At 33.4% G+C, this 278,956-nt stretch overlaps 5 protein-coding genes, 1 long non-coding RNA gene and 1 other non-coding gene across 14 annotated transcripts; 1 reads left to right on the plus strand and 6 right to left on the minus strand.

Annotated features, from left to right (window-relative positions):
- Window positions 1-30,478: 30,478 nt before the first annotated feature.
- LOC125052475 lies at window positions 30,479-37,389 on the minus strand. The gene is made up of 6 exons (XM_047653351.1): window positions 37,185-37,389; window positions 36,218-36,283; window positions 33,209-33,334; window positions 32,158-32,235; window positions 31,028-31,099; window positions 30,479-30,538 (listed from the first exon to the last, which is right to left on the minus strand). The coding sequence occupies exons 1-6, from the start codon at window positions 37,250-37,252 to the stop codon at window positions 30,526-30,528; spliced, it is 423 nt and encodes a 140-aa protein (XP_047509307.1). The 5' UTR covers window positions 37,253-37,389; the 3' UTR covers window positions 30,479-30,525.
- A 70,650-nt stretch (window positions 37,390-108,039) lies between these two features.
- Window positions 108,040-108,158, minus strand: LOC125052790. The gene has a single exon (XR_007117489.1). It is a non-coding gene; the product is annotated as a 5S ribosomal RNA (ribosomal RNA).
- A 2,836-nt stretch (window positions 108,159-110,994) lies between these two features.
- Window positions 110,995-114,604, minus strand: LOC125052667. Its single transcript, XM_047653636.1, has 2 exons — window positions 111,913-114,604; window positions 110,995-111,768 (listed from the first exon to the last, which is right to left on the minus strand). The coding sequence occupies exons 1-2, from the start codon at window positions 114,089-114,091 to the stop codon at window positions 111,362-111,364; spliced, it is 2,586 nt and encodes an 861-aa protein (XP_047509592.1). The 5' UTR covers window positions 114,092-114,604; the 3' UTR covers window positions 110,995-111,361.
- A 7,853-nt stretch (window positions 114,605-122,457) lies between these two features.
- Window positions 122,458-126,773, minus strand: LOC125052458. The gene is made up of 3 exons (XM_047653313.1): window positions 126,655-126,773; window positions 123,374-126,112; window positions 122,458-123,229 (listed from the first exon to the last, which is right to left on the minus strand). Exons 2-3 carry the CDS (start codon window positions 125,550-125,552, stop codon window positions 122,823-122,825), a joined length of 2,586 nt encoding a protein of 861 aa, XP_047509269.1. The 5' UTR covers window positions 125,553-126,112; window positions 126,655-126,773; the 3' UTR covers window positions 122,458-122,822.
- A 6,261-nt stretch (window positions 126,774-133,034) lies between these two features.
- LOC125052735 (irregular chiasm C-roughest protein-like) lies at window positions 133,035-227,859 on the minus strand. 8 transcript variants are annotated; one of them, XM_047653744.1, is made up of 20 exons: window positions 201,053-201,185; window positions 184,817-185,072; window positions 178,192-178,342; window positions 171,883-171,963; window positions 171,399-171,550; window positions 170,709-170,800; window positions 169,220-169,328; window positions 168,039-168,212; window positions 163,983-164,085; window positions 163,343-163,476; window positions 140,700-140,823; window positions 139,888-140,033; window positions 139,044-139,197; window positions 138,234-138,463; window positions 137,259-137,417; window positions 136,386-136,483; window positions 135,757-135,908; window positions 134,888-134,986; window positions 134,183-134,269; window positions 133,035-133,131 (listed from the first exon to the last, which is right to left on the minus strand). In XM_047653744.1, exons 2-20 carry the CDS (start codon window positions 184,994-184,996, stop codon window positions 133,103-133,105), a joined length of 2,454 nt encoding a protein of 817 aa, XP_047509700.1. In that variant the 5' UTR covers window positions 184,997-185,072; window positions 201,053-201,185; the 3' UTR covers window positions 133,035-133,102. The 8 variants fall into 8 exon arrangements, with proteins under 8 accessions (XP_047509700.1, XP_047509698.1, XP_047509703.1 ...); XM_047653742.1 differs by having other exon boundaries at window positions 140,700-140,826; XM_047653747.1 differs by having other exon boundaries at window positions 134,161-134,269; window positions 140,700-140,826.
- Window positions 143,414-147,723, minus strand: LOC125052734. Its single transcript, XM_047653739.1, has 3 exons — window positions 147,604-147,723; window positions 144,330-147,068; window positions 143,414-144,185 (listed from the first exon to the last, which is right to left on the minus strand). The coding sequence occupies exons 2-3, from the start codon at window positions 146,506-146,508 to the stop codon at window positions 143,779-143,781; spliced, it is 2,586 nt and encodes an 861-aa protein (XP_047509695.1). The 5' UTR covers window positions 146,509-147,068; window positions 147,604-147,723; the 3' UTR covers window positions 143,414-143,778.
- A 456-nt stretch (window positions 227,860-228,315) lies between the features above and the next one.
- Window positions 228,316-229,640, plus strand: LOC125052729. Its single transcript, XR_007117480.1, has 2 exons — window positions 228,316-228,670; window positions 228,830-229,640. It is a non-coding gene; the product is annotated as an uncharacterized LOC125052729 (long non-coding RNA).
- Window positions 229,641-278,956: the final 49,316 nt, after the last annotated feature.

Below are 278,956 nucleotides of genomic sequence, written 5' to 3' on the forward strand. Positions count from 1 at the left end.
TGAATACAGTACCTACTATTATCGTTTGACCTCATGTCAAGAATTATCTGAAAGATTCTCTTAAGACGTGAGGTCTTATTGCCATTATTATAACAACAACACGTTTATATTAAATAACAAATGGAAAAGATTTATATTTTCTTAGAAAATATCCTTTTTAGCAAAATAAAACTAATATAATTCTATGATAATACAAAAAAAAATAAAAAGTTCCCAATTCTATTGAAAGTTCGCACAAAACTAAGCTTTTGTTACATAAAGTGGTTTCCTAAAAGTTGACAAGGATTGTACGGGATTATAGTTTCTTTTGTCGATGTTACCGTGCAACAAAAAATATTTTCTACATCGCCATTTAACTTAATTATTAATTTTACTTTTACTTCACATTGTTTATATACTAAGTTACTCCCAGTAATAAATATAATTTTAACTTTGATTTTGCTTATGGAAAAGTTACTGTATACTAGTGCAGTGAATATATATATATATAGTGCAAGTGCGGTATACACGGTATGTCAAAACATTAAAGAACACTAAGATTGTTAATCACCATTACTTTAGTTTAAACTATTCATTAATTTTGTAGAAAATTAAGTCAAAATAATATTATTAATAATCAATAATTATTGTATCGGCTAGATTGTAATTCAAGTGTCAAAGTTCAATTGTGAAGTCGCACTCTCTTTTGTGAACTTTATTGTAGAAAAAATCAACACCTTACCCATAAAATAAATTACAAACTTTTGGGTTGTTTTTTATAAGTAGCAAACCGTCACTCGGTATGGACAATTTACGAATATTTAGCATCATGTATTACTAGAATGCTTGGCCATAAGTCCTGAGTAAAAGTATATAAATTATGTGATCTAAAACAATAATCAATCTAACAACTCGCTGTTAAAAAATGTATGATTAGTTTTACCAATGTTCAGGTAACATAAATATAAAAGTTGTTTTAGTAGCTGTCGGAAAGGCATTAAGTCTGACAAATATTTTATTATCTTTTGTTAAACGTTGAGCCAAAAGTTATTAAAATTAAAGAGTTTGAATAATTACTTAAATTAATACTTTGAATAAGATTTTACAAAAATATTTTTCATAATATTGTCTCATTCTTAAGTATCATTGTCATTCAAACCTCAACGAGCTAGGAATGAATATCCGTAGTTTTTTTTTTTGCTTATATCCACTTTGAAATTAATTTTCCTTTAGTTTTATAATTTTATGTAACAGGGGCTCATCTGATGTTAAGTGTTACCGCCACTAATAGACAATCACATTGCCAGCGTGCTCGCAAGTGCGTTGCCGGCCTTTTAAGAATTGGTAAAAAGTAAGTGCACACCTCGAACACACGGACATAATGTCAAAACATTACCTTAGTTTAAGCTATTCACTAGTGTTGTAGAAAATTAAGTCAACATAATAATACCTACTTATTAGCCATAATTTTTCTATAGGCTATATTGTAATTCAAGGCCCACTCTCTTTTGTGAAGTTTGGTATCTTATTTTTCTTTAAATTCCAATGCATAAGTGTACCGAGCGTTGGCAAGCATTTGCAACTAAAAAAAGAAGTTTATTTCATGAATAAGTGACATTAAAATCAATCAATTTTGTTTACGTTTCTGTTGATAACGAATGTCATGGAATATAAAGAAAGATCTATTTTTTTTAATACATATGTTTTAACTGAGCATTACGCTTGAACAATACGATCTAGCGTAACTTAAGACTATTAAGTAATTTAAGTCTAACCTTATTAGTAATATGAGGATATTTAACTTGAGAATCCATAGCACTCTACACCGTCTCTATTAAGGGAAAGACAAAGTTCTTGTCTTCTATGTTTTCACTTACCATGGTTTAGGACTTAAGACTAATGTGCACTAACACAAATTCACTAATTCAATCTAGAGAGATCTATTGAGGCATAGGTGGAGTTCGGCCACTTCATCTCAAAGTTGGGTATCGCACTACAACGCTAATCGTTCTACATAATCTCACAATATTAAAACATTAATACTTATCTTGTTTAACCTTATTATACTAATTAATAGTGTCTTGGGAACTTCTTAATTGAATAAATTAATTTGTAAGCGCCATTTTGTGTCAGTTACAGATACGTATTGCTTTGTACTAAAGGATACTTCAAAATGAACGTAAATGTTTAGTATTTTAGCATTATGAAATTTTCCTGATTTTTTTAATATTTTCTTTAGGCGATATTTTTATTTTATTTATTTATTAACACTTTGTTGTATTGCGATATAAAAATTGAACATAATTAAATGAAAAGGAGGGCATCTGGCCATCTTATCGCTTTCGAGCGATCTCTTATAAGTGTGAGAAAAGAAAAATAAATTATATCAATCTTACGCTAACTAAAATAAATTCATTAAAAAAACTTGCCCTAGCTTTAGCTAGATTGTCGTCTCTTTTTATCAAATTGTGATTACACTGCGAAGAAAAGAGAATATATGCTCTTCATTCAAAAACTAGACAATATAGGTTTGTTTTTTATTAAAAATTTAACGGTTTTTTTTTAATTTGTGAAATCTAATTTCTTTAAAAAGCCTTTATTTTAGTTTTAACATTCAGAATTAATTAGCTCATAACGGTTTAGATATTCCAAACATTAAATATTTACTTTTATACAAAGCTTTCGCTTGAAATCTAATTTGTTTATGGGTCGCATTAATTGTTGACGCCACGTCAAAGCTTAAAAACTAAAAATACAAACCCTCTAACAATCATATTAACAATTACATATAACGACTAAGCAAAACTAACAAACTAAAAGACCTGCCTATTTGCATAAGTATCGAATGATTGCACCGAATTGGATGTGTTGTGTGTTCCAGGATTCTTATATAATATACATTAAAAAAACAACAGTTTTTTTTATCGTATCACAGAAATAAGAATGTAAAAAGTATTCAATATTTTGACGAAATCGTTTAGGATTTATTAGAGGTCATAAACGTCTTTAGCGTGATACTCTCAAAGCTGTGCGTACGTGCCTTTGACTCATGGCGCACCAATGGTGAAGGAAAATTTTGTGAAGAAACTTCAAACTCGATGGCGTGTGTCAGAAAGACAAAGAAACAGATACTGATTATATAAAATACCTACGACCGATATAACGCAAGTTAATGAATAGATTGTGGAGTCTTTCCAGACCAGATGAAGCTAAGTAAAATTACACCGTAATTCAAAAGGGGCAGCACTTCTGACCCCACAAATTTGAGTCCCATATCTGTGCTACCTGCATTGAGTAAAATCTTTGAAAAAAATATTCTTGTTCAATTATAGCACAGCCAGCAGTATGGTTTTACAAGAGGTCGCTCCACAGCCGATGTTGGCATTAAATTAATTTCCGAAACTCTATATCCTGCTGTTGATAGAGCACAAATCTTTGTTTTTTATTTATTTTAATTTATTACTTCAGATGTCATGTGGAACATGGTGTAATGGTTGCAGCTCCTTACAAACGTTGTGTAAAACAAAAAACTTGGCGATTAAAAGGAGTGGCGGAGAGTTTATTGCCAGTTCTTCTCTTCCGTTCTACCTGGATTTGGGAACTGGCAGTAAATGTAACATTATGTACATTGTGTTACCTACATGAATAAATGATTTTTGACTTTGAGTTTACAGAATAGAATACTAAGAAAATGAATGACACAAAACTAGGATAGTCTGGAGCCATTATACGCACATCTTTACAAGTGCTGACTGTTATATCACATTGATTTCATAGTAATGAATTCAATTACAGATAGAGCGGCAAAATTCAAGGCGCCAAGATTGTCTTCGAATTAATGTCGGTTGAATTAATTTAAATTTATAATATAGGAAGCTTTTTCGTAAGAGGCTGGCGATAATTAATGAGGGTTTATTTCGTTCCATATACTACAATGTATGAAAAACAATAGTTCAATTATAATAGCGAAAGACTTTTCGAAACAAATATTGCATCGTTTTATAGACGCAGGTATATATTAAGATATTCCTGTGTCGTGAAGACTATAAAAAGATATTATTTTTTTTAACTGAGGGCAAACGGGCACGAGGCGCTCCTGATGTTAAGTGATACAGCCGCCTATTGACACAAACATTGCCAGAGGGCTTGCAAGTGCGTTGCCGGCCTTTTAATAATTGGTACGCTCGTTTCTTGAAGGACCCTAAATCGAATCGGTGCGACGTGGAACGACGACATCGAGGTGATATGGGTGGAATTTTTAGAATATTTTTCGTATTCTGCCTCGACGTCCGATGATGAAACTAAATAATAAATATACAGTTAAAGAAAACCTAATAGTTTTAGACAATTTAAGTGTGTATGCGTGTGTGAATGATTTGAAAATGACTCCTGTATCTGAGAACTCTCTCATCACAAATAATAATTTTACAGTCGTAGAGAATATTTACGTGTTAATATATGTCTTTTCTTAGAAATCAGATTTATTTTGTTATTACTGTAAATATAAAGATTGCTCACCGACTTTCACATGACATTAAAAATCTTCATTCCAAACTTTGACCTCAAATTAAACAACAGTCTAGACTAAGTACTAGAAAAAACAAATAACGAATTCCCTTGAAACATATTTTGAAATAAATTTTTATTTTCACTTAATATACTTCGAAAGGAAAGAGATTATTACATATTAAATACTTCAAGAAAATGAAACATGTGAAGATCCGTGAATCCATGAGATTAGCTTTTTAGTTTAGTTTTTGTATTACTTTAGATTAAGATTCTACATATTGTTTATAATATTTTATGCACTTCTTGTACTCTACATCAATCATATTGATTTTTCAGTTTTTTCTCTTACTAGGGTTGCCTGGAAGAGATCGCTTGTTAGCGATAAGCCCGCCCGTTGTGTCCCTTACAATTTTATGTTATATGTTATTTCTTTTCTATAAATGTAACGAAGTGTGAATAAATAAATAAAATAAGTAAGAATCATTTGAGTGATTTGAAAAATGTTTAAAGAACCTTTTTACAATTACCTTTGAAATCCATATTACGTAATCTTATTATATTTATTCTGACTATCCAAAATCGATCAATGTGTAACAAGTAACGGAAATGCAAAAATAGTTAGGTATGTATTTACATTTTTTTATTTTGATCTGAAATAAAACTTTCTTAACTATAGATATAGTATTTGCCAACAATTTCATATGTTTTCTATATGTTATCGCGATAGAGGCCCATAAATCAACATTACAAGTCGCTTCCTTAGCCGCGTCGGATTAGACGGGACGTGATTACAGAACCAATGTGCTTTCTTTCCTATATACGGGATGTTTCTTTTTGCAATACCTCAAATATTTGTAATATTTGGTATGTAGTTAATTAATGGTAGGTTTTTGTTTTTTCTACGTAATAATATACCCACCTATAACATTCAATCTATTGAATAAGTCTTCACTTTATTAGCTTTTTTCGTATTTTATTTACTAAAGCTTTTTCAAAATGCCAAGGCTTGGTACACTGATACATTGGTATAAAAAAATAAAATGCAAGATATTGACAAGCACTTATAGGCAAACATAAACACGAAAACAAAAAAATACACACTTTCATTTGTTTTCACGGCGTGTATTTAAGTGCAAAAGTTTTTAAGAAAATCTTTGACTAATATTCAACTATTATACGCCGAAGAATACTACATACTAACTGCGTATAAGTTACAACAGAAAATAATTAAAAACGTATCCCCCTTAATCATTAAATCAGACTGATTGAACCGCATTGACTTAAAGTATTTATTTGTCTTTTTTCATAACCAAAACACGATTTGAGAGAGCGAGAGAAAATAGTAGTTTAGGTTTTTGTAACGGTACTTTACACGTTTTAATTAAATGTTAAAATGTTTAATTATTTTCTAAATTATCTCGAAATAGATATTCTAGTCATTAAAAATTTATGCGTAACAATTTAGTTTGAATTCTATTTGGAACACCTTGTATCAATTTTATTAGATTTGTACCAAACTAGCACCTGCTTAGTATAGCCAATCAGAGCTGTCGACGGTACAATGCTTGTTTATTGATACTAGGAATAAAAACATTCTAATAAGATTAATTTCTTTATAGATATATTTTATTGCGCAGTACTAGTAACTGAATGATTCTTATTTTCTAATAGATTAAAGGTCGATTCACACATATCAGTGAACCCACAGTTCCGGCACAGTACCGTTACAGTTCCGTATCCGTGCTACAGTGGTGCGTCAGTGCTTCAATTCACACATATCAGTACAGATCTCTGCGGGTCATCGTGCACGACGTTCCCTTCAGACTAGCGTTGACGTCGATTGTTTTGATGGCACTCTTCAATAACACAGAATTAGCTATGATAGCCATTGCTTTAGACGAAGAAGAAGAAGAGAATCGAGGAAAAAAAAGAAAATGGGTACATGAAGCATGGAAGTTAAGAGAAACAGAAGGAGAATTCGTGACATTATACAAAGAATTAATTAAAGACGAAAGAAAGTATTTTGAATATTTTAAAATGCATAATATTTTTTATTTCGATGCAGCGGCGTCAGTGATCCGTGATAAAATATCGTTGTTGCCGATCACGTCCGTGATGGCCGGTGCCGGCACTGACACTGACGGTACTGAGACGACACTGACACTGACAAGTGTGAATACATCCATAGAGAATGTTTGAAAGAATAATTATCACTGATGCGGTACTGTGCCGGAACTGTGGGCTCACTGATATGTGTGAATCGACCTTTACGCAGATTTAAAAATATATAAGAATAAGAATGCAAATTGTTTAATGACTTGTAATATAACTTACCAAACTGCAATTGTTATCAAAGACAAACATATCGTCTTAGCACTGAACAAAAGTATATTTAATTTATTGTTTTCATCATGAGCACGTTTTAAAATGGTATTATCGTCGTCTATGGTAAAAAATAGTCATTTTCAGTCAATTTTTGTCAAGTTTATTTACAAACCTATACTAATATTATAAAGAGAAAAGACGTGGGATTGGATTTTACGCTGTTTTGAAAATAGAAAGATTTTTTTTAAAATTTACGATCCATTAGTATATAAAACCTGAAATTAAATTTAGTTTATTTAAAATAATTTGTTTGTGTAACTATATATTTTCGGTACCGTTATAATATTTAGTATTATTAATTAAATTCAAACAATTCCAATTAAATAAAAGATTTCTATATAAAACGTAATTCAAGCGTGGGCTATATATCGTTTTGACACGTTTTTGCCCATAAATTGCCTATGGACGTATTCTATAGGATTTCTAGTAAAATGGAGCACATTAGGCCCGTGATGTATGAGAGGTAAAGCAATTTGTTTTGAACATCCGTTTGATTAACGATAAGGGTTTTTAAATCGATTTTAACAATTAATGATCTTAGTGCTAATTATTTATTAGATGTATCTTGATATTTATTAGTGGGAAGTACTTTTATTGGGCAGGTCGGATCATTACGGTAGATTCTGAAGTAAAACAGCTATATTTATTTATTTATTACTCCTAAACTACCGAATCAAATTTGCACACCATGTGTAGTTTGATCCAACTTAAAAGTTAGGATAGCTTACATCTTAATTTATACCCGCAATATTATTTTGTACCAACGTTTCACATAAGCTACTATTTAATGACATAATAACCACAAAAGCATGGTGGTCCCCATGACTGGTGTTCTCCTATCGTTTCCCTTGAATAGTTTGCTACTATGTAATATAACAAAAACCTTAGCCACAGCAACGCTTGGCCGGTCTGCCCCCGCGAACTTCGTTTCTTCTTAATGTGATTTTACTTAGCCTACCTTTTTCTCTATATAAACCTCAGAGTTCAACTCATAAGATTTTAATAAACAAAAAAAATAAGGGTTGGTGATAGAGGGGTGAAAATTTAGGGTTGTATGTATTTTTTAATAGAACATTATAAAAAAAAATTTCGTCCAAAAAATAAAAATAAAAATGTTAGGGGTGGACAACCCTTATCACTTAGGGGTATGAAAAATAGACCCAGACCCAGACTCAGACCTACTGAATAAGCATATAAAATTTGATAAAAATCGGTCAAGCCGTTTCGAAGGAGTACAGTAACTAACATTGTGACACGAGAATTTTATATAATACAAGATTGGCTCTACAAATCAATAGATGCATTTCTCTTAAATGATTTAAATCCTGGGTAACAGTATATGACAAATACTGTAAAATATTTTGAGAAACACACGAGTGAAACACAATAAGTTTTAATAATGGAGACAAAGAAACAAAATATCACGACCAAAGTTCTATCGACACAAAATTAATTGCTCACATTAAAATGTATCGATTTCAAAATTGATAGTAACAAAAGTACGGCATATCGCTTACATTTTAATTACACCAAATTGATAAACCATTGATTAAAATATTGTTTGAAACGAAGCGGATTTTGTTTCATTGTGTTTATATAAACTTAGTTAGTTGTTAGTGAGATGAGGTAGGCCCGTCGAAATATATAATAGGTAAAATATGTTTAATTATTGTTAGTAAAAACACGCTTTACGCAACAACTTTTTGGTATTAGATTTCAAACAATGGCCTAGCTTCAGGGTATGGTTCTCATTCTAAAGGTTGTAGGTTCAAAAGAAAAAAAGAGTGGCGGAGAGTTTATTGCCAGTTCTTCCGTTCTACGCCCTATATTTGAGAACTGGCAGTAAATGTAAAATTAGAAGCATTTCATATATACAGGGTGGCCAAAAAGTCGTGGATCAAACGCAAATAGGGGATAGATGAGGTCATCAGCGGCAAAAAATTGTTCTACGGGAGGTCTCTAAGGTCAACCCCTGCAGAGTTATGATTTATTTTGGTTTTTATATGAATATTGACTTTTTTTACTAATTCTTATTAAAATTCGAAAATATCTACATCCTGTATCTTTTTCATAATATCCACTAGATTGGTACTGATGAGTTCTTGCGTTAGACATACTATTTATAGTTGTTTATTGAGTGTATTGAAGATAATATTAAGTTATACGATATGCTCATGGCCACGTGTATTACCTTTTCAGAATCCCTATTAAATGCGCCAAAACTTGTAGTACAGGGACACTTTTCGGTGGAGTAATTTTTTTTCACAGTGGGGTCCAAAGTAAAGAAAAATTTATGATTTGAAAAAATGTTATATCGTATAACTTAATATTATCTTCAATACACTCAATGAACAACTATAAATAGTATGTCTAACGCAAGAACTTATCAGTACCAATCTAGTGGACATTATGAGAAAGATACAGAATGTAGATATTTTCGAATTTTAAGAAGAATTAGTAAAAAAAAGTCAATTTTCATATAAAAACCAAAATAAATCATAACTCTGCAGGGGTTGACCTTAGAGACCTCCCGTAGAACAATTTTTTGCCGCTGATGACCTCATCTATCCCTTATTTGCGTTTGATCCACGACTTTTTGGCCACCCTGTATATAATTTTTCACGTTAATAAGTGTACATTTTGCTACCTATATGAATAAATGATTTTTGAATTTTGAGTTTTGTATTCACCAAAGAGTCTCTTCTTTTTATGTGCGTTTAGCACTTGGTCGTAATGCGATTGAAAACATAGTGCCGACCTACGGCGTATGTCAGGCACAGAAGTATTGCCTGTTAGAAATAATCACCAAACAGAACAGCACTAGTGGTTTCTTTTTCAAAAACACCAGCTATATCCGTATGACAAAAGATTGAAAATTTATTGAATTTTTCTGTAACACTCTCTATAAAAACTTTACCATGAGTGTCGAAGTATTTAACGCCTCTGTATGCACGCTGTATTTTTCGCTCAGATATTTCATGATAACGTGGATTTGTTTCAACTCTAGTTGAGCGTTTGAATCTATAAATAATCAAGTGTTTGATGTTTTCCTTCACGTACGATAAAGGATAACATCGAGAGGAGACGGGCAAGTCTTATCAACGGAAAAGACCAGGAAAACTTATAGACAAAACTGTCATAAAATTGCTACCTAGAAACACGAGCGAAAGACCCAAATAAAATCACAAGATCATATACAAAATCTAACCACCATCTAGATAGTTATAAGAGATATGACCAACGTTTGTGGAACCTAAAAAAGTTTCCGTCAAACACTCAAACTCCATTCCCGGTTCGCGAGGGCTCAATCCACGCTCAGACCTTTTCAGCCAACTTGACCTATTTCTAAGATGTGCTCTATGTTACGAGAGACTAGCGATCATGTTAAAATTAAATAATGCAATATCAAAATGGAAGATTTATTTGCATATTACAAGCAAAATTTAAGGTGTTAAACAGTCGAAGACTTTTATTACTAAAGAATCAAACTCAGTTTCCTGATGTCATTTGACGTGTAGCGATGCAGATTTGCAGATCAAAGTACTAATATAAAGTTAAATACAACTTATACTTCCGTGGTATGTTAATATTGGTTAACATCAAAAGTGTATCTTTATCTGAATCGTTCTTAGTACACGTTCAGAAAAAGTAAATGTCACCAAATAATTTTTTTTTCTAGGTCTAAAAGAACTTGAAAATGATAATAATAATAACACTTTATTTACATCACAATAATACAAATTCAGAGTCAAAAATCATTTATTCATGTAGGTGACACAATATACAATTCAAATGAACGTCAAAAAAGAAACTACAATTACTAGTCCAGTCAGTCAAGACAATTAATTCATTAAATTCCAAAAGTTTTCAAATTTTGATGTAAGGTCGGGAGTGGTATTAAAACAAACTATAAAATTTTGCAACCTGCTCTGCGGTCCGGAACATTGTTAAAAATAAGTTTTGGTCGTGAAAAAAATTCCAAAAGTTCTGCAAACTTGGGGAAGTTTTCGATATAATATTTCATATCACGTATAAAATTTGCAACCAACCTAAGTGTACGGAACATTTTTTGTTATTAAAAATTAATGTTTTTCTTTATTAAACTGAAGGAAAACGTTCCAAAAGTTCTGCAAATTTGACAGATATATCGAAAATAAAATAAATAACAAAAAATGTTCCGTACACTTAGGTTGGTTGCAAATTTTATACGTGATATGAAATATTATATCGAAAACTTCCCCAAGTTTGCAGAACTTTTGGAATTTTTTTCACGACCATACAGCAAAAATTAATTTAATTGCAATTTTAACAATGTTCCGGACTGCCGACAAGGTTGCAAAATGAGATTTATTGTCGTCCCAATGTACCATTCACTTGACCGAAGTTTGAAAACTTTTGGAATTATTATCAAATTTTCGATTTCGAATGTCTATAATGACTGGTCTATACTGCCTCTCAAATAAAGGGCGTTGAACGGAAGAGAAGAACTGGCAATAAAATCTCCGCCACTCTTTTTAATCGCCAAGTTTTTTGTTTAACACAACGTTTGTTGTTGCAACCATTACACCATGTTCCACATGACATCTAAAGTAATAATTAATAATAAAATAAATTAAAAACAAAGCTTTGGCCAATATCAGCAGGAGGCATGGTGAAATAGGAGCACGCACTTACATTCTCGTGGGAACAACACGCAAATACATAGTCGAAAAAACTAACATCACCGCATACACCAATTCAAGTACGACCAGAGTAGGTAAATAATAATAAATAAATGAAGATAAGGCAAGTAAATGGGCGGTCGTACTGCTAAAAGCAGTTTCATCCAGACAACCCAAAGACGTATCCGTAATTGATACACATTTTATACGTAAGTAATTTTTTTACAAACGGTTTTTAAAGAGTAGATGGTGTGTTTTGATGAATATAACAATTATTGTTGAAGAGCTTATCTGGTATTATTAATCGCGATCAAATACTAGATCAAGTCAAACTCTACAAGTGAACATTAATAATTTTAAACGCATTGCTTTTTGCCCGTAACGTAAGTTATGAAGGTTTGCCGATTAATCTTATTTCGCTTATAACTTACGGCCTTAAAGTGCCCACTTTGAAAGTTTCTGAACGTTGCGTTGACTCTATATAACTTTGCTTTTAGCATCGATTTATTGTTGTTCTAAATTCACACTTCTTTTTCTAGCAACTTTCTAGGAATACTAATGACGACGTTATGAAATAGTTACCTTAACTTCATTTATTAGTCTTTAAAACAGTATTACATACAAGCTGCAGCGGAATATGCATAAAATGAGTTAAGAATATCCATAGGGCTAAATCGCCTATATCATGAGCTCACCCCACATACACACTCATGTACATACCCTCACTTACACACCATCACACAATACACCCGAATTTGGTAACACTTAGTTGAATGTATTAAAATTGTTTTTATTATTAAATCTTTAGTATAATTCATTTTCGTTATAAATAATTTCTGTTAGTTAATTCCAGTTTTAGTATGTTAATCCCTTTTTTTATAGAACAGGGGGCACACGGCAGGAGTCCTGATGTTAAGTGATAACGCGGCCCATGGACACTCTCAATGCATGAGGGCTTGTGAATGCGTTGCCGGCCTTTAAGGAATTGGTACGCTCTTATCTTGTAAAACCCTAAAGTCGAAATGGTTTGGAAGTTCAATTCGCCACGGATTTTAAAAATAAATTCTACTTAAGTATATTTGTTAAGCGATAGTCGTTTGCTCGTGGCGGGATACGGACAAGGCTGCGCTGTGACCGTGGCTGGTGGCAACGTGGGTTTTTTTTTTAATTGCTCTGGCACGGTTTGTGCATTAGTCAGCGTCAAGTATGAGATTTTTTTATCATTCGTGCTTTTTGCCTTAGAAATTCGATCATGTCGTCCATGTACGGTTTAGGCACTCGCCCGGTACCGCACAACCCTCCCAAAGGCGCGGGAATGCGTTACGCATTTACCTACGAAAAAAAATTGCCTATTTCTGTTCTTCTCATTCACATTCTAAACTGAGGGCAATGATTTGGTTTGTTCGATCATATATTAAAATCCCTTCATTTTAAGAGGAATAGTAATGACACATTCAAATTTATTTTATTTTATTAGAGACAGTCATATCTTCCTTTAAAAACTAGTTTGTATATTATTTAACATTTATTCGCTTTTAAAGCTTCACTTCAAAAGACGTTAAACTTCTAGAAAAATAATCACCTTTAACATATATATGTTCCATACATCATGAATGATAACAAATTAATTTTAATGTTTGAGTTTGAATTTTTTTTTTACATTGATTCGCTTCTAAAGCTTCACATCAAAGGGCGAAATGAGAAATTTGAATAAATTCATGCTACATACTTTAAATAGCATTACTAATTGGACTTCTAAAAAACAATCACCATTAACAGGACATATATATGTTCCATTGTACGAGATTTTGTATTGTATGAGAAGCACATTGCACTGAGAAAAGCAGCGTACTTTCTCGCGCTTTCTAGTGAAGTAAGAATCTTATTTGAAGGAAATCTTAAGCTCCTATAATTGAATCCACGTACCACGAGATAAGAAGACAACTTTGCGGATTTAATATCGGCTGTCCTCTCAAACTACTTCCGTACCCCGTACCAAGGTCGCTTTATTTTTTGTATCGTTTCGTTTACGTTGTAAAATTTAAAAAACATGTAAATTTAAATTGGTCGTAATATTTTATTTTTTAATTAATCAATATATACATATATCGTCCTATTTGAGTGTAAAAGTAACAAAAACGATTTAAATATTTTAAAGTATTGTTAAATTATGTTTCACATATCGCTTGATATTAAAAAAGTAGTTATAACTATGAAATCATGGAATAAAACATGAAAGTTATATCCGGGCATATCATAATATTGTTATACTGGATCTGTGAATATATAATCTTAAACGATATGAAAAGTATCTTAAAACTTTAGGGTGGGTATGGCCAAACTTTAATCACTAAATTGTAAAATAAATATTATTAAATATAGGCACACTACAACACTGTCCTCAAACAAGGTACCTTCATATTATTTATTAAGAAATATTAAGTTACTAAAACCAACATTTACTAAAAGTAAAAGAATCGTGGTACAGAGCTATGACACGTCTAAACTAAGCCTCTTTTAGGTTTCTTTCTGCGATTATCTTGACAACTACTATTTCTATTATAAACTAGCTGCAAGACATCATAATATAAGGTGTTGCCAGATTTTATTTATTTATTTATTACAGAAATACATACATTATCCTTACAGACTATGCCAATACGATAATGTCGAGAAACATTTAATAAAATATAATAAAGAACATATATAATATTAAACACATAATATACACATTTTAATTTTAAATCAAAGCGTTGAAATCAATTCGTTACACCACCTGTATATTAATTCAAGTAAGTTTAAATATTTTGACGCTGAGAATATATTTTCTGTATAAATCACTATTATATACATATTTTTATCGAATATTTTTTCCGAAATTTCAATAATTTTTAAAATCAGTAACGTAATCCTGTTAAAATATCGGTCATTATACTTGTATGTAGTTTTTTTGTTTGAGACCTTACAAAAATTTCCACCGTTTATCTGAGGGAAAATTATTACATACGTTAAAATGTGTGATATGAAATTCCCCAGAACACTATCAAGTATGAAAGCGGTCCTATCTCGAATATCGGCCTGGGTGACTTAAGAAAATGGTGAAATCTCGCAGTGAAACAATGATAATATTGAGAGTACCCTTGGGCTTTGGGTTATGATGCTTTTATAGTTAAGGTAATCGTATTTGCTACTTTTAATAAATGGGATTAAACTGTTTTAATGTTTATTCAGAGATAAAAATGAATTTTATTTAATGACTCAGCGTGACAATGTTTGGTAGACACATCTATTAAATTAATCAATCCTTTTCTTACAAGTCTACAACAACAAAAAAATTACTCATTCTATGTGCGCAATTATATAGGTGTACCTTCTCGCTTTGCGTGGTGAAAGTAAGCATCTTGAGGAAATCATATATTAGATAAAAATCAATGACATATCAGACACAAAGGGCTAATCATAACATGTTATAGTGGCAATGTATTATTTTTATAAAATTCCCGGTCATAAAAGAAGTCATACTAATTATATCGCGCAGATGCCAAACCTGGCTGTTCGACTATCTCATTTTGGCGGGTATAGGCTCCGCCAATATTTTAATCGCCCGTCGTTGTCAATTGTTTCATAGACTTAAACTCAAAATAACTTTATTCATATAGGTAATGTACACGTCACCAGAAAAGATGTTAAATTGATTATAAATTTACATTTTCTACCAGTTCGCAAATCAAGGGAGTAGAGCGAGCAAGAAGAACTAGCAAGAAACTCTCTACAATTCTAGTTAATCGCTAAGTTTTGAGTCATATAAATTGTTCGTAAAGCAGAGCAACCATAAATATTTGAATTGAAGCAAATCAATCCCGAGGATTAGGATCATTTAAATGTATAAAATACTTTATTGCTAAATTTACATTTAAGGAGAGGTTTCAATTTACTCATTACGGCATTATCTACCAAATATCTTCAAGAGAAACAAAACTCGATGTTAGCTTAAAGAGCTCTGAAAGTTCAGTTTGGACTGTTTAGCGAGCATATCCCTGACAAGAATATCAAATATCGAAACATAACAGGGAATGGATAAGGAAAGCTCGTAGGCAATTTATTGACATGTGACGACAAACGTATTGGTATTTGTCAGAAAGGCTCAGACTTGGGACACGACCAAACTATCATAATGCGAGTAATATTTCAATATAGTTTATTGTCTATACCCTTTTTATTTGGACACCATATATAGCTTTGTTACTTTTTAAACTAGTCATTTGTCTTTTTCTGACGAATTGTGTTTATGCTATGAAAGAATGAGACACGTTTCTTCTTATAGTGCAAACAACGATGTAAATTTTTACAGTTTAATGTCGATAATTATATTTATTATGCTTTTGGTTTTTTTTTTATTAGATCGCATCTCTTTGTCATATATATTTGCTTGTATATATTGAGTGCAGTGTGTGACCTAGTGGCTTCAGCGTGTGACTCTCATACCTGAGGTCGTATGTTCGATCCCCGGCTGTGCACCAATGAACTTTCTTTGCGCATTTAACATTTGCTCGAACGGTGAAGGAAAACATTGTGAGGAACCCGACATGTTTTAGACCCAAAAAGTCGACGGCGTGTCAGCCACTGGAGGCTGATCACCTACTTGCTTTGCTAGAATTGATCATGAAACAGATTAAGAAATCTGAGGCCAAGACCTAAAGAGGTTGTAGCGCCAATGATTTATTATTTTATTTTGTTGTATAAATTGTTTTATCATTGACTTTGTTGGAATTACTTTTATGTCAAATACTTAAAAAAAATTCTCAACTTTAAGATTTATTCCAAATCTACTGGTTGGCCATCTTTGACTTTGTTCCTTTTGGGGTTGAGACCCTTGACCCAGGGGGGTTTAAGTGCCCAGGTGCTATTTAAAGATTTGTTGTTGATTAAGTTGGAGCCTGGTAAATGGTACTACTGACCCAAAAGCTGGTGCTTTCTCGCTCATGGTATACTCTGTCTACTCTACAGGGACCAAGCTTTTTATTTTTCTTTAATTTACAGCTTTGTTTAAGATTCTGTTGGAAGTCATAAATTATTAGGACTAGTAGTTTCTGGGACTAGTTCTAGACAGGCTACTTCTAATTAATTTGCGATATTTGTTTTAAAATAAGTGTTGTTCGATGACTTGCTATTTTAAAAGAGTACCGAGAGTCTTTTACGCCGCCTTTTTCTCTTGGCCTACACCCTCTGTCTTCTTTGCCTATGAGTAGGGATGCCTACCGATTCAAATTTAATGACGTGGAATATGTGATACCTGTATCTTATGTTCCATTAGAAACATATTTAATTTTTTTTTTTTTGAATCCTAATAATTTAAATCTGATCACTACAATTATGATCAACTTACAACAATAACATCGAGTTTATTAAATGCATACACTATACAAAAAAAACACAAATAAAAATATTATATTTCATATTTAAAAATATCTTGCGTTTTTCTTATTAACGGCGTAATAGCAAGATTTGTCTTGATATTCTTTCAGGTTCCTAATCTCCATTAATGGGTATAATAATTAATCTGCAAATAGAAAGATTATCCCGTCAATCCCCTAAGCTTTATTAGGATAAGAATATTATTTTTTCATTTTCAACGTTTCATACAGTTATTAGTAATGCGCTAGCGATACCCCGGCATTGCACGGTCAACAATGTATATTATGTTAACGTAAAATTGTAAATCCGCTCTACTATAAAGCCGACCAATCAGGGACAACCTTCGGACAGTTGACAATTTTAAGATTGCAATTATTCGGTTTCACTTCGATAGATTACAATCTACCGAATAATAATACGTTAAATTGTAAGCAGTACTTTGAGTTCACAATCTTTCGACAGTTTACAATCTCGCTAGATAGATTACAATCTAACGGTGGTTACAATTTTACGGTGACATATATATACATAACCTATATATAGCAATGTATGTATACATAACCATCCGAATAAATCATTCTATATACATATTAGCGAAAACCGCAATATAATTGGTTCAGTTGTTATTGAGTTAACGAACAGAGAGACACGGTGAAGGAGTTGTTTTTATGTAATGAACTGTCATCGTTCGAAAGAAACGTTTTCGGTTGACCGTTCCTTCTTCGACTTACTTCGCAAATACGACTTCTGCGAAAGAGTCCTTGAATTTTTCCTGGATTATGAATCTGTGACGCTCAAAAATAACGTAGCTTTCCATTGGTTACAAAATTTTTAAAATTGGTCCAGTAGATTTGGAGTTTGCCCTCCACAACCTCACAAAATTGACCCCTTTATTATAAAACCCCTATATTAGTATTACATATAAAATCTTATTTATGTATTATCAATTGTATAATGTTTCTGCAACAAAGTGTTAATAAATAAATAAATGATTAACCATCTTAATCTACATGATATTTTTATCCCTAAGGCAATGTACCTTTAATGCTGGCATAATTTCCTCACTGTATTGCGATAAGGTCTAAGAGGTAAGCACTAGCTCCGTGCCATCAACCAGGCGTCAACTTAAATCTTAATTATCGCATGTGCGCTTGAAACCTACGGCCAAACAGTGCTAACAAAATCAAAATTGGGGGAGTGTTGGTAGCTAGGTATGATTATCTATTGTCTTGCATGTATATTATTGTAATTCACGGTCTCAATTTTATTTGCCTCTATGTAGTACAAAATGTATAAAAACATGAATATTATTTTTCAATAAAAACCTCCAAATTAAATTACTTAATTTATTATTATCACTAATAATAAAATAAGTAATTTAATAAAATAATACAATATAATGATGTAAGTAGTGTCTTTTCAAAACATATAACAAAGCACTATACAGTTAACATTTTCAACGTCCCCTAAATTAGTTACTTCCTACAAATTTCAATTCTATAGGAACCCACACAATTCGTTGACCTTTGAAAAGTGAAATAATGAGAGGCCCAAAGGTCGGCCGTGACACTCTGAATGATCGATATTTATCGTGGCTACTACTGCTAGAAATGAAACGTACGGCTCTGTAGTTGGCTTAGTCTGCGTACCAATGGACATTATGTGTGCGGTTTATAAAGTAAAGCAAAAGTAAAAAAATATTTAATCATATAGGTAACATAATGTACACTTATGACTCGTCAGTAAATAATAATAATAATAATAATAATAATAATCTTTATTGACATATTTGTAATTACAGAAATCCTATGAAGACTCTGACACCTAAACTAGGCTTTAGTGCCTGTATCTCAGGAGTCAGTGGCTTCTCCCAATATAATTCGTAACAAGTGTCAAGAGAGCTTATTCAAAATTTTACAAGACAATACTTTTTATAGACATTTGTAAATTCCAGATATTACATCTAATTATCTTCTTACACATAATATACTTAAACAAAAATAACATATATTAAAAAAAATGTTTCAGTATAAATTACAATGAATATAATAGGTAATAAAATAGGTACATACACATAAAATACTAAAATACATAAATATACATAATACATAAATATACATAATTATACATTTTACATATGGGTATATGTAACACTAGTATAAATATATAAATTATACACATAATTAATGAATCAAAATAACTAAAATATTATTGTAGCATGTTAGTTAAATAGATCTTCTGTTTCCTCATAATTTAAGGACAAAAGCCAAGTCTTAACAATTGATTTGCAGTCATGTAGTGAAAGAGGGTAGAAATTTAATTTTTTGTTTATTTTATTATATAGAAAGACTGAGAGATATGCTCGTTGTCGCCTTGCGAAGGTAGTACGGAATTTTGCTGTGGGGAGTACATTTGGTATACAGCGTTTGTTACTGCAAACCTCTGGGTTATAAGGGGTATGGACATGTTGTTTGGCTATTATATTAAAGACGAATAACTGTCTAACACTGAGGAGCTCACACTGTTTATATAAAAGTGTGGTTGAAAATCTGTAGGGTTTGAAAGTCATTACTTTTAGTAAAGATCTATGGGCTCTTTCAAGCTGAATTAGATGTGACTTGCACGCTCCACCCCACACGCTCACGCAGTATCCAATAACCGATTTTACTAAGGCAAAGTAAACAGTGCGGAGTAGTTCAAATTCCGCGGCATAACGTAATTTTTTGAATGTCCAGATTAGTTTTCGCGTGCGTGCCGTTATAATCTCAATGTGAGGAAGCCAACTCAATTTATTATCTAATTCGATACCGAGGTATTTAATGGTATTGGATTTTGTTATATTAATGCAAGTACAATTGCGCTCAGAGACACATATGTGTATTTTAAGATTAATATCAGTCATATGGGAATTAATAGTTTGGAACTGAATATACGAAGTTTTAGAAATATTTAAAGTAAGTAAATTTTCCCTGAGCCATCTAGCCACCTTCTGCAGTCCGCTTTCGGCAATATTTTGTATCTCGGTCCAGGTGTCCCCATAAAAAACTATAGCCGTATCATCGGCATAGGTAAACAACCTGCAACTAGTTAGGGACATATTACATAGGTCGTTTATGTAAATAAGAAAAAGACTTGGACCAAGAATACTGCCTTGCGGAACTCCAAAAGTTACATTTGCGTCGGAACTAATATAATTATTAATCTTAACCCTTTGCACCCGACCACTAAGGAAATCTTTAAAAATAAGCAGGGCTGAGTCTCTTATTCCAATTCGCTCCAATTTGTCCACAAGTATAGGTATTGAGACGGTATCAAATGCCTTGGCAAGATCGAGGAAGACACCAAGGCACTTTTGTTTCCTGTCAAGTTTTTCTGTGACAAACTCAATCAAGCTACCCACAGCGTCTTCTGTTGACATACCCATTCTGAAACCAAATTGTGAGCTGGACAGAATATTGTACCGATTTAAAAACTGTATTAACCTCACGTTAAGCATCTTTTCTAGGATTTTTGATAGTGCTGTAAGCACAGAAATCGGTCTGTAGTTTGCAACACAATCCCGTGCCCCACCCTTGTGAACAGGAGTAATGAGAGACCTTTTAAAGACTTTTGGAAAGCAGCCTTCCCTAAAACATGTCTGAAACAAGATAGTAAGCGGCGATACAATGACATGTCTTACCATTTTTAGAAATCGAGCTGGTATAGAGTCCCAACCAGTGGCACAATCATTTTTTAAGCTTAAGATGAGAGATTCCACCTCAACCTCATCTGGTGGCATTAGTACGAAGGAGTTAGTCAAGCAATTAGATCTTGTACATATGTAGTTATACTTACACCCTGTAAGTTTTTCAGCTAGCTCTCTACCAACATTAGAAAAATAACTATTTATGTCCTCAACCGCATCCAATGCGTTACAATTCCTAATTAACTCATCGGCAGAAGATTTTTTACTTGAACTATCGGTGACATATTTTATTGCAGCCCAGGTTTCTTTATTTGATTTTGCACTTTTTAATAAGAATTTATCGTGTTCGCGCTTCAATTTTCTAAGTAATGAGCAACAAAAATTCCTGTACCTTTTATAGGTTATTTTAAGAATTTCATTTTGGGGGTCCCTTTTTAAATTAAGATGCAGTTTATCCCGGTGACGGATACAGCGAAGTAGGCCCGGAGTCATCCAGGGCTTAAGAGATTTTTTGCGCCTGGGTACACGGACTTTTTCAGTGTTAGCTTTAATAGCAGATGACAGAATTTCAACAAATCGAGTCGCAGCAGACTCGGCGTCTTGCTTGTTAGTCATAAAAGTAAAATCAGCCAATTCAACATATTTTATAGCTTCACTAAAATTTACTCTTTCAACAATGGAAGGGCACTGAGTATTAGTCCGTTTACTGTTAAGGGATAGATTTATTAGAATAGAGTCGTGATCAGTTACGGTGGAATTTATAACTATAACACTAGTTTGTAAAACAGTTTTAACCATTACATGATCGAGACAATTGCTTAATCGTGTTGGATATGTGTGGCCTGGCAGAAAACCCAATTCGCTGGTTAAATTTAAGTAAGAGTTACTGTTTCTGTCACCGTTTCCAGGTTTTATATCGATATTTATATCACCTATTAAAAATATATTCTTAGATTTTATAGATTTAACAATATCATTCAAAGCATTCAAAAAGCGCTCAGTGTAGTAAAAGGATGGTGATCTATAAATAGCTAAAAGTACAATATCTGGTACTATTTTAGCTAGCAGGAAGTTAGCATCTTTAGGATTAGGTTCTTCAATTTCGCAATTTATATTTTGTTTAGCATAAATTATAATACCGTCATTTTGATTTAAGCATTTTTTTGTGAAATAAGAATTATAATCCTTGAGACTGGGTATGGGTTTATTATCGTTTAACCAGCATTCAGTTAAAATTATTATATCTGGATCAAAGTACAGACGAGCTATATGGGCCAAGAATGCATCAATATTTTTGTAAACGCTACGGATATTTTGTGTTATAATTTTTAGGGAGTTTCCTGATTTTTTTACTAAATCATTACAATTATTTATATCACAACTGTAGGCAGTTGCCACTGTTATATTATCAATATCATTATTTATATTATCAATAAATCTAGCCATTTGTAAAATATTAAGCTTTTTGTCGCAGCTACTCGTGTCTGAGAAATGCTGACATTTTTACAAAGATAAGATCTCGATTTCAACATGATCACTAGACTAAGAATGTATAATTTTTTAGTTATGTAAAATACAATACAATGAACAGAGTATAAGTATGTATATAAAGTAAAACAATAATATAATATATAAAAAAATAAAATAATATCTATAAAAACAATAATTAAGTGCCGGATTTTCACAAACAGGAAAGTTATCGTAGGCCGGCGGAGTTTCCTGGGGGCCTCAAAAAGTCATTGTTTTAGACGAAGTTTATTTAAATCACCCTCACTATCAATTCTAATATGCCGTTTACCTTCATCTTGTCTCAGGTAGGTTCTTCCAAATGAGGTCCAGCAGAATTTATATCCATTTTCCTGAGCAAATGCACGAGCCAGATAATTTAATCGTTTTCCGCAGGGTGATAGACATTCTGAAATAAAAAATGGCTTTGCTGGTCCTTCCAAACTTAAGTGTGCCGTGTTCAATTTGTTAGCAGAATTCATTTTGTTAAATTTGCGTGCCTTATCAATAATACCATCTTTCAATATAACGCTGCCCAATTCCACAATAATTGCTCCATGTCCAGTTTTACTTTTTGTACGATAAATATCCTTAATATCCTGTTTCTGTATGGGAAAATCAATAACATCTGCAGCTTTTGAAGCAATTTTACATAAACTATCCTTATTTTCACCGGTAATCTTAGGAATATTTCTTAGTTCAAGTTTAGTTGAGGCAGACGTTCGTTCCAGCGACTCGATTTTCTTTTCAAGCTGATCAATATACAGACGATCTTCATTCCTCTGTTTTTCCAACTTCTCGTATTTAGCTTTCATATCTTCGTACTGCTTAGAGACAAAAGCAATGGAGTCTTTTATTTCTGTATTTTGTGTCAAGATTTCTCTCATGGAGGATTGCAAGGAGGTGAATTTACTTTCATTTTGAGAGTTTGCTTTAGCAAGCATATCCTTAATTTCGGTTATGAATTTTTTAATATAGGACTCATCCTGCTTGCGCCTCATAGTTACATTGCTTCGCTCCTCATTAGATAAATCTGGCGCGGAGCCCGAAAAAGAAGCTTTCGGCGCGTTCAACCTAGCTTCCTTTAAGTCTTCGGGAGTGGGGGTGCTGGGAGGTGTGCGCTTAAGAGGCATATTTCTGACAAAAGATGACACCAGAGTACACGAAAAAATAAACTTGGACCAGCCCCCTATAAATTTCCGCTACCCGCTATCGCTTATGAATTACGGCAACTTACAAAGCTTGCGTATCGATGATGCGCGCAGACGGAGCGTACAACTTAAGCTGTCTCACAAGTGTTGTCCCGTTCGCACAGATGCACTTACTGCAACGCAACTCATGCGCTCCTGGTACACACCTTAATTTATTCGCACGGAATTTATTTTTAATTTGATTTTTAAGTTATAAAACAAATAGAATGCACACGTCTAAACGCTTCCGCGGTCCAGGGGGGAGAGGAAGTAAAGAAATACTAAATAATATTAATGCTTCTAATTTTACATTTACTACCAGTTCTCAAATCAAGGGCGTAGAACGGAAGAGAAGAACTGGCAATAAACTCTCCGCCACTCATTTTATTCGCCTTTTTTTTACACAACGTTTGTAAGGAGCTGCAACCATTAAACCATGTTCCACATGACATCTTAAGTAATTAATGAACAGCCAATAGTGGCATCTGAAGAAGAAGCTAGAAGAATACATTTAGCATTTGGCTTTCACGACAATTACCTTCTTTTTTGCATTTCCTGCAAATATATCACTATATATTGTCATATACTATGAATATATAAAATTTATGTATTATGTATACCAAAAAGTTGACGGTGTCTGTCAGGAATGATCTGATCATCTATTGAGAAAAATATCACGAAATCTGGAGTCAAGTCCAAGAGTTGTTGTGGCCCTGGGTTTTTTTAATAGGTTATTAATTATTACACTTTTCACCTAAGTACAAATTATTACAATTTCACAATTAGTATTTTGATTAATGAAGATTTTCATGAATCGTAATCTGTTCTTTGTTATTCGATGGTACTCTTACGTTTTTACGATCCCTACTTGTTAAGTTTATGTACCACACCACATAAAGGTTGTGACATCAGCGCTACGGATATTGACAGAACTACATCGAAATTGCATACAAAAACATGGAGATCGCTGACGCTATAAAATGAAGTCAAAAATTAAACACTTGTTACTGTGGAAATTACAGTCAGACTCCGAGTGGCACCAACCACATCGTTCAATATTTTCAAAGAAAATTACCTACAAGTGACGTCTTGAGGGTCAAAATAGTTCCGTGTATTTACCGTAAAATGCATGTCAAAGGTAAAACAGAAATAATTAGTTAAGATATACTAATGTCAAATATTATTATTGTTTAATTAAAAAATATTTATATTTCCTTATTAGTTTATCTTTATTTGATTATATTATAAGATATATATATATATAAGAATAGGAAGGAAATTAGATGAGCAACAACCCATTGAACAGGCAGGATTCCGTAAAGATTTCTCGGTGCTAGACCACATCCACACTGTAAGACAAATTATAGAAAAATACAATGAGTACCAGCTTGTATACTACATAGCTTTTATTGATTACAGTAAGGCTTTCGATTCTTTGATACACTCAAAAATCTGGGAAGCCTTAAAGGAACTGGGTATAGAGCACAAATATATAAGAATTATAAAAAACATTTATAAACACAGTTCGGCTTGTATCCGCCTAGAAAAAGAAGGAAATAAATTTCAAATACAAAAAGGCGTGAGACAGGGTGACCCCCTTTCACCAACACTCTTTCTGGCCGTAATAGAAATGATCTTCAGGAATCTGGAATGGAGGGACATGGGTATAACTATTAATGGCCGCGCGCTAACGCACCTACGATTCGCTGATGATATCGTATTATTTGCAAAAACACCAGCTGATCTAAACAAGATGATAAATGATCTAGCATCGGAAAGTGCAAAGGCCGGATTGAAGCTAAACCCGGAAAAAACAAAAATCATGACCAATGGCAACAAAGACCCTGTAATAGTGGAGCAGAACCAAATCTCCTACGTGGAAGAATATTTATACCTCGGTCCACTGATGTCTCCACACGATAACGGAAACAAAGAAGTCGAAAGAAGAGTTGCAAACAGCTGGAAAAAATATTGGAGCCTAAAAGAAGTGATGAAAGACAAGACCCTACACAATTCAACGAAAAGCAAATTATTTAACACATGCATCCTGCCAGTGCTGGCTTACGGGAGCGAAACATGGGCTTTAACAAAAAACGTAACAAATAAACTCTCCGTATGTCAACATGCCATGGAAAGGAGCATGACTGGGATCAAAAGAAAAGACAAAGTAAGGAGTAGCAACATCAGAGGAAAGACTAAGGTACAGGATATAACTTTGAAAATAAGAAGACAAAAGTGGAAATGGGCAGGCCACATGATCAGGGGAAAGGACAAATGGAGTAAAATAATCACACAATGGTACCCAAGAGATGGAAAGAGAAAGAGAGGTAGACCACAAAAAAGGTGGGACGACGACATTATACAAGTCGCGGGAACAACATGGGGTAGAGTGGCCATAGAAAGGCCAGAATGGAGAAGGTTGGAGGAGGCCTTTGCCATCTGGCAAACGGACAAGCAAAAGTGGAAGAAAAGTACAATATACGAAAAATAAAGAAAAATACTGGCATGTCCGAATAGAGGCTATAATAAATAAATAATAAATTATAAGATATGTAGCCTTTTGAGCTTTATTAAATTAAAAAAAAATACTGTAACAATGCGAAAAGTCAAAATATATGACAATAAGCCGAACACCGGAGCTTTTCACGCAACATATATACCTCAACAATCAGACCTTGGAACGTGTCTCGAAAATACGATATCTACGCACAGTGATTGATGAAAAGGGTGACCATAGCATCGAAATCCGCTGCAGAATTCAACAAGCTCGGAACGCCTTTTCAAAACTAAAAAAAGTACTTTGTGACAAGCGCCTAAATTTACAGCTTAGAACTCGCATTGCGCGATGTTACGTCTTCTCTGTGCTGCTCTACGGCGTAGAATCTTGGACGCTGACAGAGACTATGTCCAAAAAACTGGAAGCGTTTGAGATCTGGGTTTATCGACGTATGCTTAAAATATCTTGGACAGACCGCATACGAAATACAACCGTGCTGGACAGAATGCAGAAGAACAAAGAAGTGCTGATGACGGTTAAGAAAAGGAAAGGCAATCATACAAGGCAAAGTGGCAGGTAGAAGGAGACCTGGCCGCAGACGCACGTCCTGGTTGAAAAACTTGAGACAATGGTTTGGTCAAAGCACCAAGTCATTGTTTAGAAGCGCGGCATCCAAAATTAAAATAGCCATGATGATCGCCAACCTTCGCAAGGAGATGGCACTATAAGAAGAAAGTAACAATGCGCGAAACATTACCTAGCGAATCCTATACTCGTATTAAGTTATTTTAAATTGTAGCATTAGTTTCATTAAGGTACTATAAATTAGTCAAAGAATATTGTGTCTTGGTTTTTTCCACGAGATAAATAAGGACAACACTAGCTTTGTAAGCCTCCCAGTGTTGCAAGTGTCCATTGATGGTACTTACATTACTTTAGGAAGATGCACTTATAAAAAGGGGTTTAAAGCACCCTAAAAGCTTTATTATTCCACAATATAAGTTTCAAGTATAAATAAGTATGGCTGAAACTTTAATCACTGGTTTTATCAACTTAATGACGTTAAAAAATAAAAGGAACTCACCGAATGAAACGCAAAACAAGTCTCGTTAAAAAGAAGTAATTACTCCGAATGTCAAGGAAACTCCCTACTTTTCAGGTGAGACAGTTAAGGTGTAGACAGTATGCAACTCCTGTTGCCACGCGAGGTTTAAGTATAACGTGAACCGAACATCATAGTATAACATAGTTAAAAAGTATAACATAGTAAAATGTATATATTTATTGACATTATGACATATCATTGATAAATTTTCAGGTGTTTTATGTAAAAAATAACGTAATTGTCGTGAAACCCTAATGATAAATCTTTTCTTATTCTTCAGGTGCCACTTTATTGTTAAAGGTAGGCTGTTAATAACCAGAATTGCCGGGTATCTTGTCCTTCTAGAAATGAGCGTTCCAATTCTTAAAAGGCCGGCAATGCCCTTGCGAGCCTTATAGCAATGTGAGTGCCCATGGGCGCCGGTATGTCCGTTTGCCTCCTATAACATAAAAAAAGCCTAAATAGTTACTCGGCGGATGACGTGATGCCGGTCTACGCTCGTAGTTTTCGCAACCAGTTCTTCGTAGTCCCTACTACAACAGTAGTTGTACAACATATTGTTATAATTATACACCGTTATTTTAAAATTAACTGTAGGTCCTAAATAGCGTGCATCTGTATGAAACAAATGTGGTCCTTCTAGATCTGGACTTTAGATGTATGTATTTGTTTCGTAATCAATTGTTTTTTTTTTTCGTATAGGCATGTAGGTGATCAGCCTTCTGTGCCTGACAAATATGCCGGTTTCCTCACGACGTTTTCCTTCACCATTCGAGTGAGTGCTAAATCCAAAGTCCAAATATCATAGTAGAAGTTCATTAACAATGGGGATCGAACCGCGACCTTAGGGATGAACTAAAATAAACTTAAAACTATATAGATATAGTGCAATGAACTTTTAATAATAAACGCGTACTGGAATTGGTCACATGTTTTTAGTAAGTAACTGCTCATTGTATTCTGTGGTTGTGATTTTTTATTCGGATTGTCGCGGGCAATAATTACGGTGTTGGATTAATTGTAGTTCTTGCTCGAGTAAAACATCTTTTAATGACTATTATCTATAACATTAGTTTTTAGCTCTTTAACTAACAGGATTGTTAATTAGACTCTAGCTATACCTAGATCTATAGTCTCCTTTTGCAATAGAAAATTGTACTACAAAAGGACTGCTCAGAGTCGAGACTTAGTGTGACTTCCGTAAGTCAAAACCGGGAGTTGTGCTTACGTACTGGCCTACGATTCTGTAACTCACTTTTCGAACTCACACACTGAAAAAAGGTGGGAGCTTGTAGTTTATTGTTTATCAGATTGCCAAATCGTAAAATGACTGCTTCACGACTGATTTCAGAGCGACCGCCGATGCGAAAACCGCTGTGCGAGTTCCAAAAGTGAGTTACAGAATCGCAGGGCTGTAACGTACTCTTTTGTAGTTTTTTGTCATTAATTAATGGTTTATGGATATTCAGATAATTTTGATTATTTAACATAAGTATTAGATTATATTTTATGTCTCGCCGCTTTTTCAGGGCAAACGGGCTGATCACTTAAAATTAGGAGGCTCATCTGATGTTAAGTGATAATGCTGCCCATGGACACTCTCAACACCAGAGGAATCGCGAGTGCGTTGCTGGCCTTTTTAAGAATTTGTACGCTCTTTTCTTGAAGGTTATTCAAATTGGTTCGGAAATACTTTAGTGGGCAGCTGGTTCCACATACGAGTAGTGGCAAAGATTGCCTTAAAAAACGCTGAGTTGTGTAGCGACGGACTTTAAGTTTGATCATTTTAAATAAGTATTTGATTATGTTTTAACGATGCGAGAGGTTAACTCATCTTTAGCATCTTATTGCGCATATATGGCGTGTTAAATTATTAAATACATGCAGTTAATTCCTTGTTGACGTCACTTGATAATTTCGTCCATATAACTTAAAGTACGCTTTGTTGTTAACATATTATCTATTACTTACAAAAAACAGCATTACGTTCCAAATTACCATAATAACAATCATTATTTCGAATTCCAAATAACTTTCATTAATTGAAATCAACCCTTTTCAAATCTTAGTCCATTAAGAAACCGAATACTGTTTATTTGTAAACAAGTAATTAAAAGTTGCTCATTAAAACCCAAGAATGTCTCGACTTCAATCACTCGCTCTAACTTAGATTACTTCGACATTGTTTTTGCTAATATATTTTAAGGTAATAGTATCTGACCTCGTTTAGTCTTTATGTACTTAGAATTTGAACGATTTGTTTAGAATCTTAACAATGATTGACATTTTTAAGTTTTGATAATAAAATTGAATTTCTAACGACCGTCATCTAGACTCTTTTGGTCAATTGCTTATATATGCTTAGAGGTTTTACATATTATATAAAGATAAAAATAAATCGGTGGCACTACAACCTTTTTAGGTCTGGGCCTCAATCTGTTTCATGATCATTTGTCAATCTAATAGGCAAGTAGGTGATCAGCCTCCTGTGCCTGATTCATGCCGTCGTCTTTTTGACTAAGGCAAGCCGGTTTCCTCACGATGTTTTCCTTTACCGTGCGTTAATATATGCCCACATAGAATGAAAGTCCATTGGTTCACAGCCAGGGATCGAACGTACGACCTCAGGGATAAGTCGCTTAAGCCACTAGGCCAACACTGCTTCAAACATACAAAGATGCCTACTTATTTTCTTTATATACAGTCTTTTATATATTTGTAGAAACCATAGGATAATTTAGAAAATGAAAACGATTACACACATTTTTCTTATTTGATGCACAGTAGTTGCCTGAACTCAGGACCTCATGGCAAGGCGAACATTAATGAGTATTATAAAAATCTGTGAGATTTGTTATTGACATACAATATTAAGAGTAATGTATGTAATTTTATTTAGAGCCTCCGAAGACAGCCAATAAACTGAGTTATTTCTAAATCTACTACGAGATAAAAGTCACAAGTGCTCTGACATGGGTCGGGCGACACATGGAATTGAAAATAATGATTTGTACCCTACTTATCTTCGAAAACTTGAATGATTGGTACACCACTACAACACACTATACGTAGATTATTCACTAGTACTTTAAGCCTTTTTTTTTATTATGGCTCTGGCACGATTTGTGCATTAGCCAGCGTCAAGTATAGGATTTTTTTTATAATTCGTGCTTGTCTTTAGAAATTCGACCGTGTCTTCCATGTACGGTTTAAGCACTCGCCCGGTACCGCACAACCCTCCCAAAGGCCGAGAACAAATTTAAATTAAATTAAAACTTGCCCTCGAACCGGCAATCGAACCCGGTACCCCTCACCTAGCTGCCACTTAATAAGACCGCTAGGCTATGAGGCTCCCACTTTAAGCCTTTACCAGAGGTTTCAAACAAATTTATGGTAGCATGTTTTTAACCAAACAATCAAATTTAACCGTTCTTGCCACAAGCGGAAATCGAACCCGATACCTCAAGTTTCAACAAAGTAAGTCCCTTTTTTAAGTAATGATCTGTTTCATTGTACTCAATAAGAAAAATAACAAGTATAGATTGAGTAAAGCTTTATTAAAACAAAACATTCATAGTACATTTACATTTTTCTCAAAAGCGGGGCCTGAAACAGAAATATATTTAATTATCAAATGATCTTAATAAGTATTAATAAAATTCGTCACGTTTAAACGTTTCTATCCATTATGGTTTATTTACTATCACTTTTTATTTTGATTTTGATCGCGTTAATGTTGACCAACTGAATTCGTTTTACGCAAAAAATCTATCTAGAGAGACATGCATATAAAGTATTTAATTTGCAATAGAGGTTGTTAATAGGTAGGTACAATTGTAGTTCTTTAGAGTTGTGTGCTAATTAAATGTTTAAACTTTAAAAAAGGTGCACAAATAATAATCCGTCCACAAAGTCACGATAAATATGTTAAAAAAGAGAAATGTTACAAAGCGCTATGATATTAACAAAACTTCACGTACTATAGACATGCAACACCGTACACCATTTTCACCTTTAATTAAGCTCAAAAAGTTGGCAAATCCTAGCTCGTAAAATTCACTACTTTATGGGGCATTAACTTTAAATGCCTAGTACCTGTAGTATATTTTGTCTAATCTCCAGGTCGGGAACTTCCTCTCCCGTACTATCTTCACTTTGGGCCGAGAGCTGTAATGAAACGAAAATATTCATTCAAAATTAGCTGAACGAAAACGATCTCTCATTCTTGTTTCTGACTTACCACTGTTTTCAGAGTTTTTCAATAATATATTAATAAAACAAACATTCTTTAGTGAAGAGTATAATTAAACTATAAAACCAGACTCACTAGTGTTAATAGTTTAAGTTAAAAATTATGTAATTATTTTCTATCTGATTAAAGGCTTTATTGTTATTATTATAATTAAACTATAGTTCTTATAAATATATAATATATATGAAAATTAATTGCTGTACGTTTGTCTAGCAAAAACTCGAGAATGGTTAGACCGATTTGGCTAATTATGATGTTGAAATATTTGTGGAAGTTCCGAGAAGGTTTGAACGGTGGGAAACACAAATAATAAGTAAAGAAAAATACTTAAAACCACAATTTAATTTTCCAATTTAACCTGTTCCTAGCTAGAGTTATCTAACCTAACATTAAGTTACATAATATATAATATATTTTAGTTAATAATTAGAAGCGTTAACAAAATGTAAACAATCATCGCACACTTGAAGCCAATATGAGCCTATTAATATTACCACACTCATAAATTGTAATTTAACATTCTCGTTTCCGATAATGTCTAATAACATTAGTGTCACTTAGATTAACGAACTCTTCAATAAGTCAAGTTAGGTTTTTTTAATGTAGCGTCGGAATCCCACTACCCCTATTGTTGTCCTAATTATAAGCTCATGTCTTAAACAATCCAAGTCCAAGATCTGTTTTATTATCATTCTTTGTGTATTACCAGTACCAAATTTAATCGATATAAAAATGAACGATGTTAATCTTTAAACACAACATACCTTAGTTAAAGAAGAAGGGCATTGGAAAGGACTTATTTTTACATATTTTCTTCGCGATTCCACGTCTCGCACTTTTTGGGTGAAATGATTTGCTACGAAAAATAATTTCATTGATTCTAAATAGCTCAGCAGTACAATCATTATATTTAAAACTACTCTAAATATACTACAAATAACTACATTTCTATGATTATATTTCGACTACTAACCTATTGTTACTGCCATAGTAGCTTTTTTCCAGTTTTGGTGGTATATAGGCTTTACTTGGTCCAAATAACTTTTTCTTCCTGCAAATAAGATTTTTTCAGAAAAATATTATGTCCACCATTATCCACCAGTAATCAGATCGTCGTTACTCAAGCATATAAGTGTAAAACAAAAAACTTGAGGATTAAAAGAGTGGCGGAGAGTTTATTGTCAGTTCTTCTCTTCCGTTCTGCGCCCTTGATTTGAGAACTGGCAGTAAATGTAAAATTAGAAGCATTAATATGTATTTCTTTAGTGACGAGTCATAAGTGTACATTGTGTTACCTATATGAATAGATGATTTTGACTTGCCTTTACTTGATATAATTACCAAATCTTTTGATCAGCTAAACCTCATTTCCCAAAAATATTTGTTCATAAAGAATTTTTGAGTAAGTTTCAAAGACTGCTACTAATGTCTGGCTGTGCAACACCGGATATCACTACATGTAACATTTGCTGTCACGATAAAATAATTGTAAACTTAAATATAAATGACGATAAATTAATAAAAAAAAAACATATATACTATGGCGCTTAAAGACCTGATTGAAAATGTTACAAACACCCGTACCCGTTACCCGTAGCACGTACGACTCAGGAAATTATCATATGTATCATGTGTATCACGTGTTCATAGCGTTCAATTTGGAGATTTGACTGAATTCATCAAACATAGAAATAATCTACACGTCGTGTAGATATATATGTTTGTTGTTTCACATTGATAAAATGTGTTTATCAATGTGAAACAACAAACTTATTTTTAAGAAAGAACGTCTATATGGCACTGTTGCTACATCGATTATTATTTTATAGAATAAAAAAATTACACTCATAAAATTACACCATAAATATTAAATTAGTAAATATATATAAAGACTGAACCTCTTCATAAAAACAAATGACAAAACAGTGTAGCCATGAAAAGGTTACATGAACACTTTTTTTAAGACGGTGCAATTAGTCTACATAAGATTCCATAGAGAATAAATAGACAAAACTTAGATTTACTTTTGTGGATAATGTATTGTAACTCCTTTGGGTGTAACTTTTTGCTTGCATGGACCTTCGCTGCCGCATGGGCACCCCTTTTTCGGCTTAAGAGATGCTGCTGTGTATGCTGGTATAGGCGCCATTCTGTTAAACAATAATATATGACGGAATGATAGGTAAAATACTAAGAAAGTCAAAAGGAACTAGGAACAACAGCGAGAGCAGCAACTAAATAATGGCTCAAGAAGGTAATCTTACACACGAGGAACAACTGACAACGAATTATTATACATTGACAGTTGAATTAATTTGAATTTGACGTATTTTTTTCCTATGGCTCTGGCACGGTTTGTGCATTAGCCAGCGTCAAGTATAAGATATTTATAATTCACTTGTAATTGCCATCCTCGGCCTAGAACGTATTGCTACGTTCTAAACCTTCACAGTACCTTCTTAGGTAGCTCACTGCTTGCCTTAGAAATTCGACCGGGCCCTCCATGTACGGTTTAAGCACTCGCCCGGTACCGCACAACCCTCCCAAAGGCCGAGAACAAATTTTAAATTAAATTAAAACTTGCTCTCGAACCGGGAATCGAATCCGGTACCTCACCTAGCTGCCACTTAATAAGACCGCCTGGCTATGAGGCCCCTAAATTTGACGTTGTTAATGTATAGACTCACGGCCAAAACCAATATGCAATCTCAATCCAATTTTAGCTGTCATAGACTGACAATTCAATCCATTTCTAAAGAAAAGCATGCCAATATTCAATACATGGACTGAGATACCAATCTAATTATTCAACCAATCGTTCAGAGGGCGGATAAGAGATTGAAGATTGCCCTCTGTATGAAAATGAATGTTTACTCATGCCAACAACCTATCTGTCCATTTTGACAGTGCTTCGATTGGCCAAATCAATCTCGGATTGCTATCGGTGAAACTCGTATGATTTGGGTTTGGGATTGCGACCTAACTTAATATTCATTGGGAAAATTTATTCATCTTCGTCATCTTCCAGTTCTAGTGATAGTGATTTGGAAGTTTAAATGCAATTATCCGATTGGGATAGTAATTCTGAAGCTGGAAGAAGACAACGTACTTCTGTGCGAAGACATATGAAGACAAGAATTTATTATATCCAGGGCCTGAATGACGCCGAATTCACATTTAACAAAAGAAGCTTTGGAGACACTTTTACACAAAGTGATGTCTATCATATATGACTTCTTGCAGGTTTCATCTTTTCATCAACTTTTGTAAAAAAAAAAAAATATTAGCTACAACCAAAAATATTTGTTACTATAGATACTACCTACTGCAGAACATCTTTATAACGAATCTCAAATACGAAGCAGAAATGTGGTGGAAAGGACATAATATGGTGTTTGGAAAAAATCGGTTCCCCAAAATCGGTTTGTCAAAAAAGGTTTTGCTTCAAGTATCTCGTGTACAAGCCGTGATAGTGGCATGTGCAGTGTTGCACAATATTGCTATTGATATGCGAGATGAACATTTTGAACTACTGCAACAAGTAGATGAACAAGCTGATGATATTGATCAAAGCGCAATTGACAACGTGGGAAATGCAAGTGTGCGAAGTAATCTTATAAGTGATTATTTTGCTTTATTACTATAATATTTTATAAATTACAACATTTTTGAGATAAATTAAATAAAAATTCAATGCTTTTATTTAAATAAAAATACAAATTTTTAATACAATACATCCTCGCTCCAGGCACAAAATCTATTATTTTTCTAATTTATTTAACAATATATTTTTTTCTATGGCCCATAATTATCTTTTATGCTCTCTTTCTTCCTCTTCAAATGCCCATTGCTTTCTCTTATTTAGAAGCTTTTCCTTTCAATTGACTTTCATTTCCTTCGACAGACAACAATATCATGTCTTTGACTTTTTCCTCGATAGAGATCGGGGTAAGAGGAGTAGCAGCACTAGGGCCACCTCCTGTACGATATGTTTCAGCATGTATCAAGGCAGACTTTTTTCTTGTAGCCCTCTTTAAGCTTTAGCACTGCGAAAGTTTACCCCACTTGTGCTATTAAACAGCGCCTCCAGCGTCTTCCAGCACTGCTCTTTCTCCTGCCAGGTGACTGAGTCACTCTTTTTATTTTCTAATATATTTTTATGGTCAGCAACAAGCGAAGTTAGAAGGTCAACTTCTTCCCGGCTGAAATTGACGCTTCTTTCACGTTTTTGCGTAGACATTTTTTTAAGTTAAAGAACCAACCTCGAATCACAAAAACAAGATACACAAACTACTCAGAGAAAATTTATATTTGTAATAATATGTACTAAAATACTCAATAACCTAACAAACAAAAATACCATATGAAAATGACAGCCCGTTTCGTTACAAGTAATATTAAATGACCAACAAAAAGGTTGAGGTTCTATGTTTTTCTATAGAATTCTGTAACTTTATTTGTTCGTAACAAAAAAACAAACAAAACGTTGCATAGCTATTTGCTACTTTATCCATACATTGTGAAACAGACCCTATTAGTCTTACTTATTTTATTTCGTTCCAAAAACAGCAAACTTTTGGTATGCTTGAACACAACATATTGCATTGAACGAAACGCGGTCGAGAGGCAAGGATCACGCAAAATATTGCTGTCAATCTTTTGTCAAATAAACAATCGGATAGCAGAAATGTTTATTGGCATGCAGATTGGAGATCGGTCTTTAGATATGAATCAGTCCAAGATTGGTTATAATCATAGATTGACGATACATTATTAATTTTGGCCGTTAGTGACGTGTAATGCCAACGACATCTGCCAGTAACGCCATTGCTCCGACATAATATGGTATAAGTTGAAATAATAAGCAAAAGCTGTTTTTTTTTATTTAATGAGTTTGGAAGGTCGTCATTTTATGAGAAAAACATACTTCAAGTTGCTTTCGGTTTAAAAAAATAACATTAACCAATATCAATGTTAGTACAGAAACATTAGAATATACTGGATTATTTTAAGTATGCTTTCAGTAAACTTACTCTCTCTTACGAAACATCTTCCACTTAGATTTGTTACTCTGTATTACGTAGCGCAGGTTTGATAGACTGCAAAAAAAAACAAAATTAGATTTTAAAACACATTTCTCAATGTATTAATGTGTACTATGCTGCTTCTTATGTACAAAAAGGTGCCTTCAGAAGCTCGTTACAATAAAAACAATTCTAAATATAAAATTTGGAACCTTAATGTACCACTAAATTCTATTTTCGAAACGATTTAACTGATTTAGTTTTTTATGAATTGTGTGCTTCAATACCTAAATAGTTCCCGTAGTGGTTCAAGATTTATGAGATTCATTGAAACACGGGAAACGTATTGAAGTATTGAAAAGAATACATCAATAAACGGGTACGTTTCTAATTGTAATTACTTAAATAATATTTATTATTTAAGTTAATATTTAATCATTTCAGTGATATATGCCGTCAACGCCAAAGAAGTTTTACTTCAATCGTGCGTAAAGGTTACACGCACACACTTTTTTTTTAACTACTTAGACGCATTTCCGGCAGCAAACTATCTAAAACCACTAGGAGCTGTTCCAATCAAGGTTCCCTTGAGACTCCTGCAATCAGTATCATCAAATTCGGGCGATCGATTTTAAAGTCCAACCCAATTTGAATTACAGGTGGCGTTTTGTGAATTGCTAACGCAAAATTAAAATATCTTTTTTTGTAGAAGAGTCTGGTAAACCATAACTCAGGTATGTCCTAGTGTAGGGGCTAGCGTTGAAAACTTATACGTTGAACAATACAGTTGGTTAAAAAACGATGTCGCGTTTGGATTTACAATTAAAAGCACGGTTTCTTTCATCGTCTTTTTACATTCTCATTCATTACAGCCTTGCGATTCTGTAACTCACTTTTCGAACTCTCACAGCGGTTACAGGATCGAAAAGTGAGTTACAGAATCGCAAGGCTGATAGTCTAAAGATATTATTCTTACCTAGAATTGCTCGTCGCTGTGTCAATGCGTCGTCTGGCAACCATTTCTTTACTATTTGGTACACCCATTTGGATTTGAATGATACAGAATTATAAATGAAACATTGAGTTTCAATGTTTGGTGCAGGCAAATTCAACTCATGTTTTATAAATTTTTAATTAAATTTTCGCACTAATGTGTTTATTTTACATTTTGCATCTGACAATTGTCAAAATGACAGTTTTTGTTAAATTATGAAAAAGAATTTACTAGTTAAAAAAACTTATGTTATGTCTTATGTAAGCTTATGTCAGTACTCATGTTGATAGTCTGTGCATCAGTTAGAGCACTCGAGAGGTCATAGGTTCGATCCCCAGCTGTGCACTAATGGACTGTTTTATGTGCACATCTAACACTCACTCGTGTGTTTCTAATACGTTGTGAGGAAACCGAAATGTCAGAAGAATTACACAAGTCACGATTATAAACTATAACAAAATATAAAATATATTCGAACCGCTCTTCGTTGAATACGGCCGAGTGGAACTGGTACTGGGGAGCTCCCGCCAGAGGTGAGAACAGTACGCCATGTGGGGCCGAATTTGCGGTTTTCCCTCTCCAGGCAACACAATAGTTTTCTAAATATTCCCTGATTATAGTAATTAAGCATAAACTTCCCCAAACATAATTTCGTTGACTGGAAAGACCTAAACAAACCTAAACTTTTGTAGCACGAAACCCTGTATAGATACCAAAAGTTTTGCGTTTTGACGACCTAATTTACTCGGTAACTTTAGTGAAGTTGATAATTAGTTTTTAATCCCTTTAAATTACTGCAGAACGTTTGAAATTGCAGACTTTGTAAGTTTTTAGCCGTCCTTCTTTGTTGCCTACTTGCATTTATAAAGTTATACTTAGCAACAATCCTTATACTTATAATAAGTAACAACTTAAAATATTTGTTGCATTTCTTGTATTTACGTTTATATAGAGGGCTACATTGATTTTATTTTAATGCAATTAGACCGCCAAGCAAACGTGTTAAATCAATATGAAGAAATTGGAAAACACAATTTTCCGTCACAAACATAGTATTAGATTATAAGATACTTATGATTTTATATCTGTAATAGTTTGTAATTATTAATTAACAGAATATAATATGTTGTTTGGATAAGAAACAAATAAGTAATTTGAAAAATTTTAGGCTAATAATATAGTATTATATTTCGATATTATTTAATATTTGTTTTGCTTTATTCGCAAGGAGTGGTGCGTAAGAATCTGTCTAAAGAGATCGACACATCATGTCGATGTTATGGTCTAAGCCGCACTGGATCCATCACGGTGCTTTTCTTCTTTGTATATACAAGTACCAATGAGGCTGATAGAAATAAAATTTCTTTGCTGGGATTAGAACACACGCTTTGTATATTATATACTAATTGAAGCTCGCAAAAGGCTCTCTTTTACCATATAAGCAAACCCGAAAAATCTATCACTTTATCAACTAACAAAGTATCATTCTTTTTATAAATCTATTAAAAGCGTATCCTTTCAGAAGCAGGAAGTAATATAAATATGACGTCAATAGCAGGCGGAAGTATAAGAAAAGCGAGTAATATTATAAAAATATCGGATATTGGCGCGGGCTTCGAGTAGGCGGCGTACTGATGTCACCTGCGGGAATGATTGATACGTTGCCTACAATCTAGATCGAGTGGGTTAAGTTACAAACGGAACTTTAATATTTTCTTTGGCTTTCCTTTGTTTATTTATGGCCTTATATCAGAATACAAAATATGTATAGTTATTAACCATAAATATAATGTATATTGTATAATGTATAATGTATAATGTATAATGTATAATGTATAATGTATAATGTATAATGTATAATGTATAATGTATAATGTATAATGTATAATGTATAATGTATAATGTATAATGTATAATGTATAATGTATAATGTATAATAATAATAATAATAATCTTTATTTTCTTCTCTCACATACATAAGGTTTTTATGATTAAACTAAGATTATAACATTAGGAAGTGTATGTGAGAGACTGGTCTCTGTAACAGGAGACCTGAGTGACAGATAACCAGCCTCTCCACCACCGGACCGGAACGCGTACAATCATGTCATTGTCAAAGGTTACAATAGAAGAAAATAAGTATTAAGTGCTAAAGAAAACATTGCAAACGGAGTCTTAAAAATAAATTTGGTGTGTGTTTGTGTGTGTGTGTATGTGTGTGTGTCTCTCTCTCTCTAAGTGTGTGTATGCGTGCGTGGGTGTGTGTATATGTGTGGGGGAGTGAGTGTGTTACAGAATGACAGTTATTAGATCCTCTGTTTCATCATAGCTCAACGTCTTCAGCCAAGTAGTAACCTTTTTTTTACATTTGTATTTGGGTAGTGGGTAAATGTTAATTTTTTCGTTTAATTTATTATACAAGTAACAGCCTAGGAAACCAAAGAACCTTTGCGAGAAAGAAGTTGTCCATTTTGTAATACAACAGCAAACTTTATGTTTTATCCGCTTGTTAATATTTAAATCGGGGTCGTAACTAGTTTTATGATGTTGTTTTAGAATTGTGTTCAGAATAAATAATTGACGAATTGTTAATACATCGGCTAGGGCATAAAGCTCTTTGGTGGGAAAAAGAAGCGGTAAGGAGTGACTTACTTTTAATACTGCTCGTTGGGCTCTTTCAAGTTTTAGGAGATTGGTTTTGAAAGTACCTCCCCAAACAGTGATACAATATCCTAAAATTGATTGACATAAAGACTGATAAACTACGTTAATATTTTTTTTGTCTGCTATAGACCTTAAAGTTTTGAAGATATAAATGAGTTTACGGGTTCTGCAAGAGAGAAGATCCACGTGAGAATTATAACTCAAGTTACTATCGATAACTACACCCAAATACTTAATACTATGGGCAAGGGAAATGCTTTTGCAATGGCAGAGTTGATTTGAAGAGCAAGTATGGGCTATGATAGAAAAATTATTATGAATGTGTGAGGGAATGTTTTTAATAGAGAAGGGCATAAATTTTGTTTTATCAACATTTAGCGTAAGGCCGTTGCCTCTCAACCATACATTAACAAGGCCAAAACCAGACTGAGCAGAATTATAGACCTCATTCCAATTGTTGCCAGAGAATACAAGGGCCGTGTCATCTGCAAAAGATATTATCTTACCATTTGGCAACTGGAGGTTACATAACTCATTAATGAATGCTAGAAACAACGTTGGGCCAAGTACGCTTCCCTGAGGGACACCGTAAGTTATTGGCAAGTCACTACTTACAAGGTCACCGACCTTCACCCTTTGAAATCTATTTTTAAGGTAACTTTGGAAAAGACTCAATTGAGAACCACGGATACCCAGAGATTCAAGTTTGTTTAAGAGAAGTGGGACAGAGACTGTGTCAAATGCCTTAGCAAGGTCCAAAAATATTGCTATAACTTTTTGCTTTCGGTCAAGTTTGGCTACAATGTGGTCAGTAAGTTCGTGAACGGCGTCATTTGTAGAACTACCGGAACGAAAACCAAATTGCGAGCTAGAAATGAGATTCTTGGTCTCAAGATAGTGAACAAGGCGTTTGTTTATGAGTTTCTCTATTACTTTTGCAATCGTGGGTAGTTTAGATAATGGTCTATAATTATTGACACATTCTCTGTCACCACTCTTGAAAATTGGAACAATGTCAGCCAGCTTAAGCTGATCCGGAAAAACGCCTGTGGAAAAGATCAAATTTACAATGTATGTCAATGGTGGGACTATTATTTGATGATACCGTTTTAATATAGCACCTGAAATATTATGCCGTCCAGTACATTTGTCTTTTTTTAAGTTGAGAATACAGTTGCGAACTTCACTTTCATCGGTACTATCCAAAACTAAGGATGCTAGTGGCTTGGCCATTGAGGATTTACAACCCCTACCATAGGAATATGCCTTTTCAGCAAGATCCTTACCAACAGAAACAAAGAATTCATTAATATAATTGATCGATTTAGAGGGGTTATCAGGAGAAATAAGTTGCTCAGCAGGTCTACTAAGTTTTGATATATGCGTTAATTTTCTAATGGTGTCCCAGAGTGCTTTATTATTTGTGTTCGCCGCTGCTTTCAACTCTTTCTCCTCATACTCCCTTTTAAGTTTTTTAAGGAGCCAGTTGCAAAAATTTCTGTACCTTTTGTAGGTTATTTTCTTAATTTCATTGTTCGGGTCTTTTTTATATCTTTTATGAAGTTTATCTCGATTTCGTACACATCTTAGAAGACCAGCAGTCATCCAAGGCTTCTTTAGCCTCTTGCGATTAGGTACGGTGTGAGTTTGAGTATTAGAATTTATTTTAGCATTAATCTCCGAGATAAGAAGAGAAGTAGCAACATTTGCATCTGAAACCTGATAGATCGGTTCAAAGCAAAGGTTTTTCATATCATTATCTAGGCCTACATAATCAATTTTACTATGAATGAAGTCCTTGTTTTGTTCGTGAGATTGCTGGTCTTCCAGTATGAGAACTACGCTGTCATGATCAGTTACAGATGATTCAACTACATAGCAAGCGGAAGAAAAAGTACTTTTCATAAAAACATGATCAAGGCACGTCTTGTTGTGAGTGGATATTGTATGTGCGGGTAACAGACCATGAGAAGCTAGTAGATTTAAATAAAATTGAGAATTCACATCCTTAGTGTTTGGCATAATATCGATATTGATATCACCAATAATTATGACTGAAGATAATTTTAGATCGGTAAGAGTTTCGTTTAGCGACTCTATAAATTGGGAGACGTCTTTATATCCTGGCGGTCTGTAAATGGCAATGACGGCAGTATTGTCATTTATTTTTATTACAAGACAATTAGATCCGAGTACTTTCGGTTCAAATATTTTTACGTTCAGACAATTTTTGAAGTAAACTATAACGCCTTCATTTTGAGTCAGGTTGTTTTCGGTAAGGGCATGATAATATCCGTCAATATGGGGAATTATATTTGTGTGGCGTAGCCAGCACTCAGTGAGCACAATAAAGTCCCATTCAGTTTTAGATCTATCTAATAGTGTTAATAAGTCTGGGAAGTTCCGATGTATACTTCGAATATTTTGGAGAATTATTTTCAAACAATTTTCAGGATGTTTAATTAAGGTCTGGAAGTCTTCTATTTCACAACTAGAGGAATAAGCTACGGTAAAATTATCAAGGTCTTTTAATATTTCATTTGTTTGATCGAATTTTGGTAGGTAAGAATACAAACAAGGATGACTTCAGTGATAAGGATTCTTTGGTGTAGGTTTTGTAGCGTTGCATAGGCTGTTGAGCTATCAATTTTCATAAATTTGTGGAGTAATAGGCTATAACTAATATTTTGTTTATGAATGTGTCCAAGTGTAAACTTAAATGAATGTTTTTGGAGTGTAAGTGAATGTAAACGTCGAATAAATGAAATGAGGGAGTCCATTTCGATCTTTAAGAGGAGTGCAACACTGTTATGATCAGTTATGTAAGATTGAATTATAAGGCAGTGTGCTTCATTATCTGATTTAAATATAATATGGTCCAAACATGTTCGGTTGTGGGTAGGAACGTTATACCCGGGGTGGCTGTTAAACTCTGCAAGCAGATTCAGATAGTCCCATGAGCGCTGGTCACTTGTCCCTTGTGCAATGTCAATATTTATGTCACCTATGATAATTATGTTTTTATAACATTTCAATTTATTTAAAAGTAGGTTTAATGAATTAATAAAATTTAATGGCTCTTTATATCCTGGTGGACGATAGATAGAAATGATGACAGTAGAGGGATCAAATTTAATTACTAAACAGTTGGCGTCATGAGATTCTTGGGGTTCCTCGATGAGTGGACTAGAACCTTTCTTATAATAGACTATGACTCCTTCATTTTGTGTTAAGTATAATGTATAATGTATAATGTATAATGTGTAATGTATAATGTATAATGTATAATGTATAATGTATAATGTATAATGTATAATGTATTATGTATAATGTATAATGTATAATGTATAATGTATAATGTATAATGTATAATGTATAATGTATAATGTATAATGTATAATGTATAATGTATAATGTATAATGTATAATGTATAATGTATAATGTATAATGTATAATGTATAACGTATAATGTATAATGTATAATGTATAATGTATAATGTATAATGTATAATGCATAATGCATATAGTTATATACATTATACTCGTAGTTATTGTTTTTTTAATGTACTATAACCGATTCTGTGTGCCTACGGGAAAATGCCTTCCCCCATTTTTCCTAATTGTATACCAATCTCGCCCAGGTCTTAGACCTGGTTGCCTAAGTACTAAATAATAATTCAGTGTTGCTGCAACCCTAAATAGGTATTTGTCTGGTCGAACGGCCGGACATTTATCTTTTATAATATTTTGAAAAAAAGTTACCTAAAGCATCCTAATAGTTGGCCATGTGAGCATGTAATGCTGCAGAAGGAGGCTGCTGAGCGATTGAGGGAGAGGTCTGGGGTTGACCGACAGGCTGGTGGTTCCAGGCTGGGGTCTCGAAGGGATAGGAACTGCAGGTCTTGATTGAGCTGTATGTCGGTACCTTGGGTAGAATACCTTGGCGAACCCTAAGGGCCCATCTTTAAGGCGTGTGATCGGCTGAGGGGGCTGAGTTTTTAGGGGGTAGGGTCTCACTACTCCTCTGAATAGCAGAGTACTTTGAGTGTAGACCCAGCCCCACAGTCCCCGCGTCAAGCTCGACATCCATGGCACGGGCCTGCGTAAGCGCATTTTCACCTCATTAAAAAAAAAGCATTTTAATAGTAAAATATTATAAAATCAGTCCAGTACATTTAATTGTATTCGTTGCACATATTATATTAAATATCATGAACTAAATAAGTTGACATATCTAAGTAAAGTAAAATTTATGGTTATTTTTAAAACAGAAACGCACATGCAAATAACATCGTAAGACAACACACACACACTTTAGAGACGTTAAACATTTACTAAACATCGTCCCGATAGCTTTATTACTAGTATGAATGTAACTCGTATTATAATATAAAAATAATTATATATTAACGCTCCCGCTTACAACTTAGCGCACCTCATTATTGTGGTGTCACAATTTTGAGATAGATTAAATAACCTCAGGTTCAGACAACAATATTTCATTGGCTTTATGTTTTATATGATTGCTTCTTACATAAATTTATGACAAGTTTATTTATTTATTTACATTTCGTAACATTTTAGAAAAATAGATAACATAACACATAAAAATTATAAGAAATGGGCGGCCATATCGCTAACAGGCGATCCCTTCCTGGCAACCCCTAGTAAGCATAAGAAACTAAAAAAACAAAAATGAGATGGGTAAATTGCAAGAAGTGCATTACAAAATCTGATAAAAAAATAAATTATAGAATCACCCAACTTTATCTAAAATAATACAAAAAAAATTAATGAAAAAAAACTAAAAAGCTAATCTCACGGATTCATGAATTTCAATGCAATACAAAAGAATAGCAAGGACTATAAAATCACGATTGAGCAGGATAGGATTTAAAATATGTTAGGCAGGAAGCCTTAAGGATTTAAAATATGTGGGCAGCCTATTCCACAACTTCGGCGGAGATCCTAAATGAACTGCTTTAGAAGGATGTGAGGTAAAGTTTCCAAAAAGCGATAGAGGAGCGTAACATATTTAGATAGACCTGAGAATTTAAATTAAATTTTTTACTTTTCGATTTTTCTACTCACTTTGATGGCTCTGTGATCCAATGTGACCTAACGACAAACTAGATAGATTTATTTATTTATTTTCCTTATTTCCTATTTTTACAGTAACTTAATACTAATACAATAGAAAACTAAACTAAAACATAATATAAACATGACAAGTAAAAACTTAAAACCTAAACCTTATAACTAATTACAAATAATGCAATTCTTATGAATTCAGCCAGTGTGCAACTAAATATATCCGTCTCACAAGCAATGCTTAGGGTGCGCAAGACACGCGTGTATGGTGCTTCTCTGAGTAAATTCACTCGAGATACTGCCAGCAATTGCGACCGCTTACCACGCCCAGTGTTATTATTTGGATCATATGTAATCTCGATTAAACTATAATGTTTTTCATAACCATATCTTCAATTATACAATAAATAATGCTAAAAAATATCTGAATAGATTCATAGTGAAATTCTAATTAAGACATGTTTCATTTCGTGTTAATAACATATATTTACTACACTAGAAAAACAATATATAATAAGTCAACAATGTTCATAATGCAATTGCAACTAAAAGAACATTAGCATTATTCTTAAGTTTTCCAACTTTTTACTCTCGTACTCGTACAAAATAAATCTCCGAGAACTAAAGGAAATGTAAAATAAAAAATTGTACAAAGTGTTTTCGCGACGTTTTCAATTCGTTTCCGTCGAATCAATTCACCAACTATTACTTCTCCGATTCTGTTCTAAGCATTTAAATTTGTCATTGTGTCCGCAGTCTCGGTGAGTAGAATTAAAAAATAAATAATAGTTTAAAAAAACTATAAAACACGCTTTTAAAGCACATCAAACTAAAAAGTGAAAAATAATTCCTAATTTAGGCTGAAAACGGTAATGAACAAAAAATACTGTGATAAAGCGTGGGGCGCTCTGTGCCATATTTTTCGTCTATAGATAGAAACTATTATGTATTTTTTAGTTAAATTTTTTTTATTTTTTTTTTTCGGATTATTGCATTGTCATCGATCTTTGACAGGTGCGCAAAATTTGAATAAAATCTGTCCGTTTAAAGTGGGTCAAAATCGAGTCCGAAGGAGTCGGTTACATACATACATACATACATACATACATCCATACATACATACATGCAGGTGAAGCTAATATAAAGCGTGTAATATCGGATTTTGAAATTTCATACAATAACCAGTTCACGTCTTCTTAAGGTAGGATGTAAGCTTGTTTTAAAAAGGTTTTTTTTTACTTTTTAGCCAAAATTTGGAATGAGGATAAAAGGTACCTTATGTAAATAAACTTATTCGTTGTTTTATAGAGAACAGCATCTGTAGTCCAAGGCGATACGATCGTTTCGTTTGACATTTAATCGCAGATAAAATTTTCACTCGGTATTAAACAGCGTCTGTTTACAACAGTACAATCGCATCCTTAAATTCTTCGGAGACGTATCTCGGCGTGGTGATCAGTCCATAGAATGCCTTGTCGTCCAGGGGAAGGTGGAAGGCACTAGACCGCGCGGAATGTCACCTACGCGTTGGACTGACCAAATCAAGTCTGCCGTAGGAGATTGAGATTCACTCAATCAGTGCAGCAGGATGACCTCTAATAGGCAACGATGGCGAAACGTCTTGAAGCGCACAATTTTTTTTACAAATGTAGAAATAACGAGTATCTTTATGATAATTCCTTTTGTAAAATATCCTAAGATAAAACGCAGGGTTTTACGGCACTACTTGCGTTACAGTAATTATTTTAAAGTAAACCACGGTTTATATTCACACATTTACTTGGAGTGCGCTACGAACAATATGCCGTAAATATGGAGGATAGAGATTTCCTAAGTATACCGGGTAGGGTGACCATCATTTGGCTTTTAGTTAGTATACAATATTTATTGTATAGGTCACTGAAATTTATTTGCGATGCCTGTTCACCGAACTTTATAGTATACTCGACGCAAAAATCGTCTAACACATTATAGACAATTGATGTGCTGTGTGCAAATGACAGATATGAGTACCCCAATGTCCATACTGTGCTATGAATCTGTTGTCAAAGAAACGCTATATACCAAGGCCGCGTTGGTGGGATGGAGTATCAAAGATTAGGAATCCCCTGAATTCTTGATCCCCTTGATTTCAGAAAACTGTAGAAAAGTTTCTATCTCAATTATTATTATAAGTATATAACTGTCACTTGTTTATGTGCTAAGTTTTTGTGAGAAATAAATAAAGATTATTATTATTATAAATGTGATGTTTATTAGAAATAGTTACTCTATGCTTATTTTCAAAGATGTCCTGTGATAGCAAATACTATAATTCATGGTCACCCCGACTACGAGTATCTTTTATCCACGAAGTGGCCTCAAGTGATCGCACTTTGTCTTTTGTGGAGCGCCCTCTCAGTGGTAACAAAGAAAATTTTATTTTAACACCATTACCCTGAATCTGCACACTAAATAAGCCCAACTTACATATTCTTTCTATGTTTTTATGCTTTGAATATTTAAATAAAACCTCTTTAACACTTATAAATGTGATTTTACAATATTAAATGGACATTGTATGGTGAATAGACAGCTATACTGGCAAATGTCTTTGTTTATAATAATGACAATCAATACTTTATTCGATATTAACATCATAAACATTATCACAAAAAAATTGGATAATGGATATAAATGGACGCTCATACTGCTTGCTCGTAAGAAAATAAGAAAAAGTTTAATACTTAATTACCAAAATATACTTAAAACTACACTAAATGCTAAAATACAGGCACAGGGTAAAATTTAATTATGACAAAGGTTTATTTGTGGAATCTTATTAGATGTTTCGCAAATGAATTCCTAGTCACCGCGGTCTGCATGACTACAGATAGGGTATAACCACAGTCTAATATTATTTGTAAAGTGTTATTTAAATATACTTGCGTAAACAAGTCAATATTTTGAAAGATATACATAATTTAAATTTGTACGTAGACTATTATACTCATTACAAAAATACTAAAAATACATTTAGTTGAAGACCACATATATTATCAATAACATAGCGTACCTCCTAGTATTTTTTAAAGTGTTATTTCAATGTGTTTATACTCAGCAATGCCAATGATTTAAATAAATTTATATTTATTGAAGACTAGCAGTTTTCTTAAATGATTTGCCGATCAACCAACAGTGACGCTGAGCTGTTTATGCTCTATTTCTATGCGGTTTTTGGAATCGCGAATCTACAGAAAAACAAACTCAGCTGCAACTTTGCTACTACTTTACTACCATATACTTTTTATACTAAACGAAATCACATGTTCGCATACATCAGTCTTAGTTTAAATGCCATAAAGCTTTTAATCATATCCTTTCACAACATCTTAGGTAATGAAATAGATTAAAACATGCCATACTTTAGTATAAGCTTTAGTACTTTGGTAGTAGCGTGTATGAAAAGTGAGTCAACAAAACCTAGACTGCTGCGGAGATTATATGCAAGCATAATATTACGCTACGCCGTAGAGTTTGTCTATGACGTAACAACCGTAGCATACGCGCTACGAACTAAGACAATATTATTATACAGACGATTACCTTATTATAATATTATTATAAATTAGCGATGTGTGAGTAATTTACAGTTATTGATAATATAATATATGTGGTATTCAACTAAATGTATTTTTACTCTTTTAGTAATTAGTTCATTAATACCAATTGTCATTTTTATGTGTCATAGAGTTTGTTTGCAATTTATTTAATTGTTTTTTCAATGGCCATAAGTTTTTAATCTAGTTTTCTTGAGTATAAGTTTGATAACAGGCAAACTCAAATAATAGTAACTATATTTAATTTAATTCAAAAAATATAAATAATTTTACGTACTCCAAATGTGTAGCAATAAGTATAAGCTTAGGAACATATCGTAAACAATTGTGTACATAACATAATAAACCAAATTAAGAAGAAAAGTCAGAAAGTATTTCTATTAACAACAAAAGATGAAATGGTGGTAATTGTATTTTTATTTTTTCTTTTCTTTCGCAAAAAGTCGAACCATAATGATTTTCTGTGTGAACCCTTTTGTGGACTAGCTTTGGCCAACGTAACTTCGTATTCCTATAATATTAGCATTGGTATACTAAGTTACAATAAAAGATTAAAAATTGAATGAAATAAGAAAAAAAACATAGCCAAACAAAAGTGCTACCTTTGTTTAAGAAGCTCAATTTTTTTCCCTATACAGGGAGGAGATAAAATAGAGGACATTTCTAAAATATACATACTCGTAAATATATTTTAGAAATACATAAGTCATAAGTCTTTATTCGTTCACAAAAATATATTTTTAAGTCAACGGGAATAGACATCTGTCGAAGTAGACATGGGGAGAAATTGCCTGTGCCAAAAATTCATCTGGAATTGTATAGGAAAAACACCTTTTATATGTCAATCAAGGTTTATAATAATTTACCAAAAACATTAAAGGCGGAAACATACTACCAAAACGCGACGCTACACCACGCCATCCGACGCATGTCAGTACTTATCAATCCCATATATTTAATATGGTCAGATGCACATAGACAACACGCCATGTGATCACACGCGGTGACATCCAATCGATTTGGATCGGCGTGTTGTGGATGTTGTGATGATGACGTCATGCGTCAGTCTTTCGAGTTTTTGACACGAATGTCAATTTATATACTTAGATATTTTTGGATTTATTTGGCGAAATGAACGACGAACAATTAATTGAGTTGGTGAAACAATATTCTGTTTTATATGACATGACACCTCAATACAAGGACAAAAACAAGGACAATGACTTCTGAATTTGCAAGCGTGTCGTGGTGTTGCGTGTTGGTAATGTGCACGATGGACATCGGGTGTCGACACGACACGTCGCGTCGCGTTTTAGTAGTATGTTTCCGCCTTAAAAGATCTTCCTAATCTTGACTTAAAGTACTACTTTTGGAAAAAAAATATTACTCTATAAATGATTATTTGCATTAAACATTATAATAAATATAAGTGTGATAACGTAATAGTATATATTAATAATGTTATATTTTATTATATCACTACAAAAAATATAAGAATTGACTATAATGATATGACTCATAATGTATGCAACTTCTATGTAAAATTCCTTTTAAGACAGATCTGAAAGCCATTATGTATGGCAGAATATGGGAACTTTCGATTGTACCACCATAACATTTTTGTACCATATTCTTGCAAATAAATAATTATCATTATTATTACAATACAATATATTACAATTGACAATTGCTGACCTATCCACGCGAGCAATTTCATTCAATCGGTAGCATTATATTAATATAAATAATCTTTATACTGCTAAGTTTCAAACGTCTTATTAATATTGTATTTCAAATTTGAATATCGGAGTCTAAAAATAAACCTTATCTTGCAAGATGTTTTGAGTATTTAATTTAAAATTATAAGTCAAGAAACAAAGTTAATAATAAAACAATTTGATTTTATTAACTTTGTTTAATTTTTACATAAAACAACAGCAACTAAATAAACAGTCTGTTATTTTATTATTACCGTGCCAAATGTGTATTGTCAACTGACTTTTTGTTTTGTGAAAAAAAATAACTTAGCAAAGTAGCTAGGTAGTGGGATACAATTAAACCTGCGTTAGATTTACAAGCAGAAGCATGTGCATTTATATAATTAGATATATTCCACACCTACAGAGAAAAGTTTTACTAACTATTCTGCGTAGGTTGCACATTACTGATTTTCTATGATAAGTCTGTGACAACCTTTGGGGTTACATTTCTCTATATGTTGCACATGTTCATTTTTTATATAAAATACAGAATAAAACATATTAATGAAATTTGACAGTAATAACAGAAAGTGGACAAATTATTAAATTGCACAACCCAAATAATGACTACCTGCCACATTAATTTGACAAACATTAATAGCGGACATTACGTTTATATTTTTATGGAAATTTGAAATACTGTTTTGCGTGTGATAGATTATGCCATTATTTAGCGTAGGGAGGGTTTTGATTACAAGCATATAATGATGATAAAATGAAAACATAAAATTATTACGCTTTTACCATGGTCTCATTTAATTGCCTCATCTGAGGTCTCGATTTCTGTGTTTCTCCAATCCTCTATAGTCTATACGATAATGTTTAAAATAAGGAATGATGTCAAAGTCAAAATCATTTATTCATTTATTGGGGTAAATAAATGGGGTAAATAAATAAATATATATTTAATGCTAAATTCTAGTTTTACATTTATTGCCAGTTCTCAAAACGGAAGAGAAGAACTGGCAATAAACTCTCCGGCACTCTTTTTAATCGCCAAGTTTTATGTTTTACACAATATTTGTAAAAAAAAAGTTTAATTTCTTATGTCGATATACATACATATAGGTCGGTATACATTATTTATTCTAGGTTCATTCTACAACGACCTCCGAGTACGCCGAGATTGCGCGCTTGCGATGTGCTTAAACAAATTTTTACATGGCAAGGACATCAATACGGCATCTGAGATGGCCCCACCACCTTCTCACCCATTTCTAGAGCTATGGTCTGAACATGTTGATAGCAATCAGTAGGCACCAGCCAGTTTCTCCGCCCAGTGTCTTTTTGATTGGTTTTCTTCAGCAATTATTCACGAGTTAATTGCTTCAAGCGTGGAGTCATGAGGTGACATCGTCCACCGTAACTATATGCTAGAACGAACCTTCTAAATATAGCACAGATTAGTTAGTCAAGGAACTAACCAACACCTTTTTTATAGTCCATTGAGTGAACTGACAAAAGTTTTTCATTTTGAAAAACTATTTCTTAATGTCTAAAGTTATTTTTTTTTTCAATATTCTTTACATTTCCTTATCAGTTGCTTATGTTTATTTATTTCATTAGTGAATTTTCACTAGACACTTGATTCTCGTTGATTAAAGACCCCTCTTTAAGGGTCTCCTTTTAAGTGAAGTTTGTGTTTTTTGTAAATTAATAGTAAAATGTATCATGAAGTTATTAAGCGTTATTTATATATTTTGACTATGTTTTATAATATAACATTTAAGCTGCATTACAGACAAAAGAAGTGCTGGTAATGAGTAAGTTTAAATTACCTTATTATCTTCAGGGTATCGTGATATTACATTTATCTACATGTGACAGAAAATTTCAAGACAAACTAGGACTTTTAACTAAAAACATTATTCGCGTGTTTGGTAATATTTCTTACTCAGTAAAGATATTATAAAAGCGAAACCTTATTTTGCTTACATGAAATTATTTTATGTAAAATGAACTCAATTTGCTTTTGTTCGGCACCCATGATTTAATTTCCTGTGTTCCCGATACATAAATATTGATATTATCGAGATATTACATTACATCTACCATATGTTCGATTAAAAAGGCAATCTCTGTTCCTTTTTTATTTACGAATAATTTGCTTTATTACATTTCATAATGATTAATTTTATTATTAGTTGTTTGGAATTTTACGATATTAATAAATACACCAGCTGATGGCTGGCCATGCGTCATGCTCGAGAACGGGTGCTGCTTGTGGTGACTGGTCGTACTTGAATTCGTGTATGCGGTGATGATGGTTATTTCGACTATGTGTTAGCGTGTTGTTCCCACGAGAATGTAAGTGCGTGCTCCTATTTCACCATGCCTCCTGCTGATAGAGGACAAATCTTTGTTTTTAATTTATGTTATTATTGTTAATTACTTAAAATGTTACATGGAAGATGGTGTAATGGTTGCAGCTCCTTACAAACATTTTATAAAACAAAAAAATGGCGATTAAAAAGAGTGGCGGAGAGTTTATTGCCAGTTCTTCTCTCCCGTTCTACGCCCTTGATTTGAGAACTGGCAGTAAATGTAAAATTAGAAGCATTAATATGTATTTCTTTACTGACGAGTCATAAGTATACATTTTGTTACATATGTGATTAAATGATTTTTTACTTTACTTTTTACTTTTAATATAAAATTATGTTTTTAAGCGATTAACGGAAGAATTCGTTTCATTGATTTTCTAAAATGATATCTATAAAAATGTCCTTAAAATATTAATTAATAGTTTCATTTTACACTTGGTTACATATTTTTAATACACTTTAGGGTTACGACTATGTGAACAAGGCGTAGAAATGTATAGACTACACGACATTGTTTTTGAAATGTATTGTATTTTAAGCCTATTTAAAACCAGTAGTGACAATAAATCGTTGAAAACAACGCTCCAGTGAATCGAATCGTGATTTTTTACTGACACCACTTTTTACTCTGACATTGTTAGCAAACATTTTAATTGTCCAATACTAACAAATACGTTAACAACCAAATTTTCCACTTTAGGTTTTCAGAGACTTTTAAATACTTTTACCGGTTATTTATTTATTTATTTAGTTATTAAGCTTACGACATCACACACAGTACTAAATCTACTAATTATTTTACAAAATCTTAATCTAAAATGTGTGACAATTAAAGTAAACATAAGTTTCACAAAAACAGATAAATTAAAAATTAAAACATAATATACAAGATAATACAAGCACACAATAAAATAGAATAAAATTATAGAAATTTGTTGGCACTTAAAGCAGAAAAAAAAAGGAAAATCATCAGTAAAACAGCGAATTAGGTTCGAGAAATGCACCCCACAAATCACAATGCTTTCTCTACATACAAAATATAAACCTACTTTTAATAGGGGATAAGTGTATTTTTGTGTTTGTCATTCTTTTTCTGTAATCGAGCAGATATTTCTATTGAATAGGACACTAAGATCATTACTGCTGCATATTTAAACTTTCAATGACACCAGCATCTTGCGATTCTGTAACTCACACTCTGATAAGGAGCTTGTAGTTTATTGTTTATCAGAATGCCAAATACTAAAATGACTGCTTTACGACTGAGTTGAGCGCGACCGCCGCTGTGAAAACCGCTGTGAGAGTTGGAAAAGTGAGTTACAGAATCGCAAGGCAGCACCCGAATATAAAAAAATATTAAAGGTTCTAAACTCGAAATTTGAATAATGAATCTGTCATAAAACAACGCCATCTGTTTTGTAGCCATTTGTCAGTGATTGCCGGAAACCGGAAACTATTCCAAAATGGCGGCGTTATCGCGATGTCCCTCGATTATCAATTCAGCGGTCGGCAAAAGTTTTATGTCGTATCTCTCTAGAGGAGATCGTGAAAATGACATTAAATTTTCGTACAGGGCAAAAGGACAGCCATAATTTTTTAGCATGAAAGGAAATTTATATGAACCTTTTTATAACGTTCGAATTATTCATGGTAAATACGAAGTGAGGCCAGAAACATAACTCTGGTATGAATATAGATTTATCATTGTCAGACTAATGGTATAGCCATTACAGGTTCATGCTCACCATATAAAGAGAAGATTTTTTTGTACCACTCTGGTTATTTGCGGATTGGTCTAATAATGTTTGTAATTGGTCACCGCTATGACTTATACTCATCTCATTTTCTAATAATTAATTTATAATTTAGTATAAAGTCAGCATTAGTTTAAAGCAACTAAAATTTGTGTTAAGTTCTTCTACTGTTACTAACAATATGGATCTTTGTTGTCTTTTTTTTTTCTAGAATAAAGTTCACAAATGAGTGCAACTTTACATGAATTAATATCTAGCCTTTACAATAATTATGGCTAATAAGTAACATTATGTTGACTTAAGTTTCTCCAATACTTATGAATAGCTAAAACTAAGGTTATGTTCATTAACAGTCTTAGTGTTCTATAATGTTTTGATAATATGTTCGTGTGTCCGAGATACCGCATTTATATTCACTATATTCAATACAAAAAGTTTAATAACTCAAAAGGTTTAGTTCTCTTTAGGCGTCTTGTTTCTGTTGTATAAATAAGTCTAAAGTAAATTAATTATGATTATAATAATAAAAGTAGCTAGTAAATAGTCAGTTACGTATAGTTTGACTATTTATAACGCAACTCCCGTTGCCGTAAACAATAGGGTAGTTTACGACAACAGCTATAACCCTAGACGCGTTCTCGCAACGCAAACAGAACCCGGCCTCTATATTGCTAAGTTGCAACAAGCTCGTGGTACCTAGCGCAGCCGTGGAAAATACCCTTATAAAGCTGAGGTACGGTCGCCACAACAGCTTCACCTGAGCTGTTAAAAAAAAGGGTGCGTGTACTGATGTACGCGCGTAAGAAGTTATACTTCTTTGGCATTATTAAAAATATTTTTTTATTGCATGCAAATAATTAACTACAGTTAATAATCAAAGACTGGAAGAGGATTCATTATAGTCAATAAATTTCAGTTTACATTTGAAAAATTAAATAAATAAAAATTTATTAATATTCTCTTACATTAAGTGTAACATAAATTATTTTATTATTCGAATGTTGTTTTTAAATTATGTCCAATGCCGTAGCATCTTCCGTGAGCAACTTCAATCTGTTAATTTTGTGTAACGGTGCGCGCGCATCGTAAAATTTCAATCTCATCAATTTTTCATAACGCGCCTAAAGAAGTATAACTTCAATAACTTCAAAAAGCTTGTGGCAATCGTCTGGATCAGGATCTAATCGTGGATTACATCAGTTTTTATTGATCGTTGACCCGCGTTCTCCCTACGGTTAGGTTAACTCATATTGTATATGCGTAATTTAATATCAATCAGTATTGTTCAATTATCAACAGGTCCTTACAAGTTTTCATTATATATTAAATTTTTCTGTAAAAAATGTCGGAGATTAAACCCGTTAATTAAAAGCACCTCGTCCTGCTACCCACTTGAAATAAGGCACTTATCACGCCCTAATATCTGATGCTGTATGTAATGTAAATGCGTTTGTATAAAACGTAAAACTTATGATTCAAGTTATTGGTTTGATGTCTGGTTACTGTATAGTATGAAAAAAATAAACACGTCTTATTCCGATATACGACGATAAGAGCCAAATATTTTATACCATTGAAACAAGTAGAAACAGTTTGATAAATGGAACTAACATAAAAATAATTCTCACAGAATGTGAAAATACAGTTGTAGGTAAAAAATCAAAGGAAAAAATGTTTCCAAAACATTGCGCCTCGATCGTGATCGGATCCCAGTTGGGCGGGGCTAGGGATTAAAATTCATAAGAGTAACCTGAGGGCCATAAGCTGTGAATTTATTCATACCTTGCCTGCTGGTCATACCTTGTTCTGTAACTGGGATCTGCCAATTTACGTTTCTAGTAATTTTTTTAACGGATGAAACGCAATAATAATAATATTAGCGTCACGAAGATGATCAGCGTTTTTGTCGAAGAAAAGGGAGAGAGCGAATGCGACCGATTGAGAAAGAGTGAGATGGGCGAATTACCTTATAGAAATTCTATTTTAAAATTAAAGTTTCGTAAAGAGAATTTCTGAAATATTAGTATTTTATATTTTATGCTGAATAATTTATTGAAATCTCAAATGACGAATTGTAAATTAAAATGCCACGTGTTTTTTTATCGAAGAAATAAATTTAAAAAATTTAATTTATAATTTGTATTAGGTATAATAATTTTCGACACTTTTAATATTTTAATGACAATTAAGTTCATTTAATTTGTTAGTTTAGTTTGCTTTTGTTCCTGTTTAGTTTTTTCTTGATAACTATATGTAATATGTATTTTTGCACTTCTTGCCCACCTTATCTAATTTAATACATTTATTTTCTCACAGTGGTTGCCTGGAAGAGATCGCTCGAAAGCGATAAGGCCGCCAGTTTCTCTCCTTTTTATTTAATTATGTTAAATTGTTATATTGTAATGCAACAAAGTGTTAATAAATAAATAAAATATGACCTATGCGTGTAATATTGTAAGGATTTGTTATACTGTATAGTGTATTTCTGACCTGTTTACAGCAAGTTTTGTGGCCCCATAGTAACTCAAAGAAAGGTTTGCCTTACCTTTTGATTCCCTAAAGGCTAAAATAAGCCTTGTTTTATAAAAGTAGGGTTCTGTGTCTCAAAGTAAATTTTAAAAAGGTGGTCTGACCTTTGACCCTTTTCAATTACTCTTGGTTATCCAATGCGGTATATGTTCCAACTATTTTAGCTGAAATGTATGACAATGAAGGTAAACATAAATTTACATTTTTTTTAATACAATTAATATAATATACCTACTTGTTCAATTAAAAAATACAGTAAAAATACCCAGGAATTTTTTGCTAAGCACAAAAAGAAATAATAAAAAATTTCCAGCAAAACAGCGAATTAGGTTCGAAATAGGCACTTAATTGCAACGTACGAGTGTAACATGTGATGGAAATTGTTTATTCTTGTTAAATATAATAACTGTATTGGTTTTGTCTATTTCAGATTTTTTTATTTTTTTTACTGTTTTACCTAAATGTGTCAGATACATAAAACTGATCACCTACTACAAAAAAATTATACAGAAATCTCAGTCCAATACCAAGGAAGGGTAAAGTCAAAATCAAAATATCATTTAATCATGTACTTATGAATTAATAAAAACAAATGCTTCTTAATTTCTAAATTTTCATTAACTGCCAGTTCTCAAATTCGTACAACGGACGACAAGAACTGGCAAGACTCTGCCAACTCTCTGTCACTCTTTTAAATCGCCAAGGTTTTTTTATAAATGTTTGTAAGCACCTGCATTATGCGTCCATAAGGGTCAAAGCCCATGCAAGGGTCAAAGGTCAACGCCGCCACTGGTTTTGTATGTAAATATATTTATATTTTATGAGGGCATTACGAGAGACATTCATTTGTTCGCTGTTTAAACTGTATCCTCACTCCCCTCGTCACATATACCTAAACGACCATACCAGCTTGTATAATATACGTAAAATGCGGTCATAGTAAAAGTTGCTCGTCCGAAATCCCACATACAAGTTTCCAAAGCTATACATCGCTTTTTGACAAAGCACAAGCTCAACTCACGAAACTACTTTTGTTGTATTAGTGGGCAGTGGTTCTCTCTCGCAGTTAAAATAACTTTCAGTGGTATGAAGTTAATATTATTTATGTATAAATAGCCGCGTAAAAAGACGACACATAATGAAGAATAGGATAGAACAAGTAATAAATTTTGCAACAAATGTGTGTCGTGAGCACAGCATGCACAATCATAATGCTTATAACATATCAATGTTTACAATCAATAAGTCAACACAGACAAATATTACTACGAGTATAGGATCGCAAAACAAAATACCTCAAATTACAAGCTTAGCGCAAAAACAGACTGATTACGGAAGCCATTCCTGTAACCGGATTGGTCATTAATTAAGTAATATTTTAAATAAAAATATTAATAAGATTAAATTAAGAGGCTTAAATTTAAATAAATCTTTTATATCTTACAAATATCTATTCCAACTGCACATGTCATAACTTTGTTTATTAATTTGAAAATAAATAGCAGTATAAACGATTTTAATAGTGAAATAATTTAAAATCGGACTAGTTTTTGTGTTGAAAAATTCACAATTCTTTTCGCTTTTGTAATGTCTATTATACTTATTTAGAAGAATACAATCTATTGAAGGTAAGTTCTCTCTAAACAGCACTTTTTAATACCTTCGCTATAAATTCCTTTCCTGTAGCATGAGATATATAAAGTGCAAAAGGTCTAAGGTGTAGAAAGTCTATGTAGCCTTTACTTATAGCCTATAGGTACTTCGACCAACACAGGCCCGTCAGATATTCCCGAAACTTCTTTAACTTTTGTGACGTTTCGGACAAGTTTTGTAAGTAAACTGTGGTAGACAGAATTCTACTTGTAATTATTTTCCTAATGGCAACGAAATATTCGAATCATTTGCGTCTATTAAGAGAAGTGAAACGGTTAACGCTGTTTGTTAAATGTTAAACTGAGTTAAATTATTCTTGTTATTGTACATCTCATAAAACTAAACAGTTAATTTAACTTAAAAGTCCCAGCAAACTTTGTTTTGCCATATACAGTTACCAATATCGCTTTAAATAATGAGGGATGCTACAGAACGCAGAAAATTAAGGGTGTGCCAAATTATAAAAAAAAGTATTTTGGCGTGGGCATTTCACTTAGGGGAATAAAAATAGTATTTAGACACACAAAAAATTTAATGAAAATCGGTCAAGCCGTTTTGGAACATTTTGGCTGTTTTAATACGAGACTGCTATATACATATAAAGTAATACTTGATATTAAACTAATAAACTACCTACTACTAAATTACGTAGCGTTTACAAGCAGGCAAGTAGAGGCAGAAACATACTGATGTATGTATATCAATGTCCTTAGTATATTTTATATATATAACTTAAATATTGAGATTAGATAGTGTATACTAACATTTAAAAAATACACATTGAGTTTATAACCTCCTTTCGATTTTTTAAATCGTTAAAATTTGTAGTAAGTAATTACAATGTTCATTGTTCGGCCAACAATTATTTTTTTAATATTGTCGAACTATCAAATTCATTAATGTCAAAATTCAATTGATCGTAAACAGTAATTTCATGGGGACATTTGCCAGAACATTATTATCTATTACACAGCTTTTTAGTCGGAACTTGGCGGGAGGCCAGTCGGAGTTAGTAGGAAAACTTCCCTATATTTTACTTTAGAGAGATTAAGGCTTTCGCGATATTACTGTTCGATTTTTGAAAATTCAAACTCTGTGTACGTTTCTAAACCGAGAAGCTTATACAATCAATTTGCAGATTATACATTTAATTTATATTTATATTTTGGACAATTCACAAGCTGGTGAAGCTTGTGTTATGGGTACTAGGCAACGGATATACATACATATTATAGATAGATAGACATATAAATACATATTTAAACAAGACCTAAGCACAACACCAAATGCTCATCACATCGATGTTTGTAAGCCGGGGATCGAATCCGGGACCCTTGGATTCGCAGTCAGGGGTACTAACCACTAGACCAATGAGCCGTCAAATAACTAACTGTGTTTCTCCTATAGTAAAATACAGTTTCTTATATAATAAACATTTCATGTGAACGCAGCAGCAATATATAAATCAGCAAACACAAGTGTTTAAACCCTTTATACAAAAATTGTGTTCGTTCTCCGAGAAAATAAAAATGTGTTTATTATGTGTTAAGTATGCATTACAGAGCAGTGTTGGCCTAGAGGCTTCAGCGTGCGACTCTCATACCTGAGGTCGTAGGTTCGATATTTATACAAATCTAAAACTTTAGCTTTCCGAGACTTAGAGGGAGGGAAAAAGGAAGATATGTCGAAAATTAATACAAATCATAAATATAATTTCTTAAATTTATTTCTTCGATAATAAAAACACGTAGCATTTATTTTAATTTACAATTCGTTATTTGAGATTACAATAAATTATTTTGCATAAAATATAAAATACTAATATTTCATAAATTCTCTGTAAAAATAAAATTTCTATTAGGTAATTTGGCCTTCTCACTCTCTCTCAATCGTTCTCAATCACTCTCTCCCTTTTCTTCGACAAAAACGCTGCACATCTCCGTGATTCTAATATTATTATTATTGCATTTCATCCGTAAAAATTTTACTTAAAGAAGTTTTACTTCAAAAATAATTTACACAACTGTATTCGCTATTAAACTGTTCCAGACAACACTAAGTTATTTCAGCGCTATTAAATGTTTTATTGGGTGCTTAAAGATAGTCACTGATACCTTATAATATATTAAATGACGTGTGTTTGAAGGCGCGGCAATTAATTAGCAACCTTCTTGATCGAACATTATTCATAAACATCTATAAATTTAAAAATGGAACAAAATAGCATTCAAAATAAAACCCGGTAAAGCCAAATTTAATAATTGTTGAAACAATACCAGTGTTTGTTCAGTAACAGGAAATTCAATTTGCTCCCAAAATTCATCTTACTTGAGTTATGTATCGAGAATCGGGGTACGCTATTAATTTCGGGATTTAATACAAAGATAATAAAAATATTATGTTTATGATTTATCCATTGGATGTTCGGAAAAAACAAACGTTTTTAGTGTTTACAAGCGAATATAACAACAGTAAAAATGTTACTTATTTTTTATAAGTGTCGTACTTTTTGTGGTGATTTGTAAATACGTGTTTCATTAGGGTGATCAGCCTTGCGATTCTGTAACTCACTTTCTCTGTAACTCACTCTCAAATCAGTCGTGAAACAGTCATTTTATGATTTGGCATTCTGAAAAGGTGGGAGCGACCGCCGATGCGAAAACCACTGTGTGAGTTCGAAAAGTGAGTTACAGAATCGCAGGACTGATGGCAAGTTATTTGTTCAAGTATTGTAGGCTGCTTTAGTACAAATATATTTTTTTCGGATCGAAACAGTAGTTAAGCCAGTCAAACTCTTTATTTACCTTCCTTAAATATACTTAATTTAGGTGAAGAAAAAAAAGTTCCAATTTTAAAAAAACGTCTGTACCAACATAATAATAATAATCCAGCGCTACAACCCGTTATGGGTCTTTGCTTCAGAGCTTTCACAATTTTCAATTCATAGACAAGTAAGATAAGACATGACACATACCTTCAGCGAGATATACACATAAAAACGACCATGTGGGTAGCAGGGCATTGAAGCTTAACCTAATAGACCAACACATACACAGACATTACATAGTTTTATAAATTGGGCGTAAAAATATTCAAATTTTACACATTTTCTGTGGGTTCGTGCAAAAACCAGTAAATAGTAGCGCGGTCGTATTCATGATCAGAGGCCTATCGACATGACCTACATTACGGCTAAAATGACGCTTTTGTTTTATAAATCGTCGATATTTTTTAGACTATACTGGCTTTTCAGTTTTTCTATATATTTAAGATTTACAACTTTGTTGTGCGATGTGATTGTTTCATAATACCATTATCAAATATGCCATTATAATTTTAGTACCTATTTAAAGTATTTTCATAGGTTGTGAGCTAAGCGAAATTCTAATAAACACAAGTATTTAATTGTAAAGGATAGGTAAAAACAGAAGAAGTATCGGTGTTACTCTAAGATTGTATAAAAACAAACATCTCAGTACAATTTCTGGTTTTAATTTTAATAATAATGAAACATTCAAAACAAAAAAAAAATACGAGGGTAGTTTGAAAAAGTCGTATCATGGCATTTTATGTTTTAAAAATATTTTCAATCATTGAAATAATGTTTAACAAGGTTTTCGCAAAAGAAAACCTTGTTTCAAACAAACAAACTATACATCAGAGAAAGTGTTGTCCCATACGTCATCTTTACCGCTTATCATGTAAATTTCAACATAATAAAAACTCTTCGTCCGTTGATTTAGTAAACAAGTTTTACCATCAATCGTCAGGAGATAACACATCTATATTGCTGGATTTTTTTAGAAAAACAGTTTAAAAAGAGAATTAAAAACTATGTGACAGAGATTTTAGTAGTGAACTTAAACTTAACGTAAATTTTTCAATCATTTTCTTCAACGACGCATAGCTGGGGTGACATACAGCCGACAAACGCGGTTTCAAATATGAGAGTAGACAGATGCAGTCAAGTATACAAAAAAAATTAAATTGGAGTGGGTAGTACACGTGGCTAGACTTCAAGATGGAAGACGAACAAACCGAGTAACATTATGAAAAGACTTAAGGTAAACAGCGCAATGGACCAAGGGAGCGACCTTTCAAAAACTGCATGCCCATAGTGGCTCCAAGTGTAAGGTCAAAAATCACATTCCTCGTAGGAGGCCTACACCTGTGATAGGAGTTCCTATGGACCCCATAAATCATAATAGTTATTAACTATTGCTTATCTAATTAGGCTTTTTATTTAATTATTATTATTGCAGTTATAATATTATGTAGGAATTGTGTTAGATAGTGTTATTGAATAGTGAATCCAATTAACTAATCGAATTTATTTAAGCGTCATTTTAGCATCCATTCCTAGTACAGTAATAAATGCGCATACATTTGTAGGGGATGTCGTACGCGTCGCATTCACTTGTAATATAAAGCGCTAACTGCGTTATATTTTTATAATATCGAAAACAATTGATTCTTTTTAGTAAGTGTTTATTTATGAAACCTTATTTTCCAACTATATAGCGTTATATTCCTCCTTCAACATTGAAACGGTAAAACGGTGAAATATAAACAAAACAGACGTTTATTTTCTTTTACAGAAAAAAAACATTCCTTAGACAGCCTTGCGATTCTGTAACTCACTTTTCGAACTCGCACAGCGGTTTCGCAGTGGAATGGAACCTCCTTCAATGAATGAAGTTTTTTCCCTTACACTTGGAGCCACTATGGGCAGGCAGTTTTTGAAAGGTCCACTGCGCTGTTTACCTTTTAGTCCTTTTTCTAATAAACAATAAACAACAAGCTACTCCTCCTTATAAGAATGCCAAATCGTAAAATGACTGCTTCACTCATTTGAGCGCGACCGCCGCTGCGAAAACCGCTGTGAGAGTTCGAAAAGTGAGTTACAGAATCGTACTTTAAACAAGAGCGTTCTACAATATTCTTAGCCTTCATCTTTTCTATTGACGTTCATAAGTGTACTTGGTTACCAATAAATGGTAATTTTGAGTTGAGTAAATGTAAGTTAACAGATACTCGCAATCTTATTGCCCACGGTTAGTTTTATAAAGCGATTACATTTAAACTAAAAGCAAAAATTTTGGCAGTGTTTTTCAACTAAAATTATCTCCAATCACAGTTCATGCATATCATAGAAATGATTATTGAAATATGTCAGTATGTTTTCACCGCCATTTCATTACAAAAACTCATTTAGTGATGTTCCGTTAATGTGTTAGGTGTTTAATTTTCGTAATGCATAATAGATGGGGACTCCGCTACATCAATACGTAACTATGAATAAAGCATAAAAGGCCGAGTGCACACTCGCAATTCTAGCAGTATGAATGCCCATCAGTGTTATAAGTTTCATCTGAATTTTACCCAAATAATTATTTTATTGTATCTCACTTATAACATAATTTATGGGATAAATAAAATAATAACACAACAAACAATGATTAGCGGTTTATGGTGATATTGGGTTGGGTACTTGTCATACCTGGACCAAATCCAGGAGGTACTAGAGACGGGACAAGTTAGAAGTACCCGACGAGAATGTGGATAAAGCGAAAGAGGTACATATATGTCAGGAAAAGGTGTTAGAATATAAATAACAAAGATTTTATTTCGTTAATTAAATTTTATTTAACTAAGCGTTGTACGAATTTTGTCTTTCCACCTTCTCATCACCATGTTTTTATTTTCCATTCTTTAGGTAACAGAAAAATTAACATAAATTTAAACCACACTTCTACTTACATTTTCATTCTACTAGACAAAGCAAAATCTCAATCATGTATGCCAGAAAACCGGTTATAAACCAGCTGAATTTTAACTTTATCTAGTTGTAGTTACATAATAAGTGTGTTCCAGTAGAACACTAAATAACGATTAAATATAGCTAACCCCTCTAACCATTACTATATATAAAGGGTATCAAACTATCACATTAATAATGCATGAAAGAATCACACGAAAAAAAAATCCCGTTGAAATCCCACATTCCCTAATAAATATAGAAAAGTTATTCCACGCTTATTTCTATGCAAATCCTTATCGGTCTGGCAATTTTCTGTGCGTTCAGAAAGGCTTTGTATGAAAATTTAGTTAATTTGCAAATTTGCTCTCCGTACAATTTCGCAACAGGTTTATTGTTTGATACATGGGTGTCGGGTTAATTAATGTTTAATGTCAGGTAACGTTTATTTGTCGTGTTTTCTATGGATGTATTTAATTACATAAAAAAAATGGCATATTTTTCTTTGGTTACCATGGTTACCAATGGATGCGAATTTTATGGTAATACGATATTTTAAAAGAAAATATTATAACCGTAAATGATCAATTTGATTATAAATGTAAAAAATAATTTATTTTTCAAAATACTCGTTGTGGCAATAGTTGCAGTATATATTTTTTTATACAACATGGGCAAGAGGCTCACCTGATGTTAAGTGATATGGTCGCCCATTGACGCTCACAATGGCAGAGGGCTCGCGAGTGCGTTGCCGGCCATTTTAGAATTGGTCCTCTATTTTCTTTAAGGACCCTAAATCGAAGTAGAGTCTTACTTAAAACAGTAATACTGCTTAATAGAAAAAATCATAAGCTTTTCCGCTTATGCCTTGTTTCAATAAAATCTATATAAATAGTTTAAATATTTTTTTTTAACATGTACTGTGTATAAATGTATCTGCGACCTGCCCTACTAAAACGCAAGTACCAGGTACGTATGAATAGCTAGCGATAATCTAGAAGTCTAGACCGCTAGTCTCTACTTGAAAATTCCATTTCCTGATCTCTTTGTCTGCAACCCTCCGATTGTGCGCGATATGACGCCATTTCAGTTGTATAAGGTTCTATGTGAAAGTTTAATGTTCCGACAAGTTACTTTACCAACTTCAGAATGTTGATAATTATTATGAAGCGCAAATTGTTTGAGGGATGTTATGTGATTGCAAATATTCCTACCTTAAATACGAAATTAACTATGTGTATTACAGAAACTATTCTGCAATGTTACTAATGGGTGCATAAAATCAAATTACAATAATTAATCAATGTCGCAGGGTAAGACAAAATAATTGTATTTTTTGTGAACACAATAAAAAATTTTACTTTATAAAATAGTTATATTTTTTTGGTAGTTTGAGCCTGATAAGATTTATATGGTGGTTTCTTTATTATCCATCGCTGTACACTAAAGTGTTAATTTGTGAAAATTTAAATTTAATTTAGGCAGGATAAGTAACATTAAAACTATTAAAATATTATTATACCTACTAATTCACACCAATTAACCTAGTCCCAAGCTAAGCTGGTGAAGCTTGTGTTATGGCTACTAGGCAACGGATACACATACATATTATAGATAGATAGACATATAAATACATATTTAAACACCCAAGACCTAAGCACATCACCAAATGCTCATCACATCGATGTTTGTCTCAGCCGGGGATCGAACCCGGGACCCATGGATTCGCAGTCAGGGGTACTAACCACTAGACCAATGAGTCGTCAAAAATAAGTTTCCTTTTAGTAAATACATGGCGCCACCAACACTCGCCCTATCCGTGACGCGATAATAGCGCAGACTTCTCCCCCCGATCTGGAGTTGATCACCAGTATTCCTCGGGGATTAATAATAATAATATCTTTAGACGATACAGTCCATTAATGTGTGTGAATAATCTCTTATAAGCTACGTCAGTAGAATTCGTAAAACAAAATATTGATGATTAGTAAATGGTCCTTAGCCGATCTAAAAAATAGACCTTGGTGTATGAAGTCCCAATCGCCTTGGTTTATTAAGCTGGGGAAGTCAACCTTTTAGTAGTTAGTAGTTTTAGTGTAAAGAGGAGTTGTTTGGATCAATACCTGCAGCTGAGTTTCGTCATCGGACGTCGAGGCAGAATACGAAATTTCACCCGTATCAACTCGACGTCCGCCGTTCCACAACTAAGCGTTTTTCAAGGCAGTTTTTGCCGCGCACCACCACTTTGTGGAACCAGCTGCCCACTACTTCCAAACCAATTCGACTTAGGGTCCTTCAAGAAAAGAGCGTGCCAATTCTTAAAAGGCCGGCAACGCACTTGCGAGCCTTCTGGCATTGAGAGTGTCCATGGGCGGCGGTATCACCTAACATGAGGTGAGCCTCCTGCCCATTTCTATAAAAAAATTGTAACTAACAAAAAATTGTGGAAAAATTGTATGTAAAAATTTTAACTCGTATTATGAAATGTAAAATTACATCACCATTATGACAATAGTTGGACTACAAACAAACGCTTAATAACGAATATGGCGGTTTCGAAATAGAAACTAGGAACAAAACAAACACATGCAATAAACATTACAAACACAGTATTACGATGTTGATATTAGCTGCGGAAGCCATTTGCACTTTATGATACCACTTTATAGTATACTTGTATATATATCGCACCTCCAGTGTTTTATTATTAACCGTTTAATCTGACATCCACAGCTGGCCTTTTCCCTTGGCTGCCAGTACGACCAGTTTCCAAAACTCTGTATCTCCAGCAGTAAACAGGTCATCAGTCCATCTAGAGTTCACGCTTCGACTGGTCGGTCTCCATTCTTGGACCTTTTCCCCAACGGCCAATGGTTCTTCGACGAGCCATGCCCATCGTTATTTCCGTCTAGAAGTTTTCTGAATTATATGGGTGATCAAGAAAAGCCTTGAAAATGCGTCTAATTTCATAATTAACCCGTTCATATGGGTCTAGTAAAATATTAAAAGAGATTGATTTGTTTAATACATCAATTTATTACTGTATATTACAACAACGTCTGAGCACACATTTACTTAACGTTTAGCTAACGACAAATTTTAAGAAGATAAGAGAGCAGTGTTGGCTTCAGCGTGCGACTCTCGTCCCTGAACACTCTCGTTTGCTTAAGGAAATAAAGATCACAAATTCAAATTCAAAAATCATTTAATCATATTGGTAACACTTTGTACACTTAAGACATGTCTGTAAAGAAATACATATAAATGCTTCTAATTTTACATTTAGTGCCAGTTCTCAAATCAAGGGCATAGAACGGAAGAGAAGAACTGGCAATAAACTCTCCGCCACTCTTTTTAATCGCCATTTTTTTTTACACAACGTTTGTAAGGAGCTGCAACCATTAAACCATGTTCCACATGACATCTTAAGTATTTAATAATAATAACATAAATTAAAAACAAAGAGTTGTCCTCTATCAGCAGGAGGCATGGTGAAATAGGAGCACGCACTTACATTGTCGTGGGAACAACACGCAAACACATAGTCGAATAATTAACATCACCGCATACACGAATTCAAGTACGACCAGTCACCACAAGTAGCACCCGTTCACGAGTATGACGCATGGCCAGCCATCCGCCCCCTCGCCATATTTTAGGGAGAGAGACAACCCGACGCATGGACCTACTTGCATATAAGAAGAAACAAAGGTTCGAAACAGATACAGAAGTCTCAGGACAAGACCAAGGGTGGTAGCACCATTGGTTTTAGAAGAGAGGGAGAAGCAAAGGCCAGTGACCTTTTTTTCTGAGGTTCGAACTACACTTCTCTAGTAAAATATTAATCATTTATAATTCAATGTGCAGACTTTGATATGACTTATATCATCGACTTTCAAATGTATTTGTTCACTTCGATATTAAAACTAAACTTTTACGAGGCAATCTATAACGAGAATTGACGATAAATTTTAAATATTATAGGCTATTATGCTGGATTTAAAACGATTTCTGATACACGTATTCTCGCTTTCTGGAATACACTAAGAATATACTGTGATTTAAGAGGTCATAGAGAAAATTGTACTAAATTTTACCGCGACGTAGAATGTATAGGAATTACTTTTTTATGCGAGTATACATTTAATGAAATTGCACTTTGATTTATTTTATGACTACTATTTTTTGCATATTGTAACAAAACGTTTACGTGTATAACAGGTGATTTTATTGCTTAGAATAAAAAGGGTGCGTGTACTTATGTACGCGCGTAAGAAGTTATACTTCTTTGGCATTATTAAAAATAGTTTTTGATTGCATGCAAATAATTAATTACAATTACATAATCAAAGACTGGAAAAGGAGTCATTATAGTCAATAAAGTTCAGTTTACATTTGATAAATTAAATAAATAAATGTTTATTATTATTCTCTTATGTTATTTACAAATTATGTCCAATGCCGTAGCATCTTCCGTGGGCAACTTCATTCTGTTAATTTTCGTCACAGTGCGCGCGCATCGTAAAATTACAGTCTCATAAATTCATAACGCGCCTTAAGAAGTATAACTTCAAAAATTCAGGCTTGTAATAATTTTTTCTACAACTAACAGTATTAAAATAGCAAAGTTTATTGCGAGTGAGATCCTTAAGGTCTTAGACCATTAGATTTCTTCTTTTGGGGCGTGAAAGATATGCTATACATAAAAACTGATACTAGAACGTGGGCGAGATACAAACACAATTGTGCCATATCATATCGAGTACTGGCCATAAAATGATAGGACAATCAACAGGCAAAGGACTCATTAAAAGATTGGCGAGTTACGTAAGATAAGAGGGATCACATTTTGAGCATTTATTTAATTAATATACAAAAAAATACCCACTTAATTGACTGCGGCAGTTATATGTATATTTTTAATTTGATTAAAATGATTAATTTCACGCAGTTCCTTTCTTTTAAAATACTATGCTACTTAAGAGGAGTTATTAGTTTTAAGCCATTCTTTCGATTGGAATCACAAAAGTAGGGGTGTTTTTTTACATTTAAATCGGTTCGAATCTCAGACGAGTCAAGTAATTTTTAGAAAATCTTGGAATACAGAATTAATAACTTTTAAAATTAACACAAAGTCTAATCTACGATATTTAAGGTACATTCCCTTCATGACCCATAACTTGGGTACGCTCTGTATACGTTCATATTGTACACAAACCATCTAATATTTCGTCCGTAAATCTTTCCATAATAAAGTCTAACTACGCATTTTAATTGATGTTTTAAAATAGTGGTGGCTTCAGCGTGCGACTCTCATCCCTGAGGTTGTAGGTTCGATCCCCAGCTTTACACTAATGGACTTTCTTGCTATGTGCGCATTTAACAATAGCTCGAACGGTGAAGGAAAACATCGTTAGGAAACCGGTTTGCCTTAGACCGAAAACGTCGACGGCGTGTCAGGCACAGGAGGCTGATCACCTACTTGCCTATTAGATTACCAAATGATCATGAACCAAAGATAGAAATCTAAGGCCCAGACCTAAAAATATTGTAGCGCCACCGACTTAATTTATATTTTTACACGTTTGAATTGCCGTGTAAAGCTGTCTAATTTATTTCTAATGTGAGCCAATCATATCAGAGAGAAAAGGCCTAGTTTAAGCCCCAACACTAAGCCAGATTTAGCTTGATTTCTGATCTAACGTCTATCCAAATCGGTGGCTTAGCACAAACTAGAAGTTATTGCACGTTACCATTCATTAGTGTAGATTACATTGAGATAGTAACGACCGTTGTGTTGAATAATCAACTTTATAGCTATTGTAATAGTGGTTAATACAATTTGCAGTACTTGAGTGGGGGATATTTAATCAAACGCCAATGAATAGCTTTCGTCATTAATAGGGTGGCTATGATATATCTAATCTATGACATCAATCCTTTTTGCACTTCAAATAAATAAAACTGTCATATTGTAAAATGTTTACCGCGATGCAGCCGGTACGCATTAGAGGATACATACTATATAGGCGTGTTAGTCTGAGTCTGGTAGAGTGGTAGATTGAATTAATATCAAAGAAAAAACTTGAACTATTGGACGATAAGTTATGATATGCTGAAATGTGTTTTGCCCCTTTTACCGAATTTAAGATGACACATTTTTTCAATGAAACACAGGGTCAAACGAACAGGAGGTTCACCTGATTATAAGTGCATACCAGCCATGGACACTCCTAATGCCAGAGGGCTCGCGAGTGAGTTGCCGGCCTTTAAAAAATTGGTACTCTCTTTTCTTAAAGGACCCTTAGTCGAATTCGTTTGTAAATACTTAAGTGGGCAGCTGGTTCCACATACTGGTGCGCGGCAGAAACAACCTTTAAAAATGCTGTGTTGTGGAACGGATGAGGGCAAGAGGACACGAGGTTTTTGTAGCTCAAACATCATGGACACCCCAATCATTACCATTAGTCTCTGTAATACATTTTGAGGCAAATACTGAACGAATTGAATATCGAAAGGAATGACTTATCGCGCGCCATAGCGGATCATTGTGAGCCATGGCATCGCGCCAAGCTCGGTTTAGACACTTGAAAAGTGACGTTATCGATCGATTGTACTGCTTTTTACAGCTTTATGGTGTCCTATTGTGGTGAGAGCATTGATTTATTCGCGATTTTAAAACACGCCAAAGCTAGGTCATAACTCTTTCTAAGTGTATTTGTTTACGCACTTAATCCGTGAATACCATTGCTTTTTGTTCTGACCATACATAGACCAAACGTCGTAGTACATGTGTTATTCAAGAGATTATTTATTTATTACAAAAATACATATACTGACTGGCTATGCCAAAACGATAAAGTCGTAAAAATTCAATAAAATATAATAAAGTTTATAATATAAAACACATCCTATACACAATATCGCTACTGTGAATTCACCCTGCGAACATATAAATATATCAGTCAGCATTCAGTAGGCGCAACGTTTTTTATAACGGGGATCTCTACACAGGTTCTCACCCTTGCCATCGCCGTCACACAAACCCAGTTCTTGGAGCACTTTTGGGTTGCACACTACCCCCCGCAAGAGTTTCAGTACATAGTAGGCCAACTGTAAGTCCCATCTGGTTTCCAATTTATGGTACCCCACCATCCCTAAGAGAAATAATGTTAATAGTAATGTTTGGTATATAAAGGATAGTGGGACATACGAGATGCAAGTTTAAGATAACATTTATTTATAAAAGCTTGCCAACGATCAGCACACTGATACAGTACAAGAAAGATAAAATACAAGTAATGATGTAAAGATGTAATGACACAAGCCCTTATAAGCAAACATAAAAAACACGATTAGATAAAAATAATTAAACCAAATAATTACACTTTAAAATCTAAAGGAAAATTGATTTAAAAGTGTAAAAGGAGCAACTATGATATCCAGACCTAGCTGTTTAATAAGATTATTGCCAGTTCTTCTCTTCCGTTTGACGCCCTTGATTTGAGAACTGGCAGGAAATATAAAATTAGAAGCATTAATTGTATAAGCGCACGCTGTGAAGCACGCGAAACGTCTGTTAAATTTAAAATTATGTTAAATAATTGTAAATTTATAATAATACATAACTTTAATCCGGTTAAAAAGGTTTTTCTTTAAAGGTTATGTCAATAAAAGACAATACTGGAGCATTTACTGTATATTTCTTTTTTGACGTTCATAAGTGTACATTGTGTTACCTATATGAATAAATGATTTTTGACTTTTTTTATTAACATATTGTTAAGAATTTCAACTTATAATATATAAGTATGGTTCAATTGTTCATTTGATAATTCTGTTGTTCACTTTAAACATCCGCCATTTGATTGGTCTATGGTATAGAATGGTGGGTGATGTGCACAATCATGATTCGTATCACGTTCTGTGAAGAATGTTGAAATTAAAATGTTTTTTTACATATCTTTGATGAAGCCATAGGTAAAACAATACATAAATGTACTTTTTCCCCTCTCAACGTTATTGATAGTGTATCTCAGTTGTGGACCGATAGATCTTTCAATTTATAACAATAATTGATCGTATTGTGAAAAATATAGAAACTGGAAGAATATTTTAGGCAAAGCAAGAAAGCTTTTTATCATGATATTCGAGCTTCCTAAACTCAACTAAAGCTTGCTTTACTAAACAAAGACACGTAATAATGAAACAGATGAAAAAATATAAGTGTTCTTTTAAAAAAATCTAATTAAATGAACACTAATTATATATTAAACCCCAATATTTTCTGCTTTATTTAAAAAATAAACTAGTATTTAAGCTGATACAATTCAATGGCACAGCGCCAACGGTTTAGATGTATGAGATTGACATTATCGATTCGTACAGATTTTTACCGCCTTCACGCTGATTTCCAATAGAGATTTGTATTTTATTTGGCAATCATAAAGCGTTTCTAATACGTACAATTTAATCATTTTTATTTCAATATCTTATTAGCTGTGTTAGCCCAGTGGCTTCAGCGTGTTACACTCATCCTTGAGTTTGTAGGTTCGAGTCCGGCTGTGCCGCAATGGACTATTTTTCTATGGGCGCATTTAACATTAGCTCGAAGGGTAAAAAAACACGCAAAAAAAGTCTACGGCGTGTTTCAGGCACAGGAGGCTGATCACCTACTTGCCTATTAGATTGACAAATAATCATGAAACAGAAATCTTCTGAGGCCCAGACCTAAAAAAAGGTTGTAGCCCCACTGGTTTTTTATGTAGCTGCTTCTCGCCGCTCGGATGTCTGAGTTCGGTAGCCGGAAAAAAAATACTAGTTTACCTACTTATAATTTTTTTAAATTTAAACTTCGCTGCAAGAAGTACAGTTCATTTAAACAATAAGGAAGACATAGACATAGACATAGACATAACATTTATTACAAACGAAAACACACACACATAGACACACAAAATAACAATACTTAAAAAAAAAAAGAAAATAAGACATCAAAAACAATAAAAAATAAAAATTAACAAACTCCCTTTTGCCATTCGGTTCGCTACCAGTGTGCAATGTGTGTGTACTGTGGTTGTAATTGGCCCTGGCTCAGCATTATGTTGAGGAGCAAAAAGTTCCACAGCGCTGGTCATTCTGCCAGAGACCACAGCAAGACAACGGACGTCTGTATCGCTTTCGATCGATCTTCCAGGCAATCACTGTTAGGATAAAAGAAAATATAGTTATGATATATATAATTATATTTTTTTTTTATTTTCAATTATGTCTTTAATATTAATTATTTTGTTTATAATCCTATATGATTGTAATACATTTTCATACAAATTAATAAATAAAATAAAAAGCCTTTGTTGTTGTTAACAAGTCACAGAGTAGTTTCGTGTGCCTAAAATAAATTTACTTATGACTACTATCTAAAAAACACATTTTGACTATTAACTAGAGAGACTAATATACTACCATTTTTAATATTTATTGATTATCGGCAAACGGTAGTTCAGTTACAACTTGTCTTCCGACAAAGGCCTCCTCTAAAGCTCTGCAGTCTTTTTTCATTTTTGCTGTGCGAGTCCATGTTAAACCCGCTATTTTCTTAACGTCATCCTCCCATCTCTAAGCCTGTCTTCCTCTATGTCTCTTTCCGTCTAAAGAGAACCATTCTGTGATAAGTTTTGTCCATTTTTCTTGCTTTTCTCTCATCATATGCATTGTCCACCTCCACTTCAGCTGTTTGTATGTTGTGTATGCATTCTTAAACATACAAATTACGTAATTTTAAATCGTTAAATGTTCATGTTTGGTATTTGTTGAAAAGTCCCCATTAATTAACCATTTAATAAATGTATGCGAAAACGTTGAAAAACAAAAAATATACCCACAAAAGGATCATTAAGGTTAAACAAACAAGACGCATTAATTACACAGGTCTGCCACGGTTTATTTTATTTAAGTTCACATTCAGAGTTAGGCGTTTTGGGCTTAACGAACATCTCCTCTATACTAATATTAACTTGCTCATAGTTAGGATGATTAATAAGATATAAGCACAAAGCACAAAGCACAAAAATTATTATTCAAAAAAATCTAAGTAATGCTAAAAGCATGTTTTTTTATTTATAAGTTATTACATATATATTTTATATACGAGTATGTAATAACTTATAAATTTATATATCTTTTATAATATATCTATATATATTATAAAAAGAAAACACTTAGACAAAACAGATTACATTGTTAAACAAAATATACGAAACGAAAAACGATTCAGTAGGGGAGCGTGGGGCTTGTTGCAACAGGGGTAAATAGTAACAGACCTTTTTCAATAGGAATTTGAATTTTATTCACGTTTTTTTTTTACCTAATCTTAAACTTATAAGGTGCCACGCCACTTTACCACAGCCAGGGTCCCGCCAGGCGGCTCAGTGAGTGGGTGTGTGCAAACGCTTTATTGTTGACAGGTAACCTATAATTTCACCAACGTAAATTTTCGGTTAGTTTCACTATTTTTGTAGCTTTGAAGTTTTATGTATTTTATTTTATGCTAAAATATAACTATTTATGATGTTGTATAACAGTTTTCAAGATTACTAAGTTGATTTAATAGTTATCGTGATAAATATTAAGAACTATATCAAGGGGCTAGTTGTAACAAAAGCTCGGGGTTTGTTGTAACCTGTTACAATTTGCCCCCAGATTGCTCCAAGTTACTGACGGCCGATGTTCATTTTTCCCCGGCTTAAATACTCAGAAATGTTCATTCGCGGTGGACCTCAAGATTGCATTGGAGCTGGTAAATGGTAATTCTTCAGGATTGATGACTGATAAAGAATTTTTGATTTTTGTAGATCATTTTATCAAAGTGAAAATCGAAACCTACCAAGAAAGAGTCAGTTCTGTTACTGCTCGATAATCATGGCTCACATGTGAATATTGCAGTTCTCGAAAAAGCCAAAGAAAACAATGTTATCATGTTATAGTTTCCCTCCCATTGCTCCCACAATTTGCAACCTGTAGGAGATGTAAGAGTCTACGGCCCTTTTAAAAACTACGTGAACAGAGCACTGACTGCATGGATGTATAATAAGTGCCATGTTGACATGATATATCATGTCAATATGGCACTTTATACTTCAGTACAGAATAAGAAAGATAGTTAAAATCTTAAATCTTTAATTTGGTGATTATATTTTTTTTCCAGTTAACTATTTCATAAAAAACACAATATTATAGAAATACCTAGTTAGTTTTTGTTATATATACAAAGCAAAATGATCCAAGATGTGAAAAATTTAAACAATTGAAGGTGTCATTTTTGTTGTTACTACTTGCCCCAGCATATGTTACAACTAGCCCCAACCACGGGGTAAGTTGTAACACTTCCCTTTTTTCAAAAAAATAATAATTGTGAGATAGTTGCCTGTAGATTTGATAATATTTCGATTAGACTTTATAGATAAATAGTTAGAGTATCGATCAAAGTTTATTTAGTAGTAATTTAGCCAATACACTTCATGATATTCAATTATTTGTTAAAATTGTTACAACCAGCCCCACGCTCCCCTACATGAATAGATAAAAAAAAGAAAACTGAAATTAAACATTAAACAAAAAAATTGTTATTACTGCTAAATACAAAATACCATCCGTATCACCTTGACGTCCATCACTGAGCGTTTCTTAACGCAATTTCTGCCGCGCACCACTACTATGAGGAACCAGCTGCCCACTGAAGTATTTCCGAACCAATTCGACTTAAAGAAATACCAATTCTTAAAAGGCCGGCAGCGTGCTTGCGAGCCTTCTGGCAGTGCGAGTGCCCATTTGCGGAGGTATCGCTTAATATCAGTTGAGCCTCCTGCCCGTTTGCCTCCTGTTACATAAAAAATAGTCAAATTCTATATACCTAAATACTTTCTCACACGAGAGAAAAGTAACAAAAGTCAAAGTCAAAAATCATTTATTCATATAGGTACACAATATACACTTATGAACGTCAAAAAAGAAATATTCATTAAATGCTTCTGATTTTACATTTACTGCCAGTTCTCAAATCAAGGGCGTAGAACGGAACAGAAGAACTGGCAATAACGAGGTCTATGGTGATGAAAATGCAATTTCTTTCCAAAAGAAAAATGCTTGACAAAACGCTGAGTTATGAGATTACACTGAAAATAAAACAGTAATAATAATTTACCCATTATTTATTCTTATAATGCCTTAACCAAACGAGGGTTAATTTCAGCCCCGGAATTCTTCACTAATTATCTCATTTACGGTGTGACAACTCGCCGTTACTTCGTACAGATTTAATTTCGGCCCTTTCCGGATTAAACCTTTACAAACGTTTTCAGCCCTTTGAGACGCGTAATTATCATGGTTTTTGAAACCTTTTGATCTTAGGTTAGACTAAATGCCATTTGGTAGGTGATAGGAAAATTAATTGTATTTTCCTCACGTCTTAAATGCATTTTACAGGAGTCAGACGGGCAGGAGGCTCACCTGATGTTAAGTGATACTGCCGCCCATGGACACTCGCACTGCCAGAAGGCTCGCAAGCGCGCTGCCGGCCTTTTAAGAATTGGTACGCTCTTTTCTTGAAGGACCCTAAGTCGAAACGAATACAATACGAATCTCTATTAAATAATATAGCCTGGAACTGTTGTCTATTAATATATTTCTTGGTTTACATACAGGTATTACAATATTTATATTCTTATGAAAATCTGCTTATACGAACTTTAAACTTAAAACCCAGTATGCATAAGCTGAATACTACTCTCTATTAAATTAAATTAAATTATCAATTATTCATATAAGTAAACATAATGTAAACTAATGAACGTCATTAAATAATAAATTCTACATAATATACAATTACCAGTTCTTAGTCTATAACGGAGTAGCGCTAGCTCTATCCCTTTCAATCTTTAATCAAACATTTCATATGTGTAATTCTAGCGGTTTTGGCAGCGCTCGCCAGAGTAGCTCGCAGATGGTAGATTTTTTCCCACTTACTTGATATTTTGAAAAATTCACACAATATCTTTATAAAGTGTAGCCTATGTGTTATTCTGATGAAAAGTAACAAAAGTCAAAGTCAAAAATCATATATTCATGAAGCTAACACAATGTACACTTATGAACGTCAAAAAAGAAATATACATCAGATACCTCTGATTTAATATTTACTGCCAGTTCTCAAATAAAGGGAGAGTTCCGTAGAACGGAAGAGAAGAACTGGCAAGCTATATTACTGTGAAGTTTCATTACAATCCATTCAATATTTTTTATGTGACAGAGTAACAAACATCCATCCATACTTACAAAGTTTCGCGTTTATATATTAGTAGGATATAATATAGTAAACGGTTTCATAAATGTATATGAGTATAATTTAGTGATAAAATTAGGGTAAATAGGATGGTTAATGATTGCGGTGGTATACAATTATTGTCAGCATAGCGCTGAAATTGTGCCTATTTACATATTACCTGTATTGGTTTCAATTTTATCACTCTGCTTAATTAATGGGTTTCAGAATTTACAATTTCGAAGGGTTAATACGATGCATTATTTAAATACTGGTCTGTCACATTTATAAGCATTTTGTATATTTTTTTTTCATAGTTCTAGTTCTTACTAGTTCATACACGCTGAGTAGTGAGCTAAGGTGAACTTAGGACTCGATGTCTTCTCTGTCAATGTAGACATCCGGTATACCTCCTTGCGATCCCACATGGCGTGGTTACAGTTCCTTACAATTTCATTGTAGGAATCTTGGTGATTTAAAGGTGGTCAGAGTAGATGTTCGGATTGATATCTCCAACTCAACGTTGAGACAGAATATGAAATTCTACCCATATCACCTCAACCGCCGTTGTTCCACAACTGAGCGTTTTAAAAGGCATTTTTTGCCGGTCACCGATATGTGCAACCAGCCTTGCGATTCTGTAAATCATTTTTTAAACTTAAGTGATCTCACAGCGGGTTCCGCTCTGAAATCCCTCGTGAAGGAGTCATTTTACGATTTGGCATTCTGATCAACAAACAAAAAGCACCGAATTGGAATCAAAATGAATTGAAATTGCAAAAAGGATAAACTTAAGTTTAGAGTAGTACCTTAATGTAGGTCTAAATAAAACCTATATGGGATACTTTTATATTTCTATGTAAAATATCCTAAAAAACATATTCAATAGATAATGATAATTATTATATAATAAAGATAATTCATGTGCGTTTTTTCTTTTTCATATGTCCTTTTTTTAGTATAGGTCATTTCTTTTGTTCCTATTTTAGTTTTGTCTAAATTACTACGTATATTTGTTGTGTATTTTTGCACTTCTTGCTTACTTTATCTAATTTAATTTCTTTTCTCAGTGGTTGCCTGGAAGAGATCGCTCGAAAGCGATAAGGCCGCCAGTTGCCCTCCTTTTCATTTAATTGTGTCAATATTATTATTATATAATTAACCAATATTTCTAAGACCCAGAAATCCAAGTACAACACAATTATAAATGAAACAAATCTGTGGCTAAGACCCATATAGGCTAAACTGAAGTTAGCATGCTATAACTATCTAAATATTGATTGCTTCTGAATTTATAAAATAAGTTATGGCAATGTCACTTTCAACATACAAAATTTTATATTTCATTAATGACAAATCAATGTTCATTATTTGAAATGTAGATTATTGAGCAATTGTAAGCTTATCTTTGATCCAACATAACTATTATGATTATTTTAGTTATCTATTGTATTCTGAAGAATTACATTAAATTTTAGTTAACATACTATTTCATTATTCTTAACATCGTTATTTTGATTTAATCTATTACAAATACACAAATAAGTTCTCTTTTCTATGATAGTTGTTATATTTCTAAAATAATTTTAGTAGATATTGTATTCAGTTTTTATGTCTTACATAGGTTAGATATTATTTTTGTGTGTTTGATCTCTAAAACAGTTGGCAATCTATGTAATTACTCTAACATTACTAAACCTAACCTTAACTTTTATGAAAACCTCACCTTTTTGGTACTTCTCACCTTTAGTAACATTTAAAAAAAATTAAGATATCTGTCCATCCTGGTAAGTTTTAAATCCTTAGACTATTCGTTGAAAGAATCCGTTTTAGCTGACACTGATAATATTTTTGCTAAGCTAGGATATTCTTAAAATTGTATTCCAGATGAAAACGTTACGTATCTCTTGTTTCGTGCTGAAACATATTTTATATTTTTAAGTTCCCAAACATTTCACAAACAATACGGCAGTACGGGTTATGTTAAATATAAACTCTTAATTGGAAGTTATAAACAAATGAATATAAGTTATATTTCAGTCACACATAAAGACGTAATGAATCATTTCAACGTTTAGGAATCACTCTATGTATTAACGAAAGCAATACAAAAATCATAGAGACAGAGAAACGCGTATATATTGTATAATATTTAATAATTATATAAGTTACTTCAAGCTAAGCCGGGTAAACTAGTTTTAACTTCTATTGGATTTATCTTTTACATTTAGGTTATATTATAACGTCAGTTTGAGAAGGGTAAAAGATAAGACCTTCAGGTAGCGATAACCACAAAGGTTATTAAGTCACTCTAGTTTGGATTAACGCTTAATTCTAGTCATTTATTTAAAGGCTTTAGGCTAGTCTTTAAATATATATCTAGTAAGGTAATGTGAAATAATGTCTCTTTATGATTACACTATAATAAATTATGATAAATACATAATTTATTTATATCTTCTACAGCAATGTGTATGCCTAAAAAATACAAGAAAATATGACATCTCAAATTTATCACACATCAATCAATAACATTATAACATAAGCAATCTATCAAAGGACAAAAATTAAATAAACAACCACAAAATAAAAAAATAAAAAAACTAAAAAGATTAAAAAAAAAAAACTAAATGAAAACTTAAAACTTATTAACAGCATTTTAAACAAAGTTACGGTAATTTGGCAATTTGAAAAACACATCATGAAAAGACAAAGTTATATATTTATTTGACGCAGACATATTTGTTTATGTAATATAGAGTATGTCTGCCTGACACAATGGCCAGGGTTATTTGGATCTTACATGCCGTCGTCATAAAAAAAATACTGTTGCTGTAAACACAAATCCATTCTTGCCCAAACAGAGCTCGATTATCGATTAATCTGTTTCTTATCATTTATCAATTAGTGCTTAATTAAGTTTCATTTGTAATAATTGAATGTGTCTCCGATACCTCCTTATTTAAAGATTCATAATAACTTCCGCGTTATTTCACAAATGTAAATAATTTTCACATATGTTCTCAGGCGTGTGCCTGACACATACCCTCTCCCACTATCACACATACACACACACTCACCTACACATACACAACAGTCACACTCACACACTCACATACACACACCCTCACATACGCCCATACAACTTTATTTGTGCTAACTTCTAATTAGTTGACTGTTTTGTTTTTCTTTCCTTATATAAAACGTTAAATTTGTTTGCCTACCCCTATATTTATGTACTTTTTGTAACCACTCAATATGACTTTGCTGTGGAATGGAAGCCTGGTTATCCATATCACAGGTTCTTGCCTAGTTTGGAAACCAGTCTCCCAATGCCTTCTCAACTGTAATCTTATTGTTTCTTGTAAATGTTATATGGGAGAAAATAAATTATTATTATTATTATTTGATCTAGGCGACCAGGATATAAAGAATCGTGGCTCCATGAAAATTATTAGGTTACACTTTAATCATATTCATTTATTCTATTTAGATATCACAAATCCATTCTACATACTACATTATTCTAAATGTATACAACTTAAAAACTAATTTTAGTACGAACATAAATATTAAAATACCACGGAGTATAAGACATTTTAAACTATCTTAATTTTTTGACTGTTTGAATTTAACCCATTACAATTAATTATAATGGGTAAAATCCAGGGTAAACGGCGTGTGGGTAGAAGGAAGAAATTATGGCTTCGCAACGTTAGGGTGTGGACGGGTATTGCAACTGCGGAAGAGTTGCTGCATCTGGCACAGGACAAGACACGCTTAACGAGACTGGTGGCCAACCTTCAGTAATGGAGAGGCACTAAAAGAAGAAAAAGAATGATGAGATTTAAAAGACTGATTGTTGGGTGATTCTGCGGTGATATCAACTTGACTATTGTAACTTAAAATGCGCATAGGCGATGACAACTTGGAGAAACTGATTGATGTTGGTAACACTGAAGGCAAAAGATCACGTGGCCGTTCACCAGACAGACTGATCAAGTGAAAGACTCATCGTCCTCAACTGTACACAAAGGAGATACGGTGGAAAGAAACCGGTGGAAACAGAGAGTCCGCACCAGATGCTTCCTTGCTGACCACGTCGCTCGGACATGAGATTGAAGAGAGAGATATATTGTAGGTTATCCATCTTTAATAGGTCTCTTACTGACGTACAAAGAGTTCAGATTTGAGCTATAGAGTTTCACTTTAACGGCTTTGTTAATTTGGAACAATTTTGTGTATAATGATACAAAAATGATTAATTCAAGACTACTTTTTTAGTCAAAGAGCTATTGATGATTTTATGTTGTAATACTATTAAAATGATGAGAAATAAAACTTAATCTTGCTGGCGGACCTAAAAGTAGCCTTGGCCTTCGAAACTTGAAAACCACCTTTACCAATCGGGCGCTTAAAACTCCCCATGGGATCTTTCCAGTATCTCTCGATATCTGGCCCTGAAGACGGGTGCCGGTTGGTATACCGAAATACGCTTTTTATATTAAGATACACTCCGATCTCCTCCTATTATCTCAAGATGACCCAACGAAGCCTTTGGGATTTAGCTTCACCAGTTACGTTGGGTTCGTATCAGGTCCCCGATCTCTTCGTTTTTCCTAACTCCAGAAAACTTATATAAGTGGCTTTTTTTGTCTATTATACATAAAGCTATTCCAGAAAAAGCTCTTTCATATAAGTATTAAATTTAACCTACCTCCCTTATACAAAATAAACTAATATAACATATATAAACTGGCAAATATTTAATATTCCCAAAAAATACGGACTAATTAAATTTTCCTGTCACGAAGAATGTTGCTAGCATTTTTAGGTTGGAACGAAAAAACAACGTTTAAACATACATCGTCTCTTAGACTAACTAATGAGTATTTTGGGTGTTTATAAATATTTAATTATTACGTGTGGAAGTCTATTAAAGTATATTACTTGCTGTTAATTAATGTCCTTTTAATTACTACAGTACAGGGAACCAAAATGAATTACATACTTTTGCCTTTAATGTAAATATTTTAGTACTCTAACAATAGTAATTTAATGATATATTAAGAGAATATGTTAATAAATAATTCTAATTACTTAACAGATTTAAGAGCAGAGTTCGTATAAGGCTTTCATGCTATAGAATAGTTCTATAAGCTGGTTGTCGTCGGCAAAGTGGAAGGGAAAAGGCCGTGGGGCAGATCGCCAACCTGCTTTTGTGACCAAATCACGATGCCCACGGGTCTCCTCATAATAGCTGCGCTTAGGAAAGCTATAGACAGAACAAAGTAGGAGATATCACTAGCAGGGCAACTGGCATCTTACAGTAACGCGACCTTCAGCAATGAATAATACGACTGAGAAGAGAGCAGATTAAAACGCAATTATTTATAGCAAAAAAATATTGTTTACTTTAAAGTGTTGATTTAAAGCGCATTAAACCAAAGACAACATTAAGTTAATTTTTTACGGCTTTTTAATAATAATTAATAAAATTTCAATTACCTCCATACATAACACCTCAAGACAGAGATTTTTGCATGCAGAAGACATATGTTAGAGAAGGGCAATTTAGTCTTCCTTATGACCTTAGCAAACCGTTGCTGCACGCGCTTATCAAAGTTACGGATCTTTACAAATTTATGAAAATTTTGATCAAAAAATGCAACCGATTCAAAAATACATAAAATTATTAAATAACAATATTATTTTTTGTCTATATTACGTTAATTAATTAATTTTTGTATATACTAGATATGAGCATTTCTTTTTTATCCTGCCATATTAGGGTTGCCTGGAAGAAAACGCATGTTAGCGATAAGGTTGTCTTATAACTTATGTAACCTGCGTTTCTTATAAATAAATAAATATGAGCTTTCTAACCGGTTAAACTGCCCCATGGACTTATAAGCGTTATTGCTTGTCTTTCTTGCTTCTTTACAAAATAATTTTACATGTTAAAATTCCCACAGAATAATATAAAATTTTATTACCATAATGTTACTTTTGCTTAACACCGGTGACACTTCCATTATTCAAAGAATAATTCATAAGGTTTTTAATATTTATTACTTTTCACTTTTCCTTTTACCAAATATTTTTTCGATACTCAAATACGACATGTGAATAAAATTATTTGTACGTACCACGAGGATCGCAAGATCATTTTCATACAAATTTAATCGGGAGACGCCTACGTAAAATATCTTGTCTAGGCGAGCGGAGAATAAATATGTATTATTAGTATAGATATAGATAGATACTTCATGAGGTATAGGCAAATACGAGTGACTAAACAATATTAAAATTAATCATATAGTGTTTTAAAGAACTTTAAAACGTATGAATATAAAGTAATGATGTACATTTCTTTACAAAATAGAAAACAATAATCATATAACACAGAAATAAATTTAAAGATTGCTACTGTTAGACTAATCGCTTCTAAGCTATAACTATCAGGCAACCCGTGGTAGAAGGGAACTAACTGGAACACAGTGTAAAATTAAACATAATTTAATAATCATAAAATTGTATAAATTCACGTTCAATTTTATTTTGTAACATCTGGCCAACGCTTGGCAGACTGATACATTGGTTAAAAACCCACAATATAACATTTTTAATGTGACAAACACTTAATACACGAAGAGATAATTCAAACATCAAAATGAAATGTTCATAGTTCTAAAGGAAAAAATATAAACTTAATTCTTATATCTATATACATTATCTTACTGTAGACAAATGCTTTAGATTGAATTCATTATAAAAAATAAAAATAAAACTCCTTTATTTGTTTAAAAGGTACTTACTTACTTATAAAGGTCATTATGGTCATTCAAAATTCTTGGCATAGCTGCTAACTTCACGCATATTCTATTTCTTTTTACTTGTAGATTGTCTTATTCCCATCTCGTTCGCTTACGCGAAGCTCGGCGCCCGGCTGGTTTAAAAAGAATTCGTTAGTGGGCAACTTCATACTGATAATTTTGTGTAACGCTGAGCGCATCGTAAAATTTCACTCTCATCAATTTTTCATAACGCGCCTAAAGAAGTATAACTTCAAAAACTGCGTTATTAAAAATACGGATTATAGTCAAACAATTCACGCCAGTATATCGTATGACGTGTCTCGACTTAATAATAGTTATTCTCTATTACCATTCTAAATAGCTTGAATACCGGTAAAGCTTTGAGTAATGATACAGAGTAATTAGTACTTATTCAAAGTGGAATCAGATTATATTAGAGATCACGCTTAATACCGCTGTGTAATAAATATTTATAGACCCCTATCAAAAAGTCAAAAATCATTTATTCATGTAGGTAACACAATGTACACTTATGAACGTAAAAAAGAAATATACATTAAATGCTTCTAATTTTACATTTACTGCCAGTTCTCAAATCAAGGGCGTCGAACGGAAGAGAAGAACTGGCAATAAACTCTCCGCCACTCTTTTTAATCGCCAAGTTTTTTTGTTTTACACAAAGTTTGTAAGGAGCTGCACCATGACACCATGTTCCACATAAAATAATAATAAATAATAGTAAAATAAATTAAAAACAAAGATTTGTCCTCTATCAGCAGGAGACATGGTGAAATAGGAGCACGCACTTACATTCTCGTAGGGTAATTCTATGTCTAATAAGATCACGTGTTGTTGTGGAATGATACTGCACTTTTGCAATTTAATTTCGTTAATTAGAGATTACCAGCTGATTAGAAAACATCATAACAATATAGTATATTTGATCCCGTAGATTCCTTATGGGGAATATGGCGTAGATTGTCGCGTCGCGTCGCGCGAGTAGTGTCGGTTAGCGTTTCTTTCAAGGTTATATATTTTAGGGTGTACGGCAAATGTCATCATAATGTTGTGCGCAATTAACAGTGTTTACGATAAAGGAAAATTAGTGTTTCTTTAGACAACTCACAAAGCTTTCTGTGTCAATCTTTGTAAAATGAAACCGATAACAAGATAACGTTACTATTACTATTTGTTACCGAAAACTCGCGATAATCTATTAAAATTTGACATTCACGTCTGACTTTTAGTGTATTCCAAATAGCGTATTTCAAAACAGAACAATTGCTACACAAGCAGTGCAGTTTCCATTAACGTACAAATCTTTTAATAAAAACGCAGCGCAAACACCATCGATCTTACGCGACGGTGTGACAGGCGCCCGCTAAGTAGGAAATGAAACTCCGGATTAGAAACTTTGTATATAGTTCGTTCTAACACAAACTTTAATATTCAATATTAGTTGCTTTGATATTATCTGTTTGTTCGAACTTGTTTCGAATCTTCCTATACACAGTCTGAGTTATACGCTATTTTACCTAGAATGTTTCAGAGTTTTTAAAGTTTTACTATGATTATTATGGGACGGGATGCAAACGAGCAGGCACTTTGAATAATGTGCTAGCCGCTTATAGACACCTGCAACGCCTGGGAACTGTTGCCGGCCTTTATGGGTACCTATGGTACGCTAGTTTCTTGTCCCTAAGTGGTTCGGAAATATCTCTTTTGGCGAGAGATGCGCGACATAAAAAGATTCGCATTCTGCCTCGACGTTCGATGATACTATTCAGCCGCAACAGCGTATACATAAACTAAATAGATATAATTAACGTAAAGAGATAACGCAGCTTTATCCGCAGGGCACAGGTCATCTCGCCGTCGCCGGCGGGCCTGGACCGCATGAACCAAGAGTGAGACAACGATAGAGACGAGTCGACCCTGACGCTCCTCGCCTCCACCACGCCAAGGGCTATACCACCAGGCAGGAGAGCCCCTGCCCCTGCCCCTGCCCCTGCGCTCTGCCCAAACTGGCCGATGACGCCCCGGAAGAGGAGCGGATAAACACGCGCAAAGAATTTAAGTTGTAGATTAATCGTAGTATCCGGTCAAGCTATATTCGCCAAAACAGACCGAGCTGCCTTGCGATTCTGTAACTCACTTTTCGAACTCACACAGCGGTATTCACAGCGACGGTCGCGCTCAAATCAGTCGTAAAGCAGTCATTTTACGATTTGGCATTCTGATAAACAATAAACTACAAGCTCCCTCCTTATCAACCGCCGCTGTGAATACCGCTGTGTGAGTTCGAAAAGTGAGTTATAGAATCGCAAGACTGAGCTGTAAAGGCCCTTAAGACCAACAGTGAGATTCCATTCTAAACAAAATAGTAGTATCCAATGCACTGTTCATTGTAATATACTGTAGGTTTATTGTGTTCGGCTGACTGCTGCCATAACGATATATACGAGCCCTTTCCTCGTGTAGAGGTCCTACTAATTAAGGATTTTTATGTTACAAATTGAAATGAAATTTTTCAATCGCATACATTTAAACTGCAACGTTTATATTATTAATAAAATGTTCTTGTACCAATGGATGTAGTAGAGCTCGCTTGTTTAAAGGAAAATCTGAAAAACATATTTCTTATCCCTTTAATCTCATACGCACTAGCTTTGTCAACGCTCCACATAAACTTTTCCTAAATCTCGTAACGACTATACTGGTGTTTTAAGTTCCACAGTTGTTATAGCATAAGAGCTAAGTTATAATCGTTATTTTATATGATATTTGGTAAATGTATTACATACCTCTCAACCTTTATTGTTACGTTTCTTGGAGTATTTAAATGCTTGAGATGCTTTAATAATAATAATCATTGATTTACTATATAAATATAAATGGAATTAACTATTCAGTTTGTTATGAAAGAGCTGGGAACTCTGACACAAGTATTTTTTACTTAAAAGGGTTCCCAATTTTTACCCAATTAAATGCATTGTTATAATGAATAAACACAATTCAATTGTTTATTTTGTTAAAGGAATAAATTAGTATAACTAATTTAAAACAATAATTAAATTATTATTAAATTTGAGTACTATACAAATATCAATTCTGGTTAGTAAGTCAAACTTTTGTTGTACCATAAAGAACTTATTCAGAAAAATAAGATGTGTCTATAACTGCCAGTAGTGACACAGTCTCACAGAGCCGACAAGCGTAGACAAATTTATTATACGCCTGCTCTGAGGCCACGCCAGTTGTTGTGCTTGTCCAAGGGAAGGACGGGACGTGTTCACGTACCTTTATATACCAAATGTTTAATAATTATGTCAAGTAATTTTAGTCACTATCTCTTAAGCTATATTCGTCTATATTTCAAGCGGCAATCCCAGTACAGTACGGTTTTTAATTTCCTGAAGCCCGCTTGATCCAACCGGTTCAGTGTGCGCTAGTCCGTATTTACGTTGTCTAAGTGTCCTACAATCCTTATTCCGTTACTTTTCCAGTATTCGCTTACTAATGGATTTCAATTAACGTTCAAAATTGTTGTTTCGTTTATAAACAAATTGTATGATAGTCGTAAAGTTCAAACATAAAATATACAGACAATACGAGCAAAAAATAACTACACCGATTTGTAATATGTATAAAATAAATATTCAAGGGTTACTACAACCTTTTAAGATCTGGGTCTCAGATTTATGTATCTGTTTCATGATCATTTGCCAATCTAATAGGCAAATAGGTGATCAGCCTTCAGTGCCTGACACACATGCGCACATAGAAAGAAAGTTCATTGGTGCAATGCCGGGTATCAAACCTACGACCTCGGGGATGAGAGTCGCACGCTGTAGCCACTGGTCCAACGCTGCTGGAATAAAGGCCTATAAATAAAAATTATTAATAAGAAAGATACAGAAATATGTCTGCATTAGAGTCCTACGGGATGTTCTATAACATTATTGGATTGGACGCCTTCTGAGCGTATCTAAATATTTAACTTTATGCAAACCCCTTATATAAAATTTACATAAATGCTAAATTATTATTTTTTTACATTTACAAAACGCTTGAGCGATTTACCGTAGTCGTTCCAAGAGAGAAATAAACCGAGAAGTTTACTTATATATGCTTTATTCCTTTAAAAAAATTGTTTTAATGTGTACAGCCCTACTGACCGTGAAGACAAAAGCTAGTTGACTTGACCAAATACATAATAAACGCATCTTTTACGACCTCCGCTCTTAAAAATATAAAATTGTTCCTTTAAAACATTCGAAAGAATCTTTGTTCAAATGTGTACTGGCCTACCGGCCTAGGAAACAAGAACCTGAAGGGTTCACCAACTACATAATTAAAGCATCTTTTACGATCTCCGCTCTTAAGAAAATGAAAAATTATCCGCAAAGTTGTTTATTAAAAATTCTTATATTCCCTAAGTCCTGAAATATCGGCTTACAAAGGGAAACTTGGAAAAACTTTGGGAAAAATCTTAGATGAGGGGTTACAAAGAACAAGTATAAAGAAATTTCTCACATAACCCGATAGCAAAGTTTGAGAATCGGGGACAGCAATGGCGCTTTATAAATCACTAAGGAATTTTGAGTGCCGATGTGTATTACTTTTTAAAATAACTTTTCATTCTTATCAAGGCTTTGTTGTTGAAATATTTTTAAATAAGGAACATAAAGATATACAAGTAATTTATTTTAAAAAAGTGAAACTTCTTTGGCAAACGAATTTTTTAGTCTTGTTCATATTTATGCAAATCTAAAACTTTAGATTTCCGAGACTTAGAGGGAGGGAAAAAGGAAGATATGTTAGGAATTTAATTATCATTAAAATATTAAAAGAGTCGAAAATTAATACAAATTATAAATCAAGATTTTTTTATGTGGCATTTTCATTTATAATTCGTCATTTGAGATTTCAATAAATAATTGTGCATAAAATATAAAATACTAATATTCCATGAATTCTCTTTACGAAATTTTATTTTAAAACCGGAACATGTAATTTAGTAACTGTGCTGATTTTAAATGAATTCTCCAAATCAGCTCACCTGACCCTCTATTTTAAGAGACGGTTCTTCACTTAGACCGATGGTTTATGTAAGGTAAAGGGCCTGATCGACGGGCGAGTAAGACCGCGGTTTTATGGCTCGTCGGTAAAGCTCGCCGGTGTATCATTGCAAAACCACGGTTTTAAATACCGCCGAGCCTGGCTCGCGGCTCGTCGTCGTGCTATATTTTTTACTCGGCTCGCCATGCAAAACCGCGTGTCGGAAAGAGAACAAGACATGTTTGCGACTGTTTTGCTTGCTAATCGATCAGCACCAACGAGCCGCGAGTTAGGTTCGTCGGTATTTAAAACCACGGTCTTACTCGCCCGTCGATCATAGGCTTTAGTCCAGGTTAGATAGTCTAAAAAAACTGTCAAAGAAACTCGCAGCTTAGCAAAAGCTCATTCCAGACAATCTTAACATAATAATCTCTGAGTTTATAAAAGCTTTAAAGTTACGCTATGCGTCGGTTATTTTTAATTAAATGTGAAAGCGACTGGCGAAAATTTTTATTAATAAAGTACTAAAATAAATTTTTCCATTTGATTAAATGGGCATCTCAGTTAAGATTGCGTTTTAGAAGTGTAACTAGTTTAAATTATTTTAAATGCGCGTAAATATATGTCTGCCACTTTGAAAGACGATATTACCTTATTTAAATACCAATGGCGCTACAACCTATTAGGTCTGGGCCTCAGACTGACACACGCCGTCGTCTTTTGAGTCTAATATATGCCAGCGTCTTCACCGTACAAGCGAGTGTTAATTGCGCAAATATAAAGTCCATTGATGAAGCCGGGAATAGAACGTACGACCTCAAAGATGAGAAACCACTAGGCCAACACTGTCCTTTGTTACAAAATGATAAAAAAGTACGTTATACTAATGTGTGTTTTAAATTTACAATTACCTTGACTCATAATTGCTCACTTTCACACCCCTCTAAGCAAATTCTCCGTTTTATATTCATCTTATTAAGAAAATTCATATTCACGCTACCAAATAACCTCTTCTAAGCATGAAGAACTCATTTTAATATGCAAATGCCGAATACGTACGATACCTTACAAATTGAATGGAGAATTTTTGAAAAGCTTGGTGATATGTTTCTATAATAAAACGAATCTAATTTTTATATACCTGACACTGAAATGGAAATTCATTGTATTTATCTAGTTTTAAAAAAAACTTGTGGCGCTTAGTGACTGCCGCGGTAAAGCTATTGCATAGCATTTTTTATCAACTTGTGCAATTAAATCTTTTTTAATATGGAGTATTATTTTTTCTTGAATATTAATTCAATCTACCACTCTAGAAGACTCAGACTTACGTCTTACACGCCTATATAGTCTATCCCACTCTAACGCGTGCCGGCTACACCGGCCGCGCTTACGCTAAGTCGCGTCACCAATCACGCTAGACCGATGTGAGACGCAATATGCGTTCTGTCCTTCTCTAACGCGCATTGGCTGCACCTATATTACATCATCGTGTTAGGTTTTTATTTTCGTTAAGGAATTTCTCTGAAAGCCCTCGATAAAATCTATGCAATAGCTTAAAAATGTACGTTACGTTTTACGGAAAGCATTATGGGTGGCATGGATCTAGTTAGCGCTGCGTCTTAATTCGTAAGTTCTCATGACATTTTGACTTAAATATTTTGTTTTACATATTTCATAATTGTTTGGTTGGTTTTTAATATATGAGATGTTTGAGAGTATAATAAAGTTAGGTTAGCTTACGATTTTGATTATTTTAAAGTAACACGCCGGCAGTACGTCTGGTGTTACACAACTCAACTCTGTAAACACTTTATCCAACTAACCATCTCCTTGTGTAAGCAACTCTTACTAGAGGTATTTCCGAGCCGGTGTTAGATGCCCTCTGGAATTGAGAGTATCCATGGGCAACGGAATCACTTAATATCATATGAGCCTCCTCACAATTTATCTACTGTTCTATAAAAGAAAAAAGCTTACCATTCAACCACCGGCAATACACTCGTAATCCGGCGTTGCTGGTGTCCATGGGCACGCACTTCATTCAAGCCGCCTGCTCATTTGCCTCATATCGTTAAAAAACTAAAATATCTATGGTGATAAAATGATGCTTGCAAAGACAGCGCACGTAAAAAAAATTACGAAAAAATCTTATTCAAGATAATTCTTCAATTTCAAACATAAAGTGTAATTATCTTGATACATATAATTGTGTAATAAAATTCTCTGCAAAGAATCGTATTTGTTCGGAGCACAAAATAATTGTTCACAGAGAATTACCGTATAAGGGTTTATATAGCACTGCGACTGAAGAACGAGTACCAGGAATTTGTACAAAAAAAGTTTCATAAAACGACTCGGCAAAAACCAATGCTGTGGCTAAAAAACTTATTTTTTTTGCTTACTGGGTTTTTTTTTGCTTTTTGCACAGCGGTGAAATGTTTTGTGTAGGTTTTTTCAATAAATTAAGCCGTCACCTCCGTGGGATGCTAGCAGCTAAGCTCTGTGGTGGGCATACAAACTGTAGGTTTTTGGCCAAAAACCAAAAACCTTATTTTCATAAAAACCAGGACGTCAAAAACATTACAATTCATCTTTTAACCTAAAAATTCCCGAGGAGGCATTTACAGTTCGTTAACTAATCAAAAAATAGTAATTAACTCTTTAGTATATACATATTTTATACTTTATATTGTTAGTTAAATTTAAAAGAGGAATTTCTGTTACACTAATATCTACATAACTGGCAATTGAGTCGCCAGTCTATTTCGGGCCTACGACATAAGTTTTTAACCGCACCCAGTATTAATTCGGTACTAATTCCCAACCACATACATTTCACGGCATTATCGACTATTTATTGCGTCCGTAACAAAAATAGTCTGTAATTACCTAGGTTTTGGGATTATGGCTCGTTTGTACGCTAATAGGATTGTTAATTAGGACGATTTTCTTAACATTCTTTTCACAAATGTGCTTTTAACGAAGAATTAGTTCACATTTTCTACCTATACTGATACGATGTTTCATCGATATATAATACATAATAGCATAATGACTGAAAAAAAAATACACTCGCGGAGGCGGGTACCAAAATTTTTTGTTAAATTTATCACCAAATTGGTGAGAATATAAAATGTATGACGCAAGACGAAAGCTTGCGTTCAATTGTGATTTCATTCGAGATTGTTACAAATTACGTCTCGTTTATAATATATCCTATGCTAATTTGTACATAACCTTTTTAAAACTATGTAAGAGTAATTTTAGCAATTGTTTCTGTCTTATTTAGCAACACTGACGTTCTGCGGCCTATTAGATGCGGTTAGCCCATGTAAGACCATCTAAATAGATGTCTGATTTGTCAAAAGGTCAGCACATACTACAATTGCACTAAGGTACAAATTTAAAAGAAAAGAAGAAATTTGTTCGAATTTTAAATCTCACAAAAATAACCATGTATATTATATAAATACGCTTTTGTTGTTTGAATAACACATGTATTGTCAATATCAATATCATGATTGAGTGAAGCGTACGAGCACTTAAATATATTGAAATATTTCAAGCTCGGCTTTACTTACATTCTTTATTTGAAATTTCTACCACAGCATTATTATCTGACACTGAACTTGATTTTAAAGTATACTTTTAAATTATTAAAAGTATTCTTTAGACATTTATCAGTATGAATATAGCCAAAGTAGTTCTCAAATGTACTATATAGCAAACTTTTTACTAATTAAGTATTTTTATAGTGAAGAGCCACAAACATCGCAAGAGATGATGGCAAGCGGCCGGATGGGATGTCGTTTATTCCTTGGAAGATGGGACGGGGTTTGTATGGGATGCTACTTGTGTGGACACGTTAGCACCGTCATACCTCCGTCGGACGAGCAAAACAACTGGGGCGGCCGTAGAGCAGGCAGGAAAATAATAAACGGCTCAAATATAATAGTCGATCCTCCAGCTTCGATTTTGTTCCCTTTGAAGTAGAGACTCTTGAGCCGTGTGCTTCAAATTGGCGCTTGGTAGATAGTACCTGTGACCCCAGAGCTGGTGCTTTTTTCACTCAACGAATAAGTATTGAAATACAGCAAGGAAATGCTGCCAGCGTTAAAGGTACACTGCCACAGGGTTCAATCTTTTTAAATTTGTTTTGATTTTATTTTTATTAATTTTTACTTATTTTCATTATTACTATGTAGGTTAAGAAAATTGTATATACTGTATATTTGATTGTTGTTATTAATTTCTTAATAAAGAAATTAGTTATTAAAAAATACATTCAAACTTATAAACGAAACATGTAGATAAGAGATACTTCAAAAGCAGTAAGTTGAAATTGTATTCTAAAAGTTCACAAGTAAATGAGAGTACTTAATAAATCATCATAACATCGACCCTCACAGTCAAAAGGGAAAAAAATTAAATTATTCAGTTTCTTTGCCCATCTGCGTACTTTTAAATTTGTAATCGAGATACGAAATTTTTCATCTCATAGCATTTTGTATTGATATAGGGCTGTTTAATATTTTAAAATAGACTAGGTATAAGGAAATTTAAATACATTAACAATTAAACCTTTAACCGACTTCAATAAAAGGAGGTTGTTAGTTTGACCTGTAGGTGTGAGATATTTTTGGAATGAGATATATTTTTGTATAAACAAATTCAAAAATCATTTAATCATGTAGGTAACACATTGTACACTTATGACTTGTCAGTAAAGAAATACATATCAATGCTTCTAATTTTACATTTAGTGCCAGTTCTCAAATCAAGGGCGTAGAACGGAAGAGAAGAACTGGCAATAAACTCTCCGCCACTCTTTTTAATCGCCATTTTTTTTACACAACGTTTGTAAGGAGCTGCAGCCATATATATTCAGGCAGTCTACCAGAGTACGACTCTTATCCCTGAGGTCGTAAGTTCGAAGCACTGCTGTGCACCAATAGACTTTCTGTCTATGTGCACATGCACTCGTTCATAGGGTGAAGGAAAACATCCTGAGGAAAGAAACCGGCATACCTTAAACCCAAAAAGTCTACGGCGTGTTTCAAACACAAAAGACTACCTACTTTTATTCAGAATCTCAGACCTAGAGGTTAGTGGTACAACTGATGTATTCAAGCACGTGGGAGAAATTTCTGAAGTGTATGTTAGCCACAAACCTCTCGCAAACTAAAAGTCGATAGACCTCAAAATGATTGAATTTAAAGCATGTATGTATATATGTACAGTCAAAACCGTTTACGACGACATCATTTAAAACAACATACCGGTTATATTGGCCAAAATCAAAGGTCCCGGCTGAATTATATTGTATTAGGTACTTAATAACAACGTCATCGGCTGTTACGACTATCGGTTTTTACGACCAAATATGAGTAGTCCCTTCGATGTCGTTATAACAGATTTTGACTGCATTTCAATTTCGGAAAAAGTCCGGTTTTTATGTTTTTCAGATTTATTTATTTTTTACTAGCTATACACAACTACCTTAATACTTAAATTGTTAGATAATAACATTAATTATAGAGATCGCAGTCCCCTCGCATTTCTAAATATGCATCATATAGCCAAAAAGGAAACAAATAAATTCTATCTTTATTTCACAGGCCAACCACCAGACCAATCAAAGCCAAAAAGTTGTCAGGCAGAGATGACTACTCTTTCTTGCTTATAAGGAAAAACAAATGATCACGAAATAGATAAAGGAATGGCCCAGACCTAAAAGGTTACCAGTGGAAATCTTTTTATCAAGATTATGAAGTTGGTTTATTTTAAATAAGCATCCTATTTCTGGAAATCATTTATAGGTACCTACTGTTTGTAATTTCAATATAGTTCTGTTATTATCCGTAGCGCTGATGTCGCAACTTGACATCACGTACAAAAACTCAGGAAATATCCGAAAAGTAGTCTTTTGAATTTGGAATTTTTATCAATTTTAAGTAACTACTAAATACATTTATATATCTTAAATAGATAAAATTCTCGTGTCACAATGTTCGTTCCCACTACTACACTACTCCTCCGAAACGGCTCGAATTTTTTTATGCATATTCAGTAAGTCTGAGAATCGGTTACTATCTATCTTTCAAATCCCTAAGTGACTAGGGGTGCCCTAAAATATAATTTTTATTTTAAGACAACGTTTTTTTTTTGATAAAACATATAAAAATACATGCAACGCCTAATTTTTAGCCCTCTACGATCAACCCCTATTTTTTATTATAGTAGATAGTTATTTTATTGAACTAAAAAAATGTTTCCTAGAAATAATATACATGGCAAAACAACGTTTGCCGGGTCAGCTAGTTTTTCTATAAAAACACTTTATTTTCTTTCAGTATTCGAGGCATTGTCTTAATTGTAATATATAATTTAGAAATACTTTGTTCAGCTTCAATTGTAATCAAGTTGTTAATTCACACTTCGAAATGGAATTCCTAAGCAAATAACTAGTATACAATCTTGCATTGAGTGGTCTTGAAACAATTTGATCTAATTTGACCAAGTCGATAGAATGATTTCATTAATACGGTATTTTCTTTAATTTACCTATGAATCTAGTACCAGCAAATTTTCAATTTAAAAGCATGTAATAGTTTTCAAAGCATGTTTAGAAAATGCAAAGATACTGCAACATTAAACAAAATTTTGCCTCAAACAATACTTCGAAAAAAATTTAAAGAAGTTAAATACTCTAACTAGAAGGAACAGATTAAATTAATTAAGCTCACTGATTAATTATTATCTTTAATCATATTAATAGCAACTAATAAGTCTAGCGGTTAAGCATTTTTTACTGCTAAAATCATTCGGGATTCAAAGCCGGCAAAAATAATTTGTGTATAACATTGATACGTTTTCAGTTTTCGCTCATTTTAATTTTTAGGGTTCGCTTTAAATGCTAAATCGTTCCGATTCCTGACATCCGTGCCGCATATTGCGACACGTCCATTTGTAAATGGCTAAGCGTGAAATGCTTATAGCTTGGGTTCCTTACCAATGCCAGAATTGTATTTATTGAAGTGAAACTATGCGCATGAGGGTAAAATTTTTACGGAACGTCACAAAGATGTGCAGCGTTTTTGTCGAAAAAAAGGGAGAGACCGATTGAGAGGGAGTGTGAAGGGCGAATTACTTTATAGAATTAACTAATATCTTAAAATTATAATTTCGTAAAGAGAATTTGTGAAATATTAGTATTTTTTATTTTCTGCAAAATAATTGATTGTACTCGTAATCTCAAATGACGAATTGTAAATTAAAATGCTACGTGTTTTTATTATCGAACAAATAAAGTAAATTAATGATTTGAATTAATTTTCGACACTTTTAATATTTTAATGACAGTTAAATTCCTAACATATCTTCCTTTTTCCCTCCCTCTTAGTATCGGAAATGTAAAGTTTTAGATTTGTATTAAAAAAAAATGAAATGTGTACTTTGTACCCACGCACTTTATTATTTCATAACAGCACGGTATCAAATCTATATAAAAACTTTTTAAATGGGAATAAATATACGGCATTATCTTAATTTTCACCAATTTACCTAGTCGTTTTGTCCTATTGATGAATAAAATGCGCAGTGTCACTCGGTCAAAAGCTGAAATGCTAATATAATATAGATAATATATTAGATAAAAGCTCTCTGACCACGATTGTCCTGCATTCGAAACCGCATCTACATAAAGACTAAAAACAGTATAAATGAAACTAAAGTAATTTCTCAGCGAATCCTAAAAACATTGGACGATCTTCAAAAACTCATATATTTAATCACGCTGGTGAATTTTTTACATATATTTTTATCTCCGTTAGAGACTTTTTTATTTCATCCCCTCGTAAACGATGTTTAAACTTTTTTAATTACCGCCATTCGAGGGATAAAATATGATTTAAATAATTGAACATATATTAGATATGAAATTTTATTTTTCTACTAATATTGCCAATAATTATTTGATGTCTGGCGCGGTTCAAAGGTCACACCACTAATCAGAGTCGTTCAATATTAATGATAAATCTTTCACCGTTCTATTTTTAAACGAGTCTTTAATATGGAATAAATTTCATTGCGTTGAGGTTCCTTATGATTAATCTACTATTGGAGATAATTTTGATGGATTAGTCTGAGTCCCACGAGAATGTAAGTGCGTGCTCCTATTTCACCATGCCTCCTGCTGATAGAGGACAACTCTTTGTTTTTAATTTATGTTATTATTATTAATTACTTAAGATGTCATGTGGAACATGGTTTAATGGTTGCAGCTCCTTACAAACGTTGTGTAAAAAAAAATACCTGGCGATTAAAAAGAGTGGCGGAGAGTTTATTGCCAGTTCTTCTCTTCCGTTCTACGCCCTTGATTTGAGAACTGTTACTAAATGTAAAATTAGAAGCATTAATATGTATTTATTTACTGACAAGTCATAAGTGTACAGTGTGTTACCAATAAGATTAAATGATTTTTGAATTTTGAATTTTTCAAATCGAAAAACATTCCGAAAAATTATTTACAAAGAAAATTGTATTGAAATGGTCCAAGACTCCATAAGTAAGAATGCTTTATAGAAAAGTTACAGCTCTACAACGTAAAGATAATTTCAATTAACTTTTGTACCGACACTGTCTTTATGAATTTATAAATGAAGTGCCTTTGATGTGAAAATTACCATACCTGCGTTAGTATGAAAAACAAACGCAAATTGTCTCGTTTAAGCAATACGTTACGACCGTGGTTTGATCGTCTGATTAGCTATCTGAACCATCTAAAATGCTAACAATGTTTAAATTCATCTTTTATCATAAATATTTGCAGTGTCATTAACTGACGTTACTAAATATCTACCATTTTACTTTAGTGCAAAGCCAGTTTGTTACAGTTGTTGTTAGATTAGATGGTGGAAAATGGTTAAACTAAGATTCGAAAATTGTAATAGTTTGAATATCCCAATCAAAATTGAGAACATAAACTACACTGCCACAGGAACCAAACTTTTTAAATTTGTTTTAATTTTATTAATTTTAATTATGTTTATTACTATGTTAATTTCTATATTAAGAAAATTGTAAATACTGTATATTAAAGAACATAATTAAGGGTAACATTCAGTGATGATTTAAAGCTAAGTACAACGTAGCTGTACAAGCTGACTACAAGTATGAGAATTTTACTTACGGGAGTGTTACTTTGCGTTCTTGACTCTGAATCTTAGAAACTTAGAAATTATATTACGCTATATATAACCTAACGTTACAAACGGTACAAACTCACACTAGGCATCTCTGAACACAGTATTATGATTCAAAGAATAACGAATTAAAAATCAGATTAATTAAATTCCTTAAAGCAGTTATCTACTAAGTAATTTACAAAAAATTTAATCAGAAGATGATTGAAAATGTATTCAATAATGTTTTCCTTAGCTTATATTAATACCAGTGTTTTATGATGAAAAGCGGTTTTTAAATAACTTTACAACCATTTATAACCAGCCGCCTACCGAAGTACCGTACCAATTCAACTTAAGGTAGTCGCGGAAATCGTGTATCAATTCCCAAAAAGCCAGTGCGAGCTTTCTGGCTATATGAGTTATTATCTTATTAGTAATTAGAGTTATTAACTTAACATCTGAATCTTAACATCTGTATTTTAACTAGCCTTCTGTTTTATATAAAACTTCGTCAACTATGAAATAATGTTTTGAAGTTACAAACAAAAAAACCAGTGGCACTATAACCTTCCCGTGATCATTTGTTTTTTCTAATAGGCAATAAGGTTATCAGCCAGCTGTGAAATACACGGTTGACTTTTTGGGCCTAAGGAATGCCAGTTCCTTCGTGATGTATTTCTTATTGTATATATTTTCTTCATCGTAGCGAGTATTAAATGCATAGACAGAAAATTCATTGCACAGCCGAGATTCGAATTTACTGCCTCAGAGATACGCTAAAGCCGCTTGGCCAACTCTGTATATCTATAATCAAGTAATATAAACAATTTTTTTTCGCTGTATCCAACCCAGAGTTTCCGATCTTAAACGAATTATATTATAACTGAAGCTGATTTAATATAGCAAAGCGCCTATATACAAATGATAATAAATGGTTAGGGATGTGATGACGGGGTGAGTTGGACGGGCTCCAGGTTCAAATCCAAGCAATTAGGATTACCTGCATGCTGTATACAGGGTGCTACAAAGATATTCTATAAAAAGTTAAAAATAATTAAATAATGATTCCACAGAAAGAGCAATTGATTATTTAATTAATAATCTTAATAGATATAAATAACGTGTTACGTTGTTTGTCCGCGATGGACTCCTAAACTACTTAACTGATTTTAAATTAAATTTGCACACCGTATGCAGTTTGATCCAACTTAAAAGATAGGATAGCTTACATCTTAATTTATAGCCGCAATATTATTTTATTGCAAATTAGTTGTTTATTATTTGACAGTCACAGTTCTAACAGATGGCGCTGCGCTGTGTTGAAAGTACCAACGTTTCACATAAGCTACAATTTAATGGAATAACCACCAAAAAAGCATGGTGGACTGGAGTTCTACTTCTATGTAATATAAAAAAAACCTTAGCCACAGCAACGCTTGGCCGAGTCTGCTAGTAATATTATAAAACAAACTTGCTTTACGCTATTACGTGTTCATTTGTTTTTTCTAGGCAAGTATGTGATCTGCCTTCTGTGCCTGACACACGCCGTCTTATAGGGTCTAAGCAAGCCGGTACGGTCAAGATGTTTTCCATTTAAATACTAAAAGTCCATCGATGCACAGCCGCGGATCGAACGCTGAACTCACTAGGGCAACATGCCTCCATCCTTATTCGGAAATTCGGTTTTGAGTATAGTTAGATAGTACAAATTACGTTTTATTTATCTACAGCTTGTATGGTCCAATTTTAACTGAAATATTATAAAACAATTATATAATTGAGTCATTTTAATAAAATTAACAGAATTTTTTTTGCTATCTATTAATATTTTCTAAGTATATTTTAAAATCATAGTATAGTAATACGCTTCACAATTAGGTCGCTTTCCGGCGAAGAGTCCAGCCTTGCGATTCTGTAACTCACTTTTCGAACTCACACAGCGGTTTTCGCATCGGCGGTCGCTCTCAAATCAGTCGTGAAGCAGTCATTTTATGATTTGGCATTCTGAAAAGGTGGGAGCTTGTAGTTTATTGTTTATCAGAATGCCAGGGCAGAAAACTATTAAGCTGCGAGAGTAAGCGGGGAATGGGAGATTGTTGACGCTGGACAGTGCGAGTCGAATACACAGCAAAAAGTGTTTCCAGCAGCGTTGATAATTGTCCGGAACGTATTGTCTCATAATCTCTCTCCTATGCGCTTTCTGTTTCATCTTTCATTATGCTTACACCAAGTTTGTTCTGAGCTAAATCCCTACGATGTTCTAGTGAATCAACCTTAAAACCCCCATCAAAAACTTAACAAAAAGTAGGGTAGAGGAGAAAAAGTTGTACCTTCTTTTAAATTAGGTTTCTTTTGCAAGCTTTCAATCGTGACAATGCAGCTAATAGCACCCTAGTGGCAGTGTCCGAGAGCCAGTTGGATTCCACAGGATTATGCACTTCTACTCACTCTATTTCCAGGAATATAATCATCTCAATCTGAACCAAATATTGTTTTTTTATGTAACAGGAGGCTCGCTGTACGCTCTTTTCTTGAAGGACTCTCTATTGGTTCGGAAATACTTCAGTGGGCAGCTGGTTCCACAGTGGTGGTACGCGGTAAAAATTGCCTTAAGACGCTCATTTGTGGAACGACGGATGTCAAGGTGATACGGAAGGTATTCTATATTTTTTTTTAAATAGACTTGTACCATCTTCACATTTTTCATCAATTATTTGACAACCATAATTGCAATAGACCCAGTGTGTCCTCACGGTTAACACAACTATCAAAGTCATACCAAAATAACAGCCCATACACCTTTGTATTGTTGACATGTCTTCTCGCTCCGATGGCAGATATGCGCATCCTATATAATGAAACAGTAATATTGTCTAATCCAGAGGTCGCACTGGCCAACACAGGTTACGTAATACATAGATACTGTTCTAATTCCTATGTGAATACTGAATGTATACATCCAGTTCAGAGTTCATTGCTTGAATGCTCTATGTATGCATTAATCTGTTAGTAGTTATTTGTAGTATTACCTAAATGCAACTCCCTATGCAATTGGTTTAAACTAAATATTCCGTATATAACATCTGGTTTTGACTTGAACATATATATGTATATTTATAAAGTAATTCGCGCACTCAACAAAGTAGTCACTATCAAATCTATATTCGCATTTGCCACTCGTACGGTGAACAACATTCAGACAAACCCGCTTGACTTAGATTAAACAGCGTTTATCAGGTATAAAATGGTGATCATGTACTTGCCTATTAAGAAAAATGATTAAGAAAGATACATCTGACTTTAAAATCGACTATAGTTTAGATTTTGAGTTTTAATTGTTTTGTTTAATATTTGTATTACGTTCGTGTATGTCATGTTTGCCTATAAGCGCTTGTCACATTGAAAATTGTATATTGTGGTTCAGATTCGGTTTATTCAGTCGGTATATTCAGCTTCTCCGTCTGTGGACCGCATTTCTTTTTTGTATACTTTCGGTTGGCGCTCTATGGTTTAGATTCACAAATCAGCCCGGCAGTTGGCGCTGCAGTCGGTACTTTCACACTTTGTTTAATATCCTCATCGCTTGACAGATAGAACTTATCAATAAAAAAATTTAAAAATAGACCTTGAGTTTGTAGCGCCACTGTTTGATTTATTTGTTTGTCGTATTGCTTTTATAACTAACTAGCTGACCCGGCAAACATTGTTTTGCCATGTATATTATTTCTAGGAAACATTTTTTTAGTTCAATAAAAATAACTATCTACTATAATAAAAAATAGGGGTTGATCGTAGAAGCGTGAAAATTAAGCGTTGTTTGTATTTTTGTATGCTGTATCATAAAAAAAATAAAGACAAAAAATGTTGTCTAAAAAATAAAAAATATATTTGGGGGTGGACTTCAACATTTAGAGGCATGAAAGATAGCTAGTAGCCAATTCTCAGACTTACTGAATAAGCATAAAAATTTCATATCGGCCTGAACTGCTGCGAAAAAAGGATAGTACGGCTGTCCCCAGACTAAACAGAAAAAGACGGAAGATTGCTTTAGTTTTTTTTTAATAGCTTAACGCAGAGCGTATTGCCACAGACAAAGGATTGCTTTAGTTAAACGGGTCTATTAGACTGGTGTATTTAATATACACAAGAAGATGAAATTTTTAAAGTATACGTGTAAAAGTAACAGTTGACGAGCTCACAAATTTTTATACATTTGATTTAAAAAAACGCAACAGCTTAAAATCATATAATGAGACATTAGTACACATTATTCTTATTTGTTTTCTACCGAAACATTTACCCTTTAAATAAAAGTTATTATATAAAGGTCTATACATATTTAAATATATTTTAACTAATGTACGAAAATCGCCTCATGTAGACCACAAGCCCATGAACAAAAAATACCTGTGAAATGACCCAACCTGAATTACGCTTAGAAGGCTGTTACTATAACTGAAAATAGCTCTGAGCACTATGCCGTCATTTCTGAGCGGTACATGTGAGTACGTGAGTGAATGGACTTTCTCAGGTACAATGGGGGAATTTCGACTAATTATTAATGTACGGCTTTGTTATAAGTGTATAGATGATTAAAAATAAATGTCGAAAAACCTAGTGCCGTACAAAAGTGATGGTGCCGGAAGTCGGTGCAAATTTTTAATTCGACGACAGTTGCAGAAGCAATATATGTCATTTATTACTGTACGGCATTTGTGTGATTCCTTTTGGACACATATACAGATACTTTACCCGTAAACGCCGTACATATTTCCAGCGGAGCGGTCGAAAGCCAAGGGTCGGAACCCTACCCCTACACCCATATACCCTAAGGTCATTGTAAAATGTACGGCAACATGTTCAAAATATTATTTAACACGGACAATAATGTTTTATAATTATGCCGTCCAAATATTATAGTAAATATTTGTGTAATTAAATATTTATCGAAATTTCAAGATTTACCCAGTTCTTACTGCTGTAAGATCAGAGAATAATGTACGGCAACTTGTTTTTTTACATAATGTTACTAAATATTACCGTTGTACATTATAGCCGTTCATTATAAATGGTAACAAATAAAAATATTATGATAAAAAATATATGAAATTTCCGAAATTTAGATGGCTTTTCAAATGCTCCTAGAGTAATATAGGGAGTAATATTTTCAAAGATTATTGTTATTTTATATGTAACAAATATAAATAAACAAAAAAAACCAGATGCCGTACATTTTACTCCAGATTATTCTTTACAGCTGATAAAAACTTCGACGACGTTTGAGGTGTCCCTTAAGGTCATTAATAACTGTACATATCTGAGTATACTACCATAAGGCTGTAAAGTATATTTACAGCCTTATCGTACCAGCAGAGAGAGGTAAAGGAAAAATATTTATAACAAAAATAAAAATATAAAACAGGGCGTCCCAAAGTTATGAGACATGAAGGGAAAGTACCTTAAATATCGCAGATAGGGTATTTTACTAAAAGAAGACTTTATGTTATTTTTAAAAGTTAGTAATTCTGCATTCAAAGATTTTTTAAAAACTACTTGCCTCATCTGGAAATCGAACCGGCTTAAATTTAAAAAAAAACACCCCTACTTTTATGATGCCAATCGAAAGAATGGCCAAAACCTAATAACTTTTCTAAAGTAACAGATTCGTAGGGGATTTTTTTAGGCCGAATACGATAGATAATGTTTTTATTTTGATTAAAAAGATATATTCACGCTGTTACTTTCTTTTAAAATACTATGTTACTTAAGAAGAGTTATTAGTTTTTGGCCATTCTTTCGATTGGCATCATAAAAGTAGGGGTGTATTTTTTTACATTTAAGTCGGTTCGATTCCCAGACGTGGCAAGTAATTTTAAAAAAATCTTTGAATGCAGAATTAATAACTTTTAAAAATAACATAAAGTCTTCTTTTAGTAAAATACCCTATCTACGATATTTAAGGTACTTTCCCTTCATTTCCCATAACTTTGGGACGCCCTGTATTGGTAGGCGACGGTAGCGGACTATCGAAAGTGTACGGCATTTATCTTTTATTGAAGATTGTCTAAAGTATTAAGAACCTGTGTTATTACCGTACAGATAAAAGTCACCGGAAAATGACTCTTTTCTGAGGAAAGTATTTTACCCCATACACCTATGTGTTCCACAAAAAATGTACGGCATGCTGGAAAATGTTATCTATTTGTGAAGTACTCTCAAGATCATTTAATTTTATGTTGCTTCATATCATCATCACCTATATGCTAATCAGACATATGTTGCGACCCTTGGCTTTCGACCGCTCCGCTGGGAATATGTACGGCGTTTACGGGTAAAGTATCTGTATATGTGTCCAAAAGGAATCATACAAATGCCGTACAGTAATAAATGACCTATATTGCTTCTGCAACTGTCGTCGAATTAAAAATTTGCACCGACTTCCGGCACCATCACTTTTGTACGGCACTAGGTTTTTCGACATTTATTTTTAATCATCTATACACTTATAACAAAGCCGTCCATTAATAATTAGTCGAAATTCCCCCATTGTACCTGAGAAAGTCCATTCACTCACGTACTCACATGTACCGCTCAGAAATGACGGCATAGTGCTCAGAGCTATTTTCAGATATAGTAACAGCCTTCTAAGCGTAATTCAGGTTGGGTCATTTCACAGGTATTTTTTGTTCATGGGCTTGTGGTCTAATGATTATTTGGGTCAAAAAACTGCCTCGGTACTTTCCCTCGCCGTCAGAAAGCGTTACCCATCAGTACTAATATCAAGGCTTGCATTCATAATCTAAAGGATGATAGTCGCAAGTTTAGCATTTATATAAGGTAAACCATTCTATACATACTAATAGGTAACAAAATTTAACATTGATAAATGTAAGAAAGTTTTATTTAAGTTTTACCACTCATGAGTAGTTGTCGATTTTAACTTTATAATATGGATAACTCATACTTCTTGAGATCTCCGGGGACGGTATGTTAGCGTCAATTAAAACATGGATAGCTTTATTCAGTAACTATAACTAGTGTTAAAGCTAAAATTACTGCATGTGTAAAATAAATATTTGTATTGTTTTGTTTTCACAATGAAGCAAATTATACATATATTTTATTTAGATAGTAATATTAATAAAAATATTTATGTCCAACACATATATACACAATGTTTACAATATTCTTAACCAACATAGGAATAATAATAAATAAATAGAAAATTAAAACAAATTTATGAAGTTTGGTTCCTGTGGCAGTGTACCTATAAGGCTGGCAGCATTTCCTGGCTGTATTACAATACTTATTCGTTGAGCGAGGAAAGCACCACTCTGGGGTCACCGGTACTGTCTACTATTTATAAATTACTATATAATATATTTAGAATCTATATATATAAAAATGAAACCCGTTTTCCGTTGTCACGACATAACATGAAAACGGCTTTACCGATTTGTCTGATTCTTTTTTTATAATATTCCTTGAAGTACGAGGATGGTTCTTACGGAGAGAAAAATTTAAAAAAAAAATGAAAAAGTCTAAAAACAACACTTTTCTATATTCCCATACAAAATATTCGTAATAATACTTAAAAGTCAATTTGAACTTTAATACCATCGCATAAAGTTCAAGTATTAGTGGAGGGGTTCCGGGAAGGTAAATTTTTATTTTTTTACATAATGTATTTGTTGTCTTATCAATTTTCTTTTTTTTGTAGACCAGTGTCCCGAATAGCAGAATAAGTATTTTAAACAAATAAAGAATCGACTGTTAGGCGGTACAATGTTCGCCAGGCCAGCTAGTTGTTTATAAATATTCATATTTGTAGGTGTTTACCTCTTTACATGCTTTTTACAAGCCTTCTCATATTACCTGACTATATTCCGCAGTGTTGGTCTAGTAGTTTCAGCTTGCGACTCTCATCCTTGAGGTCGTAGGTTTGAGCCCCGGCTGTGCACCAACTTTCTGCGTGCCGCATTAAGCATTTGCTCGAACGGTAACGAAAAACATCGTGAGGAAACCTGCTTATCTTAGATCCAAAAAGTCGACGGCGTTTGTCAAGCACAGGAGGCTGATCACCTACTAGCTCATTAGATTGACAAATGATCATGTAACATATACAGAAATATGAGCCCCAGACATAAAAAGGTTGTAGCGCCACTAGTCTTTCTCGTCTCATATTCCGTAGTCCACGTGATTTCGTGTCTCGATTTTGGCAAAACTATTTTCAGCAACAATTGTTGTATTTCAACACAAAAACATACAGAAATACATATTTAAGCCTTCCTCATACTATCTACTGATGAAGACAATTCATCGTAGTTTTTGATACTATCTATCTTAATTAATAAAAAAAAATGTTTATTATGGAATATAATATATAGGTATCACTTATTCCACGTCATTAAATTTGTATCGGTAGACATCCCTACTCATCGGCAAAGAAGACAGAGCGTGTAGGCCGAGAGAAAAAGCCGGCGTAAAAAACTCTCGGTTCTCTTTTACAATAGCAAATCAACATACAAAATGACTATGTCAAACAACACTTATTTTAAAACAAATATCGCAAATTAATTAGAAGTAGCCTGTCTAGCACTAGTCCCAGGCCCTTTTATCAACTAGATAATCGTTAACTTTATAGTTATTTATGCTCATATGCTAAAAGCTCTTTTGCTATTATTATTAATTTTCTTTATTACTACAATTATGTATTTACAGTGTATATTCGCGGTTGCTTGGCAGACCTATGCGACTATCAATACAAAGAGTCCCCTCGTGACTTGTGTGCTGCGGGCTACTCGATTGTCAGATTGTGTGCCTTCCTAAGTTCTCATGTAATTTTCACACAATACCTTTTAATAACAAATTTTCATAATCATCTGATTGTCCTCCTTGTAAAATGTGTGATGTTTGAGATATTTAAAATACTGTGTGATATTAAATATGTACTGTCTCCCTCTTAGATAACACAGTTCCAATTAGCGACACAGTGACAAATTAGTAGGGTCATTGTTTAGTTAGGGAGTGCCATTGCCTCATACTACTCAGTAGTTAAACAACGGAAAGTTGTGTACTTTACCAGCGCGCACCACCACTATGTGGAACCAGCTGCCCACTGAAGTATTTCCTCCGATGAGCCTTCTGCCCTTTTACCCCTGTTCTATTAAAAAACTTTAGAGGTGTCAAGGGACACCCGGATGGAACGAAATTTCTTTCGATTAATTTATATGTATTAATGGTATCATATATGGTAAATATATGGTATCATAACAGTATGATAGATTTTCTCGACACCAATCTTACGACGAAAAAAAAAAGCCAACATCACGAGGTGTTCCCAGGCGGTCACCCATCCAAGTACTGACCTCGACCGACGTTGCTTAACTTCGGTGATCGGACGAGAACCGGTGTATTCAACGTGGTATGGACGTTGGCGATAGCTAATTCGAAAATGTAAAATCTAACAACTATAGCAAAAAGTGTCGTTACAACTTTTGGTCTTAATTTATTCCGTCTAGCCCCCCTTCGCATCGCTCGATAACTTCGTTCCAACAAGACTAATTTAGTTAAATGATTCCAAAAATAATTTTCATTTCTTATCCCTACAAAAAAAGCCAACATCACGAGGTGTTCTCAAGCGGTCACCCATCCAAGTACTGACCTCGCCCGACGTTGCTTAACTTCGGTGATCGGACGAGAACCGGTGTATTACAATAGCAAATAGCAAAAAAGTGTCGTGACAACTTTTCGTAAGAAGTTTTTCCGTCTAGCCCCCTTTCACAACGCGCGATAAGGAACTTCGTTCCAAAAATATATTAAATTCAGACGAATAATTTACCAATCGAGGGGTGGCACTCATATTTAATGTGATGCAGTCATTTGAATACTAGTAGTGGGCAGTTCTCAACGATTACTCAGCGCTAGAATTTAGCGTTTGATGATGCGAGGTAGTCCTAAGGCCGTGAGTTGAAACCCCGGGCTTTTGTATGATACGTTCAAAAGATGCCCAAGCGGTAAATACATCGTGAAGTAGGCATGTATTGATCTCAAAAAATAGTTGCCTAAAGAAAATAAAATTACGTGAACGTAACATAACGTAACGTAACGTTACCTCCTCCTTAAGTTTTTTTAATTTTTTTTTAATTTTTTTTTTTAATTTTTGTTGAAAATAAAGAAAATTCAGCAGAAATGTGTCATCACTTTTTTCATATTGTAGTCAGATTAATCCTTATCAAAAAAAAGTTTATAAAGAATATCTATTTGTTATTAAACCTGAATCTTTTTTGTTGAAACACTATGGGGTTTTATAGACCATAATGTCATATTATTTTATGAAGCTGTCAAAGAACTCGTCGCAAGCGTCTGGCCAATAAAAAATACCATAAACTTAATGTTGGACAAACAGACGGATAAATATAACGACATAATGACAAGTGGAATACTATTATAACCATTTTTGTGATATAATAAAACGGCTCATTGGTCTAGTGGTAAGTACCCCTGACTGCGAATCCATGGGTCCCGGGTTCAATCCCCAGCTGAGACAAACATCGGTGTGACGAGCATTTGGTGTTGTGCTTAGGTCTTGGGTGTTTAAATATGTATTTATATGTCTATCTATTTATAATATGTATGTATCGGATATACATACATATTATTGCCTAGTACCCATAACACAAGCTTCACCAGCTTAGCATGGGACTAGGTCAATTGGTGTGAATTGTCCAATCATAAAAAAAAATTGTATACACAATATTATACAATCAATGTATACATAATATGTACCAAAGAAATTTGATTTTTTATTGCACATATATGATATATGTGCACAAGTATGAAGATACAACATTGTCAAATGCAGTACAATTATTTTCGTATAATATAGTTGGGCTATGAAAATAAAGATTTTTCTTCAGATATATTTTCATTTAGGAGATACACCACACTTCACCAAGGGCTAGGCCCTGAGAAGATTGAAAAGGACAAAACCAATCGAATTAGTGAACTAGTGTGAGTGCACGTTAGTCTTAAGTGTTAATCAGTCGTTAAAAAATAGAACACAAGAACAGAGTATGTTCCCTTTAATAGATATGTAAGAAGTGTTATTGGACACTTTCTTATGTTTAATATCCTTTTTAGTAAATTAGGTTAGACTTATATTACTTATTATTCCTAAATTAGGCTAGATCGTAATGTTCCATGATGTCTGAGTAAAGACATGTTTTAAAATAATGTAGGAGATACTAAATAACGAAAATAAATTATTAGTTAAAATGCAGCTGCTAAAAACCTGTATACAAAGAAAAATCGGGGATAGTAGAGTAATCTGCGGCAGCCCTGTGCTTTATGTCAGCTTCATGCCAAAATTCACTCTTTGCTGACTGCAAAATGGTATATTTTGCACTTTTTGTTTACTTTGTTCTATCTGTTTTCTTTTTTTTTTGCGGTTATTTGCAATCAGCCCTAAGGCTATGAGCGAATTTTTTCTGTGGTGCTGACATGCTGTCATGTGGAGTGACTTCCCATTGGAAGCATCTACTCATCTTCTGTCTCGTGCTACTGCCGGTCTTCTAGCTCCAGAATATGGTGACGTTTTAGTCGACTCACATACTGTCAAATGGTGAGTTGGCGAGCAAGTTCATTCGGGTGATAGCTTAACCGCTCTTTATGTTTATCTATCTAATATATAAAATTCTCGTGTAACAATGTTCGTTCCCATACTCCTCTGAAACGGCTAGACCGATTCTCATGAAATTTTGTGTGCATATTGGGCATGTCTGAGAATCGGACAACATCTATTTTTCATCCCCCTAAATGTTAAGGGTAGTCCAACCCAATTTTTTTTTTTAATTTTTAGAAATTTTTTTTTTTTTTTTTTTTTTGTATGATACAACATTAAAAAATACATACAACTCTACATTTTCACCCCTCTATCACCAACCATTATTTTTATTTGTTAATTAAAATCTTATGACTTGAACTCTGAGGTTTATATACAGAAAAAGGTAGGCTAAGTAAAATCTCATTAAGGAGAAACGAGAAATTTTATATATTAGATATCATAAGAGTACAGCACATCAAGCCTATTGTAAACGTATAAACTTAAATACAAAAATAATGCAAAAATATATAAGTTTCAGGTAAAGGTCAAAGGATTTAAAACAGTACTCATAAATGAAATAAGACGCTCAGTTCAGTTGATAGCAAATAATATTATGTCAGATAGTCCGAGTCCCTTACATAATTTACTTGAAAAAGAAAAGACTAAAGATGTGATTAAACATTTATTAAATATAAATTAAAAGCAATAACTCGAACAGAACTAGGAAAAGACTAATGAAATTCATGAACAATAATAACATTTAAGAAACTTGGTAGTAGATACTAAATATATTGACACATGATTTGTTGTTTATATATTCGTTAACATTATTTTTACGTTATTCTAGTTTAAGTTAATACATTTTCTTAAAGCTAAGGTAAGACAAGATATAAATTCTAAAGTTGTATAAATCTACCACCGATTCGGAAAAGGAGCTACTAAGAAGAATCGGCAAGAAACTTAGTGCCACTATAAATACTTCACATTAACTATTTCCTTAAATTAATTGTGCATACAAGGTTCGATGCACTATGGCTCATTTTCTATGACTAGCTCTGAAGCTTGCGAGTAAAACACGTCCATCTTTCTCAAGTACTATGCCACTGCCATTGGCATCTGTAAATGATATAATTCTTGAATCACCTTCTTGGCCAATCGATACCGTATAACTACTTGAAGGCGATTTAATAGTGTTATTAGCTTGGTCTATATAAGCAGTAAGTGGCTCGGTACTATGTTTATAGATATGATAGGCAGCGGAAGCTCTTCCACCAAATTTTATCTTTAATGAACGAATTTCTTCAACTAGTTTCTCATCAGGTAGTCCTTTTGGTACCACTTGCACTCCAACCATGTCATTTTCATCTACTATTTTCATGAAATCATTCAACTTTTGCTTCAGCTCTGTCGTGTTGTGAAATGTTTTCTCTTTTGCTTGTTGACCTGAAAATAAAAGTAGTTTTGTAGACACACATTAAAATATATCTACCGAATTTTGTTTATTTTTATATCACTACAAAAGATATCCTAGTTAGTTATTTAGTTCATATTGACGTAATAGGAGTATAAATAAATGTGAATACATACGCAACCAGACAGTCTTCTTCGCATTGTGCGGTAATTTTGTGGTGCCATTTCGAAGGCTTGCTTCAATGTTTGCGGATGTTTCATCGACATATGTCATTGCAAATTCACTGTACGCCACCATTTCACTTACATTTTTAGGGTTCATCTCAGATACAAACTTCATCATGTCATTCGTATACACTTCAGCTTTCATCATATTTACTTCAGTTTTAAAAGTGTACAATCTGTCTTTTTCGTGTGGTAAAAGATTTTCTTTGAGTATATTTATTAAATTTTCTTGAGTAACTGATCCGCGGGCCCATTCTAAACTTTCTTTTCTATGTACCTCAAAACGCAATCTGTATTGACGGACACATAATTTTACAACGTCGGAAGGTAATTTTGAGCTAGTGACGGTATCCTCTGGTTTTAGCTCGCCAATCATTTTGAACATTGATTCAAGTGAGTCGGTAGGTATTGACTGTAGCTTTCTTAAACTAATTTGTATTTGACCATTTAATGCAATTGTTGAATGGCCTGTTTTACTGATTGCAGTTACTGGACATACAGTAAACAACCCATGATCCTGAAATGATATTAACTCTCGAATAGACCACTGATCCATGGAGCTTGTATCTACTTTACTTAAATGTTCACCGACAAATCTAAATAGGGGCGACGACAATTCAAGCGTTTCTGTAATTTTGAAAGGTGGAGCGTTACCTATTATAATACTGCCGTTGATTAATTTTATATCGCCCCAAGAAGGTGAAATTGTATACCTTTGCCACAGTGTCAAAACTAACTCAAGTGTAATTTCCCTATTTAAATGAGCTGCTTGAGAAAACTGCTGTAAGCCAGAAAGAAGTCGCAAATCGTCATGAAGGTAATTACGCAAACTTAAAAAAGCTTCTTTTTGTTCGGGGTTAAGTCTTGCTACGTGCTCAAAGTAATGCATACCATCTATCATTAGATGAGAGAATTCACTTGTAGAAATATTTGACCTGTGAGCAGTATGAAATAAATGAAGTAGATTTTCGTCATTCTGCACTCTACTTCTAACTTCTGTAAATTCATCTCGTGCGCTCGGAGGTAGTTCTTGGGATATACGAGCAAACGCTTCATTATGAGCCTCTGCCATAATAACACTTGCTCTTTTAAATGTAAAGGTTCCCTTGGTCCAGAATGCTAAAAGCGCTAGATTTAGTAAAATTTCACCTGCACTCATTTCTTTAATATGCTGAATTAAGTAAACTGTGTTGTTAATAATCGCAACAGAGTTAAGGCTTAAGCTAACGCCATTAACTACATTTGTGAAAACTTTTTGCGCGTTTGCTAGTTCTATTCCACGAGCTGCGACCGCTGAAACTCTCATACTGACACCCATAGCCCCAAAACCAGTTACATTAGCGGCGACACCTAACCATAACATTCGAGCTGTTTCATCCTTAAAGGGATCAATCGTTTGTCCATGATCACCTCTATCAACTAATTCAGAAACTGCTCTGGTAGTGCCCCATATAGCACTTGCCCCACCTGCTACTGCTAAAAATGGTGCAAACGGACCTGATAAGATAATTAGTCCTACAGCTGAGCCGATTCCTATTACTCCAGCAGCAATATCAACGCCTTCTGTAACTTGATTCTCTACTCTAGCAACGGGTGTATTATATGGTGGCGTAACAGCAGTACGATTCCCATTAGAGACTAACTCGAGTCCTTTGGGGTATATTATTTTACAAGGTGGTAGTTTATTATTGTGGTCCCAATCATAGAAGCTGCTGTAATATCTTCCTATATTGTCAACATAGTAAATAGTTGAGTTTCGATAACGTTGTACTTTAAATACCGGTATTTCATAGAGTTTATTGTTAAAATTTAGCTCAATGGGAATCACAGTGATATAATTGAAATCATCACCATTGCAACGATCTTTAATTGTTTCTATAATAATGTCTATGGCTTCACGAGCAGTTCCTTTGAAAAAGCAGAGATTCGCACTTTCTGCCTGTTGTAATTCATACTCCGACCAAGTAGTTGGATCACTAAGAGGTAATCCCAACGCTATACCTATTGTATTAGCAAGGTCTGTACCTCCAAGAAGTTGTGGTTCATTTCCTTTACCATCTCCTCCTCTGTGTAGATACTTATCAATATTATCGGTAGCTTTGGAAACCCAATTATAGTCAGTAACGTCCATCTTCAGCAAATAATATCTTTATCAAAATATGAATTAGATTTTTAAAACCACCACCAGTGTTCTGATGATAAATTTGAGCTTTTTGAAATAAAGTCAGGTCGATGTCCTGTCTCTATCCACAGTTTTAGACACCTTTCAAACTCGTCAACTACTTCCGCTTTGTTTAAGTCTTGCAATGCTTCATCAAAATTAGTATTTATTCCTTTGAATGCTTTGAAAAGAACGTCAATACCAGATCTAACTTGGCAAATATCATCAAATGATCCGACGAGGTCAAAATAAATTCGATAATTTGGATAAAGAAATATGAAACTTTCTATCCAAGCAGCGTTTCTTTCAATTTGTGAGCAGATATTGGATATTACGTAAATTTTTTTTTTTTAGTATATTGCCAATTAATGCTGCGCCCAGTTTCAAACAATTCCTTAAAAATATCTTCTCCAACTAGGAACCAGGCGTTAGGGCGCCGGCCTTTTATTTCTTTGGGTGCTTGTTCAAATTTAGTAAGGTGTTCTGTAAAATGTATATTTCATTAAAGTTATCAGTTATAAAATAACTATAATAAATTCTTAAGCTAGCTGAAGAAATTCGTAATAAAAATTAAATATATAGAACACTAAAATAAATTTTAAAATATGGTCCTTGTGTACCCTTAATGGCAGTATTACCAGGCGCCAACTCAAATCTTTAATTAGCTCCTGTGTACTCGAACTCTACGTCCTAATAGTATCTCCTCCAAAAGGCATTGGGAGAACGGCTCTTGTATGTTTAATGTTTAATTAGTTTAAATTTAAATTAATATGAGGAAGTCTATATTTATACTTACTTACTTTAAAGGTGTTTATTAAATTATCATTCTAATTAATAAGTTTTTTTTATGGCTCTGGCACGGTTTGTGCATTTGCCAGCGTCAAGTATAAGATTTTTTTATAATTCGTGCTTGCCATTAGAAATGCGACTGTGCCCTCCATGTACGGTTTAAGCACTCGCCCGGTACCGCACAACTCTCCCAAAGGCCGAGAATAAATTTAAATTAAATTAAAACTTGCCCTCGAACCGGAAATCGAACCCGGTACCCCTCACCTATCTGCCACTTAATAAGACCGCTACGCTATGAGGCCCCTAAGTAGAATAAGTTATGTTATTTTCAACGAAGATTTGATATAAAACCTCGTCGATGGGTAAATAATATCATTAATTGGTACACAAATTATAATAACCTTTTATTTTTATCTTGAACGACTTTAAACTACTTGAATTTATATTTAATTTGATTTTAACTTGTGTGAGTACTTACCGACAAATTAATTAGAAACCGCTGTGCGACTTTTTATTACTTATTTTACACATAAAGTGAAATTTACTAATTATTTGGAAATTTCAACATATATATATATATATATATATATATTGCATTGATACGTTATCAAAGTTTGCGGTAGTTGATATATTTTCAAATATAGTACGATCAAAACTGCATTTAAAATTATCGAAATTGCAAATGGTGCTACTATAATTTCTACGAATTATTAAAGGTTTAGGAAAGTTTCAACTAAAACACTCATCTTTTCATCTCATTTGACAAACGCACAGAATTTAAGGTCAAATAGTGTAACTAGACTAATAAAATATTATTCATAAGGAGAAAAGTCTAGTAAAATAATTAGTAAATAGGCAAGTTTTAATTAACTAAATATCCATAATCCATTTACTATTTATAAAATAGTTTTTCTAACTTAAACTTAACTCTAAATAATTGGCTAACCTATGAACATCATTATTCTTTTATAAACGCGTATTGCAACGATTATTTATACATTAAAATGTTAAGAGAAATATAATAAATAAATAACTATTTAAACTGCAAATTGAGAGTATATTTATTTGTTAAAGTTCGACACAACATAAATATGAATATTTAAATAATATACTAATTAATTAATTAATAACAAAATAAAACAATTAAGGTTAGTTACCTTGAAATATAATAACTAAAATATATTATTAAAAGGAGTCCCTTTAAGCAAGATACTGGCAGCGTTCCCCTTTGAATAGCAAGACTAAATCCCAAGAAACACCTGTCAAGTGTCATGTCGATAAACCTTTTCGTTATTTCCCTAAAAAAGCAAATTCTCATATAGATCAATTTCGATACTTCATATTCCGTTGTAATATATAAAAATAATTTTCAACAAATATACAGCATTTAAAAATATAATAAATTAATTTTCAATTTTCAGCGATTAGACAGGAAACCACAGCCAATGAAAAAGATAACACAACGTGTGATTACTTATTTTTCAATAGGTATTCTTGAAGTTCACCTAATAATGACAAGACAGTGTCATTTTATATATACCGTATATAATTATAATATATTAAATGCAGTTATTAACCTATCCTCTCTATGACGTTCTTCCCCCTAAAGTCCCCCGTCCTTTAAGTGTTAAATGTCTGTTAATGTTTGTGTTTAGTCCATATTGTAGATTTTTATGTAAATATATAGAAAGCAATAAAATTTAAGTGTAATGTATATAAATTATTCGTAAATAGGAAATATTAGGTATTTAATACTGTTATTATTCATATTTGTGTTGTCTATGCTGTCTTAAAACTAACAATCGAATTTCAACTTTTTTTAATTATTATTTTCACCGATCAATCTCCTTCGTGCCTTCTCCATCTACACGACACTGGCGAAGTACCTTGTGCCCAGTTGGCACAAATAAAAGCCATTAAAAGAAATGCAGTCACAGTAAAGTAATAAAATTAGAATGGTATAAACCAAATTAAAATATTACAAGCAAGTCTGTCGGCTTCGCACGGCTAGACAACAATTTTGTAATATTTTGGAAATAAATATAACCTATACAATAAGCATTATGTGGCAACAATGGTGAAATAGTGCAAGAAAGTGGTGGTCCAGTGGTTTTTACGATAATTCGTAACAAACATACAAATATTGTCTCTCTAATATCAGGCCAGATAGATTTGTATTTAAAAATATGAACCATATACAGCGATTTTGGTCGTTCTTACCGTATAGGTATGGCAGTATGGTATTGAGCAGACCCAGTTCAGCATCTGTTTCCTTTTTTTTGCTGTCAATATTAAGTGTCTACGGAGATGTCAATTTCTTTCCCCATTGTCAGGAGTAAATTTTTACGAGAACGAAGTAACTATTCATACGGATATCCGTATGAATAGCGCAGTGAAGATAGTTTAGATAGGTTACTGGACGAATAAAAATATATAATTTAGTACTTGTATATCATTGTTTGCAACTTTCTGTATTATTTAATTCTTACAAGAATAAAGTGTTTACTTTAATATCCAAAAAGTACCCAAAACCGAATCAGAGCACCCCACTATCCACGTGGTCTTGTCTGCCTTACCCCTAGAGTGTATATAAAAAATCGGAGACGCGGAGGAAGACCAGCCGCCACCCGCTGTAACAAAGAACAGGCTTTGGTACGCAAGGGTGGAGGAGCTGCATTTCCCGTAGCGCCGGAGCTGTCCAAAAAATATATCATTATTCGGTTAGGTTAGGTTAGTATATAATAAAATAATAGTATATAATAAAAATAAAAAAAACTACTAAGTTACTGGAAAAATAAATTAAATTTAGCGCAGTTTACGGATATCCGTATGAATAGATGCAGTCTAAAAATAAATAATGAATTAGTGCACAGCCAGGATAATATTGCTATATCATATTATATATTTATTATCGCTATACAATTCATCATCTTTGCACATATTCTTCTTCTTTTGGTGCCTCGGCAATACTTGAGGTTGGCCGCCAGTCTCGTGACGCGTGTCTTGTCCTGCGCCAGATGCAGAAATTCTTCTTAACGTTACGAACCCATGATTTTTCCCTTTTTTTTTTACTTAGGGAAATGCATTGCGTATACCCTACCGCGGTGCGACTGCTTAGTGCGGGAGGGTTATGTGGGACTCGCGATTGTGCATACCCACTAAAACCCCAAGGCGCCAACAACAATCGCCTTAGGCGGGATGCGGTAACAGCAGAGCATGATTTTTCCCTCTACCAACCAAACTTACTGAGATAGTTGTGGCAAGGCCCAACACGCGGCCCAGGTAACTTTCCGTTATTTCCAATGTTCTGCCCAATATCACAGTCATACTAATAAAATTCTTCAGGTGTCTTCTGTTGCAAAGTACTACGAGCATGAAGGCAGAGAAGAAGATGATGTTATTATGTATAGTGGTAATGTTTCTGAAAAAAAAGACTTAATATTTCTCTTTATAAGGATTAAGTCGGTATTAAATGTGTTCAATATATGTACTTAGTAAGTTAGTACTAGTTACTTTTTAATAAATAAAAAATATAATTTTGCCACGTAAATTTATGTTTATATATATTATGAAAATAAAGACACTACAAAATTTGTCTTTACTTTTCCAACTTATTACTAAATATTCGGCATCTTTAACAAACCTTGTTTCATACACAAAAGATAAAACTTTCGGTCGCATGCGCATCTTTCATTTGTACATCAAGTCAATACTCACTGAGTGGTTTCAGTGTTATAGCGGCATAAGCATTGCCGTATTCGTTGGTCACACTACAATTGTACATTCCGTAGTGTTTGGACTGGCTCTGTCGAATTACTAAACTCGACTTTACAACACCGTCCGATGATCCGTCTAGTTTCGTTGCGTAGTCCTTAAATATAAAAAAATTGTTCAAATTTTAATAAAAACGCACTTTAATTTGAAACTCTGTGATGGCAGCATATAATCCAAATGTTTGGTCAACATGTTTGAAATTAAACCAGTAGCATTATTATTAATTAATCAGTTACCATTACGCGATTTCTGTCAGCTACCAAAAACCTAATTGCCTTGAATCGCCTGAACAGTTCTTAAATTAAATTAAGAAGCCAATCAAGCTCCTAACAAAACGAAATAACCGATTGATCAATTCCTTTAGGAGTTACGATGCCTTACAAACGTCAAACTTATAACACAACTCTGTTTGGGTCGCGAAAAGACGTCAGCAGCTTAACAATTTGACAAAATACGTACACAACGGGAACTCACTAACTACGTCAAACCTTAAAATGGAAGTGCGTTCATTGGTTATGCAATACCAAGAATGTTCATATAAAAACTTACGTAGATATATTGTAACATTATGACTTAGACTGAGCGATGCTTGATGCTTGAATGGTATGGCATTATCATCTTTTACTGCTAGCTGTGGTGAAGCCAGAAAACTGTATAACTATACTAGTGGACCCCACAGTCGTTGTCCTGCATGATATTTCAAGCTATTAGGATATTAAAGTATGAAAGTACCGACTGCAGCGCCACCTGCCGGGCTGATTTGTGAATCTAAACCATTCCCAGATCCCCTTGAACACACACAAAAAATTTCATCAAAATCGGTCCAGTCGTTTGAGAGAAGTTCAGTGACATACACACTCACAGAAGAATTATATATATAAAGATTTAGGTACTCTGGTTCTCCCAAACTAATCTCAAAGCCAAATGTAACAATGCTGTCTTGTTACTCATATTTGGGCCACATTTTTATTTTCTCCTGTGTAATAAAATGTTTTATTACAGTCCAATTTCAATATTTAATTTGTACGAACTAGATCTTTTGGGCTATACGAGTTTTAAGACGGTGGTATAATTGAGATGAAAGGGCATTTTTATTTATTGCTACGACTATTTTTATTAAAAGTTGGCTCTTGAACTTGGCCTTGCTTTTGTCATAAAATCTCTAGTTACTACTAGTAAACTACGATAAGATATCACTAACTGATGTCGATACAGCTAGACTTGTTTATTTTAGTTACTTTCATAGCCTAATGACTTATGGCTTATTATTATGGGGTCATGCTGCTGATGTCAAAACTATTTTCATCCTGCAGAAGAGGGCTATTTGTGCAATCTATAATTTAAAATGTAGGGAATCTCTTAGAGATAAATTCAAGGAAATTAATATACTTACCTTTCCCTCGCAATATATTTATAAAAATATTATGTATGTATACAAAAATAGTCATAAGTTTACTAGAATAGAACATACGCACAATGTTAATACTCGGAACAAACGCAAGCTGCAATTTCCCCGTACTAGACTATCTAAAGTTAGTAATAATTCTTTTTTGGGAAAAGGGATACTCTTCTTTAAAAAAATCCCAGAGGCTCTTTTATCTCTGCCTTTTAATAAATTTAAGAAATGTATTAATGAAAAGCTGTGTAAAAAGGCTAACTATAAAGTAAATGATTATCTATTATTATTATTATTATTATTATTTAATTAACACACTGGCAGCTTTTAATAAGCTGATGCGCGTGTATTAAGGGATTTGGAGAAACTTGTCCAGTCTATTTTTAAAGGTGTTCACAGATGGTGCACTGATCACACTTTCCGGAAGCCTATTCCAGTCGGCCACTACACGGTTTGGGAGAAAGTTCTTTAGGGAATTAGTGTTGTGTTGAGTGGTCTTAAGTTTTAAAGAACTACCCCTCAAATGCGTATTTTCACTTAAAATGAAGAGCTTCTCAATTCCTGGAACATTATAGTGGCCAGTGAGGATTTTATAGGTTTCAATGAGATTTCCTCGTAATCTCCTACTTCCTAAATCAGTAAGGTCAAGTGCTTTCAGACGCTCATTATAAGATTTCTTCCTGAATGACCTGATCATTTTCGTGGCTTTTCTTTGAACCCTTTCAAGCAAACTAATATCCTTTATGAAATAAGGATCCCAAATGCTGTAGGCATACTCTAATAGTGGTCTAATGTAACATTTATATATCTTTAAGAGTGTTCTTGGTGACAGGCATTTGAATGATTTTCTCACTAAATAGAGCATGGAATTAGCCTTTTTCACTATATTCATAATGTGACATTCCCACTTCAAATCACAACTGATGGTAACACCCAAGTCTTTTTGCGTGAATACTGGAATTAACTGCTGATGACCTAGGCGATAAGTAATGTGCGGATTTTTCTTTCCTATGTGCAATATTGTGCACTTATTAACATTTAGTGACAGAAGCCACTGCTTGGTCCAATCAAAAATATCATCTAAACCACCCTGTATTGCTTGAGATTGGGAGAGTGGATTTCCAAAAAATTTTATGTCGTCGGCAAAGATCGAATGTGAAATCTGTAGTGAGTTCTTCAGATCGGTCATGTAAAGAATAAAAAGTAAAGGGCCAAGTACTGATCCTTGAGGAACGCCACTTAGTACTTGTCGAGGCAAGGACAGTACATCTCCAATGCGAACTCGAAAATATCTTTCCGTAAGGTAATTCGTAATCCAAGCTAATATTTTTCCTCGGATCCCTAAGTGCTCTAACTTGCATAAAAGTCGGCGAACTGGGACACGGTCAAAAGCTTTTTCAAAATCTAGGTAGATTATATCTATAGGATCACCCCGGTCGATCTAGTTGATAAGAGGGCCTGGGACTAGTGCTAGACAGGCTTCTTCTAATTAATTTGCGATATTTGGTTTAAAATAAGTGTTGTTTGATGATTTTCTATTTTAAAAGAGTACCGAGAGTTTTTTACGCCGGCTTTTTCTCTCGGCCTACACCCTCTGTCTTCTTTGCCGATGAGTAGGGATGCCTACAGATTCAAATTTAATGACGTGAAATAAGTGATACCTGTATCTTATGTTGTATTCATGAACATATTTTTTTTAGATATAATAACAAGGAATGTACTGTAAAAATGAATTGTAAAATAAAGCAGCCAAACACCCCTTAGCAGTTCTGCCAAATTTCTGATAGAATAGGGGGGCTAACAAGTCACCGGGACATAATAAAGGGCAGTCATCGCAGTAGATGGACACTCATTTTAGTGGAGTTTCAGGCCTTTCAAATATTTTTCTTTTCAAATTACAATATTTGTCTTATCAGCTGAAGGCTTTATATTTGAATTTATTCAACTAATTGTAGTTTACGAGTTTATGTAATTTATTTTAGCTACAGACAAATAAGGAATGATGAAAAATTTCAATCAGAGATATTCGAAATTAACTCGGATAAAAGTTTAGAGTAGGACAAAACTATTTTTCTCTTTCACGTTAAAACAATACTACTACTTGTCTTATAAGTAAGGCTAGATCGTAATGTTCAATCACGTCTTAGTAAAGACACATGTCCTATGTATACTATGTTATTATATCATAAGAGTATTCAGCATATCAAGCGTTTGGTTATTGTAAATGTATAAACTTAATTACGAAAATATATTATATAAGTTTTAGATTTAAAAAAGTACTCATAAATGAAATAAGACGCTCAGTTCAGTTGATAGCAAATATGTCAGATAGTCCGAGTCCCTTACATAATTTACTTGAAAAATAAAAGACTAAAGATGTGATTAAACATTTATTAAATATAAATGAAAAGCAATAACTTAAACAGAACTAAGAAAATACTAATGAAATTCATGAACAATAATAACATTCAAGAAACTTGGTAGTAGATACTAAATATATTGAAACATGATTTGTTTTTTATAAATTCGTTGACATTATTTTTACGTTCTTTTAGTTTAAGTTAATACATTTTCTTAAAGCTAAGGTAAGAAAATATATGAATTCTAAAGTTGTATAAATCTACCACCGATTCGGAAAAAGAGCTACTAAGAAGAATCGGCAAGAAACTTAGTGCCACTATAAATACTTCACTTTAACTATTTCCTTATATTAATTGTGCATATAAACGTTCGCACTATAACTCATTTTCTATGACTAGCTCTAAAGCTTGCGAGTAAAACACGTCCATCTTTCTCAAGTACTATGCCACTGCCATTGGCATCAGTAAATGATATTATTCTTGAATCACCTTCTTGGCCAATCGATACCGTATAACTACTTGAAGGCGATTTAATAGTGCTATTAGCTTGGTCTATATAAGCAGTAAGTGGCTCGGTACTATGTTTATAGATATGATAGGCAGCGGAAGCTCTTCCACCAAATTTTATCTTTAATGAACGAATTTCTTCAACTAGTTTCTCATCAGGTAGTCCCTTTGGTACCACTTGCACTCCAACCATGTCATTTTCATCTACTATTTTCATGAAATCATTCAACTTTTGCTTCAGCTCTGTCGTGTTGTGAAATGTTTTCTCTTTTGCTTGTTGACCTGAAAATAAAAGTAATTTTGTAGACACACATTAAAATTAATATACCGAATTTTGCTTACTTTTATATCACTACAAAAGATATGCTAGTTAGTTATTTAGTTCATATTGACATAATAGGAGTATAAATAAATGTGAATACATACGCAACCAGACAGTCTTCTTCGCATTGTGCGGTAATTTTGTGGTGCCATTTCGAATGCTTGCTTCAATGTTTGCGGATGTTTCATCGACATATGTCATTGCAAATTCACTGTACGCCACCATTTCACTTACATTTTTAGGGTTCATCTCAGATACAAACTTCATCATGTCATTCATATACACGTCAGCTTTCATCATATTTACTTCAGTTTTAAATGTGTACAACCTGTCTTTTTCGTGTGGTAAAAGATTTTCATTGAGTATATTTATTAAATTTTCTTGAGTAACTGATCCGCGGGCCCATTCCAAACTTTCTTTTCTATGTACCTCAAAACGCAATCTGTATTGACGGACACATAATTTTACAACGTCGGTAGGTAATTTGGAACTAGTGATGGTATGCTCTGGTTTCAGCTCGCCAATCATTTTAAACATCGTTTCACGTGAGTCGATAGGTATTGACTGTAACTTTCTTAAACTAATTTGTAATTTACCATTTAATACAATTGTTGAATGGCCCATTTTACTGATTGCAGTAACTGGACACACAGTAAATAACCCATGATCCTGAAATGATAATAACTCCCGAATAGACCACTGATCCATGGAGCTTGTATCTACTTTACTTAAATGTTCACCGACAAATCTAATTAGGGACGACGAAAGTTGAGGCATTTCTGTTATTTTAATAGGTGGAGCGTTACCAAGGACAATACTGCTGTTAATTAATTGAGTATCGCCCCGAGATGGTGAACTGGTATACTTTTGCCACAGTGTCAAAACTAACTCAAGTGTACTTTCCCTGTCTAAATGAGATGCTTGAGAAAACCGCTGTAAACCAGAAAGGAGTCGCAAATCGTCTTGAAGGTAATTACGCAAACTTAAAAAGGCTTCTATTTGTTCGGGATTAAGTCTCGCTACGTTATCATAGTAATGCATACCATCTATCATTAGATGAGAGAATTCACTTGTAGAAATATTTGACCTGTGAGCAGTATGAAATAAATGAAGTAGATTTTCGTCATTCTGCACTCTACTTCTAACTTCTGCAAATTCAGCTCGTGTGCTTGGAGGTAATTCTTGGGTTATACGAGCAAACGCTTGATTATGAGCCTCTTTAATTATAACACTTGCTCTTCTAAATGAAAAGGTTCCCTTGGTCCAGAATGCTAAAAGGGCTAGATTTAGTAAAATTTCACCTGCGCTCATTTCCTTAATATGCTGAACTAAGTAAACTGTGTTGTTAATAATCGCTACAGAGTTAAGGGTTAAGCTAACGCCATTAACTACATTCGTGAAAACTTTTAGCGCGTTTGATAGTTGTATTCCACGAGCTGCGACCGCTGAAACTCTCATACTGACACCCATAGCCCCAAAACCAACTATATTAGCGGCGACACCTAACCATAACATTCTAGCTGTATCATCTTTAAAGGGATCAATCGTTTGTCCATGATCGCCTCTATCAACTAAGTCAGAAACTGCTCTGGAAGTGCCCCATATAGCACTTGCTCCACCCGCTACTGCTAAAACTGGTGCAAATGGACCTGATAAGATCATTAGTCCTACGGCTGCACCAATTCCTATCACTCCCGCAGCAATATCAACGCCTTCTACAACTTGATTTTCTACTCTAGCAACGGGTGTATCATAAGGCGGCGTAACAGCAGTATGATTCCCATTAGAGACTAACTCGAGTCCTTTGGGGTATATTATTTTACAAGGTGGTAATTTATTATTGTTGTTCCAATCACGGAAGCTGGTGTAATATCTTCCTATATTGTCAACATAGTAAATAGTTGAGTTTCGATAGCGTTGCACTTTAAATATTGGTAGTTCATATAGTTTGTTGTTAAAATGGAGCTCAATGGGAATCACAGTGATAAAATTGGACTCATCACCATTGCAACAATCTTTTATTGTTTCTATAATATTGTCTATGGCTTCGCGAGCAGTTCCTTTGAAAAAGCAGAGATTCGCACTTTCTGCCTGTTGTAATTCATACTCCGACCAAGTAGTTGGATCACTAAGAGGTAATCCCAACGCTATACCTATTGTATTAGCGAGGTCTGTACCTCCAAGAAGTTGTGGTTCATTTCCTTTACCATCTCCTCCTCTGTGTAGATACTTATCAATATTATCGGTAGCTTTGGAAACCCAATTATAATCAGTAACGTCCATCTTCAGCAAATAATATCTATATCAAAATATGAATTAGATTTTTAAAACCACCACCAGTGTTCTGATGATAAATTTGAGCTTTTTGAAATAAAGTCAGGTCGATGTCCTGTCTCTATCCACAGTTTTAGACACCTATCAAACTCGTCAACTCCTTCCGCTTTGTTTAAGTCTTGCAATACTTTATCAAAATTAGTATTTATTCCTTTAAATGCTTTGAAAAGAACGTCAATACCAGATCTAACTTGGCAAATATCATCGGATGAACCGACGAGGTCAAAATCAATTCGATAATTTGGATAAAGAAATATGAAACTTTCTATCCAAGCAGCGTTTCTTTCAATTTGCGAGCAGATATTTGATATTACGTCAAATTTTCTTATTTCTGAGTATTGCCAATTAATGCTGCGCCCAGTTGCAAACAATTCCTTAAAAATATCTTCTCCAACAAGGAACCAGGCGTTAGGACGCCGGCCTTTTATTTCTTTGGGTGCTTGTTCAAATTTAGTAAGGTGTTCTGCTAAGGAAGACAGATGCTTTCTGCAATTATCTGATCCCATAACCTACGAATTAATGTAATATTATCAATCATACAATTTTAAAAGTTATTTTGTTAAATAATAAATGTGTATTTCATTAAAGATAACAGTAACAATAAAATTATAATAAATTCTTACACTTACTGAAGCAATTAATAATAATAATTAAAATGAAATAAATCAATTTTAAAATTTGGTCCTTGTGGTAGCAGTGTACTCTTAATGCTGGCAATATTACCTATCTATCTACTATCTACTTACTACCAGGCGCCAACTTATATCTTTTAATAGCGTCTGTCCTCCAAAAGGCATAAAATCAGAGTTGGGGGAACCTTTTCTTGGTAAGTTTAATTCCATCCAATCCAATACTTTAAAAATATTATTCTAATAAATAAGTTGAATAATTTATGTTATTTTTCAACGATAAAATTGATTTAAAAATTCTCGTCGATGGGTAAATATTAAATATAATGCAATGATAAAAACATTATAATAACCTTTTATTTTTATCTAGAACTTCAAAACGACTTGAATTTATATTAAAATAAATTTTTACTTGTACTTACCGACAAATTATTCAGAAACCGCTGTGCGACTTTTTATTACTTGTTTTACACATTAGTAAAGTAAAACTTAGTAATTATTTGCACATTTCAAGATATATATACTAGTGTATTGATACGATAACGCAGGAAATGTTATCAAAGTTTGCGGTAGTTGCTATATTTTCAAATACAGTACGATCAAAACTGCATTTAAAATTAGCGAAATTACAAATGGTGCTCTTACAAAATACATAAGGTACATAATTTCTACGAATTATTAAAGGTTTAGTTAAAGTTTTAACTAAAGCACTCATCTTTTCATTTGACAAATAAATAGTGTAATTAGACTAATCAAGTATTTGTTCATAAGGAAATAATTGTAGTTAAATAATTAGTAAATAGGCAAGTGTAATATTAACTAAATATTCGTGATTTATATATTATCAAGGACTGTAAATTACTATAGTCTTTCTAACTTAAACTTAACTCTAAATTATCGGCAAACACATGTACATGAATATTCTTCTATATATTGCATCGTATTGCAAAGATGAATTATTAATTAAAATGATAATAGAAATATAATCAATAAATAAACATTTAAACAACAAATTCTCATATAGATCAATTTAGTTACGTCATATCCCGTAGTAATATACTTAGTAACTAGCTGACCCGGCAAACGTTTGTTTTGACATCCATATTATTTGTAGGAAACAATTTTTTAGTTCAATAAAAATAATATGTATAATAATGTACAATAATAAAAAATAGAGGTTGATCGTAGAGAGGTGAAATTTAGGGGTTGTATGTATTTTTGTATGCTGTATTTAAAAAAAAATAAAAAATTAGGGGTTTGAAAGATAGATAGTAGCCGATTCGCAGACTTACTGAATATGAATATAAAATTTCATAAGAATCGGTAGAGCCGTTTCGGAGGAGTACGAACGAACATTGTGACACGAGAATTTTATATATTAGATGTACTTAACTACTTAACCTCACTTTTACACCATCACACAATACAGCCAAATTACGCATCTATTAGTTAAATGTATTGAATATTTTTTATTGTTTGTTCCCTTTTGTACATTTTTGAACTTTTTTGTAGATAAATATTATGTATTCAATCTCTGGCTATAGTTTTAGTGTAATTGTTTGTTATTATATATATTTTTTGCAAGCTGTAGGATTACGAAATAAATATAATAATAATTTAAAAACAGATTTTGACGCTTTTGACATGACGTTATGAATGAATTAACGTCGGTAACCGAAATTTAAACAGCGTTTAGAAATATAATAAATTAATTTACGATCTTTAGCGATTAGGCAGGAAACCACAGCCGAGGGAAACGATAACACAACGTGTGAAAAAATATTTTTTTAATAGGTATTATTAAGGTTTTCGCAATAGTCATTGTCACTGTGTTATTTTATATAAACCATTGTTTCTCAACCATTTTTATGTCAGGACTCACGAAAAAGACAAATATTTAAGTAAGTGTAAAATTATAATAATATGTACATAGCGCGCTATTTTTAACGAATCTTTTGTTATATGTAGTTTGTATTTATTATTTTTAACAGACTGCGACCCCTTTTTAAAAGAAACTTGACCCCCTAAGGGTCGCGACCCTGAAGAGACGATGATATTAACCATTATACGTTTCAGTTATAATAAATTAAATTCAGTAAAGTAATAAAATTAGAATGGTTTAAACCTAATTTAAACATTACAAGCAAGACGACTCATTGGTCTAGTGGTTAGTACCCCTGACTGCGAATCCATGGGTCCCGGGTTCGATCCCCGGCTGAGGCGAACATCGATGTGATGAGCATTTGGTGTTGTTCTTAGGTCTTGGGTGTTTAAATATGTATTTATATCTATCTATAATATGTATGTATATCCGTTGCCTAGTACCCATAACACAAGCTTCACCAGCTTAGCATGGGACTAGGTCAATTGGTGTGAATTGTCAAAAAAAAAAAAAAAAAAAAAAAAAAAAAAAAAAAAAAAAAAAGTCTGTTACGTCTAAGAATTTTGTAATATTTTGGAAATAAATATAACCTATGTAAAAGCATAATGTGGCAACACTGGTGAAAAGGTGTAAGAAAGTGGTGGTCGAATGGTTTTTACGTTAATTCGTAACAAACATACAAATATTATAATATCAGTTTAGATAGATTTGTGTTGGAAATTATGAACTACATACAGCAATTTTAATTGTTTTTACTATATGTATATGAAATGTGGTATGGAGCAGACCCAGAACAGCATATGTTTCATTTTTAATTTTGCTTTAGGGTCTAAGGAGATGTATATTTATATGCCCATTAGTAGGTAGTATTTTTTGCGTACATAGAAATAATGAGTGCACAGCCAGGATTCTATTTCTATATCATAATATATTTTAATTATTGCTGCTATCATATATATCATATCATCTTTTACCCCGGATTTTACCCATTGTAGGAGTTGGAGGATTTAAGGAGATGGTAGTGGTAAAAGTAAGTATAGACTGGTTTAAAAGATCATGAAGATATGCCGACGTTAATATTTGTGACGATTTCGCAATTGATACACACCATATCTTAATCATCAATTTAAGGCCACAGGGCGACGTAAAGATACACACAAATCAAAATAAAATACGGAGGAATGTAGGCATTAACAAAGCCAATGCTTTAAGCGCAGAATATATATAGTTGTTTTTTAATTCACAAGCATTTCCTCATTGCGTGTATCCACTAACACGCATTGAATACTTCAATCCGATATAGAGGAATGACCGCAACCACGGTTGGAGTAATGCTGGCTGACAAGTCCATTGCGGTAAAAAATACAAGTAATGAGGGCAGACGCACTTCGTTTCATACAGATAATTCAATACGAGAAATTCTTGTGTACTTTTGTTTTTATGTTACACTTTTTTTTGTTGTTATAGAGCGCAGTCTTCTGACTATGAGCAGATGAGTTGTAGGATGATTTGCGGGTGGAGACATTCCTCATTAGGAATATCTACCATAATAATTTTAGCTCAGTCAATGCTGTTGAGCTCCAGGATTCTTCTTCTTTTGAGTCGGTTTATATACTCCGGTAGGGATTCTTGTGTACTGTACGAACCAAACGCTAGTATTAGATATATCTTCTTAATATTTCGTTAATTATCAAGACATTAGTAATTTACACGTTGCTAAATTGTTGTTGTAATTACCAGTCAGTTATACTGCAACACAGATTTTATATATGTTATGTGTATTTGGATATTTATTTAAATAAAAATATTTTTTTAATCAATGTTTGTTTTAGTGAACCATTTGAATTAGTGTTAGTGCATGGTTTTGTTAAGTGCTCAACTTACAAATAGAACAAAGAACAAATTCCCTTAATATCACTGTAAGTGTAGAGACTACTAGTGTTTTTTTTTAAAATATATATTGTACATTTTTTATACATAAAAAAATAAAATAAAAATGTAAGTAGATATGCAATACAATGTGTAAGATTTGGGAACCCTTTTAAGTAAGAAATACCTGTGTCAGGATTCCCAGCTCTTCCATAACAAACTTAAATATAATTCCTTAAAATATATTTATATATAATCTAATTACATCTTTTATTTAATTTACTTTTCAACTGTTATCAACACGCCTGAGTGCATGAGTGAGTGTGTAAGTGAGTGAGTGAATGAAAAAAGTGTGTGTATACTAGGTCTCTGTTGAGTTAACATTTTCAAGATATATTGGTTCCCAGTCCATTTTCTAAGTTCTTTTCACTTTAAGAATCTTATTAGTGATTTAAGCCCTAAGTGTGGTTTGATCACTTCATCTAGCGCTAATGTTTCCGACGTAGGAAAAACTATAGAATGGCGCCTTGATTGCTCTTTAATGATTGAACTTTGTAAAGTACCGCTATTAGGAAGCCAGGTGAAATTGGTACGTCAATACGAGCTTTAAACAGACAGTAAAAGGGAGAAAGTTCAATTTCTTTTCCTGCTTCGTTGGAGTAACATTATACCTCAAATTCCGCCGATAAAAAAATGCAGTAATAGAGTTACGTAGGTAAAGTAAAGTAAAAAATCATTTAATCACAGAGGTAACATAATGTACACTTATGACTTGTCAGTAAAGAAATACATATTGATGCTTCTAATTTTACATTTACTGCCAGTTCTCAAATCAAAGGCGTAGAACGGGAGAAAAGAACTGGCAATAAACTCTCCGCCACTATTTTTAATCGCCATTTTTCTTTTGTTTTACAAAATGTTTGTAAGGAGCTGCAATCATTATACCAGGTCCCATGTTACATTCTAAGTAATTAAAAATAATAACATAAATTAAAAACAAAGATTTGTCCTCTATCAGCAGGAGGCATGGTGAAATAGGAGCACGCACTTACATTCTCGTGGGAACAACACGCAAACACATAGTCGAAATAAAGGAAATAAAGGAAAATAATCAAGGAAACAATACGATCGGACGACTTTCAATTCATTAAAGGTTGTGGCGGAAACTCAGGACGTAATAGATAAGAAGGTAGTTTAAACAAATTCAATATGGTGTCATCGTATTTATTGAAAAACAAAGAAATGTCAAAACTGCATGCAATATCTAACATGCATTTTAATCACCTTTAACATACATAATAAAAAATTAAACTGACCATAATTCGAAATACTTTTATCTAATTTTATCACAGTATTTGATTTTTCGTTCGTTCGTTGATTGCGTAAGAAAATTAGACAAATATTTTCATTAAATGCATCTTTGAAGACATACTTCTACATAAATGCGTGAAAAAAAACTTTTTTAATACAGTTGCTCAAAAAGTGGCGTATTGCAGGGACGTATAGCGTTCGGGATGTGGGCTATTACACACTCGTGCTTTTTTTTTACCTTTTCCGAACTAGTGCGTTTTCTTTCCCAACTGTCAAAATAATATCTATTAAAAAGAAAAAACCAACCACGAAGTTTTTACTAAAAAAAAATCGTAGAAATTTTTATGATTCATGCAAATATTTCTAAAAAGAAGCTACTGCTTTGTTTCAATATAAGATTTAATGATTTGATTCAATGAGTTAGGTTAGATTTCATTTCATCTCCTTAAATTTCATTTCATATCAATAAAAAATTGTACTGAAGACTTGGCTGTATGGGCATAGTTCCCTTTGCCTACCCAGAATGGGTGAAGAAAAAAAAAAATCTGCTTATATTCTTTTAAGGTTGGCGCCATTTTCCAAAAATGTTCTTTGCGCGTTTAGTTGTTTGTTATATTATATATTAAATATACATGAAAAATCATACGAAATAAATAATAGTTTGTCTCAAACAGTAAATAAATATGCAACCTAAAACTTCTCCAGTTAGTATAAAAAACTGTACCAATGTATATGTGAACAATAATTTGTATAAGAAATAAATGAGTAGTGAGTTGAGTTTATTGTTTTTTTATTATTTTATTAAATTGCATAATTTTTTCGCAACTGTATTAAAAATAGTTGTTCAGTACACGTGCGGAACCGTCATTGCAACTTGTTCCGACTGTCAACCCTCACCTTCGGCTGCGCCTCGGCTCGGGTAGACATTTGTCGAAACTCTTTGCAATGACAGGCTTTCCGCACTTGTAATGAAATATACTATACTATTTCAGATTAGCTAATAAATAACTCTGCTTCTCGATTTAATCTCATATGTAAAATGGTCTAATTGATACATTTTATTAAATTCATTAAATAGCAAATGGATTATACAATTGGTATAATAAAAACTATAAAACGATATTATAAGTCGCGTCGCTAAAAAACGAATCCAATGATGTCTTGTGCCGTCATTTTAGATTCGTCTCTTAAACGTCATTATTTATCTACTGTAATTAAAGCATGCACGAACCGGTTTTATACATTTTATACACTTACACTAATATTTACATTCAGTCGCATTTAGGAACATAATATATTACAAAAAGCTACTATATTTCAAAGTCTCCTTATTGAATCAAAATTTCGTGTAGATTCTAATTCTGGAACTAGACTTGTAACGCTGTTTTCCTCGCAAAATCAATGAAATTTTGTTTAACCATCAAATCTTAAATTCACAAAGTTATGACATTGACTATGAGAGTATACCATACTTTAACTGTGTTTTTTAAATTAATCGAAATTATCTGTAATCGGGATTTTTTTATATAACCGCCGCCTATAGACAATCACATTACCATAGCGCTACAAGTGCGTTGCCGGCCTATAATCCAAAAACAACATATTGAAAATACAAACTGGTCAATGGTTACCATTAGTGTTGTAAACCATAAATCAAGCTGGATATAACATTTATGGTAGCTGACATCGTCTCCTCGAGTAAAAAGTTCAAGACTAATACTAGCCTAACTTATTTTTTACAAATAAAGAACTGTCAAAGTCACTATCACTTTTCACTTGTGTCATTTCTACACTAAGCGGCTTTCCTGCTATACATGCGTCGCTTGGTGCACATCACCTGTAACAAGACATTAATTAAGCCACCAAATATAATTGATATTCCTATACATTTTTAGAACTCTATTAACCTTTATCAGAGACATCCATTAAATTAAAGTTACGGTATATATGAAGGCACAAGTTAGCTACAAATTTTAATGTCTAGTACACTACAAGCCCATGGAAAAAAATACCTGTGAAATGAACCAACGTGAATAACGCTTAGAAGGCTATATCAGAAAATAACTCTGAGCACTATGCCGTCATTTCTGAGCGGTACAGGTGAGTACGTGAGTGAATGGAATTTCTCAGGTACAAATGGGGAATTATAGTATATGTCTGGTCTAACATTCGCTCGAACGGCGAAGGAAAACATCGCGAGGAAACCGGCTTGCCTTAGACCAAAAAAGTCGACGGCATGTCTCAGGCACAGGAGGCTGATCACTTACTTGCCTATTTGATTAACAAATGATCATGAAACAGTTACAGAAATCTGAGGCCCAGACCTAAAAAGGTTTTTGTGCTACTGATATTTATTTGTAGTTGCAGTGTAATCATTGAATGCCTGGATTCGATTCCCAGAACCAAAAGACATACAATATTTATTAAATATCTTAGGGATGTGAGCGATAGAATTAGATTATTAGATTAGAATTCCAAATTAAAAAATGTACACGTTTTAAACATAATAATTATTGTATTGGCGTGATAGAAGCATTTAGATTGGGTTAAATCTCGATCATATTGAATTATAATCGAAATTGGATTACATTCACTTTTAGAGAAAATAACTATAGGAAACTTAAGTTCATTTAACACAATCTGTGACTAAAAGATTTTTTAAGTTAAAAATAATAAATAATAATAGTTTGGTCAAAACACGGCACATAAGATAGATTAGACATTATTCCGACAATTATTATTCGATAAATGTATTTTTTTTTAATAAAATTAGTCAAACGTGTTAATTTAAGTGGAGACTTTTGTTCAAGAAAATAAGATTAGCCATTCCCAAAACGCATGCATATATGCATAATATTGTATTCACCTATTATGTACCCATTATGTACCTGACGGCATGTGCTGGGAATTTCTTATTGCTGAGTATGGCGGCGGCGCAGGCGTCGATCCAGGCTTTGCTGTATGTACGGGGTAACCTACATAATAATTATAATGTTAGCCATCAATTTTATAAATGCGTTTAGATATTTTTTTTTTCTATAGAACAGGGGGCGAACGGGCAGGAGGCCTACTGATAATAAGTGATATCGCCGCCCATGGATACTCTCAATGCCAGAGGGCTCGCGAGTGCGTTGCCGGTCTTTTAAGAATTGATACGCTCTTTTCTTGAAGGACCCTAAGTCGAATTGGTTCGGAAATACTTCAGTGGGCAGCTGGTTCCACTAAGTGGTGGTGCGCGGCAAAAATTGCCTTGAAAACCGCTCTTTATATGAATTTTACTAATATTCATAATATAAAGATAACAGATAGTATAAAGTCGCTTAATATTATTTTGTTACGTAACTTAGAAAAGGATGTGTATATACGACTCCCCAGATAATTTATACTTTAATATTATAAATGCAAGTGATTCGCGGTGAAAATGTTCCTCTATAGAGAAAAGACAATACGCCGACTAGCTCTAACGCGACTTTTAGAAATTGTTTAGTCCTATGGAAATCGTCATAAACGGGATTTATTATATAATTATAATTTAACCATGCTTCTGATCTATGTCTAGAACAACACAAGTATGTAAGTTTAAGAATCCTTACCAAGTGAACTATTTCTAAGGTACGGGTTGCCGTAAGTGGCGGCGTACCGCAAATCTACCCCGGTTTTACCCGTCTGTGGGGGCACTGGCACTTGTGGACCTATAAATACATTATTAACATTTATATCGTGAAATAGTTTATATATGTTACGGAATTGTATATATTCTTGAAGACGCATTCTTAAACATGTGGCATGAATAGTAGAGTCTGGCTATTGAAAGAAGATAACGAAAAAGCGCGGCAAATTAAAAAAAAATAGTTTTGTATCCCTAAAAGTTTGATATATTTTGTGGATTAAACTAACTTGATACTTGATTTTATTTTATTATTTTTTAACATTGATAGTAACTGTATGTATATAAATTAAATACTATACGTATTTAGTCTTTTACTATTGATACTTAAAATGACTAGCATTGCATGGAAAACTAAAACTACATATCTAATATGGTAATTGCATGAAGTAGACAATTAATCATAATAACCTAAGAAATTCTATGACATTCTGTCTTTCCATCCGAACGATTTCAAATAATTCAATTATCTTCTTTCATTAGCCAGACTCTATCAATCATTAAAAATCATGCTATTAGCAGAGATATCAAATGGTTTGTCTATTACTATTGTAGTATTTTGAAGAATTAAACATATATAATATTCACATGTGCTCTGTGCTAAACTTATATTACTGAAAATCCACCTGGATTCGAGCCCAAATGTGGTTTGAAGAAGAGTTTCCATAGACAAGTTAAAGTTACTTACGTGTCGCAATACGTCAAAAAATTAACTTTAGTACAGTTAATATGGAGGTAATTTAACAAGCAAAAATTCTATATATGAAATTCAAAAATGGAACAGGAAAAACATACCTTCCCCGCCGACGGGCAGTCCTAAATTATTGATAGCGTCCGTTGCTTCCGGTTTAGGACGTTGCAATGAATTATTCTGCGATCCGTTGCCGTTTGACAGCGGCAACGTTGATGCCGTGTCGATGCTGCGCGTCAGCGAGCCTTGTAGAGACCTGTATAAAAAGCAAGGTGTATTTGAAACAATACGCATGGGACAAGAGGTAAATTTTGAATTACCAAAAGTTCAAAGTAACAAGCAATTCAATAACCAGAAGGGCAGGCAAGTAAATAAGAGTTTGATCAAATATCGTAATTCATTATTACTATATTATTATGTATTAACAATTAAATACAATTATTAACAGCACTTCAAATTATTGCATGTTGGCGAGCAAGATTTGTTCACAATTTCAAATTACCTCGTGGACCAATTCATCGAGTATTTTTCAAGGGAGCAGAAACAAAATTAAATTATCGAGATTCAAATTATAGAAAGTCGACTGTATATTGTTTAGAAAAAGGTCTTTTGCATTTTCATTAGCCAAAGTTTAAAAAAAGGATCTATTTTGTATAGTATCTACATTTTAAAAAGTACCTAAAATTTTACTAAAAATTAGAAACACAACCAAAATAATGCACACACGTCCTACCTCGTCGACGGCACATCAAGTTGTGGTGGCGATTGCACTCTCAAATGTGGAGGCGGCACATATCCTTGCGGGTAGTCGTATACGTAAGCACCTGGGTTCTGTAAAAATTTCATCTTAATTCTACACATTTAACAGGATTTTTTTTTATTATTTACTAGATGACCCGGTGAACTTCATGTCACCACGTTTGTGTTTAAACTTAATATTTTTTTTAAAGACAGACCAAAGAGATGAACCTCATACCACAGCTATGAAACACAAATTTCTGAAGGTATCTATAAACATATCACAACCAAGTGACTGCAATTTTATCACTAAAAAGACAAAGTACATCTAATATTTCGCAGCTAGGAACAGTTTTATTGGAAAATTCTTTTAAAAAATTGTTTATGTTTAAACCTCCTAAACTTTCACAAATATTTCAACATCATAATTAGGCAAATCGGTCCAGCCATTCTTGAGTTTTAGCGAGACAAACGCTCAACGTTTTTTATATTCAATTGAGTTCGTTGTCAATTGTCATATAAATGATTTTGAAACGACTAACGTAATTTTTTTACTTTTAATCTTCTTCGAAAGAGCAGTGTTGCCCTAGTGGCTTCAGCGTGCGATTCTCATTCCCAAGGTCGTAGGTTCAATCCTCTTGCACCAATGGACTATCTTCCGATGCGCATTTAATATTCGCTCAGATGGTGAAGGAAAACATCGTTAGGAAACCGGCTTCAAACACAAAAGTCGACGGTCAGGTACAGAAGGCTGATCCTCTACTTACATATTAGATTGACAAATTATCATGACTGAGAACAGAGGCCCAGACCTAAAATTGTTGTAACGCCACTGTTTTTTTTTATTATTTTTCGAAATGATACTCACTTTAAAGTAATGGTCTCCGTAACTTTGGTCAGAATAATCGTTGCTATAACGGAATTGCAACATCGGATCATCGTGTCGTATCGTTGGGAGTGCTACTGGTCCAGCCAGCGGCAAACCGTTGGGATTCTTTGAATCCGAACGATCTGAACTGGTGTACTCCTAGTAATTTAAAATTAAATATTATAGTCAAACTCAAACTCAAAATATCTTGATTAAACAAGTACACTTATGAACGTCAAAAAAAAATGATTGTAAATTTACATTTACTACCAGTTTGCAAGTCAAGGGCGGGCAAGAAGAACTGGCAAGAAACTTTCCGCCACTCTTTTTAATCGCTTAGTTTTCAGTCATACAAATTGTAAGTCATTGTAAGTCAAATATATTAGCAAATTACAGTTTCAAGTGACCTAAACAATCGAAACATATGAAAACAGTAAGAATTGTTCTTATCATAACTCAAAGTGTATTATTTTTTAACTGTTTTTATTGGTTTAATAACGTTTTCAAGATATAGTAATAACATGTGTTACAAAGCCGATAGAAAGAACGAAATAATAATATTTTCAATTAGACAGGATTTGACTATAATGGTGCTATAATCGTTAACTAAGATTTAGCATCAGTAATTATATTCTGAAATTAGTGCAGTGTTGGCCAAGTTGCTTCAGCGTGCGGCTCTCATCCCTGAAGTCGTAGGTTCGATCCCCAGCTGTGCACCAATGGACTTTCTATCTATGTGTGCATCTAAAATTCGCTCGAACGATGAAGAAAAACATCGTAAGGAACCAGCTTGCCCTAGTCCCAATAAGTTCACGACGTGAATCAGGCACAGGAGGCTGATCACCTACTTGCCTATTAGATTGACATATGATCATGACAGAGACACAGAAATATGAGGTCCAGAACTAAAAAGTTTGTAGTGCCACAAATTAAACAAGACTATAGTGGCTTAAGATAATTAAATAAAATACGTACCAAATCATAACTGTCGCCCTGAGGCAATTGTAATTTCAAGTCACTGATATTCGAGCTTCTATCACTTTCTTTGTTATATGGATCACCTGTCACCGTCACATCTGGTTTTTCGTTAATCTGTGTCTTCTGTCTTCTCCGTCTGTGGCAAAGTACTACGAGCACAATGAAGGCAGAGAAGAATATGATACCTGATGTCACTCCCGTTATTATTATAAATAGGGGCAATGTTTCTGAAAAAAAAATAGCTTTTAATATTTACTCTTTATAAGCATTAAGTCGCTATTAAATGTGTTCAATATATTGTCTTACTTTGTAATACATTAAATTATAATTTTGCCACGTTAATTTATTAAAAAAAAGTTTCTGTTTAAAAATTTATTCCTGTTTAATAATATTATCAAAACAAAGACACTGCAAAATTTGTCTGTACTTTTCCCACATATTACTATTTTTTTTTTTTCAATGGCTCTGGCACAGTTGTGCATTAGCCAGCGTCAAGTATAAGATTTTTATAATTCGTGGTTTTTGCTTTAGAAATTCGACCATGTCCTCCATGTACGGTAAAAGCACTCGCCCGGTACCGCACAAGCGTCCCAAAGGCCGAGAACAAATTTAAATTAAATTAAAACTTGCCCTCGAACCGGGAATCGAACCCGGTACCCCTCACCTAGCTGCCACTTAATACGACCGCTAGGCCATGAGGCCCCTACTAAATGTTTTATTCTCTCTTTAACAACCGTACATACACAAAAGATAAAACTTTCGGTCGCATACGTTCATCGTTCATTCGTACATCAAGTCAATACTCACTGAGTGGTTTTAGTGTTATAGCGGCATTAGCATTGCCGTATTCGTTAGTCACACTACAATTGTACATTCCGTAGTGTTTGGACTGGCTCTGTCGAATTACTAAACTCGACTTTACAACTCCGTCCGATGATTCGTCTAGTTTCGTTGCGTAGTCCTTAAATATAAGGGTATTTAATTATTTGTACACAATTAACGAATATCGCAATATTATTACCAATTTATTAAAAGTATCACGCGCATTTATAATGTACTGTGTTTAAAATAGCTAGTATATGATAAATCCTCTCAAACGGACTGTTAAAAGGTCTTTAAAATTTGTTCCAATTTTAATAAAAACGCACTTTAATTTAGAAGACATTTTCTAGACAGAGTGAGAGTGCAATCACTTTACCAAAGAGGATGTGAGGAAATATTTTTGGAAGCGGGAGGTCTTTGCCTTTATGTCGTAGTAGAAGCAATTTCTTGTTTCTTTACAATATTACATTGTAGCATGTTTATAATGTTTAATTTCAGTCATCTTTTTTTATCTATTCATGTATATAATTTATTACAAACAAAAACACACACACAAAAACACGCAAAATAACAATAATCAAAGAAAAAAAAAATAATTAAAAATATAATGAGATGATAAAAATAAAAAAAAAGAATACACTTAATACTACTACTACTTAATTGATATATGTTTTCTGTTTCTTATATTTTGTTTAATAATATAATCTGTTTTTGTTTTTATAAGATGTGATTATGTAGCTGTAAGATTACTTATAAATAAATTAATTAACTACTGGTGTTAAAATTGGTGCAGTTTCACTGATCCAAACAGAAGACAGTTCAGACTTACGGGGTCTTGTATGAAATTAATCTCTTTCCCTTCAAAGTACCATCTTATGTCATCTGGTGTGGGAACTGAGAGTGCTTCACATTCTATGGACACTGTATCGCCCTCAGACCCTACTTGAGTCCTGTTCGATAATATCTTTGGTTGACCTAAGGACAAAACAAATTATAACTAATAATTTAAACAATTTTTGTAAAGACTAATTTAATACGCAAACCATGAACGACAGCATCGTCAAATATTACTATGTTTCAAAACACTAAAGTCTTACGTTTGTTCCGCATAGAATATTCATTCATACTAAACATCTAATATATAAAATTCTCGTGTCGCGGTGTTTGTAGTTAAACTCCTCCGAAACGGTTCGACCGATTCTTATGAAATTTTGTGTGCATATTTTGAGAGAATCGGACAACATCTATTTTTCATCACCCTAAATGTTAAGGGTAGTCCACCCCTAAATATATTGTTTTTATTTAAAGATATTTCTTTCTATTTTTATTTTTTATGATACAGCATTAAAAAATACATACAACCCATAACTTTCACCCCTCTACGATCAACCCCTATTTTTTTATTATAAATGATATACATGGCAAAACGACGTTTGCCCGGTCAGCTAGTTTCAATATAAATTCTTAAACGGATCATTTATTAATCGGCTTAGAGAATTTGTGGCCTTATTAATGACACCTATTTGCGCGATGTTAATTTGCAATTATTTACCGTATAGATATCAAAATTCATGGATATTCTTTAATTTTTTTTAAACTGAAGAAATATGAATGTGTCTCAGTAATAAATATTAAAGATACCTTTGATAAATATAGTAGCTTCGCTCTCAATCTCGGGGTAACCTTCTACACTGGCTTTACAGATGTAGCGTCCAGCTGTCGCCTCCTCCACAAACACCTTCAAGTTGGGAGCTTTCCCCTTAACCTGCTGGAAATATAAGACCATTTAAAAATCTTCTCATGAGGTTTAAAAGGGTACTGCAAACGTTTTAATTAAAATCAAATGGGTTTGACCGATAAGACAGTATTTGAATTGTGTGGTATTTGATGACTATAATTAATTCATATACTAATATTATCTCATAACTTTAAAAATCATAAATGATTTCATTTATATTCTAGTAACTTTATTGTTCTAGATTTAATATAGAAAAATATACATAGACTTTCAGTCAAAATGATGACAACTTTCAGTTCTGACTATGACACATACTATCGAAATGGCAGCACTCGCGCGGTAACTGTGGCACTCGCATGTAAGATCGAAAACGATTTTAATTATAAATTTAATAGAAAAATTAAGTAACGTCAACCTTCACCTTCATCGCAGTAGCTCTGTAATAGCAGCATACAATCCAAATGTTTGGTTTGAAAATAAAAGTTACCATTATGCGAGTTCTGTCAGCTAACAAAACATTGCCTTAAATTGTTAAAACAGTTATTCATAAATTATAATTGAGAATCATATAACCTTCTAACTAAAACCGAATGACCGATTAGGAGTTACGATTCCTTACAAACATCACACTTATACACACCTATGGGTCGCAAAAAGATGTCAGTTGCTTAACAAATTGACAAATTAAGTACACAACGGGAATTCACTAAATACGTCAGGCCTCAAAATATAAGTGCGTTCATTGGTCACGCAATACCAAGAATTTTCATATAAAAACTTACGTAAATATATTGTAGCATTAATAACTTAAGGGGCAAGGACTGAGCGATGCTAGACGCTTAAATGGTATGGATAACTATATTTAGGTAAATATAATACCAGAGCCATACAAGTTAAATATGCATTCTCATACCCCAATTACTACTGTTCTCCCAAAGTAATCTCAAAGCCACTGACGCAATGTAACAATGCTGTCTTGTTACTCATATTTGGGCCACATTTTTATTTTCTCCTGTGTAATAAAATGTTTTATTACGGCCCAACTTGAATATTTAATTTGTACGAACTAGATCTTTTGGGCTATACGAGTTTTAAGACGGTGGCATAATTGAGGTGAAAGGGCATTTTTATTTATTGCTACGACTATTTTCATTAAAAGTTGGCTCTTGATCTTGGCCTTGCTTTTGTCATAAAATCTCTAGTTACTACTAGTAAGATACGATGAGATATCACTAACTGATGTCGATACAGCTAGACTTGTTTATTTTAGTTACTTTCATAGCCTAATGACTTATGGCTTATTATTATGGGGTCATGCTGCTGATGTCAAAACTATTTTCATCCTGCAGAAGAGGGCTATTTGTGCAATCTATAATTTAAAATGTAGGGAATCTCTTAGAGATAAATTCAAGGAAATTAATATACTTGCCTTTCCCTCGCAGTATATTTATAAAAATATTATGTATGATACAAAAATAGTCATAAGTTTACTAGAATAGAACATACGCACAATGTTAATACTCGGAACAAACATAGCAGGCTGCAACTTTCCCGTACTAGACTATCTAAAGTTAGTAATAATTCTTTTTTGGGAAAAGGGATACTCTTCGTTAATAAAATCCCAGAGGCTCTTTTATCTCTGCCTTTTAATAAATTTAAGAAATGTATTAATGAAAAGCTGTGTAAAAAGGCTAACTATAAAGTAAATGATTATCTAGTTGATAAGAGGGCCTGGGACTAGTGCTAGACAGGCTTCTTCTAATTAATTGCGATATTTGGTTTAAAATAAGTGTTGTTTGATGATTTGCTATTTTAAAAGAGTACCGAGAGTTTTTTACGCCGGCTTTTTCTCTCGGCCTACACCCTCTGTCTTCTTTGCCGATGAGTAGGGATGCCTACAGATTGAAATTTAATGACGTGGAATAAGTGATACCTGTATCTTATTTTTTTTAGATATAATAACAAGGAATGTACTGTAAAAATGAAATGTAAACTAAAGCATATCCCCTTAACAGTTCTGTCCAATTTCTGATAGAATAGGGGGGCTAACTAGTCTACGGGACATAATAAAGGGCAGTCATCGCAGTAGATGGACACTCATTATTATAGATGAATTTCAGGCCTTTCAACATTTTATACAATGTTTGTCTTAGCAGCTGAAGGCTTAAGATTTGACATTATTCTACTAATTGTAGTTTACGAGTATATGTAATTAATTATAGCTACAGACAAATAAGGAATGATGAAAAATTTCAATCAGAGATATTCGAAATTAACTCGGATAAAAGTTTAGAGTAGGACAAAACTATTTTTCTCTTTCACGTTAAAACAATACTACTACTTGTCTTATAAGTAAGGCTAGATCGTAATGTTCAATCACGTCTTAGTAAAGACACATGTCCTATGTATACTATGTTATTATATCATAAGAGTATTCAGCATATCAAGCCTTTGGTTATTGTAAATGTATAAACTTAATTACGAAAATATATTATATAAGTTTTAGATTTAAAAAAGTACTCATAAATGAAATAAGACGCTCAGTTCAGTTGATAGCAAATATGTCAGATAGTCCGAGTCCCTTACATAATTTACTTGAAAAATAAAAGACTAAAGATGTGATTAAACATTTATTAAATATAAATGAAAAGCAATAACTTAAACAGAACTAAGAAAATACTAATGAAATTCATGAACAATAATAACATTCAAGAAACTTGGTAGTAGATACTAAATATATTGAAACATGATTTGTTTTTTATAAATTCGTTGACATTATTTTTACGTTCTTTTAGTTTAAGTTAATACATTTTCTTAAAGCTAAGGTAAGAAAATATATGAATTCTAAAGTTGTATAAATCTACCACCGATTCGGAAAAAGAGCTACTAAGAAGAATCGGCAAGAAACTTAGTGCCACTATAAATACTTCACTTTAACTATTTCCTTATATTAATTGTGCATATAAACGTTCGCACTATAACTCATTTTCTATGACTAGCTCTAAAGCTTGCGAGTAAAACACGTCCATCTTTCTCAAGTACTATGCCACTGCCATTGGCATCAGTAAATGATATTATTCTTGAATCACCTTCTTGGCCAATCGATACCGTATAACTACTTGAAGGCGATTTAATAGTGCTATTAGCTTGGTCTATATAAGCAGTAAGTGGCTCGGTACTATGTTTATAGATATGATAGGCAGCGGAAGCTCTTCCACCAAATTTTATCTTTAATGAACGAATTTCTTCAACTAGTTTCTCATCAGGTAGTCCCTTTGGTACCACTTGCACTCCAACCATGTCATTTTCATCTACTATTTTCATGAAATCATTCAACTTTTGCTTCAGCTCTGTCGTGTTGTGAAATGTTTTCTCTTTTGCTTGTTGACCTGAAAATAAAAGTAATTTTGTAGACACACATTAAAATTAATATACCGAATTTTGCTTACTTTTATATCACTACAAAAGATATGCTAGTTAGTTATTTAGTTCATATTGACATAATAGGAGTATAAATAAATGTGAATACATACGCAACCAGACAGTCTTCTTCGCATTGTGCGGTAATTTTGTGGTGCCATTTCGAATGCTTGCTTCAATGTTTGCGGATGTTTCATCGACATATGTCATTGCAAATTCACTGTACGCCACCATTTCACTTACATTTTTAGGGTTCATCTCAGATACAAACTTCATCATGTCATTCATATACACGTCAGCTTTCATCATATTTACTTCAGTTTTAAATGTGTACAACCTGTCTTTTTCGTGTGGTAAAAGATTTTCATTGAGTATATTTATTAAATTTTCTTGAGTAACTGATCCGCGGGCCCATTCCAAACTTTCTTTTCTATGTACCTCAAAACGCAATCTGTATTGACGGACACATAATTTTACAACGTCGGTAGGTAATTTGGAACTAGTGATGGTATGCTCTGGTTTCAGCTCGCCAATCATTTTAAACATCGTTTCACGTGAGTCGATAGGTATTGACTGTAACTTTCTTAAACTAATTTGTAATTTACCATTTAATACAATTGTTGAATGGCCCATTTTACTGATTGCAGTAACTGGACACACAGTAAATAACCCATGATCCTGAAATGATAATAACTCCCGAATAGACCACTGATCCATGGAGCTTGTATCTACTTTACTTAAATGTTCACCGACAAATCTAATTAGGGACGACGAAAGTTGAGGCATTTCTGTTATTTTAATAGGTGGAGCGTTACCAAGGACAATACTGCTGTTAATTAATTGAGTATCGCCCCGAGATGGTGAACTGGTATACTTTTGCCACAGTGTCAAAACTAACTCAAGTGTACTTTCCCTGTCTAAATGAGATGCTTGAGAAAACCGCTGTAAACCAGAAAGGAGTCGCAAATCGTCTTGAAGGTAATTACGCAAACTTAAAAAGGCTTCTATTTGTTCGGGATTAAGTCTCGCTACGTTATCATAGTAATGCATACCATCTATCATTAGATGAGAGAATTCACTTGTAGAAATATTTGACCTGTGAGCAGTATGAAATAAATGAAGTAGATTTTCGTCATTCTGCACTCTACTTCTAACTTCTGCAAATTCAGCTCGTGTGCTTGGAGGTAATTCTTGGGTTATACGAGCAAACGCTTGATTATGAGCCTCTTTAATTATAACACTTGCTCTTTTAAATGTAAAGGTTCCCTTGGTCCAGAACGCTAAAAGGGCTAGATTTAGTAAAATTTCACCTGCACTCATTTCTTTAATATGCTGAACTAAGTAGACTGTGTTGTTAATAATCGCTACAGAGTTAAGGGTTAAGCTAACGCCATTAACTACATTTGTGAAAACTTTTAGCGCGTTTGATAGTTGTATTCCACGAGCTGCGACCGCTGAAACTCTCATACTGACACCCATAGCCCCAAAGCCAGCTATATTAGCGGCGACACCTAACCATAACATTCTAGCTGTTTCATCTTTAAAAGGATCAATCGTTTGTCCATGATCGCCTCTATCAACTAATTCAGAAACTGCTCTGGAAGTGCCCCATATAGCACTTGCTCCACCCGCTACTGCTAAAACTGGTGCAAATGGACCTGATAAGATCATTAGTCCTACGGCTGCACCAATTCCTATCACTCCCGCAGCAATATCAACGCCTTCTACAACTTGATTCTCTACTCTAGCAACGGGTGTATCATAAGGCGGCGTAACAGCAGTATGATTCCCATTAGAGACTAACTCGAGTCCATTGGGGTATATTATTTTACAAGGTGGTAATTTATTATTGTTGTTCCAATCACGGAAGCTGGTGTAATATCTTCCTATATTGTCAACATAGTAAATAGTTGAGTTTCGATAGCGTTGCACTTTAAATATTGGTAGTTCATATAGTTTGTTGTTAAAATGGAGCTCAATGGGAATCACAGTGATAAAATTGGACTCATCACCATTGCAACAATCTTTTATTGTTTCTATAATATTGTCTATGGCTTCGCGAGCAGTTCCTTTGAAAAAGCAGAGATTCGCACTTTCTGCCTGTTGTAATTCATACTCCGACCAAGTAGTTGGGTCACTAAGAGGTAATCCCAACGCTATACCTATTGTATTAGCAAGGTCTGTACCTCCAAGAAGTTGTGGTTCATTTCCTTTACCATCTCCTCCTCTGTGTAGATACTTATCAATATTATCGGTAGCTTTGGACACCCAATTATAGTCAGTAACGTCCATCTTCAGCAAATAATATCTTTATCAAAATATGAATTAGATTTTTAAAACCACCACCAGTGTTCTGATGATAAATTTGAGCTTTTTGAAATAAAGTCAGGTCGATATCCTGTCTCTATCCACAGTTTTAAACACCTATCAAACTCGTCAACTCCTTCCGCTTTGTTTAAGTCTTGCAGTACTTTATCAAAATTAGTATTTATTCCTTTAAATCCTTTGAAAAGAACGTCAATACCAGATCTAACTTGGCAAATATCATCAGATGATCCGACGAGGTCAAAATCAATTCGATAATTTGGATAAAGAAATATGAAACTTTCTATCCAAGCAGCGTTTCTTTCAATTTGCGAGCAGATATTGGATATTACGTCAAATTTTCTTATTTCTGAGTATTGCCAATTAATGCTGCGCCCAGTTTCAAACAATTCCTTAAAAATATCTTCTCCAACAAGGAACCAGGCGTTAGAACGCCGGCCGCTTATTTCTTTGGGTGCTTGTTCAAATTTAGTAAGGTGTTCTGCTAAGGAAGACAGATGCTTTCTGCAATTATCTGATCCCATAACCTACGAATTAATGTAATATTATCAATCATACAATTTTAAAAGTTATTTTGTTAAATAATAAATGTGTATTTCATTAAAGATAACAGTAACAATAAAATTATAATAAATTTTTAAGCTAATTGCAGCAATTCATAATAATAATTAAAATGAAATAAATGAATTTTAAACATTTGGTCCTTGTGGTAGCAGTGTACTCTTAATGCTGGCAATATTACCTATCTGTCTACTACCTACTTACTACCAGGCGCCAACTTATATCTTTAAATAGCGTCTCTCCACCAAAAGGCATAAAATCAGAGTTGGGGGAACGACTCTTGGTATGTTTAATTCTATCCAATCCAATACTTTAAAAATATTATTCTCATAAATAAGTTGAATAATTTATGGTATTTTTCAAAGAAAAAATTGATTAAAAAATTCACGTCGATGGGTAATTATTATGCAATGATATAAACATTATAATAACCTTTTATTTTTATCTAGAACTTCAAAACGACTTGAATTTATATTAAAATAAATTTTTACTTGTACTTACCGACAAATTATTCAGAAACCGCTGTGCGACTTTTTATTACTTGTTTTACACATTAGTAAAGTAAAACTTAGTAATTATTTGCACATTTCAAGATATATATACTAGTGTATTGATACGATAACGCAGGAAATGTTATCAAAGTTTGCGGTAGTTGCTATATTTTCAAATACAGTACGATCAAAACTGCATTTAATTACAAATGGTGCTCTTACAAAATACATAAGGTACATAATTTCTACAAATTATTAAAGGATTAGTTAAAGTTTTAACTAAAGCACTCATCTTTTCATATGACAAACAAATAGGGTTTTAAGTGTAATTAGACTAATCAAGTATTTGTTCATAAGGAAATAATTGTAGTTAAATAATTAGTAAATAGGCAAGTGTAATATTAACTAAATATTCGAAATTTATATATTATCAATGCCTATAAATTACATAGTCTTTCTAACTTAAACTTAACTCTAAATTATCGGCAAACACATGTACATGAATATTCTTCTATATATTGCATCGTATTGCAAAGATGAATTATTAATTTAAATGTTAATAGAAATATAATTAATAAATTAATATTTAAACAACAAATTCTCATATAGATCAATTTAGTTACGTCATATCCCGTAGTAATATACTTATTAGTAATGTACTTATCCTCACTTTTACACCATCACACAACACAGCCAAATCACGTATCTATTAGTTAAATGTATTGAATATTTTTTATTGTTAGTTCCCTTTTATACATTTTTGAACTTTTTTGTAGGTAAATATTATGTATTCAATCTCTGACTATGGTTTTAGTGTAATTGTTTGTTATTATATATATTTTTAGCAAGCTGTAGGATTACGAAATAAATAAATAAATATAATAATCATTTAAAAACAGATTTTGACGCATTTCTGACATGACGTTATGAATGAATTAACGTCAGTAACCGAAATTTAAACAGCGTTTAGAAATATAATAAATTAATTAACGATCTTTAGCGATTAGGCAGGAAACCACAGCCGAGGAAATAGATAACACAACGTGTGAAAAATTATTTGTCAATAGGTATTATTAAGGTTTTCGCAATAATCATTGTCATAGTGGAATTTTATATAAACCATTGTTTCTCAACCATTTTTATGTCGGGACCCACGAAAAAGCCAAAATGTTAAGTAAGTGTAAAATTATAATAATATGTACATTGTACATAGCGCGCTATTTTAACGAATATTTTGTTATATGTAGTTTGTATTTATTATTTTTAACAGACTGGGACCCCTTTTTAAAAGAAACTTGACCCCCTAAGGGTCGCGACCCTGAAGAGACGATGATATAAACCATTATACGTTTCAGTTATAATAAATTAAACGCAGTAACAGTAAGGTAATAAAATTAGAATGGTATAATTAAAACATTACAAGCAAGTCTGTTACGGCTTCGCACGGCTAGACAACAATTTTGTAATATTTTGGAAATAAATATAACCTATGTTATAATGTGGCAACACTGGTGAAAAGGTGGAAGAAAGTGGTGGTCCAATGGTTTTTACGTTAATTCGTAACAAACATACAAATGTTGTCTCTACAATATCAATGTAGATAGATTTGTATTGGAAAAAATGATCCATATACAGCGATTTTAATTGTTTTATACCTATATGAAATGTGGTATTGAGCAGACCGAGTACAGCATACGTTTCATTTTTAATTTTGCTTTCAGGAGATGTAAATTTCTATCCCCATTAGTAGGAGTATTTTTGGCGTACAGGATAGAATCCTGTATAATCCTGTATTTTTATATCAAAACATATATTTATTATTGCTGCTATCATATATTATATCATCTTTTACCAATATTGTTCTTCTTTTGGTGACTCTCCCATTACCTACTGGAGGTTGGCCAACAGTCTCTTCAAGCGTGTCTTGTCCTGTTCCAGATGCAGCAACTCTTCCGCAGTCGCAATCCGTGAGCTCCCTAATGTTAAGAAACTATGATTTTTTCCTTTTGCCAACACACTTTTGATTTTACCCATTATAATTAATTGAAGGAGGTGGTAGTGGTCATACTGTAAAAGTAAGTATAGACTAGTTTAAAAGATCATGAAGATCTGCCGACGTTAATATTTGTGACCATTTCGCAGTTGATACACATCATAATATCTTAAACATTAATCTAAGGCCACAGGGCGACGTAAAGATACACACAAATCAAAATAAAATACGAAGGAATGTAGGCAATTAACAAAGCCAAAGTTTTAAGCGCAGAATATATATAGTTGTTTTTTAATTCACAAGCATTTCCTCATTGCGTGTATCCACTAACACGCATTGAATATTTCAATCCGATATAGAGGAATGACCGCAACCACGGTTGGAGTAATGCTGGCTGACAAGTCCATTGCGGTAAAAAATACAAGTAATGAGGGCAGACGCACTTCGTTTCATACAGCTAATTCAATACGAGAAATTCTTGTGTACTTTTTTTTTGTTACACTTTTTTATTTGTTATAGAGCGTAGTCTTCTGACTATGAGCAGATGAGTTGTAGGATGATTTGTGGGTGGAGATATTCCTCATTAGGAATATCTACCATAATAATTTTAGCTCAGTCAATGCTGCTGAGCTCCATGGTTCTTCGTCTTTTGAGTCGGTTTATATACTCCGGTAGGGATTCTTGTGTACTGTACGAACCAAACGCTAGTATTACATATATTTGCTTAATGTTTCGTTAATTATCAAGACATTAGTAATTTACACGTTGCTAAATTGTTGACGTAATTACCAGTCAGTAATACTGCTACGCAGATTATATATATGTTATGTGTATTTGGATATTTATTTAAATAAAAATATTTTTTTAATCAATGTTTGTTTTAGTGAACCATTTGAATTAGTGTTAGTGCATTGTTAAGTGCTCAACTTACAAATAGATCAAAGAACAAATTCCCTTAATATCACTGTAAGGGAAGAGACTACTAGTGTTTTTTTTTAAATATGTATTGTATATTTTTTATACATTAAAAAATAAAATATAAATGTCTTTATTCATTTTAAGTAGATATGCATTACAATGTGTAAGATTTGGGAACCATTTTAAGTAAGAAATACCTGTGTCAGGGTTCCCAGCTCTTCCATAACAAAATTAAATATAATTCCTTAAAATATATTTATATATAATCTAATTTCATATTTTATTTAATTATTTACTTTTCAACTGTTATCAACACACCTGAGTGCATGAGTGAGTGTGTAAGTGAGTGAGTGAATAAAAAAAGTGTGTGTATACTAGGTCTCTGTTGAGTTAACATTTTCAAGATATATTGGTTCCCAGTCCATTTTCTAAGTTCTTTTCACCTTAAGAATCTTATTAGTGATCTAAGCCCTAAGTGTGGTTTGATCACTTCATCTAGCGCTAATGTTTCCGACGTAGGAAAAACTATAGAATGGCGCCTTGATTGCTCTTTAATGATTGAACTTTGTAAACTACCGCTATTAGGAAGCCAGGTGAAATTGGTACGTCAATACGAGCTTTAAACAGACAGTAAAAGGGAGAAAGTTCAATTTCTTTTCTTGCTTCGTTTGAGTAAAATTATACCTCAAATTCCGCCGATAAAAAAACATGCAGTAATAGAGTTACGTAGGACCATGTGATGTGATTACCGCTGTGAAAAACATTGCTATATTCCCGGTTACATTCTAGTCTATATAAAAAAAATCTTTATTTATTTAGCTGTTATACGTAGAGTTCAGATCGAGGCCTCCTAAATAAGCCAAAGACCTGTGACAGGGAAATAATATCTACGATATAACATCCAAAATAAGTGTAAGGTTTTTCTTTAAACAAGACAAAATATCACACGTAGTGGCGAGGCGCGCAAGTCGTACTTCTGTCTTCCGGCTAAATGGATTGCAATTTTCTTATCGGTAAGAGCTAACAATATCTCATGTAAGTCGTCGAACTTTGCGTGAAAAAGAAATTGGCGTGAATCAGGTCCAGAACACTTGCTTACCTAAATGTAAAGTTAAGTAAAAAAATAATTTAATCATAAAGGTAACATAATTTACACTTATGACTCGTCAGTAAAGAAATACATATTAATGCTTCTAATTTTACATTTGCTGCCAGTTCTCAAATCAAAGGCGTAGAACGGGAGAGAAGAACTGGCAATAAACTCTCCGCCCCTCTTTTTAATCGCCATTTTTTTTGTTTTACAAAATGTTTGTAAGGAGCTGCAACCATTACACCATGTCCCATGTGACATTCTAAGTAATTAATAATAATAACATAAATTAAAAACAAAGATTTGTCCTCTATCAGCAGGAGGCATGGTGAAATAGGAGCACGCAGTTACATTCTCGTGGGAACAACACGCAAACACATAGTCGAAATAAAGGAAATAAAGGAAAATAATCAAGGAAACAATACGATCGGACGACTTTCAATTCATTAAAGGTTGTGGCGGAAACTCAGGACGTAATAGATAAGAAGGTAGTTTAAACAAATTCAGTATGGTGTCATCGTATTTATTGAAAAACAAAGAAATGTCAAAACTGCATGCAATATCTAACATGCATTTTAATCACCTTTAACATACATAATAAAAAATTAAACTGACCATAATTCGAAATACTTTTATCTAATTTTATCACAGTATTTAATTTTTCGTTCGTTCGTTGGTTGCGTAAGAAAATTAGACAAATATTTTCATTAAATGCATCTTTGAAGACATCCTTCTACATAAATGCGTGAAAAACAACTTTACTATTTCAGATTAGCTAATAAATAACTCTGCTTCTCGATTTGATATCATATATAAAATGGTCTAATTGATACATTTTATTAAATTCATTAAATAGCAAATGGATTATACAATTGGTATAATAAAAACTATAAAACGATATTATAAGTCGCGTCGCTAAAAAACGAATCCAATCATGTCTTGCGCCGTCATTTTAGATTCGTCTCTTACACGTCATTATTTATCTACTGTAATTAAAGCATGCACGAACCGGTTTTATACATTTTATACACTTATACTAATATTTACATTCAGTCGCATTTAGGAACATAATATATTACAAAAAGCTACTATATTTCAAAGTCTCCTTATTGAATCAAAATTTCGTGTAGATTCTAATTCTGGAACTAGACTTGTAACGCTGTTTTCCTCGCAAAATCAATGAAATTTTGTTTAACCATCAAATCTTAAATTCACAAAGTTATGACATTGACTATGAGAGTATACTATACTTTAACTGTGTTTTTTAAATTAATCGAAATTATCGGTAGTCGGGATTTTTTTATATAACCGCCGCCCATAGACAATCACATTACCATAGAGCTGCCAGTGCGTTGCCGGCCTATAATCCAACAACAACATATTGAAAATACAGACTGGTCAATGGTTACCATTAGTGTTGTAAACCATAAATCAAGCTGGATATAACCTTTATGGCAGCTGACATCGTCTCCTCGAGTAAAAAGTTCAAGACTAATACTAGCCTAACTTATTTTTTACAAATCAAGAACTGTCAAAGTCACTATCACTTTTCACTTGTGTCATTTCTACACTAAGCGGCTTTCCTGCTATACATGCGTCGCTTGGTGCACATCACCTGTAATAAGACATTAATTAAGCCACCAAATATAATTGATATTTCTATACATTTTTAGAACTCTATTAATCTTTATCAGAGACATCCATTTAATTAATGTTACGGTATATATGAAGGCACAAGTTAGCTACAAATTTTAATGTCTAGTACACTACAAGCCCATGGAAAAAAATACCTGTGAAATGAACCAACGTGAATAACGCTTAGAAGGCTGTTACTATATCAGAAAATAACTCTGAGCACTATGCCGTCATTTCTGAGCGGTACAGGTGAGGACGTGAGTGAATGGAATTTCTCAGGTACAAATGGGGAATTATAGTATATGTCTGGTTTACATTTGCTCGAACGGTGAAGGAAAACATTGCGACGAAACCGGCTTGCCTTGCCAAGAAAGTCGACGGCATGTCTCAGGCACAGGAGGCTGATCACTTACTTGCCTATTTGATTAACAAATGATCATGAAACAGATACAGAAATCTGAGGCCCAGACCTAAAAAGGTTATAGCGCCACTGATATTTATTTGTAGTTGCAGTGTGATAATCATTAAATGCCTGGATTAGATTCCCAGAACCAAAAGACATACAAAATTTATTAAATATCTTAGGGATGTGAGCGATAGAATTAGATTATTAGATTAGAATTCCAAATTAAATTATGTACACGTTTTAAACATAATAATTATTGTAATAGCGTGATAGAAGCATTTAGATTGGGTTCTTATAATTTTGTTAAATCTCGATCATCTTGGATTATAATCGAAATTGGACCACATTTACTTTAAGAAAAATTAACACAATCTGCGACTAAAAGATTTATATATTTTTAAGTTAAAAATAATAAATAATAATAGTTTGGTCAAAACACGGCATATAAGATAGATTAGACATTATTCCGACAGTTATTATTCGATAAATGTAATTTTTTTAAATAAAATTAGTCTTAATATAAAAAGTTCAAACGTGTTAATTTAAGTGGAGACTTTTGTTCAAGAAAATAAGATTAGCCATTCCCAAAACGCATGCATATATGCATAATGTATTCACCTATTATGTACCCATTATGTACCTGACGGCATGTGCTGGGAATTTCTTATTGCTGAGTATGGCGGCGGCGCAGGCGTCGATCCAGGCTTTGCTGTATGTACGGGGTAACCTACATAATAATTATAATGTTAGCCATCAATTTTATAAATGCGTTTAGATATTTTTTTTTCTATAGAACAGGGGGCGAGGCCCACTGATATAAGTGATATCGCCGCCCATGGATACTCTCAATGCCAGAGGGCTCGCGAGTGCGTTGCCGGTCTTTTAAGAATTGATACGCTCTTTTCTTGAAGGAACCTAAGTCGAATTGGTTCGGAAATACTTCAGTGGGCAGCTGGTTCCACTAAGTGGTGGTGCGCGACAAAAATTGCCTTGAAAAACGCTCTTTATATGAATTTTACTAATATCTATATATATAAAAATGAAACCCGTTTTCCGTTGTCACGACATAACATGAAAACGGCTTGACCGATTTGTCTGATTTTTTTTATATAATATTCCTTGAAGTACGAGGATGGTTCTTACGTAGAGAAAATTTAAAAAAAAATGAGTGAAAATGTCTAAAAACAACTTTTCTATATTCCCATACAAAATATTCCTAATAATACTTAAAAGTCAATTTGAACTTTAATACCATATCATAGAGTTCAAGTGTTAGTGGAGGGTTCCGGGAAGGTACATTTTTATTTTTGACATAATGTATTTGTTGTCTTATCAACCCGAATAGCAGAATAAGTATTTAAAAAAAAAAGAATAGACTGTTAGGCGGTACGATGTTCGCCAGGCCAGCTAGTTCATAATATAAAGATAACAGATAGTATAAAGTCGCTTAATATTATTTTGTTACGTAACTTAGAAAAGGATGTGTATATACGACTCCCCAGATAATTTATACTTTAATATTACAAATGCAAGTGATTCGCGGTGAAAATGTTCCTCTATAGAGAAAAGAGAATACGCAGACTAGCTCTAACGCGACTTTTAGAAATTGTTTAGTCCTATGGAAATCGTCATAAACGGGATTTATTATATAATTATAATTTAACCATGCTTCTGATCTATGTCTAGAACAACACAAGTATGTAAGTTTAAGATTCCTTACCAAGTGAACTATTTCTAAGGTACGGGTTGCCGTAAGTGGCGGCGTACCGCAAATCTACCCCGGTTTTACCCGTCTGTGGGGGCACTGGCACTTGTGGACCTATAAATACATTATTAACATTTATATCGTGAAATAGTTCATATATGTTACGGAATTGTATATATTCTTGAAGACGCATTCTTAAACATGTGGCATGAATACTAGAGTCTGGCTATTGAAAGAAGATAACGAAAAAGCGCGGCAAATTAAAAAAAAAAAGTATTGTATCCCTTAAAGTTTGATATATTTTGTGGATTAAACTTACTTGATACTTGATTTTATTTTATTATTTTTTAACATTGATAGTAACTGTATGTATATAAATTAAATACTATACGTATTTAGTATTTTACTATTGATACTTAAAATGACTAGCATTGCATGGAAAACTAAAACTACATATCTAATATAGTAATTGCATGAAGTAGACAATAAATCATAATAACCTAAGAAATTCAATGACATTCTGTCTTTCCATCCGAACGATTTCAAATAATTCAATTATCTTCTTTCATTAGGCAGACTCTATCAATCATTTAAAATCATGCTATTAGCAGAGATATCAAATGTTTTGTCTATTACTATTGTAGTATTTTGAAGAATCAAACATAATTATATAATATTCACATGTGCTCTGTGCTAAACTTATATTACTGAAAATCCACCTGGATTCGAGCCCAAATGTGGTTTGAAGAAGAGTTTCCATAGACAAGTTAAAGTTACTTACGTGTCGCAATACGTCAATAAATTAACTTTAGTATAAAAGTTAATATAGAAGTAATTTAACAAGAAAAACTTCTATATATGAAATTCAAAAATGGAACAGGAAAAACATACCTTCCCCGCCGACGGGCAGTCCTAAATTATTGATAGCGTCCGTTGCTTCCGGTTTAGGACGTTGCAATGAATTATTCTGCGATCCGTTGCCGTTTGACAGCGGCAACGTTGATGCCGTGTCGATGCTGCGCGTCAGCGAGCCTTGTAGAGACCTGTATAAAAAGCAAGGTGTATTTCAGTTTAAGAATAACTTTATTTCTCATAAGAATTGCATACATAATTCACTTACTGAGAAACAATATGTATAACTAAGATAAATAATTAAAATAAGAGCGCACAGATGTAGGTACATATATAAAATAACAAAACAAAACAGCTACAAAAACGTGGGTAGACATAATAAACTCAATCAGTCAACCAAGCAAAACATGTTCAAATTTGATGATGAAAAAACTTTAAATTATCGAGGTTCAAATTAACGAGTGTTAAATTATCGAGAGTCGACTGTATATTGTTTAGAAAAAGGTCTTTTGCATTTTAATTAGCCAAAGTTTAAAAAAAAGGATCTATTTTGTATAGAACATTTTAAAAATCATTTTAAAAAGTACCTAAAATTATAATAAAAATTCGAAACAACCAAAATAATGCACACACGTCCTACCTCGTCGACGGCACATCAAGTTGTGGTGGCGATTGCACTCTCAAATGTGGAGGCGGCACATATCCTTGCGGGTAGTCGTATACGTAAGCACCTGGGTTCTGTGAAAAAATTTCTTCTTAATTCTACACATTTAACAGGATTTTTTTTATTATTTACTAGATAACCCGGTGAACTTCATGTCACCACCTTTGTGTTGAAATTTAATATTTTTTTTAAAACAGACCAACGAGAATGAGATGAAACCTCTTACCACAGCTATGAAACACAAATTTCTGGAGGTAATCTATAAATATATGACTATCTTCCAACATTCGCTCGGATGGTGAGGAAAACCATCGTGAGGAAACTGGCTTGCCTTAGACCCAGTAGTCGACGGCTGTGTCAGGCACAGGAGGCTGATCCCCTACTTATCTATTAGATTGACAAATTATCATGATACAGAAACCTGAGGCCCAGAGCTAAAATTGTTGTAACGCCACTGTTTTTTTTTTTTATTATTTTTCGAAATGATACTCACTTTAAAGTAATGGTCTCCGTAACTTTGGTCAGAATAATCGTTGCTATAACGGAATTGCAACATCGGATCATCGTGTCGTATCGTTGGGAGTGCTACTGGTCCAGCCAGCGGCAAACCGTTGGGATTCTTTGAATCCGAACGATCGGAACTGGTGTACTCCTAGTAATTTAAAATTAAATATTATAGTCAAACTCAAACTCAAAATATCTTGATTCATAGGTAAACAAGTACACTTATGAACGTCAAAAAAAGTTAAAATGATTGTAAATTTACATTTACTACCAGTTCGCAAGTCAAGGGCGTAGAGCGGGCAAGAAGAACTGGCAATAAACATTCCGCCACTCTTTTTAATCGCTAGTTTTGAGTCATACAAATTGTAATTCATTGTAAGTCAAATATATTAGCAAATTACAGTTTCAAGTGACCAAAACAATCGAAACATGAAAACAGTAAGAATTGTTCTTATCATCACTGAAAATGTATTGATTTACTAAGGGTTTTTATTGGTTTCATAACGTTTTCAAGATATAGTAATAACATGAGATACAAAGCCTATACGATAGAACAAAATAATATTTGGAATTAGACAGGATTTGACTATAATGTTGCTATAATCGTTAACTAAGATTTAGCATCAGTAATTATATTCTGTAATTAGTGCAGTGTTGGCCAAGTTGCTTCAGCGTGCGACTCTCATCCCTGAGGTCGTAGGTTCGATCCCCAGCTGTGCACCAATGGACCTTCTATCTATGTGTGCATCTAAAATTCGCTCCAACGATGAAGAAAAACATCGTGAACCGGCTACCCAAAAAGTCGGCGACCTGAATCAGGCACAGGAGGCTGATCACCTACTTGCCTATTAGATTGACAAATGATCATGACTCAGAAATATGAGGCCCAGAACTAAAAAGTTTGTAGCGCCACAAATTAAGCAAGACTAATATAAGTTCTATAGTGGCTTAAGATAATTAAATAAAATACGTACCAAATCATAACTGTCGCCCTGAGGCAATTGTAATTTCAAGTCACTGATATTCGAGCTTCTATCACTTTCTTTGTTATATGGATCACCTGTCACTGTCACATCTGGTTTTTCGTTAATCTGTGTCTTCTGTCTTCTCCGCCTGTGGCAAAGTACTACGAGCACAATGAAGGCAGAGAAGAATATGATACCTGATGTCACTCCCGTTATTATTATAAATAGGGGCAATGTTTCTGAAAAAAAAATAGCTTTTAATATTTACTCTTTATAAGCATTAAGTCGCTATTAAATGTGTTCAATATTTTGTCTTACTTTGTAATACATTAAAATATAATGTTGCCACGTTAATTTATTAAAAAAAAGTTTCTGTTTAAAAATTTATTTCTGTTTAATAATATTATCAAAACAAAGACACTGCAAAATTTGTCTGTACTTTTCCCACTTATTACTATTTTTTTTTTAATGGCTCTGGCACAGTTGTGCATTAACGCTGGCTAATGCACAACTATAAGATTTTTATAATTCGTGGTTTTTGCTTTAGAAATTCGACCATGCCCTCCAAGTACGGTATAATCACTCGCCCGGTACCGCACAACCGTCCCAAAGGCCGAGAACAAATTTAAATTAAATAAAAACTTGCCCTCGAACCGGGAATCGAACCCGGTACCCCTCACCTAGCGGCCACTTAATAAGACCGCTAGGCCATGAAGCCCCTACTAAATGTTTTATTCTCTCTTTAACAACCGTACATACACAAAAGATAAAACTTTCGGTCGCATACGTTCATCGTTCATTCGTACATCAAGTCAATACTCACTGAGTGGTTTTAGTGTTATAGCGGCATTAGCATTGCCGTATTCGTTGGTCACACTGCAATTGTACATTCCGTAGTGTTTGGACTGGCTCTGTCGAATTACTAAACTCGACTTTACAACTCCGTCCGATGATTCGTCTAGTTTCGTTGCGTAGTCCTTAAATATAAGGGTATTAAATTATTTGTACATAATTAACGAATATTGCAATATTATGACCAATTTATTAAAAATATCACGCGCATTTATATTTTAATATATTGTACTGTGTTTAAAATAGCTAGTATATGATAAATCCCCTCAAACGGGTACAGTTAAAATGTGTTTAAAATTTGTGCCAATTTTAATAAACACGCACTTTAATTTAGAAGACATTATCTAGGCATTACTTTTATCAAGATGTTGACATGGAAAGTGCAATCACTTTTCCAAAGAGGATGTAAGGAAATCTTTAGGAAGCGGGAGGTCTTTAACTTTATTTAGTAGTAGAAACAATTTCTTGGTTCTTTACAATATTAAATTGTAGCATGTTCAATGTTAAATTTCAGTCATCTTTTTTTATCTATTCATGTTCTTAGACGTATATACACACACATATAAACAGGCAAAATAACAATAATCAAAGAAAAAAAATTAATTAAAAATATAATGTGATGATAAAAATTAAAAAAATAAAACTTAATACTACTTGATTGATATATGTTTTCTGTTTCTTATATTTTGTTTAATAATATAATCTGTTTTTGTTTTTATAAGATGTGATTATGTAGCTGTAAGATTACTTATAAATAAATAAACTACTGGTATTAAATTTTGTGCAGTTTCACTGATCCAAACAGAAGACAGTTCAGACTTACGGGGTCTTGTATGAAATTAATCTCTTTCCCTTCAAAGTACCATCTTATGTCATCTGGTTTGGGAACTGAGAGTGCTTCACATTCTATGGACACTGTCTCGCCCTCAGACCCTACTTGAGTCCTGTTCGATAATATCTTTGGTTGACCTGAGGACAAAACAAATTATAACTAAGTCTATGATAATTTAAACTATTTTTGTACGTCGTTTAAAGACTAATTTAATACGTATGAACGACAGTATCGTCAACTATTACTATGTTTCAAAACAATAAAGTCTTAAGTTTCTTACAGTAGGAACGCATAGAATATTCGTGCATACTAAACATATACATAAAATTTCTTAGAATAGAATTTATTAACTAATTAATGACTTCTATTTCCGCGAAGTTATTTTTGAAATCTTTAATCGTCGACATATCAAAATTAGCGTACTTTAAAAAAAAGTGCGTGAGTAGGTACACATGTCAGAAGTGAAACTTCTATGGCAAACTAATTTTTAACTCTTGTACATATTTATACAAATCTAAAATTTTAGATTTCCGAGGCTTTAGAGACCGAGGGAAAAAGGAAGATATTATGTTAGAAATTTAATGAATATTTAATTGTCGAAAATTAATACAGGTAATAAATTAATATTTTTTTTATTTACTTCTTTGATAAAACACGTGGCGTTTAAATTTACAATTCGTCATTTGAGATTACAATAAATTATTTTGAATAAAATACTAATATTTCATAAATTCTCGTTACGAAATTTTAATTCTAAAAATAGAATTTCTATAAGGTAATTCGCCCTTCTTACTCTCTCTCAATCGGTCTCTCCCTTTCCTTCAGTAAAAACGCTGTACATATTCGTGACGTATCAGTAAAAACTTTACCCTCATGCGCCTAAAGAAGTTTCACTTCAGTATGTAAACCAATTAATGTGTCTCGATAAGTATTCATAGATACCTTTGATAAATATAGTTGCTTCGCTCTCAATCTCAGGGTAACCTTCTACACTGGCTTTACAGATGTAGCGTCCAGCTGTTGCCTCCTCCACAAACACCTTCAAGTTAGGAGCTTTCCCCTTAACCTGCTGGAAATATATGACCATTTAAAAATCTTCACATGAGGTTTAAAACAAATAGGTTTGACCGATAAGATAGTATTTGAAATTTGAATTGTGTGATATTTGATATGAGGAACAATTAATTAATATTCTAATATTATCAAAGTCAAAAATCATTTATTCATATAGGTAACACAATGTACACTTAATGAACGTCAAAAAAGAAATATGCATTAAGTGCTTTTAATTTTACATTTACTGCCAGTTCTCAAATCAAGGGCGTAGAACGGAAAAGAAGAACTGGCAATAAACTCTCCGCTACTCTTTTTAATCACCAAGTTTTTTAAATAACGTTTGTAAGGATGTTCCACATGACATCTTAAGTAATAAATAATAATAAAATAATTTAAAAACAAAGATTTACTTTTAATTTATTCTCTATCAGCAGGAGGCATGGTGAAATAGGAACACGCACTTACATTCTCGTGGGAACAACACGCAAATACATAGACGAAATAGCTAACATCACCGCATACACGAATTCAAGTATGACCAGTCACCACAAGATGACTTTAAATAGCATTAATTTTTAATTTACGGTTACTAAAAAAAATAGAAAAATATCCATAGACTGAGTTCTGACGTTGACACATACTAGCGAAATGGCAACACTCGCGCAGTAACTGTGGCACTCGCCTGTAATGATATCACATGTAATATCAAATACGACTTTAATTATAAATTAAATAAAAAAAAATAAGTAACGTCAACCTTCACCTTCATCGCAGTAGCTCTGTGATAGCAGCATACAATCCAAATGTTTGGTTTGAAAATTAAAGTTACCATTATGCGAGGTATGTCTGTCTTTAATTGTTAAAACAGTTCTTCACAAATTATAATTAAGAATCATAATATAACCTTCTAACTAAAAATCGAATGACCGATTAGTCCATTCGATTAGGACTTACGATTCCTTGGAATCATCACACTTATAACACACCTATGGGCGAAAAGACGACAGTAACTTAACAATTTTACAAATCAAGTACACAACGGGAATTCACTAAATACATTAAAATATACCTTAAAATATAAGTGCGTTCATTGGTTACGCAATAGCAAGAATTTTCATATAAAAACTTACGTAAATATATTGTAGCATTAATAACTTAAGAGGCAAAGAGCGATGCTAGACGCTTGAATGGCATGGCATTATCATTATTTTACTACTAGCAGTGGTGAAGACTATATTTAGGTACATATAATACCAGAGCCATACAACTTAAATATGCATTCTCATACCCCAATTACTACTGTTCTCCCAAAGTAATCTCAAAGCCACTGACGCAATGTAACAATGCTGTCTTGTTACTCATATTTGGGCCACATTTTTATTTTCTCCTGTGTAATAAAATGTTTTATTACGGCCCAACTTGAATATTTAATTTGTACGAACTAGATCTTTTGGGCTATACGAGTTTTAAGACGGTGGCATAATTGAGGTGAAAGGGCATTTTTATTTATTGCTACGACTATTTTCATTAAAAGTTGGCTCTTGAACTTGGCCTTGCTTTTGTCATAAAATCTCTAGTTACTACTATTCAGGTATAAGAACAAGAAATGAACTTTAAAAATGAAATGTAAAATAAGGCATATCTGAATAGCAGTTCTGCCCAATTTTTGATAGAATAGGGGGGCTAACAAGTCTACGGGACATCCAAAAGGGCAGCCATCGCAGTAGATGGACACTCATTTCAGTGGATGAATTTCCGGCCTTTAAAGGAGGAGAATGCTTTGAGAGCAGTGTAGGCCTAGTGGCTTCAGCGTGCGACTCTCATCCCTGAGGTCGTAGGTTCGATCCCCGGCTGTGCACCAATGAACTTTCTTTGATTGAAAATATCGTGAGGAAACCGACATGTCTTAGACCCAAAAAGTCGACGACGTGTGTCAGGCACTGGAGGCTGATCACCTACTTGCCTATTAGATTTAAAAATGATCATGAAACAGATTCTGAAATCTGAGGCCCAGACCAAAAGTAGCGCCACTGATTTATTTTTATTTTTGCTTTGATTTTAAAAAACCTAATTTTAAAATTTTTGTCTTATAAGCTGAATACTTTGAATTTCACATTATTCTACTAAATGTTTATATGGAATTCATAGTAGCTACAGACAAATAAGAAATGATAAAAAATTTCAGTCAGATATATTCTTAACAACAGGATTGAAAGTTTAGACTTTGAAACCATTTTTCTCTTTCACGTTAAAACAATAAATATGGTATTCACTTACCCCGATGCGAGCTGGTTCATGAAATAGCCAACGGATTTCCGGTTGAGGCTGCCCATCCACGTCACAGCTTAGGGTTACACTCGAACCGATCTCAGCTTCTATGTTCCGAGGTCGGGTCCTAAATGATGGAGGATCTGTAATAATACAATTGTTAATCTTCTAATTTAAGTTAGTATAGGTCTTGTGGTTATGCGTAGTGTTTCGTCATTGGGTTTAACGCCTACACATGCCAAATACTAAGATTATGGTGTAAATACTACTAAATACAATTCACAGAATATAACGTATAGGATGAAATTAATACAATACAGATTATGGTGTAAATACTACTAAATACAATTCACAGAATATAACGTATAGGATGAAATTAATACAATACAGATTATGGTGTAAATGCTACTAAATACAATTCACAGAATATAATGTATTGGATGAAATTAATACAATACTGTATCTAGAAGCGGTATTAGAATTATTAAGGCTGATAAAATTGAAGACACTATGTTACACAGCTACACTGAACATATTTGCATATCAAAGCACTGAAATAAAACCTAACCATTTCGCCGGTCAAATACAAACTTTTTATTCAGTTCGAAATTCAAGTGAACATTTTTAAAATAGCAAACGGAAGACTTACAAGTGACATTTAAAGTCAGCGAAGCCTCATTTTTCCCGACGGAATTGCTAACTTCACATTTTACAACCGCCTTATTATGCTTTCGGGACACGTTGAAAATTATCTGAAACAAATATTTTTATATTACCTTCATATTCAAATTAAATAAATATAACAAATAATTAGACTGCGATCAGTGACGTCAGGTTATCTTTTCTAATTTCTTTTAAAAGTATTTCATCTACGTAATAATTTAGTTATCTGCAGCATTGTTTTTATTAACACCATGCGCCTATTTTATTTAAGTATAGTAGTTTTTTTATTCTAGTTAAATTTTCTACACATATAATTATCAAATCAATGTATACAATTTATTGTAAAAACTATTTTAAAAGAGTAATAATGGAGTTTCTTGCCCATTTTTCTCCATATTAAACTACCTTTTGAAAGCGGCAACTAGTAATTTTTTAATATGATTATATAATACAACTTGTAATTTTGACATTTAAAAGTGTTTTTTTAAAAGTCCTAATTAAAATCAATGATTTAACTTTTGACTTTTTTCACGCAATTTGTGACAGTTTTTATTGATATTTAGTACTAACAGTCTTGAAATACACACACCGACAAATTGAATGCCTTTCATTCTGTACTCTGTCCTCGCCTGTCTTAGGGCAATTGGATACCTAAGACCCATTACCGTCCAGTGTTGTTGCACCAACGGTTAAAATTGTCTTCGTTTAAAGATAACAAAATGTTTAACTATATATTTTATTTGCATGCAATACACGCAATTTCTTAAATTGGAAAAAAAACTCGTAATAATTATACCATAAATAAATATAAGGTTTATTTATTTCATGGTTTCTTTGTTTAGACAATTTTATTCAAGAAATACTTTCAATATTTTTTTTATTAATTTATTATATTAGCCACACTAAAACAGTAAACCGATCAACTTTATGACATACACACAATTTATAGATAGCATAAAAATAAACTATAATATTTCCATTTGCTATAAAACAGCGGGTCTTAATATAGCCTTATTAGTGACTAGGCGTCTACTACGTAGGCGTCTGACGTAAACCCACAGAGAATATTCATACATACATAACATGGTTCTATTTTCTATGAATACATACAAGAATAAAAGTTACTGTTATGTAATTCACATAACTCTCAGCAGTGCATATTAATCATAATCTGTAACATCGCTGCAAACATATGTCTGCTGTATTGACTGATTTGACTTGGCAATACATAACAAAAAGTTCTATTCCCGGATAAATAATGTATACTATTGCCATAATATAAAATAATAATAATAATTTATATATTTTTAAAGTTAAACATATTCTTTTTTGTTATTATAATGAAACATGGCAAACTAGACTGAAGAGGTTTTATCAAACAAGATGCAGTAAAAATTTACGTGAATACGAATACGCCATAATATAAAATAATAATAACCATTTATATATTTTTAAAGTTGTTAAACATATTATTTTTTGTTATTATAATAAAACATGACAAACTAGACTAAAGAGGTTTTTATCAAACAAGATGGAGTAAGAATTTACGTGAATTTCATTAAAGTACCAGGCTTGCATAACATATGAAGTGATCTCCTGAAAAATTCACTTTAATGCAGCAAGCGAAGATTACACGGCTAATCCTCGAGCTACACATTCGTAGCAATTCCAAATTCAAATTAAAGGTGGCCTAAATGGCCAATTTCCATTTTTAACGACTTCAAAAAGTTCTGTTTGACTTTTGTTTTTATTTTCAGCCTTAATTCTCTTTTTCGATACTTTGAATTTTGAAATGGTAATAAAACGGCTCTTAAAAACTGAGGGCGGATAAAAAGCTTCTTAACAACTCTGACTTCTCAAAAAAGAATACTAATGAGAAGATGACCTTAAGAATATCTGAAATTCCCTTGCGTCTAGGGTTTCAAAGTCAAGCTATTTTGTCGTTCTGAGGCCACATCATAAATAACAGTAATACAAAATAAATATTTTCTTTATTATAGATTATACCTTTTAAAGTGAAACTTTTATTACATCGTCTCAAACTTTTTCGTCTGTGTGTTGCATGTCGCGTGACGGTCGGCCGCGGAGAAGGGATAAAGTGAAAGGCGCTCGTCATAGCAGCTAAAGCCAATATGGCGGCGCCTATAGTTTTCAGCAGCTGACCGTGTAGTGTATAGACTATTATTTAATATGTGTATATAATCTAAATAATTGTTATTAATATGTGTGTATAATCTAAACCATTGTTAAGTATTATGTATGTCGTTCTCTCTAAGACACAGAGTTCTAATATGAACAAAGATCAAGATCTAATAGAATAAAAATATTAGTTGGAGACTTAGTCTACTTTTATTACTTCCCATTATCATTCCAATTTTCCAAGTATAAAATTAAGATTGATAAAGCGATTTTTATACCCTTAATGGAATATTATCCCAAAATTTTTTAGTTAAATTTATAATGTGAAAAAAAAATTCACTTTTACCGTGATTTCATAAAACCACACAATCCTTTTTTTTTCAAATAGTATTATTGCAAAATCAACAGCAATGGAAGAACTACTATGTATAAACAAAAAAAATCGTTCATAAAGGCTTTCAACGGTGTTCTACCGCGCGCCGAATGAATGTTTAATGTGAGAAATTATTAAGCCAAAGGTAAAAAGGCTACGCAATGTGTAATACTGATGTCACGTGTCATTTCTGTTAAATATTATTTTTTGTAATAATGTTAAACACACACAAACAAACACAGAGGCTGTGTGTGTCTGTGAACCCACTTTAACATTCTCATTTTTTTACAAGTACAAATATTGTTATTTTTGTTCGAATTTACAACCAATTTTAGAGACTATTTTTAATACAACCAGGATTGTACCCTTGGTTAAAAGTTTAACCTTCTATAGATAACATAATACGTATCAGTTTTGAGCTACATATATCCCCAATTGCTCAATTGGTACAACAACACCCCATCCTGGTTTCGGTTCCCAGACACACCTTTTGTAGTTAAAAGGAACAGACTTTTAACTACCTGATCTGTTATCTTAGAATGGGTCGCAGAATCTGACTATTCAGGGGGTACAAAATTGTATATATTATAGTATGAGTAACTACTAAATACGAACCCTTATGTTTTTCTTATCTGACAGTTTGCATACAAGATTGTAAAAACACCACCGACAGGAAGACTTTCGAAATTGTTTCAAAGTATTTTGCATAAGAAAATATGTATAAAGGATAAGTTGAGAATCACTCAAAGTACACGAGTAAAAGCTGACTTACTCGCAGTTCTATTAGATTTTTGTTTTATATAACTGGGGTTAAACGAGTAGCTCATCTGATGGTAAGTGACCCATGGATACTCACATTGCCAGAGTTAATGGCGTTTTAAGAATTGGTACGATATTTTCTTGAAATACCCTAAGTAGTTTTTGATCGGTGAAATTGTCCAAAAGTAAAGTAAACAGTGTTTGATCATAGTATGTCTCTATCATAAGACAAATGAAACACTTTTACCAGTGAGATGATCAGTGGCGTTACTATACCATCTGGGGCTCGTGGCAAATTCTTTTGATGGGGCCCTATCAGTAAAATTGTCACGTTGTACTCAGTTTAATTTTAATACATTTTCACGATTTTCAGAGTACTCAATTACACGTTGTATATATCCCACCCATGGCCTCCTCTCTTAGGCGAGAGGGAATGGTATGTAGTCCCCACGCTAGCCCAATGCGTATTGGAGACTTCACATTCATCCATAGATCACAATATTTCTTGACCCTCTAGGGTCGGGGGCCCGTGTAATTTTGCCAGCCCTGCCACCCTATTGTTATGCCACTGGAGATGACACTTGCAGGTCAACAGAAATCACTTTGAAGTACAAATTAATGTTAAACGCTTCTAGTCTCTCCGGGAACGTGGCAGGTATCAACGAATTTCAAATTAGGTAAAACAATTTTGTAAATTAAATATACTTCGGAGTAACTTGGAGTTGTTTGAGGCATCTCTTTGTGTGTTTTATGAATACAACAAATGCTTACCATTTCATCGGCATAGTCCCCAATAACAGGGTTGTTGTTGATGTACCAGCGATACACCTGGGCAGCAGGGTTCGCATCAGCCAGACAACGAAATCTGGCCTCGGAACCTTCTGGAAATTTGCCATTTACAGCACCATACTTTATGCTTACGTTTATTTTTGGTGCGTATTTCACCTGGAAAAAAAATTCAAGTTAATATTGAATATAATGCAGTGTTATTAAAATAGTTTGTATGAAGTCCCCTAATGATACAAGATTCATTTCTACGTCTGTTTTGGTAAGTTCCTGTCGTGTTTCCTTCACCGCACCATAAACTTTTAATTACGCACTTAGAAAGAAAAAATCAGTGTTGCCAGCCGAGATATGAACGCGCAAGCTCAAAGTCAACTAAGGGATAACACGTTTTAAATGCAAAATATATTTTTGTTATACTTAAAAATTGTAGCAATTTTTTTTAAATATCCTCTACTTGATTATTTGAATATTTATCCTAGTTCCCGGAATTTTAATTAATTATTGAGTATGAAGCGATATTGAAATGTTTTCGTTTGGTATTTATGAACTTTGTTTGTATGGACACCAAATATGTATTTGAATTTGTTAATTAATATTTTTTCATTAAAATGTTTAAAGTTCTACATGACATACAATAATGAAAGGAACCTATAAACTAGATTTAGTTGAGAACTATGCATTCATTACATACAAGACCTAACATTTATAAACTGCGTGTTAACCTAAAAATTTGTATCTATATAAAATTGTTTTCCATTTATAAACGTCATATTTAATATTTAAAATTGATCCCTTCCACCTTTAAGAAAAGACAATAAATTTTTTTAATAGGCCGGCAACGCACTTGCGAGCCTTCTGGCAATGTGAGTGTCCATGGACGGTAGTATCACTTAACAGCAGATGACTTTCCTATCCCATGTTATAAATAAAAAAGAAAAAGCTCTATTACGCACAGTTTTAAAAAGCAATCTTTTCCAAAATTTTCCTATAACTTATCATTTATTTCGCTTTTAGACAACATGTAGCTTGTAAGAATTCTGTTGTGAAGTATAAAGCTAGGCTGTGTTTGACTGTTAAAGCTGTACAATCAGCATTTTTGTTTGTGTTCCTAGACGCAATCTTTTAAGGCCGTTGGCAAACTTTTTTTAAATAAATAATATACTTACTTCAATGTGTATAGTGGCCATTCGGTATGCTCGGTCTGCTGTATTCTGAGCTTGGCAAGTCAATGTTTGATTGTGGTGGGCTATACTCGGTATCAACCGCAATAGTGACCTGCAATAGACGAACAGTCATTACACATAATAACTAACTATTGACAAGTAATAACAAATTAATTATTCTTTCATTGTTAATTTCCGAAAATCAATGAATTGTCATATTAATAAGCTCGTATAGGGTAGGTTGGGTAGGGTTGAAACAGAATATCTCTAAGGGCCTCATAGCCTAGCGGTCTTATTAAGTGGCAGCTAGGCGAAGGGTACCGGGTTCGATTCCCGGTTCGAGGGCAAGTTTTAATTTAATTTAAATTTGATCTCAGCCTTTGGGAGGGTTGTGTGGTACCGGGCGAGTGCTTAAACCGTACATGGAGGACACGGTCGAATTTCTAAGGCAAGCAGTGAGTATGCTACCTAAGAAAGGAGACTGTGAAGGTTTAGAACGTAGAAATACGTTCTAGGCCGAGGATGGCAATTATAAGTGGTTAGTAATTCAACATTCCTTTTTCACCTCCTTTATAAAAAAAAAGAGCAAATATCTCTAAAACCGTGCATGATGAGCTAGCAAGATTGTTTCAACTATACCCAGTCTACCCTACATGTCAATCATTACGTAAGCCTTGTGGATCTTAGTGTAGTCTCTGTACTGCCAGAGTAAGTAATATACATAGATGTAATTATTATTTATTAGGCTAATAATGATTACACAGAAACGTTGGGTAGACAAGCTAGAACCCTTTTTTATTTAAAACTATCTTTAAGTGTTAAATGTTTGGGAGTTATACCTAACAAAATACATCAAAATAAAATAAAAAACTTTAGAGGTGTCAAGGGACACCCGGATGGAACGAAATTCCTTTCGATTAATTTATATGTTAATTGGTATCATAACAGTATGATAGATTTTCTCGACACCAATCTTACGACGAAAAAACATAAAAAGCCAACATCACGAGGTGTTCCCAGGCGGTCACCCATCCAAGTACTGACCTCGCCCGACGTTGCTTAACTTCGGTGATCGGACGAGAACCGGTGTAGTACAATAGCAAATAGCAAAAAAGTGTCGTGACAACTTTTCGTAAGAATTTTTTCCGTCTAGCCCTGTTCACAACGCGCGATAAGGAACTTCGTTCCAAATCAATAAATCAGTGGCGCTACAACCTTTTTAGGTTTGGGCTTCAGATTTCTGTATCTGTTTCATGATCATTTGTCAATATAATAGGCCAATAGGTGCTCAGACTGTGCTTGACAAACGCCTGTCTTTATGTCTAACGCAAGCTGGTTTCCTCACGATGTTTTCCTCCACCGTCCGAACGAATGTTAAATGCGCACATAGAAAGAAAGTCCATCGGTGCACTGGGATGGAACCTACGACCTCAGGGATGAGAGTCGCATGCTGGAGCCACTAGGCCAACACTGCTTTCACTAAAATACATACCTCGTCCTATATCTTTGTTCGTCTGGCAGCTGTTCGACCTTATTCTCGACGCCGTTCCTGATCACATTCTGGTTACCATCAACCCATGTTATCTGCAAGTGTACCAAAGTGTAAGCAAGATCACGATATAAAACTTATCTTGTTATCGAACCCCTTTGTAATTTTTATAAAGAAAAGTTTAATTATTATAAAATTGAAAATTACTCGCCTGAACAATTGAAGTTATTAAAGATAATTCTGCGCCAGAATATTTTTTTGTAAAAGAATTTTATATGTCCCATGACAAATAGTGTAAACATAAATTGACTTGATTAGAAGTAGAAAAATAAATCGTTAATAATAAAATGTATATATCTAATATATAAAATTCTCGTGTCGCGGTGTTTGAGTTAAACTCCTCCGAAACGGCTTGACCGATTCTCATGAAATTTTGTGTACATAGTGGGTATGTCTGAGAATCGGACAACATCTATTTTTCATCCCCCTAAATGTTAAGGGTAGTCCATCCCTAAATTATTATTTTCTTTTATTTTTTAGATATTTTTTTTTATGATACAGCATTTAAAAATACATACAACCAATAATTTTCACCCCTCTACGATCAACCCCTTTTTTTATTATAAATGATATACATTGCAAAACGACGTTTGCCGGGTCAGCTAGTTAAAATATAATAATTATATAAACTACCTCAGCAGCTGGTTTTCCACCTTCAGACACACATTCGATGTCAACTGGCTGATTCTCTGTCGCATCTATGAAAGCTCCTTGAAGTATCCTTGGTGGATCTGGTGCCACTAATACTGTGAGATGAGCGTATCTTGACCTAATTGCTGGAACACCTAAAAGTAATCGATAAATAAGAGATAGGGATGAGATTCTGATCTTGAAAGAAAAGTCGAATTTTTCAAAATTATATAAGTGTTTGAAATATTGGAAACTTAAGTTTCTTTTCGGAATCATGAAGCATTGATATATTTTTTTTTAATTATTGTGGTTCTGTATAAACACTAATAGTGCTAGAACAAAAAGTCTATTAAAGGATGAAGAGTTTGATATTCAATCAGAATCTTAAAATGTACTACACACAAAGTGTTAAACACTTTACAATTAAAGTATTTTTAGAGACTTTAAAATTAAATATAATTAGTATTTATAAGAAATTATAGATTACCATTAAGTCCCGAACTAACTTGGCACTGATAATTGCCATCGTCTTCTAATGTCAGGTCGCGAATATCCAAAGAATAGTCACCTGAAAACAAAAATTAAATACTGTTTTAAATCTGGGGATCACGGCAAACACAATGTATCTCACAAATAATTTTAGTTAGTTTAGTGCGAATGCCAAATAAATATATGTATAAGAACATAAAAGATTATACATTGATATGGTCAGCATAAAGCTACTGTTTCCTAGAAAAGCGGTGCCGTTATCTAACGGCCGTAATGTAACGTTGGGTGACGTCACCCATACATTGTCTTTAATAACATCGGAGTAGGTTTCCTAGAGAACGTTGAGTGTCCGTAACGTCAAATAGCGGTGCTGTCATTTGCATGACGGCCGTCATAGCGGTGATAAACATTAGTTCAACGTTTTTCGCGTGTAGCGGTGCCCATATTTAATTAATACAATGAGTGGAAACGTGACTTGGACGAGCGAAAATGATTGTTGCATTATGTTAAAAAGTAAAGACGGCCGTTATTAACACCCGTAAAATGACGGCCGTTTGTTAACGGCACCGCTTTTCTAGGAAACCTAAGCTTTAGACGTTGTTAAATTAGATACACTATGTGCGTTGTAGCATGGTGCGGGTGACAGTTGCTTAATGTTTCTTTCAATTTGATTTTATTCGTAGAACATTCTGGCTGGGTAAAATTTAAGGTACTACAGTTATTAATGATGAAATATTACGAATGTGGTACAGCTGAAACACTAAGTCTGAAGTCATAATTTGTAAATCGCGGCAACTTTCAAGAGTGAAACGAAACGTTATTGAAACTTTACTGAAACTGTCAGCCGCACCATGCTACAGCGCATATGCTAGAATTACGTGATAACTTAAGACTGAAGGTACCTGAAGTAGGGATTGAATAAACTAACCGACTTGGTTTTACATGGATCTTACAACTTTTTACGGTTTTTTTTTATGTTACCGCTAGTTTTTTTTAAGAGAAACTTCTTTAGGCGCATGAGGGTAATTTTTTTACAGATGAAACGCAATAATAATAATATTAGCGTCACGAGAATGTGCAGCGTTTTTTTGGAAGAAAAGGGAGAGACCGATTGAGAGAGAGTGAGAAAGGGCAAACGTAGCATGAAGCAAATGGCCATGGAGCGAGAGTATGGCGCAAGCTAGTGAGAGAGATCGAGAGAGAGAGAGAGTGAGATAGAGCGAACGTCACATCACGAGAGCAAGATATGCCATGCAGCGAGAGGTGGGAGAGATATATATATATCGTGAGAAAGATTGTGAGAGAGAGAGTAAGGGAGATCGAGAAAAAATACACGCTATGAGTTGATGTATTCGTTTAGTAGTTACATATTAGAACTTTAGATGGCAATTCTGTCGCATAACGTCTTGTGCAGTACACATAGGTTTTTTATATATTTATATTATCATTAGCACGTATACAGTGTGTAAACAGTGTGAATATAGATATACAAATACATGGAGTGATCATATACTGGTACATGATCGTCTATTGGGGCTTTTATCTAAATAATAATTAATCTACAAAGAAGTTTCACTTTTGACATGTGTACTTTGTACGCACGCACTTTTTTTACATGTTATGGTTTTGATGGCTATAAGTTATACGTGTAAGTTTTTAAAATCTCTTGCGGTGCCCATCCAATTACAGAAGGTCGTCAATCCGAAATAAAACCGAGTCCCTTAAAACTATTAGATTTCATTTAAATCTAAATAAATTTCTTCAATCAGGTAACGTAACACACAGATCGGTCTTCTTAATCAATGATTGATGGTTTATTGAGATCAATCGTGTCACATCCATCGATTTCAATTTTCTAATTAGTATTTTATCGACGACGTAGCTGTCCAAGTGTAAAATATTACAACATATAAGTATTTGAAATCAATTTTTCATTTTAATTTCTCTTCGTGTTTGTTTGCCTATAAATGCTTGTCACAATATTATATCTTGTATTTTATTTTTCTTTATGTATAAATTGATTCAATCCGATCGTTGAAAAGCTTTTGAAAGTAAAATATACAACATGGTTGATTTAACTTATATGAACTATTAAATCTACACTATTTTTAAATTAAAATCTTTACGTGGGGTGAAGTCATATTATTTTAAACTTGCATAAATCGGTGTGTTTTTTTTGTTTGATTTTAAGTAATATCTGGCAAATGTTTTTAACAACGGTTTCACTGATTAAAGTATTTCACTGTGTTAATAATCAATTGGAAATATTAATTTTTCTTTTATAGTAAATTTATTAAATATATGAATTGTGTAAAGTCTGATAGGAAACTTCTATATTCTTCCCACGGGGAAACTTATATGTCTTTCCCAAGGGAGGTTATTAATAATTTATTGCAAACTATTACTCTTAATTATTGTTTCTTTACATATTCCCAGGGCCCAATAAATTCCGATTACCATTCCGTTATGGTACAGTTGTATAACTAACTGTAACTTTTTATTATAAATAATACAGTATGAAGCTGAAAACTGTCAAACTCAAAGGTCACTAACCGCGGACTTAAGCAAATCCGCGGGCAAACCCTATTTATATATTCAAAGTATTTCATTTCAAGAGCTACAGCTCATTTCAAATAGAATATATTATTAGGTATTACGCTAGAGGTTATTGCACTATGGAGTTGCGAAAAATATTGCTTGACGCATCCCCTCAAGGCCGTTCATAGAGCAGTATTTCACATTCTGTTGCTACGGATACATAAATTATTTTTTTATATTATCCTTCAGCATGAGCTAGCCTAGTTAAGCACGCGATTCACACTTTCAAACCCCAAATATTTGTATGTTCGAAACTAATAGTATGTGTATGTAGATAAGTATTTTATTTAGATCAATTTACGCATACACACGTACCCCATGTGGATTTATTATATGTGTATCCATATAAATATTGCAGCCTATGTAATAATGATTGTTTATTCTCACTAGATTTTTCTCTACTATATAAGAACTTCTGTCGATCCGAAGTGGTGGAGGCCTGATGACCTGCAACACAGGTACTCTTACCTTTAGCAGGCATCAGTCTCACACAAACTAGCATTTTCCCTAAACAGAAGTAAGACAATTATTTATTTATAATAGGATAAAACTGTCACTTGTTTATGTACTAAGTTTTTGTGAGAAATGAATAAAGATTATTATTATTATTAGTATTAACATTAACAGTTGCCTCCCAATATGTGTATTAAAATATTATGTACGTATATAAAGACATTAATACATTTCTAAAGCGCAGTGACTGTCACAATTTAAACACAAGCAGTAGGTATAGACTTGCTTTTCCAGCTTTCAGACTTCATAAAACTGCTCACTAATTTATGGGGAAATATATACAGATAAATAACAAAATTCAAAACGTTACATCAAGGAAACCCTAATAAAAAAAGGATATTACACAGTTCAAGAATACATAGATGATAACAATGTATGGGCACTAATGCCGCTATAAGATAGTGAGATGTCGCACATTGACATGCATAAGTGTACAAATTGTACCTAGATGAATGAATTACCTTTGAATTTTGAGTATATACGGTGAAAGAACTTATAAAACCGGAATGTCTAAGAAATCTAAGATCAACTACTACTCATGGGCCGTTAGGCGCTGATGAGAGTAATATTATTGATTACATTTAAAACCACTTTCTGTAGACAAAATTAAAAACACACCTCAAACTGTGGACTGTACACAAAAAGTACAATTTGAACTATATACCTCCTTGATTTTTCGATAAAATGTTATAGATTAGACCCTCAAAAGTTTTAATAGTTGGATTAAAGAGGGTAAATTTTATTGAATATTTCACATGTTTAAGTTTCGTTTGACCTCTCCAGAGTGGGGTTTGCGAGTTTTTGTAAGGGTTCGGGAGCAAACAACTCTGTTTGTTTGTAATTTCCATACTTTTAGCGGGAATAGTTGTAAAAACACGGACATGTTGGATAGTTCTAAAACTGGAATTTAGAAGTATTTAGGTTGTAAAAAACTGGAAAAAAATTGTATTTAAAAGGGATTTAGTTTCATATCCTAATATTCTAATGTTCTCCTATCCTAATATTATTGAAAATAATTTATGTTCATACATATATTTTAAGCTACTAACCTTATTTAAAAATAAATTGGTGGCGCTACAACCTCTTTAGGTCTAGTCCTCAGATTTCTTAATCTGCTTCATGATCATTTTTCAATGTAATAGGCAAGTAGGTGATCAGCCTCCCTTGCCTGACACACGCCTTCGACTTTTTGGGTCTAAGATATGTCGGTTTCCTCACGATGTTTTCCTTCACCGTTCGAGCGAATGTTAAATGCGGACATAGAAAGAAAGTCCATTGGTGCACAGCCGGGGTCGAACCTATGACCTCAGGGATGACAGTCGCACGCTGAATCCACTAGTCCAACACTGCTAACCTTACTAACCTTATTTAGTAATTAAAATATTTCATGAAAAGCTTCAATCAATTTTAATTTTAATAATATGCTAACAAAGATCAGTGTTGGCCTAGTGGCTGAAGTTCAACCCTGAGGTTGTTCGAATCACGGCTGTCCATATCACCACTGGCATTACGAGGACCCGAAAATCAAAGAAAAGGCTATCACCTCCATCTTAAAAAAAGGTTAAGGCCCTATCCCAGCTCGAATTGCTGTGTCAGTGTCTCGGGGTGGACAACAAAAAAATAACAATTAGTTATGTAAAATATTTAATTAATGTAATTTTCTCATTTTTTTTCTGAAATGGATTACTTGGCTTGCGATAAAATATATAGTGTAAATTTCAAAATCATGTTTTATATACATTTTCGTCATAAAATGAATTCAAAGTGTCAAAAATTGGCTGTTTGTATTTTTTTTCTATCAAGCCAAGTTATTTCAATCGTGTATCGATCTTTTAAAATGGATACATAAACTACTCAACTCCACCATATATTTATTCCATTCCTTCAAAAAATGATGACGAAAAATGGAAAGAAACAATGTACTTTTTTGGAGTTAAGCGACCATATAGGTCCTTAAAGGGAGGTATGCAATACAAGTTACGACGCTGCATCATTCTTAATTATTATTAACGGTATCGTGGCTTACAGTTTATTGAAAACTACGATCTAATATTGATAGAAAAGACTACACTAAATAACACTAAAGTTTGCTTTAAAAACAGCACTTATTTAACTTAATATTCTATTGTTTTTTTTTTAATCACGTTAAGTATTTATTGTAAACAATGAGACACAAATACTATATCGCTTATCTCTACCTAAAAATTCAAACAAGCCGTGGCGTGTCGACAGACAAAAGCAGTTCGGTGGGCAGAAATTACTTCCCAAAATAAATTCGACGTAATGTAGTTACTCGTTTTTACTATGTGCTAAATTCTGTGTCTTTTGAGGTCACGAATTATAAAACGACTAACGAAATCCACTATTATTCCAATTGTGACTATTATCTAATTAGAAATCCTATATAGTTAAATAATGACTATCATTTCTGATGAAGCTCCGAACTATGTAAATTAGTAGCCTAGTGAAATTATTTTGGCTATTTGAATTTCTCATAAACTATAAATAAATAATAGTTTAAAAAAACTAGAACACACGCTTTTAAAGCACATCAAACTAAAAAGTGAAAAATAATTCCTAATTTAGGCTGAAAATGGTAATGAACAAAAAATACTGGTATTTATTGTGAAAAAGCGTGGGTTGCTCGATAGACGAAAAATATGGCACAGAGCGCCATTTGTTAGCGCCTATAATAATTAGTTATACATATTTCATAATATAAATATTCTTTATCTTGATTTTGCTAATTAATTTCTTAGGTTATATAGGTGTGTGTATTTTTATTAGTTTTGCATCTTGTTGATTTAGGGTCTCCTGTTAAGAGAAGATTATGTTTTTAAAAATATATATTTGAACCAATCCTAACAAACTAGCTGCTTCGGTCTCTGACAGAATGACCAGCTCTGTGGAACACTCTGTTCCTCAGCATAATGCAGAGCCAGGGCCAATTACAATCACAGCACACACGCATTACACACATGAAACGAACAGAAAGGGAAAAGGGAAAAAAACATTTTTGATATCTGTCATTATATTTTTTTTCTTTGATTATTGTTTTTATATGTGTGTGTTTTTGTTAGTAATAAATGTTATGTCTCTGTCTATGTGTATTTGAAAAACAGAATTCACCGAAATAAAGCGTAGTATCCCTTTACACAATTTAAACCACAAACATTGCATTGACATATTAAATTACCTTCTTCATCACTCCCAATCATGGAGTATCGTTCATAGCCGCTCAAATTCCTATGGGTTCCGAGCCCAAAGTCATCTTTGGTCCATTGAAGGGTCCCAGCCTTATGCTCAACTCGGCATGGTAGCGTTACTCGGGAGCCAACGATCGCGCTCTGAAAATAAGAGTTTGATTAAACTTAAAGGGCTGGAACATATGAACTTATTGCGATCGTTAAATGCTACTATGAAACGGCATCTGGTCAAAACCGTAAAATCCACAAACATGTGTATTGCTGAAAAAAAAAATTAATGGCGCTACAACCTTTTTAGGTGTGGGCCTCAGATAACTTTATCTGTTTCATGATCATTTGTCAATCTAATAGGCAAGTAGGTGATCAGCCTCCTGTGCCTGTCGACTTTTTGGGTCTACGGCCGGCTTCCTCACGATGTTTTCCTTCCCCGTTGGAACGAATGTTAAATGCGCTCATAGAATGAAACGCAATGCTGAAAGCAGTAGCAAAAATATTCTTCAATTGTGCTCAACATGATAATAATATACCAGCTAAAATATAAAGATCTACATCTACATATATTTTCTCAAAATAGCTTTATGTGCGTTTCAAATAAAAGTACCAACTGAAACAAGTTATTTTATTATCGTACCGTCCCAATTAACACATGAAATGCATTGTAAGAACTTGATTTCTTACACTAAATTATAAGTCACGTCACAGTAGTATTACCAGAGTGTCACGATTGTCATTTAGGTCATTGATCTATATGTATCAGACATGATGTTATTAAATTGTATGCTTCAAAGTAAATAGCTGAATTAACGATATAATTAGACCGAATTAAAAAGTCTGTTAAAACTTAAAAGGTCCAGTAACACTTCAATTTGTCAATGCATCTGTATATATAAATTAATTGTTTTATTGAAAAACAAACTTTATTTAAGGATTAATTTTACTCGATTAATACTGGGCAACGTTATTTAACCTTAATCAACCTAAAATTGATCCCCGCAGACTGACTGTCGTTAACTTGAAATCATCTTCCTATTTTCTAACTGCTGATGCTATTAAAATGACTTTGCCAGCGTTACACGGTACACCTGACCTTTTTGGGATGTAACAGTTCGCACGTAAGCGACAATTACTTTGATCGGCGGATTCCATTTTCAATACGAATCAAAGATTTAAACCAATGTGTCGAATTCACGGTTAATCTTTATTTCTTCATCTTACCAATTGACGATTAGCAAACAGCGCAAGATCGTCGAATGTAACGTTCTCTTGTTTAAGATCTGTAGTTTGTAGGCTGCCTACAGAATAAGTATAGTCAAATATAAATAAATTTACGAAATTTATTAATGATCAAAAATTATTAAAAACTAAAATATGATTTTTGATTATTTATACATTTATTCGCTTCGTTGCACTTCGTTCCATATACAAAAATATAATAAAATTGACATATTTCAATGGAAAAAAATCGCAACTGGTGGCCTTATTGCTTTCGAGAGATCTCTTCCAGACAACCACCGCGAGAATAATTAGATAAGGTAAGCAAGAAGTGAAAAAATACAAAAGACAAATAGTTATTTGGACAAAACTAATGGAACAAAACGAAGCAATTAAAACATATGTAAACAGTTATCAGGACAATATAAAAAAGGACACATGAAAAAGAAAAAGTGCACTTGAATCACGATAGCTTTAGATCAGTTTCACATCAGTTAGTAAGAAAGTTAGGGATAAGATGTGGACAAGTAATGTTTGTACAGTAGAGATTTAAAGGAAGATAGAGAAGGAGCTAAGCGAAGGGACGGGAATTCCATAACCATACTGCAAAGAAGATAAAATAAATGAGATTATATTTTAGATAGACTTGTATGCTTATAGATACAGCCAATAAATGTTTTTTAATGTTTCTAGAACAGGAAGACCCTAAAATAGTCGTCCTAATATTTTATTTATTTATTAAAACTTCGTTGCGAAAAACCATAAATCAAACACAATACAAAAAAAAATTATAAGGGATGCAACGGGCGGCCTTATCGCTAATAAGCGATCTATTCCAGGCAACCCTAGTTAAAGAAAAAACTAAAAAAATAAACATGATTCGTGCGAGAAGTGCAGAAACAAATTTTATATACAGAGCACCTTAATCTAAAGTAATACAAAAAAAAAAAAAAAAATATTAACAACGGACTAAAAACTTAAAAGCTAATCTTACAAATATATGGACAGCAAATAGTGATGTAAAAGGAAACATAAGATTTATACAAGTCACGATTGATCAGGATAGGATAAGGTTAAGAAATGGGAATACAGAAGAGTTTTAAAAGATGACAGAGAGGTAGCCAATCGTACGGAGTCGGGCAGCGTATTCCATAACTTAATGGCGGAGATTGTGAATGAATTGCCTAAGAAGGATGAAGTGTGAGATGGAATTTCTAATAAACATCTATTAGAAGAGCGTAACATATAGTTAGAAGGACCTAAGAATTTAAAGTGATTTTTGAGATAAGAAGGGGTATTCGGATTGAAAAGAATTGAGTATAGAAGTTGAAGAAGATGAGCGTGACGTCTGAATCGAATAGGTAGCCACCCCAGCTGCCTGCGGAATTTAGACACATGGTCATATTTCCTAAGACCAAATATGAACCGTATGCAGAAATTCTGCAGGCGTTCGATCTTGTCAAGTAGCTCTTCGTTCAAATCAGAGGAGCATGAGTCCGCATAATCGAGAATAGGAAGCAGAAGAGACTGTGCTAACATAGTTTTAGTGCGGATAGGAAGGAAATTAGAAAGACGTTTCAGAGTAAAAGAAGCGGCGTAAAGTTTACGGCTGATCTCCTTTACGTGATGACCCCAGGAAAACGTTTGGTCGAAGAAGACCCCAAGGTTTTTAACAGTCTTATTGAGGGCCAAGGCCACACCGTCAAGGTAAACACCAGGGAGCTGAGCCCATTTGACTCTTGAAATAAAGAAAGGGCTTCCGATGATGATGACTTGACTCTTGGCAGGATTAATTTGAAGACCAAATTATTTTCTATGTATCTTTGATCTGAACATCTGTCTCCTAATCATGTAATGAAATCAATGTAACCTTTATGAACCTTATTAGTTCTACGAATAGATTTAGATCTCAGTTTTTATGGATATAGCTTCGTGTTTTATGTCAAAACCTGTTAATTATAATAGGCGATAAGACCAGTAAACAAAACGACATAGGTATGTTAATTATTAGAATTGTAATTATTATTCGACGTTAAGTATGGCACAAGTTATGGATGACAACATTTTAACAAATATTTGTATGTGTATAAGTGAACACATATATATTTATTTAAAATAGGCCATTAAAGTCACAGCCATCTAGATTAATTAACTCATATATTATTAAATTGTATATTTAAAAATATATGAAAGTCACGTACGACGTACGTACGGTTTTTTTCTTCTCGCGGACAATAAGTACGTTTATGTCTAACTTACTCTATGTCTAATCTAGTTTGTCCTCAATCTATAAGAAATACATTGAAGTAATATAGTGGCTACATAGATTCCTGCAAGTACTTTGGTATTGAATCGCTAGAATGTAGACGTAAACAATACGACGTTTTTACACGCTAATAGCAACGGTTTAATTGACTGTCCTGACTTGTTGTCGCTTTTACTATTTCACATCCGTTCTTCATACAAAACAAGGCAAACCCAACTATTTCAAAGTCCTCGGTCTAATACAAACTATTTACGTAACTCAGTCATGTATCGTATACCTTCAGATTATACCACAAATTACCAGCAAATAGATATATTTAATGTAACAAAAAATGCTTAAAAATTCATATAAAAAACTCTGGTATCCTTTATACTATGCTGTTATTCCTCTTTTATATTAAATATATTGTATTTATTATATATACTATGTATGTATAAGTAGCTGTATACTGATAAGCAAATCAATAAACTAATAATTATACAACTTTCGTACCACCACAGCTGCCCACTGAAGTATTTCCGAACCAATTCTTAAAAGGCCGGCAACATACTCGCGAGCCCTCTGGTATTGATAGTGTCCATGGGCCATATCACTTAACATCAGACGAGCCTCCGTTTCGAAAGAAACTTTCAAACGTTCTGTATAGCTTATCTTTATTCTTATGCAGACAAAACAAAACCACAATCATAAACGCTTACAGTTTGTCACTTTGTCATAAATAAAGTTACCGGTATTAGAAATTCCATATTGATCAAAATCCATCAAGCTTTTCGCTAATCTCATACATATTAAAATCGATGCAATCTTTCCTATTAATATTTATATACTTTCACGTGTTGTTTGAGTAGTTTTTTTATAGAGTCCATTATTTATTTAATGTTTACGCAGAAGTGATACGTGCCAGGTTATCTATTAATCATTTCTGAATATTAAAAAGTATTAATTGAATTAAGGAACATGCAATTATGCAAAACTAGAAGAACTGTTAACGTTATCAAACAGGACTCAGCTGGACTAGGCTCTCGCTTTGTGTGGGTCAGATTCAGAGTGAGAGAGAGCGAGAGAGAGAGAGAGAGAGACCCACCTATGACTACCGTACTTAAAATCTTATTCTTAAAAAGTGGACGCGTGTTCACGAAACACTTTAAGTGAAATTCTCAACTTTTGGCAACGGGGAAACGGGCAGGATCACCTGATGTTAAGTATTATGCCCATTGACACTCTCAATGCTAGAATGCTGGCGAATGCGTTGCCGGCTTATGTAACAGACGCAAAGACGTCTCATATATACGTTCGTCGTTCCACAACTGAGCGTTTCTTAAGGAATTTTTTGCCGAGCACTACCGTCTACCACTATGTGGAACACGCTGCCCACTGAAGTATTTCCGAACCAATTCGACTTAGGGTCCTTCAAGAAAAGAGCGTAGGTACTGTGCACTAAAAAAATCTATAGAAAAATTGCCAAATGGAAACTACGACTATTAAATAAACGTAAAATTTTTATCGTAGAACCGTTATTTACTTATGAATATTCATTAACGCGGTCTATTTCGTGTAATTTATTCAAATTTAATATATCAATCTGATTTTAATACGCCCGTACTATGATTTATTGTTACGATGTATGAAAGTAATTACATTATTTGCATAAATTGATCGAACGTGTTACGTGTAGGAGAAAACGGGTTCCGCACAAGGTCCCAAAACTTGATGGGGCATGGGGTAGGTATGTATCCGGACAAGGACACGCTGTTACCGTGTACTGCTACGGGCTGGTGGCGCCGTGGGGTTCTAGTGGGTATGCTCAGTCCCGCATCACCCACCAGAAGCCAGTCGCGCCGTCGACCAATAAAAGCTTGTTGTTTTTCGGAAACAATTGATTGACCAGGAAACCTTCTAGGTTGTTTCTTCGTATATATTAATGTATGTACCATGTTTCTTCGTATATATAAAAACTATGACCTTCAAAATTAATAATAAATTGTTCAATAATAAAACTTCTATGAGTGGAATACTTTTGGTGAACGAAGAAGTCTGACTCAAATTAAATATAACGAATTATTTTTTTTATAGAATAGGGACTCGCGAGTGAGTTGCGGGCCTTTCAAAATTTATTCATTTAATATCAATCAATGTCAATTTAAAAAAAAAGTCTAAACTAGATATTTTTAAACAGGCCAAAGTAAGCTCACATTTGCCAAAGCTCCCTGGAGGTCAATGCCCTCCTGGGTCCTAATATCTTATGAACATAAGTTAATACCGTAATAAAACTTAATTTTATAACTGTTTTAGGGTCGTTATTTATTTATCAGCGGACGTGTTATTTTATGAGTTTCATATAAAGCTCGTGGAAGCTTTATAGAGCGTTTCTTGATGATGTGTTTGTGATGAGAAAACGTTTTCTAATATAGTTTGCTATATCACATAATAGTTCTGTGTCATATTCGCGTCTTGCTAAAGCACGATTGTCATAGGTTTATGTCCCGGTGAAACAAAATTTAGAAAGATAGAGGATTGCTTCAGTTTTGTCTCTGAGATACAGACGTACCTCGTTGGTAAAAATATATTCAATGAAACAGGTGTATGTGTGTCATATGTCAAATAGGGATTCAAACGGCTCATTGGTCTAGTGGTTAGTACCCCTGATTGCATATTCATAGGTCCCGGGTTCGATCCCCGGCTGAAACAAACATCGATGTGATGAGCTTTTGGTGTTGTGCTTAGGTCTTGGGTGTTAAAATATGTATTTATATGTCTATCTATCTATAATATGTATGTATATCCGTTGCCTAGTACCCATAACACAAGCTTCACCAGCTTAGCATGAGACTAGGTCAATTGGTGTGAATTGTCCAATCATAAAAAAAAAGATAGCATAAAATAAAGACATTAATGCCAAATTGTTGTCTGGATAATATAAATACATTTTATTACATGTTTTAAAAAGTCCTATATAAAATATTCCCATTCCACACGATCAAAATTAAGGAAAACATTTTCCGAAAATAAAGCTAAAGTAATAATATACCATTAAACCTCTCATACCAATAACATAAAACTTTTATTTTATTGATATGATTTTCCTATGAAGCAATTCTTCATTCTGCACAAAGGAAATGACGAGAAAAATAGATTACCTGATCTTGTGGCTCCATCGCGAACCTCTGTTCCTCGTAACCATGGCAACCGGTAACAAAGATCACTAACAGGAACCAAACATCCGTCCCCCATTTCCGTTTTGCGATGGATGTTCTATTTTTGAATTTCGAATCATCCCGCGCGCGCTTTTCTCGTAACTCACATTCGATTAGCGCCATTTTGTTTTACTTCGGCGCATTGTGGTCCAGAATTTGAGACATTTGAACACTCTTATCATCTAGTTAATGACATTATCTGGAAAAAAAGAAAGATAAATTAGTACGTGTTAGTTTAGGCGGATGTATGACACGTGTCTCTGGCGCCACCGACATTTTTAAACTTTGTACTAAAAATAAACGACTCACATAGACGCTTTCTTCGGTTGACAAATTAAAACTTTCTAAGTGAATGTAATCCTATGAGATAATAAAATATCTTTGAACCGTATTAAAATTTAAAATTATGTTTTCATATTTATGTGCTAAAACATTAAAAAATATAGAATTATTATGAGCGTTGATAAAATATTAAGAACGTATGTATCGTAGAATTCTTTAATTATCACATTCGGTTGTTTTGGTTGGTGGTCTTTATTAAAATGAAGATCTCATTTATTTTTTTGTATTAATTATTTTGTACTATAAATTAAGTTTCGTACTCTTGCACTTAACAATTATTTTTTTACTGTTCATTAGCCTTGCCTGGAAGAGTACCTAAGTAGAGATAAGGCCGCCAGATGCACCTTTTTTTAAGCTAATTCTAAATATTATCATTTAATTCTTGTTCAATACAGTGTAAATAAATAAATAATGTTAATAACAATTATAAAATGCAACCACAGAGGCGTAAAATAACCTTTTAAATTGTTCATTTGTATGATATTAAATATATAATAAGATTTATCTAATAATACGTGTTTTGTATTTGATTAGAATTTTTCTTTTGTTGTACATGATTTGAATAACGTTTATTTTTTACTCCTACACTCTACAGTTAACATAAATTATTTACAATTTTACAACATATATTTACAATTTTCATAACCTACTTAGCAATGATTTAAAATTAATAACGTTAGTTAGTTACGACTTATCGAAAGAAGTTAATCCTTATCACATATTACTCTGCTTCAAAAAAATACTCATAAACATTAAAATTCTTTCATGAATAACAAAAACTAAGTGCAATAAAACCAAGTACAAATGTGCGTCCGGTTTAAAATATAGATTTAATTTCTTTTAATCTATTTTAGTGTGATTATGCGTTGTGTGTCGCACATGCTTAGCCATGTGGCGGCAGACTTTATCAATGAAACACAGCAATATAGTTGCTAGATATGATGAGTCAAATTTCTGTTACTAATGGATAATATAACTTTGTCCAGGAATTCATGGTACATTGAACTGATGTTATTGCTTTGCTTTGTTCCATTAGTTTTGTCTCATGTCTTATGTAGTTTTGCACTTCTTGTGCTGACCTTATATAATTTTTTTTCTCACAGTGGTTGCCTGGAAGAGATTGCACGAAAGCGATAAGGCCGCCAATTGCTCTCCTTTCTATTTTATTTGTTTTACTTGTACTATATTTTTGCATCGAAGTGTAAAAAAATAAATTAAAGAAACTTTATTATATTATAATATTAACAAAAAATATTATAAATCTATATTTTATAAAATTTAAAAACAAATCTGAGTACATGTTTTTTTTTTATAACAGGGGGCAAACTGGCAAGAGGCTCACCTGATGTTAAGTATTACCGTCACCCATTGAGACTCACACAGCCAGATGGCTCGCAAGTACGTTGCCTCTTATACACTCTTTGCCTGAAGGACCCTAAGTTGAATTGGTTCGGAAATACTTCTGTGGGTAGCTGGTTCCACATAGTGGTGGTACGCGGCAAATACTGCCTTAAAAACGCTCATTTGTGGAACGATAAACGAACCAAAAATATTGTTTTAAAAATATCTACAACTAATGTCGAGGAAGAGTCGAGACTTGCCCGAACTATGACTCCTGTATCTCTGAAGTCCAATATGTTTGGGACATACCGGAGTTATTCTTATTGATTAACTTTATATTAAGTTACAATACGATGCTTAATGATAATTTTTTTAGAACACCTTTCTAACGTATATATTTTTAAATTATTTACAGAGTTATGTATGTCTTATGTGTTTTCTTTTTAACTGTAGTCTGTAATACTACCACATTATAGCCATCAAATAAGTTTTATTTACACGCAATAGTCACTTCTAGATATCTATAGAAGTCATAGACCACCATATGGCCGCAACAAATATTATTTTAACGCCTCCTTTTTATAATTGTACGCACTTTAGTTAATTAACGTCTGTGGCCAAGATGCGCTCACTTTCCCATGATTTTTTGGTTTGTTTATAGTTTATTAAATTAACTTTATGGTAGGATAATTATTTTTATCTTACCTCCTCTAAGTTTTAGAGAAGTTAATATTGACTAATTACAAGCCTTTTTCTTTTGTATCAGATTAGGTAATTATATTTATGTATTGGTTTTAAGTGATCGGACTGTTCTGTGTACTAATTCCAAATAAATCTATTAGAGGAAACTCTTTGGTAATTTGCATACATATTATATCGTCATAGTTCGTTATTTAAAGTTGGCGTTGCTATGGTCTTGTTATGTTTTTATATTGTCAATTATTAATAAACTGGACTGCTGCACGCGACTACCGCTGCACACTTATAACCCAACAAAGGTTATGGGCCCAGTCATAGTCCAGTAAATTAATAAAAAAAAAGGGGGAACTAGAGTGCTTAACCTAGTAACGATGGCGAGTGTGCGGATAGAATTATTAAGCCGTGATAATTACGACTCATGGCGAATCCAGGCCCATGCTCTATTGATTAAGAGCGATGTGTGGGGCTATGTGGATGGTAGCATTAAGAAGCCAGCTGAGCCAGCAGAGGCGTTGCTTTGGGAAGCGGCGGATGCAAAGGCGAGAGCGGAGATTATTCTCTCAATTAGTCCAGGTGAGCTACGACACATTAAGGGGACGAGTACGTCGCGAGAATGTTGGTTCAAATTAGAAAGCATCTTCGCGTCTTCGGGTCCCGCTAAGAAAGCGACACTGTTAAAGCAGCTCATATTACACAAGATGTGTGAGGAGGACGACATGCGTGAATATCTGTTAAGCTTCTTTGAAGCCAAAGAAAAGTTACTAGACATGGACATAAATATAAATAATGATCTTGCATCTATTATTTTACTCTATAGTCTGCCCCCAAGTTATGAGAACTTTAGATGTGCGATGGAGACTAGAGATTCATTGCCAGACCCGAATTCTTTAAAAGTTAAAATTCTTGAAGAAGATGCCTCTAGGCGACAGCAAAGGATGGAGACAGAGAGGGGGTCGTCAGCAATGTTCGCTAGGAGAAAAACCACGCTAGGAGCTAGGAGTTCTACATCTAAAAATCCGCAGAATTATAAACCGGATCAAGCGTTTAAATTTAAATGTTACAGATGTCATAAACAAGGGCATAAAGCTTCGGACTGCCCGTGTAAAGGAACAAGGCAGGACTCAAAATGTGTTAGTGAGTTAGGTGCTAGTGAGAATTTTAACTCATGTGTTCTATCTGTTTCAGAGTGTAACGGAGTGATTGGTTCGGGATGTGGAGGAAACTGGCTCATAGATAGTGGGTGTACATCGCACCTTTGTAGATCGAAAGGAAAATTTGACACCTTGACAAATTGCAGTAGTAAGTTAAGTTTGGCCACCAATGTGAGTACATTTGCAAAAGGTAAAGGAACTGTGAGTTTGAATGGGGAGGTTCCGATAAAACTATCAGACACTTTATATGTTCCCGATTTGCGATGCAACTTAATTTCCGTATCTAAAATTACAAGCAAAGGTTTTAATGTAACTTTTAAGAAAGATTCAGCTTATGTAACCGATTCTGAAGGGAATATTAAGTTCATAGCAGATCGAAAAAACAACCTTTATTATATGCGGGAGGGCCATGCTTCTGTTTCTGCGATTTCCGAAACTAAGAACGATTTACTATCCTGGCACGAACGTTTAGGTCACTTAAATGTGAAGGATTTAATAAAAGTATTAGGTCATGTGGGCATTAAAGTTGATATGTCAAATATAAATATTTTATACGACTGTAAGTATTGTGTGCAGGGTAAGATGACTTCTTTCCCATTTTCCAAGTCGAGTGGACCATGTGACGAAAAACTGTCCATCATTCATTCCGATGTAGTTGGGCCAATTCGAAATGAAACTGTCGGTGGTGCAAAATATTTTGTCACGTTTATTGACGATTGTACTAGATGGTGCGAAGTTTACTTACTGAAGAGTAAGAGTGGTGTTCTGGAATGTTTCAAAGAATACAAGAGCTATGTTGAGAACCTTACCGCTAAGAGAATAAAGTATTTACAAACTGATAACGGTGGAGAATACTGTAATAATAAGTTTGATCAATTCCTGAAACAAGAGGGGATAATAAGAAGACTGACTATACCTCAAACCCCACAGCAGAATGGCGTAGCAGAACGAATGAACAGGACATTAGTTGAAATGGCTAGGTGTATGTTACTTTCATCTAATCTCTCAGCAGGTTTTTGGGGAGATGCTGTATTGGTGGCATGTCATATTAGGAATCGTTGTCCCACGAGTAGTTTGGGTGGTACAATTCCGTACGAGAAGTGGTTTGGCTCTCCAGTGAAGATTGAGTATCTTCAGAAGTTTGAAGCTGAAGTTTATGTTCTAGACAAGAGTCCAACCAAGGACAAATTTGCTGCCAGAAGTGTCAATGGAATATTTATTGGATATCCAATGAACCAAAAGGGATATAAGGTATGGATACCAGTAGACCATAAAACCATTATAGCTAGGGATGTGAAATTCTGCAAGACGAGGCTCGATACTAATGATGACAGGAAATCGGAAATTACTCATGATCCTTTTCAGCTAGATCAATTTTCTACTGATGTTGATACACCGAAGCCGAAATATGTAGAGGTGGACGTAATACCAAGTACATCTTATTCAGGAACTCGAGAAATGATCGTGGATACATCTTATTCAGGAACTCGAGAAATGATCGTGGAGACGACTGATTCACCCCTTGGTTCACCTTCTCTATGTCATGAGGAAGATAGTGAAATAGCGCAAGCTGATACAGAGGTAACGTATAAGAGAGGTCCCGGAAGACCAAAACTTCAGAAAGGCCAAGTTGGCCGACCTAAGAAGGTCTATAAAATGATACCCAATGATAATAATGGCCGTGCAGAAGAAACTTTACCTGAGGATGTTGCGTTGACTGTGGAAACTTCCTTAGGGGATGCCCTAAGTAGCGCTGAACGTGCTCTATGGGAGGAAGCAATATTGTCTGAGGTCAAAAGTCTTGTAAAAAATGAAACATGGGAAATTGTTCAAAAGCCGAGAAATCGAAAAGCGGTAGGATGCCGATATGTATTGACAACGAAGCTTAACGTTGACAAAACCGAGAAGAAGAAAGCACGGTTGGTAGCCAAGGGCTACAGTCAACGATATGGCATCGATTACCGAAACACTTTTTCACCTGTCGTCCGACTAGACACGATAAGACTGCTTACAGCGCTCGCGGTTGAATTAGACATGGAGATACACCAGTTGGATATCAATACTGCATATCTGAATGGATATCTTGACGAGGAAATTTATATGGAGGTTCCAGAATTGTTGACAGAGTGCTTAGGTAGAATTATTAAAGAAGAAAAAGACGAAAGCTTAAAAGAGCAGGCTCGTAAGATGTTAAATGATCTGAAGACAGGTGGAGATGTATGTCGATTGAAGAAATCACTGTATGGCTTGAAACAAGCTGGACGTCAATGGAACAAAAGACTTGACAATAAATTGAAGTCAATGCATTTTAAACAGTCTTTGAAGGAACCGTGTCTCTACTATTTGGACGGTAACTCCATTGATACGTCTATATACTTAGCGGTTTATGTTGATGATTTACTGATAGTTTCACGCAATAAAGGTCTCATACAATCTTTCAAAGATGAACTTTCCAAAGAGTTTGATTTAAAAGACTATGGACTGGCGAAATATATTTTAGGCATTGACATTGTCAAAAATGAGTATGCCACGAAACTGTCACAACAAAAATATATTAATGATTTGATGATAAAATTCGGCATGGAGAATTGTAAAGAAACAGTGACCACGCCGATGGAGGTGAATTTTAGACCCGATGGTTCACAAATTCCGCTGGAGAAGGAATGTCCATATAGAGAATTAATCGGAAGCTTGATTTATCTTTCAGCAGGAACTCGTCCGGATATCACACACGCCGTGACAAGATTAGCAGCGTTTTGTGATAATCCTGGACAGATACAGTGGAATGCGGTGAAAAGATTACTTCGTTATCTTAAGAGGACAGCCGATTATGGACTGATTTATCGAAAAACAGGTAAGAGCTTAATTGGTTATTCGGATGCTGACTGGGCAAATTGTCCTATAGATAGGAAGTCATACTCCGGGTATGCTTTTTTGTTAGGAGGGGCTGCGATTTCATGGAAATCCCAGAAACAGAAATGCGTAGCAACTTCAACGTGCGAAGCCGAATATATTAGTTTAAATTTGGCGATAAAAGAGGCAGTTTACCTGAATAGTCTTATGAAAGAGATAGGGTTGCGCGATTTCGGGAACATAGTGTTGTACTGCGATAATCAAGGTGCCTTATTTCTATCGGAGGATCCAGTCTTCCACGCCCGAACTAAACATTTCGATATTCAATATTATTTTATAAGAAGTGTTTTAAGGGAGAATACTGACATACAATTATCGTATGTGTCTACCGAGGAGATGGCGGCGGATGTGCTAACAAAAGCTTTACAAAGACAGAAACATTACCGCTGCATCTCAATGTTAGGTGTAGATTAAGATTGCATGTCTGTATATTTTTGTAATGACTATTTAGTACATATTTGTTGTTAAATGTGTATGCAAATCAAGGGGGTGTATTAGAGGAAACTCTTTGGTAATTTGCATACATATTATATCGTCATAGTTCGTTATTTAAAGTTGGCGTTGCTATGGTCTTGTTATGTTTTTATATTGTCAATTATTAATAAACTGGACTGCTGCACGCGACTACCGCTGCACACTTATAACCCAACAAAATCCCTAAGGGGTTATACTAATGCAACCACTATGCCACGGAGGTCTGAAATAGAAATAACAACTTTGTCGCAATGACTATCAGTTATATCGGTGAAAAACAAAAGAGGCTCGCGATGCAAAGGTTTCCCAATACAAGCTTTTATATTGGTAAAAAAAGGGTGCGTGTACTTATGTACGCGCGTAAGAAGTTATACTTCTTTGGCATTATTAAAAATAGTTTTTGATTGCATGCAAATAATTAATTACAATTAAATTATCATAGACTGGAAAAGGAGTCATTATAGTCAATAAAGTTCAGTTTACATATTTTGAAAAATTAAATAAATAAATAAATTCTCTTACATTAAGTGTAACATAAATTCTAGTATTATTCGAATGTTGTTTTTAAATTATGTCCAATGCCGTAGCATCTTCCGTGGGCAACTTCATTCTGTTAATTTTGTGTCACGGTGCGCGCGCATCGGAAAATTTCACTCTCATCAATTTTTCATAACGCGCCTAAAGAAGTATAACTTCATTAATAAGTACATAGCCTATAGGTTACGTTGTCGTTTAATTGAGGTCGATCTTCAAACAAAAAAGATTAAAATCTTTTCAATACTTTAATGAGTTCTCATTTACCGAAAAGGTTTTATATATAAAAATATTTTAATGTAAAACCTCTTTTAAATATACCGAGATCAATTACCAACAAAATGATTAACTACGTTGGAAACAAGTTTTTAAAGAATTATTGAAATCAATGGCGATATAATGATTTTTCTATCCAATTATTAATTAGGTATAATTTGTGTGTGCTAAATTAATTGCTATATTATTATTGGTTTTTAATGTAAATTACAAGTGATTTGTTTAATTTTATTCAATACACCCCCGTATTTTGTTTTAATCTTTTAATCGTCTGAGGTTAGAGGCCCTCTGAACAGCAGTAGGTGTAAGCAGGAACTTTCTATCTATCGTTTTTTTTTAATGCAAAACTTGTCCGATGCTACGACTAATGGTTTATATTTATAGATTATTGAAACCAGCCGTAAATACGCAATACTTGCTCATACGGTAAATTAAAATAATTTGTGTAACAGTAAATTAAAAAAATGTATAAGTCCAAAAACTCACTTTTTTTTTGTTATAGTAGGCAAAGGCTCACCTGATGTTAAGTGATACGCTGCCCGTGGATACTCACACTGCCAGAAGGCTTGCAAGTGCGTTGCCGGCCTTTCAATAATTGGTACGCTCTTTTCTTGAAATATAAGAGATGACCACAAGAGTAGAAAGAAGAATCCGAACCTCCAAATCTTTATTACATATTTTGGCTCATGCCAAAATGTGAGGTTCCAAAAACTAACACAGACACAGCGCAAGCCTATAACAAATCTCACACACTCTCAAATATAAAGTGTAATACGCACACCCATTCTCATACATTAATGCATACTTATACTACTTTTGTTTGATTAGACACTAAGACAACTTTTGCTTAAAAATATTTGTTCAAACATGCACCAATGCACCATGAACCACTGAATAATTGTAATCTAGCTGTATAACACTCCCTGCCTTGCGATTCTGTAACTCACTTTTCGAACTCACACAGCGGTTTTCACAGCGGCGGTCGCGCTCAAATCAGTCGTAAAGCAGTCATTTTACGATTAGTCATTCTGATAAACAATAAACTACAAGCTCCCTTCTTATCAGAATGTCAAATCATAAAATGACTGCTTCACGACTGATTTGAGCACTACCGCTACTGCAAAAACCGCTGTGTGAATTCGTAAAGTGAGTAACAGAATCGCAGGGAAGGTATGGGGACTAGGGTTAGATCAATTTTGTCACAACCAAATTTCTGTCATTAATATAGTTTTATTATTATTTATATACAAATGGATGTTTTATCACAAGTATTATAATTGATAGAACTAGACAATCATCTACACATCATTAAACTATGCAATACTCCAGAAATTTATTCAAAGACTACGTACTTTTACGATGTTTTTATTGAAGGTATATTATTTTTAATGACATCATTATAATAACGAGTATCGCAAGCGTTAAAATATTTTTGCAAATTATGGAACGTATCTATAAGAAAAATATTATTCTACTTGTTTCAAACTCTTATTTACACTCAGCCATAGCCTAAATAAGTCTTGATGCAATCATCACCAGCGTGTGTTCCACTCTTTACTCTTTGACTCTCGGAATAATGGTAATTGCAGCGGCATAAGCGGTGGCAACGCGACTGATATTTTCACATACTCTGCCCATTTCCCTGTCCAACAGGGCCAAATGTAAACAAGTGCTAATGAAAAGAGATTTATTTCAATGAATCGCATGTTTCATATTGGCTGGATCCAGAAAATTCTTAATCTAGTTGGAATGATTCAAAAATTTATGCAGAACATTAAACAACAGAAAGTTCCGTACTTGGGCCACGTGTTGCGTGAGCGCTCCTTCAATAAATTATAATGGGTAAAATCCATTTTTCGTATTGGTAGAACGAAAAAATCATGACTTCGTAACGTTTGGGAGTGGAGTCAGTGGACGGGTTGCGACTGCTGAAGAGTTGCTGCATCTGGCACAGGACAAGACTCGCTTAACGAGAATGTCGGCCAAACTCCAATAATGGAGATGCAGCAAAAGAAGAAGATTATAGAGATATTACGCTTTTATCGCGGTCAATTTCGTAATCGTCCTGCCATTTATTTTATTATAATTTATCTGTTTTTTAATACTGTCTTATTTTTCTTGGAGGAACATTGAACACATTGTTTTAAACTTATGTCCTGAGGGTTTTTTAAATAAACTTCTTCCCTGACATAGTGTCCAGGGAGTTTACTCCAACTTTTATCTTCGCTTTATCTGTTAGATATTTCAAACTCAAACTCAAAATATTCATGTAGGTAAACAAGTACACTTACGAACGTCAAAAACAAGTTAAATTAATTGTAAATTTACATTTACTACCAGTTCGCAAGTCAAGGGCGTAGAGCGGGTAAGATTTATATTGTATACTAGCTGGCCTGGCGAACATCGTACCGCCTGACAGTCGATTCTTTATTTTTTTTTAATACTTATTCTGCTATTCGGGACACCGGTCTAGCTAGCAAGATAAAAAAAAAGTTGATAAGACAACAAATACATTATGTCAAAAAATAAAAATTTACCTTCCCGGAACCCCTCCGTATTAAAGTTCAAATTGACTTTTAAGTATTATTACGAATATTTTGTATGGGAATATAGAAAAGTGTTGTTTTTAGACTTTTCACTCAATTTTTTTTAATTTTTTTCTCCGTAAGAACCATCCTCTTACTTCAAGGAATATTATAAAAAAAGAATCAGACAAATCGGTCAAGCCGTTCTCATGTTATGTCGTGACAATGGAAAACGGGTTTCATTTTTATATGTACACAAGAAGATGTTAACGTAACACACAGTACACAATTTGACGGTTTCACTTCGATAGATTACAATCTACCGAATAATAATCCGTTAAATTGTAAGCAGTTCGTTGAGGTTCACAATCTTTCGACAGTTTACAATCTCGCGAGATAGATTACAATCTAACGGTGTTTACAATTTTACGGTGACATATACATGTTTCTAATTAAATAGTTATGGGTCATCTGACCATTTCGCAAGACAACACGTCCCAGTTCCATAGGTAATATTATTATTTCATGGGCAAGCGACCGACCTTAGGGTGAGATGCCCAAGGTCAAGCAACAAGGCTGTTCATACTTACTTATTATAAACAAAATACCTTTGCAGCGTATCTTTATGAGAACGTAGAAACTATGTGAATCGATGCGATAGTTTGGATGTATATAAATTTACGCCCATAAACTCACGTGTGGCCGTATTGCAAATGTATCAAATGTCACAGTAATTCGTCGAGCTAATCGATTCCTGGTAAAACATGTGCTGTTTTATCTTTCGCTAAGTGTCATCAGTTTAAGTGTTTTGACAGAATAAAGATTTCGCTGGTTTTTGCATTCTGAGAATTATATCTATAGGGTCCTTATGCAAACGCTAGTTGTTTTTTTTTTTCAATTTATTTAAAAATAAATCGGCTTGACTAATTCGACAAATTTTTTAAAATTTATTCCTTAAGAGTTTTTAATTTTTATTTTAGATGATAATTGCAAAAATAAAAAAAAACATTTTTAGATTATTTAGTACCTACTTATGTTCTTATTCCGGTCAAGCAAACAGTATTTTATAAAATGAATCTTCATTTCCTTAAGAAATCATAATTGTACTTTCAAAACACAATAATATAAATATAATTTCGGGAATTTTTAAATAGGTATATGTATACCATATATTTATTTTTAAACTTTTTATAGCCTAAACCTGGCCCAGATTTAGGAAATTGAAACTTAAGAAACTTTGTTATCAGAACGAGAACATGAGTGCTTCACTCACTTCTAATGAAACAAAAAAGACACAAATATTTAAATATCAGTTTTATCTCTTATCAAAGATTATAGAGATATGAAATTGTGGGGAAACATGTTTTGGTACCAAAACCTTATTCAATTCTAGTCTCCTTTGGTTAAGTTACAATAATTTAAACAATTAATTACTTGAGAGGTTATTTCAATGCGCACAAGCAAACCAGGAAACTGTAATTATCCTAATATTCAAAGACATTAGAGCCGAAATAGAGCTGGTCCCTATTCTTATGCAAGCGATATTCTTAGACTGTTTTAGAACCATTATTCTTGCCACTACTTTAAATATAGATAGGATGTCAATCATATGGGTAATTCTCTTCAATCCCTGTTAGATATAATATGTAAATGAAACACTGCATAGGACTCGTACTTGTTTGATTAATATAAATCGCATATCGTGAATAATCCATAGACACGTGTAATTCTATTTGGCACTCATAAGCCTGAAAAGTATTTACTTTAATTACGTCACTTCCGTGGGATGTTTATCTGTATTTAATGCCACTTATAATTAAACGCATAACGGTTAACATATATAACAACTGTTGTGTTTAGATTAATTCCTGCAGCTGAGTTTCATTATCGGACGTCGATGCACATAAAATTCCACCCGTATCACCTCAACGTCTGTCGTTCCACAACAGGACGTTTTTAAGGCAGTTTTTTCCGCGCACCACTATTATGTGGAATCAGCCGCCAGCTGAAGAATTACCGAACCAATTCGTCTTAGGGTCCTTCAAGAACTGAGCGTACCAATTCTCAAAAGGCCGGTTAGCGAGCCCAATGGCATTGACAGTGTCCATTGGCGGTGGTATCACTTAACATCAGTTGTGCTTCCTACAGGTTTGCCCCGTTGTAAAAAAAATGAAAAAACGTCATAACGAGTGAGACTTCCTCTTGCTAAAATCATAGCTTGAATCCTTCTGGGCACTCTATAAAAAACACTAGTTACAGTCAGCGTGACTCTTTAAACGCTCACAATTTAATGAAGCGCTTGAATATCCTTCTGCAGTCGCATGATTCTAGAATAGGACGCCACATTTCAAGGTTTATTTTACTTTTGTTTCCCAATCTATCTATATTTACACGAACGTTGAACCCCGGGGAATATCTTTAGAGATTCCTTTGTGAAATATGTCAGCACTACGTCTAATGGAAAATGATTGTATTTATTGACTGCATTCAATCGTTTAAAGTGCTTATGTGGAATGAACAAAAAAAAATATTTTTGTAACAACAGCACGGTTTTGTCGAAATATATTTTTGTTTTTTTTTTTAACAGAAACACAAAAATACGTATGAATACTTCTGAGAATTTCATCTTAACTTATACTTTCGTACTCTTGTTAAATAATTTTATATTGTTAACTAAATATACATAAAATTTTGCTTTTTATGTATATTCTATTTTGAATCTCCTCAGTATGGCGAGATTTTTTTTTTATATATTAAACGAGCAAAAGGTTCCTCTGATGTTAAGTGATCGCCGTCCATGGACACTTACATTGGCACAAGGCTCGCAAGTGCGTTGCCGGCCTTTTAAAAATGAATACGCTTATGGTGGCTGTACACACTCGGCGAGAGCCTCTCGCCGAGAGTCTCGACCGAGAGGACCGAGAGAAGAGCGCAGCCTGTACACACTCGTTACGTTATTTGTATTTAAAACACCGTTAATAATGGACGTGGAAACCGCTGCTGCTGTTTGTCTTTGTGCAATAAGTTATTATAATTTTCTTCACGTTTACCATAAAAAAAAAATTACGAAGCCATGGCGAAGAAGAAGATGGTGGATGGTTACTATGCACCGCAACAGAAATAGGTAATTAGGTTCATAAAGTTTTAATATTATCCAAAATTGTAAATTGCTACTTGTATGTATGTTTTACCTTTTGTATGTCATTCATTTATTGTGTAGGTACTTTATTTCAGCAGCACCATGGAAAATCAATTGGCAGAGCTAGTGGCAGAACCCTCTGGCCAATTTGATAATTTTACAAGAATGTCTTTAGTCGACTTTCAATTTTTACTGCAAAAAGTTGCTCCGTTGATAACTAAGAAGAATACTCTTATGAGAGAAGCAATACCAGCCAAAATTCGCGTTCGTTAGACCACATTGTGCGATACGTCCTGTCACAACCACAGTCATCAAGCAAGTGATTGAACGAGTGTGTACAGGTCGCTCTCGTTTTACTCGCGAGACCCTTTGACTCGTGCGCCAAAAACCGACAGGCGACCGAGAGAGGCGAGACCGACTGCGAGGAAGCGAGGCGAGACGAGAGCTCTACTGTACACTCTCGCCCTCGGCCTGTCTCGGGGTGTCTCGCCGAGTGTGTACAGCTACCATTATAATACATTATATAGTAGAGCAACAATAAAGTGTATGTATATGTTTTAAAATATTTTTATTAAATCATTGGAAGTAGGTAAGTGTTTAACGTGTTTATTTTTAATATCACATACATTAAATGAGAGATGTATGTTTAAATTAATCCAATTTAAATCCTCAATACTTGAAGTGAGTCACAAAACACACGATCCATCAATGCCAGAAAAGTTTATATTTTAGGCACATTTTTGTTTTTTGACTCACAATGTTTACGAATGCCGAATTTTATAGTTTCAGTTCCGACCACATTGATCATTTAGCTCTGACGTTCGATGCTTCATCATTACACCATCGGCATTTTTATATTAAATGTTATGAAATTTGTATTTTTCATACAAAACATTTATTACTAACGATACACACAAAATAATATAATAATCAAAGAAGAAAAATAACAAAAAAATATGAAGGAAAAAAAAGAAATAAGGTAGAGGAAAGTGACCAAATATGGGATAGTATCCCTAATATGGAATACCCCTATTTCTCCCAAATGCAAACTCACATACTCATTAAACAATGATTTTCTGTCTCCTCTTACTCCCGTTTACGCGTACAAGTTGTCGCATGTCAGTTGAGCAAGAGCTTTCGTCATTGTGACAGTTTTTTGTTTTGTCGCTACCGCATAACTTCCTAAGGTATGTTAAAAATACGTATTTTTCGTAAAGAAAGTGCACACAGTATTGATTTTATAGCTTTTAGAGACCGTTTAGACGTTCTTTTGTATGTTTTAGCGGTATTAGATGATATTACTTTCTTAAATATAAAAATCTGAATGTCATTTTGAAATCGTTGGAAAATCCAAATATGGACAGATCACAGTATCCAATTATGGACTATTCCATAATTGGTTCTCTGAAGTATCAGCTGACATGATGATTTTGTTAATTATATTTTTTTTAAATGTTTTACCAAAATGGCGGGCGTCAACTCAAAAACAAAGCGAAAAGAATGGATTCAGAGCATATGGCGGAAGTAATAAAATTAGTAAGAGAGAAACAAATGGGTTATTTAAAAGCTGGAAAATACTTTGATGTGTCAAGATCTACTTTGTTTTGATTATGTCAGAAAAACGAATTTTCTCCAGAACAAGCCGCAGCTACTACACTGGGAAAGAAAACTGTCGTGTTGGCAAAAAAAAAAGAAGTAAGAATGAGAAAATATCAAAAGGAAAAAACCAAAAGAGAAGACTAAGCCTAATTCAGATAATGAGGAGGTGATGCTATTTGATACTGACAGTGAACCCGATGCCTTGATAGGATATACAGCACCAGAATCTGAAGATTCGGAGTGTATTTTCTGTGGTGTGCTGTTTTCGAATGATACTCATGGGGAAACATGGATCAAGTATCTTATGTGTGGACTCTGGGCATGTAATGATTGCGCTGTGCCAGAGTTTGATACCTGGATTTGTGACTTTTGTAAAAAAATTGTGTACCTTTCTATATTTTTACCAAGTTTCCAAAGAGTCTCGTGTATTTTAAGGTTAATTTTTGATAGTGTTTATAGTATTCCATATTTGGGGTACCTATTCCATATTTAGATACCTAAATCTTTATTTAGTTTCTTAAATTTTTTCTTACCTTAAACTAATCAATAAAACCTAAACTTATTACAAACTAAAGTGCAAATATATGATTGTTAATAATTACCACAAAAAGTTTTTTATTTATAACACTTGTGGAAATTATGCCTAAAAATCAAAATGGTATTCCATATTTGGTCACTCTCCTCTACATTTTATTCTGTGTGTTGTGGTTGTAACTGGCCCTGGCTCAGCATTATGCTGTGGAGCAAACGTGTTCCACAGCGCTGGTCATTCTGTCAGAGACCACAACAGTTAGTTTGTGTCATACCAAAGCTTAGTTTGCTAGTTAATGAACAGGAAAAAAATATGTTTAGAGAATTTGTATGATGATGTTAACGTTGTGCGCAAATATACCTCTTAGATTTTGTATAATTTTTTGAACAGCATGACTAGTTCACGCAGAAAGATATATATACATATCTAGGTCAAAATCTATTTCATTTAGACCTTCAATTTAAAATGAAATTGATTGTAATTTCGTGCAATCATTTGAAAAGATAAATATACCAAAAAAATCGAGAGCTAGATAATTCTCGCGTATTTATATTATGACTGTGCCCACTCTGCCCTCAATAACAAAAATAACGCGTCATAAACAATAGACAACGATTTTTACAATATTTTTTTAACAAACAAAATAAACGTCACCTGGTTCAAAGTCACAAGGTCCACTGTAGGTCCACTCACATTTCGAACATTTCAAAATTTGAATTTGGAATTCGAATCGGCTCGGGCCGCGCGACGCGACGTGACTAACCCGACTGGGTGTACGTTTAGATTATTCTGTGTCGTGTATTTTTAGAATACGCCCCCTGAATGCTTTCAGAAGAACACTGAAACCACGTGGACAGTTTCCGCTGAGGGTGAAGGAACGAGGGGTTATTCTAAATATCTCAAAAAGGATGAAGGGAAGCTGGACATATGTGGCTGTCTGGACCAAAACGTTATTTCTGTGTAGGAACAGGAATTTCGTTATTATAAACTAACGCCCACAGTTTCATACTGGACGCTAAATTATAGATGCACGTGTTTTAGTAAAATATAATTATTAGAAACATACATTTAAAACTTTATTAGACATAGATAATATAATATTTAGACATTGGACATAACATTTATTACCAACAAAAACACACACACATAAACACATAAAATAACAATAATGAAATTTAAAAAAAAAATCTCCTTTTTCCATTTGGTTAGTTTCAAGTGTGTAATGTGTGTGTGCTGTGGCTGTAATTGGCCCTGGCTCAGCATAATGCTGAGGAACAGAATGTTTCACATGTTATTATGAAAATAAAATTTGCTTGGGAAGTTAAAAGCTTACAGAAAGCTCGATGTGAGTTTCATGTGATGTCAATGGGTGTTGTGCACAGACACAGTACTAGAAGATGACCTGTGCCATTAAGTTTTAGACGAAATTTAATCCAGGGTTCTTATGCTACGTATGGTAATTACTGAAGCCTTCCTTAGACTGGAGAAAATTACTAACGTTTGGTCCAGCTCAACACAGAATTCACGAGAATTTAATTAATTTCAATTTGCTAATATGATGAAAATTTACATTGTACTAATATCTCTTAAATTTTTGTTTAACAATAGTTGTTTGAAGTTAGTTTCTCTTATATGTTTCCGTCTCTTGCACTACATTTAATTAATTCCAGTGTTATTTTAGTATACATATTTTTAATAAATATATTTATTTAACAAAATGATATTACAAATATTAACGCATGTTGTACATACACAAAAAGTTGGCCCAAGTATCTGATGGAAATACTTTTAGCATATAACAGAAACATCAAAGAAGTAATTTCAAACAAAAATTTGAGAGAATGTAATACTTAAAAAAAACTTGCGCTACAACCTTATAGGTCTGGGCCCCAAATTACGTTTTTCTAATAGGCAATTCGGAGATCGGACTTTTGTGTCACATGCCGTCGAGTCTTTGAATAGGGCTGGTTTCCTCACGATGATTTCCTTAACCGAGTATTAAGCCCGTCACAGACTTAGCTATAATATATATTAATATACCGTACTATAATATATATTATAGCAAGCTACCACACACTGAGAAATATATATTTTGCCTTCGTTTAATTGATGTCTTGCTATACCATAATATATAGTAATATGCAATAATGTATATTACGGTATCGCTTGGTGACGTCACATAAATATATATTATAGCTGAGTGTGCGGTCACGCGAAAATTAGTATAGAAAATATATAGTAATATGCCTAGCCATAAAAATATTAATATATATTATAGCTAAGTCTGTGACGGGCTTTAAATTCATATAGATAGAAAGTCCATTGGTGCACTACCTAGGATTGCGGATTGCACCTACGACCTCAGGGATGAGAGTTGCATACATACTTAATCACTCATACAACCTTTACATTCTTCAGCCAAAATCATTAATAGGAATATTATTTTTAGCATTGATTAAAACAATTTAAATGTTGTTGTCCTAGTCAAAGTAGCGGACATATAAACATCCCTTGAACTTCAACATGTTGATGTGTAAATTAAAATAATTAACGAACACATGCTTTTAATTTTCTCACGCTATTCAGTATGAATAAAGAACATGACTTTACATGTTTAAAATGTGGTGTAATATTGTAACGTATTGGGAATGACTAATAAAAGTAATATAGAGAGATAGATTTCATCATTATTTGCGTGGTCTCGAAACCTACTTTACCGATTTTGATAAAACTTGGACTTTTCCCCACGATAGAACTTACTTAAATCAAAAAAAATATCGTTATATGACTTTTTAATTTCTGATAATTTTGTGGATAAACATACAAAAAGACATGTGCTTCGTGGCCTAAATAGATTATGAAGCTCAAATAACCAAATCCAACAATGTCATATACCAGCCAAACTAACATTCTCTTTTGATTGGAGTTTGTTAAAAATAGATATGATTTATTTGAAAGAACAAAAAACATCAACTAATATTTGGATCAATATCAAAATATCTGAATAAATGATACACAAAAAAAATGCTTCTAAATTTACATTTACTGCCAATTCTCAAATCAAGGTCGTAGAACGGACGTGAAGAACTGGCTATATATTCTGCGTCACTATTTTGTTTGGTTCCATTAAATTGCTATTAAAATCAAATTAAACATTAAATAATTTGGGAATCAATTAAAATTACACTTACACAACGTAAAATAATATAAACTAATTTGACATTATGCTTTTAATTATATATATATATATATATATATATATATAGTTCTGTCTATTGATGCGCTTATTTGTTTTAATTTTCGTATATAATATTGTTTATCTATGTAATCTGCTTTGGCTTTCTGTACTGTCTAAGTGTTTGTTTTATAATATTATGTATGTTAGCTGTAAGATTACTTATATTTAAATAAATAAATAAAAATAAATTTTTACCTATCGTAATTGTTACACTTAAAAGCAGATTAGATAACGACGCCACGATACGGGAACAATATATATTTCCGTATATTTAACCAATATTTAAATTTTTAAATGAAAATACTTTCGTAAGTTACTAAAGAATGCTAAGAATATTTTTGTAGGCGCATCCAATTATATTTTCCTATTTATTTGAAAGATTACAAAATATTAATTAATCCTTTTGTTGATTTTGAATGATATTTTTGCAGTCATTAAGGAATTAAATTTTATATTATTAAAAATTATACTTCGGTAAAATCAATCTCGGTTACTTTGTAAATACAATTAATACTGTTAAGTTTGCTATGAATGATACACAGGTATATTTTACTTAAAAGGTTTCCTAAATCTAACATATGTAATTCACGCACATTTTTATGCACAAAAAATCAGGATTTTTACAAATACATATTTAAAAAATAAACATCGAGCGAAGCCAGACTAGGCCGCAAGCATAAAGGTTCAAATGTCTCTAAAATATATTTCTAATTGGGAGTAAAAGTGCGTTTAATTTTATTTATATCCGTTATTCAGCTGTATAGACATTACTTTTACCTTAAAGCTGGAAACATTCCAAAAAATAGCCTAAACATAGCGTTAATTTTTAAATGTACTCTCAGAAAAGGGTGCGAACGTCAAGGCTTATATTTTGCGGACTTGCATAGTCTCTGCTAAATTTGTCCCTATTCTTTTTTATCTAGACTCTCAAACTCCACCCAAAACTGCACTCTCATTTAATACACTAAAGTCCAAAGTACTAAAGCATTCCATTTTTGAATTTCAACGGCAATAACGACTCTACGGTACCTCGTTATAACGGCGACATTACGTTAACGGAAACGTCTAACGAATTGTTGAAGTGATCCCTTTGGGCGCAATTTCGTTAAGCATTTAATTTTGCTCCTGACTTTATGGTTTAAATTTAATGCCTGTCAATTTGGTCTTATTCGCGCAGTGGCGAACTATTTTGTTCAGCTTAAATCTAAATACATAATATAAATGCAAAAATGTGTGCTGGACGCTGATTAATAAATTTTAATGAATGGCTAATGTCAAGTGTAGCTATAGTGAGACTTTGTTAGTTTTATTTTATGTTATAGTTGGAAACACTTGACTTGCCTTTCAATTACTGGAGCTTAGCAATCATCAACTTAAATATTTTATTAAACTAAAATCATGTCAAATAGACCGATCAATTTATATTATACTAGCTGACCGGGCAAACGTCGTTTTGCCATGTATATTTAAAAAAAAATAGGGTTTGATCGTAGAAGGGTGAAAGTTAGGGGTTGTATGTATTTTTTAATGCTGTAACATAAAAAATAAAAACAAAAAAAAAATATCTAAAACTAAAAAATATATTTAGGGGTGGACTACCCTTAACATTTAGGGGGATGAAAAATATATGTTGTCCGATTCTCAGACATACCCAATAAGCACACAAAATTTCATGAGAATCGGTCGAGCCGTTTCGGAGGAGTTTAACCACAAACACCGCGACACGAGAATTTTTTTTACTACTTAATTTCGTTTACTACTATTGAAATGTAATCAGACTTCCGGAATTAAAAGATTGTGTTCTATCACGAGAGTTATACACGTTTTAAATATGCATTTGACTTATAAGCAAGATGAAAGTAACAGTTTTATAAATTAAAACTTCTAATATATAGCATTAGAAGTTTTAATTTATTAAGTTACTTTGAGAAGCACCATTTACGCGTGTTTTGCGCACCCTAAACACTATTGCTTGTGAGACGGATATATTTAGTTGCACACTGGCTGAATTCACAAGAATTTCATTATGTATTTATAATTAGTTATAAAATGGTTTAGGTTTTTAAGTTTTTACTTGTTATGTTTATATTATGTTTTACGTTAGTTTTCTATTGTATTAGTATTAAGTTACTGTAAAAATAGGAAATAAGGAAATAAGGAAATAAATAAATAAATTATATTATAACAGTAATTTAAACGTGTTCTACGCAAATAATACACATTATCAAAACAAATGAGTGCAGTCGACATGTTTGCCTACTTTCACAAACCTACCTGAGATATTTTTAAAACAAGGTCATTCGCAATAATTTATATTAAAAAGAGGATATATTTTTGTATGTTTTTATCGAATATACTCAAAATATTTTGATAAGACTTAAAATACTTCCAAACTATTTTGAAAAAATATTTTATTAATTGTATGTAACAGTAAAATATATGACTAAAGTTACATGCAATATTCTAATTTTATATTTCATTTGCCTTTTTTTGTTTCTTTTATAATTATTGTTTACTAATAAATAAATACTTTTCATTTAAATGAACAGTATTAAAGTTACATTTATTAAACCCTCAAAACACGCGTTAATATAAATCATTAAATATCAATACAACTTCGCTAGTAATATTAATTATAACATAATTGAAATTACAATCACGATCATTAATATTAGATCTCTAAATGTGAAAATGAATTCAGTTTATCTCTTTGGTGAAACTATTATATTTTTGGAGTTTTATTATCATTTATTGTTATATTAATAATTAGTGAACATGGATATGATTCGGAGTCGTCACTTAGAGCTAAGAATGAGTCGCGTATATCAAATTCAATAAGTAATGTTTCAAAACACCCAAATGATGCGTTGCTCTTAGCGGCTTTTTTATATTACATGGGCAAACGGGCAGGAGGCTCATCTGATGATAAGTTACCGCCGCCCATAGACACTTACATTGGCAGAGGGCTCGACAGTGCGTTGCTGGGCTATTAAGAATTAGTACGCCCGTTTCTATAGGACCCTAAGTCAAATTGGTTCGGAAATACTTCAGTGGGATGGTAGTCCGCATAGTAGTGGTCCGCGACAAAATTGCCTTAAAACGCTCAGTTGTGCCCACGCGAGTACATAAATTAATCAGTGGCGCTACTACCTCTTTAGGTGTTGGCCTCAGATTTCTATATCTGTTTCATGATCATTTTTAAATCTAATAGGCAGGTAGGTGATCAGCCTCCAGTGCCTGACACGCGCCGTCGACTTTTTGGGTGTAAGATATGTCGGTTTCCCCACGATGTTTTCCTTCATCGTTCGAGCAAATGTTATATTCGCACTTAGAAGTCCATTGGTGCACAGCTGAGGATCCAACCTACGACCTCAGGTATGAGAGTACGCTAAAGCCACTAGGCCAACACTGCTCTTGCACGCGAGTAGGTACATAACAATATTGAAATAACTTGACGGTTCGAGTGCTTTTCAGCAATCGTGGTCAACAGATAATTAATTACATAATGTTCGATTTGTTCACGAATTGCTGAATTTTTGGCTCTCTTTAATAGTATTATATTTATCACCCAATAAGAATTTCCAACATAAGTTTAGATGTGCTACTTGAATCATCACATCCTGTATAACTTAATCCCGATTAAACCCATAAACATCCGTCGACCAATAAATATATTGGATACCCAGACATTGTATCATATTGGAACAGCTGTTCAAAGATCAGTAACTAAAATAGCCTGTCTGCGGGGGTTATTTTTGAAAGAGCCGCCTTAATGCTGTTACAGATTTCCCCCTATGTGTTTCTTGTATTCTTTTTTGGCGATGAGAAAATGTCTTAAAATATTCAAATTACTTATTACACGCTTTATATTAGCTTCACCTGTATGTATGTATGTTTGTATGTATGTATGTAACCGACTCCTTCGGACTCGATTGACCCACTTTTAACGGACATATTTAATTCAAACTTTGCGCACCTGTCAAAGATCGATGACAATGCAATAATCCGAAAAAAAAATAAAAATTAACTAAAAAATAAAAAATAAATAATGGCGCTCTGTGCCATATTTTTCGTCTATCGAGCAACCCACGCTTTTTCACAATAATACCAGTATTTTTTGTTCATTACCATTTTCAGCCTAAATTAGGAATTATTATTATTCAGTGTAAAAATCAGTTGGTCTGTTTTGTCGAATAATAATAATAATGACTAGACTTGATAATAATGACTGAGGTTAGGACGATATTACTATCGCCTCTTCTCATCTACGTTTTTGCTGGGCACATTGGGGTATCAATCACTTGAACTACGGAAAGAGCAATCGACAATCTTCTTTCCACTAAATGTTTTGAGAAGAACGGACTGAATAGTAGATTGAATGTGCCTGAAAAGTATTTTAGATCCCGGTGGACGTCGAGGTGATACGGCTGGAATTTTATATTCTGCCCCGACGTCCTATTATGAAACTCAGCTGCAGGTTCCGAACAACTCCTCTAAACACTCACCGTGGTAAATGCGGTAGAAGATGCAAGTAAGAGACCCCACATCTCTACGCAACAAACGTTTTAAATTTAGTAGTTATATGTTTAATAAATCTAACACAGAATGTAATTTTAAATTAATGCGAATTTGAAACAGATAAACGACTAATTGATTCAACTGATTATGTTAGTCAATGGACGAAAGCTTTAGTGATTTCAATAATTTATAATTTAAACATAATGCATAATTTTAAATGAATGGAATGAAAATTCCTACATAATTATTTGCATAAGTAGATATGATAAACCAAATTTGTTTATATTTGCAGAAGTCATATATCCTCACGTAAATTTTTATTCTATTCTACGTGGAGAAAAGAAAGTGTACTCTTCCTCAGACCTAGGATATTTGACCAGTTGAACTACTGACTGTCATCAGATTCAGAAGTGATCTTCTGGGTCGAAAGCTGCTTAACCACTAGAAAAATGTTCATGTGAAACGAAAATTAATACTCAATAAATATAGACATAGACATAATATTTATTACTAACGAAACACCCACACAGAAACAAACAAAATAATAATAAAAAAAGAAAATTACCAAAAAATCTTTTAAGGAATAAGGTACATTTTAAGTGTGTAATGTGTGTGTGTGTTGTGGTTGTTACTGGCTCTGTCTCAGCATTATGCTGTAGTGCCGTGCTTCACAGCGCTGGTCATTCTGCCATAGACCACAACAGTTAGTTTGAGAAAGAAGAAAAGAAAAATAATGTAATAATAATAATAATAGTGGAAAAAATGATGTGTGTAAAAATCTACGAATTTTCTATAAGAAAAATGTTATTTAATCAACATTGGAAATGTTGTATTACTTTTGAACTTTTCCGAATATATGAACGTCAAAATGACACGTTGTTACCATAATAACTGAGATTTTCGCATAATTTGATGGAAGGGAGCCTGATTGCAAGTGTAATTATCGTTTAAAAATGTGTCGAGAATCATTACGTGTGACATTTTAAATTCAGTGTATTTTATTCACAATAATGGCAGGAAAATTACAAACTTAAAATTCTCTTAGCGCTTTTAGTATAAAGGGATGGAAGGAGGCACTGTTACCCTAAACTACAGAAAAGCTGATCATGACGATCTGAAATATTTCTATGGACATATCTAGTTCCTGAGAATCTATCTTATCATAATATTATTAATAGGAACTATTTGTTTTGAGTAATTATTACGAAAAAGTCACTACTAAACCAATTTTAAAAAAATCACCATTGAAATGCTACATTATCCATATTTCTAACATAAGCTTATTATTTCCAAAATATTTAAAACTTAAATTATGTTTAACCTCGCGGGACCAGTACAATAGGTATTATACCAAATTTCTGTATGATCAAGAATTACTTCCACCAACTTTTATATACCAGTTAAAAAATGTACACTACAACTATAACTATTTATACTGCAAATTGACCATTTGTAGTAATTAATCAATATTACAAATATAGAATCCCGTATAAAACACTTGCCAACGTGTCAACAAATCAAACATTTGTGTTATAGGCTTGTCAACTTCATATTATTGGTACAGTAATATTCTCAGAACTGGATCAATAACCCGTTTTATAATTGAGTCTCAATTTTCTATAACTTAAAAACAAGTTTTTACTGCGATATCGGACACATCTCTTCAATGTTTCTGACAATTTATACTTGTTTACGATGCCAGATTATAATTTCTTAACATTTTAAGCCACAAATTAGAAAGAAAGATCTCTCTTGGGTCAGAAACGTTTGCGAATACGAATCAGCAGGGTACCGGTCATCTGTTCTCTTTCATGCTTTGGTTACTAATGCTTTTTTTGTTGTGCTACATGTGGGGGTTAGTGAATCTATTGATCTCTAACTTACTTACGACGGCGCGGTCTTACGACGAAAATAAATGCCATGCCAGTGTGCATAGCCTGATTATATATGATAAATTAACTATCCAGGACTACGCAGTCGAAAATTCCGTTATTGTTGAATATTAAAAAAAGGTTAACATATATGCTATATGGTATATATTGGACACAATTAAAAGGGACACTCTTAGATGTCCGATACTGATTAATGTATAAGATGAGCACAAAAACTCGCAGAAATGAAACGACAAAAAACTATTTGAGATCGTAACAGGTACTTGAAAATCCAAACATTTTTTTATTCAAAACCGGCTGAAGCCACTTAAGGCTTTGACCATATTTACAATTACTAGTACTTGGTACTTACATAAATATCCTGCTGAGTTCAGCTAGGATCCTACTTGGGAAAGGAACTTAATTACCCTCATGGATTTTGACTTGAGACTGTTACACTTGCAGTCAAAATTGGAAACAATACAAAAACATGTGGTAAGTATAAAAAATATTTCTTCTGTCTAGTTTTGCGTGAATTTGGGAAGATTTTTGCTACCTTTTTAACAATAATTTATATATTTCAGTCATTTACATAGTTATAATGAATAGAGTTTTCTCAAGAACTTCCTCGCGCTATCTTTAAATGAAACCCGCACTATAATTCGACTATCGATTTTTGACTTTATCGCATTCGTCCAGAAATGCATATGCAGCCGAGAGGATTCATATTAAAAACTGCAGAATATAATAACTTGTATAACGAATGCTTAAAGTTTAGTTGATTTAGTAATGAGCTTTTTAATTAAGAAGCTTTTTATTTCAAAATGTAACGGTTACATATATACAAAATAGATATGGTGGAGACTTTTATTACTAACACATAATATATTAACGATAAAACTATTGTTTTAAATAATTACTAAAGTATAATATATAAACTGAATCCCACGCAGATTTTTATTTCTTTTTAAGATTAGTGTTTTGACATCCTCAATAAATAGGATAGCGATATTCAAATTGTATTCTAGTCTAGCAACGAATTTAAATTAGGTTCTAGGACAGGATACGCTCAGGAACTGTTTTATTTATTACAAGCAAGTGTATTATTTTGAATATTAATTAATTGAAAGATTTATATGGCGCCTTACAAAGTATAAATGTCAATAATTACCCAATTTTAATCATAAATTTAATGGTTAAGTGGCTAAGCGGACGACTCTGAAGTCTAAGGTTTGAATCCCGGCTCCGTTAATAGGCTAATATATATTACTAGCTGACCGGGCAAACGTCGTTTTGCCATGTATATCATTTTTAATAAAAAATGGGTGTTGATCGTAGAGGGGTGAAAGTTAGGGGTTGTATCTATTTTTTAATGCTGTATCATAAAAATAAAAAATAAATATTTAGGGGGATGAAAAATAGATATTGTCCGATTCTCAGACTGGGTATGTCTGAGAATATACACACAAAATTTCATGAGAATCGGTCAAGCCGTTTCGGAGGAGTTTAACTACAAACACCGCGACACGAGAATTTTATATATTTGATTATAACCCAGAATATCGACTAAGTGTCAAAGAAACCTTTTACGTTTTAAGAATTATTTTTTATTAATCTTGTCCATTCTTAAAACACGGTACCGTTTCAACTCATCGACTAATTCCATAAAATTTTTCAACTTTCGTATTTTACACAGAAAACACTTTAGTTTTAGCTGTTTGAAGATGTTTTGATAAGATTAACCTTTTTTTATAAAACCTTTTCTATCTAATCCCGAAGATAACTTGTTGTAGTATTGTAACAATAATCATTATTATGATTACTCTATATTTTAAAAATACGTTTTAGGATTGCCCTTGTTTATGATGGGTCAAAATGGTCCTTACTTGGGATGGCCAAGTGAATGAAAAAGGTAAGATAAAATAAAAGAGATAGCGGGGAAGGATTGAAAAATAATAGCGAGATGTGAGACAAGTGATGAATTTTGAAGAGTCCTTCATCCTTAGGAGATCGCGTAAGTACTAGTCTATATATATAAAAATGAAACCCGTTTTCCGTTGTCACGACATAACATGAAAACGGCTTGACCGATTTGTCTGATTTTTTTTAAATAATATTCCTTGAAGTACGAGGATGGTTCTTACGGAGAGAAACATTTAAAACAATTGAGTGAAAAAGTCTAAAAACAACACTTTTCTATATTCCCATACAAAATATTCGTAATAATACTTAAAAGTCAATTTGAACTTTAAAACCATATCATAAAGTTCAAATGTTAGTGGAGGGGTTCCGGGAAGGTAAATTTTTATTTTTTGACATATGTAATGTATTTGTTGTCTTATCAACTTTCTTTTTTTTATCTTACTAGCTAGACCGGTGTCCCGAATAGCAGAATAAGTATAAAAAAAAAATAAAGAATCGACTGTTAGGCGGTACGATGTTCGCCAGGCCAGCTAGTATTAAATATAATAATAACATAAACTTAATGTAGCTTAAATTATAGTACGCGAATAAACGCTATTTTTTTTTTATAAATCCGCTTTAGATTTTTTTTAATGACTTCTATATTTTACTCAGGTGTATTGCATTCCAATGCTAAAGGAATTGTCCTATTTATAGTATAACACAGACTAAACTTCCTCTCTTATAATGTAATTCAATATTATACGTAACGATATGCCAGCAAGAACTAAACTAAAATTATCAGAAGCCACTAAATGCCAACCAACACAAGTAGGGCTTTCTTGCGAACGTATCTATGCAAATAGCGTTAAAGGCTTTTTACTCTGTACTATATGCTGTGGAAGCATTTATTTCTACTCGTTTAATGGAATAGATTAATAAGATTAGTACGGACTTTGATTGATTTTTGTTAACTGGTGTAGCTGCTTTTGTCATGCAATACAATGCATGTAGTACTTCAGGAATGGTAATGATATTTAGCTTATGACATATGTTTTGCATTATGCTTATTGTAATACCTGCATTTTCCTAATTTATTTATCCTTTTCTTACAAATAACGCACATGGATTTGAAACATCTTTTCAAAATTAAAACACAGTTGTAAATACAATTTTTTACAATTATTGTTATATTTCATTTACATAGTTACGATGTATAGACCTAGATGTTTCTCAAGAACTTCCTCGCGCTTTATTAATAAAACTTGTTAATATATCCTTTTTCAACTAATAACGCACATAGATTTGAAAAAAATTATAACTTTTTAAAAACAAAACACAGTCGTAAAAACACTTCGCGCCCTTATATAAAACTATGTACTGTTTGTATATAATACATCTATATATTTTGATCACACAGAAAATAACGATAGAGTTATCGTCGTTATTAATAAGCGACTAAATTTTAGCGCATGCGCCATTATATTTCAAGCGATTCAAATACCGCGTGAACTGTTTGGTTTTGAAGCCATAAATTATGTTTGAGAAACAAAAGAACTAAATAAAAACAAACAACGCCACTGCAATAATCAATTACAAATCGATTTAAAGTCTTATGTGTAATTGAGGCGTTAACAAGTAATCCTTAAGCCTTTTAAATTCGTAAATAGTGCAAGTTTCCAGGAGCGAGCTCTTTTTCGAATCAAATTACATCTTTAAGAAGCCATAGTGTAAAATCTTATTAAGTTGACACGAAACCATACATTCGCAGCCGGTAGCTACAAAACTGGTTCTTTTAGATAAATTATTTTCTCCCAGAGTATTTAGTTCAAAATCTTCGACATATATGAATACACCTGTTAGTAATTAAGCATTTAGCGTTTAAGTTAGTAATATTGCTTACTTTGACTTTATTCGTGTAACTTACTTTTAATATTCATCAGTTGTTATAGGCGAACATATGATAAGTACTTATTAGATTGAATTAAAATAATTATTACTAAGTAATTGAAAAGTAAAGATATTACTAAGTAACTGGATAACAATTACGAGAATTCTGTGGTACATGTTTTAAACAGTTTTTTGACGAAGTGTTTTTTTTTTATTTATGGGTCTGGCACGATTTGTGCATTAGCCAGCGTCAAGTATAGGATTTTTTTTTATAATTCGTGCTTGTCTTTTAGAAATTCGACAGTGTCCTTTATGTACGGTTTAAGCACTCGCCCGGTACCGCACAACCCTCCCATAGGCCGAGAACAAATTTAAATTAAATTAAAACTTGTCCTCGAACCGGGAATCGAACCCGGTACCCCTCACCTAGCTGCCACTTAATAAGACCGCTAGGCTATGAGGCCCCCTAATGACGAAGTGTTACATCTAATCATACACGAGTCTTATAAGACATTAAGTATGCGTGAATGTGTGAGTGTGTGAATGAGTGTGTGCGCATGTATTTGAGAGTGTAGCTGTTAATTTTTGGAACCTAAGATTTATGCCAAGATATCTAATAACGCCTCTGTATATGCTGTTGCATCAGCCTTTTTGACGGCAAACAATTCTTTTCGCCGGGAATCGTACTCAAGAACAAGTGTGTATTACTAAGCCACTGAAGTTTCAATTAAAGCTATGTGTTACTGATTACTGTCTACATAGCGCTATATTTTATATATAAATATATAAAAATGTTATGTTGGTTTGTGTTCGCTTCAAAAACTCAAAAAGTTCTGCACCGATCGAGCTGAAATTTAGCATGATATATAATCCGCATCAAGGATTGTTTTTATATATTTAAAAAAATTATTGACAAATTTAACTTATATGTTTCTTCTTTGTTTTTTTGTCTCATTGCTCAACCAATCAATTATAATGTGCCAGAGCGAAGCATGGCAGAGTACAGCTAGTATTTTATAAATAGCTGTCCGTTATTTTACCGAAAGCTGCTATATGGACAGATTAATTAATATTATATGCAAAAATGCGATAAAACAAATATTGATAAAACTTAATGGATAATGGCACGTGACGTGTAGTGTAAGACAGTTTAACGTATAATCGATTTGTGCACGCCCCGTGGGAACTTTTGATGCGTAAAGCTGTGATTACAATGTCTAGCTTACCAGTGGCTCTACAACCTTTTTAGGTCTGGGCCTCAGATTTATTTATCTGTTTCATGATCAAATGATCGATCTAATAGGCAAGTAGGTAAACACACGACACACGCCATCGACTTTTTTTTGGGTCTAAGGCAAGCTGGTTTCCTCACGTTTTTCTTCAGCGTTTGTGCGAATGTTAAATGTGCACCTGGACAGAAGGTCCATTGGTGCACATCTGCGGAAGGAACCTACGATCACAGGGATGGGAGTCCCATTCTGATGCCACTGGGCCAACACTGTTTAATGGCTAGCTTACAAGAGAGAAATAAGATAAAATATACAGAGCGTGGAGCATGTACGTATAATGTACCAAATAGAAACAAATTGTTCATTGCAGTCCCTGGGGATATCACAAACGAAGGGGTGAAACTTGCTTTAAATGTGCGTATAGATGCGCCTCTGATGTATTTGGAGATAGACCCGCTACAGCGAAAGTACGAGATAACCTCACCCTTGAGGGTTGACCACTACACTATTGTAGTGGGCTTCATGACAAAACAATTCCGGGCAGTGCAAAGAGATACTGCTTTGTAGGAAACTGCAAATCGAACGCATTGCTGACGTTTTGTTTTGAGTATAATCCGCCGATTTACGAGAAGGTAAAACAAATACCTTGAAATGCATGGGATAGTTTCGCTATCGCGTTCGCTTTAAACTTAGGTCGAAGAGAGAGATAGATAGAGATATGAGCTAGAATTACGTATCAGTGTTAACATAAGAAATGCTGCATAAAGAGTTCTCTGCTTTGAGTGAAAATTGCATTTTATCAAAAAAATTAGAGCACGGGGTAAATTGAAACATTTCTTTGGATGCTTAGTAAAGGTCATGCTGGTACATAGAAAAGCATACCTTAGTATATAAGATTAAGGTTATTTTGTCATACAGTTAAGAGGCAGGCGTCTAGTTGTTATAGGTATTCATACCAAGACCAAAGGTGTCTTAAGCAAGAAGCGGCAAAAAGATCCGTCAGTCTGCTTTTGACAGGAAAGTCTTGATGTTTGTAATATTTTTTATTACTTGGTAATATTATCTTGGGCAGTGTTGGCCTAGTGGCTTAAGCATGCGACTCTCATTCCTTAGGTCGTAGGTTCGATCCCCGGCTATACACCAATGGACTTTCATTCTATGTGCGCATTTAATATTTTTCTTGAACGGTGAAGGAAAACATCGTAGGGAAACCGGCTTGTCTTGTCTAACTTGGCTATTAGATTGGCAAAAACATGACCATGAAACAGATACAGAAATCTGAGACCCAGACCTAAAAAGGTTTTTTTTTAAATATTATCTTGGTCGTTAGTAAATAGCGTGTGTGTTTGTACCTTAATACTATCCAAGTTAGTAAGGTGCGAATACGAAGGTGCAATTATGTTAAATGTTCAATTAACTTCAGAACTAATGACGGAAAACCGTTATTTAACACATAAAGATATACATATATGTTTTTTTGTGATTATTAATATGAGATTTATAAGATATTTTTTTTTTAATAATTAATAAAAAAAATAGAAAAAAAACTGTTCTTAACATATTACGGTCAAGACAATCATATGTACGATAATTGTGTTTAAATCAGGTACAAATGTTTTAATTAAATGTCATTTTGCATTCACAATTTTACGATCAGCAAATAACTTAAAACAAGGATTTCCGGTTCCAATACATTTGAATTCCACTCAAACGTGTTTAGAAGAATGTATTTTATCTATGCGTCGGCGCGTCGTTTTTTTTGCAATCAGTTACTATTAAAAAACGCCTCTAAAATGTTTTTAGAATCATCACAACCGGGCATTTATTAAATTAAATTATATGATTTTATTAAGTGTAAATAAATGAGTAGTTAAGCAACTTACCTATAATATAACTTGGGGCAAGCTTATCGAAACAAGCTAATGCAAAAAGCTCCAAGCGAGCTAATGAGCTTTTTGTGGACCATTGGTGTTGAGGACCAAAAATTATATTTTTTCCTTAATATAAACTTTTTAACTTAGAAACTACCCTCTAGATACCCTAGGAATTCCATCATCACATTTGTCCCTCCTTTCAGAAGAACGCGTTTTGGGCTAAATTCACCGATATTCAGATTGAGCATTCTGATGAACGAGATAGGTCTAGATATTGATAGTTGTTCCCCTCTTGGAAATCGATTTTCGTGTAGCTTTCATAATTTTTTTATATTTTTTATTTCCTTTTATATAACTTTGTGTATTGGTTGCATTAAAAATTGTATTGTATATTTCTTGAACCAATGTGCCGAGCGTTGGCAAGCTTTTATAAATAAATAAGGTAAACGACCATCTATAATTGATGTAACGCTTCTAGCAGGTTTTAATGTGTAAATTTATAGATCTTTATAAATATTAAGTTTTCTAAATAAAAAAACTTTAGAGGTGTCAAGGGACACCCGTATGGAACGAAATTCCTTTCGATTAATTTATATGTTAATTGGTATCATAACAGTATGATAGATTTTCTCGACACCAATCTTACGACGAAAAAAAAAGCACGAGATGTTCTCAGGCGGTCACCCATCCAAGTACTGACCTCGCCCGACGTTGCTTAACTTCGGTGATCGGACGAGAACCGGTGTACAATAGCAAATAGCAAAAAAGTGTCGTGACAACTTTTCGTAAGAATTTTTTCCGTCTAGCCCCCTTTCACAACGCGCGATAAGGAACTTCGTTCCAATTATAAACAATATGTTATGTGTTGTTAGATACATGAAAGTAAATTTTGGATAGCTGACAATTACTGTTCTCTCACAAGCTAATTTAATTCATGTAATTATCTAGGGATTAGTCTAGACTTGACCAGTGTAAGCTGTCTACGGCTTCTTAGCGAAATAATTACTCTGCGAATAGGCAACTATAGATTTTGTTTCAAACGGTTTTTAATAAGAATGAGATCTTATCATATTATTATATGTTACTAACTGACCCGGCAAACGTTGTTTTGCCATGTAATAAAAAAAAATTGGATGGCCAATTCTTATCAGTTAGGGGTTTTAAAGATAGATAGTAGCCGATTATCAGACTTACTGAATATGCATAAATTTTTTTATAAGAATCAGTCGAGCAGTTTCGGAGGAGTATGGGAACGAACATTGTGACACGAGAATTTTATATATTAGATTAATTTATCTACTATCATAGTGACTTAAACTATACAAAACCGCAATCCATCAAATATACAATACAGTCAAACTCTGTTATAACGACATCGAAGGGACTACTCATATTTGGTCGTAAATTCGATAGTCGTAATAGCCGAAGTACAGGTAATACAATAGAATTCAGCCGGGCCCTTTGATTTTGGTCAATATTACCGATATTTTGTTCTAAAGATGTCGTCGTAAACGGTTTTGACAACACAAACACAAAGTTTTTCAAAAACGTATTACATAAATCACTTACCAACGATTAATTAAAATTAAATTATATATATATCGTCCTCTTTACATTTTTTTACTTTACATTTTGTAAGAATTGTGTTATTCATTTATTTTTGACATAGCCCATAATATTATTACATAGTCCTAATAAAACTACACAAAAAGAAAGAATCCATCGTGAGGAAACCGGTATATCTTTAGGTCTACGGCGTGTGCCGTACCTTGCCCATTAAAAAAAAACAAATGATCACGAAAGTGAAACAGAAATCTGAGGCTTAGACCCGAAAGGTTCTAGCGCCACTGGTACTAAAAAGTAATTATATTGAATAAGCAATGTTCTATATTATTTCATAGATCAAAAGAAATTTCCATATAATAGAAAATGTATTTTGAAAGTAATACAACGCCACCAAAGACTGCTATAAAAATCTATATAGAAATTTAGATAAAAGCAATTCTTATTGAGATTCTCACTACTTGACTGAGTACAACGCTAGTTCAGTTGATTGCGCAGTAGAAAATCAAATTGTGCGCATTTACATTTTGCTCAGAATTGGGATGAACGAAACAATACATCGAAAAGGACCTAAAAAATGAGAGCTAAACTGAACGATATTAACACGTCCGCTGCGGAAAGGTTGATTAACGTGAATCATGTTTTCGACATTCGTCCATACAGTTTAATTGTCCATATTAATGATTGTCGCGGACATGTCGAAAGCCATAATTGCCGTGAGTGAAGAATTCACCGAACGAACCGTTGATCTGGGAACGATTTTTGTTTGGCAATTGAAACTGATGGTGAATTTATCTTCTTCTATAGAAAGGATGTTGGTAACGTTTGATGTAGATAATTCTTATATTAAACATATCCATTTTAATCCATAAAGATACTCCAACAAGCTCTTTTATCTCATTCAACAAAGATAAATATTAATTTGTCCCAGTTTTGCACTCTTGTTAACTTTACTATTGAATTCCGCAAAAATCAATACGCGTTTCTCAATTTTTATTCACAATAGCTGTCCAATTACCAACCAAAAAGACCTCTATTGTTCAAGAGAGATACACAAATTGATAGAACAACTGGGGTCACAATAAATTGGATGCATGTCGTGTCTATAACGACGCATTCTTTTGTAATTTTCGAATTTGCGTAGGTTGTTATCAAATACTGGAATTTTATACCCTAATTAGCAAGTTATAAAGTCGAATTTAGCAAGAATACGGCTGTGCAATTATGGGGTTTTTATAATCTGTGTTACGTTGAGTATAATCAATTATCGGTTTTACGATTCTTAACAACCAGTCACAGTTTGTCTATTGTCTAAAAATATTTATGGTTAAAGCTTAAATTGGTAATTTCGGTTGGATTTAGCGATCGTCTTTTAGAAAATGTAATTGATAAATGGTTGTTTTTAAATGAAATTTTAAATACTGTATATTTAAATACTAAAATATTGATTGTATGAAGCAAAGAAAATATTTCAAATTAAAATAACTCTTATCATTTATCTGTATGTAGTTCTCTTGGTGGTTAAATAAGGTATCAAAGTAAAGCCTAAAATTGTCAAATACCTGGGATCCAATAATATCCAAATTAAAATCTCAAGATAAACAATCCGCGAAAATAGAGGACACCGTGAGCCATTTCTGCCAAAACCCTACATCTTTTAGTCGATACCAACTCCGGGGAAATAAATACAACAACAACAACTTTTGTCTTCAGTCACCGTAACTGTAACCACGCACGCTGTAAATCACGCGAAACGTCGGTTAAATTTAAAATTATGTATGTAAAATAATTGTAAATTTATAATAAAACATAACTTCAAATCCGTTAAAAAAGTGTTTTTCCAAGGTATCAAATTCAAGATTTCTCATTGTTAACTTTAGCCGAGTCTCTTATTATAAATAACCATCGGATTAATTAGGAGCAACGTATATTAAACGCAAAAAAAAACATTTATCAAAGTATACCCCAAAAATCACATATTTTCATTTCACATTCACAGAAAAACACATTCTATTGAAATAAAGAATTCTGAAAATTAAATATTGTTGATAGAACATCGAAATTTGATTTATTAAATCGAGTATCAGCAAAATGAAGTTATATGAAACCAATCAAATCAAAATATCCATCGTGAAAAGTTGGAAATAGAGAAAATGTCGAATTTGTACAAACATGCCATGTTTCGATGAAACTTTTTCGTTTTTGTTTCAAATAAAATATTTTTTGGTGTGGCCGAATTTTTTGGACTTTTATTTGAAGGGACTGCATGCATCGGCCGATCTAAATCTGTCAAAGCCGTGTGGCTGTTTACACGTGTACTAAATGCAGATAAAAAGAATAAAATGTGCTACGAACTAAAATACCCTGAAACCGCGACTTGTTACTGCCGTCCGCGCTACTATTGTACCATATACATATACCCGTGGTCTTATAACGTTGAATAAAATAACACGTTTGTTTCCATAGTATAATTTTTTTATGGAAACTAGCTGACCTGGCAAACGTCGTTTTGCCATGTATAGCATTTATAATAAAAAATAGGGGTTGATCGTAGAGGGGTGAAAATTAGGGGTTGTATGTATTTTTTAATGCTGTATCATAAAAAAAATAAAAAAAATTGGGGTGGACTACCCTTAACATTTAGGGGGATGAAAAATAGATGCTGTCCGATTCTCAGACATACACAATATGCACACAAAATTTCATGAGTATCGGTCAAGCCGTTACCGAAGAGTTTAACTACAAACACCGCGACACGAGGATTTTATATATTAGATAACATCGTTACCATGTTAACAAGATTTTACTGTACAAACTCCGCATACAAAACCATATACATTTTCTTTTTAGGTTAATCATTTAAATTATTATTAAATGGGAGAACATTTAATAATATTAGAACCTTAAGCACCAATCTATATAAAACTTATGTGCAGTCAAGTATAGCCGTTGCAAAACCATCAACCAGTATACTGTAACATACGATAATTATATCGGTACTGTCTTAAAATATCTTCCAAGTTTTTAGTTAAACCACAATCAAACCTTGTATATCAAGTCTATCGGCCACCTGCTCCAATTACGGTACCCCAACGTATCAACTATCAGAACTTGCTCATACAAAAACAATATAATTTACCTGCGCTTCTAATAAAACGCCACGCCCTTATAACAAGTAGCTAAGGTTGTTTATAGAGTTAATTTAAAATTAGAACGGAATCAAACTTTGCAGGTTTCATCTCGTCTTACGAGTTTTTACTTGATTCTTATTAAGACAGTATTTTGCTTCGGAGGCGTTTGATTTTAAAGTAATGATTATTTTATAGTAAGATAATGTTAATTTATTATATTATATCCTTTGATAGACACATATACTAATGTATTAACATAACTAGTAAACTTTAAGTGTTGTCATGCCCATTCGCCATGTGGTTAATCGGGCGACTTTGAGATCGTAAGTTCGAAGTTAGGGAATCAAGGGCGTATTAGCTACAGAAGGCTGATGTACTGTCCAAAATATAAAGAAACATTATGAATGAAAATAAAGTAGAACTCTAAGGCCAAGACGCATAATGAACTATCTTATTTTTTTATTGACGTTGATACCTATAGATACACTGAAAACTTATAAGAAGTGCTACATTCATAAACCTATAAAAATATCATTTGACTGTGATTATTGCAAATGTGCATACTGTAGCAGTTAATTAGACGTATCAAATAGAACAAAGAGACTTTGAAGAGTCATTTTCGAATCGTCAAAATTGTTTATGGAAAACGATATGAGAGGTTTTGAGTTACACTAACAGATAACAATGGCTAAACAATGAGCTAAATTTAAACAATGCATGTTTAGCTACGTTTTGCTTAAGCAATAGTGACCCTGTGTATTTAAAAAATGTATTAAAGAAAAGCTGTGTAAAAAGGCTTACTATAAAGTTAACGATTATCTAGTTGATAAAAAGGCCTTAAGTTAATTAGAAGTAGCCTCTAGCACTAGTCCCACTAGTGCTAGAGGCTACTTCTAATTAACTTGCGATATTTGTTTTAAAATAAGTGTTGTTTGATGATTTACTATTTTAAAAGAGTACCGAGAGTTTTTTACGCCGGCTTTTTCTCTCGGCCTACACCCTCTGTCTTCTTTGCTTAGGGATGTCTACCTTTTCAAATTTAATGACGTGGATAAGTGATACCTGTATCTTATGTTCCATAATAAACATATATTTTTTTATATTAAAATTGAAATACGTTTGTAATATTACTATATTTGTAAGTTAATAAATTGATAAACAATAGAGTTCATTACATCTTTGAGTTTGTCTACTCCGTCTCGTTAGTCAGTAGTTCTGACAGATCACAGCTGTGGCTGGTATATATAATTTTGATGTGTATAAAAACAATTAATATAGGTATATAATATGTACTGGACTTGCTATCGTATTCATTTCAAGGCCCCTTCTGACCGCCGAATATTGCGAACTACGGGACTCGTAGTACAGACATATTTCAACCAAATTTATAAGAAAATGATGTTATCTATGAGTTATTGTCATCCCCATTTTTGATCTAAAACTTTCCGCAAAACATCTTGACTAAGATTATTACTCTTGATAAATATATCTCTGTTTTGATACAAAAAATTATAATCTAAGTCCGATTCCACATGTGAACATACTTGGCTACTTTTTTATCTCGGATCAAACAAGTTTTTAACACCTGCTCGATCTTGTCTCTTGAACAATATTATGAATCCTGGTAAATCAAAGAACGTATATTTTACGTCTTACTTTGATATACAAATGGAAGTGTAAAGAATAAATTGTTAAATGTAAAATAAAACTGATTAAAAAATATTTTGAATAACGTAAAATTACGTTTTTATTGTATAAATTTCAATTCCAAGTAAAAAATTACATAAATAAAAGAATAGCAAAATTTTTATAGTCACGAAATTTTGATAATACAAATATTCTAGATATATACGTAGAACTTACGATTTATAAATATTAAACAACAACAAAAAATCAGTGGCGCTACAACGTCTTAAGATCTGGGCCTCAGATTTCTGAATCTGTTTTATGATCATTTTTCAATCTAATAGGCAGGTGATCAGCCTCCTGTGCCTGACACACGCCGTCGAATCTTTGGGTCTAAGGCAAGCCGATTTCCTCACGATGTTTTCCTTAACCGTCGAGCGAATGTTAAATGCGCACATAGAAAGTAGGTCCATTGGTGTTTAGCCGGGGATAGAACCTTCGACCTTTATAAATATTTAGTCATATATAAACAATATAAAACGATGAGCTCTATAATTTATGTTTAAAGAAATTTACTCCCATTAATGTTATAAAGATGAAAAAATATATTAACTTTAAAAGAGGTGAGTAGTTTGTATATTGCATTAGCAAGGTGAAGAGCATCACAAGTATTTAATTTGGACATTTTGTCCTTGAATTGATTTCAATTAATTAGGATATACCGTAGTAATAAAATAAATTCTCAGTAATAATAAAAACAGCGCACGCATCTATTATGGTGTGGTTTATTCACGCGTAAACAGCTAGTAAACGTATTATCACGCTGCCGTCCACTCTTCGTTTACACCCACCTACTTCAAAAAGCTTTATATATGGAAAATCGAGATCTACTGATGTCGTTCCCCATATATCTTAACCTAAATTAACCAGTGGTGCTAACTTCTGTTTCGTGATCATCTTTTTTCTAATAAGCATCAGGTGATCAGCTTTCTGGCACACGCCGTCTCTTTAAGGATCTAATGCATGGCGACTGAGTGTTAGATAGAAAGTAAAGTAAAAATCCACTGATGCACAGGTGGGGTTCGAACCTACGATCTCAGGGATGAGTCTGTCCCAATCCACTAGGCCAACACTGTTCTTGGATCACTGCTATTTTAAAATAAATAGTCTCTTTAAGTAATAAATTAGAAACGAGGTCTTAGTATTAGAGTAGTTGATTTGATTTTAAAGAAAAATCAACGTCAAAAAAGCGCTAATTGTAAATTCGATATTTCAAGAAAATAAGTAAAAGCTCACCTATTTTTCAAATATCAAGGAAAACCAATTAAGGGATTTAGAATTTTTAATAAACTGCGCACTTGAGCTTAATTAATTAAATTATTACATGTTACGTATGGTTGTCAACAGTGGAATATTTTTATTAATTTTTTTTTTCAAAACATTACAGTTAAAACGTATATTCACGTTCAACGTTCAGTAAAAAGTATATTTCAGTCAAAGTCACTGTAGGAATAAAATTACGAGTAATAAATGTACAGATTTTGAGTTTGAAAGTTTATGAAAATAGCTAAAATAATAATATAAAAGTCGTGTTCAGTCAATTGTCAACTGATTCTGACTGTTCATACAATATTTCATAAACTTTATGAAATCTTGTATCGTATTTGTATAAACATCAATTAGAAATATTTTGCATATCATTCATTTATATTTGAATTATATAATTTTTTGTCGTAGCCTAACTTTCTACATACTACACTTTCTATATGGAACATTCGGCTATGCTACCCACCTAGCTACCACAAACACTGTATGGATTTATAGGAATAATAACCTAAGTACTAAGTAAAACTTTTTTTCTACTCTCAATAAAAAAAATTTTTTTTTAAAAATACTCGATTTGGTCCAACCTTCTTCGAATTTCGTACTTACCAACATACTATCAGGCTATCCATATTTATTAATTCAGATACATATATTTAATTAGTTATATAATTTAGATTTCATACCATACCTAAAAAACCTGGTAACAACCCTAGCTAGACTAGGACGATGAATAGTTAAGCCGATTAGATTCATAATTAATTTAATTACTTGGAAAATAATGTACCCAGTCAGCCTTTTATATTAATATGAATTCGCACTTATATGCGAAATTTGAATTTAAACTTGATGAATTAAGCAGTTTCATCATCGTCGAGGCAGAACACGAAATTCCACCCATATCACCTCGTCGTTCTACAACGGAGCGTTTTTTAAGGCAGTCTTTGGCGCGCACCACCACTATGTGGAACCAGCAGCCCACTGAAGTTCTGTTTCTGTTTCTGAACTAGACTTAGAGTTCTTCAAGAAAAGGGCAACGCACTCGCGAGCCCTCTGGCATTAAGTGTCCATGGGCGGCGGTATCACTTAAGCTCAGGTGAGCCTCCTGCCCGGTTGCCCCATGTTCTTATAAAAATAAAAATGTCTTTAATATTGGTGAAGTTAAGTACCACTTGCTGCAGCCAGATTCTTGATAGGTAACTCAATTGAATAAATCCAAATATAAACTACTATTAAAATAAATAAATCAGTGACGCTAAAACCTATTTAGGTCTTGGCCTCAGATTTCTGAATCTTTTTCATGATCATTTTTTAATCTAATAGGCAAGTAGGTGATCAGCCTCCTGTCCCTGACACACGCCGTCGACTTTTTGGTCTTAAACATGTCGGTTTCTTCACGATGTTTTCCGTCACCGTTCGAGCAAATGTTAAATGCGCACATAGAAAGAGAGTCCATTGGTTCACAGCCGGGGATCGAACCTACGACCTCAGGTATCAGAGTCGCACGCTGAAGCCACTAGGCCAACACTGCTGCTAAACTACTATTAAGAGTATGAAAATGGATTTATACAGGTTCAGTAGTCTCTTGCATACAAAGCTTTTGTTAGCTATTAAGTCTGTGTGTCTGACAATTATACAAACTAAAACCCTTTTAGCGTAGCGTAAGACTTTGACAGTGACAGAGGGAGGGTAACAGTCATAGTCGAGACATTGCGTCAAGTATTAAATACGTTTTTGTCATACGATAGTCACGATTACAACCAACCCACAACGCACTTAAACGTGACAGAAAATTATAATATAGACGTATGCTAGGTGAAAAATTGCTATTTTCCCAAAGATATTTGGGAACTGGTTTTTAACGTAGATGGTGCGACAGTACTGGTGAGAATTGTATTTGTACTGATAAAGGCTATATCATCCCGCTATGGCAGTATTATTAAGCTAATATAGAAGTAGAATTGAAATTTTATTTTTAAAGACAATTCACACCAACTGACCTAGTCCCATGCTAAGCTGGTGAAGCTTGTGTTATGGGTACTAGGCAACGGATATACATACTTATTATAGATAGATAGACATATAAATACATATTTAAACACCCAAGACCTAAGCACAACACCAAATGCTCATCACATCGATGTTCGTCTCAGCCGGGGATCGAACCCGGGACCCATGGATTCGCAGTCAGGGGTACTAACCACTAGACCAATGAGTCGTCAGACAAATTACAAATTCCCTTTGAATATCATACACAGATTTGCCAGACACGGGGTTAAAAATATGTTTTTAAAGTGTCTTATAGCTGGTCAACTGAGGTATAAGGGCAAAATACGTTTCAATATTCCGAAACCTAAAATAGAAATAGTGCAGAAACGGAAATTGAATCCGTCTTACAAGTTCCGATGAAAATATTTCTCATATAGAAAAGGGTTTGAAACGTTATATTAAAAATACATTTCACAAATATTACTAACCACAACTATAAATAAATAAAACTCTATAATAATAATTGTATTGAAGCTCACCTAATTGCTACTTTTAATATTACGTATTATAATAACAAGATCTAATATCATTTTATAAATAAGAAAGTAATAAGAAAAAGGTACTAAAAAAAGCTAATTTTGTAATATGTAATAAAGTTATTATTAATTTCATCTTCAGTTATCTGTTATTTGAATAATGATGAAATTCGATCTCAAAACCAATTTGAAAAGGCCAAGTTAATATGAAACGCTACATACAACGCCATCTATTAAAGGCTTTGAGAAACAAAAGTCTGAATACACTAAAGTTTATCATACGAAGTTATAAATAATTAAAAAAAAAACAAATTAAAACGTTATCTAAAAATATCCCAAGTTAAAGTAATCCTAATAAAATAACTTTTAATCCCTTATCTCGACATCATACTATCAAATTGTAAAGTATAAATTTTAAGATAACATATAAATGTTATATTTAAGTTATATAAGTGCACTGAACACATGTCGTAATAAAAAAAATAACCAAACAAAAAAAATTTGATTATAATTTTATTAATACGAAAGTAAAAAAAAGTTTCGTTCTTTTAGTATTTTTAGTGATATTCAAGAATATAAAATGCTAAGTTATAACATAATTTACAATTATTTAAAACATACCTAAATTCACTTAAAATAATCCATCACAATTCACAAAAGTCAAAATGCACACAACACGAAAGTTCAATAGTTCCATAAAAAGTTCGTAAAAAGGCGCGAAAACAATTCACAGCACGACCGATGCCACGCCGCGTTGACAATATACTGACGTAAACCGATATTCAGGCTTTGTGCAGTCTATGCAGTTAGAAATATAGGTGAGAGGTGAAGAGTAAAACCTCTTTGCAACTTTGGCGCTCCTTATTCTAATGGTACCACGATTTCGGTTTATAGTTTAAGGGTGAGATCTATAGTGCGCACTTGGACTTTGCTCAGACTTACCTTACGAAAAACTTTGCTTAGTGTACACTAAGGTTAAACTATGATTTCGTATTTATAGACATTTTAACGGTGAGATTAAGCTAAGCCCAAGCTAAGACAGCAAATGTCAAAATACAAATTGATGTTTCATTTCATGCAATACTTTGTTTATTATCCTTTAAAAAAGTAAATAATAACAAATATTTAAACATCTAAAACGGTACACATATATCTTCAATTTATTGTTATTTATGTATTCATTTATTTTATTATTGCAATAACTAGAAATTTACGAGTAACCTTTAGAAAATGTATTAATTATTTAAAGATGTTATTATTGATTTAATTTTGTTACGTAGAACGGATCGCATTGTTTTGACAACAGCAACAGAGTACTTGTATCAAATATCAACAATTGAAAATTTTGCCTAAAGTGTTGTATATGTTCGGAACGAATACAACCAAAATCCTTCCATCCTGTACGGTCAGTGAGAATGAATTCAAAAGAAGGAACCGTATTTTGAAACACACGGTATTAAATGTGATCCTGCCGCTGATCATTACAAACTTGCAACCTTATAACAACAGAGGATCGCCAAACCTACCGCAATTGCAAATACTTATTGCATTAAGGCATAAAAATGCAACTGGATGTTTTCAGGTAATATTGTGTTCATAAATATGTATGGTTTTTCGATTTGAATATTATACCTATGTATTCTCAAATGATTTTAAATACATTATATGTTGAAGACATTTGTCTTCTGACTTTCAGAAATATAACATAAATGTAACTAATAATAATTCATTGACATTACAGATGGTGTGTGGTGATCTAAACAGCATAAGCCAATCTACAGTCTGTTTAATTATAAATAAAGTCTCTGCAGAGTTGAGTAAATTACTTCCTAGATTTGTAAATTTTCCAAGAAATATGAACACAGCCAAAAGGAAGTTTGAAGAATTAGGAAGATCTAATACTCACCATGACCTAAACAGTATAATCAGAGATATTGACTGCACCCATATAAAAATTAATAGACCCAAAGGTATCACTCACTCGGAAGCATACAGAAATAAAAAAGGGTAATTTTCTGTAAATGTGGAAGCAATAATAGGGCCTGATATGGAAATATTTGTTATAGTGACCAGGTGGCCTGGCAGTTCACACGACAGCAGGATATTTAGAAACTGCCAGGCGTATGCAAGGCTGCTAAATGGTGAACTAGAAGGAGTTTTAGTAGGTGACAGCGGTTATCCGGCACTTAACTTCATGTTAACAACACTTTTATATCCAACGACAAGAGCTGACAATAATTATAATTATTCTCAAATAAGAACTAGGCATATTGTTGAAAGGGTTTTCGGAGTGTGGAAAAGGAAATTTCCATGTTTACAGCTAGGACTATAGTCAAAATTGACAAATACTAGTTATATATAATTATAGCTTGTGCTGTATTATATAGGTATACAGAGTGGGGATGCTTATGACGATGGTGATCTTGCTGACACCAGAAGTTGAGTAACACAGAAACAATGAAAGATCTCCTACAGGTCTAGCATTCTGGCAATCTGTGATTGCACAATTGAACTAGGTAATTGGTTTGGTAATAAAGAATATCAAAACAAAACTTGTTTCATTTTAATCATTTATTTTCTGATTCTTTTTTTAACTGTAATACATATTTCTAATACTAATTTATATTTTTGTTGAAGAAATTCTATTTCTAACAGATTTTTTAATTTCATATGTTCCACTCCTATCTCAAATTATTTAGGGTAGTCAGGTAATAAATGGTAGAAGATTCAGGGAAACGAAAATAACAGATGTGAAGCGAGAGACATCGGTTAGGTTATAGTTTGAATTTCGTTGTCACTATAATATGCCAGGGCTGCCAGGTGACATACAAAATCACACCAGTTATTTTTAAGATTTCTCAAAAATGGGGTTTGAACAATTACATAAATAATATAAATAAACAACAATAAATACCATAATAATGTGTAATTATTTTAATTCATGCATTTCATAGGTATTTATCAAGATCATTTATAATTTCTTTGAATTCAAATTCTATTTTTCCCAAAGTCTATGGAACTCCGATACAAAATGGCAACACCGTTCATTAAAAACCGACAAAAATAAAAAGTCCAGTAAAAGATATGATGGTTAAGCAAATTTTAGGCCATTATTTTTGTTAGGCTTATAGTCAAAGTTTTTGGTAAGTCGTCGATTTCGTGGACTTGGGATTAAGCTAAGCCAACACTCGGAGAGATTCGCAGTTTGCTCTATAAATACCGACTGTGTCTTAACTCGATAGTTAAGTCAGAGCAAAGTCTAAGTGCGCACTATAGATCTCACCCTAAGTGCGTATTGGACTAACTTAAACATTCCGTAGGCGATTATTAAATTCATATGGCCAATATAATCTTAGTGGTAGTTCAAACACTTTACTTTTTTATCAGATAACATAATCTAAGGCTTAAAATAATCAGAATAAATATTTAAATTATCGTCGCAAACTCGATGAATTGTAAACCTCCTTCTGGTTTTTGAATTAGGTATATATACATATATATATATAGGAATAGAAGATTTCGTCCTTCAAAAGCAAAGTTTTTAAAATTAGAATTTTTTAAACGTTGTGAGATATAAAAAATAAATTGGTCTAGCTGTCAGTTGTCACAAAATTAACGACTCGTAAAAACCAACAGTGTTGTAATTTTTTAGGTTTTGTCTGCAAAAAGCTAATTGAATAGTTTGTTTTGTAGTAACTGTTACCCAAGATTTTAAAAAATAGGTGCACGTGCGTGAAAAGAAAAGCTATTTGCGTAGTTGTGTCAAGTTTTATACAGTCTGCATAGTTCAAAAAATAACAATAAATCGCTATATATATTAACCGTATGTATTATTTCATTAGGTAATTGTGATGGAAAACAGCGGATTGTCGTCCGTTGAATATGCATTTAGATATTTTTTTGTCCCACGAGACAGGAATTTTCAAGTTAAAAAATAAACGTAAGACAAGGCGATGTACTCCACAGACTATAGACTGGCTGGTAGATGAATAACTGGTCACACATTGACAATAATAAAAAAAAACATATAATATTTATTACAGTTCAAATAATCCGGTTATATTTAAATGTGCATTACGCACGTAAATACGGCGTTTGTTCAATAATGAGGTTGTATGATTATGAATGCGTTTAAGAATAATATGGAGCCAAAATGACGATTTAAATTATATAAATGATATTTTAACGAATATAAAACTTTGATCAACTCTCCTTTAACGGATAATTATAGACCAGTGACCGGTTAAACAAACTAACGCTTACACGTAATGATTGCTACACAAAAAGTTAACTATCGGTTCAAGATTAACCCGTGTTCTTGGAAAGTTTAATATGTTACTTACTTTTTAGAATGTTCTAAGCTGTTACGTAACAAATAAACGGCGGGTGGGCCTGTTTGATGTATAAGAAACTGCTACTTTATATTTTCTTTATGTGCATTGATTGAAGTCCTTAGTGGAAATAAACACAATATAAGTAAAAGTTTTTGCCGCGCACCACCACTATGTGAAACCAGCTGCCCACTGAAGTATTTCCGAACCAATTCGACTAAGGGTTCAAGAAAAGAGAGTAGGGGAGCGAGGGGCTAGTTGTAACAATTTTAACAAAACATTGAATATCATGAAGTGTATTGGCTAAATTACTACCAAATAAATTTTGATCGATACTCTAACTATTAATCTATGAAGTCGAATTGAAATATTATCAAATCTACAGGTAACTATCTCACAATTATGATTTTTTTGAAAAAAGGGAAGTGTTACAACTTACCCCGTGGTTGGGGGTAGTTGTAACATCTCTTGGGGCAAAGTAGTAACAACAAAAAAAACAAAAATGTGACCTTCAAAACTTTATTTTTCGCAGATTTTTTAACTTTTCCTTTCCCCTTTCGCTTTTCTGTATCATCTTTTTTTGCTTTTTCTTCATCTTTTCTTCATATTCCACTCTCAAAGCTTCTTTTTCAGGCGTATCTGTCAGAATAGGAGACTTCCTTTTGCGTCTGCAAATTATATTTGTTTTCCGTGGTGGCGCCTTTGGTAATGGTCTAATCTTTCATTGGGAAAATTGATTTTGACCAGAGCAACTTGGAGTTGGTTTGTTCGCAGTTTCAATGTGGCGTATATTTATGTTGTGCTGATATCCACTTTAGGAGCAGAATCAGCAGATAAATTCTCACTTTCATTTAGAACATATTCTGATTGTTCTGTAGGATCTGGACGATCAGTAACATAAGAGGGCGCAAAGTCACTATCTTGGAAAATATAAACATTCAAAGACCAAATACCAGAAGCTTTAAATCCACTGATAATATTTGCAGGGTTCAAGGCAAGTGATAATGACTCCTTCACTACATTTCGGATGTCATAAATTGCCATCGTTTTACCTGGATTATTATACATCCATGCAGTCTGTGCTCTGTTCACGTGGTTTTTAAAAGGGCCGTAGACTCCTACAACCATAGGTTGCAAATTGTGGGAGCAATGGGGGGGGAAACGATAACATGATTTTCTTTGGCTTTTTCGACAGCTGCAATATTCATACGTGAGCCATGATTATCAAAAAGTAACAGAACTGGCGCTTAATTGGTAGGTTTCGCGTGTTTGATAAAATGATCTATAAAAATCAAGAATTCTTTTTCAGTCATCCACCCTGAAGAATTGCCAGCTCCAATTCAATCTTGAGGTCCACCGCGAATGAACATTTCTGAGTATTTAAGCCGGGGAAAAATAAACATCGGTCGTCAGTAACTTCCAGCAATCTGGGGGCAAATTGTAACATGTTACAACAAACCCCGAGGTTTTGTTACAACTAGCCCCTAGATACAGTTCTTAATATTTATCACGATAACTATTAAATCAACTTAGTAATCTCGAAAACGGTTACACATCATCATAAATAGTTACATTTTAGCATAAAATAAAATACATAAAACTTCAAAGCTACGAAAATAGTAAAACTAACCAAAAATTTACGTAAGTAAAATTATAGGTTACCTGTCAACAATAAAGCGTTTGCACACACCCACTCACTACGCCGTCTGGTGGAACCCTGGCTGTGGTAAAGTGGCGTGGCACGTTATAAGTTTAAGATTAGGTAAAAAAAAAACGTGAATAAAATTCAAATTCCTATTGAAAAAGGTCTGTTACTATTTACCCCTGTTACAACAAGCCCCGCGCTCCCCTACCAATTCTTAATAGGCCGACTACGCGCTCGCTACCCCTCTAGCATTGAGAGTTTCCATTGGTGTCGTTATCGCTAAACATCACCTGCCCGTTTGCCCACTGTTCTTTAGAACCACTGAAATTTTATTTCGTCGGTGTTTTCCACCCATATTACTTCTACTATAATAACTAACTAAAAATATATTGAGTTTCTATAACTAAAAATGAGCTTTAGGTATTTTTTTAAATATTTTCAACTACGTCTGTGTTGCTGTAAAAAAAATACTTCAATTACAATATTATCTGTATTTCTTTTAAAATTAACTTTTGAGTTTAATTGATTGAACGCGCTTATCTGGAGAACTAAAGAAATATTTATATTATCTATAGCTTATTATAACGAAGAATTTAAGAATTTAGTACATTTTTTGTAGTCTATGTAAAATTATATTCGGGTTTCAATGTCATAAACAAACTTGCGAAATGTTCAAAGACAAATTTTAATTCAAAACAGGTTTTATTTAACGTGCCAAGCACGAACACTCATTTCAGTTGTGGACAGTTTTGAACAAAAACGTTGTTTTTACAAAGCTATGGTCATGTATGACAGTTTAAAAAGATTTAAAAATATCAGTACTTCAGTATTTCAAAGGCTTATTTTTATACAACATATTAAATGTATCTATCTGTTTTCAGCATAGTCTTAACACAATTTAACAGAAAGAGAGGGTAGTTAAGCGAAAAGAGTGAAAACGGGGTCATTTGAAGCTAGGCGTTAGTGACTATGTTTATTATTTCAACATCGAACTTTGGGGCAGAATACGAAATTCCACTCGTAGATCTTAATGTAAAAGGAACAGCACTATTTGGAACCAGCAGCTCATCAAACCAAGTCAACTAAAGGTTGAAAAGAGCAAACCACTTCTCAAAGCGTGGCAATGAACTTGCGAGAAGTTTTCTGCCGGTTTTATAACATATAAAAAAGCCTGAAACAATTTACAGTATTATCGGGAATCGAACCTGTTTTTTCCATTTCTAACCATATAAACGCATTAAATACCGTACCTTAAAATTATCACACAATTTCTAAAGTTATACAATATTTTTATGAGGGAACTTCTATTGTTTCAAATCATACATTTATTACATTAACTTCCCAAGACTTAAATGTAACAAAACCCATTGTTACCAACTTTCTAGCTTTATTTGGTAAACAAGTGTTATACTTGATAAGTAAGATGTATTTCTCGAGTATCACGCATTTAATAGAAATAGTGCAGAGACGCTAAGGTATAACGGTATATATATATAATATATAGTCTGGTCCTCAGATTCTTGTTTCTGTTTCATGTTCATTTGTTTTTTTTAATAGGCTTGAGGCGGTATCTGTCAGAGGACGTAGCACGTTTAACGAAACGGCCAACCTCCAGTAATGGAGAGGCACCAAAAGAAGAAGAATTGGCAAGTATTCCGCTTTCTGTCTGATACACACGATTTGAGAAATGCCGGTTTCCTCACGATGTTTCCTTCACCGTACGAGTGTTAAATGCGCTCATAGACCGAAAGTCCATTGGTGCAGGCGGGGATCGGAACCTCGGATGCAGATGGGAGTCGCACGCTGAAGCCACTAGGCCAATACTGCTCTTCATTTAATAGAAACCTCAAGAAAACGTAAATATTCATTTGATTATAACACAGACAGAAAACTATCTTCTCTATTCTGTGATAAAACATAAATTATTTTATTGTTACTATATATTAGTTTATATATACAGTTGAGGTGACACCATACTAGTTATAAGTTTAAAATATTGTATCCTCCTTACTTCTTAAAACATTGTACATATTTCTTATTTGTTTGTTTACATATAATTGCTAACTTCATATATAATAAACAGGTAATTTCACAATAAATCTAAGTTTAAACAGAAGACGGCAATCTACAGAATTACGTAGATCAATTAGAAGCCATAATACCATTATTCTTTTTAATATGAATACATTTATTCACAGACTACAACCATTAATGAGGTTTGTTCGAAAGCAGGTTTCATATAAAAACTAAAATAAATTTAAAAACGTTGGTGTCTGTAACAGTGTACCTTTATGGCAGCATTTCTTCGGGCTGTATTCCTACTTATTTGTTGAGCGAGCGATTGGGTCACCGGTACTATCTACCGCCAATTTAAATATGTAATTAGCGCCTGTGCACTTGTCCCGCACGGCCCAAGAGTCTCTACTTCAAAGGGAACAAATTTGGAGGAAATACTTTCATATTTTTTATAATATTCTCCCAATTAAGTTTTTAGTGATTTATAGGAACATTGAACCCTATAAGTATCTAAACAAAATCAAAGGGGAAAGTTATCATTTTTAGGTTATTATTTCCCGCCTGCTCTGCGGCCGCAGTTTCATATTAATTCACGTCAGGACGTATCTTGACAATCAAAACTTCATGAATAATATAAATGAATGAGTTGCAAGAAACCTCCATTCGCGTTAAGATGTGTCGAAAGTTTTCTCAGAGATCTACAATAATAATATTGTTGCGAATCTGTCCGTTACGTGTTGCTTATTATATTACAACAGATACGTAATTTAATGTCCAATTAATGCCTCATTTACGGTTGAGCAAGCGATTTGAATCCTTACTAATGAATAGCTTTTCTTCTTTATGTAGCTTGGCTTAACAGCTTGGAGTACCGGGTATCTAGTGCTAGTCGAAAAAGCTCTTTGGTGAAGAATGCCGGTCCACAACCATACGTTCCGCAACCACAACTTCTTCCTTTTCCAGACCGTCTCTTGTCCTAACTTTTTCCCATCATTATAAGCTGTAACAAGTCCTATCAATGATGAAATGAAATCTAAGTAGCACTTATTTAACCACCCCCATGGTTTGATCATTTGATCGCTCTAAAATGCCAGGTAAGATCAAAATCTAATAATCATCTATAAATCGCCTTCTAAACTTAAAAATGGGACTAAAATAATCACGCTATATTTTTAAAAGCCGCATTTTTAATGGCATTTTGGTGCTTCAATCGCCTAAAATATTATAAATTAAATAACCACAGTCTGTATGTTAGCTTGTATCCACTAAATTTCAGTCAAGCTACTTAAAGTGCACGTTGTCACTGGAAAAACTTGCTGCGAAATTCTTGTTGTGAATTTTATTCTCGGTATCAAATGTTGAATGAAATATGAACGTTTTCAAAGAATTAAAGAAACTGTTATGTTTTAAATGTTATTGCAAGTAAAGTATTATATAGTAAAAAATATGATTTAAATTAATAGAAAAATATGGACTGCCACAAGGACAACATTTTAGATTTAATTATTTTCTATGTTTATGTTTAATATCAGCTGCGTTAAGACTAATTCGTGGATAAGTTCATTAATATGTTTAGAGATATACATCTTTATATATAAATCTTCTGTGCGTGTTTCTAATTAAACCCCTCACGGCTGAACCGATTTTGATAAAATTTGTTGCAATTGGATACGAATGGTTTTATTTTATTTTTTGTATATAAGTCATTTATGCGGGACAACGTCTGTCCGTCTGGCCCGCTAGTATTATATTATATTTATGATGGTTTTAAAGCGCGCATCTTTTTAAATAAAATTAACCCACACTTTCAGACTATGTATAAGATAGTGTCGAACATATTATTTTTATTTTATTTATGTGTGGTTATTTATATCTTCAAGCCCTTTTCGCCTTTCGCTTCATCGACTATGATGACTTTCACCATGCATGGTTAAGGGTTTTAACTTACCTTTAACTTGCCCCTTAAATTTCACAAGAAAAAATATATAAAATGTAAAGGAAAAACTCGGACATATGTAAAGAAATCGATAGACAACATGAACAACTGAAGTTAGTGATTTAATGATATAACATCATTAATTAATAAAATTTCATTAATTTATAAACCTACAGGTAGCATTAGGCCGTTGAATAATTTTGTTCTTGTTTCATTTATTTGAACATTACTATAAAAGGTTCGTACTAATATGGCACAATCTTTGTATTCTTATGGCTTTAAACAGAAGTATACGCTACTTTATAACGATGTTTATAGCGACGATATTATCTATTCAACTGTATACATTGCTAGTTTTAATACAAAAAAGATTGCTGTTCTGAGGTTCTAGAAAATTACGTTTGTATGTGGTCAGTCAGAATATAGGTATTGAAAATCACTCTTCTTGAACTCAAATAACATATGGTTTTTTATAACTGCTTTATAACGCAATGTACGTCAAAGTTATTTTATTAATCGTTATTTCAGATTTCTCCACAGAAAAAACGCAAAGCCTACCTGTGCTCCCACTCTAGCGCCACGCGACACCATCGCCGTCTCTATCGAACACATACAATGTGTCTATAGCTGTCACTCTCGCACGGCACGCTTATATAACTATCTCGCTCGCACTGGGTGAACGCACGGCGCATCCGTTGAGAACTGGTTAGTGACAGGTGCAAAAGTTGGTCCATGGTACATTCTTTGCCCAGTTTTGTTTTTAAAATTTATCATGTCTGCCATATGGCTACATTAATAAAAATCATTTAGATTTCATCTTGGCCAGTACCTTTTAATGACCTCACAATAACTACCTATATAATGATTTATATAAAAAATCAGTGGCGCTACAAACTCTTTAGGTCTTGGCCTCAGATTTTTGAATCTGTTTCATGATCAATTTTAAATCTAATAGGCAAGAAGGTGATCAGCCTCCAGTGCCTGACACACGCCGTCGACTTTTTGTGTCTAAGACATGTCGGTTTTCTCACGATGTTTTCCTTCACCGTTCGAGCTAATGTTAAATGCGCACATAGAAAGAAAGTCCGTTGGCGCACAGCCGGGAATCGAACCTACGACCGACCTCATGGTATGAGAGTCGCACGCTGAAATAATTAATATACCGACACATTTAGGAAAAGCCTAAAACTTTTTTATCATACGAGAAAAACTATTTGAAAAAATCCAAGATAACTAAGCGATGTTAAGTTGTTCTCAAGCTTAACCCGAAGAAGGTTGTGCGTGCAAGTATTTTTGCTATACTTTGCTAAAATTTAATTAAAAATCGGTCAAGCCGTTTCGGAGGAATTTTACTACACACTATGACACGAAACTATTATATATAACTGGATTAATTTCATCACGATCCCTTCAACTAATAACATCACGGGCGGCATTTTAACCTCTTGCTGACCAACGAGTGATTGTTCACTTGGAAAATCGAGTTATTGTTTGAATAATAACTCGATTTTTCGACTTCAGTAGATTTATATTATTTAAATTTCCTCCATGAAATATCTAAAATGAAGATTAACATGTAATATTAAAGGTACAAAGGAGAGTGCGGGCGAAAATTACTGTGTTGTCAGTCGCAGGTGTACAAATTTCCAATACCGGGTATCGCGAAATGCGCCAAATAAACCACAATATTCCTTGGTATATTCCGAGCTTTCACTTTGGAGATTTCACTTTGTATCAATTTTCTACTGATTATATAATTAAAAATTACACTTCTACTGATTTTCTACTGATTATATAATTACAAATTACACTTCTGCAATCTGTAAGTAGAATTTCCCACATAGATCTCACATCTCTCAGAAATACAGACAAAAATGTCGTTACATAGAGAATGAACGGGTCAGTGGAACATTTTATTTATAAGTTTTTATAAACAATATATGGCAACACAAATTCTACACAACCTTTAAATAATATATTTTATAGAACAGGGGGCTAAGGGGCAGGAGGCTGATCTAATGTTAAATGATAGACATTTGACATTGACAGAGGATTCGCAAGTGTGTTGTCGACCTTCAAGAATTGGTACGCTCTTTTCTTGAAGGACTAAGACGAACTGGTACTACTAATCAAGTAAAAACATTGTTTCGATTGTCAGTAATTCGTCGATGATCAGTCCTTCCGAGCGGCTTGGTTCCTTGGCGTGGCGTAGAGCATGCATCTCTCTGCATCTTCTACCGTATTAAGTAGACAGTTGTCGGGGTCAATAGCTGCAGCTGAGTTATATCATTGGATGTCAAGGAATGAGAAAACCGATTTACCACCATAATGCCTTCAAAATTTTTTCAGTTACATTAAATGAAAATCTTTCATAGGTAGATTTCAAACTTTGGTATGTATGTTATTCGCGAACACGCAAACATCTCAAACATCACGTAATCGTATCATAAGCTGGGATTAAGCAAACACTGAGTGTGGGATAATTTCCATATATTTGTGGCGCTGTCGTATTTAGCGGTTGTGAGCCTAGATAGTGGCACGCGACGGGTCAGAAATTCTTAAGTTAAGGGCACAAACAGGACTTGTACTTAAGTCTTTATAACGAATTTCAAGGGACCGAGCATATTCTTTCGTTATAGGGAGTAAATATAAAAATAAATATAGTTAAAAAACTATAAAACACGCTTTTAAAGCACATTATTTTTCACTTTTTAGTTTGATGTGCTTTAAAAGCGTGTTTTATAGTTTTTTTAAACTATATTTATTTTCCACTTTTTAGTCCTAGCAGCAATACGTGTTGTCTCAATTTAATCGTATTGCTTTGTGGACTTAAAAAAAATTTCGTTGTTTTTTCGAGATAAACCTATGAAATTATTATGTTGTCGCTGATTCTTTATAAGTGTACAAAGTTTGAATTAAATCTGTCCGTTTAAAGTGGGTCAAAATCGAGTCCGAAGGAGTCGGTTACATACATACATACATACATACAGGTGAAGCTAATATAAATCGTGTAAAAAGAACTAATTTAGCCAATTACAATAATTTCTAATTTTATTACAATCAATAAGTAAATTATTCTAACATAACGCTTTTCTTTTACTGGCCTCCTTAACAGTTTCAAAATGTGTTTACGACTGATAATACACGATAGGTGACGGTGGTGCGTTTAGTAACTGAGACCAAAATTTCCTACAGGCAATGTAATCTAAGAATAATGGCACACGTGTTAATGGAATTAACAATAACAAAGACGAGACGGTTGTTCAGACCTCATGTGTCTTTCTTAGAAATTTCGGCAACTCAAAAGGATAGTTGTAAGCTGATTATAAAAACAATTACATTCTAGTATGTTGTTGATGTCTAAATATGAAAATATTCCTTCGTTATATAGAATGTCGTTATAAAGAGTTTACACTGTATATGAAAACAATTAAAACATTTATAACAAGACGTCCAGTTAGTGTAGCCACTATAATAAAGCAGTTTAAATAAAGCAGTTTTATCATGTTAATCTAAGCAGTTTTGGCAATTCTTGTAACGGAAAGATAGCATGAGTGAGCAAAATGTACAGCCTTGGCTCGTACAGGTGATGTTCAGACCAGCGCAAGCTTTTGCTGAGTAAAATAAAAATAAATCAGTGGCGCTGCAACCTCTTTAGGTCTGGGCTTCAGATTTCTGAATCTGTTTAATCATCATTTTTCAAACTAAAAGGCAGTTGATCAGCCTCCTGTGACTGACACACGCCATCTCCTTTATGGTCTAAGGCGAGCCGGTTTCCTCACGTTTTCCTTCACCGTTCGAGCGAATTTTAAATGCGCACATTGAAAGAAATTTCATTGGTGCACAGCCGGGGATCGAACCTATGACCTCAGGGATGAGAGTCGCACGCTAAACCCACTAGGCCAAGACTGCTCTATACAATGTTTAATAACCAATGCGCCCACTATATCACGAACCGAAAACTAATTTCAGTTTTAAGCTAGCCCAATGGCTTAACTATATTTACTGTGAAGTTTCACCCCCACTTAGGTCGCGGTTTTGTTTGATGTACTTTACGAACTTCGAGCACATCTCAATCCAAATTGATGACTTCATCTTGCCGCGAGTTTGCTAAGCTCGTCTGAACTCTTCTGCCCAGTTCCAATATTAATAACGAATGGTTCTATTTTAAGGTTGTTTTAGCATTAGTTTGTTCGGTTATACATTTATAGTTAAAGCACTAGTCTTTCCATCGATATCAAAAATCTGCTGGCCCTGGAGAGGACTGGCTATCTTTGGAGGAGGCCTTCACCTACAGAGGAGTTCTTACATATCTAATGAAGAATAATAGTTTAATAAGGATTAAGGAAAAACTAACACAAGTAAATATAGGATCCAAACTGAATTACTAACAAAACTAATAATTGTATGTAAGCAAATTAACTTGATCTAATCTAACTTCTTCTTTTATAAGCTGTAAGAAATAAAAGGCTTTTTTATTTTTAATGAAGTGAAACTTCTTTATGCGCATGAGGCAATAATAATAATATTAGCGTCACGAAGATGTGCAGCGTTTTTGTCGAAGAAAAGGGAGAGAGTGAGAAAGGGCGAACGTGGCATCACGCACAGTGGCATGGAGCGAGAGGTGGGAGAGAGCTATAGTGAGAAAGAGTAAAGTCGGAAACATACTACTAAAACGCGACGCGACGTGTCGTGTCGACACCCGATGTCCATCGTGCACATTACCAACACGCAACACCACGACACGCTTGCAAATTCAAAAGTCATTTGGCTGATTTATTCCCCGCGCAATGTGCCAGCAAGTTTTTACCAATTTGAGGTTCAGATTCGAGGAATGTTTGCAGCGCAATGGTGCACACCTGAATGATGTTATTTTTAAGAAATACATTTCCCAGATGTCTATTTTAATTCAAATAAAAAAATTTATGTGTATTGTATTTAGTTTTTTTATTATATTTTTTTCAAATTCGCAAATCTTTCTGGCCCACCCTGTATTTTTCTAATAAACTGAATTGATTAGCAGCTTATTTGTATTAAACTAACAACATCCTAACTCCCTGTTTTTGTCCTTGTATTGAGGTAATCTCATGTCATATAAAACAGAATATTGTTTCACCAACTCAATTAATTTTTCGTCGTTCATTTCGCCAAATAAATCCAAAAATATCTAAGTATATAAATTGACATTCGTGTCAAAAACTTGAAAGCATTGACGTATGACGTCATCATCACAACATCCACAACACGCCGATCCAAATCGATTGGATGTTACCGCGTGTGATCACATGGCGTGTTGTCTATGTGCATCTGACCATATTAAATATTGATAAGTACTGACATGCGTCGGATGGCGTGGTGTAGCGTCGCGTTTTGGTAGTATGTTTCCGCCTTAAGGGAGATCGAGAAAAAATACCCGGTATTGGTTTTTTATTTATTATACATTTATCATATCACTGTATTTAATAGTCGTATCGAATGACAATGGCATAGTAATGGCCATGCTATACCCCGAGCTCATGGGTTTCCTTACATGCAAAATAATATTTGTTAATCAAAAGACGGACTTAAAAAGTAATGAATAAATAAATTAGTGATAATTATTTATTTATTAGTTACATGGATTACAATCAAGTATACAGTATTTACAGTTTTCTTAACCTACAAAGTAATAATAAAAATAAAAGTTTAAAAAGTTTGGTCCCTGTGGCAGTGTACCTTTAATGCTGGCAGCATTTCCTCGCTGTTTTGCGATACTTATTCGTTGAGCCAGGAAAGCACCAGCTCTGGTGTCACCGGTACTATCTACCAGACGCCAACATAAATTGTTAATAAGGGCCTGTGCACCTGTGGCCTTGAACCCCATGACCCAAGAGTCTCTACTCCAAAGGGAACAAAATCGAAGTTGGAGGAAAGACTCTTATATTACTTCAATTAAATAATAATTAATACTAAGATATATTATTACTAGTATTGTAGAAAATGAAGTTATAATAGATAAAGAGCTAGATTGTAATTCGACTATAGTCACTTTTGTAAAAAAAATCAATTAATAACGGCGTGCGTCCTCCAAACGGTATTAAAAAGTTACAAGAAATTCCGCGGTAATTAGTTAGTACGTCAGGTGCACGTGTTCCCACGACAATTTATCTGCTACCGAAGAAAAACAAACCGTTCATTTGATACTATATTTTAACTCGAGGTATTTTAAAACATAAGAATCACGAAACATGGTTTAAAACATGAGCAGTAGAGCCTAGTGGCTTCAGCGTGCTACTCACATCCCTGAGGTCGTAGGTTCGATCCCCGGCTGTGCACCATTGGACTTTCTTTCTATGCAACATTCGCTCGAAGGAAACACCGTGAGGAAACCGGCTTGCCTGAGACCCAAAAAGTCGACGGCGTGCGTCAGGCACAGAAGGCTTATCACCTACTAGCCTATTAGATTACCAAATGATCATGAAACAGTTACAGAAATCTGAGGCCCAGACCTAAAAGGTTGTAGGGCCATTGATTTATTTTATTTTTAAAAATAGGACTAAAATCTAGACTAGTGTCGTATTAGTATTAATAATGCTCCTGTATTATTATATTATATCCCTTTTACAATTTTATTACTAAAATTAATGAAAATATTGATATTTTCACAATTTTCTTCTACTTACAGTACAGTAATTACTCTCTTAATGAGGTAAAAGTTTCTGTTTAGTTTTTACTATTTGACTGTGATTTTTCTTTGTTAGTTTTTAATTGTTTTATAGATCAGGGGACATACGGGCCAAGGGATCAATTATATTAAGTGATACCGCGATCCCAATGACAGAGCGCTCGCGAGTGTGTTGCCGGCCTTTTAAGAATTGGTACCTAAGTCAAATTGGCTCGGAAATATTTTAGTGAACAGCTGGTTCCACATAGTGGTGGTGCGCGGCAAAAACTGCCTTAAACGCTCAGTTGTGAAACGACTTACGTCGAGGTGAAAACACCTAACGCCATCTAGTGAGTTAAGTTGCTAACATTACACCATTGTAATCATACAAGCGTATTTATGTTTTGATAGCAAAAATGGCGCCCGCTCTGACAATTTGCAACGCTACATGTATCATTAAAGTAAATGACAATGTAATTATTGTTGTAGGCACAACTCATGATTTCAATTTAAATAGTTTTTCTGATGCATTCCAAGGTATAATGACATGACAATAGACTCCTATTTGAACCTATATTTAATGGATTGATACTGTTAATACAGCGTTCATAAACCGTGTTTTGTAACCCAAGGTATGAGAGAAATCACTAGGCCATTTTAATTATAAGTTCTAAAATGCGCATTAAGCATGGGAAAGTTGCGTACCTGGGCCACGTGTTGCGGCGCTACCACCTCCTTCAATTAATTATAATGGGTAAAATTAACAGGGTTAACGGTACGGTAGTAGAAGGAAGAATTCATGGCTTCTCAACATTAGGGAGTGGTACCTTGCGACTGCGGAAGAGTTGCTGCATCTGGCACAGGACAAGACACGCTTCAAGGGACTGACAGCCAACCTCCAGCAATGGAACAGAATTTGACTATTCGACTCCTAAGTCGAGGACCCTAGTCCTTGAAGAAAAGAGCGTACCAATTCCTAAAAGACAGGCAACGCACTCGCGAGCCCTCATTGAGTGTTCATGTATCACTTAACATCAGTTGAGCCTTTTGCCCCCTGTTCTATAAAAAGGTGATTTATGGGTATTATTCCAAAAACAAAAAATATGTCACTGAGTAAAGTTTCGATTATAATTTTGGTGAAAAAAATCACTGTGGTTTGAAATTTTTTTTTTTGACGCGTCCATTTCGGGAGACTTTCCCGTAATAAATCCCCACAAATTCACGATCAGCCCATGAGGTGGAGTAACAATAAGAAATACACACAATTGTCATGTTATATTTATAAATATATTCGCATAAATGTTACTAAAATTAACATAATATCTTTTAAGTTTAGTGAATAATTACAAATTAAATCTTATTCTGAAGCCATGAATTCAAATGCAAAATGCTAGTGGTGTGCCGCTGATCGATATCTTAAAGCGAGTAAAGGTTAGCTCTATCCGAACGCCCACCTTGTAAATCTGTTCTCACTAGTGATGTTACCTGTGTCAATGTTTTATTAATTAATTAGTTAATTAAGTCGTTTAAGAGTTATCATGAATTGATGATATTGAGTTCAATTAGTTCTAAGTTTTAGCAGACATACGGGAATATAAATGGAAAGTACTTATCAATTATTTTCCATACCAAATAATTATTATTAAAATCATAATCTGTTGAAGTAGTTTAACTTAATGATAAAATATGAAAACACACACCTTCAAGTCTAAATATCTAAATCAAACTCATACGCATAATAACTTTATTCATATAGGTAACCAAGTACATTTATGAACGTCAACAGAAAATATGTTAAATTGATTCATTTACAATACAAATTTACTACGAGTTCGCTGGTCAAGGGCGTATAATAAATAGACGAATAAAGTGAAAGCTTATGTGTTGCTATTATAAAACAAGATCATAAGGTGCTGGTTACATAGATTAAACCAATTTTTTAGACATATTCCTACATCGAACCACCATAGGATACGAGTAGTAAATAGACTACAATTGTAAAAATAATATACTATATATATATGTATATATATAGTATTTTTTTTTCTTGGTCTTAAGACCTGACAAATTACCAGCTGTGAAGGTTTTAATAAACCTATCACAATTAATGATAAAAATATGTTGATTCCATACATTTAGAATCTTTCACAGCCATCGAACTAACAAATAAAAGGCTGGCACTCGCAAGCTCTCTAAGAGGGCACATGGGTATCACTTACACATGTGAGCCTCCTGATTGTTTTTTCTACTAGAAATAGTTAGTTTTAACTCCCTAAAACTCATATTTGTAATTAATTAATCTCTGATTGAAAACTTAAATAGATACATAAATTACCCCTTGCTAAATATATTTTATTTTAATTTATCACGCTTGTATTGTTCACATTAGCTTAATGTTTGATAATTTTTTTGTCCGTACAACATCGAATCTTATTATTATTATTATATAAAAAAAAATTATCGATAAAATTAAAAAAAAAAACAAAAAAAAATATTATTATTATTATATAACAAAAATTATCGATAAAACCCCATCCCTATGCGATAATTAGGTTAGCGGGTGGTTTCGGCCACTCGGTACGGAGTCCGCTTTAATGTGTAATGTGACCATATTATATGTTTTATACAAACATTCGTAAAATAAATAAATCGTGGCGCTACAGCCTTTTTAGTTCTGGGCTTCAGATTTCTGTACCTGTTTCACGATCTGTCAATCTAATAGGCAAGTGATCAAAGTAGTAGTAGGTGTCAAAAGTAATACTAACTGCAAATCTCGATACGCAGCAAAATAATCTCAAAATGGCGGTGCTTCCCCCTCCACCGCTCGCGATGCGTCACTGTTTTCGCTTAATGTATTGAACTCTTTGGTCCTTTAGCTATCCAGTATAATTTATTTGCGGATGTAGAGGATATATTTTAAACTAAAACGCCCAACACTGTCTATTTTATAGGGAATGAACGGCAAAAAACCGTCTAAGCTATCTATCTCTTATCTATTTCGTTTAATTTAATTTAATTAGAAGGTATTTTATGTAAAGGTCACATTTTTTTTATAAAACAGAGAATCGCCTGATGTTAAGTGTTACCTCTGACAGAAGGCTAGCAAGTGCGTAATTATTAAACAAAATATTTAAAAAACTACGTTTCGAGTTGTACACTTCCTGAATATTTCTTTAAAATTATTTAAAAAACATTAAATGGTAATGGTTAAATATAATTCGGTTATTTTATTTATTTAGTTATATGTACTAAAACAATGTGCATGCTTAAAAAAACGAGAAAATAAGGCAAATTTTACATATACATGAATTATATAGAATGCTGTGGCCCACGAACATAGGCTCCACCATCACGTAAATGTCGAGGCTATTGAACTTTTAGACACCACCACCACCGCCTAGTGAGGAGACTGAAAAGGCCAAAACCGTTTGAACTTGTGAATTAGTGTTAGTGCACGTACTATTAAATGCTAAATAGTGAGTGAACACAAGAACAAAGTGTCTTATGATTAATATTCTTATTAGTATATTAGGTTAGACTTAAATTACTTATTATTCTTAAATAAAGAAGAAGATAGTAAATGTTCCATGATGTGTATGTCAGACCGAAAGCTGGATGTAGTCAGCGGTCAAGGCCTGTATACAGTTGCACCGCCACTGAATCTATACAAATTACCGATGAATTAGACAATTTTTGGTCACCCTACCACGGGCTACCAGTGCCGTGTCGATTGGTAGTCAGTTGTACGTACTGAGTTACAGCAATCTATTCTCTATGCTCCTTGCACATACACTTAGTTGGGTAACCATGTGTTACCAATTTCTAGGACTCAAACCGTAACGTTAAAGTTGTCATCTGTCACTATGCATGACAGTGACACAATTTGACAGGAAGAGGCGGAACAGTACTTTAAAGAGTGCAATTACGATTTAGATGTTATAATTAAAGGTTTTAAGGACGGGTTAAGAAGGATTCTTTGTTGTATTACCGACGTCCACCGAGACCCTTGTCGTACAAATAATTAATACAATTAACTAAGTAATACACAATTCGTCTGTTGTGTGATGGTGTGAAAGTGAGGGTGTGTAAGTGGGGTGTGCTCATAATGTAGGTGAATAAGCACTACTTATGGATATTCTAAATACTTCTTAAGCATATTCTGCGACAGCTTAAACAAGTTGAGGCTTACAAAGTGGTTCGTTGTATATAAGAACCGCGTCATACAGAACTGAGTTATTTGTATAGTTGTATTTGTGAGGTATCATATTATCAATCTTCTCACATGAGACGGCAAACTATTAAAAAAAATGGGGTGTGGCTGCGTCAAGGAGATGTGTTGAACGTGAATACGTTTATGTAATGGTATTCATTTTTACAACAGTTGATTAAAACTTGAACGAACGTAGCTTCTCCGAGTCAAAACTTATACGCAGCAAAATAACCTCAAAATGGCGGTGCTTCTCCCTCCATTACTCGCGATGCGTCACTGTTCTCGCGTAATGTAATGAAGTCTTTGATCCTTTAGCTATGCAGTATAATTTAATTTTGTTTCTAGAGTATACATTTTAAACTACAACGCCAAATTTTATCCCCCAATTTCGTTACCATTAGGTTTTTTGGAGAAAGGACCTCAAAACTAAAACCTAAACATTCTCTTTTAATTTCAGGGCAAACTGTATTTAACATTGGCAAAAAGTGTATTAAAATTGAAGTTTTTTATGGGAGAAGAAGGTAATTTATGTGGTCACAATTTTTTTTTATATAACATTTGGTTCTGCACTTCTCGCACGCATCATGTTTCTTTTTTTTTCTTTTTTCTCTTTAACTAGGGTTTCCTGGAAGAGTTCGCTTATTAGCGATAAGGCCACCCGTTGCATCCCTTATAATTTTTATGTATTGTGTTTCTTTTTTTTTAGCAACGAAGTGTAAATAAATAAATAAATAAAAACACTGGCATGAGGCTCGCCTGATATTAAGTGACACCGCCAATTGACCCTCATTGCAAGAAGGCTCAGAAGGCCTTCGTGGGCCGCACTTTTCTTAAAGAAAGTCAAATTGGTTCGGAAATACTTCAATAGGTAGCTGGTTCCTCAAAGTGGTGCGAGGCAAAAACTGCCATAAAAACACTCATTAGAGGAACGGCGGACGTCGAGGTGGCGGGTGGAATTTTGTATTCCTCGATCTCCAATGATGAAACTCAGCTGCAGATAAAAATAATATTTTTAATTATTATCCAATGCTTAGAACGACCTATGCCCATTTAGAGAAGGTTGGAGCCGTACAACAGTTTGAAAGACATTATATAGCTCTTACGAAGTGCTAGTCATATCAGCTACAATACAAGCAAAGCGCTGGAAAGGCACTTGTATATGCCTTATCCATAAATACAGAAGACTTTAAGTAGAGAGCTTTCGAACTTCCGTTGAAAGGAAATTATCTAGCGATGACTCAGCAGTAGTGTCGTTATACGAGCAACGATCGTTTATGAACATGATAATGTATTTAGTGTATCAGGCGTGAGTTACTATTATCAATATTAACAAGCCTTTTTAAATGGTAAACAGACAGGCTACTATGTAAAACTAATTCACTCTATAGTTGGCAGAAACGTCTTAAACTGAGGAAGATCTGATTATGTTGACACAGATTCAAACTGTATACAAGTTGTTGAATATCCGACTTTCGAAAGAGTTAGGTGTGATCTGGAGCTCAAGACTGGCATGAGGATATCCCGGGATGGGCTATCCGATATGTTGCTCGAGCACAGATCGCAGCTGGAACTATTCTACCATAGAATTCTCAAATATGTCAGTAAGTGGTGTCTTACCATCTTCTAGTAAGATGAAGAGCAGAACAGTCACCTGCTGTGCACCGCGGGTCCCGCTGGACAGCGGAATCCGACTCGCCCATAAATGCCATGAGTCTATTTCCGGAGTAGTTGTCACCAGGGCCCGTCGGGAGATGATAAACCCTGATCCAAGTTTAAGAAAATAGAGTCCCTTTTTAAGAAAGAGGAGATTTGACATTCCCCTGCTGCCTAGCTTCTCGGCCATAGATATGCTTGATGGCGTGCCTGATGTAGCCTATCTGTAAAAAAATTATGATGTGTTTCAAAAATGTTATGTAATATTTGCATATTCAGAGTCACTAATGAATAACCTGGTATTTAAAATAACGTCAGAATGCAAATTGCCCCATAACCAATGGAACAATAACCTAAACATGGGGACTTTATTATTAGATAATTGCATTATAAACTTTTGTTTTATATAGCAGGGTCCAAAGGAGGCTTACCTCCTGGTCAAGAAAAGAGCGTATCAATTCTTAAAAGGCCGGCAACGCAATCGCGAGCCCTCTGGCATTATGAGTCTCCATGGGCGGAGGTATCACTTAACATCAGGTGAGCCTCCTGCCCGTTTGCCCTATTTGTCTATAAAAAAAACCTGATGTTAAGTGATACCGCCGCTGTCGTAGCCAGAAGGGGTCAGCCAGGGTCGCAAGTGCGTTACCGAACAAAATTATTTGTCAATACAATATTGTACTGTTCATGCATTAGTAGAATATTTAGGTAAAACGACGTAAAGTACTTAGTCGCTTTAAATATTTTAATGATGCGAGACACCCTTAAAAATGATAGTAAAAAAGGTGAAAATCAAGGGCGGATCTATTTAAAGACACCACTTCAATTAAGTTTGACACAGCGAAACAGGCCAAGTGTCGACGGAGACTTTATGAGTTAAATAATTATTTTGCGAAAATGTTAGAGCTGTAAGCATGCACTCAGTTGGTCTAAACTCTTGCTAAGCACTTCAGCGTTGGCTAAATACAGTCCTAGGTTTGCTGAACAATCGTAGCGTTACTTCAATAGAAAACAAAAATTAAATAAACATGTTTTTATACTTTTCTTCTTTTTCTTACATTTCGTCTTTTTCTTTCTCTTTGCCTTGGTAAGTTCCTAAGTTGTTAATAGACAATATATTACTTCTACTATAATATGTCTATTATTATTTTATATTTAATTTGGGTTGCCTGAAAGAGACCGCTAAGTACATTGCTTTTTTAAAGCTTATTGTTAATATTATTATTTCAATTCTTGGAAAGTGTAAATAAATAAAATAAATCGTTCAATTTTGTTACAGTAATAACCTTTATAGAACAGGGGGCAATGGGGCAGAAGGCTTATCGCATGATAAGTGATACCGCCGCCACCCATGGGCACTATCGACACCAAAGGGCTCGCAACTGGTTCGCCGGCCTTTTAGGAATTAGTTCTAATTAGTTCGGAAATACTTCTTCAGTGGGCAAAGACTGGCTAAATAAATCTCTTTTTTTTGGAATGTTATATATGTTTAATAATTGTATTTAATTCGATTAAATAGATTGTAATGGATTTTTATCTTCTGTTTCAGTTATAGATACTTATAGATAATAATATTTTTTACTGTTATGAGAATTGAAATATTAAAAAACAATTGTACTCTCTTTTCAGTGGGTAGCTCATGCTGAGCGTCTTGGTCTCCAAGGTCCTCTCCGATGGTCCATACATAGACCGCCATGTAATTAGTAAACGGCCAAGTGATCTTCAATTAAATCGAATGAAATCTATTGTAGTTTATCTATTGCAATAGTAATAGATAAATTTAATTTATAAAGATCCCACCTGGTTCGATCATATACAAACTATTTGCCCGTGTGTTTCCATATAAATGTGAGAACATACAGTTTAACTTTGCACACGTTAACCGGGCATATGACGTGGAAGTTACGCCATGCCAGAGCTTGTAACCGACTACAGCGTAAGCTAATTTACATAGTATTGTATATAACACATTTCATAGATGCGAAATTCTTAGAAATATAGGCAAGCTCATAATAACATAGACGATATAAATTGATTAATATTTTCCTTTACATTGTGACTTTTTTTTTTATGTAATAGGAGGCAAACGGGCAGGAGGATCACCTGGTGTTAAGTGATACCGCCGCCCATGGACACTCACATCGCCAGAAGGCTCGCAAGTGCGTTAACGACTTCTTGAGACTTGGTACGCTTTTTCTTGAACGGCCCTAAGTCGAATTGGTTCAGAAATACTTCACACATACGGTTCCACATAGTGGTGGTGCGCGGCAAAAACTGCCTGAGAAAACGCTCAGTTGTGGAACGACGGACGTCGAGGTGATACGAGGTGATGGTATTGACTATTTTAAACCAATCAGTGTCGCTACAACCTTTTTAAATCCAGTCATTCGATTTCTGCAACTGTTTCATGATCATTTGTCAATCTAATAGGCAATTAGGTGATCAGCCTTCTGTGCCTGATACACTCCGTCGACTTTTTTGGGTCTAAAGCAAGACGGTTTCCTCATGATGTTTTCCTTTACCGTTCGAGCGAATGTTGCGCACATGGACAGAAAGCCAATTGTCACAGCTGGGGATCGAACCTACGATTCCAGAGATGAGAATCGCATGTTGAAACCACTTGGCCAACACTGCTTTTAATGGAAATGAAAAATGTGTTACCAAACTTCGTGTTTTTGTAACCGCTTTGTCTGACTGAAACAAAATTAATTTTAAAATAATTAAATGTAAATAACTCAAACATTAAGTACAATAAACAATTACAATTAAGATTGAGACAATAAAGACGCCATTACATTTACAACCCTAATGAGATGAAACGATCTAGCTAATAATTGTCTTGGAACTAAGTTACGACTGGCTTCCAGACTAGTCAACTTTTAGCTTATGTTGAATATTCGTTCACTAAAACGTAAATATGGGCCACTGTCGAAGTAGGCATAGGGAGAAATTGGCCATGCCAAAAATAAATCTGGAATTGTATAGGAAAAACACTTTTTGTATGGCAATCAAGGTTTATAATAATTTACCAAAAACATTCAAAGATCTTCCTAATAGAGTTTTTAAAAATCGACTTAATGTACTACTTTGGGAAATTAAATATAAATTATAACCTTTAGTTATAAAACCTTTAAAAACCGATATTTAATGTGAGCATTTCAGTCAATTATTGCCGAGCACTATCTGGAACCCGTTGCCTACTGAAAAACCAATTCTACTTAGGGTCCTTCAAGAAAAGAGCGTACCAATTCTCAACGGCCGGCAGCGCGCTTGCGAGCAGTGTGAGTGTCCATGGGGGGCGATATCACTTAACGTCAGATGAACCTCTTGTAACATAAAAAAATTAGTCTTAAGAAAAACATAATTTAAAATAAACAACTCCTAACTAGATTTAAGTTTAACCCCGATTTTATATCCGCAAATAAAAATTCCAATTCCAGTTTCAATTACTAAATAAAATTTACCTTCGCAAATGGTGAGTAAGTAATCTCAAGTTATAGGTTTTATCTCATTGCTCTGAAACGACTCAATTTTAATACAAATTTATTATTTTTTATTGCGTCTTCGCCTGGATTTGGTATTTTCAAGATACGCTTGATATATTGGAAATGGAATTTGCTTCTGTAAGGTATTAAGGATATAACATCGCTGATCATGTTTTGGAAACTCAACTTAGAAGGTATAGCTGACCTATTTTTAAATAAAAAAAAACATGTGTTTGTACTTATGTACCTACAGGCGTTACAAGTTATACTTCTTTGGTGTAACAAGATAAAAACCTGTTTAAAATTTTTATCTTTCGCCTTATTCTACGTTTGTAGAAAAAACGATACTAATAATAGAAAAAAGGTATTTAATATATTGAAAGTTTTATTATAAAGCATTATCTTGTTAAATAAAGTTTATTTAAAATCACAAAAAAATCATATAAAAAAAAATTTCTACATAATTAAACAAATGGACATATTTTTTTTTAATGTTGACTATGCTAATTTCAGGGTGTCGGTTTTTGTGACGGAGTGCGCGTGCATCGTAAAAATTTGCTCTCATCATTTTTCAAAAGAAGTATTACTTCAAAAAACAATGGTAACAGGCACAGTGTTGACCTAGTTTCAATGTGCGACTCTCATCCCTGAGGTCGTAGGTTCGATCCCCGGCTGTGCACCAATGGACTTTCTGTCTAACTACGCATTTACCACTCGCTTGTACGCTGAAGGAAAACATCGTGAGGAAACCGGCATTCCCTAAAAAGTCGACGGTGTGAGTCAGGCAAATGATTACGGAACAGATACAGAAATCTGAGGCCCAGACCTAAAACGTTGTAGCGCCAATAGAATATAACAGGCACAGTAAGTGAAGCCACATTTATTTATAGAAAGAAAAAAATTGCTACATAAAAATTTTATACAGGTAAACAAAATCTAGACAAGATGTTATGTTACTTATTCCTCAGATTACCTAGTGTTTATTGCTAATAATTATAATGCGACGGCACTATGACCCCTTATCAACAAGCCGAGATCAACTCATAAAAGACAGGCATCGCACTTGCGAGTCTTCTATAATGAGTATCCACTGGCGGTGTCACTTAAGAATAGGTGAGCCCCAAATCGTATGCATCTCTTTTTCCTCCACCATTTTTTGAAACCCGACAAAAAAACTGTATGTCAAAAAATATTATTATGCGAGAGTTGAGCCTGTTAAAAGCTTACGGGGTATCAAAAGCAAGCAAAATAAAAAAATTAACTTACACTGCAGACAATTATTTGTATTTTTTGCAAAGTTAGCTTCGGAAAATCACTTCAATTGATCGGGTATAATCCTCTCCGAAGCAATGGAGTAAAAACTCAAAAACAAAATATGCAAGTTGCTTTCGCTTTCCCTCTCACCAAAGATTTTACCGCGTTGAAAACTCAATTCATTTCTCATTTTCCATAAAGTGCCTATGTCGAATTTATTTTGGACCATTAGCATATTAAAGGGGCTCACCTTTGTACGGATAGCAGAAAATTTTATATATTGCATACGATAAAATCATGACTACCAATCATGGAATAAGTAATTTATTAATTTTAATTTTATTAATTACTTTATGTCATGTGGAACATGGTGGAAAACAAAATCTTGGCGATTAAAAAGAGTGTCGGAGAGTTTATTGCCAGTTCTTCCCTTCAGTTCTACGCCCTTGATTTAAGAACTGGCACTAAAAGTAAAATTTAAGAGAATTTCAAGTACATTGTGTTACCTATATGAATTAATGATTTTTGATCGATTGATTGCTATAAAACTAACCTAATTTAGTTTAATAAGTATATTTAACATAATACTTTATTATGTTAAATATACTCCAATAACAATAACACTACTTACAGTCTCTATAAAGGGGATGTGAATATTTTCTTAAAAAAGAGTTTATACATTATCAATTTTAATTAATAGAGAGTTTTTCAACTGGAGAGTTTTATTTATAACCATCTGACCCGACAGTACTGTCTTAACGACATCAAGCAGCACGTTTAATAAAAAAAACTTAAATTTAAAAGGTTTTTAGATATTGAAGCAAAACACAAAATTCTAAGAATAGTTTTAAAACCTTATCCATGCTTCATACAAAATGGATTTCAATAGAAACAATACTAAAACTCGCAGCTATTATTCAAAGTTTTAAGAGTTTATTCAGTTTAAAATACAACAAGTGGAAAAACGTGCACCTTGACCTATTTTAATCCATTTACAAAATCGCATTGTTCGTGGAGAACAAATCTTAATCAACTTGAATAATTTCTTTTTTAAAGCAAAACGAAACAGATATAAAATCTACCAAATGGGGAAGCCTCTCAAAGACCTTCTGAAGGTGGGGGAATTCCTTCAGTGAGATTCAGGCTTTCGAACAGGGAGTTGCTACGCTCAAATATTGTTCTTGATCCAGTACTATCTTCACCTTAAATAAATAAATCGTTGATTTGCAAAGAAAGTGGTACATTTAGATCGATTAATTATGAAAATCCGCACAATCAGCAATATAAAATATGTCATATTAATCTTCATAATGTCCCATTCGGTGTCGAGAACCTTGGTCCGTGGGGTCCTAGCGCTATAAGGCTTTTTAAGGAAATAGAAAGAAGGTTAGTCGAGAAGACCGAAGAGCTGGCAGCTACCTCGGACAAAGATTTAGTTTAGCTATTCAAAGGGGGAACGCTGCCAGTATCTTCGGAACCTTGCCTAAAGGGACTCCTTTTAATAATATATTTTGTAGTTATTGTAGTTTTGTTATAGATTACGTTTTTATATCTACTTCTGAAATGTATTAGTTTAGCAAAATTATTTATTTATAAGAACATTAACATAATGTCACAATAATAAGTTATTTATATACCTTGGACTAATTGATGTCAGACTAGCGTCATATATTTTATAATTATTCTTCTATTTACATAAAACTGAGCCTTGAACAGCTTTTTCATATCGCAGCAGATCACCAGACGCCAAGCTCATGGGTTTCTTTACGTGTGAAATATATTTTTACCTATAATTTATGTTGTACTGTAACATGCTTCTGTCAAAGCCAATTAAGTAACTCGGAGGTATAATACACGTTACACATATGCCGACCATCGCCAAGCAGGAGTGTGCTTGATTGGAACCGGCAAAGAAAGCAGAAGCTTGGCCGTCCCAAGCAAACCTGGCGACGTACAGTTGCAGATGAGGCAAAGAGATCCGGAAATACTTGGAGCGAGGTGAAATACCAAGCTGAAAGCCGAACGCGATGGTTGCTGTGGACACCCTCTGTTCCATCCAGGGGTCATAGGACTTGAAGTCAGGTAAGTGATGCCGACCAGCTGAGTTTCTTCTTAGAGCCTGAAGGGTCTCACTTCCTCTCAATTTGCTTTAATTGTTTAGATTTGGTTAGTTTTAGCTTGTGTATTCACACATTATCGCTTATGACTACAAGCATAAAATATTTTTTTATTTAATTTGTTGATGCTACTTTCTATTATGGTGAAGATAAGCAGAGATCTTATTTATTAAACGAACGCGTCCGTTTGACAGTAAAAAATGAATGTGTTTGCCGACAGTACCATTCTTGCGTACATTTACCCCAATATCCTTGTTTATCATACTTATTTGTCAGAATTATATTAGGAAGAATTGTATAGCTTAAGGGTCATTAGATGTGAACCTATGAAATATTAATTAAACTAACTTTTCTATATTAGTTTAAATGGTAAGAACTTGATCGCTTTTTGGGGTCTTTAATTGACGAGAATAAATATTTCACTTATGGATTATGTACGAGTCAAGACTGTACATTTTTCTCACTCAGGCTTTCTTAGTTTTTTAGGCGTAGCGATTTCCTGAATCGTGGGTATTACGAGAGTATAGCCAGACGTAGGCACTCTTTTCAACTGTTTCATTGCATTCATTCGTTTCATAGTATTTAACATTTCATTATTTCGCTTATATTCTATTGTTGTACGCGAGTGGTTAACATAGAGTAAAACTAAAATCCTTTATTATTTAAAGCACCCTGATGACTCACTAACTAAACATGAAAAATGTTTTTTGGATCATTATTATTAATGTTCATATTTTAATTTTAAAAACAAAAAATGGACAAAAAGAATAGTGCAAAAAACGTGTAATATCAGTATATAGTATATGTTATAACATATCTATCAAAATTAGTTATTCGATACATCAGAAGCAGAAAAGTTTCCTTATAAAAAATTCAACTGCAAACTAAAACCGTAGCAATAAAATATTGATTGAGAATCTATTCGGGTTCAAATTAAAATTTTATAAGCTCTGCAATCACGTTGCTACGTGCACTTAATAGGGCTGGCAATTGAAATCAAATATTCATGGATTGCACTGTATCATTTAGTAAGTGTTAGTGAAAACGAGAATAACACAAAATATAAATCACTCAAATACGTTATTAATAATTCAGAAATCATTTCTTTTGAAGGAACTCTCAAAGTTTCTTTTCTTCGTTTTCGCAATTACCGCGACATGTTAAAATGACTAGCTAAAAAATTGATATATCTAAATGCTAGCTATAAAGAATCGTTTATTAAAACCTAAATATAACAATCAAATGTACAGTATTTACAACTTTCTTACCCTACATAGTAATATTAAAAATAATTAAAAATTAGTAAAAAAAAAACTTAAACAAATTTAAAAAGTTTGGTCCCTGTGGCAGTGTACCTTTAACGCTGGCAGTATTTCCTCGCTGTATTGCGATACTTATTCGTTGAGCGAGGAAAGCACCAGCTCTGGGGTCACCGGTACTATCTACCAGGCACCAACTTAAATCTTGAATTAGCGCCTGTGCACTTGAATCCCACGGCCTAAGAGTCTACTCCAAATAAAGTTGGTGATTAAGTATCTTTCCAAGACTTATATAAATTATTAAAGGAAAATCGTTGAAATATCCGGCATGTGGTGACCCTATCCACGTTCCGAATAGTTAGATAAAGTCAGGCTAAATTATAAATGCAGACGTAAAAACATTTTGTTCACGAACCATTATTTGTACTGTGGCGTGTTCCACACAAAGGCTGCCACGCCAAGTTGGAAATGTGTGTTTTTAAGTGGAGGTGCGAAACACGACTTTACTTATTCTTTGAGTTCGTGCCATAGATTAGAATAATGGGTAGATATAGCATATTTAAAATAGTCTAAAATCTACGTCAAATATTATAAACCTGAATAGTACGGGAGGTAGCAACGTTTTCGAGAAAGAATTTCAGGTCAGCTGATTTTGTGATATGTCTTCCTTCTTGCACTTCCGGTTGCGAGTCTGGGCAATCTGGCTGGCGGTAGCGGTTGCGTTCATTAGTGCGCATCCTATCTGTCCAGGTAATAATCCTGGATTTTAAAAGCATTTTAAGAAGCGTAATTTTTAATTTTTCGTTTTTAAATACGTCTACCTGACATACTTTTTTTATTGCCAGACATTTTTCACGTTGCTAACTATGTGCCAGACGCGATTTTTAGTTTTATTTTTATAAAAATTTCAAAGCATTTTAGAATGTCTGTAATTTTAATATTATGTTATTTAAATATAAGAAAAACTGAAAATGAATTTGCCAGACATTAATTCGGTTGTTAAGTCTTGAATTAAAATGATAAAGTATTGCAGTATGATGAAGCATTGCATTTTAAGAAGCGTATTTTTGATTTTTCCTTTTTAAATACGTCTACCTGACATACTTTTTTTATTGCCAGACATTTTTCACGTTGCTAACTATGTGCCAGACGCGATTTTAAGTTTTATTTTTATAAAAATTTCAAAGCATTTTAGAATGTCTGTAATTTTAATATTATGTTATTTAAATATAAGAAAAACTGAAAATGAATTTGCCAGACATTAATTCGGTTGTTAAGTCTTGAATTAAAATGATAAAGTATTGCAGTATGATGAAGCATTGCATTTTAAGAAGCGTAATTTTTGATTTTTCCTTTTTAAATACGTCTACCTGACATACTTTTTTTATTGCCAGATATTTTTCACGTTGCTAACTATGTGCCAGACGCGATTTTTAGTTTTATTTTTATAAAAATTTCAAAGCATTTTAGAATGTCTGTAATTTTAATATTATGTTATTTAAATATAAGAAAAACTGAAAATGAATTTGCCAGACATTAATTCGATTGCTAAGCCTTGAATTAAAATGTAAAAATGTCTGGCAATAAAAAAAGTATGTCAGGTAGACGTATTTAAAAACGAAAAATTAAAAATTACGCTTCTTAAAATGCTTTTAAAATCCAGGATTATTACCTGGACAGATAGGATGCGCACTAATGAATGCAACCGCTACCGCCAGCCAGATTGCCCAGACTCTAACCGGAAGTGCAAGAAGGAAGACATATCACAAAATCAGCTGACCTTAAATTCTTTTTTTTCAAACGTTGCTACCTCCCGTACTAGAAGAGGATGACTGAACGCGTTTTATCCAGGAACTATACCAATTAATATAACTGTGTTGCTTTTGTAGCGACTACCATCTAAGGCTGCATTCATACTGGCTAGTCAGTCTATAGACTTGTCGAGGGTATTCCTTTTAGATCGAAGGAAGAGTACCTTCCTTCCTCTATACATATATATATCGAGGAATCATCACGCTTTATTATTTGTCTAGAGTAGTTGCATTATGTTTCAGGAAAGGCACGTAGGGCCAGCCAACGAATTCGAACCAAATATAGCATAACTGGAAATCGACCAAAAGTCTCCACCAAGGGCATTAACGGGCATTAACAAAAAGTTTTGACTAAGTCCGCCGTAAGGCGACTCAAAGTCTGCCAACGGTCGACGGCAGTTTAACAAAAAAAAATTGAGTAATAATATTATGTATGGAATAATTCTTAAATTATCAAAGTGCATTTTGAAGTGTGCTTTAGATAACTTAACTATTTCTTAGTAGCGTTTTAGTACAGTATTTGTTATTTTTAAACTACAAGTTCTACTAAGAAACGCAAAAGTTATTTATTTAATTTCATACTGAGCTTGCATCTGATTTTATTATTAACTCTTTGGTTACGAACGTAAGAAGGTAGTCTAAAAACTAGTGCATATAACATACAGTTGTTATTCAACTCCACTTCCGTGTTTCTGTTTTATTCGTGTATGTGTATGTGTTCATGAGTGTTTTAAAAGTTTAGGAGTAGCAATATTCTATAGCCTATAATTATCATAACATTCAAATCAACTTTAGACAAGACCTTAACTCCAACCGCAACGGTATCTCTGTTTCTTCAAAAAAAGTCTAGCCAATAGATGTCACTTACATTTATTTTTATAGCCCAAAAAGGGCAATCATGGACACCCATTTTAGTGGGTGCGTTGACGGCCTTTGAGGGAGGAGTCTACTCTTTTATTAAACAATAGGAGGTTGTATCTCCCAAGAATAGTTTGCTAGTTCGCAAAAGAAATGACTTCTGAAGCGGACCGTGGAAGAGTTCCAGCCATCAAGGTGATGCAAATGAAATTTTGAGTTAATACGGTATTGAAACGAGGCACGAGGTAACCCAACACTTCAGAACACTCTCCATAGTTCACGTGTTTGAGAACTATTCACCACTATGCGCTTACAGTGAACTGCAGCACGAATATTGTAAGGAAACTATATATTGTGGATATTATCCGATTTCAGTAGACCAGGAAATTTCTTCGTATAACGTTTATTCAGTGTTCCCGCTATGAATATTCGTTTTACCTTGTTAACGTATAATGAGCTATTTCAACATTTTCCGTTACATAATTGTGATATTTTATAATAAAGACTTGGCTCGCTAACGTATAGTCTACACGAAAGTTACTTACGCCCGAACCCAATAATTAATCCACAATCTCAGATTGTTTTCAATCTGACCGTGACAGTCGATCGATCTCCTATCTGCATCCCAATAACTAAACCCTACGAAGACAATCCATTTTTGGCGACGGATAAAATGCTCAATCAAATGGATGAAATATTTGATAATAAATGTAAACCAAATAAAATAAAAAAAAACCTACAAATAACATTACAATATGTGAATGTTTAAAACATAACAAACTGGTGTAAGTTAAAATCTGTTAAAATAATTAACTTGATAATGAGCTTTCGGCAACTGTTATTTTCATACAAAGGTCCACAGACACCGATACTACCTCCCATGGATAGGTTGTATCGACAGATGGCTATTACAAACCATCGATTGGTTATTGGCACACTTGTTACAAAATTTGTTATAAGTTATTGGGTTCGAGGGTTACAGCAGCGGCCCATCGTGAGCTTAAAAAAAACAAAAGACTGCCACCTTTGCCGATCACGCACTATTGTATGTCAATCGGTTACTTTTTTTTTTTTTTTTTTTTTACTTGAAGCTCCCGTGATTCCAGCGATTTATGGATTCTGGGCCGCTGGACGTGTTGGCGGCCGGTTGGTATTCCGAGTGACACTTTTCAAACACTACAATCTCTCGTCCGACGTCTCAAGACCAATAACAGTCTTAGAGTTTTGGGTTTATTATAATGGGGTCGGGTATCTCCTAACTTTGTCCTTAGTATTTTTTCTCTCTCTTCTTTCTCACATCGTTATATTAATATATTGTAAAGGGTGCCGCCCGTCTCGTTGGCGGTCTTCCTCTGTATCGTTTCCCTGTACTCTCGCAGTAGCAATGACTTAAAGGTGGAGATTGTACGCGATCTCAAGGTTGGGACCTCAGCACTACGAATTTTAAGAGATATTCTATATTCAAAATTGCATATAAAAAAGTTATGGAGCACTGGAACAGATCTTCAAGAAACCTAAACTAATACTAATAAATAGTGGTTGCCTGGAAGAGATCGCTCGAAAGTGATAAGACCGCTAGCTGCCCTCCTTTTCATTTAATTTATGTCAATTGTATTATGTTTTTGCAACGAAGAATAAATAATACAGAACTACAAGATTTAAATGTATTTGTTATACTTGTCTGGTTTTGGCGTTTATAAAATATATCGTCACTCGCTTTACTTAAAATAAATTGCTTAAAACAAACGCGCAGTGGAGGTGTCGTGCGCACGTGGAACCAGCTGCCCACTGAAGTATTTCCGAACCAATTCGACTTAGGGTCCTTCTAGAAAAGAGCGTACCAATTCTTAAAAGGCCGGCAACGCACTCGCGAGCCTTCTGGCATTGAGAGTGTCCATGGGCGGCGGTATCACTTAACATCAGGTGAGCCTCCTGCCCGTTTGCCCCCTGTTCTCTAAAAAAAACGATTTTATACAACCAAAATAGATATAGCAAATGTGTTTATTATTGTAAGATATATTTTAAGGGTATTTCTGAGAGCTCATGTCAAAAGCGTGCAGCTTCAGTCAGCATGCACACTGAGGCAATTTAAAAATACATGTATGTGACGTAAATTCACACCCAATTTTATCTCGTAAGGTATCTTCAGACCATAATCTAAGTATTACTATTTCATTTTGCCCACTGTTCCGTCACCGTGACAAGAAGAAATATATTAAATTTCATATTTGATTTAATATTTGTTTTTCTTAATCTAGTTTATTTTTACTGTAATGTTTTTTTATAATGTTTCCCTTTAAATTTTGTGCACACTTATAATTGATGCCGTCTTTTTTGTATGTGTTTCGTTAGTGTGCCTTTTGAAAAGAAATAATATAATATAGTGTTAAATATATGCGAATTATTTAATATTGATAAACCATAATTAACCATAAACGCATATGTAATGGTTGCAGCTCCTTACAAACGTTGTGTAAAACAAAATACTTGGCGATTAAAAAGAGTGACTGTATATTGCCAGTTCTTCCCTTCCGTTCTACGCCCTTGATTTGAGAACTGGCAGTAAATGTAAAATTATAAGCATTTAATGTATATTTCTTTTTTGACATTGACATTGTGTTACCTATATGAATATGAATAAATGATTTTTGACTTTATTGGTGTCTCTCCCTAAATGTAGGTTTGATAAACACTAGACTTTTCTAAGATTAAAACTATTAAACTTTATATTATACAGCTTGTGAAGGTACTTTACAATGCATGTACACATTCTGAAAGCTTTTCGCGCTTAATGGCGGAAGAAATTTTATTTCCTACCAATCTCTGGAACCCATCCCGGTTCTATTTACTGAACGCTGTACCGGTATGGGCTTTATATTACGTAAACTAAACGATCTAAAATGTATTTTTAGGAGACGACTAAATTATAGGGCACATCTATCTCTACTGTTAGAGTCTGGCTAATGAAGGGAGATAACGAAAAAGTGCGGCAAATTCAAAAAAAAATTGTATTGTATCCCTATAAGTTTGATATATTTTGTGGATTAAACTTACTTGATACTTGATTTTATTTTATTATTTTTTACTTTCATATTAACTGTATTTCTATGAAATTAAACACTATACGCATTTAGTCTTTTACTATTGATGCTTAAAATGACTAGCATTGCATGGAAAACTAAAACTATATTTACTATAAACATAACTTTATTCGGAATAATCAGAATCCAAAACCAAAGTTAAGGCTATTATACCTGTTAACTATTCGGACAAAATATATAATAGAAATAAAAATGAGTAATTGCATGAAGTATCAAGACAATAAATCATACTAACCGCAGAAATTCAATGACATTCTGTGTTGCCATCCGAAAGTTTTTAAATAATTCAATTATCTTCTTTCATTAGCCAGACTCTAAACTAAGCCAATGTTAAACAGTGTTTCTAAATATATTATGAACTACATAAATTATTAAGGAAGCAGAAACAACTGATATGTTTACCAAATAATGTTTCACTTCTGAAACAAATAACTTTACAAATCCCTGCGCCGCGCCGCGTTCTCAGAAGACTCGTGTGGTTTTAAAAGTAGATAGACGACGAAGGTTTAAATATATTATTAAGAGGGTGCAAATTGTTTGTAATATCACCATGATTGGTGGTGATGAAAAACGCTTGAAAAAGTCAAGCCGCTGGGCAACCGTTCTGCCGATGCTGGTCGCTGGTATTATCTGCAAGGCACTGTACGATTTCCAATAAGCGTGGGTTGCTCGATAGACGAAAAATATGGCACAGAGCGCCCCACGCTTTTCACAATAATACCAGTATTTTTTGTTCATTACCATTTTCAGCCTAAATTAGGAATTATTTTTCACTTTTTAGTTTGATGTGCTTTAAAAGCGTGTTTTTTAGTTTTTTTTAACTATTATTTATTTTTTAGTTAAATTTTTTTTATTTTTTTTTATTTTTTCGGATTATTGCATTGTCATCGATCTTTGACAGGTGCGCAAAGTTTTAATTAAATCTGTCCGTTAAAAGTGGGTCAAAATCGAGTCCGAAGGAGTCGGTTACATACATACATACATACAGGTGAAGCTAATATAAAGCGTGTAAAAATGATCTAAATTTATATTTTCTACCAGTTCCCAGCTTACAATAAAATTGTGTTGAAAAATGACTCGGTGGACATTTTCAGCAACTCCATAGAGACCTTTCGCCGAGTCGTTTTAGAATGTTAATTATTTGCTATTTTATTTTTATTCCTACATAATTATATATTTACATTGTATATTCGCGGATGCTTGGCCCGACTTCTTCAATATAAAGAGGCCCCTTGTGACTTGTGTGCTGCGATATTGTCGGCTACTCGATTGTGAGGAAGTTGCATGGATCTGGTAGCGCTGCGCCTTTTTAAGTTCTTATCTCATTTTCACACATGCTTATAACATATTATCATAAGTATCTAATTTCGCACAACGGACCTAATGAGCGTCAAAGTACGGAAACTCCACCAACCAAGTAGCTGATTGTCCTCCTAGTAACATGTGTGATAGCAAAAATAAAATAAACCAAGCCAGAAGAATTTGCAATAATTTGGGGGTTTAATTCCCCAAATTTCGGTGTACAAGGAAGTTGTACTGAACTGCGACCATTACACAATGCTTCACATGACATACTGAAATCTCTTCGCTAAAATTTAGCGAAAGGGCCGATTTAGCCTCATACTCGTGAACGGGTGCTACTTGTGGTGATTGGTCGGACTTGAATTCGTGTATGCGGTGATTTTAGTTATTTCGACTCTCTTGCACTCTCTGAATGTAAATGCGTGCTCCTATATCACCATGCCTCCTGCTGAGAGAAGACAAATCTTTATTTTAAATTTATTTTATTACTATTGATTAACTATTCATTAATTAAGAAGTCATGTGAAACATGGTGTAATGGTTGCAGCTCTTTACAAACTTTGTGTAAATCAAAACACTTGGCGATTAATTATTGCCAGTTCTTCTCGTCCGTTCTACGCCCTTGATTTGAGAACTGGCAGTAAATGTAAAATTGGATTGTTTCTTTTTTGACATTCATAAGTGTACATTGTGTTACCTATATGAATTAACGATTTAGACTTTGAATGATATGACTCCTCAAACTATTGCAAGAATAGAAGAAGAAATTTATTTCTCTTTAATCGAAAAGAGGCTCTCATCAAAGTTTTGTTGAATGTAACAGAAAGTTAAAATCTCAATTGAAGCTCTAAAGTTCGTTTTATTAGTTTGTAAGTATTTAATTTACTGTTAACTTAGCGCCGATAAAGTTTTATGAGTTAATGCGATATTGACATTTCATTACTTCACAATATCTGTGTTATTTATCTCTTTAGTCGTATAAAAAGTTGTAAAACATTTTAAAGTGATGTGAAAACTACGAAATAGAAATGTTTAATTTAAACCTGAGTTTGTATTGTTCCAACAAGATTGTTATGTAGTTATTTGTATTGGAAATATTGCGTATCTAAGTGTGATACTGTATATAAATATAGTAGAATAGTATTAACTTAGAACTGGATTACGTAACCCTAAGGCCGTGCCTTCAAATCCCGGCTAGGCATCAATAAATTTACTGTATGAGGAACTGCGTTTGTTACCGGTTCTAGACACAATGACATGCCTTTATCATTGACTTCAAACAATAAATCTATTTCTAAGAAATATGGCATCAAGAACATAACTTATAAAAAACCAAGTCTCGCTAAAAGTTATGAGATGAGTCCAGTCCAGTCTACTTAAAGGACCTTCTGTCTTACCTAACCTAACAACATGTTATAGTGACCAAATCAATATTGCAAATGTTGGTTCATCATAATTTTTAGATCTAAAGCCACGGGCTTCCTCACAATGTTTTTCGTCACGGTACAAGCGAGTGTAAACTGCACGTAGAAAAGTTCAAACGGTGTGATTTGAACACACCACCTCAGGATTAAGAGATTCAAGCTCAATCCACTAGGCCAACACTGCACAAAGGTACCATCTAATCTATTCACACACTCACTCACTCACTCAATCCCTCATGCACACAAGCGTGTTTTGTAAACAGTTGACAAAATAAAAATAATTAAAAAAGATTACATTAACTTTATGGAATTTACTATTAAGTTTGTATTGGAAGAACTGGTGACACAGGTATTTCTTTACTTAAAAGGGTTCCCAAATCTTACACTTTATAATGAATTATTGTCAAATGAATAAACACATTTTAATAATTTTTTTATTGACATTCAGCCGAAATTTGTAGCTTATAATATTCATAGAAATATTTATAAAATTACCTTGTCTAAGGAAATATGTTTTCTAAGAAATATCTCGGCGCGTCGCCTTCACAAATCATAGCGAGCAGGTGCTAATTATTACTCTGTATCTTTTGTTTATTTGTCTTTAAAATTAATAGCCCGTTTTGTGTATCTCCCTTTGCTATTTTGTAAACAAGAAGTCGCCCTCGAGAGTCTTATATAGACTTACATAGAACTTATATAGATATTACATAGAACTTTAACAATAAATATAATTTATTATTCCTAGAGGTAAACATAACTATGAATACTTAAGTGTCAGTTCTCAATGTTTTCCTTCACTTCAGTGAAGTGAGAGCAAGTGAGAAAGTGTTTTGACAAACAACGATGAATTAAAAAGGCAACTAATCAAACAAGGCAAAGAGGCAGGTAGAAGGAGACCCACAGACGCCTTGGTTGAAAAGTTGACAGTGGTTTGGTCAAACCACCAAGTCATTGTTTAGAAGCAAGCATCCAAAATTAAACTAGCCATGATGATCGCCAACCTTCCAAGGAGATGGCGCTATAAGAAGAAGAAAAGTAAACTGGTCTTTTTGGGGATTGAACGCACCACTTATTCGGGTACAAACAATAATACCAATTTCTGAAGATCAAATTGATAGAAAACCAAGTTCTATAGTTTTAGTTATTGATTTGTTATTTTTTTATTCCCGTTCGCCACATCATATTTAATGCTATATCTACAGTATATGTTACAAGCTATGTTTTCTAAAATACATAACGATAATAAATGTTATAAAAGAATAAAAAGTATAAATAGTAAAAATATCACTTCCAATGTTAGATTTCACCATTTTTTGGCTTATTTATGGAAAAATTACAAAAGCATAGGATATAAGCATAGGAGGATTTTTAAATTGATCAGACCACTACCGAATATATCAAGCCCTGGATAAGTAGTGTTTATTCTGTTATATTCGCGAAGAATGCAAATAAGAGGTGAACTGACCTGATCTCCTAGGTTGGTTTTAAACTTTAATTGAATTACTGACATAAACGTAAAAGTAATTTGTATAGATATCTGTGAACCTGTGAATATGCTAGCATGTAATTTCATTTCATTAGGCACGTGCCCCCGAATTTAGCCAAGTTAGTGTAAAGACTGCGACGACCATAGTAATATCACTAATAAAATATTTATAATTTTTTGATAAAAAAATGAACACGGATTAAAAAAAATAAAAAGTTTTTTCTTAATCATAACTCCATAATATTTGGTGAATTTAAAAACCTACAGATGCGCATTTTCTATGATATATTATATGTATAGATAGAAAGCTATATTTCTTCAAAATACCAAGAACTAATTAGAATCTCTCCACCCGCCGCAAGAATTTAATATTTTGCAGCTTCGCATTCAGGAAATATTAAATAACTATTTTAATTTGGAAATAAAATGCATTTACCTCTGCTAACTGAAGTTCTTGGAATCATATTCTAATTAAAATAAGCTGTGTTCTCTTTAATCTATTTTAATGGAGTTATAAAAATATTTAATAACAGGACCAATTTAGAAAAGACAAGATTTAAATCAGATGTCAAAAAAAACCTCTGAAACATAATCTAAAAGACAACACCTTCACTATAGGATATATTTTACTCTTTATTCTTACATATAAACGTACCGGGATACGTGTGTTAATATGTAATAATAATATTATTAATAGAAGATATATGGACAGAATAATAAAATAAGACAAGAAAAACAACGTAAATGGGCGGCGGCACGGCTAAAAGATTTTTCTAGACATACATAAAAGTGATAAAAATGTACAGTAGTTAACTACTTAATATAAAATTACTTTAACTATAATAAACATGTTATATAAATGTGTCGTCACCATAGTAAAAAGACTGCTGGATCCTTATTAGTTACTCTTCTTTAATAAAATCCCAGAGGCTCTTTTATCTCTGCCATTTAATAAATTTAGGAAATGTATTAAAGAAAAGCTGTGAAAAAGGCTTACTATAAAATTAACGATTATCTAGTTGATAAAAGGGCCTGGGACTAGTGCTAGACAGACTGCTTCTAATTAATTTGCGATATTTGTCTTAAAATAAGTGTTGTTTGATGATTTGCTATTTTAAAAGAGTACCGAAAGTTTTTTACACCGACTTTTTCTCTCGGCCTACACCCTCTGTCTTCTTTGCCGATGAGTAGGGATTAATAATTTAATGACGTGGACAGGTATCACTTATTTTCCATAATAAACATATTTTATTTTATTTTTAGTAAATTAAGTTACACTTAAATTACTTATTAGTCTTAAATTAAGCTAGATTGTAATATTCCATGATGACTTAGTAGAGACACATGTATAAAAAATCTGTGTGTATGAACGCTATAAACTCAAACTACCACGGATTTTGTTAGTGTGATTCCCGACGAAGAATTATGGTTCAATGTAAATTACGATTATTATTGAAGTAGTCGCAATCTTGCCACACGCGAAATCAACGCGGGAAAAACAGTGGGTGAATTTTATTTATTTATTTCATATATATCGATAGAACTACACAATTATACCTATAACTCTACAATTAAACTTATATAACTATATCTTATAACTAATAACAGTTATTTATAATTTGATATTCATCGCCCTATTACGCAAAGAGAACCTATCTATCAAGTCTAGCTAACCTATAAAGCGGGGCGCGGCATTCATGTGCACAAGGCCTTGGTTGCCCTTAAATAAATAAATAAATCAGTGGCGCTACATCCTTTTTTTAGGTGTGGTCCTCAGATTTCGGTAGCTGTTCATGATAATTTGTTAATCTAATAGGCGAGTAGGTGATCAGCCTTCTGTGCCTGACACACGCCGTCGACTTTTTGGGTCTAAGGCAAGCTGGTCACCTCACGATGTTTTCCTTCACCATTCGAGCGAATGTTAAATGCGCACATAGAAAGAAAGTCCATTGGTGTACAGCCGGGGATCGAACCTACGACCTCAGGGTTGAGAGTCGCACGCAGAAGCCACTAGGCTAACACTGCTCCAACACTGGTTTCCCTTGCATAGCCGAAAAATGAGGGTAGGTAGTAAATTTACCTATGTTTTATTATGTTTTTTCTCCAAACTATAATTTTAACATAAGGCTTAACAAAATATATGCCTTACAAACAGTAACAGAACAATGACTACAATTTATAATCCATTCAATGGAGTAAATCTACCAAAAAGCGTGCTGATATTAAATTTGTTTAAACGTGATTTATTTTTAATCAGCTTATTTAGACTAAAGGATTACGTAATTACGTAATCAAAACTTCTCAACCGTAGTTTTTGTCTTTAATAATTATTATATTTAATTTAAAAAATTAATGAAAAAAAATCCACACTAAAAAAGGTCGTTTACTTACTTTTACTTACTTTAAGTGCACTAGCACCGACCGAAGGGTTCCGTGTCGCAGGCAGCTAATCTCTTCCATTTGACATATTAATCATTAGTACTTGACGTAATAATTTCTAAATAACACATACAATTTTGTAATTAAACTACTGTTACACGGTAAGAATACTATCCGTTTCAGCATAGTACAGGTTGAGCAGATGTCGCTTAAGATTGTTAGGGAATGTATGTATATATATATATATATATATATATATATTAAATGTATAAGTATGTAGCTTTGAATCAATAGTGAAAATTTTGTTGTTAAGAAAGTGGTTAAAATAAAAGTTGGGTAGCGAAATGTTTTCAGATAAATTTCAAGAATGCCCATAAAAATTAAAAAAAAACATTAATATACAGATTTACCAAATAAAGCTAGGCTCTTTTGAATTGATAAAGTGTTTTTTGAAGAAGTGGTTTCCCATGGTAACTAACACAGTACGAGCACATTTACTTACATTAGCTAAAATAGCTTAGCTTAGCATTTCAAAGAATTTATTAAGTTATTAATTTCTGCTGGTGGAAACGTTTTAGGCAATAACTTGTCTTAATTTTTATTAAAAAAAATACGTCTGTTTGCAAATCCATTTGATGTTAGGTGAGATGCGGCCTATTAGAGGCATGTCCAAGAGATGTTTAGCCACCGCTTGAATGAACATTATGTCGTTATGACATTAATCACATACAATGCTACAAGTAAGCAGTGGCTTGTATAATGTATAATACTAGATTATGGCTCCGAGAACACCGTAATGGATCCGTGTTGAGATTCATTGACAGATATCTACACTTCATGGCATTAAATCAAAAACATTTAATTCACTAATTACTGCCTAGATTATTCCCTAATTTCGTTAATAGTACGTACAAAAAAACATCATCTAATCGTAATAAATAAGTTCACCAAAAAAGTTAACAATATACAGTTTAAATTTCTTATATTATTATTTTTCTTGCTATCCTAACTTCCTTTATTGATCGGAATCCTTTCATAAAGGATATTTTCTTTCGGATAAAGGCCTACTCCAGCTTTTTCCAAATTTCTCTATTCTATAGCTTCCTCTCGCTTCTTCGCTTCCTGCTTACACTTCTTTATCTTCTATCCACCTTTTCCTAGGGTTATTTCTATGTTTAGCAATACTAATGTTGAATATAATCCAGTCTGCTTGTCTTTTTTTTACAGATTTTAAAATACTTTAAGTATTATTTATTAGTTTAGTTTGTTTTTGTTCCCCTTTAGTTTCTTTTTTTCTTAATAACTATATGTAATATGTATTTATACACTTCTTGCCTACCTAATTTAATACATTTTTTTTCTTTTCTCACAGTGGTTTCCTGGAAGATATCGCTCGAAAGCGATAAGGCCGCCAGGTTCCCTCCTTTTTATTTAATAATGTTAAATTTTTATATTGTAATGCAACGAAGTGTCAATAAATAAAATAAAATAAAACATTTTATCTATCTATATATCTTAAATGTAACTTAAGATATGCTATTAATGTTAAATTAAACTATAGAGCATAACTAGCACCTTATGGGAATTAAATTGTTAATAGCTTTAGAACAAAGCTAGAGCAATAATTCAGGGAGTCATTTATAGAATATTGTAAGAGCTAATAAATCGTGTATCGAGAAACCAGCTTGCAATATCAATGTGCAGGCGAATTATTTCCAAACCATTACACAAATGCTTAGAATTTATACGGGATTTGATACAGTGTAAACGCCCTTTTTAATTTCTTAATGGCTTTAATTATGCAGATTAAAGTTGTGTAAATAATGGAAGGGAAAATTTAATCAAAAACGCGTGCTTCTGTAAAGATGTATATATTTCCTAATTAATGAATTTGATCTAGTGTTCAGCTGATTGTGAATATATAGCAATTTTAATATGTAAAATATAATGCTAACATATGCATAAAACCTGAACTATCTTAAAGAATGACGAAAAACAATGCTTTCCGTGTTCCAAATATAAGGTACGATAACCTCTTTTAAAAAATGTACCTCCAAATAATTCTTATTAATGATATTGAGAAGGAAATTCAAATTTAACTATTAAGCTCCTGTTTTACGCAGTGCTCCTGCCCCCTATCAAAAGTCGGTAACACATAGGACGTAAGACGTTATTCAAAGTGACACGCCTGCTTGTTTGCGCGCTGTCCCGTTAAAGAAATAGCATGTATGTCTGACTGTTTGCTTTGATCTTGTTTATACAGGAGTATATACTAAAGTAGTATGCTACTTACAAGTATGCTAAAATTATGAACATATTTGGGCTTGGAGAATGGAACCTTCGCATCTGAGCGGTGCGGTCACGGTGAGTCGAAGATCGGTTCTACATATAATCTTGCTATAGACTCTAGATGAATACCATCCTAACGGGCTTTGAGTGTTTTAGAATAAGACGTGCGACTGTGCATTAATACCACTTATTTGGCCAGTCTCATAAAAGAGGCTAAATTGGTTTGGAGAACTTTAGCATCTCTTTCTTTTAGATAAAAGACTTTAGTACTTGATACAAAGAAGAGAATCAACGGCCCATATATTATAGTATGTCTCGAATATACACTGAAGTTAACTGTGCCTAAACAAATGTCTCTTAGTGTATCAAACGAGACAATCCGTGGAGATTAGTATAAGCTGCTTGTCATTGTGACGTAACACCTGTAACTTATGACGTCAGCAGTTTAGTGCATTCTGCGAAATTGTAGATAATCATGTTTTGGTGTTGGTAGTCGTGATATGAGGAAGGGTTATAACGGACTGATATTACGTGTTTTATTCAAAATTTAAAAATATTAGATACTATGGCAATAAAAAGAGCAATGCTGGGGTCTTGCCTATTAAAAAAAAAAGATTACGAAACAGATCACAATAAAAGTCTGAAAAGACCAATGGTCGTGCCAATGGTTCTTTTAGCAATTTGCTTGTTTATTACCTTATTAAATTATGTGTATAAATGTCTGCTTTTCTTATAAAATTTTAATAGGGAGCAGTACCAGCTCTTTCGTCTTGACCGTGTTCAACGAAGATCGAATCGTCGACGACCAGTCTCTTTCCGAGTGGCATCGCGAAGGATGACCGCTTGCCACAGAGCTGTGGGGTATCTCTGCATCTTCTACCCCATTTATCATGGAGAGTTTTGGAGGCACTCCTCCTCCTTTGTTTGGATTAATACTTGCAGCTGAGTTTATCATCGGTCGTCGAGGCAGATGACAAAATTCGACTCGTATCACCATGTTATCCGTCCTCAACTGAGTGTGACACCGCATTGTGGAACCAGCTGCCCACTGAAGTATTTCCTAACCAATTCGACTTAGGTTTTTAAAGTACCAATTCCTAAAACGCCGGCAACGCACTTGCGAGCCTTCTGGTAGTGTATGCGATATCCCAAGCGAAATTAGAGTATTATAAACTAAATAAATTCAAAGCCCTCGTTAAACGAAAATTAATCAACAAAGCTTTTTATAAATTTGAGGACTACTTAAATGATCCTAATCCTTGGGATTGAATTGCTCCAGTTCAAACAATTTGTATGACAATACTTGGCGATTAAAAAGAGTGGCGGAAAGTTTCTTGCCAGTTCTTCTTGCCCGCTCTACGCCCTTGACTTGCGAACTGGTAGTAAATGTAAATTTACGATTAATTTAACTTGACGATTCAAAAGTGTACTTGGTTACCCACTTGAATAAAGATATTTTGAGTTTGAGTTTGTATGTGTGAGCAGCGGTATCACAAAAAATTGGCTTGTGTATAAAAAATATTCGGAATTTTTGCACACACCTTTGAGTAAATAAAGTGCATGGCCAACTGGATTATTGTTCCAAGGCCTCATTAGCCTGGGAAATTCAAAACAGAACATAGTCTTCGTAGGCGTGTAAAAGGTTAAATTCCCATCGCAAGTGAATCATAACTAAGGTGTGGGCTAAACTTTCTAGATATAATCTCATTACAATGTGCTTAGAATATCATATTTCGTTATCGCTATAGTTGGACTTATATACTTAAAATTGTTTGGTATTTTGTGTTCAATGTGTTCAATTAAAACACTTTCTTTGAAGGTAAGCTAACAAAGATAACATTAGAGGTGGGGTTGCGATGCTGGAATAAAAAACTAACTCTTATTGAAGAGTTCGTAAATCTAAGTGACACTTATGTTATTGTAATCAGAAACATGAATGTTAAATTACAATTTATAAGTGTGCAAAAACTAAAGGGCTCATATTGGCTTCAAGTATATGATTGTTTACGCTTCTATTATTAACTAAAATAAATATGTAACTTAACTAATTTAAGGTAACTCATAATTAAAATTATTTTATTTATAAATCTTAAAAATACGATAAAATATGAAATTACACAAGACCTCAAGTTTTAGGGCCGCCGCGTATCAGGCTCTCAATGTAAGATTCGCAGTCGATATATACTGTAGTAAAGTACTCACCTAAGGCAGAAATCTTGGATTTGGATAATCGGGGTCAAATTTCGCGCTGAATCTCCTTTCTAAATGTTGCCCTTAGAGTAATACTACCGCATCTAATCTATTACTTAGCAACGTGACTCTGAATCTAACCTTGAGAGCCTGATAGTTGGAGAGTTCTAAGTCATTGTTGTCATGTGTTTTTTTTAATTAAAAAAAAAAAGTTCATTTAAGTACCGACTTCCAGCCGAAGAGAGGAGTTCAATGACATACACACGTTCAGTAGAATTATGTATTTGTTTAAAACGTATTTAAAAACGGCACTTATTAAATAAATAACAGTACATAATGTAATACTATTTACTAAGTCAGTGCGGATCACCAGTTACGGAAAATTGATGACATTGACTGAAAATTGTGCATCACAGAATCCACTTACTGCACGCTAACAAGATTAGTTTGAAGAGGATAATGTCGAAATCTACTTAACGTGAACATAATTATTAGTTATATCAGAATAAGCTTATTAATATACTGTGTCTAGTAATTAGCAAGGTATATTTAGGAACATTTGCGCTCAGTTTTGCGTAACTTGCGTTGTCTAAACAAAACTATATCTTTTCCAGGTTTCATCCGCATCACCTGGAGCTAGAAATCTTCCAAAATCCGCTTCAGGAATTTACTTTTGCGAACTAGTGAGCTGTGGAATTGACTCCCGGTGAAAGACTTCCTTGAGAGATACGAACATCAATTGTTTAAAAAGAGCGTACCAGTACTGATCCCTCAAAAGCTGGTAAGGCATCCACTAAAATAGGTGGCCATGACTGCGATTACTGGCATTTATGGGCGTCCCGTATTTCCCGTAGTCCCTATCTTATAAAAAACCTCCCTATGAGATTTGATACTAACTATATGTAACTATGATTATATTAGAATATTTTCTATATACTCGTATTCAGATATCAAATTGTAGATAGCATTATCAACAATAAATGTCATTGGCAATTAAGCATCATCATACATACATGAACGTACGACGTACGACGTATGCAGTAAAACTGATCTGTGGCCAGAGCTGATAGTCTATTCCAACAGCGAATAGAAACTTGGTCCTTTAAGATCCGTAGCAACCTTGTGATATAACAAACATAAATTTAAAATTATGAGTCGATATAAACATATCGGTGTCAATTTGTATTATTTAAAAACCCAAGGTTATTTGGTTCTGTTTATTATTATCTTTACTTTTAGTTTCATCATTAAAATCGCCATTGCGAGATACTTACGATATATATTTATTTATTTGTAATCTTACAGCTAACACATATCCATATTATAAAACTTATATTGATAAACAAAATATATGAAACAGAATACATAAGTACATTACAGACAAAAAAAGACAACTGAAATTTATCCTTAAAAAACTCAATTGTACTGCTGAACAAAATCTTCCCGCTTCTTCAAACATTTCCTCACATCCTGTGGAAAATATCAACTTAATAATTAGTGTCATAGTTAGCTCTCTAAGAACTCGACTCATATTTGCCGGGAACTATGCCCATTTATGTTTCAACATAGATTTATAATTTACAAAAATAACTTTAAAGTAATATGAATTTATTTTGTATGTCATAAGTCAAACGTTTGTTTCTGAAACAGTTTCGATTAAGTATTCTAAGATGCATTAAAGAAAACGATAAACTGTAATTATTAAAGACGAATATAAGTCCCATTGACTATGTTGTCTTGGGCACCTTTATCACATTCTAATTAATTTGCTATATTTGTTTTATAATATTGTTTGATGATTTGCTATTTTAAAAGAGTACCGAGAGTTTTTTACGCCGGCTTTTTCTCTCGGCCTACACCCTCTGTATTCTTGAAACCAATGCGCTCAGGGTTACCCAACCAACGTAGCCGATCGCGATGGGCCAATATTGGACGGTGATAGAAGCTTACCTCAGCCAGCCTAGGGTTCAGAGAAAAGTTGGTCAGGGTAGGTAACGCTGGATTGACAGAGTGGAAGAGGACCTGCTGCAGGTGAAAGCCAGCACAGGACAGGGAGCGCTGGAAGTTTCCGTTCTCGGAAGCCAAAATATTTTTTGGGTCGTATAGCCACCGGAGTGAATGAGATAAGTTTAAATAAATATTTATAAATTCAATAATAAAAGTAAAGATTGTATGGGGTATACTTATTTTTTAGTATATAATTCCCATACATTACTGTATAGTTAACCGTGTCACAAGGTACAGCTTGACAGATAACTATGTGTATATATGGAATACAATTGATGACAATTATTGTACCGTTCTTGTGACAATTATTTATGTCAATTACAATTCAAGTCCCAATCCAATTAAACAACTGTTGATTTTGTTTTGTTTCTGCAATCTGAATGACATCTATCAGTAACGAGGTACAAAGGTGTATAGATAACGTAATACATATATAAACATTTAGTGATTTATAGTAAAAAAATCGATAGTATTGTCTTTTATTGACATAACCTTTACACGCTGTAAAGCACGTGAAACGTCGGTTAAATTTAAAATTATGTAAAATAATTGTAAATTTATAATAATACATATTATTTATTTATTTAGTTATTAAGCTTTCGACATCACACACAGTACTAAATCTACTAATTATTTTACAAAATCTTAAATATAAAATATGTGACAATAAATGTAAACATAAGTTTCACAAAAAAAAAATAGAAATTTAAAATTTAAAAAAATACAATTAAAACATATACGATAATACAAGCACACAATAAAATTATATTAAACTTTAATCCGGTTAAAAAGTGTTTTCTTTAAATAAGAAAATTATTATTATAATTTCTTGTTAATTTTGCCATAAATTTAATTAATTAAATATTTATAAGGTTATTTTATTGTATTTCAGATTATATCCATAAGTAGTATTAGTTTAAGAGTTTGCAACAGTTTGGTCTTAGGTGGCATTTTATTTATTTATTTATTAACACTTCGTTGCATATACATAAATATAGTACAATTGACATAATTAAATAAAAAGGAGAGCAACTGGCGGCCTTATCGCTTTCGAGCGATCTCTTCCAGGCTGTGAGAAAACAAGAAAAAATAAAGTATTAAATTACATAAGGTAGGCAAGAAGTGCAAAAATACATTAATTACATGTAGTTGTTGAGAAAAGAAACTAAACAGGAACAAATAACAAACTAATAAAGGATACATGAAAAAAATTAATACCTAATAAAAAAACTGCACATGAATCATTTTAATTTAATTTAGTATTGATTAGTAAACAAAACGACTCCTATTAAGGGGCATAGGTACCAAACGTGTTAAGATGTGCCTATTCTTTGTAATTAACTCATTCAGGATACCATTGGTGCTATGACTAACAAGATACAAGGATCCCATTTCCAAATGATGGCACCGTCGGTCCGGGTCTTGACAAACATTCCTGACGTACTGCAGAACCTCGGCTATCCCAATAGCAACTAAAACATGTTATACTGAATTGTATTAAAACTTGATACAATGTTTGTTCTTTAAAATAAAATAAAATAAAATATGTTTATTATGGAACATAAGATAGGTACATGTATCACTTATTCCACGTCATTAAATTTGAGTTTGTAGGCATCCCTACGCATCGGCAAAGAAGACAGAGGGTGTAGGCCGAGAGAAAAAGCCGAGGTAAAAAACTCTCGGTAGGTACTCTTTTAAAATAGCAAATCATCAAACAACACTTATTTTAAAACAAATATCGCAAATCAATTAAACAAAGACTCCATTTCGAGTAAAGTATAAGATTTAACATATATTTTTTTAAAGCTTTTAAACTTCATTGTATTGGACACGACCTATCTTCTAAATCTAATTTAAAGTTTAATGACTGTCGTTAACCCGTTCGCTAAATTGTATATGTTCATATCATAATTTTGAGGTATAAGACAAATAATATTGTTATTGGAGTAAATAGACTGGAAGCTCGCTGGACTAACGCCATCAAAGCTCCAGAGCTTTTTGTAACTTCACTTCGAAGTGGAATTTTTGAAGTGAAACTTCTTTAGGCGCATGAGGGTAATTTTTTACGGAAACGCCATGAAGATGCGCAGCGTTTTTGTCGAAGAAAAGGGAGAGAGCGATTGAGACCGATTGAGAGAGAGTGAATTATAGAAATTCTATTTTTTAAAATTAAAATTTCGTAAAGAGAATTTATGAAATATTAGTATTTTATATTTTATGCAAAATAATTTATCGAAATCTCAAATGAAGAATTGTAAATTAAAATGCCACGTGTTTTTATTATCGAAAAAATAAATTAAATAAAATTAAATTTATAATTTGTATTAATTTTCGACACTTAATATTTTAAGGACAATTAAATTCATTACATTCCTAACATCCTTTTTCCTTCCTCCCTCTAAGTCTCGAAAATCTAATGTATGAATATGAACAAGACTTTTTTTTCCGTATTTGACTAACCATCCTATGTTA

The sequence above is a fragment of the Pieris napi genome, chromosome 9 (assembly GCF_905475465.1).
Source record: "Pieris napi chromosome 9, ilPieNapi1.2, whole genome shotgun sequence".
In the NCBI taxonomy this organism is placed as follows: domain Eukaryota; kingdom Metazoa; phylum Arthropoda; class Insecta; order Lepidoptera; family Pieridae; genus Pieris; species Pieris napi.

Excerpts from the sequence above, each read along its gene's own strand:
- LOC125052734 (XM_047653739.1), bottom strand. The coding sequence starts at position 146,508 with ATGGACGTTACTGACTATAATTGGGTGTCCAAAGCTACCGATAATATT. Across the intron at positions 144,186-144,329 it reads GAAGAAGACTGTCTGGTTGC|GTCAACAAGCAAAAGAGAAA; the intron begins GTATGTATTCAC and ends TTTTATTTTCAG.
- LOC125052475 (XM_047653351.1), bottom strand. The coding sequence starts at position 37,252 with ATGGGTGTACCAAATAGTAAAGAAATGGTTGCCAGACGACGCATTGAC. Across the intron at positions 32,236-33,208 it reads ACAATACATTATCCACAAAA|GAAGAAAAAGTTATTTGGAC; the intron begins GTAAATCTAAGT and ends TCTTATTTGCAG. Across the intron at positions 31,100-32,157 it reads TACTATGGCAGTAACAATAG|CTCTCGGCCCAAAGTGAAGA; the intron begins GTTAGTAGTCGA and ends GTTTCATTACAG.
- LOC125052667 (XM_047653636.1), bottom strand. The coding sequence starts at position 114,091 with ATGGACGTTACTGACTATAATTGGGTTTCCAAAGCTACCGATAATATT. Across the intron at positions 111,769-111,912 it reads GAAGAAGACTGTCTGGTTGC|GTCAACAAGCAAAAGAGAAA; the intron begins GTATGTATTCAC and ends TTTTATTTTCAG.
- LOC125052735 (XM_047653742.1), bottom strand. The coding sequence starts at position 184,996 with ATGGCGCTAATCGAATGTGAGTTACGAGAAAAGCGCGCGCGGGATGAT. Across the intron at positions 178,343-184,816 it reads CGATGGAGCCACAAGATCAG|AGCGCGATCGTTGGCTCCCG; the intron begins GTAATCTATTTT and ends TCTTATTTTCAG. Across the intron at positions 171,551-171,882 it reads AGTTAGTTCGGGACTTAATG|GTGTTCCAGCAATTAGGTCA; the intron begins GTAATCTATAAT and ends GATTACTTTTAG.
- LOC125052458 (XM_047653313.1), bottom strand. The coding sequence starts at position 125,552 with ATGGACGTTACTGATTATAATTGGGTTTCCAAAGCTACCGATAATATT. Across the intron at positions 123,230-123,373 it reads GAAGAAGACTGTCTGGTTGC|GTCAACAAGCAAAAGAGAAA; the intron begins GTATGTATTCAC and ends TTTTATTTTCAG.